Genomic DNA, 219,938 nt, shown 5'->3' on the forward strand with positions numbered 1-219,938 from the left:
TGTCTGTGGGAAAGGACATCTTAAAAATCAATTTTCAATTTTAAGGAAAAAAAAGAGCAAACAATATTTATGTCCAGTAATCTGATTTGAAATAACTAAAACATTTATTGAGTGAATGACTGGTTGAGCAAATGTAGGAACATATGTGGTGCATCTCATTTGGATTGTATCATTATGCTATAAAGCAGAGAGGCTGCCCCAATTTCTAAATAAACCAGAAGAGATACCTTAGGGTATAGTGAATCCATGTTTGACAGCTGTGGCAATGCTTTTTTTCTGCAGTTTTATTACATTCCAACTGTTTTTGTGGTGAAAAATATTTCACCAAACTAATTATACAAGCTGAATGCATGCATTAATATAAGCTCTGGTGCAGAAAATAATGTATAATGAACATTATAAAACAACAGGGGGTCTTCTTTACCAAGGTTGTATAACACATGTTTTATTTTTTTTGCTAAAAGTTATAAATAAAAACATTTTTAAGATATGTCAGATTACAAAATCGAAGTTTCTTGTTGCCTAGGGAGACAGGAAAAATGCTTGGAATTTATTAAAACAGCTATGGCTCCCTCTAGTGGCTGGACACGAGCTGTCATGAGACGCATTTTGCCCTTCACAACTTAAACAAATGTATAAACGCATTCTAAAAAAAAGGCTGAATGCATGCTGCACAGTGATCGTTTTCTTCAGGGAAGAATCATGTGAATAGCACAACAAAGGATGATCCTTTATTCGGAGAAATCATGGTTATACCGGAAACTTTAAACCTGAGGGGATTACGTGCTTGTCAGATGTTAAATAGAAAATACTTTGTTTAAAGTTTGCTTGGTATTTTGCACAATACAGGCATGTCGGAGGTCATCAGATAACAGACTGCATGGTTGTAAACAGTGTAAATGCAATTCCTCTGAGGAAACTTTAACTGCACTTTTAAGAGAGGATGGAAAAACAAAGCCTTACAGTACTTAAAAAAAATCTAAAATGTTTGGCTTTGGTGGATTATCAAAATAAAAAAATGATGCCAGATTTAAAAAAAAAAGAGTGATGACAATACATTTGATTTTTTTCAACTCTAGAAAAAGACATAATAGCATAGATAATTAAAGGACAAAAAAAATTAGAACAGCTTCACTGCAGTAAATATTAAAAACATGGTTGGGAAACGTTAAAAACAGATCTGGACTTCTTCTTCTAAACTCCTTGAAGTCTGAGGTGGATGTTTTTTCTTTTTTTTATTCACAGTAATGTGGTGTTTTCTTTTATATTTATTATCCTTTCTTCTGGTTTTAACAACGTTTTATAGTGTATCCTATTTTCTAATGAGTAGTGCACCTTTTTCTGGCAACATCTACTATAAATTGTCTGTTTTTAGTGACAAAATACTGTGGCCAAGTGTTTTTTTATTTTATTCCTTTTTTTTTTTGATTTTAACATATTTTAATTTTGTATCCTGGTTTTTAAATGACTATTTCAATTATATCTAGTAACAAAGGCATTTAGCAACAAATTCTGTTTGTATTGACCGAATGATGCACTTCTTTGTATTTGTACGCATTATATATTATGTTTTATTGTAAGTTTTACCGTGGCAAATTGTTGTTTTAGTGCAGAAATAGTGAAGGGACCTGAGCGGACTTTTTAAATAATAATAATTCTGTGATGCCACACCATTGCCATGGTAATTTTAGTACATCATGTCAAGAAAAGCTGTTTGCTTTTTGACTAGAGATCAGAAGTAAGGCCAAATCCTCATTACTGAAGTATGAACCCAGCATGTAATTACTGTAATTAATGTTTTTTTTAGCTGGAAAAGAGAAACCCATTTTTGTCCAAAAATTTACACCATGTCTGTGTAAATTTGACTTTTTTCATGGATATTTTCTCAATAATATAACAACTTTCCTAATTCTTTCATTATTGTAGGATTAACTGATGGATTCCTAGTTAAATGCCACCAATGGTTTTGGTAGGTACCATAAGTGTTTTTTCCGTCTAATTTAAAGAAAAAGCCATCTTTGTAGTAATTTGTCATAGCAATGTTTCTTGTGGGAGGAGTCTGTTGTGGGATTTCAGGCTAATTCCCCCCTCACAAGGTAAGCTTGAGGGTTTTGCAGCATGTGACTGCTTCAAAAAAATGGGTGGAGTGTGGGGGAGAGTAAGGAATTTAAGCCAAGAATTTATCACACATCCCACTTTCTCACTTGGTAGATTCTCTTTTTCTCCAGCTAATTTGTGCGTGACCGCTTCTGACTCTAGATCTTAACTCCCGCTGCTGTGATGTGGCTTTTAGAAGTCGTCATTTTTCTGCTGTGTCTGGTTCCCACCCATCAACAGTTTCCTCGTCTGTGCGCAACCCAAGAAGCCCTGCAGTCCAGGGAATGTTGCCCGCCTTGGCAAGGAGACGGCTCGGCTTGTGGGGCCAGATCAGGCAGGGGCTCGTGTGAAGATGTGAGCGTGTCAGACCAGCCAGATGGACCCCAGTACCCCTTCTCTGGGTTGGACGACCGTGAAAAATGGCCCTTAGTTTTCTTCAACAGAACTTGTCAGTGCACAGGAAACTTCATGGGCTTCAATTGTGCAGATTGTAAGTTTGGCTACTTTGGGGAGCGCTGTAGTGAAAGAAGAGAATCTCTCAGAAGAAATGTTTTCCACCTGACCAGAGCTGAGAGAAACAGGTTTGTGTCATACCTGAACTTGGCCAAGCAAACACTCAGCAGTGACTATGTTGTGGCGACAGGAACCTACAGGGAGATGCAGAATGGCTCCAACCCATTGTTTGCAAATGTTACCATCTATGATGTGTTTGTCTGGATGCATTATTATGTGTCCCGGAATGCACTCTTAGGCGGCCCGGGGAACGTTTGGGCCAACGTGGACTTTGCTCATTGGGCACCTGCCTTTTCTCCCTGGCACCGTGTTTACTTGCTGCACTGGGAGCATGAGATCAGGAAGCTGACTGGAGACACCACTTTCTCAATTCCGTATTGGGACTGGAGGGACGCCCAGGGCTGTGATGTGTGCACGGATGAACTGATGGGGAGCCGCAGTCCCCTGGATCCAAATCTCATCAGTCCAAGCTCTGTCTTCTCCTCTTGGAAGGTAAACACATAGGAAAGTCTTTTTTATGTGTGTTTATTTTCCAATTAGCAAAAAAGCAGCTGAGGTCTGACTTGTGGCTAATATTATTATCCTGTCAGTAGGTCATAAAAACAGTTTGGGAACGTGTGTGAAACCTATAAATACACACTTTAATAATTAATCATTTAAAATGGTTTCATTTTCAAGGACGTGAAAATCCCATTTTGGGATTTCAACAAATGTTTTTTGGTTTTATCTTTTTTTTTGAGAACCAGTTGAAGTTTTTCTGTTATACTGTTTTTCTTTCTTCCTAAATTGATTTAGGCTGTTCATCTGGTAGACCTGATCCACGTTCTGCAGGATTAGGCAGAGGTTGGGTTCAATCCCATTTGCCATTAGTGGTGTGGAGAAGGTTACAAACCCATCAAGAAGAGCTCTGTGTTGTTGGTTTTTTTATTATTAACAAATGTTTTGATGGTCTTGGCCTTCCTATCCAACAGACTTTCTTTTAAATCATGAACTCTTGCTTCTGGTGCTGTGCATTTGACTGTTCCAACAGTTAAAACCACAATAAATACAGAGGCCTTGTTCTATTACTATTGTCCTCATTTGTGGAATTGCCTCCCAGAGAACTTCAGGGCTGAAGAGACTAATGATTTTTCAAAAAAAGAGATAGAAACCAATGTTTTTATTTGAGCTTATAGCAGATATTCCCCGGGTTTTATTCTGTTTATTCTGGACCTTATATTATCTAGTTTTTCTTTTGTTTATTATTTTTTTTTTTTAGTTTACATATATTTATATATATATAAAAACGCCCCTCTCACCCTCTGCGGGTGGTTTCTCCTCCAAGCTCGGGTCCTCTACCAGAGGCCTGGGAGCTTGAGGATCCTGTGCAGTATCTTAGCTGTTCCTAGCACTGCGCTTTTCTGGACTGAGAGGTCTGAGGTCTTTCCAGGTATCTGTTGTAGCCACTCCTCCAGCTTGGGGGTTACTGCCCCAAGTGCTCCAATTACCACAGGCACCACTGTCACCTTCACTTTCCATGCTTTCTCCAGTTCTTCTCTGAGTCCCTGGTATTTCTCCAGTTTCTCATGTTCCTTCTTCCTGATGTTTCCATCGCTTGGCACTGCCACATCCACCACAACGGCTTTCCTTTGTTCTTTATCCACAACTTTACCATCCTATCAGTCTGGATTTGGAAGTCCCACAGGATCTTTCCCCTCTGATTCTCTACCAGCTTCGGAGGTGTTTCCCATTTTGACCTTGGGGTTTCCAGTTCATATTCTGCACACATGTTCCTGTATATTATTCCAGCCACTTGATTGTGGCGCTCCATGTATGCTTTACCTGCGTGCTTCCAGTAGGGCAGCCATTTCTAGCCATTATTATCATTGTTTAAATATATTTTTAAATGTTAACTCAAATTGAACTTTTTACCTTTTCAGAAACAGCTCTGTGTTTTTTCATCTGCTTTAAATCCCTAGCTAGGATGAGGGAGTTTTACAACACACTGTCCTTAGCTGATAAGGAATACTGTTTGAACTGAAAACCTTCCCGAATGACTAATTATAGGACAGCCCATAATAAACTTTTCAGTTTCTTATTTTGATTGGAAATTGTAACCTCCTACTTGGATTCTGAATAAAAGGAGCACGGGTGAAGCATTCCTCTGAGAGAAAGAGAAGGGTGCTGGAAGACCTCCGTCACAGCTTCTTCTTTTCCTTTGTGTACAAGAAACGTACGGTACTTGCTGTTGTGGATTGTGGTTTCTCATTGTTTCTCTTTATTTTCTAGATGCATTTACCTGAAAGTTTATAATGTTTGACAGAGGCTGCAGACCAGACTCAGTTCACATCTTTGTGAAATCTTTCATGCCCACTTACATCAGTCCTAGTTGTTCATATTGGCTAGGTTTATTCCTAATCTTTGTTTTTACATTTTAAACGTTTACCTCCAGTGCTTTTCTCATTGGGGTCCTCCACACCACAGACCATGGTTGGTTGCTATAGAGATTATTCTTGTTTAGGTGGTTGGAGGCCCTGCAACCATAGGGATACGACCTTGGTTTACCTTGATCAGGGTGGCTCTTGGGGTGACTCCGTCTGTGACTTCGGGTGGAATAGTTCCTGGACCGAACAAATCCCCAAGATATTGCTTCGTTACCTTAAGTACTAGAGGTTCAAACTTGTGTTAATGCAGCAGGGAGTGAGGATGGATTGTTTTTTATGCATTGTGTGCTTTTTGTGCTGCTTGTGTGACAAAATTGTGTCATAAAAATGGCTGGATTAGATTAAAAACATCTTACTTCCTAAAAATTCTCTTTTTGTTCTTATAAAATGTAAAAGAGAACATAAAGGATGCTTAAAGAGGGACCTTTCAACTTTTTTGGTGGGTTTACACAAGTTGAGTGGCACTATTAAAAGTAACACCTCAAAACAGTAAATATATCACAATAACATGTTACACTTTAAAAAGCTAAACATTTTGATCAAAGCAGCAAGACGACGGGGCATTTGAAGATTAAAAAAAAAAGTCTTTTTTTTATTTGTTTCTGATCACTTTAAACTTTTACCAGTATAAATACATGTGGACTTAAATTACAAAACTATTTTTCCAGGCACCCTTTATAGAATCAAACACAATTTTTTTCTATTTTTTTCACAGTTGTGGTTTTTAGCTTTGAAATATATTGTTCGAAACAAATAGAAAGAATTATAACATAATTGTGAAATCCCTTGGAATAAATCCTTGAAACGTTGTAGTTTAGTGGAGCTTCGCCTTTTATTTTAGACATTTTCACATTGTTTTGACCTTGTCTTTGCTTTTCTTTTGGATGTATACATTTTTGTTTTGTTTTTACATATTTGAGCTTAGATACATCAAAACTGATTAGTTAAAAAAAGAAACAATTTAATTTCAGAATTGTGTCTTTTGTGCACTTTCAGGTTCATTATGGAATTACCGTGTAGTATAATTAAAAATGTCTGTAAAGAAAAAAATACTAAATGGTAAAGTAGTTAAAAAAATGCTCATAAAGGCCCCAAACTAAGTGTTAAGAAAGTTCCTCTTGAGTAATACAGGGCTTACATAATTTTGACAGAGTGATATTGTAAGGTAAGAAATTACACAGCTAGCAATGCCTTCACTTACCATTTTCCCAACTACTTTTCACTGATTTTGTTTGTTCTATTTATTATTCTATTGCTTGTTCTTTGCTCGGTCTAAAGGTCCTGTGCTCCCAAGCTGAGGAATACAACAACAGAGGAGTACTGTGTGATGCCAGGGAGGAAGGCCCAGTGCAGCGTAACCCTGGAAACCATGACCGTAATTTGGTAGCGCGAATACCAACTTCAGCAGAGGTGGAGTTCACCCTCAGTCTTCCCAACTATGACACCGAACCGATGGACCGCACTGCCAACATGAGCTTCAGGAACACTCTGGAAGGTCTGATCCATGCAGCCACAACTAAACGACCCTTAACACTAATATTCAACAATGTGCCAGCTGGTGATCCTTTATTTCATGTTATCTCGTGACCATTTCAGGCTTCTTAAGTAGAGTATTGAAATTCCATTCTTATTTCAAAACATAATGATGCTACTTGCACTTGTTTCAGAAATGGCATCACTGTCGTCCTATGATGTCAATTTTTTTTGCAAAAATCAGTAATACAGATTGAAACCAAACATGCACTGAATCCCTTTTACTAGTACTTCTAGTACTAAAGTATTCTTTTCACATAACACGAGGAATCGGCTCTGTTCCAGCAGTTTCTCCTCTGACTGGAAAAGCTCCCGTACTTCTGAAAAAAAAGAAAGAAAAAAAGCCTGAAGGAGCCCGGTCCAAAGTTTTAAATCCCCCAGGGTGGAAGGCGGTACAATAATGAAGCTATTCACAAAGACTGGGCTCATCATTGATGAGCCTCAGATGGTGGAGCCCTGAACACACAGCCACTTTGCACCTTCATGAGACCCAAGCATCTCACATGATGGCAGGGTGAGGAATAGGCCTTCATGTGACCCGAAACAGTTCAAATCCTCCACATGATGCTAAAACTTTCTTGAAAACGTATACTCATTTTCCCAAAATAAAGTTAGTTTTCTAGATCCTTAACTGGATACACGTCTCTCTGCAGGATTTGGGGATCCCCAAACTGGGTTGGGTAGCAGTTCTCGTCTGGGTATGCATGCCGCTCTGCACGTATTCATGAATGGATCCATGTCCTCGGTGCAGGGTTCTGCAAACGACCCCATATTTCTTCTTCACCATGCTTTTGTCGACAGGTGAGTTCTGTAGAAAAATATTTTGGAATCAGAAATTAGTGGTTTAGCCTAACAGGGTCATTTTCTTTCTTTTTGCTTCAAAGTATTTATGAGCAATGGCTCAGGAGGCATAATCCAGATCCATCCCAGTATCCACAGGCCAATGCTCCTATAGGGCATAATGGTGACTACTACATGGCACCATTCATACCTCTCCATCAAAATAAAGAGTATTTTATTTCCAGCAAAGACCTTGGATATGAGTACTCTCACCTGCTAGATACTAGTAAGTTCCTGCCTAGATCAAAATTAATTATTTTCCACTTTTGCATAACTTTAACTCTCATCTTTTCAGACCAGAGACTTTCAGAATCCTTGCGCCCCTACCTGGAGGAGCTGCGTGAAACGTGGCCCTGGATGCTGTGTGCAGCCCTTTGCGGCGTGATCGTGACAATGGCTGTCGCTGTTGCTGTTCAAATTGTGAAACAAAGATACAGAGGATCATCTTGGCCTCAAGGGAGGAGCTGGAGAGGTGGATTTGTTCTCCCGGAAAGACAGCCTTTAATCCGCAGCGATGAAAAAAGCAACATCAACCACCCAAACTACCAAACGGCCATGTGAAGACTTCATTCCAATGCTAAAGATTTTTCATTCCAGCTTTGTGAATTATAAAGGATAGACCTTAGGTACAAAGTCTGTAATTACTGGCTTTTTAAGACACTGTGAAGGAACCTCAGATGGAAAATTCTGCATTAAAACCTGAGCATTTTCACCCCAAAATCCTACAACTTTAGAAATTCTCTCCATTGAAACGCGGTACGATATTTGCAGCTTGGAAAAAGACATTTGCAACCTGACAAAAATGTGACTGCCCGTGATAGGAGGTTCTCAAAGGAATCCAAAATGAAAGATGTTAAGAAATTAAGATCTGATACTTGTACAGCATTAGCATGACTAACTTCAGTTACATCACTGTGAACAAAAAACTACTTAAGGGGGTTTGTACCATTTATTTTTCACTTGAAATCAACATTTATGTGTATGACTTTGGGTAAAGTAGCCAAAAATTACACCCAAATACTATATGAAAGTACTTAAGTAGAAAGTCATTATTACTTAAAAATAAAAATGTAACAGAAACAACTCTCAGGTACTAAATATTTGTTGCTTGGAACCTCAGAACACAATGTAATTTCTTATGTCCACATTAAATAAAAAAATTAATAAAAGGTTTTGTCTTCCCGGCAACATCCTTGACATGATGAGTAATTTGTAAAATATTAATAGATACTTTTTTTGGGGGGTAAAAATCTACATATATAAACATTTTTGCTGTAAAAAAACAAATTTTGGGAGGTTATTTTCTTCTTTAGAGTAACTAAAGATTTATTAGACCCAAAGTTGTAAACAAATGCTTCACAAACCATATGGATGTTACAGTTTTGTTTATTTTTGGTGAAAATAAACAACTTCTTTAATAGTTTTACCCTCATCCGGATCAAATGAAGCCAGAGAAATGACATACATTCCAGGGCAAGACACATGCTCTCTTGAGTATCATTTCATAATACAATACATTGTTCAAAATACTTAGTATTCAGTTGGCATTCCCAGATGTTCTAGCATATTCTGATTGAAACCATACTAAATTGTACTGAATGAAATAGTGATGAGGTTCAAAAAGCAAAAGTGTAAAAAACTCGTCTTAAATTTCAAAAAAAGTGGATGCCTAATAACTGAAGCATGTTTTGAAAATGTAAGTAATTCAAACTTTTAATTTAAGGTGCAGAGCAGCTCTGTTATACAGGACCATTTGTGAGCAGCATTTACTCACCTCTGACTGGATGAAAAAAAAATCTAAGGATGGAATGAAAACATACAAATGGAATGACAACTAATCGTTGATGAAAAGAGCAAACAATAAGTTACGACTCTGGTTCACTATGATCAGATGCAAACAGGCGACATGAAGAAGGGCTGCCTGACTGTTGTTGAGCTGTGCAAGGTTGTTTTCCACTGGGACTTCAGAGCAAACATACAGGTGAGTTCTAATCCCATAAGAATAAAGATTGACCAATTCTGCCATTTTTTCATTGTAAAAATGCGTACATGTATAGTTGAGAAATACTTACACTTCAAAACAATAACACATAGAAGCTCAGAATAATGATAATGGGAGCAAACAGTGAATGCTAAAAAAATAGAAGAGACTTTTTCAAGAGGCAAACGACATGGTGGGACATGAAGCCTTTGATTGGAAAGCTAATCATCTTCATCCCCACTATCTTCTTGAACCTTCTCTGTCTCCTTGGGAGGGCTGACAGGCGGGGGCAGGTCCAGACGAGCCCAGGACATCGGCTCAGACTTTTTCATGGCTATCTCGATCTTAGCTGCCATCATGTTCACTACACTTTTGCTGACGTCTATCACCTAAAGTCACATAAATACAAAAAAAAATTCATCAAATGAAGATATAAGTCATTCTTGTTTTTTTAAAGCTACTACAAAGGGAGAACCTCTTAAAAAGTCCTTTGATGTATCGTTTTAAATGATTTAGTATGCTACCTTATTTAAAATAAATGATGCGTTGAAACATTAAAGTAACTTACAAAATCAGCATAAGCTTTTTTTTTTTTTTACATAATAAAAACAGTACTTACTCCCCACAGGCTAATGTTCTGCTTAAATTCCTTCTCTCCTTCAAATATAACATGAATGTTGACCTGAAAGAAGATTAAAATAAAACATTAGACTGGCAAGAACTGATACATAACTGCTTTATGTGACATCTGATGAAGGAGTTTCTCTCACAGTGGTGCTGTTGGCTTCCACATAGCACAACTCTGGGACAGCATTTTTGGCGTAAATAGAAATGATGACCTGCGCCCCCGTCTGGTGCCAATCAAAGCGACAAGGGACCACCTTGGTTCCCTGGACAGAAAGCAAGCCCTTCCGTTAAAGCACACACCACTAGATGGCTCTCCAACTATAACTTTTTCCAGACTGATTTGAGCAGAAACCTATCATCTGCTGTCAAGGCTGCTAACCTACCATGTTTTTTTTCTTCCATAGATGAGCCCCCTTGGTACAGCCCTCTTGGGAAAGAAAAGTGTTGAAGTCTGAAGTTTTCCTCTTACAGCAGCTCCAGTATTTCATCCTTCAGACATGGGATAGACATTAAAACTTGATGGATCTTTCAGAAAGGCAATAAACTGGCACTCAAGTGAAGCAGTAAACTAAAATAAGAGTAAAATATGACTTTTATTCACCAACTATTGGCGGTAAGCATAGAAAACTGCAGTTTCATGACGATCTGCCATTCTTTGATTCTGACAGGAAAAGGGGTTTTACACTAGAAGGTTAAACACATTAGCAGTAATACCGACCCTTCGTGGAAGATGGGGACTCCAGAGTGGTATGAGCAGATATCAGAGTCACTTTCTGGTCCTTCAAAAGTCTGAAAGAGATAAAAAAACAAAAACAAATATGACACAGAATGCAAAAAAAAAAAACAACACAATTTTTATTCAATCGCATCTGGCAAAAGAATTTTTATCTATGCTATATACTTTGGGAAAATATTTGCAGCAAAAATTATGAATGAAGCTTGCATGGCAGAAAAAAATATAGAAGAAAATTTTAAAAAGTGTGCATCATTCCTTATATTTATTCATAAAGTTATCATTTTACACTTTAACATAGTGCCACAATCTTTGCAAACTCCAGGATGTCAAGGAAACATAAATATACATTTTTTTCTTGAACTTGCAGTGTCCTAACAGTGAAGTTCTCTGGTCAGTTTGAACCGTCCTGCTTGTTTCCAACTCCAGCTTGAAACGAGCATTTGTTTTGAAGCAATTGCTGGAAGAGCGTGCCAAGATAAAGTATACAAGGCCAGGACTCTGACAATAACAGAACACTGTAGCACAGTGCTCAGCAAAGATGGAGACTGCATCCCGTAAATCTTCTTTTCCCTTTTAAGTTTGCCTTTCATTTGCTCCTAGATTTACCTTTTCTTTGCTGCTTCAGCGTTCCCAGCACCATAAAACATGTTTTGTTATACAGACAGTGGTTTTGACTAACAGTCTTAACAATGACTTTTATGTTTTGCACTGTAATATTAAAATGTCGCAGTATTTTTTAAGACTAATGTGAGATGATAAACCTGAAGTACTGTAAGAAGAGTATAAGTAATTGCTACTTGATGTCTGCAGGGCTCGTCTCATACTTGAATTTTTTCTCAGTGAAGTTTCTTTTCATCCATTTTTTTTTAATTAAACTTTGCAATTTCAATAACTAAAAAACCATAAGGCTGTGGTCTGCTGAACAGGTCTCATATTTGAGCAGTAAAGTCGTGAAATGTTCAGTGGGTTATGCTTAATAAATCCCAGTTCTTCTTTACAGCATTCCTTTTGAGTCTCACAAAGGGAAACCAATTTCTTTGGGGACCTCGTCAGACGTTCAAATACCACCAAGTCTGAGTGCTTGGCGCTAATGACATGTATATAAGGAGGGGCAATGGACCCTCGTCCTGAATAGAGGGGAGTCCTACACCCACCAGCCTAATTTCTCTAGCTAGGAGGGTGGTCTGATGAGCCACTAGTTGATGCCACTCAGATAACTGAGGTACTATGCAAACCCCAGAGTTCTCTTTCATAGCATGAGTTGCGTGTCTCACCAAGGGGGAGAAATCATGACTATTGGATGTGCTGTAGATGTATTCAAGTGATGTCTTGGGCAAAGGGCCTTTCTTCTGAGCTCACACTGAGAATAGAATATGCAAAGGCTGGAGCCGTGGCCAATTCACCCCATGGCAAAGCGGGCTGCACACATTCAGAATAAAAACCCTAATAAAAAGAGCCCCCCCCCACCCAAAGTCACCGGTGCTGTTGTTGAAGACCAGTGTTACTATATGGCAAAACAAAGATTCTCACAATGCACCGGGAAGGCTACTGTTTGGATACAGGCCCTGATCTGACACGATGTGTGCAAATGAAGAGGCTTTCTGGCAATCAATGGGGGGGGGGGGGGGGGGGGGGGGGATACATTTATCCAAAAATATTCAGCTCTGTTGGAAATAAAGGTTTGGTCAGGATACAAACTAAACTGAGTATAACCACAGAAAAGTTAGTGCACCCTGGGTTCATTTACAGCACATTAGTTTTACTCATGGATAACAACAAAGCTATCTTTGCAGAATAAAGTTTCCACTTTTTAAATGATTCAAAGGGAGAACAAGAGCATGCATCTAAAACTGTGGAAAAATCCTCAAACCGGTACTTTCTGCTACTTGCCTAAATGTGGATCAATTTAAAAGTTCACTGCTCAAAAAAGTGACACACTAAAGGGGAGCCAGACAAAAATCACAGTTAAGATTGAAATAGACTGCCTTTGATTTCCCTCTTAAACTCTCAAACGAAGGCCATTTGTGCTGTTGGAAATAAAGGTATTTTCATCCCATCATCAGACAACATCACCCCACTGGAGCAAATACGTCTGTCTGACAAGGGGGCTAAAGCATTCTGCTGAATTAATAGCATGCTTCATATATTCCGTGTCGGGAGGAAAACCTGTTGCCGTGGCAACGTGCTGGGGCAAAACTTTGGGCCATCTTCATCGGCATTGGGAATAACTAGTACACAAGTTAGTTGTAGGTGATGTCTGAGCTACTGACAAGGTCACATAAGGGCCGTTACCCATAGAAAGACACATAAACACAACTAACGAGAGCTGTACTTGATTCTACCCCACTATTATATGCAAAGTTTCATTTTTTTATTTTGTATAATTACAACAATTTGATTTTAAGGCAAAGCTAAATTACTTTGTAATGTATGTAGACCTGACAAACAAATAAATGTTCAGTTCTTGGAACAAGATCCTGAACTTCAAGTCTTCAAAAGGGCCAATAAAGTGTAACTGATAAAGTAGTGAGCATTTGAATGTAAGGATAAAAGTTCAGAGCATTCTTTTATTTTTTTTTATGAAATTGTCTTTTTAGTTAGAAACTTGCCTTGATACTAAAGGAACTCTAACTGATGACAGGACTAGCAAGCAGGCATCTGTGAAAAGACGAAGGAATTTAGTAAATGTCTAATTATGTAAATCACCTCAAAACTGTTGCCAAACGTATAAAAGAACATTTTCCTCAAAATGTATGCTCTAATCTTACAGCTTCTGCTCGCCAAGCTTGGGTGCTAAACTTCTGATTTTTATTTATACGTATCCAGAAAGAGTATTGAGTATTGAGGTCTTTGGGATGCATTTCAAAGAAGCAGCTTAAAGCATCATGGTGTTTCCCACATCCTACGACTCATCTACATATTTTTAAAATATTTTTGTGTCATTTCTGATCTTGCGTGACGGCCAAATGTGACACTGATATGCAGTAGTTTAATCTTTGTTTTTCTCACCCGAGTTGATACCTGGCTCAAAATTGTACGGCTGCATGGCTCTAATCTTGCTCTCCATTTTATTTGCCCCGGTAATGTTGGGTTGGGGGTGTGAGGGGCTGTAAGCTAGCAGGAGAGCGTGTAAACAGATGGTGGACAGGAAGGGCTTGCTCGGTGTCCTACAGTTACACCCACAACTTAGAGGCAAATTTTTAATAGACCACTGCTGCTCTGCAGAAACTATGTCCTAGAAAACAATACAGGTTTTTGATTTGAGCTAAAAACAGCATCATCATAACAAAAAAAGCACTAAGGACGCTTTTAAATGAGCTCAAAAGATAATTGAAGTGGGTCTTAAAAGTGTCAAATTGTACAAAATTACAAACAAAAAATTCTGAAATATTCACACACAAAAAACAGTATGCTCTAATTCACTTACTTTTGTACATCCTCCATTTTTACAAGAGGTACCAATTTTGAGCTCCTCTTCATCTTCTTCTATAATGTGACAAGACACAAAAAAAATCAAAGGGGAGAGGTAAGAATAGACAGAGTAAAACAATATCTTTGTGAAATGAAAAGAAAGTATTAAAACTCAAGTAAGGAGTAAAAAAAGTATTCCCTGATACCTTTTTTCTCTGTTGTATTTTCAGACAGTTTTAGCTTTTCAAGTGCCTGCTTTAGAGAAGCAGAAACTTTATGCTGTACTCTCACCATCGGCTCATCGGCACTGTAAGATGAAAAAACATACATTTTAAAAACGTGGATGATACATTATTAGAAAGTAAAAACTATTTGGAAGATTTTGTCGACAGAAAACCAACAATTCTATTGAAGAAAAATATAGTGAACGCTCAACAATGTACTTTCAAGAATTCAGTTTATTCCGTGTAAAATGTGTTGTTGAGACTACTTAATATATGACAAAAAAATACTTAATGTTTCTTTGTGCTGTAACCAAAGAAAATCAACATTCCAAACATTTGAACTTGATGGCTTTTAAACACAGTCTAGATATATATACAGTGTCCTGCTTCAAATAAACTGGTAAAACTTCCTGAAACCAACCTTGGTCGGAGTATTGCCTCCTGAGGTTTTGGTGCAGAGATGATGTACTCATTGAACTTCGGTTTTTGGTCTTCTAAATCTTTTGCCTTTTCTCCTGACGATTTCACTTCTGGTTTCACCGGCTCAGGGGGCTTCTCTTTGTTGTGGGGACCTTTTGTACAACCCTGCAAGAAGACAGTTCCTTACTGACAAGCTATAGTTGTGCAGGCCAACACCACCAAAAAAATGTGGCAATCAATTATTTTCTTCTTTTTTTTTTTTTTTTTTAAATCAACCAACACATTCCGGAGACACGACTGCTGCAATGTACAAGACAGTGAAAAGAGAGAAAACAGAAAACTCACAGCAATGCTGAGAAAGTCAGAGAAGTCGGTGGTTCTTCTCTTACAGCAGGACCATCCCTGAGAGGATTTTACAGAGACGTTAGTGCTGACCACGAAAGATGATCAAATCTGTGTGTTTTCAAACTATTTTACCTTCAAGGCATCATGGAACACCGGGACTCCTGGGTGATACGTGCAGCCATCTGTAAAAAAAAACAAGAAAAACACATAAGACTAAGGGAATATGGGGAAAAAAACGGTTACAAGTTCATCAAAAATATTTACTGTTCAGTGACTTTTTTTTCAAACCCCCCCCCCCCCGAGGCAAAAAAAAAAAACCCAGAAATGCTCAGTCATTTTTGCACTTTTCCTCTTAAGGTGAACCAGAAAAACAAAACATAACGTCCACATGTAATTATTTTCTTATAAAACTTAAGTCAACAATGTTAGAAACTATTTTCACAAGTTACAAAAAAACCTAACAAATAAAATATGAAAACTAATACTGAAGTCCTAGTCCTGGTAATTTAAGAAATCTGACTAATAAAAAAAACTATTGAATGTCATGATTTCACTCAATTCCCGTGTTTAAAGCTAACATGCCTATAATTAATACATTTTAGAGAAAGTTAATTAAAAAAGGACCATCAGAGCATAATTTTTAAAGTCTTTGCAAATACAACTTTTACAAACACCATTTACCTTGTCTTTATTAAAACATACTGCATTAGTGGGTTCTTTTTAGACGTGGTCTGACAGCACTGCACTGAATTACAAAACACAAAATAAGAAGAAACAATAAAAAGACTGGTGAACACCACAGGGGTATAAATCATTTTGTGTGAAGCGTAACCCAAGCTGAGCCTTTTCCGTGCTACTGCCACAGATACATCTCTTAGATATCCCTAAAGGTAATTATAATATACTCTACAGTTATGAAAAAAAGCATCCTATTAAAATGGAAATTAAATTTGACTCTTGCATCGAATGTCTGGCAACGTTGGACCACTTGAAGACAGAGACGGATCATTCTACAGAAAAGAAATCAAGGAATGATTTAGTTAGCGTCGAGGGAGCTCAAGACTAGAGAGCCACCTTGACAGTTCAATTACACTCCAATCAGTAGCTTTACCTTAGCAATAGTACGAAAAACAAACTTAAAACTATATATGACTGCATCAAAAAAAGCAACGTTTACAATAGAAATGTATCCAGACGTACAAAAAAACAACCACCTTATAATTTTACAAGGTTGCTCTACATTAAAAACTACTATTGAATGTTTTACTATTTTAGCGTGACTAAAGAATGTGAATTCTGTTGCTATAAATAACAAACCATAATTAAAAAAATATTTTTGTCAAGGTGGAAATCTTTATACAAGTTTTTGCTAGAATCAAGGGGAGATATATGAACAAAATAAAAGGAAACCAGACAAACACGTTTTGTTTCTTTTATCTCCTTTACAATTTTCAGCTCTTCTCAAGAGAGAGAAAAAATGTTTTGTGAAAAACTACAATCTTTAGCTTGCAAATCACAGAAACAGTTAAAGAAATGTGGCATTCTTAAAATGTTAAAATTCAAAATAAACTTTATAGGACAACTTATCAAGCCACAATGTACACATTAATCAGACTAATGTGATTTAAACCATCTGCAATACGTTGGTCACCGAAACAGGTCATTATCAATGTGAGAAAGCTACAATTTTATCTTTAATACCAATGTATGTTTTGCTAATATGCTGCAGAAAAGGCATGTATATTTATTTCTTTTTATATAATCACAAGCTTGTATTGTATTGGTTATTACACAATTTAAGCTGCAAAAACCTCAGAATGCTTTAAACTCCAACTTTACTTTTAATGATTATTTTTTTAATAGTTTTGCTATTTTTCCAGATGTCCTGATTCCTTTGTTTGACAGTCGATGGCATCTAGAATATTCTGATGGATTCTAGAAATGTGTTTTGAACAGTAAATTCACATTTGATCGTAAAGATATAAATAATTTTCTTAACAAAAAAATAAGATAGAGTTTAATTATAAAGAAGTCCAAAAGTCTTGATGTTTAAAAACACGATGCGCAGTAATAAATAGGGGTGTAATTATTTTTTTTTAATAACAATTCGATTATATGTGGAATATATGTAATTGGCCATGTGATTCAAGGTGAATGTTTGTTCATTTTGAACTATCCGATACACTGGCCTAAAAATCGATCCAGGACATCTTTAGCCATAAATTCCACCTGTGTGACTCAGAGTTAATACCTGGGTACTGAACAGTGCAGTGGAAGTTTTCCAGATTTTATTTATTTTTGCAAGATAATCAAGTATAAATTAAATATGTGTACAAACAAATAAAAAAACAGGAATTAATAGCAAATCCATTCACATTTTAGTTGTATAAAGTTCAGTCCACTGTTGATTTTCCATATCCAAATAATCCAAAGGGAACATTACTAGAACATTCTACCACACTTGATCGTATTTACGTTTTATTAAGATAAACCTACTGTACATCAATCCGAATGGTATCTTCCAATATTAATATATAATTGATTTATTTCATTTTGAAACAGTTTTATAATGAAAAATCGATTTGACTAACAACTTGCCTCAGACAGATCCATCAGGATTGTTAGGAATCGTACAGATTTTTAAAGTGTAATAATCACTTTGTAAAACAATCAAACAATACTCTGTAGTTACACATAATATCCGCTGAACAATAATAATACATGACTGAAAATTAAACAGTACATGATGCAACTTACTAAAAGCTTAATTCGAGAAAACGAGCAACTAAAGTGTTTGAACTAGACTTCACAACCTACAACATGAACATCTGTTGTTGTGTTCGCAAACCTGCTAGTGCTAAACAAACCCAGTCTGTATTTGTTATACTTTTAACACAGGTCAATAAAAAAAAACAAAAAAACAACAACAATTAAGATCTGTGTGAATTAAAGAAGTAGAGTTGGGTGTTTATTAAAGTTTTGTCGGTCTTTGAATCTGGTCTTGGAGGAAGAAGCCTAGCTAGTAGTAGTACGATGCTAACATGCTAACCAGTCAAAGTTAGCTTGCTGATGTAAATTAAAAGGCAGTTACAAAACTAAGCATTATGGAGAACTATGTTTGTAATTTTCATGAGACAAATTAAAACACCGTTAGGGTTAGAAACCTAATATAATGTTAGTTGTAGGGCAACGGCGGGTCTAGTACTTCCCGTAGAAATTTCCAGATCACCAGTTAGCCTGCTAGATTGATTCTAGAAACATCCCCATCAACCAAACGTGAATCCCACTCACCTTCAGGGTTGTTTTCTGGGTCAAATCGCTGTCCGCATCCTTTATTATAACACAAAACAGACATGGTGGCAGATGAAGCAAGTTTAAGAAGTGACCGGACTTCCAACTAAACTAACAAATGGGAGATGAGAAGCCGCCGCAACCGTTCAGATGTTGAGCGTGACGTTGCTCTCACTTCCGGGTCTTGTCGTCAACTCTCGGTAAATTTCGGAGCATGCCCGCCTCCTTCATTAAGTGAGCGCACCGTGGTCCTAAACCAACGTCAAGTGATGCAGACCGCTTCTAAACTTGAGACACCTTTTGTTTTTTTCTTTTTTATTTAGTACAGCGTTGGTCACAGATTTCAACATCTAAACCGAGCGACCAATATCTGGCTAGAGGCTAGTTTTAACTTTATTTCTACTGAAGTCGAAAGGGAATGCGTGCCGGGTTAAAACATTGGTGAACGAAACTAGGGCAATAGCCATTTAGTTTTTACGAGGATGTCTGCAGTGTAATAGTCAACTGTCCGTCGGGATATCCAGCTACAAATTATCCTCTGTCGGGAAAAAAATAACACGGACTGTTTTCCTTCTTTTTTTTCTTTTCATCTTTTTTTTTTAAATTACTGTCCTAGAAAGCGGGACAGGATTTGCCTCGACAAATTACATATTTATTATTCTTCTAAGATTGTACACTTTGCAAATTGCGGGAAAATATTAGGAATACATATTTTCGGAACGGGAACAAGGTAGTGTCATTTGAAACTAAAAAAAAAAAAAGAAAAAAAAAACTCGCGGATGTTTGCAAGAAGGGGGGCTTTAATGGACCGACGCCAGCATTGGAGACGATAAGTACACCCTAAAATCTAACAGGACAGCCTCTTAATTGGGGATTTATGTCCTTTTAACACTTACATTCCTGTTGGTGCTTATTTTCGATGCCAGTACAGCCATGGTTCCAGTTCAAAACGTGAGTGGAATTAATATATTAGAGTATTATAATAAACTTGTATGTTTTTATTCCTTGTTTTATTATCATACAAAATATTTCCAGTCTTCTTTAATGCATGCAGTGCTTTTCAATTTAAAGATTGTGTTAGAATATATACAAACTGTTCTACTTGATTTTGTATGTTTTAGTTTAAGAAGTAGAATGTTTACAAAATCTATATTTTAAATAAAATATGTCTAATGATTGATAATTTGTGTTAACATTATGGATAATTGATCCTCATTTGACAAATATTACTGTGTTTAGAATGAATCAATCATATATCTTCAACAAGTTGACTTTTGTTACTTTATTCATTTTTTTTAAAGATGTTTCATTTTTGTCAATTTAGTTACTGCAAAAAAAAAAAAAAACAGTTTGCACAGTTTGAATGCTAACATTTTGTATGTTTGCTGCATGCTGTCACATCTGTGTGGCGGACAATTTGTACGTCAGGAAGGATTTTAACGTTTGCCCCCAAATATTTTGCTTATTTGCATTTCTTTACTTACTCACTAACTGAATTAACGATTGTTTCTCTTTGTCATCTTTTCCCCCCAAATATAGAATGAATGGCTGCTGGAACGCTGATGATTCCTAATCTGTGTGGTAATATGCTTGCTGTACCCAGCTTTTTTCTTTTTTTCTATTTTCTTTTGTTTTTCTTCAGTTTTCCCCCAACCAAAACCCAGTTTTTGCCCACTCCTAAGACAAGGCAAAGCTTCCTGCTCTTCACCCAGCCTGCTTATAATGCTTCAGTCTTTGAAAACTCTGCTGCGAGGACATATATCACGAGTGAAGTCAAAATGGGCATAACTGTTGGGCTACCCTGGTACTTAGATGTGAAATACTCAATTGAATCTGGAGACAGTGAAAGCATTTTCCAAGCTGAGGAGTTTGTGGTGGGAGATTTTTGCTTCCTCCGCATATGCACTAATGGAGGGAGCGGTGCCACTTTGAATAGGGAGGTTCAAGACAATTACACTCTGACTGTTAAGGCATCAGCCCAAGGTGGCCTGGAAGCTTTGGTCACCGTCTTTATCAAGGTATTGGATACAAACGACCTCCGGCCTCTGTTTTCACCAACATTCTACTCTTTTGTTGTTTCTGAAAGTGCCCCTCTTGGCACAACCATAGGACGTGTAACAGCCACCGATGCTGACGTGGGTTCCAATGGGGAGTTCTACTACTTTTTTAAGAACACAGTGGAACTTTTTTCTGTTCATCCAACCAGTGGGTTCATAACCCTCACAGGGCGTCCAAGGATAGACAAGTTAGACAAATTGGAATTGGAAGTCCAGGTGATTGATAGAGGAATGAAACTTTATGGGAACAATGGGATTAGTAGCACAGCTAGGCTTGTCTTGACTGTTGAGCGGGTCAATGAATTTGCTCCTGTTCTCAGCGCAGTCACTGTCGCTCCATCATGGACAGACAAAAATCCAGTCTATGTCATAGTGAGGGTAGAGGATAAAGACGAGGGTTTATCAGGAGAAATAGAGTGGGTGTCCATTACTGAGGGAGACCCTTTTGAGCTTTTTGTGGTTGAGCGATCACCTGTTGCAAATGAATATCTGGTTAAAACATCAGCAAGAATTAATTGGGATACATTTCCTTTTGGCTGCAACTTAACATTTCAAGCTAAAGACAGAGGCATTCCTTCCAAGTTTTCCAACACTCAGCTTGTTCAGTTGTTAGTTACAAAGCCAGATCCGATTTTAAGAAATTTTGAAAAAGAAATTTATGTAGTCAAGCTGAGTGAAATAGCTCCCCCAGGCACTATTGTAGCGGTGGTGAAAATATCCCCACCTCCCCTGAGTGTCAATTACAGTTTGAGCAGCCTTTCAGATCTCATGTATTTTTCTATAAACCCTCTTACTGGTGTTATTATGACGACGAGGCAGCTAACAAAGATATCACAGGATTTCATGCATATGGAGGTAGTTGATAAAATCAGTCAACAGCGAGCAAGAGTTAAAATTACCATAGAGGATGCAAACAACAACTCACCTGTCTTCATCAGGCCACCCAGTACTATTGCTATCAACGAGAGTTTACCTGTTGGCACTGTTGTTCTTGTCGTGTCTGCTGTGGATGATGATAAAGGAGAAAATGGTTATATCACTTACACAATCAATGGCGACCAGTCTCTTCCTTTTGCCATACAGCAGCACACTGGGGAATTGAGAATCACAAGAGATCTGGACTTTGAGTCGTCAAAAGATACTTATACTTTTGCAGTAAGAGCTTCTGACTGGGGGTCGCCTTACAGAAGGGAGAGTGAGCTAAATGTCACTATCCGTGTGATAAACATCAATGACAACCCACCTCTTTTTGAGAAGACTTCTTGTAGAGGAATGGTTAGCCGTGATTTTCCAGTCAACAGGACCATCGTCACATTGTCAGCTATAGACATGGATGAACTTGGGATGGTGAAGTACAAGATACTGTCTGGGAATGAATTAGGCTACTTTAAATTAAATCCAGACTCTGGGGCTTTGTTGTTGCAAAGATCTTTTACAGCAGAAACTTTGAGAAGTGGGATATTTAGCCTTAAAGTGGTTGCAACAGATGGAGAGAGGTCCTCTGATCCTGCATTTGTCAATGTAACAGTTGTTCGGGGTGGGATGCCACCCAAGGGGTTCACCTGCAAAGAGACCAGGGTGGCTCAGCTGTTGGCAGAGAAAATGCTCACAAAAGCATCCTCCATAGCTGGACCAAAATCCGATCATAGAAGTATGTATATTTTTTCTTTAAATAATCAGGCTCCACAGTTTGAGGCCTTGCCTACAAGTATTTTGGTAAGAGAAGACCTGGCTCCTGGAGCTAGTGTGTTTCAGGTACGCGCACGAGATGGCGACTCAGGTTTCAACGGCCGTGTTCTGTTTTCAATTTCTGATGGTAACAAAGAAAACAGCTTTAATATCGACATGGACAATGGGCTAATAACTGTGTTGCAGCCACTTGACCGCGAACAGCTGGATCGCTACTTCTTAAACATCACCATCTACGATCAGGGCATTCCCACAATGTCCAGCTGGAGACTACTGACAGTGATCATCGAGGATGCAAATGACAATGACCCTAGGTTTTATCAGGATAACTACTCTGCAGTTGTTGCTGAAAACTCAGCCATTGGCTCGGAAGTTATTACAATCACTGCTTTTGACAAGGATATGGGCCAAAACGGACAGCTTTCATTCATCATGTTGACCAACATACCACATTTTGGTATTGACAGCATAACTGGAACTGTCTTTGTTGCAAGCACTCTGGACAGAGAAACATTTCCGACGTTTGTGTTAAAAATTGAAGTCAAAGACAAGGCAGAAAAAGGCACTCGGAGATCTTCAGTGACTACGCTCAGTATAATAGTGGAAGACGTCAATGATTGCTCTCCAGCTTTCATCCCTTCCAGTTATAGTGCGCGGGTACCAGAGGACTTACCCTCAGGGACTGTGATTACCTGGGTGCAAGCACAGGACCCTGACATTGGACCTGGTGGACAAGTCCAGTACTCCTTAATCAACGACTTCAATGGAACTTTTGAAGTAGGTCATGTTATAAGTTGTTTAAAATTTAGTTTAAGGTTACTGCAGTATTATACATTAATTTCAAATGTATTTTTTTCCTACTCCAAAATTTCTACAAAAAATTTGTCAAAAATCATGTTGTTTTTGATTAAAATGGTTACTTTCTTTTCTTATTCTATTCAGAATTAAGAAGTTTATAATTTTCTGAAAATGTACTGTTAAAGTGCATCACCCGTCTGGACACTTGATAAAGACGATTCCTTTGGGGTATTTTTTAAGCTCTGCTAAACAGACAAAGCAAATATTTAGGAACATCAAACTTTACATTTGAGAACAGGATAACCTCAAGGTAAAACCTTCCCTCCAAAGAGAGCAATTGTGATCAGTGGTGATTTTAACCTTTTTTTCAACACACCTGGGAACACAATACTTTGTCAAAGCGATGAGAATCCTAAAGAAAAATAATTACATTACAATTCCAGAAGAAGACACCAGACAATTGGCCTTTGCCAGCTTTTGACCTTTTTAAAACATCAAGGAGGGAAACTGAGTGTCAAGTGATAATAATATAGTCAGCAAAAAAAGTTAGATGCAAGTTTTATAAATCTGGCATGTGTTTGAATAATTTTGCACCCAGTAAACATTAATAATCTTTCAATGGATTATAATAGTGATTATCATGGGCGTGTTTGATGGCATTTCATGTAGATCAACTCTGTGAGTGGCATACTAAGGATAAGGAAGGAGTTGGACTTTGAGACAAAGCAGTTTTTCAACCTGACCATACTTGCTGAGGACAGAGGAACACCCAGACTTCAGAACCAGACATTTGTGGAGGTGGAGGTATGTAAGACACGTTATTCTTAACATTCAATTGTAAAAGCAATATTTTATTAAATATTTCACTCAAATCTCTCTGTAAACCTTTTTATTGAAATTTACTGCACGTTGATGCATAATGGCATTGTTTAGATAACTGTAGACTAAATGTCCCCTAATAGTGAACCAATAGCAGTGGAATAAATGACAGTTTCTCATACAAAGGTCTTTATTTGTAAGATAAATCATGCCTTCCCTAAATTAGCTACCACCCACTTTTTTATCATGCGGACAAGATTAAGCATGCTTTCACTATATTGCTTTGTCTGAATGACAGCAAACCAATATATTTTTCAGGTGGTGGATGTCAATGAGAATTTGTATGCACCCTACTTCCCTGACTTTGCTGTGAGAGGCTCAGTGAAGGAGAACTCTCGTGCGGGAACAAGTGTCCTGCCAGTCACAGCAAAAGATGATGACAACGGGCGAGATGGCACGTTGAGGTACTCTATACGCGGAGGCAGCGGACTAGGCACTTTCACCATCGACGAAGACACAGGTGTGACATAAGATCAATTTTGAAGGCTATTTATGTGAAGTGGAAATAAACTAGCCTACAGCAGCCCTGCTTACAATATAAACCACAAAAATAATAGCCAATAGTTAATCTTCTTTCATATGCCACTTGTGATGAGTTTCAGTATATGGAGTTATTTCTCAGGTTATTAGGGTGTTTCATTTCCTTTTACAAGGTTGCTTTTTGGGGTTTTGTAAATGTATCTGAGGGAGGACATGATTTGTTGATGGGGCCGCACATGGAAGCTGTGTACTCAGAGATCATTACTGTAATGAGGGCAGCATGGCAGCTACACTGGCAGAGCCTCAAGCTGAGTTGTACCACTGATCTACTGCTGTGTGGATGGCGATGGTCAAGAGTCTCCTGGATAGCAGTGCCATCTCCTCCAAATGTGCAAAAATCAGAGTGACTTATTCAAAGCCTTGACCAGAAGTCGGCTGCCCCCCTCCAACTGTCCTGCAGTGTCAAGATGCGGTTGGAAATCATGTTAATTTACCCAAGAAGGAACTGGCCCAGGGATAAATAGAATCAAACATGTATGGAAAAGGAGCAGTACACATTTAAAAAAAAATGAAAAGCCAGCAAATACATCTGCAGCTTATCTCTCAAGCCACATGTAAACTGCCTTCGGCAACACACGTCTAAGCGACCATTTTAAATTAAAAGTCTATGTAAAGGTGCATAAATGTGCGTATATGCTACATACGTTTCTAAAATAATTTTTGGGTATAGGGTTGTGAAAGAAAGAGCCTAAGCAAAATTTGTAAGATTTGGACTGCTTTAACATTTCACACTAAGCCTCTTCCAACTGTAGGTGGCAGACATGTGCGAGTAAATGGTAGAAAAAGAGCTAGAAGAAGATGCTCCTCCCTGCTTTTTCAGTGTGAAAAAGCAGGCTAAACGCGTGTTCAAGAATGCATGTCACATGCGCGATGTGAATTTAGCTTCAGACATAATTGTGACAAAATTGTTAAGAATACACAAATAGCTCTTGCAAGTATGCAAAAGATAGAACAAGAAAGACATTTAAAGATAATACAAATAATAATAAAAAGCGTGGCTCTTTACTTTTTATCATCTTATTGTTTTATGTTGATTTTAAGCCTTTAATACTTTATTCAGGTAAGTATACACATATTTTCCTTTAGTAGGAGTTGTAGCTCCTGTTGAAAAAGTGTCTACAAAAGGAAAAGAATAATTAATTTTAGCTGTTAGAGTAATTATTTGCAGAACAACAAAAAACAGTCTCTTCTGTCATTACTCCTCACCTCATTTTGCTTCATTGTAGACAAGTTATACTGGGTCACTGTATTGACATTTAGCTAGTCTAATTAGTATTGACTAATTAAGCTTGAAAGAGAAAATGTCCAGCTATTCAGTCTTTTTTGATAACTTATTAAAACACTAAATAAAGATTAAATTGATTATGATGATTATGATAAATTATATGAAAAATGTGTGTATTTGCTTTCTGTTTACTGCATCAACTGTAAAAAGACAGCTGAAGTACACAAAGTGATAAGTTCCCCACAGCCTTTCTACGATACTGCCCCGTGTTGTTATTCATTTTGGTATTAAAGACTCTGTAAGGTGGATCACAGTCAATGTGAACGTTTACAGAGTGCAGATTTTTCCAGGGGAAATCACACTGCTTGTTAGAGCAGAAATTGAAGGAAAAGGGGAGTGGAAGTGAAGCGGAGAGAGGAAGGAAGAGGATGCAGAGGGAGTCTGGAGTACATAAAAACTGTCAGAAGAAAATACGACTGCCTTCCTTCCAGGCTCTTTAATGTTTGATTTCTGTGTGTGCGTGTGTGTATGTGTTTTTTCCCCCCTAATCTTGCAGTTCTTTTTTTCCCCCCTCTAATATAAAAAAGACATGAAATGCTTTTTTTCATCAACTAAAAAAGACACAGAAAGAACATTCACAATTCCCCCTTATAAGAAATTATTCAAATTACTTGATCTTAAAGTAATGTCAGATCTAGAAACAGTAGTGCACTGTCATTCCAGTATGAATTAATAACCAAGCTGATCAGACCTGTTTTGGTTGATTCCTCTCTTGAACAGAGACGGAGGCACACTTTTAGGACACGCAAAAGGAAGAGCAAAAAATGTTGAAATCCAAACAATATGATGTGTCCCATCATATGCATCACCTCACCTCCACCTGTAGCCTCTAAACTACCTTTTTGATGCACCACATGTCATCCATCGTTTGACATATTACCACTTATGAATTCCCCATTTCCTGTAGATGGTACTTAGGTGTTTCTTACGACTAAATCAATGAAAAGCACAGGGACTTTCTATAAGAAAAGACATAGTATCTCCTCTCACTTATATCGTTTGCTATACAGCATTTCAAACTAAAATTGGTATTCTTGTCATTGGGTAAAAGGAAAGCAAGCCCTGCAATTTCTCATTGGATGGCTGTCAGGAGCCAGTGCTTCTCTATTAGAGGGCTTGCTAGCTCCACTATTTGTCACAGTCAGGATAAAATATTCTGCAAGTTAAAGGTAAACAAGAAGACATTTTACATATATGTATGGGGTGTATTTTTTATGTCTTCTTTCATAGTGCACACAATAATTTCTAAGCTAAAATTATGAAAAATTATCTTTTTTTCCCTGAAGTTTTGTATGGATCATAATTTGAGCATAAAATAAATAGTTGGATCACAAAACCTGCTTCTGAATAACAGGGAATTTGATTAGTCGAGATTGATGAATGTTACCCTGCATGTATTGTAAACTCCCAGATTAGAAAATATGGCATGACCCTACCTCTTTTTTTTTTTTTTGATCTAGCCTTTAAAGTGAGTTATTTATGGTGAAAATTGATGCTGTCGAGTCAGATTTATTTTGAAACCAGTGAATAGAGACTGTCAGTCTTAAGTTCAGAGAGCTTTTCAAACAGCCAGCTCTGTTTTCCTTGTTTCCCTGTTGAGCTATCTGACAGAGATGAAATGTGCTTTGAAAAGGACAGAGTCAAGGACAGCAGGCCAAGGATGTGTTCAGCAAACACTTTTACCATGCATTGCAAGCCCTTGAAACGGCTAAGTCCTCAACATAAAGGACTTTCTTTTTAAAGACATGTAGTTTCAGTTTAGGTAATCATCTGATTTTACAACTCCACTGTCTTTAAACAGTAAAGCCAGTCTGTAGTCTATGGCAAAGTTCTTTAGTAAGAATTGGAATCTTATCCCTATTGACTTAGCGTTACACATTTTTAGCTTAGATGCAAGAAGATTATCTGCCTGTGTTATCTTTGTACTTAAAGTCCCACTCAGATCATCTTTTGATTTATTATAAAAGCGTTCCCAGTGGTCTTTTAATTATGATTATGCTGTTTTTATTTTAATTTTTTTATTTTAATTTTTTAGCAAAAATAAAAAACTTGTGTTGTTTTATAGGACATAGTTTCTGCAGAGCAGCAGTAGTTAAATAGAAATTCACCTCTGAGTAGTTGGCTGAACTGTTGACATGGAGTATTCCCACCTGCTTCCCATTATCCATCTGTTAATGTGCTCTTTCACTAGCGTACGGCACCTTACAACCCCAATCTAACATTACCAATGCAATCAAAATGGCGAGCAATATTGTAGCTATTCAGCCATACAGGTTGGAGTCAGATACCAGTTTGGACAAGGAAAATGAAGATGTACAAGGATTTAATCGTCTACTAGTGGATGTATCATAATTGAGCGGAGCATGGAGCTTGTGGCTTGCCATAGTAACTTGTACGTCTCGCTTACAAGCCTCCATCATGAGATAAACGCCACAAGAACTTGTTAAAATCATCAAACCCCTATTTTCTTTGGAGAGGGTCTTTAACTAACAATAATCAAGTTGATGACATGGTTAAGTAACCCAATTTTTCTCTGTTACGTAACTGAACAGTAAAATATTGCTGAATAGACATGCATACTTATCTCACTATGCAACTGCCTTGTGTTATGAATGTATTGATAATTAGTTACAGACCTGCAAGTGTTCTAAAAATATCTGATTCAACAAATGACAACATTCAGAAGGCTTAACTCCATTTGTTGATCTGATTTCTGCTTAATTACCTTTGGTGACTCTTTTTCACTTTGTTTATTTAAGGTTAATTTATGTTCTGTACTTTAATGATTGTTTTTAAATGTGTGTGTTAAATATACTGTCTGGTTATCAACATAAATGAGTATAGAAATGTCTGTCCTTTCCAGGAGTGTGTAAAAAGTATTTATGCCTTAACCCCCTGACACTTTATTCAATTTATTTCCAGCTATGAAAACAAAATAAAAATCACACACGCTTTTGCTTTTAAGTAGATGTTAAGTTAAGGTAAATTGTGAGCTAAAGGTATTTGATGGAGTTTTGCATCAATAGGCATCAAGGGGTTAAACTAAAAAATAGAAAATGGAAAGAAAAAAGAAAGCAAGATCAGAAATGTGTCATCTATTGTACTTGGGCTTTGTGATCCCTGAAGAGGTCAACAAAACTGTCAGCCACAGCTCTTCCTTGGGGCTAAAAAACGTGTGTCAGTCAGTGTCTATAAGTGTCTGTGCGCCTTTGTTCTTCCACTGTGCAGGGCAGTTTAGGGGATATTTAGCACTGAGCAAACAGCAGCTTGAGCAGCTTGGTCAGCTGTGATTAGCCCCAGAGAAGTTGAAACACTGAAGGTGACTAAAGCGATGGCCACTAATGCCTGTGAAGGTCACCGGAGCCAGGACACAAAGTTTAGTTGGAATTTTTTTATCATTGCCTTTAGAAACTTAGGGTTCAAAGCCTCCCTTTCCCATGTAGCTTTTAAGAAACCAATCATAAGCAAGAATAATTAATTTGGAACTGTATGCACACATTCTGATAATATGAGCATGCATCCCTTCACACTGTAAGTTCATAATTTGCAATGTGCTGTTAAATCCAGGACTTCACTTAATTTCGTATCACCTTGAATGGAAAAAAACATTAAAGAATAATTTTTACATAATTGGAAATATATTGAAGGGGTTAAAACGATATATTATCTAAGTCACAACCATATTTGTTTTATTGTTTCTTTTAACCAGGGATGATCTACACTGCTGGGATCTTGGACTGTGAAACCAAGGACTCATATTGGCTTACCGTGGTTGCCACAGACAGAGGGGCTACGCCTTTGTCTGCTTCTGTTGAAGTCTTTATTGAGGTAATTGCATTTATAAAAAATATCACACTTCCCCCTTACATTTCAAACAGGAAGTACCCACTGGCTACAAGAAGCTAAAATCCCCTAAACTTGGAATTCATATTTTTGTTTCATGATATTTTTTCTTTATCGCAAGTTATTCAAGTTATAAATTGACCAATGAGATGCCTCAATAAAAGCATATGGTGTCTGTTGGCCCCCACCTAAAGTGTTTGATTGACAGATTCTCTTGAGCCTACTTTCAGTGATCGGGGTGTCGACTTTGAACATGCTCACTCCTGAATGGCGACAGTAGTTGCCATAGAAACATTGACTCAGACTGACTCACCAACCAATCTGGATCCAACATGGCGACGCCTGTATCGTGGAAAAATGGTGACTGAATTGGCTTCATTTCGCTGGAGCCAGAAGTAAAGTTTTTACGGGTGACACATTTTCACATGCGCTCAGTCCAGTTCTCTCTATAAAGTCAATGATTTCATACAACATTGATTCTCTTTTATAAAAAAAAAAGGCTAAAGGTAAGCGTAGGGGTTCCCCTCCTTAAAATGAAAAGATCACACTTTTGAACTTGCATTATGACGCATCAAAACTTGTACCTTCTCAGTTTTGTGTTTAGTAACAAACTGTTTACCCATCTTGAATGTTATGTACACACCATGCAGGCATAACTAGTGTTTGTGTTTCAATGTCAAATGTCAAAAATCAAAATTGCTACAGTCAAAGTAATTCACTATAGTGCTGTCTTAATGTTCCCCCTTTTTCAAGCACTAAAGGGAAAGGCATATAACAAATCGGTGGAATTGGAAGACCCCTAAAAATGAAGTTCCCCATTGCAGTAAACTGCGTGAAACATTTTACTGATTTTTTTAAAGAACATCTTTGCAAACCAAAAGACTTTGTCACACTATCCATGGTGCATTTGAGGTTCATTAAAAACAGCACAGGCTTTGAATTGAACCCAGTTAACCCCACTGCGTGCGGTAGACATGGAAACTTCAATGCTTATGTCTCATATCAGTCTTGTTTGGTTGAAGTACCTCGGAAATAAAAGGCTAAATGAATTGCATTAAATGAGCCAAGTAGAAAAATGTCCCAAGCCATTGTACCATGTGCTTGTTTTTTACATTAATTATGTGCACTAATGATTGTGAAAATCAAATAATGCAATTACTCAAGATGTAGCTCTTTATTTGCTTTTAAGAAACGATTATGGTGTATAACGATTATGCTGGAGTTATGCTTAAAGGTTAGTGTTTTGTTTTCACTTGTGTCTGAGTGATAGAGGGTTGCAGCTTCTCAACACATTTGTTACCCTACATTGTTTGCATCAAAGCTGCTGCCACAATTAGAAGTCAAAAACAATAAATGTGTTCCTCGCGATAACTGCTCGGCTTGTGAGCAAAACATGTGCTTTGAGCAATTCTTTGTTTTAGCCTTTCACGTAAAAAAATCTATTCACTATCAAACGGTCAAATGCCCATCAATGCTAGGGAAACAGTTTAGTTGCCTATTAGGGAAAATGCAGCCTTCTTTACCCTTAGGAAGCTCACATGTTGTGATGTGATTGGGGGTTTCACCTCTGCTCGGGGATTAATGAGGTGCGGGTGCTTCTTAATTCACCGCCTGAACTGTCTTGGCTCTTTGTGCCTCCCACCAAACGCTCAATCAACCTTTCTGTGCCATAAATAATCTGGATCAGAGCCTTTAGAAGGGGGATCTCATTCACTGTGCATTCAAAGTGTGACATCGATGACATATTCTGGTAAATAAAATTGGATTTTGTGATTGATAGCAGATCAGTGCAGATCTAAACTCAGACGATTATCTGATGCACAGGGCTGAAATCTACTGCTGCATTTTTCATGCTCACTTAGAAGAATACATTTTATACCTGTCAGTTAAAATCTAATTTAGAATTAGTAGACATTTAAAATTGATTATATCTGTACTTTTGAAGTTGACTTTCGAGCCCCTGCTTTCACTCTCTTCTTCTTTCAAGTCTTGATGCCTCTGGGGTTTTTTTTTTTCATCCTCTTTCTGTCCCCTTCAGATTGAAGATGTCAACGATAATGCCCCCCTCACTTCGGATCCTATCTACCATCCAGTCATCATGGAGAACTCTCCAAAGGATGTGTCAGTCATTCAAATACAGGCGCAGGACCCTGACCTTTCTACCAAACCCAGCCGCCTGAGTTATCGCATTACTGCTGGTAATCCGCAGAATTTCTTCTCCATCAACCCCAGAACAGGTAAAAGGTTGATCCTTTCTAATAAGTGAAATTCTATATTTAATGTAGCATTGCAAAACTAACATTAGTTACACTGACATTTTAATCTATTAACCAAATTTATAATTTATAATAAATCTACAAAAACTGTAGCATATGTGCACATTAATCACCTACAATAACTCAAACAACTAGGATATATTTTGTGAAATCCTGCTACAGGAATAAATTCTTTAGTTTTTTTTAGGTTTCTAATAACAATTTATTGACTTTTTATGGATTTATATACATTTTGAAAATATTTTCTTCTAAGATTAACTTATCTAGATCTGATATACTAATATCTACGTTTTGCATTTATTTAATGATTAACAATGTAAACTAAAATGTGAGTTTGTGTTTTTAAACATATTTGAGAAAAGTACCAAAAAAAGGTCAAACAGTGTACTTTACTCAAATATGTTTAAAAAAATAACCCTGTAGAGGTAAACATAAAGACCAGGCAAACGTGGTTCCTAGAGATTTATTATTCATTTATTTTCCTACTGTGGTTTTTTCTGACTCAACTGAGTAGAAATACCCTATAAAGTTACTACAGCTAAATTTGAGATTACAACCCATAGTGCATAGGAATGGAATAAACAGATTGGGCTTTGTGTAACCCTTGTGCTATCCTAGGCACTTTAACATTGGGAGTTGGGTCATCTAGACCCACTAGACAGTGCACTGAACTGTTTTCTTCAATGATCTGTTATTTTCACTGGTGTCCATGGATTACATGAAATCCTCTTCACCGTTATCCAACTTTGTCATGGTAGGGAGAACACGTCAATGTAAGGATCGGGTCACTTGGACCCCATAGGATAGCACAAAGGATAAGGATGTTGGGTTGGTAGTAGCTCACAACGTTCCTTAAAAAATAAAAAAACAGCAAGATACTTTGAATTTTCCAAAAATGAGAAGATACAGCATAGTTGTATTTTTGGGAACAATGCCGAATGCCAGGGATGCAACAATTCTCAGTTTAAAACCGAACTTTATGTTAACACCATTGAACCGAATTGTGGGGATAGTGAATCACTAAATCCCGACTGCAAAGGTTTGCATATGTGCATTAAAAGTGTCAAACAGGTATGTTGTGCTAAATTTAATATATTCAGCGTTGTTTTATTAAACCACCAGGCTTGGTATAATCCAACTGAAAGGTTTTTCTTCATGGGTAATTATTAGCAAATTCAGGATTTCTTTGAATTTTTTGTTTGTAGTTGTTGTTTTATAATTCACTAATGAACCGAAACAAAACCGTGACCCATAAATCAAAGTTTGAATCGAGTTCTGAGTAAAGTGAATCATTTCATCCCTACTGAATGTTTGTCAGTAGATTTTTTTTCCTGTTATTTGTATGTATTGGGGTGTAAACAGTCAGCGCTGGAATTGCAGTTGTAAGCCTCATCTTCGACTTTTTTTTTAATGTTTCCTAAATATTTGTCTAGATTGTGGAAATCTCCTGTGGAAATCATCCATTTGCATTTCTCATACATTTTTAGCAGGCACACAAAAGATGATTTACACTGCAGACTGTGAACTGACACTCATGTCACAGCACTGTTCTGAACATTGTTTCCACAATCCCTGTCAACGTCATCTCGATTTTCCATTTTTCATCACCTCAGAGTATAATGAGACTAGATTAAGATTAAAAGCTTCTTCTTCTAGGCGCACAAACTAAATGTCCGCATGTGAAAATTGAAGTAGCTGTCTTCATATTCGCACAGAATCCAAACACTAAAAAAAAACTGTCAGTGCCAGTTTAAGCTGTCAGATTTAAAGTGTATGGATGTCCCTGAGTATTTTCAGTACAAGTTTTGGTTGACACTTCTTGCATTAAAGAATTACTGATGAGGGAAAATGTTTTATTCAAATCCCAAAGAAAGGGGGGAAAAAGTGTCAAGTATTTGCTGTGTCTGCCCTAGATAGCAAGCAAAGGCAATTGTTAACATTTTATCTATTAAAATGTATCAATAAATGAACCTAAACTCTGACTTTTATGCAAACGGCATGTAAGTTTTCAAGGTTATAGTGGAAGGAATTTTCTAATGGTATGTGCCGGCACGGCTGCTCTATAAATCGAAGGTGATATTTCCATTTGTCATCCTCTAGTTCTCTTTAAAAATGCTTTTGTGCATTATGGCTGTATTATTGACATTATGTAGTGGAGCAGACTGGGCCGAAGCAGGGTGAGAAGGTTGATATTGATCCCAATAGAGGCATTCTGGCCTTCACATACTCATTACTATGTAGCCTGGTCATAGCGTAAAGCCATTCGCATACAGAACCCGTGCCTGTAATAATGACTCTATTTTAATTCGCTGCTCTGATGGGATTAGGGTCAAGGCAAGTGCAGCACCGTATCAAATCAATTTGATATTTTGCATTTTCCAACATGCATCCAACAGCTGTATCGAGGAATAATTTGTCTGTTTTTGTAATAGGGAGAGAAAGAGACTTGCTCCAACAATTGAATTAATTGATAAACTCATTACATCAGTCTGTTTCTAAGGGGTGGTTCTGCTGCAAAGAGTCGATGAGGATGATGCCACAGTCACAGTTGCAACAAACAGCTGTACAAAAATCTGTTTTTTTGTGAATCTGTGTGTGCGCATGTTTGCCTCAGGAGAGTTTTTAACCATCTGAGCCCCGCTGCCTGTTTATGCCAGAGACTCCCCCTTTTTTTAATCTGTTTGTATACATTTGTGTTAGATAATTTTAAAAAAAAGATTATTTTCAACAATTTAATCTATTTAAATTTACTAGAAATTGTTTTTTTATTAGTTCATATAATGTTTTTTTTTCCCAGAAGGGCATTTCGCTTTCGATCTAACTGTTATAATTTGCTTTAAAAGTGTTTTTTTCATAAAATACTGAATTAAATTGACAAAATAATATTCATTAGCTTGCGGCTGCCGGCCGGTGGAATCTAAAAATAAGAAATAAATGAGCAAGAGTTGGAACTTATAGCGAGTTACTCTGGTCCTCAAACTTTCCGTGTGGCGCGGTGATTTTACTGGATTCATAAAGTTATCCAACTGGTTTGCTTGCAAAAATTCGGTGAAAGCAATACTTTGACCTGAAGTGCTGTTTCAAATAGTTCTGCCAAACTTGTCGGTGGCTGTTCAAAAGTAATGCATTTTTCAAGCTCACGTAAGAAGTGTCAGTTTGATGGGTTTTAGATGCAGCAACAATTCCCAAAAGTCAGCGAAGCTGAACTTTGAATGAGTGCAAAGTGTGTAAATGTGCTGTGACGGCTTACAGGGCTGTCTGTTGCTCTCTGGTTGTGTGAGTGAAGACTTCCTCCTTTGGGCAGAAAAACAGAGCAGATATGTGTTGACACAGGGTGTTAGATGGAAGGCTACTCGTAAGAGGATGTATGTTTTTAGAGAGCCATCATCTATGTGCTGTTGGCTACACAACCTTTTTATTCACATCCCTCTATTGGATTGCATGGCTTTTTTGTATCATAACATCTGTAGACATTTGAGCCAATAAGAGTTGATCCATTTTTTGTTCATTACTGCACCTGAATGATACAGGTGCATTTCATTACCTTGCTTCAACCCCTGATGCCTGAATTTATTTCCAGCTCCGAAAAAAAATATTTTTTTATGTTTTTGCTTTTAAGTTGATTGTAAATTAAAGTAGGTTTGTAGTAAAGTGGTTTGATGCACATTTGTATCATCAAGGGTCAAGGAGTTAAAGGCTTTCCTTACCAAGCGTGTGGATGTATAGAAAGCATTTAAAAATGCAAAGTGATCATTCCACAAATCGAATAATGAAAATATAAACTCTTTGCTTGCAAACTGTAATAGATCTTTGTTAAATTTTGTAACTTTGTACATAGTTTTATATAACATTACTGCATAAAACACTGATTTTGAAGTGTGTTTTTTTGTTTTTTGTTGGAGCATTAACATTAGTGTTGTATTGTTTGAAGCAGCTAAAGAGAGGTTCCCCCCTCTCGATGCCATTTGCAACGTACTATTGATTCCAGGACTCCACTTAGTTTAGCCTCACCTTGAAAGACAAAAACATTTTTACATTTTTTTAAATAATTGGAAATAAGTTCATACATGAACGGGTTAATCATAGTGTAATATGTCTTAAAGTAGATTGCTGATACAGATAATTAAAACAGCAATCATTAAACTCAATAGAACCATAAAAATACATTTTTTGATCAGCATTTAATTTGTTTTCTTTAACAACTTGTTACAAGATCTGATATGGAGACTTATAGCAGTTTTCATTAGGCAGTTTATGTTAGCATTTATAATAAATACTAACCATAGACTTAATTTTGATATATAATAAATGGGTTTTTAAATGTTTCTTAAATTGAAAAATAGGTTAGGGGATATTTTTATGAATAGAGTAACTTGTAATGTGTCTGGAGAGATTAAAAGCATTTTATAAACCTAAAAGAAAATGTACTTGCAGATCGGATGATCTATTACTTTATCATCATCATTTTTTTAGTGTTTTTTTTCTTATACCCTAAAAAGTAGAGCATTGCCTGGCTTCAGATTTGCTGTAAGCTGTAGATCAATAGTTTTTATTAGACTGTGTGTCAGCGGAACAAGTCCTCCCCAACCCGCCTGTGGTCTTCTGCCATAGCTTGTAAATGCTGCTCTATATTTATTTTTAATTTGCTTAATTTACATTATCCCGCATGACAGGCTTAAGGTGACACTGTGATGAAGAGGTAATCTGTAAGCCTATGTGTTTTTCATGCTAAAAAAATGTAGGTCCCAAAACTGACTGGATCTAGACCACAAAAATATTTTAATTTACTTCAGCGACAGTTTTCCTGGGCCCCTAGATCTTTAAACAGCCTCAGTCTTGTTATTTATTTATTTATTTAGGTCTGTGTGATTGTGGCCCTGCGACAGACTAGCTCTGCCACAGACTAGGACTGTCCAGGATGTCCCCTGCCTTCGCCCACAAGTGGCTGAGTTAGGCTCCAGCAGCCCCGTGACCCCGAAAGGCAATAAACGGATTAGAAGATGAATGTATGAATGAAAGAAAGAATAATTTAACTTATCAAAACTCTTACTTTAGGTCTTCAAATCTTTATTTAAAAGATAGTATTTTGTGTTTAATTTGTTGTCCTTTTAGTTTCATAATGTTTTTTCTGATAGTCACTTGGCCACAAATGCCAAAAAAAAGATATAGTGAAAGTACCTTTTTAAAAGTATTTAGATTTACATCTCTCAGTACAGAAAAAACTTTCAAAAAAAATGTCGGCATAACAAACCAATTCAGTTCTGAGACCTGGGCCAACATTAACATAGTCCACATCTTATATACTTCTTTAATATTAGCACTGTTCTGTTTTTATCTATAAATTCATTTTCTGCAAATTTGCAGCAGTGTATTTGTCCTTGTAGGGTTTTACCAGTCAATGAAAAAAGCTCTGCTACAAGAAACAGCTATTTCTTTCCCAAACAGAAACTATTGTCTTGTCATTTGTTCTTCTTTTCAAAATTGTAGTCTGTGCTTCAGAATAATATTTGCACATTGCACTCTATTTGGATGCTGCTAAGACTTTGACGAATATACAAGGATTTTGATTGTTTGATGGGCCCATACTTTTGCGGAGATAAACAAAAGCAGATGTTTTTGAACACTTTACTGTTTTTCGTGAGGAATAGATTTGCAGGTTTAGATTATTTGCCAAAAAAAAAAAAAAAAGTTTTGTTTGAGAGACTTTCCCTGTGTGACAGAGAACACAAAGTTCCTCAAATAGAAATCTCTTGAGTACAATGGGATCAAAGTAAAAAAAAAAAAAGTGATGTTTATTTGAGATACATTTTCAGCAACCAACTGTAAATCAGCGTAATGTTCCCCACAGTGAGGAAAAACCGACAGCTTAGATGTTTTTATGCAGAAAGCCTTTTTTAGTGTTGCAGAGACACTAAGCAAACCATCAGCTGATAACAGGATTTGTCAAAATCATGATTAGAGTTAGAAAATATTTAGGGAAACTGATAATTTAGACTCTGATCTTTAGTGCATCTTTATTTCGTTTATCAAGCACTCTAACAACCACATCATTGATCTGCTGCAGTCTCAGAAGATATCATTGAAATGGATTGGATTAGCTTGTTTCTTGTGGCATTCTGGCAAATCAAATGATCTACAGAACCAAATTAGCGTGAGCTGCTGTTACTATTGGATCTTGAGAATTTACTCTTTTGCACAGGTTTATGAGCTAAATATATGTAATAAAGAGTCCCATCTGATTTTTAATCAAAATATTTATTCACATACGTACAATAAACAAATCCTTTAGAAATGAGCCAACAGTTTGTAGATTTTCTTTTAAATAAGCAAAAACAACTTCTAATGGGGTAAGGAAATGATCAGAATTCTAGTCACTAAAACACATTTTCACAGACTAAGATTATTTTGCTATTGAAAAACTTTCTTGATAAGGTGATTTTCCTTGCAAGACAGAACATTTTCTTGAAACAATGGTATTTTTGCTTTCTTAAAATTCTGTTTTTGCAGTGCAAAGAGGGACTGACTACATCTATTTTTCCATTGCCGTCCATAAATTGGTCTAAATCTTATTTAAACTTTTCTTTTTTATGATTTTTTAGGTCTAATCACAACAACTGCTCGAAAGTTGGATCGGGAACAACAGGCAGAGCACTTTTTAGAGGTACAGTAAAAGCTGATGAGTGTTCACAGGTTTATGGTATTGTTATTTATCCTGCCCTGCCGCCTGCCACAGTCCACTCACTATTAACAAACACAGCCTGGAAGACAACCTTGGCAGGCACTCAAGGCTCCATAAACTGTGATAAATGGGTGTAGTTTTGGGTCCCAGCTTTAAGAATTTTTAAATGTAATCATTCATCATCTGTTATCTTCTCCTCTCAGGAAAGGAGCAGCACCGAGAAGGGTTGGTCTGTTGATAGGTGTAGACACTGGGCACTGATAGCTCTGTGATTACCATTTTTGCAGCTGCAGCTCTGCATGCAGATGAACCTGATAATCAGCGATTCTTGACTTAAGAGACACGAGCAAACTGGTATCTTTCCTCAGAATTCTCAAGCAAAAGCTGATAAATCCACTGGCATTTTGTCCATCTATAAAAGGGAATAAAACAATTCACTCTGCAGCTTGGTTCCAACACAATGTATTCATTGTGTCTGCGCAGACAACTGGCTTACCTACTTAGATTTGTCTCACAATCCACTTTAAAACAAAAAGGTTTAAAATATGGAGGCAAATCTGTAATCAACAGCTATATATGACACACTGAGAAGAGTTGTGGTTGTTGTCCAACTGCCCTGTCATTTCAGCAAAAGTACAGGTACATGCAAGCCACCCAGCATTTTCCAACCCGGTCTATGCTGCCTGTCTGTAATTAATAGTCTGGGGAGCAGTCAGGCTTGCAACAGTGATTCTCACCCCTATTTGATCCAATTGATCAGTGATCAGACCCCTGGCTCTGCTTCTAGAAGATCAATGATACAAAGTGATTTCCCCGGTTCTCTGCACCACGTGACCTTGCACTCACACAGTGCAAGCAATACTTAAAAAGTCAATGAATTTATGCACTCTCACAGAACCCCCCCCCCACCAACCACATACAACAAAGCATGCTTTACCAACAGAAAACATGTTTTGTGTGGCGTTTCCACAGGTGACAGTAATAGACAGTCCAGTGACAACCCGGCAGTCCACTGTGTGGGTCATAGTTCACATCGAGGATGAGAATGACAACCGGCCCACCTTCCCGGAAGCCACTTACCGTATCAGCCTGCCCGAGCGAGACCGCAACAGACGTGTGGAACCTGTTTACCGCGTGTTCGCCTATGACCGTGACTCTGGAGCAAACGGCAACATCACATACAGCATCACTGATGGCAATGAGGAAGATAACTACAGTATTGACCCAAAGACTGCTATGGTGTCATCTAAGAAGATGGTACCAGCTGGCAGCTATGACATCCTCACTGTGAGTGTCAAAAAACTTTTGTAGAACAAAGAATGAATAGAAATACATATTTAAAATGTAAACTACAGTCATCCTTACTTGCTGAAGGAGTGAGTTTCTCCTACTCTTTAGATTTTTAAACACTTCAAAACAGAGTTATGGTACTTTTTGCTTTTATATTAAGCTGGCTGGAGCTGATGTACTCATTGCCATTTCTCATCACACTCAAGCACAGATATTTTGGGTTAGCACTTTTTCACGTCCACTGAATTTAGCAGTGATGATGTGAGCGAAGCAGCTTAGCACATCTTTGACATCCCAGCTCTGAAAACTTTAGTATTTCCAGCTGTCAAAGTTTATCATAGCTGCAGTTGGAATAATAAAAAAAAAATCTGTAACATTATTAATGTTTTAATTAGCTGGCTGCATTCCATTGATTGTGTTGATATGTTTAGATTCACCAGAAAAAGCTTCCTTATATGAGAATGACTAAAACCACACAATTTTCTTCAAGTTGCTTTATTATTTTGTGTATTTTTTTATTTTAATGGGAATCTTTTATCTTACTGAATGTCACTGTTTTCAAAGACTAGTACTGTGGAACATTGCTGCCTTTCCATTCAGTCAACAAAAGTTTTGTAACCCTATAAAGCCCGCTACACCTCAGAATTGACAGAAAATTCTTTTTTTTTTAATTATTAAGATGTTTTTAACCTAAATTTTGCATTCTTTCATTATAAAAAGTATAATAATAAAAAAAAAAAACAATATGTGAGTTTTTCTCACCATAAAGTTTTGAGAACTAGCTAAACTTTTTCCGCCAAAAGTATTTTAGAGCTTTCATGGAGGAAGCCATTTTAAAAAGACTAAAGTCCTTTTACTGCCCCTATTGAAATCATGATGAATTACAGCAGTGCTCCCCAACCCTTTGCGGGCCACTTGGTACTGGGCCGCAGACAGAAAAATAATGCAAACGCTAACTTTAGTTATTTCCAGTTTGTTTATTTTCTAATACTAAAGGAAGTTTTATTTTGGAAAACTAGCAGATTCTGTTCACCACATCCATCTGTCTTGACACATCTGACTTAAAGCAGTTGCTCGGACCGCAAAGTTGGTAGCTGAATGCTTAAAGGCTCACAAAAACCAAACAATACAACATATTTGGAAAGCTTCTTTTAAAGCTGCAATATATAGACAAAACCAGGAGTCTTCCTCCAAACATGGATTTATTGAAGCTGCTCGCTTGTCTAATATGAAGCAACTGACAATTGAATGTTTCACCCACACACATAATGAAGTTGCAGATGCGGTGGATTTATGCTTATTATTACATTTAGAAAAAAACAGTTTTACGACTGTTGTGTCATTTTATTTTGTTTTATTTATCCATCAGACCTTAAAAGTCCGACGCAACCAAAGTAGCCAATTGGTTTTTAGCATCCGCTTTGACATTGAAGGGAAAATCTTCATCACAAAGTCTAAGTTTAAATTAGCCACAAACATTTTATAGAGAATGAAGATTCAATCAAATAAAGTTGCTGATTTGTGGAAACTTGTAAAAGGGACATTTATGAATTTTCTTACACGAAGGTTAACTTAGGCAGACATGATAAGTAACTTGAGCACAGAAAATTTTCCTCTGTGTTTAAAAACTACACAATGAATCAGGATTTACGTAAAAGCAAAATATAATAAAGTTTTTTGCCCTTAAAGATGTTCCAGACTAGGTTGAGTTGTCAGTGTTGTGAAAGTGTTGTATGAAAAATTCTATTATCTTGTTTTTAGTGAATTATTTACACATCAGAAATTACTTCTGCAAATCAACAACTTTGTTGCATTGAATCTTCGTCATCTATAAAAAAAAAAATCTAAAAAAAAAACTACTAATGTTTTAGGATTTTTTAAACAAAATTTCTTGTAGTGGCATTTTAATTAGAAAAAATAGGTATTTCAGTAACCAGAAGCTTAAAAATATTAAATGAAAACGTTGGCCCCATTTGGACCGGTCCTTTGAAAATACTGTCTGACATTAAACTGGTCTGTGGGCTGAAAAAGGTTGGAGACCACTGAACTGCAGGACAGGGTGAACCAAGTTATATACAATGGGTTTTTAAGGAAGGTTTTGATTATACTAATGAGAAAGGGGTCTCAAAAATGTGTGTATCAAATATGACACGAATGGATATATAGGGTTAACTCGCTTCCAGTTAGAGATGCAAATTTAAAGCAAGGTCTTCAACCACGACCAGCTAGATTGTTCAAATTAAGTTTTGTACTTGGAGTGTTGGTTAATTGTCTGATTTCTCAGTAATGTGTCCTGTTTTAGATAAAAGCAGAGGACAATGGAGATCCACCATTGTGGTCAAGCGTCAAACTCTACATTGAATGGATCCGAAAGCCCATCCCCTCAAAAATGCCCCTTCTCTTCACCCAGAGGCACTACAATTTTTCAGTTCCAGAGTCAACCGCTGTTGCTCAGCCAGTTGGGGTGGTGGCGGTCAGTCAGTTGAATACACCCGTCTGGTTTAACATCATTGGTAAGTTTGTTTTTTTGGACAACTTTAACCTTTATTTCTAATCATTTTCTTTAATCTGTCTAAGCTGAAATATCTATCTATTGAAGTTCAAACGCCTAAAGGGTTTTATTTTAAAATTTTCCGCAAGAACCAGTTTCAGCGAAGGTGGTGCATTTTGATCATGCATGGATATGTTGTGCAAAAGTAAAACTGATATTTTTATAATATCATACATTTTACCAATGGGAAACTTTTTATTCAGACTGGATGCAGCAGAAAAGGTTCAACAGAATATTTCTAGATTATTTATCAAGAGGCAAGCTGCCAAACAAAGAACAATAATAAAAAAAAAAAAAAAAAACATGAGTCGTCCCAGTTGTGTGGATTTGATGAAGACCATAAATCTTCCCTTAAGCATAATTCAATCTTTTGTTTTCATAAGGAGGCTCTGCATGGGTAAGTTTCGATTTTGCTCTTTGAAAAAATAATTACCTCATTAATAATGTTAACTCGATAGTTCTGAAAAATCTTTGTTAAGACATTAAAAGTCTTTTTTAGTGTTCTTTGGAAAGCTTAGCACAGCTCTCATGTAAAGAATAATCCTGTGTATCTATTATGGTTGATGGTAGAGTTTTTCCAGACCACATAAACGATATTTAACATTAATATTTAGGCTTATTTATTTTAGAAAATGAAATAAAAAGTAGAAATGACATTTTATTCCTTAAAACTTTCCTTTCTTTTAAACTTTTTCAAACCCATCCATTATCAAACTCTGCTGAAGCACTCTCATAAAAAGTCCTTTCACATTACTTAAAGAAACGCGCAAATGTGAGAAAATTCCAAGAATATAACTTTGCAGCAATCTAGAAGTCTGATTCAGAGCTTTGATCACATGAAAATCTCCACCTCATAAATATTGAGCGCTCACTCTTTCTCTTTTCTCTCACTGTTCAGGCGGACGGCTTGCCAGAGAAATGTTCTACATTCCGCAGAATGCATGCGGGAGAAACTGCTCTCTTGATACAGGTCTGATCAAACCTAATTTAAACATACCTCCTTCTCAAATGCCCCAGGTTTAGAGAAATTAAAGAAGCTATCGTGAACTGGAGCACACGGCAGCTTGGCCTTAGCCAAAGGCACTCTTTATTGATCTAAGTTTTTAAATGGAATCTCAAACAGCTCCTTGAGCTCAGCACAATCCCCCCCCCAGTTCAGTCAGGGTAGCTCTTTTTTATTAGTTTATCTGCAGCAAGGCTGCTTTTGAAAGTAAACATGACTGGGATTTTTCTGTGTCTCTTTTCCACATTGACATTTTCATCTAGTCTCAAGTAGAAGCCTATGTAATTTTCCGGCGGCACCGTTGGCGGGGAGTAAGCCTGCGCTCATTTCCCATCAATCTTTTGTTTTCAGGTAGTTTTCAGGCCCTCAGAAATCCAAGCTAACCATTACTGTGCAACAAATATGGCAATATTTTTATTAATATTCAATATCAGCTGTAAAGTATCAGACGAGGAAAACAAAGACGTACATGAATCTAGTTGTCTGCAACTGGATGCATATCAGAATGGAGCAGAGCAGGGACCTGGTGGCCTGCCCAGCATATTTTCTAATTCCTAAATACGCTCTTTTTCAAACTGCGTCTTTTTCCTCTTCTCCTGATTCACCGTGATTTCAACAAGACATACTCAGAAATGCAATTTTAATCTTAATTTTCTTTGAGTATGTCATCCATCATCACTCTTACAGAAACATGTTAAAAACACTTATTGGAGTATTTAATATTATTGGAGTATATATTTATTGGAGTGGGTCTTTAAATTCTTAGTTTTATTGAAGGCTTCATTTATTATTACTGTAATACATTTTTTTCTAATCTTTATTTTTATTTTGTTTGTTCATATTGTCAATTATTCCTAAAGACAATTATTTGAGCTTCAGAACATTTGGTCTAATAGGCATGTATTACAAACTTGCAAAAAAATCCCAAATAATTCGCTCCTGTTTCCAACTCAGAGGGTCACATTTGAAGTGTGATTTGATGATTTGACAAAAGTTATGAGAAAAGACAATCAGCAGAGTTGAAAGTGGGTCAGCACTGCTGCAGGGAGGAATGTGAGACATGGACAGGACTAAAGTCCAGCCTGACACTCCTGGCCGCTGCAGCAGCATTAAAATGATGGGTCGCATCTGTTTCATGCAGTTGCCAGGGAGGCAGAAAGCCACGCCCCCAGCAGCACACAGACATACCCATAAAGAGACCAGGGGAGATAGACATCTGCACTTGAAGGGGAAAAGAATTCCAGTTCAAGAAGAGACTCAAACCTGGCTGTCTGGTGTGATCATGAAAATACAAAGGAACATTTTTGAATAGAGCCACAGTTGATAATGAACTCCTCATTTTGTTAATGACTTGTGTCACAGCATATTTGTAAGATTCCGCCATGAGCTCTCCCGTTAGTTTAGATTCCTTAAAAATGTATTTTGGGACTCCATGTCATTGTGCTAAACAAAGGATTTCTTGTCATGTAATATTGACCAGCCTTCTCTCCAACAAGAATGAAAAAAACAAAACAAAAATAGTGGCTTGCTCCCCTTCAGCACGCATCAGTGATTCTGTGAAAAATGTTCAATCAGTATTCATATGCTGAAGGGACCTCAAGCTCCCAGATATCTCCAGAGAGAAACTGGGATGAGATGAAGGATGGCCTTGAATACCTAACGCGTATCAATCCTCTGCCTCATGTTAATCAAACATTAGGCCCATAAACTGTGCACTCACTGCTTGTGGAAGAGACCCGGCTGCGGGTTTGTGATCTCTTTGATGGGGTGTGTTTTGAAGTGATAAGACAGATGTTGGTATGGCTGTTAACAGCCCTCACACTGCCAAGTGGGTTTGGTGCTACACTGCATTACATTTCAGATCGTTTTATTTCACAGACCCTCCAGCTTCAGATGGCGGCACGCGGCCAAAACAATTACACAGTAATAACTTAAAGCACCTGAGTTTGGCACGCGAAAGTGAATTTGGAATGACTCATGCTGTGTGTGCGTTCACCTCTGTGTCTGTTATGTTAGGAAGCTTCGACATGCAGTTTGACCTTCAAGTCGGAGTAGGGACCCTCGTCGTGGCCAAGCCCCTTGATGCGGAGGTGCAGTCAGTGTACAACATGACTGTACAGGTGACGGATGGGACCAGCTTTGCCACAGCTCAGGTGCACAAAGCTTTGATTTGTGTTTTGTTCAGCTGCACTGACTCCGTTACACTCCAGGTTCACATTAAATTATTGTTAACCTTCTTCCTTGGAAACCTGTTCTCTTCAAGGTTCCTTCTCTACATTGGCACTTCTTTTTAAGATTCATTTCTTGTCTGAGTGGCTATGACATGGCTTTTAGGCTGCCTGCTGTTCCACACTTTTTACCTCCCTTCTTTTCCAATCTGGCCTTGAAGTAAGAAAGATGCTCTGTGTCCCTGGCTTAATGTGATTATCCAGGACTTATAAAGGCCAAGTATTAGGATATTAAAAAGGTCCAATGGTAACTGCTTTGTTCTATATCAGAGTAATTTGGGTTTTCACAGGCTTATCTTGCAAATAACACAGATCAAGGCACCTGACAAAGCCTCATAAATAAGCTCATTTAAAGTTTGCACTTAATCTGCTGACAGATTTGCTGCTCCACCTCGTGGTTTTTTAGGTGTTCATCAGAGTACAGGACAGCAACGACAACCCTCCCGTCTTCTCACAGCCGACTTATGACGTGACTGTCTCAGAGGACGCACCTGCTGACATGGAGCTATTGCGGGTTAGAGCAACAGACATAGATGAGCGTGCCCGTTTGAGCTTCTCCATGTACGCAAGCGTGGACCCTGGCAGTATGAGACTCTTCAGGGTCAGTCCTGGTACAGGGGTTATTTACACTGCAGACAGGCTGGACTACGAGGCCAGAACGCAGCACATCCTCACTGTTATGGTGAGAACAGACATCCAGTACTGCTTTACTGCTACTGTCCGTTTATTTCTTCCTACAGCTCCACTGACATTTATCTCTTACTTCTTCTTTTCTAGGTCAAGGACCAAGAGTTTCCATTTAACCGGGACTTGGCTCGTATTGTGGTGGCAGTGGAAGACATCAATGATAATGTTCCCTTCTTCACAAGAACCACATATGACGCTGTGGTCTATGAAACATCACCTGCTGGGTATTCTGTACTCCAGGTGACAGCTCTAGACAAAGACAGTGGAATCAATGGTCAATTGACATACAGCATTGAAGCAGGTACTATATGAACTAATAGCAGATTAAAACTTTGGTCTTTTTTCAGTTTTAAATACACCTTCTTAAAATAATTGCCAAAGTCATTTTTTCTGATTTTCAGAAAACACAAAAAATGGAACAGTTTGTTGATAGTTACTAAAATTTTAATCATAACAGGCTATGACAACAGATGCCCGTTGACATACAAACAACAGTTACCCAAACATGGAACATGGGAGAATTAAATGACTTAGGCTAATTTTTAAACATGCCTTTGTAATTTAGGCAATTTTAAGCCTTCAATTCTATTAGGAAAAAAACATTACTAACAAACTAACTGAGCATAATGCTTTGGAGGAATGTGCATTTCTTCACTTCTCTATCCAGCTCTTCTTTGTAGGGTTCTTGTCTAATGCCTATTAGTATGGGAAATAGTAAAAAAAAGTGATGGGTTTCATTGACTGGAGGTTCTGGAACTTTCTTCTTTCTTTCTTATCCATACCAATGACCCATTTGACACCTGTACCCTTTGTGGCAGTTATTTCCATATAGAGGGTTCTGAGAAGGACAACATAAATGGTGATAAACTGAAGAGCCTGTGAGTAATGCACAGTAGGATATGATGCTTTTTTGACTGTAGCTTTTGTTGCCTGGAGCCTGAAGAAAGATCTATTCAGTTTCAGGAACCCATTTTGCTTAAGCACTTTCACATGTTAAGGGGATAGCCTTATACTTCCAATCTGAAGTATAATGACATGGTCTCTTGGGGTGAAAATATCGAACAATTTTTTGTTTAATAGTACTACGAATGCTGTCACACTTCATTTGTAAGACCTGCAACAAGGTATTTCTGAATTATCAGTACCCAATAGTTCCTTGCCAGCTCAGAGTATGCATTCACCACACATGCAACGGCAACCATCAGTTCACACTATGGTCTCCTTGAGTTCTGGATAACCTTGATCACACCTTCAAAATGACAACATTAAAGATGAGCAAATACCTCACTACACATGTCACCTTCCGATTTGTCAAATGTAGCAGTAGCTTTCTTTGCACCCAAGTTGAAAAAGGGTAAAGGTATGGACCTGCAGTTTTGTTTTGCAATATAAACTGCTGGCTTGGGTTGTTGGACACAGCAGCACAGCTTGCAAGTCCATTGTCCAAACAGACTTCTCTTCACTCAATTCAATTCAATTCAATGTTATTTGTATAGCCCAAATTCACAACAACAGTCGTCTCAATGGGCTTCGTACCGGTAATTGTAAGGTAAACATACAATCAAAAAGGATCATAAATGCATAGAATTCAATAGGATAATACTAAACTTTAACTTTAACAGACTAAACTAAACTGGCATCCCTGCCCTTAGACCCCCCTTCGCGGTAAGGTAAAAATCCTGAAAAAACTGGATTCCAGAAAAAACAGAATCACATGAAGAAGGGATCCTCCCCCAGGAAGGACAGGCGATTTACCAGAACTCATAGAGAATAATTAACTTATCTAAGTTAACAGCAGAACAGCATACAATTACACCAGTCAAATCATGTTATGATAACTCATATTACTCATATGTCTAAAAAAGCCCAAAGTGAAGAGGGTCCTTTGGGATTCTTTTTAGATTGTAGATTGCAATACAGTATAAAAATGTTAATTGGATTATGGACTGTTGAGAAAATGAGACGTCAAAATCCTACTGTTCATTCAAACATTGTTAGATAAGAAATAGTATTACTTCTAAAAGCCATATTACTTTTTGGATTTTTTTAGCCGACTTCCTAAACTGAAATTTTAACTACAAAAAGGGATCAAAAGATGAAATCTAATGGAATATTTTAGCCTAGTATATAGCATAGTAAACATTTTTACCTACCAATATGGGAGGAGCCCTGAATTATGGAAATAACCTAAGAATCTGAAAAAAAAAAACAGCAGCCATCTTAAAATGCAGATAAAATTGTCTAAATCACATTGATTTTGGACTTAGGCAAAATAAAACTGCGTAAGTCACACTCTTGACATAGACAATTATACTAAAGGAGTAGAATGGCTTGTTCTGTTTAACTGAGGATGTAGGCCATTTTACCAGAGGTGGGCAGCACTATGAGGAGAGGATTTAGGCAAAAAAATAATTTTTGTCAAAAAATGACCTAGGCAATTATTTTAAGAAGGTGACAACGATTAGGTGACGATTATGCCATAAGAATTTTTTTTTGTCAGTAATTATGTACAACTCTGGCCACATGCAGGTAACACCAGAGGTGTATTCATTATTGATAATGCAACTGGCCGTATCTCGATTGCAAAGGATCTGGACATCACATCTGTGGGCTTCTACACCCTCACCGTACGCGTTACAGACAATGGATTTCCTCCATTGTCGGCCACGGCTTTGGTTCGCATTTCCTTGATGCTCTCTGACTTCTCCAAACCGAAATTCTTTCAGAAAGAGTATCAAGCTGAGGTAAAGTCAGAAATAGGGAAATAGAAAATTGATTGTATCAGACAGGGGGGCTTGGAGGAAGCAATGGATACATTTAATGGTAGAAGAGAGGAGTACATTTTCAACTTATAGAATCCACATATGAGAAATAAGTTCTGCAACTTTAGATGCATGGACATAAGAGAGATATATATACATTCAAAATTGATCTTTGCTGTCCTTTTTTTCAAAGGTAATGGAGAACAGTAATAGTGGAACACACGTAACCACAGTTACTGCCCTGAGCCGCTCTCCTCTCATTTTTGACATCACCAGAGGCAATGAGGAACGCAGCTTCTCTATTAATCAGCACACTGGCGTAATCACTACTCGCAAGATGCTTGATTTTGAGGTTTGTTGATGTTTTCCATTGTGGAGTATTATCTTTGTTTTCCTCTACTTTTGACCTTATTAACTTATTTTTCTTGTGTGTCTTGACATGAAACTGTGTCATTATGATTCTAACATCTTATAAAAAAGAAAATGCTTAAAGCATCTTATTTGACGTAATCACAGTTACTGTACTTTAGAGGAGAATGTCACTTTTTTTTCTTGTTTAAGAATGAATCCCCAATTCAAGACTTGATTTGTTAATTTCTGATTCAGGTTACAATGCTAAAAAAAAGTACCGGTAAATTTTTTGTAATTTTATGTGAAGATCCTCATCAGAAAAAATGATAAATAAAGGAATTTGGTTAATAATCATGACTAATAAATGGGGAGTAGCTGCCGAAGAAGTAGATCAACTGTCTACCAGTCTGATATTAAGTGAGGATTTGGGCAAGACATTTAGTCCATGTTGCCCCAAAACATTTATCTGTATATTGGAGTGACAAATAGGCCCCTTGTTGACAAACTAAGTCCATTGTTTTCCTATCTGTTTTGTTTAATAATGTGCAAAAAACGTTTAAAACAATTAAAGTAAATATGTATATACTGTAAGTATTGACATGTTTTAATAGGTAAACTTTAAAGTAAGATTTTAAGTCAATTTTGTCAAAAACAATCACACTTTTGAACAGATATCAAGATGTGTGTTTAGGAACAGAAAAAAGAACTTTTCAAGACAAAGTACAAATCCAGCTGAGGCTGAGTTGTTAATTTAACGTTTGCCATCCTATTACCGACAAATTACAGACTGCCAAGTTTGCCTCAAACAAAGGAGAGTTTTTGCCAAAAAGACCAAGAATTTATTAACCTAATGGATTTTTATTTACAACCAGCTAACAGCATCCTACTTTCTGATGGTGCGTGCTCTAAGCATGGCTGGGGTGGAAGCCAGTGCTGCTGTTATTGTTCAAGTTGGGGATATCAATGATAACCCACCAGAACTCCTTCAAATCAGGTATCGGTGATGATTAGTCGACCTATATTTTTCATATATTTTATATGACAATTCATATGTACAGTGATCTTTTTGGTCATTATTTTCCTTTCATCAGATATGCCGGTAGAGTCAGTGAAGCTGCCCTGGTCAACAGCGTGGTCCTGGGGGAGGACGGTAATCCTCTGGTCATTCAGGCCACAGACAAGGACCGCAATCACAATGCCATGCTTGTGTTCCAGATCATAGATGAGACGGCTCGGATGTTTTTTAGTGTGGACTCTGGCACAGGGTCCATTCGGTATAGTCATTGCTTGTAACTCGGCTGATATATCTCACCTGGTTATAAACAGATGTCTTTTCTAATGGGTGTGTTCATTTGTTCTTGTTAATTTAGAACAATTGCAAATTTGGATTATGAAACTTTCTCTGAGTTTCTCTTCCGGGTTCAAGTACAAGACAGTGGAGAGCCTTCTCTGTGTGCTGACAGCCCAGCAGAGGTTTTCATAAAGGCAAGTGAACAACATCTTTTCATGTTCTTGAGGTCTTAATCTGATGTCATTGTATGATTTCTATACATTTACACCTTTCTTTAGGTGATCAACATCAACGACTCACCCCCCAAATTTTCCCAGGAAATGTATGAGACGATTCTTCTGCTGCCCACCTATGTGGGGGTTGAGGTTCTCAGAATTGAAGCTTTAGACCCTGATATGATCCCTGGAGAGTCAACCACACCAAAGCTATATTACTCTTTGGTTGATAGCAGTATGGAATACTTTTTTGTGGACCGCTACTCCGGAGTTGTGACTGTCGCAAACAAGAATCTCAGTAAGGAACGTTACCGCTTTAATGTGAGGGTAAGTGATTGTCTCCTTCTTTAAAATTCCTCATACACAGACTATTAATGTCAGAACTGTTGGACAACTGCCGTTCAAAAGTAATGGCCTATTTGTTTGAAGGTATGGGACGGACGATTTTCCAGCATAGCATCAGTCATAGTTTTTGTTAAAGATGCGATGGACAGCGACCTTTTCTTCCCTGTCCCAGTGTTCTCTGGCTCCATCTCTGAGAACGTATCCAATGTCACTTTAGTGACTATTGTAAACACAATTGGGCACCGGCTCAATGAGCCACTGAAGTATACACTGCTTAACCCGGGAGGACGATTCGCCATCCGGCCCACCTGTGGAGCGGTACTCACCACCGGAGTGCCTTTTGATCGAGAGGAGAATGAAAGTTATGAGTTGGTGGTGGAAGTCAGCAGGGAAGATGAAGTACTGAAGGTAGCCAGGGTGACTGTGCAAGTTCAGGTGGGTGTAAAACAACCTTAACAAGTTGTGTTTGTCAAATGGACATGATACAGCACAATTTTTTTTTTATTCTTGGGTTGTCTTAAAGTTGAGTCATGGCAACTTCTTCCCTGAAACATTTCGCCATTCATCCAACTGACATCATCAGAGACTGCTGAAGCAGCTTGGGTAATATCGATGAAGCCTCTGGGATGAGTGGTGAAACATTTTAAGGAAGAAGTTTTTAAGTCGAGTTACCATGACTAAACTTGAAGATGTCACCTGGATGAATGAGAAGTGCTTTAAGATGACTGTGTTTGAGGCTTGAGCTATGGAAATAAGTCTAATTGAACCCTACTAGAAAAGGTTTTTTTAAAGCTTAAACTTTAGGGACTTCCCTAACTTTCCCAAGTAAAATGACAATAACCAACCAAAATATATATTCTGTTTATGTTTAGCTTCACTGAAACACAATTGGAAATTATATGAGTTAGTGATGATCTTTGTGAAATACTTTTGACTATTTAGCATTACTGTGCTATGACATGAATTGTTTTAAATGGAACCATGCACACACAATGTTTTGCAAACCTCTGTACTCTTAGGTGGAGGATGTGAATGACAATGTTCCAGAGTTTGTGAACCTCCCCTACTATGCTGCGGTTCAAGTAGAAGCAGTACCAGGGTCAGTCATCTTCAGGGTCTCTGCAGTGGACCGGGACTACGGCCCAAATGGAGAAGTGACTTACAGCCTTAAGATGCAGCAGAGAAACTTTGAGGTAAAAGTTTCATTTATTTATGTTTTGATTTCCCCAATTTTTATTTTATTTTTTATTTTTTACAAAAACGTCGTCTTTAACATTTCCCTCAGATTAATCCAGTGACTGGAGAGCTGATCTTAAAGAGAGCCTTTGGAGCAAACTTGTCGAACACAGAGTACAAGCTGACAGTGGTGGCCACGGATGGAGGATTCCCCCGTCTGTCCAGTGAGGTGCCGCTGCCCGTCACTGTGGTGAATAAAGCCATGCCGGTGTTTGACAAGTCCTTCTATGGTGTCACAGTCAGAGAGGATGTGGCCGTCTTCACCTCTGTTCTATGCATCAATGCCAGCAGCCCTGAAGGCCAGGAGATAATCTTCACCATCACAGACGGAGACCCAATGGTGCAGTTTGACATCGGCTTTGACACTGGAATTATCACCGTCGTTTATCCATTAGACTATGAGACAATTCAGTATTACCGCTTAACGGTGAAGGCTGCGGATACTCTAACCGGAGCAAAATCTGAGGTGGATGTCGATATTGTGGTTCTGGATGTTAACGATAACCCGCCAGAGTTCCATAATTCGTCGTACGCCTGTGTTCTGTCTGAGAACTCCATGACAGGAACATCTGTCTTACAGGTGGGTTGCTGCTTTTGTGGAAGTGGAATTTGTTTAAGTCAAGATTTTGTTTAACTGATACATGAAAGACTGCTTATGTATTATTTGTTTCCTATTTACCTTTAAGTTGCCGTGCACTGTTGAAATTGACTTTTTGTAGCCTGGAAGAAAAAAAAAACAGGGGTGGTATTTACTGTTAGCAAAGCAGAAGGTTTTTATCTTTTAATGCCTCCAAGGGCAATGTTTCTTTTTCATAGAAACTTTTTATCCTATTATTTACCCAAAAATGTAATAATGTAACTCTATAGTGTAGTGAAAACTCTAGGGTGGTTCTATTGATCTGAAAGCCAATTGATTTGGCTTGTCCTTCAGATATTGCTCTTGACTGTTGTGTTGCTGATTAAACTAAATGATTGTTGTCTTTTAAATTTACTATCCAAAATGTTCACCCACTGTTGGAAAGGTTTTTTTTTTCTACAAGATTTATTTATTTTCCTGCACACAATCTACACCATTGTAAAGTATCTGTATTCTCCTTGCTGCCACTGTCCTACTATGTCAAGCGCAAAATTTAAGACAGGCTTTTGACAGTAAATAATGGCAAAATGCATAAACAACACGGTTCTGCTTTTTTCCGTTGGGAAGTAAACAAGTTTCTAAATGACACTGAATGTACTAATAAATCTTTAAATACATCAACTGTATATACATAATATAGAATTTACAGATCAGCTAAATAGTACAGAATCTGATTGCAGGAATTTAACCTTCAAACTTTTTCCACTTGGCAAATTTCATTTAACTATATATAAACAATATTGCTATATATAAACAATATTTCTAAAATACATTTTAAAATTCAAGGTAAGGGTTTAGATCTGATTGTAGGTGTAGTTATATTATGCCCTATTGTTCTTTTTTGTTACAGTTGACACTGTGAAAATACATGACATTTTTGTAAACGAACAAAATGAATGGTGCTTTAGGAATCATAATGTGCTGACTCCCTTCCTGTAGGTGTTCGCTCAAGACCAAGACTCAGAAAAGAACGCTGCTGTGACCTACCAGATCCTATCTGACATGTACAACAGCACCGACTTCTTCCAAATCGACAGCAGCAGCGGATCAGTATTCACCGCACGAATGCTGGACTATGAGCTCATGCAGTACTACAACTTCATTGTCAGAGCCACGGACAGCGGAGAACCTGCCCTAAGCAGTGATGTTAGTGTCACTGTGACCGTAACTGACACAAACGACACCCCACCTAATTTCAGCCAAGCGCTATATGAGGCCTTTGTCAGCGAGCTTGCTCCCAGAGGACATTTTGTGGTTTGCGTTCAGGCATCAGATGCAGACATTTGTGACGCACAAAAACTGAGGTAAGAAAGTACATTTTTTTAGAAAGTTGTAGTTTAACTCAACTAACAAAACATTTACTTTTTCTTTTCTTTAAATTAGACTTTTAGCAGGAACTGGTGGCTTGACACTTTTGACTAGAAGCATCCATTAGCACTTGTATCCTTAAAGCTTTATGTGCCATAATCAGGTTCTTTTTTCTCTCTCCACAGGTATAGTATTCTCTCGGGAAATGAGAAAATGACTTTTATGATGGAGCCACATACGGGGGTGATTCGTCTGTCTAACAAGAGGAGACAAGGCATGAAACTCTCCTATCAGCTCAATGTCTCTGTGTCAGATGGAGTCTTTACCAACAGCGCTCAGGTGAAACCACTTTTTGGCAGTTACAATCTTGTCCTGTCAACTGATTTGCTTTTTTTTAAAGCCCTCTAGCGTTAATATCATTCGCTGAAGGCTCTTTATTAGCAACCCCTTAATTCTGGAATTATTACAAACATCTGCCACAGCTGTCCAGTAGAACTGTCGATTTCTGTGAGGTTAATACCATGTCATTTCAGATTTACTAGGAAGTTGAGCTGCTACCTAGAAAGTATGCTCACATCTGTCAACTTGTGTTAATTAAAAATGGAATGTATATATGGAATATAGGGTATATATACTATCTATTTATACCTAAAGAAAAAAATGCATTTTTGATATTTTAAAGGGTTCTGAGTGCCTGCAAGTCTGTAATTAATATTGGTCATTAGTAGCTTACAGGCTTCATATTTCTACATTGAGCCAATAATGCATAACAAATCAGCCCATGATATTTAATGTTATAGCATCAACAAAATGTCAGCATGCAGTTATCTGGAAAAGGGTGATGGAATGACTGAGACTGATTTGCAGGTGGTCGTGCGTGTCCTGGGAGCTAATCTGTACAGCCCGGTTTTCAGTCAGAGGTTTTACCTGGCCGAAGTCCCGGAAAATTCTTCTCCAGGATCAAGAGTCATTCAGGTTATTTTGCTCTACTATACTTAAGCTTAAAAGGAAACATTATTGAATTCATGAATGTGATCAATGTGGTCTTTTTTCAACTGATCCTTAGGTTAGGGCGACAGATGAAGACTCAGGTTTGAATGGCCAGATCACCTACTCCTTCATCAATGACTTGGGGAAAAGTCAGTTTACCATTGATGCAGATGGAGTCATATCCACAGTAGAAATGTTAGATCGAGAAAATCCTTTGAACAAAGACATGGTGCTGACTGTCATGGCCCTGGATGGTGGAGGTATTTCTATTTTAAACCTAGCAATGTTGGCGCTTACAGACACACTCTGTAAAAAAGAAAAATCATGTTTTTAGGTGTTTTTAACATGCTATTGCGGCATTTTTTGCCATGATGGGGGACATACATGAAGAGAATTAAGCTTAAAATTGCATTTCTGAGTATTTCTTTATTCAAATATCGGTGAGTCAGGAGCAGACAAAAAAATGCAGTTTGAAAAAGAGCTTGTTTGTGATGTAGAAAATATGCTGGGCAGGCCACAAGCTCCCTGCTCCATTCTGATGCATCCACTTGTAGACGACTAGATCCATGTTCTCCAGTATTGCTCGCCATTTTAGTTACATCGGTAAAGTTAGGTTGGGGTGTAAGGGGCTGTAAACTGGTGGGAGAGAGAGTGCATAGATGGATGACAGGAAGTAGAGGCGGGCTTACTCCGCTGAAATTTCTGGTAAACTCGTACCACTCTGCAGAAATTATGGCCTACAAAATGAAACTTTTTTTCCCCTTTTGGCTAGAAATGGTATTATCATAATCAAAAGATCAATGGGAACGTTTTAAAACAGATCAAAAGATGATCGGAGTGGGACTTTAATCACATCACCAATGTTTTAAATTTTTACATAACAACTTGCCTTGAAAATCATTATCCACCAATGTCATTTTTTTGTTTCTGAAGCAGAATAATAATTAATGGATGTTTATTCTTCCCCAGGGCGTGCATCATTTTGCACAGTGCGAGTGGTCCTGGCCGATGAAAATGACAACGCTCCTAAGTTCAGAGCAGTAGAGTATCGTATGAGCATCAAAGCTAATGTCGCCAAAGGTTCTCTCGTCACTCAGATCCAGGCCACTGACCCTGATGCTGGCTCTAATGGAAGGATAACCTACTCCCTTTACAGTGAGGCCCGCCTCTCACTTGTTGATGTTTTGGAGGTCAGTACATTAGAATCCAGCTTATTATGTCCCTAAAAAGACACCACAATAGACTAAAAATTCAGTTTTATGAAGCTGGATATAAACCGCTACTAATGAATACTGTACACTGTATTAGAGCAAAGACCCGTGCGGTATAAATTAATTTTTAATTAGAGGGTACTTTAAGCTAACAGCCTCCTCTTGATATTAGAGGATTAAATGCCATCTGTGTTCATTATATTACAGATTTGTATTCATCCACTGAATGATGTTGCATTGAGGTTGATGTTGGGTTCATTTTCTAAAATCTAATCATATTCAGGCCATAAACAAACAACATCTGCTCCAAATGTATGACAAGATGACAAAATCCAACATGAAAATGGCTTAAACATAAACATTTTTTGTTACTTATACTTTTATACTAATTTTAGCAGATCTGAATCTAGGATATTAACTGAAATGGTAATTGTTGTTTCTAAAGCTTATTGTTATGTTTCTGTGGGTGTGCAGGTGGAATCAGACAGTGGCTGGATGATGACTAAAAGCACAGTGGACCACCTACAGGGAACTGTGCTGTCCTTCTTTGTTAAAGCCACAGATGGGGGTTCTCCACCCAAGCACTCGCTGGTTTCAGCTTTCATCCACGTTGTTCCCCCAGATGCATACGTTCCTTCGTTCAGTCAGCCTCAGTACTCTTTCACCATCCCCGAAGACACATCAGTAGGAACAGCGCTGGGCTCTGTTTACCTGGGTCCGGGCCAGGTGGGGTTCTTCACTGCAGTTGGAGGAGAGACGCTCGACAGTAACCAAGGAGAAACTTTCATGGTGGAGAAGGAAACAGGTCTCATCCGCTTGCTGAAACCGCTAGACTATGAAGACGTCAACATCTACCGTTTTAAAGTAGCAGCAATGACAAGACGAGACCTGACTGAGTCTGTCACTACTGTGGATGTGGAGGTTAAGGTCGGTGAAGGTCCTGATTAACTCATTTTCTCTTAAAATTTTAAAATTAATATTATATTAGGAATATCATCAAAACACTTCATTTGTGACTAGATCCCCCTGTCAAATAGCCAATCTCATTGTTTTTTTTGTTTTTGTTTTTTCTCCTGTTTTCTTGCAAACCAACTTCACTGTAAACAAAACACAACAGTTTATCTTGGGTATAGGTTTAAAAATGACAAAAAAAAAATGAAAGCCAGAAGCCTGTTAAATTATTCAAATTGTTCTGCGTCTTGCGAATGGAAACTCTGCCTCCAAACTACTTTTATAGTGACAATAAGTTTTGATCAAAGAGCAACATGGCAAAAGACTTTTTGCTGAAAGCAGTGCCTTGTCTTCCTTTTAAACATAAAAAATCCCAAAACAAAATTTGCTTTTATATTTTAATTTAAAGAAAATGTTGAACTATTGGGGACAAATATGCACATTTCATGTATGTGATGGGATCAAGAATAGTTTCTTTTGTTTTTTGTTTTTTAAGACGAAGTTGGAATTTTTGTTGTTTTGAGAGTGTTTTACACTTTGCAGACCAGAATTTTCGATGATTTGTCTTATTTCGCAGATATTAGATGTGAATGACAACCAGCCAGTATTTGAGACTAATGCATATGTTGCCACCGTGATGGAGGGGATGCCAGCAGGGACAAGAGTGATCCAAGTCCGTGCCCTTGATCCAGATTGGGGCTCCAACGGACAGGTATGTGGCACAATTCTTTCCAACTTCTTTTTGTCCTTATTTTCCAATAATATGTTAATGAAACATTTCTGCGTGTTAAACAACAGGTGACCTATAGCCTTGGGGCTCTGCTTACCTACAATCTGGACCTGACGATCAACGCTCCATACCTCACAAGCGCCATCACCACCAGTTCTGTCTTCGCCATTGACAGTAAAACAGGTTGGATCACCACAGTGGGCCAGATGGACCACGAGGCCTGCTCCAGCTACAGTTTTGAAGTAGTGGCCTCTGACCTGGCCGAGTTGCTGCCTCTCTCCTCCTCCGCTGTGGTAACCATAACCGTGTCGGACATCAATGACAACCCGCCACAGTTTGACAGGGAGTTCTACAGAGGTGCTGTAAAGGAGAGTGATCCTCTTGGTGAGGTGGTGGTTGTTCTGAGAACCAAAGACCAAGATGGCACAGACCAAAACCGTCTGGTTAGCTTTTACATCACAGGTGAGGAAATCAAAGAAAAGGCAAGCGCTGCAAACAGCTCTGATCTACTTCAGGTGGCTTACCTGACTCAAGTCTCGTGGGTCACTCAAAACCGTGAGCTGTGAGCCCCAAGCTGGCTTACAAAAGCTTCAATGCAATATTATGCCATAAATTAAGCACCTTTTGATACGGTGGGTTGATTTTGTCCCTTAATATTAGCCCGTAGCTCTCAGTAGTGCAAATTTTATTGCTAAAATGAGTGGATATGTGGTAGGAGTGGCTCAGAGTGCTAACTTCTGCCTTGAGCTGCGCCTGACTCACGGACTTTGGGTTGAAGTCTGTCACTCTGTGGGTGTTCCTTCCCCGGAACGGAATACACAAGGGAGGCGAGCTCGAGAAGTTTCAACTTAGTCATAAGATTTGATTTTGGCATATGATCAAAAAAAGGGTTGGAGTTTAATTGAATAAACAGTACAAAGTTTACATAATTTCTGATCTAGAGTTTTGGTCTCCCATTTTTCACTCAGTAATGTTTTTGTCAAAGATGTTATTTATGCTTTAGGTCTAATTACTGGGTTTTACGATGGAAGAAAAGGGCTGTTTTCCCACTGTTTTGTTTCAGCTTTTGTTAAAATGTAGGCATATCCCTTAATCATCATATCTTCTCTTTTAAAGTTTAAAATTAGACAGAAAGTTTGTTTTCTGCCGTATATGTCCTCCACCATGATAATAATGCCACAAAAACATGTTAATCACATAAAAAAAAACAGATTTTCATCAGATAAGTCTTTAAATGAAACATAAAGCTGACATAATACTTTTAAAAAATTGTATTTTCTTATGATGCTGCCACCTATTCTAAGGTGAAAATGTATTGTTGATGCTTTGATTTCCATAAAGCCCATAGCTATCTTCTCCCAACAAAGTATCTTTCTGTGTCTTTTCCAAACACCAACCATTCATAAGTACTTCATGCAATTCCCTTTTCAACAAAAGTGAAATCTTCCTTTAACCATAAAACATTCATTAAAAGCATAAATGTAGGATAGACAATTTTTTTAACGTGCTTTTAATTTTTTACTGTTCAATAATAAAATAAAACGATGCCGAGGCCTTGTATGACTGTTTAAACATAATATAGAACCTAGGTATGGTAAGAAAAGCAGCACATCTGTGGAACAGATGAACTACTTATCTTAATAAATACATCTGATGAAGCAACAAGCTGGTTTTATCTAGAAACTTTAAAGATTGCTGTTCTTTTATAGTTACTCTTGCATAGAAGATTAATAAGCATTGACCGCCCTCCACTCAAAAGCTTTTATCTTATTTATGAGACTAACATTTATTATTCTTTAACACTATCCAAAAATGCATGCCAGTCATAAAAAATAAAAATAAAAAAAGGGCCGTGTCTATACCTGCACTGCATAGCACTTTGATGATAAGGTTTTTTGGGTCCAAGGGGGACCTTCTATTATTGATCCAGTGCAACCAGATTGATTTAGAAACTTGTGTTTATTTACCTGACAACAGAAAAGGTTTGTTCACATTTTCTTGCCCCCTTTCCTCATCTTCCTCTGTGGTTTGTCTTCTTTTGTCTAGGTGGAAATCAGCGGGGTGTGTTTGCTCTGGCCCTTGTTCAGGGGGAGTGGAAAGTGTATGTCAGTGGACTGCTGGATCGTGAGCAGCAAGACTATTATCTGCTCAATATCACAGCCAGCGATGGGCTGTATGTGGCTCACACCGCTGTGGAGGTTACAGTGATGGATGCCAATGACAACAGCCCCATATGCAAACAAGTAAGGGAAGAAGACATGAAGAGGTGGTGCATTTTAATACGTCTTCCTTTGACCACATTAATTAAAAAAATAAAATTAAATAAATGTATTTGGTCAGAACAGATTTATGAAATTGTGGATAAGAAATTAACAATTAAATACTTTATATATATATATATATATATATAGTTAAGATGTAATAAAATAATCACTGCGAAAGTTCTGAAATTGTTCGATTATGTCATTTAATCCCATCATATTCTGTTATAAAACATGTTGATTTTTTTCAAATAACATTTAGGCCTTATCTACAAAGGAACATTTTATAATAATTGAAATCTGCATATTTATGACATGGTGAGAAAAGTAAAGTCTAGACCCCAATATCAGAAGCAGGTTTTGTTGAGTTAAAATATTGATTCAGTGTTCCATCGTGAATTACTCTACAAACATTAATTATTTCCTACAAATTGCTTCAAGACTATATTTCATAGAACATAACTCAGATGTAGTGTGACGGTAAAAGCCTCTAAAAGTGGATTAAGCGGGACTCATCCCGAAATAATATACAAAAAATGTTAATATGAACATTTGATTTACTGTAGCTTAATAATCACATTTACTTCATTTTTTTACTTTAATAAAAATAGCTTAATTTTGAAGAATAAAGCTTTGCATCTATTCAAATTAAAAGTTCTTTTCGTTTAGGTATTCCTTTATTTTGAAACTTTTAAGGGTTTCTATATCCCTTGTGCTATCTTAGATGACCCCACCCTTACATTGACATGGTCTCCCTACCATGACAAAGGTGGAAAGATTTCATGTAATCCATGGACACCAGTGAAGATCACAAATCATTGAAGAAAAAAGGTTCAGAGCACTGTCTAGTGGGTCTAGATGACCCAACTCCCAACGTTAAAGTGCCTAGGATAGCACAAAGGTTAAAAATTACCTGTACACTACCATACATGGTAACTGTATTTGGTACAGTACTTTTAGATTTATGACAAATTTTTCATAAAATTTAGGGCAACAGAAATAAAGTTTTATTTGCCTTATATTTCTTTTTTAAGTTCAAGCGAAAGGACCATAAACCTCAAAACACACAAAAAAGCTTGCAGTATAGCGCTCCGTCATTTACCTTTTTTTAAATTTAAACCACAGCGGTTCAGGTGGATATAGTTAAGGATTATTGGCTGTCTGGCAAGATATATGATCATCTTAAAAAAAGATTTAATCATAACATTACTTGACAGAATGAAAAAACGTATAAAGCGAAGCTGTCAGATGTTCTTCCTTGTCTTTACTTTGATCAACTTGTCAAATCATGAACCATGATTATACATTAGGCATTTGCCTTCACGTCTACATCAAGCCACAGGGAAATCTAAGGTAACGATCTGACAAGCAATCCAACCTGCGAAGATGTTAATTTGATGTGTCAAATGAGATGCATCATATCAAAGTAGTTCAGTCGCACCGGAATTATGTGAAAAGATATGGATAATTGTCACATTTTGAACATAATTAGGGTATTCAGGTTCTTTTTTGTCTAATTTTTCAGTACATTTCTATTGTAAGCCTAAATGCTTAGTTTGTTTGTCATATGTTTAAATGCAGGCAGTCTATAGTGCCTCTTTTCCGGAAGACATTCTCACCAACAAGGGCATCCTTACAGTGAGTGCAACAGATGCCGACTCAGGCTCCAGCGCTGAAATCCAGTACTCGTTGTTTGGCATTGGAGTGGAAGATTTCTATATGGATGCAAACACTGGTACCTTAAATTAGTCTTTCAAAGTTAAAATAAATAGAATAAAACTAAATTAATTTAGCTATCAGAAAATTCCCAGTGTAACTTGTGTCTTTTTGTCCAAAGGCGAGTTGCGCACTGCCACTGTAATGGATCGTGAATTGGTACCCACCTATAATCTCATTGCCCAGGCAACTGATGGAGGAGGGCTGTTCTGCAGATCTGACATTTCTCTCAAAGTGTTGGATGTGAATGACAATGCCCCTTTGTTCTCATCTACCCATTACCTGGCAAGTGTTTATGAGAACGCTGCCCCCAAGGCTTTGCTTACCAGGCTGCAAGCCACTGACCCTGATGAGGGTAAGCTGCTGTGATATTAAACTGGCATGTGGGGTTATTATGTGAGCCAAAGTTTCATTTTATGCGTTTTAACATACAATGAAAACAAAATAGAGACAGTGTCTCACCAGTCAGTTGGTTTTTAAGCTACACATTTACAAAGGTGAGCCTAAAGCATTTAAAAAGAAACAGCCATAAATCAATTTTATACATTTTCCTGCACAGGCCTGAACCGAACAGTGGTCTATTCTCTTGTGGACTCGTTCAATGGATTCTTCTCAATTGATTCCTTATCTGGAGTAGTTATTTTGGAAAAATCCCTGGACAGAGAAAGCCAAGAGTCCTACCGAATTCGTGCCCAGGCTACTGACAGAGTTGGACAGCAGGGGGCGATGTCTTCCCAGGTTGGTGAAGGATTTTGCCTGCTTTCATATTGTTTGTACCTCACCACTGGCAGCCTTGAAACGGTGATAATATCATGAATATTTGCAGGGATTAGTTCTTTCATAAAACACTGACACTATAGAAAAATAAGTGAGCAGATTGCTGTAGTATTTTGTAACTAATTTACATCTCAAAACTACTATAAAATACAGAAAGGATATATATGTACTTTACTAACTTAGACCAAAAAAATAAAAAAGCTTTATTTCATAGAATAATACTGAGTTCTAACCAGCAAAAGACACTGCTGTATTTTAGCTTTTGTGAAAAAAATCATTTTTGATTGTAGATTTTTTTAATGTATATTTTTTTCAGCTTTTTAAGAGTTTTAATCTTTCTGAATCTTTAATCCCCAACGTGACAGACTCACTACCTTATTTGGAAATGTGTATATTCTTTTCTGTTTAAAAGCACAACAATCATTGAATAAAATGAAAGTTTATAAAAATGTCTGGTCACTGATTTTATATTTCAACTTTCGTTAGTGTTAGCTTCACAAACTTTTAACTTTTTTTTTATTTTTAATTGATTTTTTTTCTATATTTAGTTTAACAAACTAAATGTTTGAAGGTGTAATCAATGATCAAACAAATTGATGTAAATTTTAAATGAACAAGAAAGATGTTTTTAACCTAATGATGGGGTAGTTCCACAAAAGGAAAAGCTAGATAAACGATACACAGATTTTGCCAAAAGTCTAATAAATTGCTATATTTTCATAACTTTTAACTTCAACTCTGACAGATAAAACCTCCACAAAACAAATGACTTCATGTGTCACAGCCTGTCTACGTTCTGGGTCTTCCTCAGGTTGATTTGACGATTTTGGTGCTGGATGTGAATGACAATGCCCCAGTTTTCCAGAAGAGGGACTACGCTGTCACAATCCCAGAAGATGTAGCTGTGGGGACAGAGGTACTCCGCGTGTTGGCGACGAGCGCTGACATCGGTCCAAATGCAGAGATCACGTACACCATTCGGTCAGGCAATGAATTGGGGAAGTTTATCATCAACAGAAAACTGGGTGAGAAGATATTTCCTATGTCGCCCTGCTCACATTGTCATAGTCTTTATTAGAAGAATAACTTAAGAAATCTTGAACCCAGAATGCCCTGAATAAATACATTTTTATGTGCATATAGGTTCAATATCTGTAGCCGATGACTTGGACTTTGAGGTTTGTAAGGACTACTACATCACTGTTGAGGCGTGGGACAGTGGGAACCCTCCTCTTAGTACAGCCACCATGGTTGTCATTGAACTGATGGATGTCAACGACAACGCCCCCACCTTTGATCAGGATGTTTACAATGTGCTTATCAGCGAGGATGCATCTGTTGGACAGACAGTTACAAGGGTAACTTTCAATTGATTTTCCATCTTTTTTGCCTGATGCCTTGGTCACATGCACCTGTATGGGGGTTGACCCACATGGGTGCTACAGGTTTTTGGGTTGTCCAGGCCTGTGTCAACCCATCAGGAGCAGTTGTGACTAAAGTATAAGCTTTTTATTTGATTTCCTCTTTTGCCTTTTGTGTTTGTTTTGTCATTTAGGTTTCTGCAGAAGATCTAGACAGCCAGGTGAATGGGCGAATAACCTACTCCATTCTGAAAGGCGATCGGAGCAATCACTTCTGGATTGATCCTGTTACAGGACTGCTTAAAGTCAATAAAAAGCTTGATAGAGAGCTTGTAAGCATACTTTCAGTTTGCAATATCCCATGAAAGTTGCATTTTACTTTTCTAATTTGTTAGCACCAAAAATAAGATATTATTTTAAGAGATATGCTACATTCACAGTGGTCTTGGCGACATGTGTTCTAACAACCACTTTCAATGAAAAGTCTATGCAAACGCATGTATACGCATGTATACGCATACAAGTTTTTAAAACAGTTTTTAGGCTCTACGTACAAAACGTTTTTCAGTGGACGCGCATTAAAAGCCAAACCAGTTGAACTTTGATCAGTCAAGGACTCTAATATGGTAGTTAAGTATGGGTGGCATCCCTTTTAATTCACGGAAATGCCAATTGTTTGAAAATTGACCATGGAGGAGAAATTATTAATTGTCTTTTTTGCCTGGCTGGAATTAAATGACACAAAGTCCAAATTTGCACCACTTTGACATTTCGGACCAAACCCTCTTCCAACTTTCGGTGGTACGTGCACTAATATTGGATAGCGACAGTCCAGTGTAAACACCATGGGCTGAACGGGTGCCGCATGCCAGGTGTGAATGTAGCATAACACCCCACAATGGTCCCATACCATGCTTATTTAGTATTTTTTATGCCATCTAGGTATCCATGTACACTTTGTCAGTGCAAGCCTTCGACAGTGGTTCTCCTGCCATGTCCACCAGAGTCACGGTTAACATCGACATCTCAGACGTCAACGACAACCCCCCTGTTTTTGCTCCACCTAATTCCACAGCTGTCATACAGGTACATGCCTGTTTGTGTTTGCACACTCAAAGTGTTTGCTTTTCTGCCTCATCCTTTTTTCTCTCTACCTCCAGCTTAATCAGGTTGCTGGTACCGAACTGTTGAAATTGTCAGTCAGTGATAAAGACTCCCCCAGAAACGGCGCTCCCTTTGTGTTTCGCATTGCGTCGGGAAATGAAGGAAGTTATTTTGCTTTGGATCAAACTGGTACTCTGAAGGCCAACCGTTTGTTTGGCCCTGAAGCCCCAAGAGAATTTACCCTGGAAATCCAGGTGAAGGATGCCATTTATTTATATGGTCATTTATTTATGCATTTACTTCTATCAAAGCAGATATACTTGGTACTGAGTAAACACAATCCATACATGTGTGCAATGAAGAAAAAGCAAAGAGAGGTTCTTAGTTATCTAAAAATTTACCATTTTAACCCAAACCTGTCTTATTTTCTTGATCCTGCTCATTCGCCAACTTTTCTTTGACATTTTTTTTTTTTTGTTGCCATTTTAGGCAAGTGACTCTGGTAGGCCAAGTCTTACCTCATCCTCCTGGGTCTCTCTGAGAGTTATGGGGAACAGTCAGTACAAGCCCACCGTCTCCCCTCTGGAAATCTTCATTGTCATGTTGACAGATACCTTTCCGGGCGGCACCGTCGGTCAGATCTACGCAGCCGACCGTGATCCCAGTGATGTTTTGTTGTTTACCCAGAAGCCGCTGCCTAAGAGCATGTTTAGGATCAACAGACAGGATGGAAGCATTGTAGCTTTGGCTGGACTGGAACCAGGAAGGTACACACATGCAAGAACCAAAACACACAAATATAAGAGTTCTGATTTAAAAATGTAACACTTTTGCTTGTCATTTCCTAGATACCAGATGAACGCAACAGTGAGCGATGGTCGTTTTGCTGTGATAGCTGACCTGTCAATCCTGGTCGAACAAGTAACAGATGAACTTCTGCGTAACGCTGTGACCTTACGCTTCAGCTCCCTCTCCCCAAAGGAATTACTTGGTAGCCACCTGAACCAAATCAAATCAACATTACGAAGACTAGCTGGCGGGAAATGGTCTCCAGGGCAACAAGATCCTTTGCACATAATCAGTGTGCAGCCAGTGATGGGGACGTCAGATGTCGACTTAGTTCTGGCTATGGAGAGGCCAGAGGCATCAGGAGGTGGACGGATTGGGGTTTTTTATTCAAAGGAAGAGTTATCAGCGAAGCTGGAGCAGGCTGCAGCAAAGGGTCAGATTGGAGGAGCTGTGGTGGGCAGCACTTGTTCTGGAAAGCTGAATTGTGGCGACAAGGTGTGTGACATCACAGTAGTGATGGAGGGAGGCTCCCTTGTTACTTACAGCACAGAGAGAGTCAGCTTGGTGTCACCGAGGTTCAGCCGTACAGAGACCTGCATTTGTCCCGGTGAGCACAGCAGTCATGCCTCCACACTAAATCCAGACAAACTACAGCTTATTATGTCACTGTGCCTTCATATTGAAATTCATTTAATGAATGTCCAAAATTCCTGATGATGTTCTCCTAATTATGCACCTCCCTCTTCTTAAAACATGAGGGATGTGCCCCATTCCTGTGGAGCTTTGTGAAGGTCAGTCTTGTCCGGCTGACATGCAGTGTGTCCGCGCTGGTCCTACAGCGCCATCTGTCTGCCAATGTCTACCCGAGCGACTAGATGAGTGTGCAGGTATAATTTGAAAATCCTTTTTATTCGGATCAGTCATTCCTACTTGTTCCAGGTGGATGAGTGGATAAGCATTCATTTGAAGCTGAAACCTTTTGAACTGTGTGTGTTTGTGTGTTGTGACGGAGTAGGCCAAACCTCTCTGAGTTTTTCTGGAAACAGCTACATCAAGTACAGAGTGACAGAGAGAGGTCAGAGTGGAGAGATGAGGCTCGGCCTGAGAATCAGGACTCTTCAGAGAAGAGGAGTCATTATGTTCACGCGTGTTAACCCCTGCACCATGCTCAAGGTAAATTAGAAGTTGACTGCACTTCCACAGCACTTTTCCCCCCCGAGAAGCACTTAGTTTATGCCGGTTTGAGTGTAAAAGGAAAAATGTAAATACTCCAAAAAAGAAAAACAGAGAATTAATTCTTTTTACTTCTTTTCTGCAGATTGAAGGGGGTCGACTCTGGTTTCAGCTAGACTGTGACAACACTCTAGGCATTATGGGTATCTCTGACAGACCGATAAATGATGGCCTTTGGCATTCAGTTGCTTTGGAACTGATGACAAACTATACCCTTCTGTCACTGGATGACAGTTATGTGGAGCGCCGCAGAGCCGCTCGAGCTCCTGTCAGTCTTTGGCCTCTGGCATCAGACCCGTCCTTTTTCTTTGGGGCCCAAGTAAGGCCAGTGAACGGGCAAGGCGAGAGGACCAGCATGAGGCCAGGAGGAAACAACGGAATGCCAAGACTCGGAGACCGTGGAGCAAGGGGCCCTCAGAGAGCACAGGATGGCTTCCAAGGATGCCTGGGCTCACTGATGCTGAACGGTAATGAGCTGCCACTCCAGAATAAAAGGAGCCGTTACGCTGAGATAGCTGGGCTTAGCGAGGTCAAGTTGGGCTGCATGCTTTATCCAGATCCGTGCGTCAGCCGGCCCTGCCTCAATGGAGCTCTCTGCAGCAGCCTGCCTTCAGGAGGTCTGTGAATCTGCACACACTCACACTTGTCATTGGTCACATAATGTTTTCTAAAGCAGGATTGAGTATTAATAGTCACTACATTTGAAGATTTATGTCAATAAATTTGCTTCACATGCATTTTTTTGTCCTTTAAATTACTCAAAATTATTTTTTTAAATAGTTTAAATCTCTTCCCAACAGGTTTCATGTGTAGTTGCAGTGGTGGTTTCACTGGGGAACTGTGTGAAGTGGAAATGACATCTTGCATGCCAAACCCATGCCAGAATGGTGGAGATTGTACATCTGTGGCCAACGCTTTCCTCTGTGGCTGTCCAAGAGGACTCCAGGGAGTTATGTAAGATAGAACAGCCTAATAGCACATAAATGCATGCCTTAGAAGCTGATTGAAGTAATGCTGTTAGAGAGGAGTATTTGCTATTTAAGCATCTCATTGTTAAACATATTTTGGTTTAAATACAGTCACTCTACAACGCAGAGCAGATTTGTATCTTTGGCCTGCTATTATTCAAAGCAAATTGGAGGTTTTGATTCAACACTTAATTTAAAAAAAATATATATATAATCAGCCTCTAGTTCCTTTTCTTAATTACATCTCAGGAATGTCTTTGAAATAACCTCTGTGTTCATTTCGTTGTTCTCTAGATTTACCACAAGAGGGCAGTTTTCTCTCAAAGAAAACACCTGTTTTTGTTTTCATGAGTGCTACAAACCTGTGAAAAAGCTTTTTACTGGAAAATAAAACAATTTTACTGCATATAATTATTGTATTAATTATTTTGTATAGCAATATAGTGAAAACATAGCAAAAAAAAAACAGATGCCACCACAATCAACCTCTTTTTTTGTTTCATTGTGCAGACCTTAAATAACTGCTAAAATATCTATCTAGGTATCTAGGAAATTTTTTATTTTTATATTTTATTTTGATATATTATATAATTTTGTTTTTTAAACATAACTAAAAATATACAAATAAAAAAAAAAGCTGATTTTTTTGCTAACATTTTAAAAGCTTATGGTCCAAGTTGAAAACTTCAATAAGGCTATTGAATATTAAATATTAAAAATATTTATGAGAAGATGCAACTGGTCAGCGCTTTGACGCTTTGAAAAATAAACTTTGTAAACTTCATGACTCAGCTGACTTTTTAAGTTAAAGAGAAAAGCTTCACATCGTTATACAATGAGGCTTCTTCCGCTTTTTACTTCCGTCTCACTAACTTTTTGCGAAGTGTTTAGAAAAATCCCATCAAGGAAAAAAATTGAAAAGAAGAAGTCCAAGTGTTTCTTTTCTTGCTTTCACAGCTGGATATAGTCTTTGATACAAGAAGCTTAGATGAGTTCATGCGCTCACTGTGTAAAACTTTATTTCTGATGCTGTTATACATTTTTCTTACTTCTTTTAGAGTATGTGTGTGTCTATACCAGGGTGTTTTTTTCAACAAATGCAGATGATGGAGAATTAAAAAAAAGATCTGCTGATTAAACACAAGAAGCATTTTTTTTCAGAGGTTGACCTTCAAACAATTTATTTTCTTTTCATCTTCTCAGCCCATTGCCATGCCTTTATCTCTTATTCTTCTTCCTTTTACTTTCAAATTCTCTTCACTTGTCTCCGCTGTCTTCACCTCCACAGATGTGACGAGGATGTAAATGAGTGTGACCGGGGCGATTGTGAAAATGGGGGAGAGTGCATTAACACATTTGGATCGTTCTATTGTAACTGCTCGGAAGGATACGAGGGTCAGCTCTGTGACGATGACACCCTCGATGATGACACTCAGGTATAGTATTAACTGTGCGTGTTTGAATAAATCCAAAAAGAGAATTATCCTTTAGCTTGCACCTAATTAGACTTTGCATGCACTGAAGCTGCTCAGAACTTTTGGGTAAGCATGGGCCTCCTGGAAGGCTTTTTCACCAGCTTAGTATCCTCATCCACGCATTCGATGAATGAAAGTGTAGTAATGGGTAAATCACAGTTTCCATTTGAAGTTGTCACGCTTGTGCCTTTTATTATGCACTACACTATATACCTTACACTGCGGTTTTCAGGCCGTTTTAAGTTTCCACCCTTCTGTTGGAAGTGTCAGACTGATCTTAAATGCATCCAGGAAATATATTTTTCCTTTATCGCTCAGGTGCTTAGAGTTTTAATGGCAAAAGAAACACATTTTTTGTTCTTTGGATTGGATTGAATTGCAATAATGGCTATTTACTTGTATAAAAGAAATTTCCCTTAGTCTTAACAACTTTTGATACATGATACCCTCAAGTCCTGTTGGGAATTATATTGCAAATGTACAGATTTGCTCTTCATTTATGGCCATTACAGAACCAGAGTCATCCATTTCTAGTAGGGAGCCTCAATGCAATGGAGCTTTCTGGTCTTTCAATAAATGTTTTTTTTAAATGACCTGGATTAATCATCATTAGATTCTAGTATTTGTTTTTCTTTAAAATATAGATTTAAAAAAAGAAAAAAAATACTTTAAATGCCATCTGATCCCACTGTTTTATGTTTACAGACACAGTCCAATGACAATCGTGTTTTTGGTGTTTTTAACATGTTCTTGTAGCATTTTTATTAAGATGGAGGACAAAAAGAAAGAATTCATATTAAAAGTGCATTTATGAATATTTATTTATTCCAATGAATCAGGAGCAGATGAAAGAATGCCATTGGAAAAAGCTTGTAGATGTGATGTAGAAGATGTAACGGCATGACACAAGCTCCCTGCTCCGCTCCATTCTTTTGAGTCCACTTGTAGACAACTAGATCCATGTACATCTTTGTTTTCTTCATTCGAGCTGGTATTCTAATAGACTAAAAACGTTCTTTTAAGGTTGTTGTTGAACTTTCTCCCACAATTCTATTTAGCCTTAGTAACTTCAATTCTGATAATAGCCGGAATGGTTTTGCGTGTGTTATGTCAACAAGTGTTTTTTTTCTTTTTTTTTGCAAATGCAGCTTAGAATCTTTTTAAAAGCCCAAACAATGCAACAATGCCTGTCATGTAACTCAGTGTAGCTTTGTTTGCAGTAAGGTTCAACAAGTCGAGAATGTGGGGGAGGAGTACGCAATTATGTTTAAATCAAAATTATTTTTCAGTGTGTAACTTAATGTGCAAAGGCGTGATGAGGTTTAGCCCTCCTAACCTAAAAAACCACAAAAGATTTAATGCTAAGTTCACCCAATGCATGTTCAAGTGGCCACTTGCGATAAAAATCAAAACAAATCAAATTCATGCATGACGTCTGTGGTTTTTGGTCTGTTTTTGGGCTCTACGTACAAAACACACATCCATGGAACATGGATTGCAAACTAAACCAGATTGAAGTTTGACCAATCAGAGACTCAGATTTGGTAATGATGTATGGATGATGTCCCTTTTTAATTCACAGAAGTGCCAACCATTTGAAAATTTATCATGGAGGATAAATTAGTGATCGTAGAGTGTGCCCGGCCTAAGTTATATCAAACCAACTCTTTAATATAATGGCAAAGAGCTGTAAAATAAAAAGGTCTCAAGTAAGATTTGCGAGTTTTGCACCGACAGGTTGTACCAAGCCTCTTCCAACTGTAGGTGCGGCGGACATGTAGTAGTATTGGGTAGGGAGAGTCCGGTGTAAATGTACCATCAGGGTCAACCCCCACACGAGTGCATGTTACTAAGGCTTTAATTAGTTGTCCTACATCATTTTTTTGTGATCAAGAAAATACCTCTTCAACAGTTTTTGTTTTCCAAAAGTAAAAACTTCAAAAAACATGGATTGCATTTTTGTTGTTGTTTTATTTTTGCTTTTGGCATTGCTGTCTAATCCATTGTTTTGTTTTAAGAATCGCCTCTTTTTTTATGTGACCTCGAAGCAGTCTGAAATAAAAGTTAAATCACTTAAAAATAATGTGCTTCTGTTGTTTTTTAAAGAAACATTAAAGGGTCTTTTAGCACTTTAGTAGTTTTATTCAGGAATAGCTGTTGTTTTTGAAGTCCCAGAAAAGATTTATCGACCGCTGGTTAAGACGTTGCATGTCTTGTCTGTAAACGTGTGCTCTTGGCTCAAAGCTTTTCTTCCCTTTTAGAATGATGAAGACTGTGTTTTTTGATCCTTGAGATGTAGTGCAGAAATGTTGAACACAATCTGAACTCAGGAGTCCATGAAAAGTTCTCTGACCTTGGTTTGGCTTTTAGTCAGACTCGCACCATAAACTGTCAGGATCTGTATTAATAGGTGTCTGGCTTTTGTAATTGTTCTTAATACATCATTTTATTGCAGGTGGGGGGTTTTCGTCAAGCAGTAGAATGACAGACCACTGATAGCAGCGTTTGTGCTTTATACTTATGTAAATTCAATATTCCAGTCTTCTATTTTGAATAGATTTATATGACTGCAAAAACCTGCATTTGCTTTGCCATTGTGGAGTTTTGTGCAGATGCTGATGATTTTTCTAAAACATTTCAAAAACTTCAAAAGAGAGAGAAAAAAAATCACAGTACGTTGTGTACTTTGACTACAAACTCAGTTCATGCTGCACATTAGAAAAAAGGTACTTTCATTGTTCCCTGGATAACTGAAAAGCGAGAAGCAAAAACAGTGCTCACCGTGCATTGCTTTTGAAAACCAACAACGTATGGTAACTTTGTTCTTTTAAAGGTCTCTTTTGATGACAATAGAAGAAAAAAAAGAAAAAAGCTTGACTTATTGACTGAAGCTCATTTGTGACTATTATGACTTTGATCATTTCCTGCACCCATGCAAGACTACAAGTAAAACAATTTTAAAAGGAACAAGTTCTATCATCAAGGGATTTCTGACCACCGCCTTTTCAACATGCAATGCATTTATTTATACTAACCACAATATTTCTAGCTGCTTGGGCAGCTGGACTGTATCATGCACCTTGCATACATATTAAGTATTAGTCTCAAATCGCTACCTGACTAAATTGAAAGGTATGGCTTCTAACTTCACAGACTGAGAGCGAGAACCTATTTGAATCTTGACACTAGTTATGTTTATTAATGCCAAGAAATTTGGATTTTTTTCAGGAAGTTGCATATATATAGTTTTTTTTCAGCACAAATGGTGAAAATCTCCAAACCTTGTGCTCTTGCCTATGTAGTACTGTTTGGCATCAAAGCTAATCTTTAGATAGGAAAAATGTCTAGTTGGATCATGTTGTTCTTTAGTGATAAGAAGCACATAAACAATTGTGCATGGAAATGTAAAAAAATTGAAAGTATTGCAAAATTCTTTATCTATAATATACAATATATTTCCTTTATTGTAATTTACTTTCCTTTGTTTTTTTCTAATCTGTTTTCATTTAACAGCAGTTAAAAAAAATTAATTCCAACTCTGCTTAACGTTTATATGCCAAAGTAATTTCTCTGGCAGCGTCGGAAGACCTTTCTAATAGGACTTTAGAGATCGTTCTGGTTTTCTGGCACTGCGGGAAAGTTGGCTCATGTGCTGCTTTAGGTTTCCAAGGTCTGTTTTAGAAGACAGCCAACATAACGTGCTCTATTTGTACATCTGTGTCTCCCTCCTGCATCACTCGGATGGAAAGCTGTTTGATCCAGTGGATGGACCATGGATTTATCTGTTGTCTGTGTCTGATGTTTTCTGGATGTTTTCTTAAATGCAAAACAGAAACTACTTCCTAAAATTTTTGAATTAGTAAACTTGTGTTTCATTGTGCTCTCACCATTTAAATGTGGTCCAAGTAATAGAAATTTGCAGACATTTGACATGAGTCAAATGTCTGCAAATTGTAAGATGTTAGTGGGCTTGTTTTGCACATATAATTACATAGTTAGAGATTTTTAAAAATATATTTAACATTTTCTGCCTTTAAGACTCAAGACAGTTTGATTGTTGAAATTAATGCATTTAGCATATAGAGTTTGCGCATTCTTGCAAAATAATACTGATTTCTTGTTTATTTTCTGATTTTTCTTTTCATGCTGCACAGGCTGAGCCACTGTCTTACATCGGACCAGGAGAGATAATTGGCATTGGAGTCCTTGCCTTTGTCATCATTTTGCTTCTCATCCTTTTCGTCGCCTTCAGGAAGAAAATCAAATTCAGGAAAGAGTCCGACCCATGCCCACAAACCCATGCTATAACCAGCATATCAGCTGTTTCTACAGAAACCAGATACATGTTGCGTAAAACTGGAATCGGGGTGGAGGGGATTGAGTTTAAAGCTGTGCGCGTGTCAGACTCACCGGGGACCACAAGCACGTATGGAGAGGTGGGGAGCAGTACTGGGGGCCCTCCCCAGGTCGTGGTGCGCCCAAATGCCCATTCCGCCCTCCCTGGAGTGGCCAGCAACCACGGAGTGACCACTTCAGACGGTGACAGGACTGCCTGCAGTGAAGGCATTCAGGTGTGCAAAAGCTGCCATAAACTCTGTATTTGATGGGATTTTTTTTTTAAGAGCTTGGTATTCGGGAAGTTAAAAAAAAATCAATACATCTGTTCTTTTTTTTTTTTTCTTTTTTCGCATGGCTGGGTGAATTTCCAGTCTCCTAATTTACAATTTAAATGAAATGGTTCTACATCAGACATCCTCTAAATACCAACATGAATGCTCTATTATGAAGCCAGCGTAATAAAAATCCCCAAGCAATTTACAATTTTGCATCCATCCATCCATTTTCTTAACCTACTGTATCTCCTTTGGGGTCACAGGGTTGCCAGAGCCTAACCTGGCTACCTTCAGGTGAATGACAGGTCGCCACCCTTCAGCAGGGCCACAAAAGCACATTTTTAAGTCATATCAATATTTATGTTTGAACAGCATTTCCTTAAGCCCTTCAGTTTTCTTCCACAATCCTGCACCTTCTAAATCTTGCATGCAAGCATTGTGCACATCAGTGATAGAAACAAAGAAGTGCATATGAGGTAAAGAAAAATGTAAGGCATTTATAAAGAAAGACATGGAAGGGAAAAGCAATTTTTAATCTAGAAACATCTTGAATAAATGTTTTTAATTATTCCCCATGAGGCTAATGTTTATCTTTTAAATCTAATTAGATACTCCCATGTCAATGAGTAGTGCTTGAAAACCAACTCTGATCAACATCGTGTTTTTGGGTTTTTTCTTGTGGCTTTTTTCTGATAATGGACTTAGATTAAGGAAATTCAGCTTAAAATTACATTTCTTATTTTTTTATATTCAAATTGTGAGGAATCAGGACCACACCAAAAATGCAGTAGGAAGAACAGCTCATTTGTGACACAGAAAATACAATGGCAGGGGCACAAGCTCCCTGCTCTGCTCCATTCTGATGCATCCACTTACAGACAAATGGATCCATGTAGATCTTTGTTTTCCTCTTCTGAGCTGGTATCTGGTTCAAAGCTACATAGAGCTCATGAGGACTAAACAAGGATGTGACTGAAAAACAACTCTCATAGAGCTAAATAAAGCAACTATTTAGCACCCATAAAGATATTTTTTAAACACTCTACTACTGCTGCTTTAGTGCTTGACTCCTTTGGGAGTGATTCTAAGACAATTGCTGAAACATATGGAAATGGCTTCACAGGGCACTTTACTCTACTAATAATTCTTTCTCACCTAAGGCTTTCTTGTTGGAATTTAAAGTAAAAGCTGTACTCACATGTAACCTCAAATCATTTTCATATTTTTTTCTGTCTCAGCAGATGAGCAGTTTCCTCCCAGATAAGTCTGGCGTTCGAGGCGTGGCCAACAGAAGGGGTATCGCAGTGTGCAGCGTAGCACCCAATCTCCCCTCTTCGTCCTCACATCACTCAGAGCACAGTCCGCCCCACAAAGTGTCCTGGGAGGGAAAAGAAAGCAGGGAGAAAGAACTGGAGAGGCTAAGAAATGAAAGAGAGGAGGAGTGGGGACAGAGAGCTTTTGAGCTGGCCAGAACCCACAGGGACGACAGTCCACAGGGTAAGACTGCAGCACTGTGTGCACAGATGCACGCACACAGAAGCGTGGGGTTCATAACCTGAACAGAAATGCCAAAGGGTATGCAGGTCTCACTCACTGTCTTACCAACCAACTGCCGTCTACACTGAAAGAGCTTCTTTTACAGTGATTTATGCCTTTTGATCACACAGATCAAAGAAAACATTGTGGATCATTCAAGTTAAAACAGGGATTTCTGTTTTTCAAATATCTTTCATTTGTGTTTGCGTGAGCTATAATAGTATAACTTTCAGTTAAGCTTTTTCAAATTGTCTGTTCAGTCATATCGGATGATCTCATGTTTTTCTGTTCAAGTGGTCAAAGTAATCAGCCAGAACTGATGCCTTATGTTCTTGTCCTACTTTTACTCATAAAAGTTAAGTCAAAATCAAAGCAGCTTCCGCACAAAAACACTCAACTTTCTTTCAGGTTTTTGACAATTTTTTAGGCTTCAGGTGCCTTTTGTGTACAGCCGGCTGCGCGGTGCAGGAAACCAGCAAGGAATTGTTGTCAGATTTATCCGCTTCAGTATGAGATTAAGCTGCCAACGCCGTCAACAACAAATCCATGGTTCAGTTTGTTCTACGTCAATAAAACAATCACGCAGCATTTAAGTGCCAAAGGTAGACATCAGGTATTTTCATTGTTTGTCCGGCCAATTGTTTAAATAATACATCTTCCTGTGGAAACTTCCTACTAGTTAGTCATTGATTTGTTCCTGTGGGAATCAGAAAATGGTTATTTTGTTGGTCTACTCTGCTGATGGGTGTCTAGAGTGAAAAAGAAAGATTAATGAAACTCTAGGGATCAAAATTCCGATTGTAATCAGTTAATACAACTTTTTATTCATTCATAAGAAAACTGTTTTTGACAACCCAATTTTTTTGTTCAATAACAGTTTTGTGTAAATCTATAATATTTACTGCTACAGTGCGAGGACACAAGTCATGAGGTACGGTCTAAAAATAATGTTCACACCGCCCTCTGCAACGCGCGTTCAAGCGACCACTTTCAATGAAAAGTCTATGTGAAGGAGCGTTTTGGGCGTGCGCGCTCAAAACCCTTGCAGTCACGTGTTGTTACACAAATTTCTACGACTGTTTTTGGGCTCGACGTAGAAAGCGCACGCCCATTAAATTAATCCAATGATCAGGGACACAGATTTGCTAGGGACGTATTGGTAGTGTCCTTTTTAATTCCCAGAAGTACCGACCGTTTGAAAATTCTACAACACCAAGTTTTTCATATATCGGATTAAAGCTGTGAAAGAGAATGCCTGGAGCAGAACCCGACGGTGTGAACACAGCTAAAGAACATCTTTTTAGCATGTTCCTGAAACGTGTGTTTAACTTAGCATTAGACATGAACAAAATATCTTGGTTGTTTTACTACCTTTTCTTAAAAAAAAATAGAAATCATACATAAAATAAAACAAAAAAAAGATATTTTATATAATGGTACAAAATATGTATTTAGGCATTAAATGTTGAGGCAACTGTGGACATCAAACAGAGTACATGACAGAGTAAGTTTTCTTGATGGAAGCTAGTTTGAAAGCCACAGCCATCCCTGTTAAAATTAAACAGAAAGCAATTTATGAAAAAAAAAAAAAAAAACGAGTTAGAAATTAGAACTGAACCAGTGAGGCTTGAGGCTGTTAACAAGAAAAAAACAAAAAAATAAAGAAGGAATAAAAATTGGAAAGATTGAAATGAAACAAATTGGGTAACTTTTGGATATTAGTTATAGTAATTGAATGTGTTTTTCTGCAATAAGTTGTAGAATTTTATATCTGGGCATTAAATCCTTGTTTATGTATTAATTAATGCATCAATACAATTGATTTAAAAGTTTGTACCTTACAGACATGGTGTAGTTATAGGCAAGGTAATGTCACACATACATGAATAAACAGGAAAAACAAAAAATCATGAAAGATAGAGGAGGTAAGAGTCCTGTTTTCAGAAAGCTTAATTATTTGTGGTGTCTTACTGCCTGCATCTTGAATCAAAGGAGTAGCTACTCCGCTGCCTGTCTTGTTTAGTTTGACTGATGGTGCTGTCTTACTGCTCAAATTCCCAAAGGAGCATTTCGCTGGCTCCATAAACATTGAAGCATGACCATGTAACTTGGGTGTAGAAAGGTGAGGTTGATTTCCAGGCATCATTCTGCCCTTCATGGACACTGAATTTTAGAATGGGATTGTTTAGGAGTATCCTTTCTTGCTAAACATAATGTAAATGGTTTAGTAATATTAAATAGAATAGATAAAATCAGAATATAAAAGTAACAAACTATGTTTTCAGTTATTTTTATTCTAAAAATTAAAAAAAAGTGAACTATTCTTTAAAAGCAGACTTATCAGGTACCGTTAGAGACTGCAAGAGTTCAACACTACATGTTCCCATCACTCTTTCTTTTTTTTTTTTTTTACATATTTTTTGTGTTTAGTGACAGGCTTCTTTGCTTGTGTGATTTTCTAGTTTAAATAAATTACATGGGATTAACATAACAATTCCTTTTTCCACACCTCAACACCGCGTTCAGACTGTCCTCCTATTCACTTATGTATTGTACCAAACACTGCTCACTATATAAAAGAGTCAATTACGGAGGAAGCAGTCGGCTGCTGATGCATTTCCAACGTGGGTCGACAACAGTGGAGCTTCATAATTATTCAGCAGACATTTTTCAGGCACGTGTCGCATGAACTAACAGCAACGGGACAGATTCCTGCTAAACCCGAGGTGATGAATGGCTCAGCCTAACTGCTTTTGACTGAGTTCACGTTGTAACTGACATCTCTCACCAGTGCTGACATTACAAAAATCTGGCTTAAGTGTAAAAGTATAAATGCATGAAAATATCAAGAATTCAATAAATCTGCCTGAATAGACACAGACTGTTTTATATTGACTATATAATACTATATAAGGATCTATATCCATCTATCTTCCATTCCTACTTTTTCTGTATATGGTCACTGTGATGCAAGAGTCTAGGCCAGCTACGTTAGAGTGAAGACAGGTTACACCCATTGACTGTAAATGAGAATTGAACTGAATGAGTGTCACTCCTATAAAATGGTTTACTTCCGGTTCCAATGAAATGCCATGTTGGAACCAGACGACGTCAGTAAGCAGTGATTGGTCCAAATCCAGCTGAGTCAGAGTTTCTAGAGGGACCGCTCTCGCCAATTAGGAGTGAGCTTGTTGGAAGTCCACACCCCTACCAATTGAAAACGGGCTCAGGAGAATCGGTCAAACGTTTCAAACTTTCGACATGGAGGCCAGAAGGCACCACACTCTTTTATTGAGGGATCTGATTGGTCAGCTTATAATAACAAGAACTTGCACTACAGAAAAAAATATAATGAATAGATAATTAGGATTAACAAGAACATGAAGCGGAGGAGGAATGGTTATTATGAAAACTATAATGACTGAAAAACTATAATGCCTGAAAGTAATAGATAGATATTCATTTCTCAGTAGAAGTCTATGGGATTTTGGCTTCTTGGAGTCTGCAGGTACCTCCTATTTAGAACGCCAAGGGGGAGGGGTTACTCAGTCCAGTTCTCATATATAGTCTATTATCACACCATGACAATGTTGCCAGACTGTTGAACGCGCACCTAAGAGAGGATTTAGAGTGACCAACCAACTTCTGAAGCCTGTTTTTAGACAGTAGGAGGAAGCGCCTATAACCCACTCATGCTCCAGGAGAGCTATTTAATATGATAATGAATAAAATAATACACTAGAAAAGCAATTGTTATTAGTATTATAATATACTATTATTTAATAGTAAATTACTATGAATTGTCTTGCATGAATGTAGTGTTTCTTGCAGTCCTGTTAGTCAAAATCCACAGTTCCAAGTCTCACAATGTTTATTTTCATCCACCATCACGAATAAAACTTTCCTAAATTAGTTGTGACACAATTCTGAAACCTAACTTCACTGCTAAATGAAATAATCAATCATTTTCATTTTTTTCACACAACAAATAGCCAGTGCACCAAACAGGGGCATATATAGTGAATGATTAGACAGTTCAGTCAGAGAACTAACATCCTCCTCGGCTTCCCAAATCACATAATCAATCAGAACAGATAGGGCATTACACAACAGGGCCTTAAAGAAAAATACATCTTAATCAGTGTTTTATACGGAAAGTGACAACTAGAGCTCCAAGTATGATGGGAAAAATACATTTTTAACTTGAAAGCAGTGAGCAATGGAATAAATTAACATTTTTTATAATTATTTACACAGTTATAAAAAGATGGGGGTGGTAGCAAAAAAAATCCTGGTTTTAAAATTTTTAAAATTGCAATTTTTGTTTCTTTTTTTCCGTTTGTATGAATTCCCTGATTCAACGGTTTACTTTTTCCATCTCCAGCCCCAGCAGAACTATGAAACCAGGCATTATGCTGCGAGTAGATTAATGCACTTGGTAGAGCAATTTACCTGACTTTACCGTGGTTCAGCACACAATAGTGCAGAGAGTCTTCACAGCCGCATGCAAGTGATTGTCTGACAGGCGCTCAGAGGCAGCAGAGTGCTTTGAAACGAAGGAAAAGCAGTGTTGGGAAACGCATTGATTTTTTTTAGTCCATTTACTTGAAATGTCACCCTCAATGGCATTCAAGTTAAATACAACTAAAGAAAGGCTCAAGAAATAAAACAAATATGTTATTTACTTACTGCCTTTGCTTTACCTTTGTTCCTTTCTGGCTTTGTACCTTTGCATTTGGTCTGTAACCGAACCACATCAGGGTTCACTTGCAAACTGCTGGACACATTTTGGATCAGATGTCCCTTGTTTAGTCCAGACTAAAGTTTCCCCACAGAAAACTCATTTTAGTGTGAGCCAAACAGCCCAGAGTCAAAGCATCCAAAGAAACAAATATTTTTCACAAACTATCCCAATGTATTTTTAATGTAGTCTCCATCTGCACAATTTGACTGTTAATATTGTTAGAAATAAGGTTACATCTATGCTCAGTCTTACATTTATCATCCATTAAAAAAAGGAAAGAGTTTGGCATCTGTGTAACTCCTGGCTAGGTACAAAATATGTGTTAACATGTTACTAAAGCTGTAGCTGATCTTGACAGCCTGAGAGAGGTACTCCAGTCGTTCTTCTGTGGTTTGTTGAAAAAGTCTGCATGCACTCTACAGCAAAAAGTTCCAAAAGTTGTTTTATTCACATTATACAACAGCCCACGTACTGTTTTAGTACATGTCTGAGTGATTATTTAGAAATCTGATGCTAAAGAGTCACTTAGTTTGCATTTTTGAAGTTGATTGAGAATGAATAGGTAATTTTCTTAGGATTAATTACGGTACTCAAAATATTAAACAGCATTTTTTTTTAGATCTAATAATTTTTTATACTTGACCCGTGTGAAACTTTACCCACATTCACACCCGTTGAAATCAGGTGCTTTTAAAGATGCCTCTTAACCCTTTTAAAGCTTTCTTTCCTCACTTGCTGGGTCTTTGTCTAGAGAGAAAAAAAAGGTCTAATAAAATGTTTCCAAATGATCAAGTTCAATGCCAATTGAATTCTCTGTCACTTTTAGAATCAAAGAGCTGTGATCTTTCAATTAAATGTCAATGTGAACGCATTTTGCTGCACTGACGCCTAACAGGCTTTAACCTTTTGTTGTCTGAAGGTTAGAGAATGCAGGTCGGACTTGTTAAGTTCAGGTAGGTCATTGTGGTGATGAATCACAGCTGTATGGAGGGTAACTGTGTTAAAAATTCAAATGACCATGACAATCAAATGAAAGTTCTTTTTAAACCTATTTGAAGATGTAAATTTTACATTTCTAGTGAAATATTTTAATAGTGCTGATGACCATACTTTATTTCAGATTATATACTTTAAAGGATAAAATATGACCAAATTTAAAAAAAATACAAAACATATCCAGTTCAAGATACACACATAACGCATAAATACACATTGAAACAAACACACATGAAAACATCCAACACACATTTCACATTTGTAAACACTCATTTGGTTCCATTTTAATCTAATTCCCCAACAGATCCATAAACATCCCCACATGCTTATATATGTATTCATAAATATTTACAGATTTTACCGTTTATTATTGCCTGGTACATGTACCTATCAATGGCTGGATGAAGCTCATCTGAAGCTATGTAGTTGTAGAGTTACATAAGTTAATTCTTCTATGAGTTCTGGTAAATCGCCTGTCCGTCCTGGGGGAGGAGCCCTCCTTCATGTGGGCAGCCCTGAAGTTTCTTCGTTTTTTAGGAGTTTTTCCTTACCGCGAAGGAGGGTCTAAGGGCAGGGATGCCAGTTACGCTTAGTCAGTTTGTAAGTTCAATTTAGTATTTTCCAATTGATTTCTATGTATTTATGATCCTTTTGATTTTATGTTTAAGTTTTTCAATTACCGATATGAAGCCCATCGAGACGACTGTTGTTGTGAATTTGGGCTATATTCATAAAATTGAATTGAACTGAATTGAATAATCATATTTCTGTATTTGTTTTGAAACTCCTTTAAGTTTGGACATTGTTTTACGTCTGCTCCACACATGGATACAAAAACAACATTGTTTGCTTGTTCCCTATTAATTGCGTTATATTGTATCCAACCATGACAAAATTTGAGTTCTTTTGACTGTTTCAATAAGTTGTTTGTGTGATCAAACTAACTTTCTTTGCTTTCAATTTATATAGTTCTTTTTTGAAATATGGAACGTAAATGTTTTTTTTATTATTATTTTCTTCCCCCAAACTTCTTTATATTAATATGAAACTCTTGTTTTTTTATTTTTTAAATGTGTCAGAGCTGGTGGACGAAGTGGCCTGTCACTCAGATTCCACCTCGGAGGAACACTCCCTGAGTTCCTACACGTCTGACTCATTCGATGACAACGGTGAGAATCTACTTGAAAGAAAATGAAATTTGCTCAAAATAGTATCTCTGGTGGAGTTATTTGGGGAATTGGGAAGTTTTAATGTTCCTTCTCAAATTACACCTTGATAACATTTCAAAAACACTAGTTTAGAGAACTTTGTGCCTTTGTGATGTTTAAAATCATACCAAGCAAAATGGAAAACCAAACCTTAACCTAAATTGAAACAACTTTAATGTGTTGAAAGTATACAAAAAACATTGATTCATGGTGAATTCTATTGCATTAAAGCTCAACTTTTTCACAAGTTTTCCACTCTTCCCCAGTGTGTCATCTACCAGATAAAATCGATAACATTGATTTTTTTTTTTCTTGGCCAATTAGAAGTGGGCAGAGGTAAAATGCTGCAATGATCACGTGTACATGTGAGCACTGTCATGTTCTTTGAACAGGAAAACTTTGTCGATTCTTTATTTTCCATCTAATTAGTGTAGCTATATTTGAATGTCTTCCCAGCTTGTTGGTGAAACACAAACATCCACTAGTGAAGCAAAGTGCTCGAAAGACTAACATGTCTTCTCTTTGTCTTTGACACCTATTTTCAGATTTAGTTCTTTTTAGTTTTGTTTACTGAATGCCTATTCACAACCCCAAGTCATCTGCGTGCCATGCAAAAAGTCATAACATTAAGAGAAATAAAAGATTTTTTTAAGAATCCTATGCTTCAGCTCTGACCAAATCGATCCATTAGGGGTCAAAATATCACCCTGGTGAAGACTCTTCCTTATTCACATATCTCTTCACCTCCTATTCTTAGAGTTTTAGTTTCTTCCAGCACATAAAAGTTTTTCTTTTATTTTTAAAGTATACTAACTTGTTTCTGTTCTTCTCTTTTTGTGCCCAGCTTCCATAGTAACAGTCATACGTCTAGTCAACGATGCTGTTGACGATATTGAAAGCAAAGGTATGAAAAGGCAGGGGGGTATTCCATAAAGCATGTTTAAACTACCCTGACTTTAACCCTGAACTCTGGCTGAAATCCGCCTGAACTTGCTTACTCTGCGTATGTCGGTTCCAAAAGACAGTATATGAGTTAGCGTAATTGAACTCGACTTGGTAACCCTGGGTTAATGCACGTGCACGGCAAGTACATAAAGACATTCTCAATGGGTCGCCGATTTCCGGAGTCACCATGGCAACGTGTGGAGAAAAAAAGAGAGCGCTATACTTCAGTGAGACGGAGTGGGAGATTTTAATGACGGCGTATGAAGATTATACGTCCATCAAAAAAGTAACACGGCTGCATCAGCAAAAGAAAAAGTTTCTGCTTGGAGAAAAAGAACGGACAAAAGAAACGCACGAGTTTCTATCTCATTTCCATCTTCATTGTGACTCACATTTTATATATATATATATATATATATATATATATATATATATATATAATCCGACTTAAGTGAATTACTTTATTTGTAACACGTTATTTAAAATAATTTTTTTAACAACTCAAATTTACATATTTATCTAATTAAATGTCATATTACTCAAATTCAATTAAATGATTTTCAATCTTCATTTATTCTTGAACTTTCATATGTCTAATTTTGAACCTGCAGATATACTCATTTTTATAACAATAAGATGAATGAAACAAAATGGATTTTTCAACATGAAATATAATATCTTATAATTTCTCCTGCTTTAACTGTACATTACTAAGCAATAGGGGTGCTATATAGACTCATCATCCTCTCTCACCCTCTCAATCATGGTGCAGAAAGAATTAAATATAACAGGACAAGTAACTAGGAAAAACACAGTAAAACAGCTTAACAACTAAACACATTTGGTCAAAAAACCACACTTAAACCCAAATCCGTCCAGACAGGCAAAGGGAATGGTATCCCACAATTCTTTGCGGTGCCAATCTAACAGCAGCACCTGTTTTTCTGTCTTTTGGAACAAAAGCCTTTGTTGTTGTGAAAGTCATGGATTCTGTATACTGAAATGCAGCATGGTCTCTGCTTTTCAAAAGCCTCCTGCAGTAAGGAATTAAATATTCTGCTTAGATTTCTAATGTTTTTTGTCAGTTCCTGACACAGTATCTCTTGATTTTATTTTTTTCCCTTTGGTTTCTGCGTTGTTTGTGTCAGTCTGACTAGCTTTCCCCCCCCCCCCCTTCTCTTTGAAGTGTCAAACATAGATGAGCGGTGGTGGAACAGTCCTGGTGAGTGAAATGCAAAGAAGCTAAAACACACCACACTTTAAAAGCATCCTATTGACCTTATTATCTCTTCTTGTGATCCTCAACCTAGTTTTATTAGTTGTATAATTTTCTGATAGTATGTTATGGAACTGAACTGACAGTACAAATGATGAAATTATAAATTAGCCTGGTTTTTAAAATCAATTGTAGAAAATGTGCTTTTCTAGTTTCTAATTATTTTTTACGTGTCTGTTTTAGTTTTTGTGCTGCAAAAAAAAAAAAAATGGAAAAGATGACACATTTTGATTAGATAAAACGATACATGTTAATGTTTTGTCTTAAGTTTTTTTCTTGGTTTTTTATCTGTCATGATCTCCTCTTATGTTCTTATGTTAACTTACCGGATGTAACCCTTGTGCTATCCTACGCACTTATCCTACGTTGGGAGTTGGGTCATCTAGACCCACTAGACAGTGCGCTGAACCATTTTTCTTCAATGATTTGTGATCTTCAATGGTGTCCATGGATTACATGAAATCTTTCCACCTTCATCCACCTTTGTCATGGTAGGAATAACACGTCAATGTAAGGGTGGGGTCATCTAAGATAGGACAAGGGTTAATATGCTATAGGGCGCACTTAAAAGCCTTTTTTTTAAACGACAGTGTGCCGTATTTATGGATTCATTCTGGTTGTGCAAACATAGCTAACGTGTAGCGTTTCACAAACAAGTTCTTTATTTACCCAATCAATAAAGTCTTAGGAACGTATTGCTTAATGCATCTTACACAGTAGTTCGGTTCAACAATGAACCTATAGTCTGGAAAATACAGTAATCTCAAAAAACCTACTTACAACTATTTTTTTAAATGTAGGAATTATTTAATAAGATGAAAACATGAACTGAAAACATAAAATTGTATATCCTAGTATTAAGTCATTACTAAAAAATAAAAACACTATCTTTCGCCCATTTCATTTCATAAACTTCAAATGTATACACAAAAGATAAACGAAGCTTCAAATGTTCTCAAACAACCGGTGGGACTTTTCTGTCCACATTGACTCATCAGCTCCTGTTTTCTGTTGCATTTCATCATCATCTTACAATAAGTAATAATTTTGTCTACAAAGCGTTGCATCACTTACCCCGGCTATGGCTGCATTTAGGTCAGTGTTACTGCCAACATAAATGCATACAAGCTGGAAAAGATAAATTGCTTTAACAGATGGATTGCAGCTTATTGGCTTTTAGATCAGCCAAAGACAGACTGGAAAAGACTGAGTAATTCAAAGAAAGAAGCAGTTACAGCAGTCTAAAAGAGTCAATTTGTACTTGCAGCCAAGTGCTCATGCAACACACAAAAACCCTGCAAAGATGTTTGTGCAAGCAAGCTAAAATTCAAAAAGGAAGCAATGCTCACTGGTGGTTTTATATTATTTTTACACAACAGAAGCATGTTTTTGCCCCTTTCCCAATAGTTTAAACAATTTTAGCAGTGTATGTGACAGTTCTGTTCCCAGATGTCAGATCTGGCTTAGGGTGACAGATTTTACTAATGTGACTTTAAAAACGAGTATTTGGACACCAGTCAGATTTGAAGATTTGGAGCAAGACGATAGTTGGCTCATTTTGTAAGAGGCTTCCAACAGCTGCTTAAGAAAACATTTAGCATAGCCTGCTCCATTTTACCCTGCCTCCATACTGATCTTCTTCATTCAGTTACATCAAATTCACAGACTATCAATTTGTCATTTAGTGCACTTTTCCCCTGCTCTTGTCCTGCTTGTAATACAATTTATGTTGTTACCTCTGTAAAGCCTTCTGATTTGAATTTAGTGTGGTAATACTTCTTGCTAATTTATTTTTCTTTGTAGGTTTTTGTTTTGCTCATGATTCCAGTACTAAAACAACCGATTATGATTCTTTTTTTTTAGCAAATGTCTGACTTTCCCATTTATGAAATTACTCTTGTTTTATTGTTTTTCGCTTCTGGAATCATTTTTCTTGCAAACACTTTTTTTAAATTATGAATCCCAGATTTTAAAAGTATGAAAAAGTCTTTGTAAAATATAATAGATGAAATCTTGACTTTTTGAGTAACCCAAAATATCGGCCTTGAAATGTGTCCAATTTTTAAGGCATGTAATGTGTCGTTAGAGGAAGAACATAAATATGCAGGGAATTAAAAGATAAATGTATTGATAGTTTTAATTTCTCACAGTTTTTCTGGGAGATGGAATTTATCAGGCAACGTCCTAAATTAAGCATGGATAAACAGAATTAGTAATGCCAAAAATTAGACATTCAATTTCCTAATTATCTTTTGTAGGATAACTGCATACAGTGTAACTTCACATAATTGGGCTGAATGAAAAAGCTTTTTTCTAATTGCCAGTTTTGGGCATTTCATCATTCGTTGGTTCTTACTTGTGGTGAGGTAATAAGAACTAATGTTTTCTGTCTTCTGAAAAATACATCACATCTTTGCTTAAGAATCATTAAATGTGTTTGCACGAGAGTCCATTTGGTGTCAAAAGTAAAAATAGAGTGTCAACAAGCTGGCATGTGCTGTGTGTTGTGTATCTGCGCGTGTGTGTTTTTATATGTTTTCATGTGGAGGTGATAAATTACTCAAGCAGACTCCACCTTTCATGGAAAAAGCACTTTCCTCTGCCATGGCACAGTCTACAGTCAAAAAGCAGTTTGTAGTAAATTTATGTGTGCAAATTTCCTCCCAGGAGGCTGCCCCCCCCTTCAATTTTCCCAGTCCCATCCCTAGAGCAAGGAGGAGATTGCATGAAGTTTACTTCTTCACCTTTACCTGAAATGATTTTATTCAGAAACATGAACGTTTTAACAGCATGACGTGGCTGTAAATATGTCTCAATGTATTTGTTTGCATTCCGTTCCAATAAATTTCTCTGTCCACAAATGTGTCATGCAGTGCATCCCAGGAGCTCTCCGGTACACTAATGAAGTGTACTCTTCATCCCACACAGCAACTGACCCTTCTGGCTCTTCTCTCTTCATCAATATGATATTTTTTCCTCTCAGAGCTCATTAACTTGACCATGAATTATGCAACCTGCATGCTGTAGTTTGCAGGAAGTTGTGGATTAGTTAGAAATTCCGTGTCCATCTGTCAAAAAAACTAAAACCTAAAAAATAAAAAAGCTTTGATTTGTGTTTGTGCAATCCTGCAGTAAGTCCCTTAAAGGCACGATCAGGAACAAAGGCATTTTACGAGGCCCCTCTGCGGCGTCAGAAGCACAAAGTCTCGAACAAACAGCACATGCGAGTGCATTTCCATCCTAATGCACACAACTAACAAGCAAAACTTCCAAATATAAATCGGATAAGAGGAGGGGATAATAAGTGCAGAAACCATCAAAGAGGTGAAAATACGCTCAAGTAGAAGTCAGAATATTCACATCCAATTCATTAAAGCCAAAGAAAAGTTTGTGTTTAGATGGAGGTGGTGAGTTCCAGACACAGAATTGTTGTGTTTGGGCCTTTACTCAATTTTCTTGCTTACCTTTAAATCAGAATCAGATTTATTGGTTAAGTACAACGCGTTTACAAGGAATTTAGCTTCTGTGTCTTATGCTCTCATGTGCAAACAATAATACAAAATATAATAAAATAAATTAAATTGAGGAAACCGGAACTTGTGGTTAGAAGCTAAAAATGCTTATGCTACAGTTTTTTTTGTTTGTTTTTGTTTTGGCAATTTCCCGCAATTTAGGGATACAAGTAAACTTAGTGCTCTTCCGACAGGAATAAGCTATAATTTACAATATTTAAAGACCCACTCTGATCATTTTTTGAGCCCTTTTAATAGGCATTCCCAGTGGTCTTTCAATTATGATTATGCCATTTTCAGCTAAAATTCAGAAAATCTGTGATGTTCTCTAGTACATAGTTTATGCAGTAGTCCATTAGAAATTTGCCTCTGAATGGTGGGCAGGACCGTTGGTGCGGGACGCCCCCCCCCCCCCCCCTCCCCTCTTGTTGCTGAGTGCTCTCTGTTCACATCCTCTCTCACCCATTGTATTTTCTATGCAACATATATGTTTTTTGTCAAACCGCCTTTCAATACAGACAAATCTTAGGAATGCGAATAACAAAGATTTATTTGTGATACAAAAAAAAGCGTGATTTAGTCTATAGTCTTTTGGCGATTAGGCTCTTTAGGCTCTTTATCCTGGTGGGAGAAGCACAAAACAACGTTGGGTAAACCCTAGAGCCTAGACGCTGATGGTGGTTGAGGCCAGTCCACGAATTGGTATCTCCAGGTGAAAAACCGGGTGGAGGATGGCTGGCAACTGTCTACAATGTAGAGATAAGCATCCATGAATTTAAAAGCAGAAATATGATTTGTATTGGCTGAGAATTGAAGGCTGGGAATTTAGCTATTGATTTAGAGGGAAAATGTAATCGATAAGTAGCGTGTAGAGTGAGTGACGCAAGAACTCAGCGAACCTGGAAGTAGATGTTCCTTATTGAAACTGGGCCGAAGCTTCACTTTTTTCGTCTGCCACTGATTCACAACGATTTGATTGAAGAAATATTTAGAAATGCAATTTTAATCTCAATTTTCTTTACATATGTCCTCCATCATCAGAAAAATGCCACAAAAGCATTTTAGAAACACAGAAAACCTGATTTTCATCGAAGTTTGTCTACAATAAAAGGATGGCTTTCTTGTACCATTGCATCATTAATTCTTGCTAACTTAACTCAAATACCTATTTTGAAATGTTACTAAAAACATTTTTTCATTTCAGCATACCAGTGGGAAATGTCCTGTCAGACATCAAGTTGGCTATCTCCATCACATCTACATTCACCAGTGGTCGGATCCCATTTCGACATAAGTGATGTCCAACAGAACATCCGGCGTGGAGGCAGCACACACTCTTTACAGCTGGACAACAGAATGGTGGGTGGCGGCAGAGACCAATGCCAGGAGAACAGGACGAGGACCTTTCAGTGGGAGAGGAATCATTCTGGTGATTGGGAGAGAAGGAAAGGCGTCGTGCACAGAGAGGACAAGAGAAGGCACAAAGTGAAAGGACTGAGCAGAGATGCTGAGGCACAGCAGGTCCACGGGGATGATCTGCAGCAGCACGATGGTGACAGCAGTGGAGACAGCTCCTCGCCTGTTTACGAAGAATACAGGGAGTCCAGCCATGACCAGGAGCAAGACACAGAGAGTCTTTATGACACTCTTCCCCCTACTCGCCGAGCTTATGAAGGATACCCATCAAGCCCTCTGGGCCTCAATCTGCACCCGGCTCAGCTCATGCCCCCTCTAAGGGCCTGGGATTTAGAGGCAGACAACTGGGGGGGAATGGAAGAGCATCAAGGCAGACCTGGCTCTGGCAGTTTATCAGGTTCAGGGGATGAGCTGGAAAGACTGCTGAACTTGGTGTCGCTGAGAGCCAGAAGAGCAACCCGGACAAATAGGGCTTCAACTGGATCTGAACCGGCAGATGGCTGGGACGAGTTTAAATGAAACTGTGAAAATATACATATATAGATTTTATGTATCCTTTACAAGTTACAGAAAAAGAGATATTCTGCTTCTAAACCTTTTCTAGTGCTACACAAATTGAAGAGGGACATGTAATATTCCCATGTTTTAGTCTGGTGTAAACAAGCACTAATTAATCATAAATTCCATGGATCATCTCTAAAATGAAGAAATATGTGTCCTCCTAATGCGTCCACCTGTGCTCCTTAAGGCTAAGCCGTGATTGGCTGTGAATCGATGCTTTTACATTTATTATTTAGAGTCACTGAAGCAAAGCATTTGGTGGAAGTCTGTCTCCTTTTTGAATCGCACCAATGTACAGACCCGGCATTGTGTATTTTCACGCAACATCCCTTTAGATCACACAGATACGGACGTACACCCACACACAATCATTCTGTGAAGTCAGCTGTGCCATGCTGGCACATGAATTTATTATTGTCTCTGAGTCAGGCTCCAGGTTATTTTGTAGAGAACTCTTCATCCACATCTTACAAGCATCCTGAGAGATGTGCCTGAGATAAACAGAGATTGATATGTATGGAATCAATTTTTCTATGAATATTTATTTCATAACTGTTGTTTGAGGTTAAACCCATACATCACAGTTATGTATTTTTCACTTAGCCTAACGTTGTTGTTTTTTTTTTCCAGAAATGGACCTCATTGTACATGAACGACACAACTTCCAGCACTGAATGTACATAGTGTGTTTTGTGTGTGTCTATGTATATTTTTATGTTTAGACTTTTAGATAGAGGTAAACCTATTGTGTAAGCAGAGTTAACACGGGAAATGACCTCCAAGAAATAAGTTGCTAAAAAGGCTTAGAGAATTATGTGGAAATGCAACCGTGAAGTACACAATCACTCACCCAGGACGTGCACATGGTTGGCTCACTGATAACAATGTGAATTCTGCCATGCTCCCAGTTCACACACAACAAAGGGAAGGCAAATGGAAATGAAATCCATGTTAAACAGCGCTCATTCTGGGGGATTTGGAGTACATAAATACATTTAGGGCAGCGGTCGTGGGCAGCTGTGGATTGGGATTCGGCCAAATTAAATAACCGCTCTCTGAATTATAGTTAGTAATGATCATAGACAAACATCCGTTTATCTCTGATACTTACCATGAATGGCATATCTGCAAGCAAATGCGTCTCCGATAAATAACCTCTTGAGGTTGCAGGAAAAAATATTTACATCTGATGTGTAAACAGCAAACATTATGCGCCTCAAAGGAGAGAGCAGCAAACATACGTGCACGTTATCTACAAATGACAGCATGTAATCAAACTCAAGGGCACCAAATAATGTTAAGTTGAAGCAATTATGTGTTTTTAAATGCAGATCATTTAAATGGAATGATACAGTGGGACTCTTTGAAGAGCATCCAATGGAAATAGGAGATTTTCAAAGCTTGGCTATCACCAGGCTTGGAGTCAACAATCGCGTGGGTGGTCTCCAGAATGATCCATCTTGTCATCTTCTTGCTTGTTTTGATTCAGGCCCACTCAAAGTGAATCCCTGAAGAGCATCCCAGAGCCCGTCATTCTAAAACACAGACAAACACATTCACACATGCAGGCACTTTACAGTTTCCAGCTCACCTGATGTTGCTCTTCCACGCGGCAAGAAGGGAAATGGGGTCTCCATGGAATATGATGAGACTATGCAAGCTTAAGAGTACGAGGAAAATGCCCAGAGCTTCACACCACGAGTCTGTTCTTCGACATTACTGTCAATTTTGTTTATGCTTGACTACAGTGGCCCTGAAGTGCTAATCATATTAACAAATCACTCAATGCAAAAACATTAAAGATTACAATGACAAGTAAAAAAACAAAACAAAACAAAAAACATTTTAGAACTCATAACACAATATAAATATATATATTTATATAGAACAGCAAAAAAAAAGTGATTTGTTGATGGGATTTGCACTTCAGGGCCACCGTACTTGACCACCACCATCACACTTCCGTCTTAGACTCTTTCACATCTGCTGGATTCTGAAGAATGTCAGGTGGCAGAGAAGAAAGATCGGAAATAGTGGGGGTGTGCTCAGATGCATTTTAATCAGAAAGGGATTTTTTTTCCTAATCGGAACATCCACCTGATGTTCCTTAGACGGTTAGACCTGTTTGAACATAACATAAATCATTTCTTTAAAATATTTAATCTTGTTAGCTCAATCTCGTCACACCTCTCAACCGCCCCTTCCCCCTTCTCCAGATTTATTTAAAAAAGCCTAAGCATGTCCTGGGACAACATGGTACATTTTGTATGTGCTCAAATTGTTAATAACCCCCATTCAAAATCATTGATGGCATTGATTGCTTTGATGGGATAAATGTCAAACATCTGAGTGGATTTCTACATAATCTTTTCATCATGCTCTTTTATCTCAGACTCAGAATTTAGATGAATAAATGTATCTACTATCTTTGTGCTTTTTGTTTCATTTATTTTTTTTATATACAGCACAGTGCTCATTTAACCATGTGTCTGTGTTTGAATAGTAGTTTTTCTGTATCGGGGATTAAAAACATTTTGTATAGAAACTTTTCAAATAAATTACAATTCTTTAAATGTGATAAAAAAAATTAGTAAAAAAGTATAGATCATTTGCAAAAAATACCGTTTTTAGTTTTCACTTCACATTATTTTGCAGGTGAAAAACAATGTTACAAGTAGAAAAATGCTCTGTGAATATTTCATTTTTCCAGTGGAATGCACATCAAGGCAATTTCACTCAAAATTCAGGAAGAAATTAAATATGAGCTTCATCTCACACTATGACAGTTTCCAACTTTTCATTAAGCGCACATTTGGTTGTATTCAGGAAAACATCCTCTTTAGACTTTTACTCTGGGTTGCTCAAAGTGTAAACACTACCCTAATTTGCATATAAAAGATTCAAGTTAAAAAAAAAGATGCAGAAACAATAGAGAAATGGTTACAAATGCACAACTTTTGTCAGTGAAATAATAAAAAAGGGAATCCATTTTCTAGTCCCTTTCCCTCAAATTACAGCCGACAAACTCCCCAAGGAAAGAAATAAAGTTATTACGTTTAAAGAAAATGACCTAGCAAAAAAGCAAACAAACAACAAAAACAAACAAACAGTGCATTAGCTGAAAGCATCATGTTTGTGGGTTAGAAGAGCAAGATCCCCTGCTTTGTGTTTGGATGATAAATGGATAGTCAGCCCGATGAGTCACACTGGAGATAAGGAGAGATACATAGATACCCTTATGGAGCATAACTGACTGCTTTTTCAATAGACCTCTTCAGTTCTTCCACACTGCCAGGAGACAGGAATGATTCCTGAATTTCACATTCTTTTGAATAACATTAGTGAAGTTCATCAACTGTTAACAGAGTTGCACCACACCCACTGTTATTCATTTACAACCACAGTATTCCTGCTTTCTCCTATTAAAAGGGTCACGCCAAATGAAGTTTACTCAGCCGGGCAAGAGACAGAGTACACACTGCCCATTTTGTCAGGCTGTCACAGAGCCAGCAGAGATGAAAATGAGTTGAAAGTGAAAGGAAACTGTTACCGGTAATTCCTTTTTTTTTCTTTTTTATCCTGTGTAAGGAATACAAAGGACACACAAAAATCAAATTTCTGGAAATAGTATTATAGTACCTAAAATAGAAAAATAAAGCAAAAAAAAAAAAAAAACAGAACAAAAACTAGCTGTGCATTGACCATCATCATTTGGTGCAATGTAGGCTAAATAGCTGCTTGCTGGTGAAATTTGGCCAAAATTATGATGTGGTTCAAAGTATTGTTCATGGGCTTATCAAAGTTATTTTTTGTGTGTAATTCTATTAAACAGCAGGGTCTTGTACACACTTTTTGTTTTGCCCTTCCACACATTGCGGGGCTACTCAGCTCGGCACCAATGGTGACGACATGTAGAAGAGATTTTGGGAACAGAGACTTCAGGTAAACATGAAATGTGGCTTTAAGACATTTAGGTTGTGGGATTTTAATTAAAACTGCACCATCATAATGAAAACACCACTGGGAATGTTTTTATTTAAAAAAATTCATGGGGGGATTTTAAATGATGCTTTATCTCCAATGAGTCCTTATGTCTTTAAATTAAGTGCGTACAAATAAAGACTAATTTTAAGGAGAAAAAATAAATCTGTATGATGTGTGCTTTGACTTAATCTAAAGACCTAAACATGCAGGGAGCAAAGCTTTAACTGAATCACAAGCAAAGCAGGAAACATAACACTAACTCACAACAATGCTGCCTAACTGTGAAGGAAACTAACCCAAGTTGAGGTCACAGAGTGAACAAAACTGATTAAGTCATGCTTTTTTGCAAACTATGTGGTCCTGTTGACTTTGTTTAAATAAACTGAGACTGTTTCCAGAATGTTAACTAGGTTAATATGCAATGACCTGCAAGGAGGAGAATCAGCCCCTGGAAGTTCCAGTTCATCACTCTTACTTTGAAAGATAGTCTTTAGTCTGTATTGGAATATTTTAGTCTCCCCCAGAGTTCATTCATTCATTCATTCATTCATTTTCTTGACCGTTTTTCCCTTTCGGGGTCACGGGGCTGCCGGAGCCTATCCCGGCCACTTGAGTTCAACCGACTTATAATTATGTTCAGAATTGGGGGGAAAATGAGATTTTTATCTGTGGTCATGCAGACTGGTATGTTGTAGGAAGGGCAGATCTAAACTAAAAGGTAAGGCTGTCAGGTTCTTCCATGAACTCCATTTCTACCTTCCTTCAAGGTCACAAGCTTTAGATAAAAAGCAGAATCAACAAAACAGGGTTAAAAGTGAATGGAATTAACTTCCTTCATTAAGAAGTGCAATTCTTTTATCCTGCATGAGATACTGAATCAAATTTCTATGATGGGTCAGGCGGTTGGTCAGAATGTCCTTGTGTGCAACCAGAAGGTTGACCTAAGCAATTTTAGAGATATTTTATTTCTTGACTTGCCATAGGTGCCCTTCCAAAATAACAGCAATCCCGGTAGTTTTAATTGTAAATGTAGTTTTTTCAAATGAAGCAAAAAAAGGAACATGAGAATTGTGTGGACACTGCTGATCACAGTCTTTCAGCTCACAGATTCACTTTTCAAAGAAATAACTTGAATTATTTATTTTCTGCGTCTCTCAATATTCAGTTTCCGTGGCACTTCTGTACAACTTTTCTTTGGTGTTTAGACACGGCTCTCTTAGCAATTAAATAGCTTCTTTTGGCTTCATTTCTGGACTTTGACAGGACCATTTCAAATCTTTTTATGTAAATTTGATGCTTTACATCATCTTGTTTTCTAATCTCATATTTGCTTCTGGAAAATCCTGGGAGTCAGATAAATTCATGGCAAACTTAATACCTCTCCAAGACAGTAGGCATGATGTGATTATGCTAAAATGTTGCTTAATTTGGGATCAAACATGCCTGTAGGCTTTTGGGTCAAAAAAATAGTCTTTTTTTCTTGAGATATTGTATATCAAAAATATTATCTGTGCTTCACTGTTCATTTTGGACACAGAAGTTTTCTTCTAGCCTTTCTCTAACTTTACCTGTGGGTGTGACTACTGGCGACATTTGTACCTGTAACACCTGTAAAAAATACAAGCTAAGGCCAGTTCATCTCTAACGTTGGCAGTGAATGATGAAAGAAATGGAGGATTTGACAATAGAATTATTCTAGATTGGGCTGAACGGTGTGGATTTCTGTTGAAGATGCACACAGTTTGTGTGCATCATCCAACCTCTCACAAAGCCAAGGGGAAAAAAAAAGTCAAATCTTTCAACACTTTACACACATGCAACAGATTTTGGCCACTGATTTGATAAGGATTCTGTTGCATCCATTTGTAAATCACAATCACGCCCTATAAAAAACCAATAGGGCTTAGATTTGCCAAACTGGAACAAGATGTTATTGCTAAAAATTCAGTTTATTAAATCTATGAAGTATTTTTGTAGTGTGTCTGGCAAAAAAATAAAAATAAAACAGCTTTTTAATTAGTTTTTGTAATTAAAGTGTTAGTTCCACTTTTTATATAAAAAGACCAGTAATGTGAATACTGTTCTAATAACCAAACAAATTTTTGTTAAATGAAATGTGACTTAAAGCTCAATATTGAATCCAATAATTTATAGCCAATTATATCCAAATAATATTTTTAAACAACAGTAGTGAAATTATTTTACTGAAAATGTGCATGTGCTTACTTTTAAGCATTTTTAAACAAAAATACTATGCTCAAAAGTTGGCATTTTAGATTTGAGACAAAACACGTAGAAATATTTGAATTCATTCATACATCTGCAAACTGTTGTGTCATTTTTCTTTACTACCACCAGCTGAACCTACTACCTTCAACTGTTGGTATACGACCCAATATGCAGGCAACCAGACTTTGTGGCAAAAACATAAACATTTAAAAAAACAGACACAAACATGACAAAGCCCATGGAGAGAAAAAAAAAAGGTGACAAAGCAGATATTCTGACAACAAAGTGCTGGATAACCAGACATACTGAGAGTAATTAATAAAAATGAAAACAGCTGAGATGATTATGAACATTAACCTGGTGTGACAAACAGGGGGACAACTCAAAACAAAAAAATGACCAAAAAAGAGGACAGAAACACTAAAATTCAGTGCACAATCCTCACAGCTTTACATTTTTTTTTTTTAGAATGTTTGAGTGAAGCATAAAATGTCTTCTTGTTCTTAATGGTTTGTGTCAATTGGGGGTGGGTAGAAACATTACATCCACTTGGTTACATTTGTTTGAGTAACTTGCATTTCTAAGGTTGACATGAACAATCTTTATTAATAGGAATAAGTATTGTATGTAGCAGTAATTAGCCAAATATTTCAGTTTATAAACATACATGTATAAATACCAATTTTTGAGTAAAAAATACACACACACATAAAAAAAGTACGATATATATATAAAAAAAAAAAAAATCGCCCCTCTCACCCTCCGCGGGTGGTTTCTCCTCCAAGCTCGGGTCCTCTACCAGAGGCCTGGGAGCTTGAGGGTCCTGTGCAGTATCTTAGCTGTTCCTAGCACTGCGCTTTTCTGGACTGAGAGGTCTGAGGTCTTTCCAGGTATCTGTTGTAGCCACTCTTCCAGCTTGGGGGTTACTGCCCCGAGTGCTCCAATTACCACAGGCACCACTGTCACCTTCCCTTTCCATGCTTTCTCCAGTTCTTCTCTGAGTCCCTGGTATTTCTCCAGTTTCTCATGTTCCTCCTTCCTGATGTTCCCATCGCTTGGTACTGCCACATCCACCACAACGGCTTTCCTCTGTTCTTTATCCGCCATTACAATGTCTGGTTGGTTTGCCATTACCATCCTATCAGTCTGGATCTGGAAGTCCCACAGGATCTTTGCCCTCTCATTCTCTACAACCTTCGGAGGTGTTTCCCATTTTGACCTTGGGGTTTCCAGTTCATATTCTGCACACATGTTCCTGTATATTATTCCAGCCACTTGATTGTGGCGCTCCATGTGTGCTTTACCTGCCAGCATCTTACATCCTGCAGTTATGTGCTGGATTGTTTCAGGCGCCTCTTTGCACAGCCTACACCTTGGGTCTTGTCTGGTGTGGTAGATCTGAGCCTCTATCGCTCTGGTGTTCAGGGCTTGTTCCTGGGCTGCCAGGATGAGCGCTTCAGTGCTGTCCTGTAGGCCAGCCCTTTCTAGCCATTGGTAGGACTTCTTGATATCAGCCACTTCAGTTATGGTCCGGTGGTACATCCCATGCAGGGGTTTGTCCTCCCATGAGGATCTGTCCTCCAGCACTGTATCCTCTGCTCTCCATTGCCTGAGAGATTCACTGAGCACACTGTCATTTGGGGCCTTGAGCTTGATGTACTCGTGCATCTTGGATGTTTCATCCTGGATAGTGGCTTCTACACTCACTAGTCCTCGGCCTCCTTCCTTGCGGCTAGCATACAGTCTCAGGGTGCTGGATTTGGGATGGAACCCTCCATGCATGGTGAGGAGCTTTCGTGTTTTAACATCCGTGGTCTGTATCTCTTCTTTTGGCCATCTTATTATTCCTGCAGGGTATCTGAGAACTGGCAGTGCGTAGCTGTTTATTGCCCAGGTCTTATTTTTGCCATTGAGCTGGCTTCTCAGGACTTGCCTTACTCGTTGGAGGTATTTAGCTGTTGCAGCTTTCCTTGTTGCCTGCTCCAGGTTGCCATTTGCCTGAGGAATTCCAAGGTACTTGTAACTGTCTTCGATGTCTGCTATTGTTCCTTCTGGGAGTGAAACCCCTCCTGTGTGGACTACCTTGCCTCTCTTTGTCACCATCCGGCTGCATTTCTCGAGCCCGAATGACATCCCAATGTCAGTACTGTAGATCCTGGTGGTGTGGATCAGGGAGTCAATGTCACGCTCGCTCTTAGCATATAGCTTGATGTCATCCATGTATAGGAGGTGACTGATGTTGGCCCCATTTCTGAGTCGGTATCCATAGCCAGTATTGTTGATTATTTGGCTGAGGGGGTTCAGACCTATGCAGAACAGCAGTGGGGACAGAGCATCACCTTATAGCATCACCACATATATATATATATATATATATATATATATATATATATATATATATATATATATATATATATATATATATATATATATATATATATATATAAAAACCCCAAAAAAACCGGTATATATATATATATATATATGTGGTGATATATATATATATATATATATATATATATATATATATATATATATATATATATACCGTTTTTTTTTTGGGTTTTTTTATCTCTCTTAATGCACCTTATAGTTTGGTGCCGTTCCAAAAAAGTCCAAAAATAGACCATTAATTGACAGTGTGCCTTATAATTGAAGTTGTCCTATAGTGTGGCAAATACCTCAAATACTGTACTATACTCAAATAACTTTTATAACAAGTCACCCTTTACTCTCACTCAAGTGCATTCTTAGTAGAGTATTTATGTTTTTTTTCCAGTCCAACTACCAGTTCTGGATGCTCTACCTGCCTCTGTCAGGCAGAAATAGGGCTTGGTTAAATGTTGGCTGACTTGCTCCATCTCTGTTGTCTTCCCCTGTAGGAACAGCTACAAGTACAAACATGTGGAAATGAAATTGCTCAGCTTGGTATTGATGTATGCTCTGCAGTGTAAAATCACCAAAATTGTCTCTGCAAGAGATATTCCAGGATATCTACACTACTTTCAAGCCCAAAAAAAAGGTGTGCTTCGATCACCTGAATTTGTATTTTCTCTATTGCTGCCATCTGTAGCTATGCAGATGGCTATAGAGGAAAAATAATTTTTCAAGTTGAATGATGAGCTGAGCTTTTATATTGTTTGATAAAATACTACAGGTAGAGTGCTTGCCTTCCATGAATTTTTACCATTTATGTTATTTCTCTGCACTGAGTCTGTGACTATTTTAAGTTTTGCACTTAAGATTTTGCTTCACCACTATAAAAAAGATAATTTGCATGTTTAGAAAAGAAAAGATCCCGCCGTATTATGAAAGGGCAAACTTTTTTTTCCAAATAGCTTTATGGGGTCTTTAGTTTAATGATTGCATGTTTAATTTAATTCACACATTGTGTGACTTTTGTGAGAAGACAGACAAAAACCAGGCAGTTACTCTGGCTGTTTTGGCTTTTTTATTTGACCAACTGGCATTTACACCATAGTCAGCTAAGCCACATTAAACCTATGTCTACCCACCTTTTATTTTTCTTCTCCTCTGCTCCATTTTTCTCAATGACTTTCCTCCTGCTCTGACTGCACAGAGGAGGAAAGGACAGACAGACGAAGGAGTGTTACATAAAGGATGTGGGGGGGGGATTGAAGGATAAATCATCTGAGAAAAGCAAAGGATGAGTAGAGAAATGGGAAAAGTATGGGAGATTACTATTTCCTAGTTCTTGGGTTATTGAAGGGGGGCAATGTGGGTGATTATAAAACCAAGCTGTTCTCAGTAACACCAGGATTACACATGCGGCCAAACCTAATCTATGTGCCCAACATCTGCCAGTGACAGCAAACATGCATGCGTGCAAACATGCGTGTGCAATGCTCAAAGAGTACAAAGTGACCATGAAGAAAAAAGTGGCACTTCTTTCTCTTTTTTAGCAATTCTTTCACAAAGACATTGCAAATTGTACCGGCAATGTATAAAGAAAACAGTATTATACATACATATATATATATATATATATATATATATATATATATATATATATATATATATATATATATATATATATATATTTCAGAAAGGAGGACATCCGTATACATGTCTAAAATATATATAAATTTGCATGAGAAATCTGCCGTACCCATGTCTGAAGGAAGCTGTGTACCAGACCCATCCACTCACAGCCCTCCCCATGCTGTTCGGAGAGATTATTACTGAGTCAATCTGCTGACATATGCCTGTAAAAGTGCTATGTAAGAGTCAGAAAAGTAAACCTTGTACTTTTAAGCCATTTCTTACATTTTTTTATTTATCAAAAATGCATAAATTGCTTTTGATTATGATTATACATTAAATTCTTGTAATTAAATCAAACTGTGTAGCATGTGTTAGATTAGGATTTTATTCATTTATTTATTTGTAAGGACTATTATTATCTCTGTTTTTAATATACTATTCTTTTTATTGTTATTTTACCAATGATACGTAGGTTATGTTTTAATCAGTTTTACGTATTTTATTTTTTAAATACTAAAATATTTAAATCTTATTTTATTTTTTATCTTGTTTTCTATTTTTAGTGTTGTTATTTTATGATAATTTTTATTCTGATGTTTTTAACTCCAGTGTTTCCTCCCAAAGAGGAAACACTGGAGTTTCAGTACCAAGCCAGACCATTTTTCTGGGGCACCACCGGCTTGACCTGTAGGGGGTGCTATTGCTGCGGTGCCCATTCTGGTTGGGCGGGCTGGGGTCCCGCTCTGTGGTCTAATAGCCATGGAGTGGGCCCTGGGCTGCTCTGTGCTGGGCGGGCGCTGTGGTAGTGACCCCTGTGGTCGGGCTGGGCCTTGGAATAAATGGATCCCCATCATATCATATCGTTTCCTCACAGCAGTACCAAGCCAGACCTTCTTTTAGCTGCAGTTCTTTGTTTCTGTTCAGGGTTCCACTGGGGGAACTGGGCGGGTGGGTGGGGTGTAGGTGTGGGTGGCATGGGGGGTGGTGAGGGAGGGGTCCCATCTTTGTGTGATTGTCCTTTGTTTGCTGTTTTTAACAATATTCGGGTTTTTTGACTGTTTTATCTGCTTTTATGTTAAGCGCTTTGTGTTTTTAACTGAAATGAAAGGCGCTATATAAATAAATAAAGTTTGAGTTTGAGTTTAGGATTATACAGTTTCACTCAACTACACAAGAAAAAGGCTGAATATGATATTCTGGACAATCTTTATTTTACCTAATGTTAGACCCTGATTTGACGGCAGCCTTCAAACTTTCTGCCTTTTAAAAAAACAAAACAAAAGAAAAAAAGCTTCCTAGTTTGTTCTTATGTTGTAAACAAAGGCTGCTTTAAACAAGGGTGAGACAGAATGACGGATCAACATACTGCAGAGCGATTCGGCAGAATCGTGGGCCTCCGAGCTCAGCTTGTTATCTCCTTTGGCTCTAAAGAAATTGGTACACTGTCACCCTCGAGATTGCTGAGATCTGATTTAGCTCAAGAGGTTAGTTCTACGCTGTGCTTTGATCATCAGGGGGGTTTATGCTTGCCAGCAGAATAACAATCTAGATGTGCTTAAGTTACCATGATTTTTATTATTAACTGTAAGGGAGAGAAAGGCTCGTTGTAAACCATCACAGAGATGACTCAACAATCAAAACATTACAACTTCATAGCAAAGAGGAAACTGTGGAGTTGGGTCAGTCAACAATCATTTATTTACTGAGCATTGTTACCGACATCATGTGAAGCATATCTAACACTCCCCTTCTAAATCTTAGTTCTAGTGCCAGGTTTGGCATTGCTGCTGCACACCACAGTAATCTAGTGACATAAATTCAAATCCGGATTACATCTGAACCTTTTTGCTTGTTTTTTGTGTGTGTGTGTTTGGGACCCACTAACAGCTACTACCATGAATCAAATGTCATGAACCAGGAAAATAAAAAATAAAAAATCCACAAGACCCAATACTATTCTAAATAAGCCGAAAACACACAAAAATAGATAGAAAATACAAAAAGTAAATGCAGATATGTAATGTTTTGCATTTTAATAGAAGTCTATGAAACTTTTCAAATATAGAAAGAAAAAAAAATTCTGATTTACTAACTTTTTTACATGACAGGCTGTACACTGATGCTGCTGCCTCACAGAAACAAGGACCTGGTTCAAATTCAAGTGGTGTTTCTGTACAGAATTGTGATTTTGTTCATACACTCCCTGATTTTCAACATTTCCTGTCGTAATCTGAAAAAAAAAATCATGATGTGATGGATAGGCTATGTGCAGGAATGAGTGTACACAGTTGTTGTTGTTGTTGTTGTTGTCTCTGAGAGCCCTGCCTTTCACCCAGTAAAAGCTGCTCCCATGACCCGGAGCTGAATGAGGCAGATGCAGAAAATGGATAGGCGGTTCCATAAATAAAGCTGAACTCCATTTTACTGTATGCCACCTATAATGTTTGCCACCTTTAATGCAAATACAATTGGACAAGAGTAAGATAATGCTGCTCCCCATGAATGTAAACGTGGGTAAAGAAATAAATAGTGCACAGCATTTTTTTTTAAAGCTGCAATGTTGGATCAGCTGTTCCAGGTTTTTTTGCTTGCAATAAACAATTTTAAGAAGTTTTACCAACTAAAAACAACTAATGAGCAATTACATTACTATGCAACCAAATGAGACAACTGCTTTTTAAGCGTTTGTAAAGGTTATTATGACTGTATATAACTAGACCAAGTGAGTGTGACTTTACCCGTAGAAAATAGTTGTCGGAATTCCTTTACTACTCACAATATAGAGTAGTGCGTTTGCCATTCTGTAGTGCTGTCTGAATCTATGATAAGAAAAATTTAGTGCCCTGAAATTTCCCAGAAGTCTGCGAAAAACCAGTGTCTATCAATGATGACAAAATTCCAAATATAAACCACGATGCATTGTATTAGAACATGTTTTGTCAAAACAATTTATTTTAATTTTTTTTATCCCAAGTTGTCGTCATCAGAAAACAGTGGATTCATAAATAATCTCTGTAAAATGTTCAATTTTATTTATTGCACTACATAGACCCGCACTATATCGTTTTTTAGACGTTAGGGAGTTGGGAGGGAATTCAGACATTGCCAATGACTTATTTTCCAATTCAATTCATTTGCTAATTTTCATGATATGGACTCCACCATTTTGGAGCCAGATGACGTCAGTGAGCAGTAGTTGGTCTTTGACATTCTGAGTCAGAGTTTCTATGGCAACCAATCCCGCCAATCGGGAGTGAGCTTGTTGGAATTCCATATCCCTACCACTTCAAAGTGGGTTTGAGAGAATCTGTCAATCAAATGTTTCAAACATTCAATGTGGGGGCCCACATACTTTTATTGAGGCATCTGATTGGGCAGTTTATAACTTGAAAACCTTGCAATAAAGAAAGAATATGGGGTAAAAACAAGGTTAGCAAAAACAAGTTAAAAAAAAGGTTAGCAGAGCAAGAATGGTTATTCTGACAAACAGAATGACTAAATAATCGCTGTTTATTTCTCTATAGAAGTTTACGGGATTTTGGCTTCTTGGTACCAGCGGGTACTTCGTGTTTGGAACATCAGTCCATTTCTCATTTACAGTCGTTGGTTTCAACTGTGAAGTTACTCACCCACTACATAAAAGCTTTATTAAAACTTAATGTTGCACTGTTACACATCAGTTGCTCTCAACTTTACTCAAATTTTGGAAGCCCTATGGGCAAAGGCTTCTGATGCTATGCAATGCAATTTTTTCCTACTAAGATTTTAAGCAATTCATTGAACTTCATGAGTGAAATGTCACCAGAACAAAAAAAAATGTTTAAAACAATGTTAATGTTTTACTAAATGCTTTACTAAAGGCAGGGAACTTTGTTCCTTCTTGTCCACTAATTTCCTAAATCTAAAGACTGAAGATTTTAAGGTTTTTGCATTAGCTTAAAAAAACATTGAAAAATCTCTGGTCTTATTTATGATTATTTTGTTAAGCAACGCAGTCACATATATCTTGGAGTTTGACTTTGCAGCCCACAGCATTTGGAACGCACCTTAATGTGAACTAAAACTTTAGTGCCTCTCAACACCAAATCTCGCTGCAGCTCTTTTGCAGTCACTTCAGGGTCTTTGATCACCTGCCTCTTCTGGAATCTAGTGGCAGCTATTGATAGCTTCCTCTCTCTGATTGCCCTGTTCAGAAAGTTCACCACCGGTTCTCTAACTTTGAACTTGCAAACGATGCTTCCAGCTGTATCTCTGTGAACATTCAATTCCCCCTTTTCTTTTAAAAATCTTTTTAGGATGGTGATTTTTTTTCTCCCTCCAAAGCTATGAATGAACTACATTGAATGTTCATGCCGTTCGAATATTTTTTATTATTTATTGTTACTTTGATGGTTTCATTTTTAAATTGCTTGTGTATAGAGTGTGGCTCCTGGTGTTAATTTTGCTTATGTTTATCTGTTACTACAGTAAATATGGAAAAAATTCTAATATAGCATTAGACTTTTACTATAGGATTACAGGAACACAATTGAATCTGTTAGTTCAAAAGGGGCCCAAGTCCAAGAGGTTTGTTTTTCCAGGAAATGATTTTAATTGCATAGCTTAAAGGGAGGCTACACCAAATGATTAATACTTTACCCCGATTTAGCACCAGTTCATAGCTTACAAATGCTATAATATGAAGCACCTCACTTTTATAATTTCAGAGGACTAGCAAACTAAAATCTCTGGACTTGGACCCTTCTTGAATTAAACAGGGGGGCTGCCATATTGGATAACTAGTGCTGCCATCTATGGGAAAAAGCTAAACCCATGCAAGAGAGGCCCAAGTCCAGGAATTTTGCTCTTAATGCATTTTAAATGTCAAGCATAGTCAATACATTACAACGGACTTGGGACTTTTTTGCGCATAATAAGATAGTTTATCCCTTGAATACCATAGAACATATAATATCTCTATTTTGAAGAAAATGGAGCCCCTTTTGAACTAACCGGTTCAATTTTAACTTAGGGATTGCAAAGGAAAAAGCAAAGAAAATCTAACAACAAAAATCTCCCCAATGGCACTTTGACGAAGGGTCTGCAATCTGAGGCTCTAGAGCCACATGCAACTCCATCATCTTATTGTGGCTTTGACGTTGAAGAAAAATGCAAACGATTTGAATAAAAAATAGAACTATTAGTATATATTGTCTTTTATTTTTTTACTTTGAACCTGAGTTAATCTTATATGAGTAAATATGATTGTATTATTATCTAACCACTGCTGACATTAAACTTAAGAGGCATTAAGAGCTTTACCATTCCTTTAAAATGCACACATCAGCTAAGGAAAAATAATGGTAAAAAGTTTGATCTATTGTCAGAAAGTTCTTACCGTATGTCTAGTTGCAGTTAAGAGACAACGTTCTGCAAGTATAATAGCAACTTTTTTGTAGCAGGATGTTAAATGACACAGGTAATATTTTATTTTGAAAGGGAAATTGTATACTTCTGTCAAAAATATAATAGTAGTAGTATATGTAAATATAGCACTGATGATTTAATATTGTAATTTTTTTTATAAAGGAATGGCTTGATAGCCACTAAATTATAATAAATTGTATTTTTCTAAACAAAAAAGTGGGACTGTGCGGCTCTTGTTGGGTTTTGATGGGTAAGAAACTGGACCAAATGGCTCTTTTAGGACGAAATGTTGTGGACCTCTAAACAGCACATGGATTTTTTTTTACAATATGAATTATTAAATGAATTTTACAAATGGGGTTTCTCCACACACAGTTCCACCCACAACTCAGAAGAGAATTTAGTGATCTACCGCCGCTCTGTAGAAACATATGTCTTTAAAAAATGACACAGACCACTGGGAACACCTTTACAATAGATCAAAAGATGATCGAGAATGGGAATTGTGTTTTTTTAATAGGCTTTTTTATTATAATGTTGGCAAAGCAAAAAAAGAGTACCGTAATAGATTGCATGTGGAAAACATAAAAAAACTGTCCTTTTACTTTATTCTTACAGTCTGGAGAAACAAAATGCAATAAGTGCCTGAAGTGCATGCTTTGTTTTCCCTGTGGTTTGCTTTCGAGACGTTTTCTCTTTTTCTGCCATGTGGTGACTCAACAATACTCTGTGGGCCAGTAGCTGGACTTAGCAAAGAGTTATCAATATTAATAAACCATATTGTCCATGGTGAAAACAGCACCAAGGACTTGGCCATATGGAGCAGCTGCTTTCCTACCTTTTGGAGTTGATGATGTGAAAACACAGTTGCAGCACTCAGAAAATAATTCATACTCACTCAGTTCCCAACATTATTAGATTCCATCGCAGGTGGGGGCTTAGGATTGATGAAAGTTGCCCAAAAGAAGACCCCTGGCTGTACATTCAGCACGTCCACCACAGAAAGCACAATTTTCTCAGAGATTTTTCAATTAGCCGGCTTAGGTTGGCATCAAGTGATTTCCCCTGGTGCATGGTGTTATTATGAATCCTCACTTGTAAGTGGGTTTTACGGGTGCCACCATTTTTTTTAACAACGATTCGATTCATATCATAATTTGTGGTTGCCGATACGATTCATAGTGAATATTGGTTTCTTTTGAACGATCCAATTCACTGATCTAAAATGAATTAAATTAAATATGGGTACAAACAAACAAATAAATAAGAATGAATGGAAAATCCATTCACACTTTAATTTCTTAAAGCTCATCACACTTGTTTTTCCACATCAATATGATACAAACTGAAGATTATTAGATCTTTATACCACATTGCATGGTCACAACATTTCAAAATTTAAAGTGTTTTCAAACATTAGACTGTAATTATGTTTTGATCATTTTTTGCTGCCATCACATGTGTTTTCCGTTATTGTAAAATAAACACTGTGCCTCAATCCAAATAGTATTTTCTAATATTATTTATTTATATTTATATTAGTTATTTAATTTTGAAACGATTTTATAATGGTATAGATCGATTCGATTAACAACTTGGCTCAGACAAATCGATCTGGTTGGATGGTAATACAAATAAATTAACTTGATTAATCGTTGTACCCCAGGATATCTTTAGAGAAGAAAGCAGTGTATGTGAGGGTATCTGCCTGTCTTTTGACCATACCTGCGGGCCTGTTGAACTCAACCTTAAGACTGACACTGGCCAGCTCTGATATGTTCCAGACACACACAATGCTTGAGGGCATCCGTGCAGCCCAGCAGTTCAAAAAAAAAGAAAAGAAAAAAAGAAGCGCTAGGGTTGGCCTCATTGTGTCACCACTGACAGTATTGATAACTTCGAATCCGGTGGACTGGACAGAAAGTTTGACCGCACTGCTGCCACCAGTTATTCACGCTTGTTAGGCATGAATAGGATTAAACTGCTGTTTCCACTTGTTGTGACAGTGTTGGGCACAACTACTCCATCCCACAAATGACACCCTGATGGAGAGATCCACACATTGCTGATTATTTTATTTTTTTACTCAAAAGCAGATTTTCCTTTTATTTCTGCCCACGATCATGCTTTAACTGATATCTATTAAAATATAATTTACAGTATTTTCTCTTAGAGCAACTCTAAATAAATAAAAGAAATGAAAGCATAAAAAAAGTGTGTGAACAGGAACATTTATTTCGTTTCACTGATGTCCTCCAGCCCACAGGTGATTGGACTCCCCGTGCAGACCAGCCGCTGTGAGAGCTCCTCCGAGCCATCCACGCAGAATTCGGCGGAGGTCACGCGGGGGGAAGGGGGGCGGAATCTGGGGAAAGTCTCTGTTTGCACGCAGAGCGAGAGATGAAGAGGAACGGTAAATGACAGGGAGCGCAGAGGGAAACGGGGACGGGCAGACACACATGCAGAGAGAACAGAGAGAAGACAGAGAGCCCCGTCTGGGAAGAGGAGCCAACGTCCTCCTCATGAGGAGGACGTGGATTTTCTACACATGCAGATGTGGGGCTTCAGAAGCTACTGATCCAGATTTCGCCACAGCGCATACCGCCAGTTGCGTCGTAGTCCAGCGCGTGGAAGAGGACGATAAGCCTGGGACCAAATGTCGCTTTTTTAAAAATTTAGATAAACGATAGTTAAGAATTAATGAATCATTTATGAGTCCTTTTTTTGTAGATTTTTTTTCTTCCAATATTGTGGGCAGACTCTCAACCCGATGCGCAATGAAAGGAAGAAAAGCTTAGCAAATGAGCACCTACTTTTACTCCCTACATTTTACGCACACATTTACATGTATATTCCCGACTGGAGTTGCGGGTTTGACGCCGCGGTGTCCGCGCGTATGTGGCACATGGATGGACGACTTTGGTGCCAAGATGTGAGGAGAACCAGCGTGTAGGTAGGTCCGTGCGTCACACGTGGTCATCCCCGCGAGTAATTATCGCCTTTAAGTAGCAGACTTTTTACCTGTGGGACTCGGGGGACTCAAGGAAGGGGAGCTCCATGTTTCAGCTACGACACACCGGCTCCCACATCACCTGCGGGACTTAAGAGCACAGCTGGGACCTGGAAGCAGCTTGGTGCTGCGATGCCGGACGCAATAACCCTCATAAAGAACCGGACAGAGCCACGGCTAGGGCAGCTGGAGCGCGCCCTGGCCCCCGAGGGCACCGCCCGCCCCGCCTGGGTCATTGGCATCTTGGCCAGTGTTTTGATCTTCACCACGGTGGTGGACGTTCTGGGAAACCTGCTGGTCATAATCTCTGTCTTCAGGAACCGCAAACTGAGGAACTCTGGTAAGGTCACCCAAAGGTAAACTGGATGAGAGCTGGCCTGGGATTTAGGGGAATTTACCATCACCTGGTCTATAAGTCAATATTCTATATTGTGAATTTGCATTTTTATTACTATTAAAATGAGCCACGTTTATGTCATTTCTTGACTAAACCTGGTTTAGTGTTTCTGTAAGCCGCTTCCTATGTCATGTTAAACCTCCTAGAGCACCTTGCTCCATATCATCCCCTAAGATGAATGGAAATGTAGGCAAAACTTCTGATTTGCTCCATCTAGACTTTAGTCAAATCCCTACTTTGGAAGTAAATCACCTAATTCTTCCCATACACTAGACAGTTTCCTATATCTGTGAGCAAGGGGCTAAAAATTCATCTGAACTGTCATATGTAATATTTTTCCAGCTGTACATGGACAGGGCACAAGAGTGCTGATGAACACGGTGATATCCAGAAACAGGGATTTAATCTACATTTCCAGTTTAGGAGTTGCATGTTGAGGTCGCTGGGTGCCTAGAACTCTCAGCTGTCATCGCTGTGTATCTCTTTTCTCACTTTTGCGCTCAATTACAGATAAAGTTCAGTCGGTCTGAGTCACCATTTTTTTTTTTTTTGGACTAACAGAATCAGAAGCACAGGTGAAGACCCTTTGGAAAAGCTGACTAGTGATGATATACGGGTGTGAATGTGAGAAATTACCCAGCAGGAGCTTTCATGCTACCGTAGAGAAGCATAATATGAAATTATGTAATATTAACATAGGTACTCAGTCTTTGAACTTGTGCTCCAGGTACAAGACTTGAGTTTGTAATTATAACTTCCTGGTAAAGTAAAGGAATGAGTTTCACATATTTAAATAATATTAAATCTCCCTCGTTATTTTAATCTGCTCTGCAAATATAATTTTTGGGTCAATTAGAATGAAACAGATTCTAAATATGATTTTTTTTAAAGATTACATAAAGAAAAAAATTGCTGTTAAAGTGATAGATATTTATAGATTTACAGATTGACAAATAAATATCATTTATCAATATAGATATAGATATTTTCTGCCTTTTGCTGACTGTTTTTGCTCTATCAAGGAACAATTAAGACAGAAAACTTGCATTTATTTGCATATCTTATAACCAGCAGCCATTGCCATCTACTTGGGGGCACCAACATCTTATTTTCCTCATTAACGATTAGTTAATGAAACTGAAATCAATGAAAGCGATGTTCTCTCTTTCAAGCATGTTTTCTTTCTTTTGTCAGTCAGGGGGGTCTCTGTCCAGACAATGCCTTGACTTTCTATCCTGTCAATCTGCACTCACCATGGAAATCATGTTTTAACTTTCTTTTCTGGGGAAAAAAAAAATATTTTTTTAATAACACAGCATTACCCTTACCCTATTTCATTAGAGTCTTTGTTTTAAACCTAATGCAAATTAAACTAATTCGAATCATTAGGACTGTTCCTTTGGTTAGATTAAAAAGATTAAACCTAATTTAAAAGGTAAGTGGTTGTTGTAAAAGCAAATGGTGAATGTGTTAAATAACCTTTATCTGTATCCAGTTTCACATATGTATTACTCTGATAGAAACTGTTTTAAAGAGAGGAAGGCACACTGTGTGCACTTCCAGTCTGGAGCGCCAGCAGTCATTTGAATATTAGAAAACATTCCCTACAGTGTGTAAATCTCCCTTTGAGGACAAAAAGCTTTTCAGATTAGATGTTTGAAGACGGTGCTATGTCGTATAGCTTTTGCTGACATGGCACCATCAATGGGCTCAATAGGGAATCTTGCATCCTGGACACATTGCCGACATGTTGATCGCATCCACAGTGTGACCCTTGTGCTATCCTAGGAACTTTAACGTTGGGAGTTGGGTCATCTAAACCCACTAGACAGTGCTCTGAACTTTTTTTTCTTCAATGATTTGTGATCTTCACTGGTGTCCATGGATTACATGAAATCTTTCCACATTTATCCACCTTTGTCATGGTAGGGAGAACACGTCAATGTAAGGGTGGGGTGATCTAAGATAGCACAAGGGTTAAGAGAAACGGCTTGGTTTCCAGATACACGCCCGTCTTTAAAGGCCCACTTCGAGGAAAATTGTGTTTTTGGTGTTTTTATCGTGTTCTTGTGGGATTTTTCTTATGATGGAGGACAAATATAAAGAAAATTTATCTTAAAATTAAATTTCTGAGTATTTCTTTGTACAAATCGTGAATCAGAAGCGGACGCAAAATATGCTGTTGGAAAAAGCTTGTAAGTGTGATGTACTTTACTACGGCAAGCCCCTTCAAGCCACAAGCTCTTTGATGATCTACTGCCGCTCTGCAGAAACTATCTCCTAGAAAATGACATAGACTTTTTTTTTGGCTAAAACAGCAGAATCATAATAAAAAAAAACCACTGGTAACGCTTTGAAGATAGATCAAAAGATGATCAGAGTGGGACTTTAAACACAGCTGGTTTGGTATTCCAGCGGCAACAATGCACACTCTTAAATAATTTTTCTGGGGCCTCATTTATCCATAAAGAAGCTAAAGCTACAGAAAATAAAGAGGCCCCTCATTAAAAAGAGTACAACCTTGGAAAATTGTAGCACTTACCTTAAGAGGTTTGTCAGTCCACTTGATGTAAAGCAGCAGTCAAGCATTGGTAATCAAATGGAAATTTTTTAAGTAATCATCAGCAAAGGGCACCACTTTGATAAGCACTGTTTGTTAGGGCACTTGTTGTTTAGAGCATTTGAGTAATTGTGTGAATGCAAGGTCAAGGAGGAGCAACTTCACAGGGATGTTAGAGAAGCACTTGTTGCTGCATATCAGCCTGGAAGAACAAAAATAAATAAATATAAAACAGCTACATGCAAACATTGGAATCTTAAAAATTTTGGACCTCCTAGTTAGCTGACCCCAAATTAAGACCATGCAGTTGCAAAACTAACTATGATTCAGATTAAACTAAATTTTTACTGCAAGCAAAAATGACTTATTTTTTGCAATACAACCTCAGTCAGAACAGGCAGGCTGCTTTTATCCCGATTGCTGTGCAACAGTCATGGCACATCTTTGGCGGCTCAAAGCTTATTGTTGACAAACCTGGCAGGTAGCAGCAAAGAAGCTATTCATTTGAGAAGCACCAACTGTTGATTTAATAAGAAGGATGCTTGTATCCAAGTGAAGCTCCAAAGCTGACATAATAACAAAGCAGTTTTATTTATTATTTTGTTAATAATTCTCCGGCTTTCACAACATATTAGAAAGGAACTGGTTTGGCACTAAGTTCACCAATGTCCATGCTTGGTACAGCATTGTTTTGGGCTTCAGAGTCACTTCAGGGCTTTGGCCAATTCACAATGAAATTCAATGTAAGTGTGTTGCTTTTCAAAGAATACTGGGAAAGAATGTTAATATTAATAATAGAAATAAAAAAAAATGGGATGCCCACCTCAGTCTCATACAGGTCAGTCCATGAAAATATTGTGTGACATTAAGCCTGTCCGTTGCCTGATAAAGGTTAAGAACCACTGGTCTGCAGGTCTCATTCAACACATAGAATTACCTACCAATTTTTTTGGAGTTGTGAAGACAATGCTTTTGTTATACAGAGAAAAAGAAACATTTTATACAGGGAAAGACACATAATTATTCTTGAAAAGCTAAGTCACATTCTTACAGTGGGTGTTTCTAGATCACTTAAACTCGTTATTGTGCTGAAGTTTGCAAGCAACCATTTGTTGACATCATTATGCAACAGATTTGTGTGCTTTGTTACACTTTTACAAAAAAAAAAAATATATATATATGGAGTACAAAGAAACTGCTGCTTGTCAGGCTTGTAACAGTGAGTCAAATACAAATACTTAAAACAAAAAAATTACCCTAGAGTGTCTTGTTTCTCAAGGCTCCAAATCTTTGTATGAAGGTTAAAATATAAATCACAAACTCAAGTCCAAACTTCTGTATCTTAAATACATATTTTATGTACTATCAGACTTTTAAAAGTTTTCACTCACAGCTTAACTCTAATATGAAAACTTAAACATCATATGACAACAAAACAGCCTTTCCAAAGAGTCAGTTTTGCTAACAAAGAGGTGATTTTTGTCTTGTTGTTTTGCAAACCCAGGTCCCAAACAACTTGTTATTCTCTTATAAATAAATATTAGTACATCTGTCCAACAGAAAAAGCAAATAGGTCATTGGGTCATGCGCAGAAAAAAATCAAGAAATATTACAATTATGTATGAACAGATTTCTGGCCTTTTATCTGAAGCGGGTATCTGCAATGATGCATCCTCTAGCTATGCAGGCCCAAAGGCTGGGTAAGTGTTTTTCAGAGGGCCCTGGTCTTACCTGAGACCTGCCCCAAATGAAACAAATCTAGTTCACTCCCAAGAGGGGTGTCCAGTAGGCTTTTCTGAAAGCTGGTCCCCGCACTTTGAGCTCCTTTTGATGGTTGAGCTTTTCATCAATAGAGCAGACAGATCAACCACATTACTGGAGCCACTGTACCTGTCCTGTATATCTTATGGTTCCTGAGTCTCCTTCTCTTACTTGTGGACCCATGATACTTGAACTCGAGGTTGGGGCTAACCTCCTCCCTTGAATAGGCAAACCACCCCAGAGTCAAATGTGATTGTGTCTGACTTAGAAGTGCCAAGTCTCTCCTTAGAGTCTGCATGCTCGACTGTGAACTGTCATGATACATACGGAAGGTCCTAGTTTAATGAACGTCCTAGTTTAATAAAGCCAACAGAACATCCTAATCTACAAAGAGTAGCAATAAAACCCTGGGGTCCTATAACTGAATTCCCTCCCACCCCTGGCTGGACCTAGAATTTTTTCCAAAAAATAAATAAATAAATAACAGATCCAGTGACGCAAATCATCCTTGCCTGAGTTCAACATTCACTTGGAACATGTTTGAGTTTCTATCGACAACATGAACCTAGCTCTGTACACAGGTTGTCCATGGTCTCAAACTCCATAGTACCATAGCACCTCTTACGCTACGAGACCAGGGATACAATTTTATGTCTTTACCATGTTCTAAAAAAACACACGTAGACCGCATACAAAACTCATAAGGACTCTGGTATTTGGGTAGTGTCAAAAATGATATGATTTGCTCTAATTGCTAGATATTAAGAGGACAGAGTTGGTTCACCTGCTGGTTCGTGTGACTAAAGGAACATACACGCATGTCTATGCCTCCCTACTTCTAAAACTGAGAAAAAAAGTCAAAGAGCCGAGTAAGTGAGAAAGAAACTATGCTAAGCCCACACCAAAAACTCACAGGATGTAGAGCCCCACTACCCACTGAATAGCTTAAAGGAGAAAACACCTCACTCACTTACCAGGAGTATATTAACAGTCACAGTGAGATGAGAAGGCAACACTGTTGTCCCTTGTGTCTCAGTCGTAAAACAAACCTACTGCCGAGTGTAATATTGAATCAGATGGATGATATAAGAGTGACAACTGCTTTTCTTGTAGCTATTCGGGGTTTATTATGAATAATATAGTAAAAACATGTTTGTCCTGACACTGAACTGGTTCGAAGAAGTATGGAATTTACACAAACAACAATTTCTGGTCAAATGTTATCTCTTAGTTTGCTTTCCAAAGGGACAGCCTGTTAATACTGAAATGTTTTGTGTTTTCAGAGCTAAATTGCCATTCAAACTCATTTCTCTTGAAAAGAAGCAATCGGTCATAAAAAATTTCAGTGTTGGATACGTTACAATGTTGTGCTCAAAAGTCAGAATTTGCGTGCGAGCATGCAGGGAGTAGATGGTACATTTGCGTGGGGCAGGGGTTTTTGTCCTTTGAGATTTGTCTTTGAAGACGCTTAGGTGTTACAAACCTTCAAAGAGAGTTAGGATCACACATTACACAGACTCTCTTCAAAGAGACTTTATTTACATTATCTCCCCCCACTTCTGCAATTCCTTTTTCTGCTGAATTTCTTTAAAGCTTCCACCTTGTACCAAAGGCTTGAAATATTCCTTAGTTAAGACTGTTGCGTGGGGGGGGGGGGGGGGGGTTGTCCACTATAATGTTGCTAAGTTAATTTTTGCCTTTATTATCTCTGTCCATTTCCCTGAAACCCTGACAGTCTGTGTTTTTTATCTGTCACTCTCCATGGTCCTGAATTGCTCACGCTACCTTAACTCTTGTGCTATCCACTTTAACATTGGGAGTTGGGTCATCTGGACCCACAAGACAGTGCGCTGAACCCTTTTTCTTCAATGATTTGTGAACCTCACTGGTGTCCATGGATTACATGAAATCTTTCCACCTTTATCCACCTTTGTCATGGTAGGGAGAACACGTCAATGTAAGGGTGGGGTGATCTAAGATAGCATAAGGGTTAAATCAAGTCTTGTGTGAACAAGTGCGTACTTGGCAACATCATAAGTTTATTTGGATGTTAAAGTTAAAGCGTGGCATGGGAAAGGCTCTCAATGAACAATGATCTTAAAGTAAGCTTTGGAAGTTATGTGCCTGGAAAAAAAAAGGCAAAGTTTCAAACTCATGAAGAGTCTTATTGCAGCTGGGATGTTCCCTCAACAAATTGTACAGTGGCATTAAAAATGAGGACCATTTGGCTCACTGCACTAAGCTGGCTAATGTCATTGTTTGGATAAGATTTTGGCTAGAAAGGATTCCTCATTATTTTTAGAAAGGGTTGTAACGCATGTTTCACAATTTGTTCATCTGTGAACATTCACAACAAAGTCACTGATAAAGTATTATGCAAGACGAACATTTTGTATTCTGCAGATTATGAGTTGGGTTGCACAACATTTTAAGAATCCTTTCTAATATCAGCATTTTCATTTATTAAAAAATATTTTTTTATTTAATAATTATTATATGAAATGTATATCTATATTCTTTTATACTTAGAGTCCTTGCAGTTATATAACAAATTTAACAATGTTTCTGATTTGGGTGTATTTTGATAATATTTTTGTATACCTAAGCATTAAATTTTAAGAATATATAATTATTAGACCATTTATATTTTTGTGAGCTAAACATTGCTCTATGATGCTGTAAACGTAAAACAATCATGGTCTGAAGATCAAAAGCTGTAAATGAGAACTGGACTGAGTGACACCCCCCCCCCCCCCCCCCCCCTCCTCGTCCTCGTGTTCCAAACAGGAAGTACCCGCAGGCTTCAAAAGCCAAAATCCCATAAATGTCAATTGAGAAATAATGATAATAATAATTAATTGGATTCTTCTGCGCTTTTCCAGACGCTCAAAGCTCTTTCAATGTTTTCCATTATTCATTCACTCCTCATTCATACTTGGTGATGGTAACTACTCATGTAGCCACAGCTCCCCTGGGGCAGACTGATAGAGGCGTGGTTGCCAGTAAGTGCCTAAGGCACCTATGACCATCACTGGGACATTAATATGTATTCACACACTAGTTGAGCCACGCTGGAGGCAGGTAAGGTGAAGTGTCTTGCCCAAGGACACAACAACAGTTCGCTTCGGGATGCGAGGATTGAACCACAGACCCTTCGATAAACAGCTATTACTCAGTCATTGTGTTTGTCAAAATAACAATTCTTGCTCTGCATGCTTTTGCTAATAACTATATTTTTATCCATAGTGCAAGTTAATCAAGTTAAAAACTGGCCAATCAATGTCTCAATAAAAATTTGTTGTCTCACGTCGAACGTTCCAAACATTTGATTGACAGATTCTGCCATGCCTGTGTTCATGTGGTAGGGGTGTGGGCTTCCAAAAAGCTCAATCTTGATTGACAAAAGTGGTTGCTATAGAAACGTTGACTCATACCAATCACCAAGTACTGACAACATCTGGTTCCAACTTGGCGGTGTCCGTATCGTGCAAAAATGGGACATCTATTAGCTTCATTCTGTTGTAGCCGTAAGTAAATCATTTTCTATGGGGGACGTCACACATCCTCAGTCAAGTTCTCATATACAGTAGTAGTTGTGATAAATTAATCTCAAAAGGCAGAACCACGCATATACCCTCAAAGGTTTTTCTTTATATTTATGAATCTTTTCTACTTTATGTGTGTTGCTGTGCAAGGAAATCTTGTTCGATTGAAATATAACTTTAAAATAACAAATAGACAGTCGGCATGGAGTGTTTTTATGGCCTGCAGCAGTAGTCACTTACCGCAAGGACAATATTGTTTTTCGCAGTTGGAAAGATTTCTGCACCTTTGAGTGAAAATTTGACCCCCGCCACATACTCGAAAGTCACCAAGATGTGCGCACACCTAGGATAAGTTGACAATTAATTTTCGACAAAGTGAAGGTTACCCATGCATCCATGGCTGGAACTGAACATATTGAAAAACACTGAGTATGGACATATAAGGATTGTGGGCGTGGTTATCAAAAAACCTCCGTTGTTAAGGACATCCAAAAGTTTACTTTTTCCGATTCGCCTACAACTGACGTCAATCTGTAGTTATCCCCAGGCCACAAAAAAATGGTTGCCATGAAGATAAAATCGACAGAAAAGTCGCAATTTTGAAAAATAGTGGATTTTCTATTAACTTGTCACGTAGTTTTAATCATTATGAATATGTTAAGCAATTTGTTTTTCTGAGAGAATAGATGATGCTGAACGCAATGCTAGCACTTTTAGCAACATTAGCACAACTGGCATAGTTAGTATATTTCGCAGACAGCTTTGACTAACCTTGATCAAAGGTGGGTGGTGAGGGCGGCGGTGGTGCGTAGAGGCGGGCAATGGGGATGAGCGGCACTTGCCATACACAGCCATACAGCGCTGCTTGCGGCTTTAATGTTGAAATTGTAATTGTCTAGCAAGTCATGCCAATATAGGCAGGGCATCACTCTCTCAGTTAAAAAAAAGAAACACAATGAGTTATTATGCATATGAGCTTTCTGACTTGATGCAAAAAAACTTGCATTTATTAGATCTTAAAACAACAGAGCGTGGACTCTTAAAGTTACACAAGAATGTTTTGTTAGCTTCAAGACTTTTTAGGTGCAGGAGAGTTTTTTGATAAAATAATATTGTTTTTGTAAACAATATGGGATTGTTTAACTTGTTACATTAGTCTAACACAGTGCTTCTAAAATAGTGGGGGGGCGCGATGCGATGCCAGGGGGGGCGCGTGGTAGTGGGGGTTTTAGGCAAAGGTAATACGGGCAATAGTCCGGGGCGCAAATTTAACGTGGGGGCGGTGGTGTCAGCGGCCCAGTGTTTGGAAAAAAATCTGGGCCACTATTCGGTTCCTATTGTCTGTTAAATCACAGAGTTTGTAACAGCCTGAAACCTGTAAATTCCTGTTCTTGCAGCTGCTCATGTCTCCTGTCACACACGCGGCAAAAGGGGAGGGGCAGTGGGCTAAGGCTGCCAGGTGGAACGGCGCACGCGGAGCGCTGCAAGCGCTGCCTGTTGCCCAACACCGGGATCATCATTTGCCTTTAGATGACTCGGCTCATGCTAATAATGTAATTCTTTATTAACTATTGTAGAAGTTTTAATGACGGGTGTAGGTACCGGATGTTCTCGGGTTGCCGGATGTTCTCGGGGTCCTTTGGGGTCCTTCCAATGAGATATATCACTAGAGGAGACATCACGTGGTTCCTCACGGGAGGAGAGCACCGCCATCTTGGTGAGGTAAAGTTTTGAAGACCAAACCACTTTTTATAACATTTAATAAAGAGCTCTGTTTTTACTTTCAATCACTTCATTATATGAAAAAAAATGGCTTGAAATTGCTTAGTTTTGTTCAGAAATACAAACTTCACGAGTACCCCTAACTTAACTAGTATTAGACTATTTAGATTTTTCTATGTTCCTTTATTTTATTTTACTTATGTTTTTATTTATTTGTGTGTTATGGTCATTGTTTCTTTTTTCCCCTCTATTCTTTATTTTCTATGTTAATATGTTATGTTTGGCAATGGTGACTGATCTTCGAAGCAATATTCATTACATTGTTATTGTTCGTTGTTAACGTTAATGTCATTGTTAATGTATGATACCGCATTTGTCAATAAAGTTTTTAAAAAAACTTAGCGACGTTAACTCATTGGTCGTGGCAACTTACAGCCAATCAAATAGTGTGACGTCATCATTGGTCGAAGGACCCCGAAGGTCCCCGAGAACATCCGGCAACCCGAGAACATCCGGTACCCACAACGGGTCTTTATTTTCCATAAATTTTTTCTTTGTCTGCCTGTCGTTTTGTTGGTGTCATTATCTGACATAAAGACAGCAGGTAATGCAGTAAAAAAGCTGCAATTTATGAGATCATAAATAAAAAATCCATAATTTAGAAAAAAAATTAGCACAATGTTTTTACCTGTTTCTTCAGACTACAAACATTAAATATATTGGTGCTGCTGTGTTAATGCTTCAGATCACTTTACATTTAATATTATTTATTGATTTAATTAATTTTCTCAGCATCAAATGGTTCAGTTGGTCAAAATGTTTCTAGTTTAAATAAGGAATGACAGATTTTTTTTTTTATTTCAGGCAATTTAAGCTTCTTTTCTGTTTTAGACTATAAGAGGTTTTCCTTGTGGCTAAATAAAATTAATGTCTGTTAAAAGTGGATTTATATTGCTTTTCTCTTTAGTTAATGTTAAAAGATACAATTTCAGGTATACTTACACAATCCTTATAGATACTTACCTAATATATTGTCACCGTGCAAGTGTGTGTGTGGGGTGGGGTGGGGGGGGGGGGGGTTTATGGGGGGCGCCAAACATTTTCTCTTTTCTAGGGGGGCCTGGCAAAAAATAATTGAGAAGCACTGGTCTAGCATCTTACAGTCAAATCTCATTCTTCTTATATACTGCGGCCCTAATTTCTCGCTATTTTTAACCATTAAAAAAAGGATTCTCCTGTACTACTATAAATTAAGTATTGATTTATCTCTTAATCCTGAAATTAATGTTAAAGCTGGGCCCTATTTTAAATAAAGGAGTTATTGATAATGTATGATAATGTATGATAATATATATATATATATATATATATATATATATATATATATATATATATATATATATATATATATATATATATATATATATATATATATATATATATATATATATATATATAATCATACATTATCATAAGTGAGTAAATTATGTAATTATTTAAATATGTATATAGTATATTAATCAGCGATCTGAAAGCAGAATTAATATTCCTTCTGGTAATATGATGTAAAGTGCATGTAAAGTTACTCTGACTAATATTTGTTCACATAAGCTGCCCAAATTGAATGCTGTCTGTGTGTCTTTGGAGCGTGTTTGCTGGTTTTTAAAAGCAAATTGGAAGCAGTCATGTGAGATTATTTTTAAAACTACACTTACAATTACTACAATTACACATACGTATATATTTATAGAATAAAGCAGTCTCTTAAGGTCCTAGAGGATTATCTCAAACTCCAACAGACACAGAAAACTTAAAAAAAAACGACCTGAGCAAGTTTGCTCTCCATCTCGATTAGCAACAACCCCCCCCCCCCCCCCCCCAACAGGAGAAAGCAACAGAAAATAACAATATATAAAGATTGGCAGAAGTTCTCTCTGCAGATTTATGAAATGGAGTGCTATCCTCTGAGCCCAGGAGGACTAAATCTGTTATCAAATACAAAAGATTTTATAAAGAAGATAAACAAGGTAAAATAATACAATTTCATTAGTGTAGGGAATAATAAGACGATTTGAACCGGCAGTTTATTTACCTCTACATGCTGTGTAGACTTTAAAATTGTATGGTATGTATGGTAAATATGCATTGACTGCATCTCACAGTAAAGTCTATTTGACAGTTCCTAAAGGGATTTTTTTCCCTTCCTCCAAGAAAGGCTGTTTGCGAGTTTCTACTCAAGGTGTTGTATCATAGACTTGACTGGCGCAGTTGGACTAAAATGTAGTCTATTCCCTCACAGCTGAGCTGGAATGTCAACAGAAACACTGCTTCTCAAAGTACACTTGCAGCGCCTCCACCTTATGTTATGGGGAATTTGGACTCCCAAGATGAAGCAGTCAAGTCTGAACTGCCAAAATGCCATTCAGAAGTTGGCAATGACAATATTTTGGGAGATGTTGGATTTATTCTCGCCCCTCTTCATAGTGTTGAAACATCCAATTTCAGTCTGCGTGTAGCATTTTTGTTCAGCTTTTTTGTCATCTCATGCCATGTCCTTACAAATGCTTGCTGTTTTCTTCTAGCTGTGGCTTTTCTTGGTGTGACTTTTTTTTGTAAAGAGAAAAAAAAAACAGTAAAAGCATGTGTCCATCAGAGTTAGAAAAAAAAAAACGGGAATAGTGTTTGTGAGAGGAAACATCTGAAAGTGTTAAAGGGCATGGGACTGATCTCTTAACCTCTGGAGAGCCTGCTCTTTCTGATAATGGTGCTTTTCGTAACACTGAGAGAAGAATAAGAGAGCTGGCTGGTGTGGAGTTGCTAATGGGCAACCTCAGCCTTTAGCTTATTAGAAAGTTCCTAAGTCTGTATTTCACATCTTTAAATTTCCGGCATTTAGCTGACAGCATTAATCCAGAATGTCTCGCAGTGAATAAGCAGGGGGGATTTCTGTGTCTTGCTCAAAGACTTTTCAAGACGTATCCTGCCAGCATACAGCTGGTGGCAGACTATTGTGAGCAGACTGTCTGAATACTAACGCCACCCTGGCTTCCTGTCTTTACTGATAATTTTGAGTAATATACATTATCTGTCAATTATGGAACTGGGTTATTAACAGCAACCCCATGGTTGGAAACTTTAGAAACGCAGCACGAAATAATGATGGTACTTGTAGATCTGTTTAACGAAGTGACTTCAGACAAACATTACAGTAATTTAGTCCAGTTTATTTTGTATTTTATTAATCCAACAATGCCTATACAGAAACATTTCCACTAGATTTTTACTTGAAGACTCACTCTAATAAAAATAGTAATGTTTTTCTCATGAGGGAGGACATATACAAACAAAAGTTTCAAATTTGTTTTTGAGTGTTTCTTTATTCAAATCATTGTAAATCAGGAGCAGATGAAAAATACCATAGAAAGAAGATATTGCAAGATGTATTGCAATGGGCAAGCCACAAGCTCCCTGCTCCGCTTCATTCTGCTGTATCCACTTGTGGACAACTTGATCTTTGTTTACCTCGAATGATCTGGTATCTGGCTCAAGAGTGTATCTTGACTGATATTCATTCAGCATTCCAATAATGTTAGGTTGGGCTGGAATTGTAGGGGGCTGTCGTTAGTGGGAAAGAGTGTAAACAGATGGATGAAGGTAAGTGGGGGCAGGCTTACTCTGGTTACCCTGCCCACAACTCAGAGGCGAATTTCTGATGAACTACTGCTGTGCTGCAGAAAATATGTCCTTGAAAATGACACCTTTTTTTCTCTTTTTTTTAAATTTATTTTTATTTTGACTAAAAACTGCATAATCATAATTAAAAGACCACTGGGAACACTTTGGTCGGAGTGGGACTTTGACTAAAATTTTACCCTAATTTTTCATCTGATGGCTCAGAAATGAGAATTTAAGAAAAACACCCTTAACATGTGAATTTCCTTACTTTCCTGTGTTACAAACATTGTTACAGCTCTATTATAATATTTTATGCCATGCAGGTCATATGGTGTGCTAGAGTTTGGCTTTTATCTCAGCAATTACCCAACCTTGATTCATCATTTCATCCCTACTCTTCAATTTGTTTAAATATTCGGTTCTTCACTTCGCTCCTCAGATGCTTTGCTTATCTTGATTCCTGCTATAATTTATGCTTCAGACCAAGGCTTTTTTGCCACAAGGGGTGCTATGGCGTTTGATTTAAATTCATTAAAATCAAAACAAGAGGTAAGCACAGCAGACTGTCAGATCAATCAGTTTTTATACAATCTTCAAGAGCTTTCTTAGCTTTCTAGTGCACAGGAAAGATCTGCACCGGACGGCTGAAAGCAGAATCTAGATGCTGACTCTGTTGCAACCTTTTTATGTGTGTTATAGTGAAAAGGGAGAAAAGCAGGCAGAAAGGGAGACTCCACACCGCAGATAAAAATTGAAACGCTAGGATGTTAAGCTGTAGCTCCAAAAGGGAAAGGGATGAGATTAGACGCAGGGGCTCTGTTGCTAGTTTGATTGGAATTATTCCATTTACTAGAATTTGGAATTGCTCTTGAAAATTGCATTTGGCATCTTATAATACATCCTATTGTGACAAATATTAGTCACTCAGTCCGGTTGCATCGTGTCACTTCATGTTGAATCCATAGGTGAGCTGAGTTACTACTGATCTATAATGAATGGGAGAAGAGTGTCTGCGAGGCTTTAGGGGATTTTCTGTGTGTGTTAGGCTTTGGCATATAATTCTTTCATCATCTGGTTTAACTGTTTTGGGGATTTTTTTTTTTTTTTCTGTTTCAAGCGCAGATATATAAAGACAGAAGTGAAGGTTAGACATGACTGCTAGAGATGTTTGTAGGGGCATTAAGTACTCCGGGAGTCTACTTTTTGCCTGAGCTGTGCCGGGGCAATGTCCTGTGTCTTTTTGGGTGAGGCATTATTTTTATAATTCTTGCAAAGGCAGACAGATGGATTAAGGGAAACCAGCCAAACTTGATGGAAAATAGCAAGGATGGAGTAAAAAAAAAAGATAAGAATACACCCTGGAATAATCCAGAATGAGACAGTAACATTTAGATATAAGAGAGGGGTATAACGGAAAAGTATTGGAGAGATGTTGTAGGGCAGTCGCCGAGACAATGTAAGAGCTACTGTCATGTGTCATCAGAATCAGCCAGTTGTTATCAGTGCTTTAGTGCTGATATGGGAGGTGATTCAGCGGCACAGTGTCAGCACACACAACTGACAGAACAGTTTCCTTTAATCCCAATAACCATGAACATGATAGATTGACCCATTTAATCTGCCAAGTGAGCGATTGGACATTCCATTCCTTTATGGCTCATCAATTCCCATGAGGCTCGCTGTATCTGGTTGTATCCATAATACATGCATTGTGATAATTTCAAGTGCATTATGTAACAGTTTCTCAAACCCTCCAGGCAGCAGTGGGTGAAGAGGTGGAAGAAGCAGCAAGAGATTTGCTGCAAGAAAACGAGGAGAGGGAGAATGAAGGGAGAAGGGAGATGAAACGGTAAAGACATGAAAATCAAGGAAGGCATAAAAACATGAAAATAAGAAAGGGGAGGGAGAAGGGTGCTGTGGGAATACGCACGATGGCATTTAAGCAAACAGTCCACAAACAAAACAGGCAGTGGAAGTGTTTTCTTTGTGCATGCTTCAAGCAGCCCCAACATTACCTTTGGATGCAACCAACGTGATGTTAATAAAGACGATCACAGTTGTTGCAAACTCAGAAACAACACAAGAAAAATAGTCTGCCGGACTGAGGAAAATCGTAAATTGTGTCTCACTTCATAGAAGATTGAAGGAAGAGCCCATTAAATTCATGAGCAGATCCAGATCAATACCTTTAAAAATGTGAGATGGGGCACTGGCCTCAACCATGGACTGCAGACTCTTAGTGCACCTTTGATTTATATTTTACTAATAAAAAAAACACGTTAAGGTGACTCTGGCAAAACTTTTGAACTCAAATACCTCACAACCCACCATCCATTTCAACAAGAAGAAACAAAGTAAGTGTGGACAAAGTTCACTTAAAAACAGACAGTCCCAGTATTTGCAGATTAGAATTGAAGGAGCAATAAGGTTGGGGGCTTGCAGTCCAGAGGCTGGTGAGGGCCAGGAATGCATAGGGAGGCTAGGAGCTGTTGAGACTGGTGTAGATGGGAAATGTGAAAAGTTCATGGCTCAAGTCTTAAAAGCAGAGTCAAAGATATATGGAAATGTAAAGATGAGCTGCATGGTGATTTGCTTAGAAAAACAAGAATTATGAGCAGTGTGGAAAATTGAATGTGAAAGCAGCTGATCGTAGAGACTCCAGATCGTTTTGTTGTTGAACACTTGAAATTAAACTGTGAAATCAAGACATCAAACAATTTATTCTTCCATTTTTCATTTGTATTAGTATATTTACCTTAAGAAAAACAATTGTTTTTTATTGTGATTGAACTAGTCTAAAACTGAAGCGTCTGAGCTACAGTGTTTAAATTCTTTCAATTACTGTAACTCTTTAACCATTTAAAATAACGTAATTCTAGCACATTCTAAAAGAATGAAATACTTACTTTTTCTTGAATAGAAAAGTTTTGAAAGTGGAAGGCCAAACCGCACATATGTGTGTTTACATAGACTTTTTATTGAAAGTGGTCGCTTGAACACGCATTGCCGAATGCAGTGTGAACATAGCTTTAGACTGATAAGGAGTCTGTTAACTTGATATATGATCTTGAATCCCACAATTCTGACAGTATTGCAGCTCTGAAGGAAGTACATAGGATGGCACATTTACTCTAACAACTTCCTATATTTATAAATATATATTTATATAAATATATCGGCCTTCATGACTTTCTGTTTTTCTGTTTTCATCTGTGTTTATACCTTCTTGGCTTCATCACATACATATCTCTGGTTCAAGGCTTTCAAATTTTAATGGTTTTCCAACCAAACACAGAATCTCCCCTAAGAACCAGACTGTAACCAGTCAGCAGGATGCGATGGAGCTCATACTAATATTTGCACAGCAGCAGTCTCTTTCATACTTCAGCTGTAAAGATAATTCTTAAGTGATTTCATAATCAAAATGCCAATGAGCATTTGTCCTGTTTTACAGTCCAGCGTTTCTGGAGACTCCCAGTTCTGATATTGTTTAATGTTCAAACAATAAGCTCAGACACGTTTCTGATTTAATTCTGCACACTACAACTACAGTTCTAAGGTCAATCTACTCATACAGATCAGACTTTATGTTTTAGCTGCAGTCAGTAGAGACACCACTTAAATATTATGAAATGTCGTTATTGATCTGACTTTTTGAATTTGTCCCTGAACTGCTGCTGTGTACCTATAAATAAAGTTTAAATAAAAGAATGAGGAAAGTTTCTAATGTTAAAAAGTGGAGAAATCTCCAGTGCTGTTCTTTTTATTTATAGTCCCACTCCGATCATCTTTTGGTCTAACGTGGAGGCATTCCCAGTGGTCTTTTAATTATGTTTATGCCATTTTTAACCAAAGTCAAAAAACCTGCGTTGTTTTCTAGGACATAGTTTCTGTAGGGCGGCAAACGTTCATTAGAAATTTTCCTCTAAGTTGTGGGCAGGACTGTTGGCTTGGAGTAAGCCCACCCCTGCTTCCCAACATCTTTCTGTTTACATGCTTTTCCACTAGCTTATAGGCTCTCAAATCCCCAACCTAACATAACCAATGCAACAAAAATGGTGAGCAATATTGTAGCTATCCAGTCATAAAGTTTTGAACCACATGCCAGCTCATTCGAGGAAAATGAAGATGTACATGGATGTATCTGTCTGCAAGTGGAAGCATCAGAATGGAGCAGACCAGGAAGCTTGTGGCCCGGCCAGTTTATTTTCTATATCACAAGTACGCACCTTTTTTTAAATTTTCTTTATTTATTTTTTTCCATCTGGCCTGATTCGCAACAATTTGAATGAAGAAATACTTAATCCTAAATTGTCTTCATATATGTCCTTCATCATCAAAAAATGGCAAACAAACATGCTTAAAACACACCAAAAAAAAAACAATTTTCATCAGAGTGAGTCTTTAAAGAAGCATGTGTATTTGTGTGCATGTATATATATGGTATATTGTTCATTGCACGAGACGCACAGTTGATCTCATCTAGTTTGAGGGCAGCTTGAGCTGGATTAACAGCTTTGCAAAAGATGAATAGTTGGCAGTAACAATACTACCCTGGCTTCTCTAAAAAAATATTACCAACAGTTATTTTAAGTAAACTCTTCATTCAGTGCAGTTCTTAATTTCTTCCCAAATTTACAGATGAAACTAAATGGGACAGACAGACAGACAGACAGACAGACAGACAGACAGACAGACAGACAGACTAATAGATAACTAATAGATAGAGGTTTTGACCAACAGTGTTGCACATTTTGGGACAGCTTCATCAATAAACTAAAAGCATTATCATTTCTTACTAGAAATATTCACCAAAACTACATTTAGATGCGACTAATATGGAATGGAGGCGGACTTTGACTGGTGCACTTCTTTTCATAAGAAAGCCTCTCAGTCTTTATTGGTTTGGTATATTGACTTTGCAGAGTCTTGTTTCACTCAAAAAGAGAACATAAAGTCAGAAAAGAGAACGTTGGCACATAAAAACCCATATGCTCTGATGAGACAACAATAAACCACCTGTATAATAAAAATGATTAATTTGCTTTGAATATTCAGAGAGCTTCTAAGACACGACAAATGGGATTGTTAATTTGACTATCGTTTTGATTTGTGGTTGTACTTTTTTTTTTAAACCACACGAAAATAATCCCTTCATACCATCTCCTCTGTACGTGTTATTTATGGCTCATAAACTCAGGAGAGTACAGGATCTCCTCAACTTGCACATAAAGTGGAGGCGCACCTCCCCTCCTGCAGCTGTTAAAAGGAGATGAACATCTTCCACGTTTTTTTCTGTCCAAGAAAACAAAGTCTGCTGTTAGAGACTGCTTAGGTTGATGAAACAGGAAGGTTACAAGACAAAGAATGACGAATGGCCTAAAGAGAAGACAAAATGAAAATGACAACAGACATGACGTTGAGGTAGCTTTGGGTTATTAATTAGCCACCAGTTCCCCCCTGACATCACATAGGACATGATGATGAGCAGAAGAGTGAAGACTTTCTGTCGAATGCGCTAGAGTTTATTTTTGTTTTCGTGACAGATGTTCTGTGCCTTTTCCACCACTGTAAAGTCACTGCACGTTTTAAGCAGCCTGCTGCCTCTCTGGTGTTTTGCTACTATTCCTGTGCTGCACGTGTTTGGGTGCGTGCGACGAAGCTCATTCACATTTTCTTGAACACTGGAATCAATGAAGTAGCAGCTTTTTTTGGATTCATGTTTGGGTATTGTTGAACTGTTGATTAATATGAAAAAAAATTATATGTATTGTTTTTTCTATTTTTCAGTGCATTTGCTGTTTAATGATCTTGTGTTTTAGTCAGAAAGATAACAAAATTATTTAAATCAAAAACTTTAATTTTTTAAATTATCAATTCACTTTTTTAAAGTATCTTTATTTTTCATTTGATTAATTCATAAAAATAACCCACTGTAGGTGAAATCTACTAAGTTTAATTGTAGATGTTTTAAGGCTGTAAAACTCATTCGTACTTTTCTCTATCTCCTGTAAACGCTCAAAGTTAGAACCTTTGCAGAAAAATAAGTCCCGTATTTTGAAGTCCAACAAAAAATGGATACAAATATAATCAATATCAATGAGGTTTACCCTAAATTACAAAAAGGGTTTATTTAAATATAGACCTTTTGTGTCAGAAGATTACTAACCCCATGTTGTAACAGTCAAACATATCCAACACAAGAGGCTTTTAGCTCTTATCTGTTTTCTCAGCTGTTGGACAGGACAAGTTAATAAAAATCCCTATTTATAAAATAACAAAAGTTTAATGTTTTAGATCTTATTTTGTATATGACTATCCTCTTACATCTATGAGGTAAAGTGAATGCGTTTTGTTCAGGCTGTCACTAAATAGCATGACAAAGAAAAATGAATGAGCATAACATGAGATTAGGGTTAGTACAGTGTACTGCTTGTTTGTGCTTTTGCATTTTTTATAAGGGCTTCTAACTGTGGCTGAATATAAACAGTCCCTCTGCTTGAATTGCACATCCTTGGTCTTTAATCCCCTTGTTCTCCCACAACCCCTTTGAATTGTCAAGTCACGGACTTGACAGTGTTCCCAAGGTGTCCTGTGCTATCAGGCAGCAAGAGTTTTCCAGCAGAGTCTAATTCAGTAAAATTCGAATTGAAGTTTCCGACCATCAGGATTGTTTCTCCAGAACACCTCAAACACGATTGGATAGAGATTTGGGGAATTTGAAAGGCAACACAATACTTTAAAATCCCAGGCATCACTCTCCTAACAATTTCTAAAAAAAATTTGCAATGTGGCATAAATGATCTTTCAGAAAAAGACATAAACTATGAGGTAAATCCATGAAGAGATGGATGTTGCTAGATTGCTTTGGTACATTTTTCATCTTAAATTTCCTTGTACACATCATATATTTAACACAATTACTATTGCACTATACATTTTACATCTACATAACATGTTTTTCTCACAAGAACTTTACTGCTACATGCTGCTGTGTACATTAAGGAGAGAAAATTGTCTCAAAACTATATGTGTGTAATACTTGTGTTGGAACTCAAACAATAGATGTTGTGCAAAACTGTGTGTACTTGCAATTATGTATTCACATGTACACTCAAATATCAAAAACCAACAAATACAAAATACAATTTATCCAGGCTCAATTTGATATTACAGCAGCCTAAAACTACTCATTCATATGCATACAAATCTTTAAATAGTACGCACCAATCGCCCACAGACAAAATTACATTTACGCACAGATCAGTTACAAATGTACGAGTTGTTTTGAGACTCTTCAAGATTTGCGCGTACATGATGTTTTTAAAAGCCTGTAGAATGCTGGGTCATCAGTTTACCTATTTTCTTCTTTGGATGTTAGTGAGGTGACAGATACGTAACCCTTGTGCTATCCTAGGCACTTTAACGTTGGGAGTTGGGTCATCTAGACCCATTAGACAGTGCGCTGACCTTTTTTCTTCAATGATTTGTGATCTTCACTGGTGTCCATGGATTACATGAAATCTTTCCACCTTCATCCACCTTTGTCATGGTAGGAATAACACGTCAATGTAAGGGTGGGGTCATCTAAGATAGCACAATGGTTAAAAAAAGAAAAAAAGGATCTGTGCATAAATGTGGTTTTGACTGTGTGTATCAGGCAGTTTGTGCGTACCATTTAAAGATTTGTATGTATAGGAGTCGATTTGAAATCATAGTTAGTTAAAGCTGGTGTTTTTTCAAGTTATGCATGCGTAAATTGTATTTTGTATTCGTACGTTTTTGATATTTGAAAAAATTGCAAGTGCACACAGTTAGGGACGAAATGTATTGTACGGGTTACAAACTAGAAGTATTACGCACACACAAAATCCAGAGTTACACTCAAAGAGGGAGACACAAGTTACAAATCAAGTATTACACACAAACAAATGTTTTGAGATTATTTTTTCTCCATAGAAAATGACAATAAACCACTTGACTATCATGAGATCACATGTAACCTTTTTTTTTAAATAGTAATTGTAGTTTCACAAACTACAAAACAGAAAGGTTTATGTCACATTACCTTGTTGGCAAATGCAGTAAGGTATTGTAAGAGGTTCTGATAAAAATTAAGTTAAAAAGTAAGTTTAAGTCTCTGACTAGTTTAGTCTGTGGAGGGGGGAGGCTTGGGGGCATGCTGGGCAATCAATCGAACATAGAGGGTACGTTCACAAAGAGCAGGGAAGCAATACTCTCAGAGACCATGGGGATCACTAGGTAGGATCAATCAGCACAAGACAAACCAATCAAAATTCCAAAATCCTGATTCCAAAAGAGAGCACAAAGCTTTCAAACTCAGTCCACAGGGAGGAAACCGAGTCATCTGAGGAAGAAGAAACCTGAACACTGTGACAAGAAAAGTTTATAGCAAGATCTGGGGCAATCTGTCAGGTAAGGCAAGTCTCCCCACTTCTTAGAAAGAACCCCCACTACAGGTGAGAGCAGCTGCTGGGATTGTGCAGGTGGAAATAGTTCCATTAATAGGGAGAAGCAGGGCAATAATATGCCTGGTGAGGGTCAGTTTTGAACACCTCATTTTTTATTTATCATTTTATGAGAAACAATTTGCACAAATGAGAATGAATGTAAGGCTTTTTATCACCCTTGTTCCTCATTTGCCCATTTTTTAATGCCCCAGGGTTGATCAAATTGTATCCTGCCACAATGACCAGGAAAAAAATTAAAAGTAACCAATATCAGTGCAAGAAAACACAAACATACTTTTTAAGGCTTTGAAAAGGGCCTGTATATGACCTTTAAAATCTTAAATTCTCATTGTTCTAGTCTTCACTGTTGCCATCACTGTGTTCAATTTAAATTAAGGATTATTAAAACATAAAACTAACTTGCAGAAAATCAGTGTTGTAGATAGTTTATACCTTAATTGCAGGATTGATTCAATTTTAATCTTTGTTTTGCACAAATATGAATAATCACATTTGAATATAATCTTTTTTTTATGTTGATTAATTTTTGGCAGTTAGTTTGATCTAATTGAAAACTCGCTGAAAATGTAAAGAGTAGAATATCACTGAAAATCAGCTAGTAGTGCTCTATAGCAGTGTTTTTCAACCAGTGTGCCCTGGGAGATATCAGCTCTTTGTTCATCCAAACAGGCTCTGTTAAAACACTAGTATGAAGGAATGTAGGAATAGGAAAGATTGTAAAATACATTTTTCTTTGTGTTTATTTGATTCTATTAAAGATATTTTGATAAGAATGACGGTACCGCGATTTAGCCACAGCTAAAGCTGTATTAGGAACAGTCCCGCCCCTTTAACTGTCTCCACTAATCATTCTTGGGGGCTTAATCACATGTCATCAGTCTGACCATTCAAAAGTGGTTCAAGTCTTAACTTCCTTGTTTAGATTGTGCTCATAAAGTCCCTCAGTTCCAACAAAAATACCAGCTAAAGCTCGTCTTTAGCGGTGCAGCTTTCCACAGAATCCGGTATCAGACCGTGGAACAAGTGAACAAAACAATGAAGCTCAGAGAAGCCAGTTTGATTGCGTTCGGCGGCTCTTTGCACTACATCTCCCATGATGCATTGGGTTAAAGTGACAGCATCTCTGCGCACAATTAGTTTTCCCTGTTAAACGTCTTGAAACCCCAATAACTTTTATTACATCTTTTATAAAAAACAACTGCAACTTCCAGCTTTTTCTGCCACAATTATCACAAAAATGCATGTGAGATTGCGGAGGGGCAGTGGATCAATACAGACTATGAGTTTCTCCTTTTTCTTTTTTTTCAAATTTTTGGATGCTGGTGTGCCGCGGGATTTTTGTCGAGGTTAAAGTGTGCCGTGGCTCAAAAAGGTTGAAAAAGTCTGCCCTATACTACTCTGTTACCATAAAAAGTAACGTACATTTTATGCATTCCTTCTGTAAAGTGTTACTTCTAACACTGTAAACTACATGGTAACCACTTGATTTCTAAATAGTTTTTAACCTTGCAGTTTTATAGTTGCATATGTACAGTTGTATACAAAACACCAAAACATTAGAGCAACCATCGTCACACAAAGTGCCTTTGTCAACCTCCAAATGACCCTTCAAAGTCCCACTCTGATCTTGTTATCGATTTTTAAAGCGTTCTCATTGGTCTTTTAATTATGGTTATGACAAAGTAAAAAAAACCTGTGTCATTCTAGTACATACTATCTGTAGAGAGGCAGGAGTTCATTAGAAATGTTCTTTGGAGTTGCACAAAGCAACCCTGCCTTCCCTTTCCGTCACCCATAAATAAGCTATCTGTTTACATGCTCTCCAGCCAGCCTACTGCTCCCAACCTAACATTAGCGGTGCAGCAAAAATGTGACCCATCCTTTGTGTTTTCTAGGTCTGGGTCTGTAAATATGCGCATTTTTTTGTCATTCAACTCAACAAGTTTTATAATTTTACAGAATATCTTTAAACAACCCTTGACTAAAAATTAAAAACAAAACAAAACAGTATTTTATGGGATTTTTTGTGAAACTCACAACAATTTGGAGAAATTTCCTTTAAGATACCTAACAGATCTTTTTTTTCAGAGAGTAAATCCGATACAGTACACATTTCTACAACGTAAAAAGAAATAAGTTGCAAAGGGAACAAATAGAACCCCTTAAAGTAAGAGTTGACATAATCATTTTTAACAAAAACTGGCTTCCTTCTGTGATTAAGCTTTTATGTTGACAAAACTCTTCCACCATGCACATTACTCATGGACTCACTTAATGGTCACCTACATTAAGTAAAGCAAACCTTCTTCCAGGACTCGTGGACTTTACTGAGTTCTATCTGCACTGTTAGTTTACCAAAAGATTGGTCAATACTGCGAGATGGTAGTGACTATCCTAATGACAAGTGGGTGTTACCATAGACACAAGCAGTCAAGGTCAGGTGAGGTTTTTTAGTTTTCAATTTTTTTGTGTTTTCGATGTAAGCCGGAGTAATGATCTATTCATCTAAATGTCCAAACAGTTTTCAATGTAAGTCAACCGGATTCTTGGTGAAATGAATTCATTGAGCTTTGTCTCCAGGTAATTTCACTGCATAAGGACCAGAGAAATGACCCTATATAAACCTCCACCAGAACAGTCCCATGCAAATCAAAATTCTTTGTTCATCTCCACATTAATATTGAATGCAGTGTGATACTGAATGTTAAAGCATTAGTTGCTGCTTACTGCACCTGTCTAGTGCACCCCAAAGACCTGCTTTAATGTTTGATGTTATATCAGTGCGAAGCTCACTTAGTGAGGTCAGAGTGATCTTCAGATCTGGGAAGAACTTTCAGCTTCTTTTCTGGCCTATTTAAATCAGTTCTTATGACACCGTTCAATGAACCTATACTTGCCCTGAGTCTTTGACACTTTAGATGCTCCTTTACTGATTGGCCTGATCAATACTCTTCATTTTACCTTCTGTTCATCCTTTAACTAAGACATTCTTTGGATGTCACCTGATCTATTCATTAATGCCTCTCCCTTTCTACTTGCATTTAAATTATCCTTAAGAATATGTCCTACAAGCAGCCCCCCCCCCAGCATCTGCGTTACTTAAAAAAATGATTCGGGTACATTTCCTGTTTCCCGTTTGTTCCTTCTTGCTACATTCAAGGGGCAATTATAGAGAAGTAATTACTTTTTTAAAGCTTTACTTTCAAAATGCTAACAGCAACAACCTCAAAGGCACATAAAAGCTTTTATGATGTCCATGCCACGACTAAATAAAAGCACCTTACACTGCAGTGGAGTGTGTTTGCCAATTAAAGGTCACTTAATATTCAGATGTTTTTAAAACATTTTTCAATTTTAATTTTTCAAAGCTATTTGTACAACTTTTTTCCCTAAGATTAGCACTTTGTACATCAAATGTCTTTAGACTATTGGATTGAAATACAAGGAGCAAGAGCAAAAATTAAGTTTATGTAGTATATAAGTCAGATATAGTTGTAGTTGTATCAATGTGAAGGTCTACGGCTACTTTTGCTTTAATCCAGAGATCCATCAAATCTGCTTGATGTCAGAAAACCACTAAAGTGATTTTTAAGCCATCATTTAGGATATAGTCCAAAAACACACTTTGGTTATGCACCAGAGAAATGGACCAAAGTGCACCATTCATCCATCTTGTATACCCCCTTTGTCCTATGTAGGGTCACAAAGGTTACTGAAGCCTATTCTAGATACTCCAGGGTGCAGGCAGAGTACACCCTGAACAGGTTGACAGTCCAATGCCGGGCCTTAGACTAACACCCGAAGGACAATTTAAAGGCATCAATCAACCTATGAAGTATATTTTTGGACTGCGGGGGAATCCGTAGAGCCCGAAAAAAGACCACAATGAGAACATGCTAACTTCACGATGAATAGACTCAGCTGGGATTGGAACCAGGGCCTTTTTGCTGTGAAGTAACAGTGCAAACCGCCACACCGACAGAGCACACCAGCAGAAATTAATTACCAGAATAAGAAATAGGATCTTAACAGTTTTTTCTTTATTAATACAAAAAGAAAAAAAACTGAATTATTTTTCTCTAGAGCATACATTATAAAACCTAAAGTGCACATTGTTAAGACAGGCCCCTTAGAAATAAGTAAGAAATTCTTAAGTTATTGGCAGATTTTCTTTAAATAAACAAAAAAATGTATAATAATAATAATAGTGAGAAGTGCTGGGGCTTCATGATAATGTTGCAAAACTTTGGAAATTGGCAGAAAATAATAACAAGTCTGTGCTTGTTAGATTGGTATTCTTTACATCTTTAATTTTTTTGCCACTGCATCTAAGCAAGGCATTTTACACAGTAAGCTGGTGAATCTCCTTATTTTTAATGATAGCCCTCTTCTTTTAGCATATTTTAGTAGAGTAAGCAGAGCTTAGTAGATTTGACAAATGTTATTTTAAGATAAATTTAATTTAGCATAATCAACGAATCTAAGCTATTCACAAGGCTGGTTGACACCTAGCATGTACACAAGTGAGGAAACTATTTTTACAGGAATACATGGTGCAGAAGAAGAAAAGCTGGCTTAATAGCTTTATGTAGTGGGTCCACTTTGAAGAAGAAAAAAGATCTACATAAAAGTTTTTAGGTATTTGCAATCAACATATTTGACAAATAATGCAGAAGTAATATCTTTCAGTGCTTTTCAAGGGCTTTTACTAAATTCTGAATCCTCTACAATCCCTGAATTTAGCAAGAGTTGTGCAAGTGGTTGTTGGGGACCTGGATAACCATTCTTGATCTGATTCTATCCCGTAACAAAAAGCAGAAAGGCTTATCTTTATCCAAATGACACATTTTCCTGACCTAGGTTGACCTATGCAACATGATGTGGGACAGATCTTTACTGCAAACACAACTGGGAAATTTGATTTTATTTAATGCACACAAATAAATATATGCCAAAATAAAACAGTACAACATATTTTGTGCTTGAATTCATTTTGGCTTAATTTGTAGAATATTTAGCTTTATAATTTTGCTCTAAATGCTGAGATGGCACATCTTTGCAAAAATCAGATACTCTTTGTCATCTCAAAAAATGTAACATTCCATTTACTGTATCTGACTTGTGCGCTACAAACCCAGTCAACAATCACACGACATGAAGACAACACACACAAAAAAAATCTTTGACATGATAATTGCTGAGGGTTTGTGGGTTCTCTGTGTGGATTAAAACCTCTATAGATGTAAATCTGTTGCTCACCCCTTTCACCTGACAAGCTCTTTATCCTGCTACCACAGCGTATCACAATATCATCCCGGTTGACCATATGCTGACTGTCTTGTGCCGAGCGTGACCCATGTTAGCCAAACCTTGACAGATCCCAAAGCACGTGCCTGAGCACGAAACAGCCATATGTACTGCCAGCAGTCATTATGCAATGGCCAGACACAGTTTGAAAGCCCGGTCTCTCATCAGCATGCTTTCAGACAGTTGAGCGTTTTTGCCAAACCGCTGTGGTTTAAGATTTTGATTTCATAAGGGTTAGACGGTGCCTAACTCAACTTTTTTTTTTTTTTCAATTGGCTCTCATCTTTTTCAAGTCCAGTGCCACATGTCCTGATGCACACGGTAATTGAGCCCCATTCTACTGTTATCACGTGATACAGAGCCATCTGTTATCTCAGTGCCTCAGCAGAGATGCAGTTTACTGCTTGCAGAATTGATTAATGATGTTTTCTGTCTTTAAAGTGAACTTATTCCTGTAATCTTTCTTAATTTATACTTATAATAAAATGAACTTCTGCTTTGTAGATATATTTGTAGATAGATATGCATGTGCCTCATCATACTAAAGTTTTTCCTTATATTTTGGTTAAAAATCTTGACTTCATGCACAGTTTCTAATATTATTCCTTATAAAATTATTGTTAGCCCAACGTCAAAATTTCAAAGTGTTATGGAAAAAAATTCCCAGTGGGTTGCAGTCTCATATTAACAAAGTGCATTTTTTTCCTCACCGTGCATAATGTTTTAAATAATTCAGTTCATGTGCAGCGAGTAGCTACGGTTCAGATGCATAATGGCACATGTCAAAGAAAATTAACACAGCTGCTTAAATGCAGATTTCAGATCGACACCGCTGCATGTACCCGCAAAGCTCACCATACTGGACCTCACCTGAATTAGAGTTCCGGTTCAAATCAGGTTGTATACAAAATTAACAACTGAGAGGCAACAACAACAAAAAAAGAAAAATTCACAATCATTCAAAATTGTAACAGATGAAGTCATTTTTGCTGGTTCAATAAGACCAAACAGTTATCCTACCTTTTCTTTAAAAACAGCGTTCTGTGCTGTACTGTATTTATTTGGAACATAAGGAGCATAGTTATGCACACAAATTGGCATTTAAATAGTTTTTGGCATCACTTGGTTATGATTAATTATTTGAAGCATAGCGCCATAAAATCGCAGTAGTGGCCTTGAATTAAACTAAAAAGCAACTGACTGTCTTCAAATATGCAAATAGCTTGAGCAACAAGGCACATAACATTAATTTGCATAATCAAATATTTATTAAACCCTTTACAGAAATGTTCGGTTTCTTTTTTTTCTATATCCACAAGAGATTTTGTATGTGGACTGCATGATAAAACTGTCTTTTAAAGACTTACTCATAAAAAAAAAATGTTTTTTGGTGTTTTTAACATGCGCTTGTGGCATTTTTCTCATAATGGAGGACATAAAGTATTTCTGGTATTTGTTTATTTAAATAAAATACTCAAGCACTATGCTTTGTTTTCCTCGTCCGAGCTGACATCTGGCTCAAAACTTTATGGTTGGATGGCTTCAATATTACTCACCATTTTTGTTGCACCAGAAATATTAGGTTGGCCCTGTCAGGGGCTGCAAGTTAGCCTGGAGAGAGTGTACACAAAGGGATGATGGGAAGTGAGAGAAGGCTTACTCCGACCCTCAGATGCCAATTTCTTTTTTTATTTTTTCTTTCTTTTTTTTTTAACTTGTCCTGTCCAACAGCTGGGCAGACAGATGAGAGCTGACGGCCTTTTGTGTTGTACATATTTTACTTTAACAACAGGGGTTATTAATCTTCATACAAACCAGAGGTATGTCTGAATAAACCCCTTTTGTAATTGAGGCCAAACTTTATTAATTTCAACCATGTTTGAAAATCTTGGGTGTTGGACCGGACGGAAAAGGAAATAAGGGAAGAAAAGGGAGGGTGTTAGAGAGAGAGGGGGGTAGGAGGGTGATAATAGGAGGGTAGGGGGGATAAGACCATGAAGCAGCATAAAGCAACAAGTTCACTGGTTGTTTATCGTTACGGTAAGGTTCAAATGTAGTACAAAAAGGGCGGGGCCTGTCCACACACACACTCAAATGTTATCAACACACCTGTTAGCTGCAAAAATGTCCACATGTCGACATGTACACAAAACAGATAGTGTTCACACGCATACTTATGCCTTCAAACCAACTAGTGTGAAATATTTCAGTCATTAAACCATGCAAACTGTTAGTGCAAAGGTGAGCTAACACCTGTGCTCAGGTGAGTGTTTATGTTCTTCTAAAATGGATGGTGGAACGTGAAAAGAAGGAGGGAGAGTGCCCAGCCATCCCCACCCCAAGACCCCCGCCGCAGCAGCAGTGGCAGCCGGAATCCCCCCAACGCCAAACGGGAAAGGCAGGGAACAACCGCACCCCGGGCGACCAAGACCGCCACCCAGGCCAGGGCCAGCAGGACCGCCGTGAGGCCCCCAGAGCCAGAGAGCAGGGAGGCACGGAGGGAAAGAGAGCGCCGCCCCAGCCCAACCAGGAGAGCAGCCCCCCCCGCCGCGCCGGGAGAGCCCAACGCAGGGCCCCCCCGGAGGGGGACGCCCACAGCCCCAAACGAGCACCCCACCACCACCCAGGAGTTCCGGGCATCCCCCCGCCCCAACCCCAGGTACGAGCCAGGACCCCCCAAGGGAGACCCGCCCTGCACTCCAGGCAGCCACCCGCCCGGCCCACGGTTGGTCCAGGGAGGAGCGAGGCAGGGAGCCCGCCGCCCCCGCCCAGGAGGGGGGAACCCCGGGGAAAAAAAAAAGGGGGCCCACAAGGGATGTTGTAAATATGGCCCGACCAGGCTCGGCCACAGTTGGAAATTTGGCGGGTCCCATTGCTCAGGGGCAAGGACCAGGACCCACCCCCCAGGGACACGAACACCCCCGGCTCAGGTGTAATGTAAACCCCCCCACCGCGCGGAGAGAGAACCGCCGGGCCCAGGAAGCCAGCACCCAAGGGACACAGCCGCCGTTGACAAGGGGCCCGCACCCCCCACCAGGGAAGGGGCAGGAGACAGATGGTCCTAGGTCCCACCTTCCTTGCAAAATGTGTGTGCGTGTATGTGTGTTTGAGAGGGTGTGTGTGTGCATGTGTGTGTGTTTATGTTGGAATGTATATATTGAGGGGGGACGGGTGTGTGTACTAAGGGGGGTGCAGTTAAAATTGGCGGGTAGGGCACTAAGGGGACATCTCCTGATTACTCACAGTGATGTCCCCTCACCCTCCCCACCAAGGGGGCCCTGAATGTCTAAGGTGCGGTTAAAATTGGCGGGTAGGGTGCTAGGAGGACATCTGCTGCTTGCTGGCAGTGATGTCCAAGCACCCCCCCTACCAAGGACCCTATATGTCTAAGGTGCAAATAAAACCGAACCATAGAAGGGGGGCCACTGCCAAGTAGCCCCCCCCCCCCCCCCCCCCCCCAAGGCGCATCGCAGACTAAACCCCCCACCCACTCACCCTAATATGAGGTTATATGAGGAAGGGGGTGAGTTGGGGACAGCTGGAATACTGTCCCCCGGTCCCCCAGCTGTCCCCCAGCCCCCCCCCAGCAAAGGGGCTAGGCCCTCCCAGCCCAAGGGCCCCACCCCCAGAGGCGCCGACACCCCAGGCCCGGCACCACCCACCCCACACAGAGAGAGAGGAGCCAGAGAGCGTCCCCCCCCCCCCCCCCCCCCCCCGAGCAAGCCCAGGCCCCCACCCCCAAACACCGGCCCCAGATTGCCTCAAGCCGATATGATCAAGCAGCAGATTTCTGTGTTGACTTATATTTATATTTTTTTTGTTTTTCCAATTTGTTAAAATAGTTTTTTTAGCAATACAAAGAGTTATGAAAATGATAGAGCCTAATCCTCCTTCTACATCGATGGCACTCATGTCACCAAGCACACAAAGTGATCTCTCTCAGATGCCAATTTCTAATGAACTGCTGCTGCTCTGCAGAAACTAAATGCAAATTGTCTAACAGGTTTTCTGGTTTAGGCAAAAAGAAAGACCATCGGAAATGCTTTTGAAATAGATCAAAAGATGATTTACTTTAAAATGCAAATTGTTCTTTAAAAGGCAATGATGACAACTAACACTGTGCAGCCATTTCTCCTTTGGTATTTTTGCCTGACTGGCCATAGTTTAAGTTGTTTCCACATTATAAAGTGAATCGTTTTTAAGTGCTGTGAAACATTTTGGTCTGTTTATCCATTGCAGCTCATTTCAGAAGCTGAATCATATTTTAACTAACTGTCAAATTTTTGAAAAAACTTTTTTGTTTTCTCTTTGCCAAGACCTGGAGGTTTTTTAGCAGTTCCAGCTTGTTGGAGAGTTTGCCTGGAACTAGGGTTATGCTGCAAAGCAGTAAATTACTTCTAATTGAATTAGCATATGGCTGGGAGGTTGACTTAACCATCAGGCAAAGGTATGTGGTTCCATGATTCTTTTAGAGTTTTCATAAAGTTTAATAAAAAAAAATAAAAATAAACTTTTATTGTATTAATTAATTTATAAAAATTGTTTAGTAAAATATATTTTTGCTCTGAAACACTTAGCATTAGATTGAGAAATTGTATCCCCCCGTAATGATTAAGTCCACAACAACATCAGTGAATGACTCATTCATTCCTTTCAAAAGTAACAAGCTCTTTCTCTACAAAAGTACATGCCGTGCTACTTGTTCTAAAAGTAATCTCAACAAAATAATTGTACATCGAGGGGACAAATTATGTGAATGGAGACATTTTTGAGCATTTTTCATTTACAACAGTTAACCTAATAACAAAAAATGCACTTTACTAATGAATAAATCATTACTTTGCTGGGTAATCTGAATAGTTTTCATTTAGTGAAATTGGATTTTGTGAATGAAACAAACCAGCTCACATTTAAAATTAAAATTCACCTTTTCCACCTTTATTTTACATTTCATGTTCTGATTGATTGAGCATTTTTGAGCAGAGCAGTGATGTTTCAAACCATGGATGTGAACGAATGGAAATATTATTTGCAGCATTCATAAATGTTTCATTTCCAATGGCAAACTTCAAAGACGTCATGCCCCCCCCCCCCCCCCCCCCCCCCAAAAAAAGAAAACAAAGTTAATGCCGTAATTCTTTCTTTGCACTCAAACACTCCGATGAAAAGTGGGCTTTTGGTATTTTCAACATGTTCTTGTGGCATTTTTCCGTTTATGGAGAATATACAGTATATTATTACTAATAGGCTTAAAATAACATTTCTGAGTAAACTTTTTTCATTCAAATTTTTGGTAATCAGGTACAAGCAAAAAAAATGAAATTTGAAAAAAAAGAGCATTTTTATTATGTAGAAAATACAGTGGGCAGGACACAATCTCCCTGCTTGCCCTGTTCACATGCATCCACTTGAAGTAGATGACTAGATTCATGTACATCTTTGTTTTCCTTATTTGAGCTGGCATCTGGCTCAAAACGGCACAGCTGGATAGCTACAATATTCTTGTTGCACCCGTAATGTTAGATTAGGGATGTAAGGGGCTGTAAGCTTGCGGAAGACAATGTAAACAGATAGATGGTGGGAAGGGGGTGGGTTTACCCTGTGCCAACAGTCTGCCCACAACTCCGGGGGCGAATTTCTATTGAACTACAGCCAATCTGCGGAAACTATGTCCTAGAAAACGACACAGTTTTTTTTTTTTTTTACTTTGGCTAAAAACAACATGAAAGTAATTTAAAGACGGCTGAGAACGCTTTGAAAAAGGATAAAACAATGATGAACGGGACTTTATCACATTAAGTCCTAGTTTATGAACTAGTCATCTACTTTGTTTGGCAGAGGGATCAAAATGTGCATGATAAACACTGTTTAAAATGTAGCACATTCATTAATGGATATTCAAAAACAGATGGAGGTGGATTACTGAGTAGCTATGTACCTCTTCGCCTTGGGCTACCAAATTAGTTAGGTTCTGTTTACTAAATTAGATTAGAATATGTGTTCATTTAAATTTTAGAAGACAAAATATGCTCTGACAAGAGCATGTGACAAGTAAATGTGTAAGTATTCTATTTGAAGAAAATTAGGATCTAAAACATATTATTTAACTTGATTTAAGTGTTATTTAAATCACACTGTGTTCCCGCGCTTGTTCATGTTGCAAAATTCGCAGTTTCACATCAGATTTTTTTTCAGTCATGTGACCCCTCCGGTTCATCACAAAAATCAGCTCAAAACATTGTATAAGACTTTTGCGTCCGATGGAGGTGCTGCGGGGGAAAAGGGGAGCAGCATTCCTTGCCGGCTGCTAAGGAATATTTCACAGCTATTTTCACCGGTACACACAAAGTTTGTACCCCTGCATGAAGAAATGGCATCAGCTTAGTCAGAAGTGAGAAAATATCCTGATACATTGCAGAAGATAATCATCGAGAATAATTGTCATCCAAAACAATGAATGAATGAAGATGTACTCTTCCACTTACCTGATGAAGGAAGAAGCACGGGCTCCTGGTTTTAAGCCACAGAGGGACATTCCTAATATGCCTTATAAAGTATGCTACAGTACAGTCTATTGCTCTGAATAATGTAAAACAAACTCTTTATGTTGAACAATATTCCAGTATTCTTTAATACATGTTTTGGTGGGGTGGGGGGAGTGGTTCTCGGTATTCGCAGATTCTGCATATTCCCGGGTGTCTCTGGTCCCTAACCGCCATGAATGTAGGGGAATACTGTACATATGTGTATCTATAAATATATATATATATATATATATATATATATATATATATATATATATATATATATATATATATATATATATATATATATATATGATTTGTATGAATTAATAAAAGATACATAAAAAAACCTAATATTACAATCGCTTTGGTAGTTTAGGTTAGATATTTTTTTAAAGGGAATTCTGATGTTGAATTTACACATTGTTTACACAGTCAACAGTGTTTTATGAGGTAAAGTAATGTAGGTCACCTGAGAGAAGCAGCAAAAAGGAGAACATCTTTACAAAAACTGGCACAAAATAGCAGTTGAACAACAACAACACCTACACACACACTTCTAATGCATGTTTTGCCTCTGCTGCACTTACAGTAAAGGTAGCATCAGTTTAAGAATACCTGCTGAGCATCAAGAGCTGAAGTGATTCAGTAATGTCGAGGTGATGGGGGCGATAAATCCTACGTGATGCAGGTTGAGATGAGAGACCGGCTGACACTGCTCTTCGGCTTTAATGTTGTAGGTAAGCAAGTGAACAAAGACGGTCTTTAATAGAGAAATTGCAGCTTCAGCTATTTGTTTGCATACTTTTCTAACAAGCAGTCTCTTGAGGGAATGCCACTAATGAGTTACCACCTTCTTGATGCAGCAGAAAGGGAGGCCAATGTAGAAGAATGCAGCAAAAATAAACAAACATTAGAACAAAAAGAACTAAAAACTAAATAAGTTTAATAATAAGACTTGACTTAGGCTAAGACACAACATCAAACTTTTGGCTGCATGTGTAAGTAAATAATCTAGTATCTTCTTATTCACCAAAAAATACACAAATATCCCTAAAGTCCTCTTTTTGTTAATCAGCTGATTAAAATATAACTGATAATGTATTGTGAGACTGAAAAACTACACCTACCACAGATGCTCTTGCTGTTTATCTGGATGGCTGCACACGCTTCTGTTGGCTGAGCAACAGGAATACACGCAGCTGCAGGGGGCGCCGATTTGCTGGTTTCATTTCGATCCACTGTGCCGCTCCCCTTTGAATTGGCCCCCCGGTCAACCGCCCGTACCTACTGATCTGCAGACTGAGTCAAGCCAAACTAGCAAAGTTAACAAATGTATCTAATGCTAACAGAAACCTCCCAAAGAAATATAATCAAGACACAAAGAAAATGAACTTTTATTAGTAACATAAACAAAACAAAAAACTCCAAATTAAGTGACAGGACATCCCTGTAATTCTCAAAATTTAAAGAAAAGAAGGAAGATCAGCAATAAAGCAGCCATAACTGATATAGAGCAAGCTATCTTTACATACATAAATTTGTAAAATATTTAATATCATCCAGATTACCAGTAATGTATGTCTTTCAACCACCGCAAACTCCTTTTGTTACAGAGGACATTTGGGGCTTTTCAATCATACATATGAAGGGGTAGGGCTCTGGTACTTGCAGTTTTTGGTAGATTTAAATCTGACTTCAAACATTTTTTTTCCTTTAGTATAGTTAGGAGGATGTGACATAACTTTTGCGGTCAGAGATAAACCTTCTAAGACTTTTTACTCGTGGCTGCACTACAAACCTTTTACCTTAGTACTGATCCAACTGGAAGCTGGATTTTTTCCTAAAGAATCAGAATCAGTCAATCAGAATGCAGAAATGGCTGCGTGCAGTGCAGGGACAGCTGGAAAGGCAGGGGTGGTGGATCTGAAGGACCCAGGCTGGGCAGCCATGGTTGAGATGCTTTATTATAGACACACATCCAAGAAAAGTTGCTCCACTGGAGCCGGCCCCTCAGATAAGTGCAAATATTCAGCACATATTCATTTATTTTGGCTCTTATTTCTGTTTTGATTAAGGGTGGCTGGGTCACATGTTCGAACTCAATTTTGGTGTGGAGGCGCTTTCTCGTTGGAAGTTAGTGAGCAATTTTCTGAGAGAGGGGCAGCATGGCACTATTACATCATCTATGTTTGACCATCATTTACGTTATTCGGAAGTTGTTCATTCCACTGTCTGATTCAAACCAAAATCTCTCATTCCTGCCGTACTACAAATAAAGTTTTAAAGGAGGACATTGCTAGGAAAATGTTTTGATAATAATAAAAAAAAAACTAAAGAAAAACGTTTTAAAATAATGTGGAATAAAGTGTTGAATTGCTTTTTTAATTAGAAAAATATTTTTAATCCATTGAAATGCTGCTTGTTTTTTTCTAACTCAATTCATTCTTTCATGATTGAATTTTTCCACTTTAAAGTGAATTCTGGTAATTGATCACCTGCTCATCTAAATATGCGTGTAATTATTTGATGTTTTTCAGTTGGTTGAATCCAAAACAAACTGCAAAAGTAAATTAAGAAAGTAAACTCCAAAGAACTTTAAGATACCTTCTCTAAATTTTTAATTAAATTTAACCACAGGGATGTTTGTACCAGAGATTTTTAACAAGCTCACTTCAGACAGAAATTTGACAAGGTCTAAAAAAAAGAAAAAGCAGGAAATGTCGGAAGAAGTAAAGTTTGTAAGCGATGGAGAGAATATTCAATAATGCACACTGTCAGCTGTGTTTGCCCAGGCTCTGACAAAAACTTTGAAGGTTTCTTTGCCTTTAATGACAGCTTCTATTCAGTGACTGAACAGTTTCTAATTGGAGACACTCGTTTTTTATTTATTTATTTGATATTAACCTTTCTATTTCTGACAAAAAAGGAGAAAAATGTCTTTTTTTGCTATTAGAATGACAAAAAAGGCTCTAAATGGGCTGCAACAACCTAAGCACCACTTATTATTGCATTTTTTTGTTTCCTTGTTTTTCATCAAATGACACATTTTAAAGAAAATTTTAAAGTGTTTAAAATAAACATGAATGGATACAAAGTTTTAAAGACAGGAAATGGAAAAGTTAGAAGAGGTGATTCATGTTCATACCAGGCAAGGCAATGAGGTGAAGTGGCTGCTGGGACATAGAACTGCACACAAGGACAAGCGTGCTACGCAAAGGATGTTGCCAGGGGGAAATCATTTAAAAGTGTTAATTTTCCTCAATCCTACAAAAAAGGGGACTATTAGCCTTTTGTCTTGTGTTCATTCTCAGGAACCTATTCCATTATCTCCCAGGGAACTTTAATCTTCTTTAATGTTTTGTCATTTTCTCTATTTTATATTTTTTATAATCCAAAAATCTTTTCCGACTTTCTTCACAACTCACTAATAGGCTGTTGTGGTAGACTGTCCACATTTATTGCTATGGCTGCAGTATTTTATGTCAAAAATGATAAATTTCTCCATGTTTTTAATATCTTGTGTTCTTAAATGAAAAACAAGACATTTGTGCTCTGCCTCGCTATTTTTTCCTTTACATCTGTCCCTCTGGATCTTATCCCCCCTCCCCACAACTCTTTTTTTTCCCTAATACTAATTTTGAATGCAAACTAGGCAACTGCCTCTCATGTCCTCCCATAGGAAAGACATGAGTAAAAGCTAATGAGAGGAAAACTCTTTGCAATCTCATTCCCTGGAGGATGGATGAAAAATACACAAAACATTTTTGTTTAGATACTGTTCATTACAGTAATCATTGACGCATTCCTTTCATCAAAGAAGATTACATTTCATGAAATGGTTTCAAGTGTAATTATGAACACATGAGTAATCGCATGGAGAGCTCTCCAAGCTTCAGCTTTAGGAACATTCAGCCTGTCCGTTAAGCATGAAAAAGAGAGAAAACAAAACAAGTTGCTAAACAGAAAATCCACATTTGAATTTAAGAGGGAAAAAAAATCAGTTTGTTTTCAGAATGTGAACATATTCATGTAAGTAGCATGAAAAAAATATCAAAAAGTGTGAGCAGTTAGTTGTCCTTCTACATTGGATTTTTTTATTAATTGATTACCAATGTAACCTAATAATAGATTACAAATAAGAAGACATGACAATTATAGGAGATGCAAGCATCATAATAAATCATTCCAAGAGCAGATTGTAGAAAATTCTAACAGGTGTGCTGCGATGGTTTGGTATGCCCTGTCCACATATGAGAAACCTGTTGCTTCTTTGTTAAACATGAAGCTGATAGTAGACAAATAAAATATAGCTCCTTAGCTGTCTCCATTGAAAATTATGTTTTAGGTGTTTTTAACATGTTCCTTCTGCATTTTTTCCTGAATTTGGAGGACATATGTTGTAAAAATTAATCTCAAAATTGCATTTCTAAGTATTTCTGCATTCAAATCAATGTAAATCAGGAGCAGACAAAAAATGCCATTGGAAAAAACGGCATAAATATAGAAAAGATTCTGATCGAGCCACAAGCTCCTTGGTCCACTATGCTCCACGCCAACAGCCACATCCACAACTCAGAGGTTAAACGCATAATCATAAATAAAATAACTAATTTAATGCTTTTAAAATAGCTCAAAAGATGACCAGAGGGTCTGTAAAGATTGACATTCCCAGTGGGAAAGTAGTGCATGTGTAGCATTAGCTCTCAATCCTGTCTCCTTGCATGGAAAGGCAAGCCTTACAATGATAAATCTCTCTATGCTTTTAATATGGAGACTTCATCTGCTGGAGAGCTTCTACAGATGGCCCATAACACACTGTATGTCTGTTTTTCTTTTTAAACAAAAGGCCCTGTTACTCCATCTTCCATTAGACTCTAGTGGCTACATGTTGCTCCTCCGGTGTCACTTATGTTGCTGAGTGCTATCCAAGTCAGGACCTAAACTCAGCTATTCGGTCACACAAAGATCTACTATGTGTTTGTCAGAAAGCTGGTATTCCTTTTCTACCATTGGGGGAGGATCACTTCAGTGTATTCTAAGGTATTAGTCACAACTGCCTTTATAAGTAGATGCACTGTCAAAAAATTAGCAAACCTGTAAAGAGCACTTAGATGGCCCGCAGGAAATTTCAAAGTCGTTGACTACTTTTTTCTACAGGTATGCTGCGAGCGACAGGTCATAGTGAACTCTTATACAACATGTAAGGATAATGTCATAAATGCTTTCTACTTTAGCCTTATGAATGCCTTGTAATACATTTATCAAATGCATGACAATCGTATGTTCCACTGTCATGGTGTCCCTTGTAGTGGTCGTACAAGCCTCAAAAGAAAACCGAAACATCTCTACATTTCTACAACCCTCCATGGGACCAGACAACCCAAAAACCCGTAGCATCCCTTAACATGTGACTAAGGTTTTACATGTACCTTAGTGAGATCATATGCCAAACATTTTTCTTCAAAGTGACCTTTAAAATCGAATACACAAAAAAGCTCTTGAAAGGTAGTAAAGCTTTTGTGTAATTGCAAGAGAGAAGATATTTTGTTTTCCTCTTCATAGCTCCTTGGACTGACGACACTTTCACTTTTATGCTTTCATTCATTGATTGTCTAACTCAATGCTTGGTCTAATAGCAATTTGGCTTATTTTCTACTTAATAGTATCAGTTTCCTTCGTGTTTGAAATAAAAACCATATTTTTTGTCCACAAGACGTTCCTTAAAAATATTTATTTTGATACCTCCTCTCTCGCTAATTCAGTTTTCATTCAGTTGATTTATAAAGTGTCACTTAAAAGCAGAAGTTGTATTAAAACGCCACTCAAAAAAGAAAGAAACCTCTGACAGGACTATAAATTATTACTGTTAGAATCTAATTCAACCCAAATAATTCCAACAAAACCAGATTATTGTATTTATATGCTAATGATATGTAGAAGTGACCAACAAGTACATCTAGGGGGTTTAGTATAATCCCTGTAATGTGCAAGCAAACACAACTATCTCAACCAACTAAATTTATTTTTGTCTTCATGCCTCTGTTCCCTGACTTTGCATAGTTTTATCAGATACCTTTCCATTGTTCTACTATTATTTGACATTTGACTTCTCACTAAAGTACAATCATAAAAGTCATTAAATCACACCTAAAGTGTCCAGATATTACTTAACCCTTGCGCTATCCTAGGCACTTTAACATTGGGAGTTGGGTCATCTAGACCCACTAGACAGTGCTCTGCACCTTTTTTCTTTAATGATTTGTGATCTTCACTGGTGTCCATGGATTACATGAAATCTTTCCACCTTTATCCACCTTTGTCATGGTAGGGAGAACACCACGTCAGTGTAAGGGTGGGGTCATCTAAGATAGCACAAGGGTTACATGCATATAATTCTACCTGAATAAAAGCATAGTAAAGCTTCATTCCTTCTTCTTTATGTGTCATTTTTAAAGAATGATTTTTCTTTGTTTTTATAGATGGCAGCAGCAAAACTGGAAAGAAAGTGAAAATAACGCAGTGATTTTAATCCGAGCTAAAGTATTGTCATCTTGGAAATAAAATAATCCAATAAATAAAACTTATATGTATCATAAAACAGTTGTATTCTAGCACATGGTTCAACTAAAAGCTACTGCAGTAGCCTCAGTAAAAATGACCATGAGAAAAAGTAGTAACCTTGTAGCTCAAACGACAAAGTAGCAACAGATAAAAAAGAAAAGCAGCACATTAAAAAAAAGTTTAAAAGGCAAAGTTCTTCTCAGGAAACAGCAAAAGAAAAACTGCCAAACACTGTAGAGTGTGATGATGCGAAATCACAGCCTGTCCGAAAAAGAAAAAAGAACACGTGAAAAAGACACTCAGGTTTGCCCAAAGTCATGACACCTTGTGTTATCAAGAGTGAAAATATGATAAAGAAAATGGAGTTGAGGATATAGCCACAGCTGCTTCTGATGACACAATTGGACTTAAGCTAGATTCACATGCACACTGGTGTTTTGGCAAATTCTTAGGATGTGGGAGGGATATACGAAGAAAAAGTTGTGCTTTCACGTTAACCCCTTATGCTATATTCACACTGGCCTCAAAAACGCACATTCAAGCGACCACTGCCAATGAAAAGTATATGTAAATGCATGTTTCTGTCTTCTACATTCAAAACTTATGTTCATGCATCGCTACTGAGATTTGTAAGTCAGTTTTCGGGCTCTACGTAAAAACACATGACCATTGAATGCGCAATGAAAGATAAACCAGTCTAACTTTAACCAAAATTTAATTGGGTTAACTGGGACTCGGATTTGGTGGTATTGACGCTTAGGTGGTGTCCGTTTTAAAACACAGAAATACCAACTGTATGAAAATTAATCATGAAGGAAAAACTAATAATGGCGCATTTTGACAGGCCAGAATTATATAACACCATGTTTTTCATATATTGGAATGGAGCTGTGAAAGAAAAACCCTGGAGCAAGAGTCGGGATGTTTGCACCACTTTAATTTCGCACCAAGCTTCTTCCAACTGAGTACATGCACTAGTATGGGGTAGCAACAGCCAAGTGTAAACGCTATATGCTAAACGCGGGTTTAAGAATGCACTTTTAGCACGTTCTTGCATGCGTGTCACCCCAAATTGAACGTAGTACCACAGCTGTGTTTATGTGAAGAGATCGAATGTTGGGTTGTAAAATATACCCACTACTCAAAACAGTTTTGAATGCAATCACTTTCAGGATTAAATCTACATGAAGATAGTTATTAATTCACAAAAAGTTAAGTTTGAAAAACGAATCCAGAGTTTGTCAAAATACCACTGTAAAATGACACAGTAGTTTAAGAAAGACTAACCAACATCAGGGATTAAGGAGAAAGGAAAACCAGTCTAGCTGTGTAGTCAAGTAACAGTGTGAGTCAACACTTAAACTTGTACTCTAGCTTTTGCGCTTCACATAGAGTGTTATGGCAATGCTAAAAGTGCCTACGCTTGTAAAACAGTGTAAAGTGATGTCACAAGTGATATCAAACACTGACAACAATGTAGCAAATTCAGAAAATTTACTATTCCGAGAGAATTAGGTCATTTTTTGCGAGTGCAGCCTTTTTAGTGTTGCATAAACTGACGGCATAACCAAATTCTGCAGTATAAGCCTGTATATGTGCATACTATCACTGGCAACACATTGCCGTTCAAAGGGTTTCAGCCAAAAAACATTTGAAAACGGCAAAGTACAATGAAACAGCTGAGAGAAAAGGATAACAAATTCTTCTGTTGTTTTTTTCTAATGCATTTTAACGCCGTAGACTGGGAGAGACTATGTACTTTTGCACGCATATGGATCATTTTGTATTCTAACTTTAGTGTTTGTCTTTTGTGAAATACTTTTCCAACTCCCTAAGAACTCCCAGAAGTTTGCTTCAAATTCGTCACAGACATTATAGACATTGATATTGTATCACAGAAACACCAAGTATGTGTGAGTCTTCTTAGATGAAACTGACCATGTTAAGTACCAACAAATTTTAAAACTTAAGTAATCCTAGACAAAAGTCCAAGGCTGAATCAAAAGTACATGAAAAAATAACTTTTTAGAAAAGCAACGCAGACTATTTACTTTTCAAATGACTTTATAAAAGAGCTCATTATCTGAACATCTATTTTATAATAGTATACATCTTTCTTTCATATGAGTGCATGTCTAAATCGCTGAATCTTTTAAAACATGCGAACTTTGCTCTGCTTGAAGTGCTAAGAACTGAACAAATATTACACCTTTGTTCTGAATTGATGTTAGCAGACAGCTTATATAGGTAAAATGCTCAAGGTTACAAAAAATACTTGACAGACATTTCATAACTTTTTTTGAACTAAAGATTAGTTGAAGGGAATTATGAAAGTCCTTTAATCAATACAAAGAGCTATTATAGGATTTTTCCTTAAAGACATTTCTTTACTTTATATATTATTTGAATGACCATAAAACTCCATATAAAGAAATGTGAATTGAAATAATTTAATTTTACATCTTCTTCTTTTAAACAAAATCTTTGCCCTTATATAGTAGTTAAGCAAATACAAGAGGATACGTTGTTTTAATTTTTTTGTTTAAGAAAGTTCTACTTTTTTGTATGCTTATTGTTTGATTGCTTGATGTGAGCAGTGAATATTTAAAGCTGCATCCACTTTTTACCCCTTGCACGGTCACTCCAACACTAATCCCCAGCCACCTTCTCAAGCTCAAGGTGTATCCAAGTCAGCCAAGCGACATAATCTCTCATCAAGTCCTTGGTCTGCCCTGAGGCCTCTTTCCGGGAACACATGTCCCAAACACCCCCACTGGGAAGAGTGCAGGAGCCATCTTTATTGGTCTCCCAAACTTCCTCAATTAGCACTTTTCTCCTCCTGGCTAAGAGAGCTCTTCACAGTGTCTCTCAGGGTGTATCCAGTTTCAAATGCAACTCATTTTAGCAGTTTTTAGAAGCCTTTAGTCAACATGAATAATGTTAAACAGACCACTTCAGTGAATTAAATGGTAATCATTGCGTCAAAATTGCCAAAATAACAGTGGGATTCATGATGCTGTAATAGTCATCCATAACAGTAAAATAAACTGGGAACAAAATGTTAATTTAAAAATGAGTAGTTTGGCTCATATGTGAAATTGGGCTGTTCCTGATGTTTTCAGTGAGTTTTCAAATGTCTTGTAGAAGTTTCTCCAGACTCCAGAGTAACAGATACACCAAAATGATTCATTTCCAAGGCAACCTTAAGCAACCACAAGCAACCACTTTCAATGACAAGTCTTTATAAGTGCATTTAAATGCACGTTTCCGGCTTCTGCATTAGAAACTCTTGCATTCAAGCCTCACTTTGCAAGCTTCTAAGACTGTTTTCGGGTTTACGAAAAAATGTGCATCCACTGAACGAGCATTGAAAGTTAAACCAGGTCAAACTTTGACCTATCAGAGACTCAGATTTGGTAGTGACATTTGCAAAAAAAAAACAATCCTCTTTCTGGTGTGAACACCATATACTAAACACATGTTCAAGAACCAGTGTTTAGCATGTTTTTGACGTATGTCATATGCCTGGTGTGTAAGTAGCTTTGGGGGTATTGGAGCTTCATTTTTAAAGGGCTAAAGATGCAAACTGGAGTGGCATTACATCAGCTATTTTACAGGCCTAATTATTCTTAGCTGTTTACTTTTTTTGAACTCAATCCCATCATTAAAACCATTACATGTACCTACTTTGATGTGTTATTACAGCATTGCGTGAAGCCATTGAATCAGAAGAAAAGTCCTCCTTTAATAAGGTTTGCTCAACAACCTCATTTCTGCTCTTTTGCTATTTTACATCTACACATCTGTGCCATTGCAGCAATCATGATCAATCCATCAACACACTGCTCGGGAGGAACTTCTGCAGCCTAAGATACAGGTAAATAAAATAATTCACTGCAAGCATGGTGGAACAAACAAACAAACAAACAACGAGCTTTGTTGAATCAAAGCTTGAACGTGATTAAAACAAAACCACAGACCTGTTCATTGGTTCCTGGATGTATGATGACCTCTTGAGGGAAAGTGGGTTTATAATGCGAGTTTTCTATCTCCTGTAATTAGATAACTCATCAGTTGGCTGCTAATGTGCATGTAAGCGCTGAATATATACAGTTATCAGTTGTTCAGGAGTAGAGAAAGGTATTGCAAATCATTACAGTGTAAGAGTCACATTTCCTTTCCCCTTGTGACTTTGTACCAGAGGTGCTGAGTTGATGTCTCTTCTTTGTGAATCACCCAGCATGGTGACATTTCTAGGTTGACTGTCACACACGTGTGCATGTTCTATAGTTAGAAATCAAATTGTGTAAACAGCTTTTCAGAACTTTGAGAATACAATAAATACATGTCCTGTGTAATTCATGCACTTTTACGTGGCTGCGGTATTGAACTAGGCCCAGCAAGGTTCTACAATCCTTTGGGAGTCGTCTGAGAATGTGACACACAAGATGCCTCTGTCCTCTGCCATCACTGACAGGACGTTCTGCGGCACTGGGATGATTAGTTGTACATCGTAAGCACAAATCCTCTTTTGCAAATGACCCCTTCAGGGAAAGGCGGATGATACACAAGGTTAGATGCGTTACTTCAAATGTATAGAAAAGGAACACCTATTCATGGAGAAAAAAGTATAACTTTTGATTATCTAACAATCATTCCAGTCTTTTTGCTTTGTGATAGAAAACTGCTTTGAATCCCAGCACATAAATGAAACGTACATTCCTGTGTTGTGTTTGCGGTGTGAGGGTTTGTAAGGTGAGTCTAAATTGTCCTTGTGAATGTTTCTTTGTTGCGTTGTAAGGAATTGGCAACCTGTCCAGATTGTGCCCTGACTTTTGCCTGATGCAACTGAAAAGGCTCATGGTGACACTGAATAGATTACAGCATGTACAGAGAAAGCTTAATGCTAGTCACATGACCCCCCCCCCCCCCCCCCACACACACACACACACACAACATGATAAAACATAAAATTAGAGACCGATAAGATATAAGCAAGGAGCCAAACCTGGGAATTCCCGCTGCAACGTGCTTGTCCACTCAGAAGGCTCAATCCTTGATGTGGAGGGTCCCTCTGAGAAAAGCACTGGAGTTAAAACAAAAATGTAAAAGGAATAAAGTACATAAAGAAAAACAGAGATTAATAACATAAGTTACATGCACTTATGATATATGGGTGATGCTGTTGTATGATGGCCCATATGCAGCACTGACTCCTTGCTGATCGCACGCAAATGCTGCACGCATGGGGTGTGCAAGTGATATGCAAGTGCCTGCCAGATACCTGAAGGATGCCCACACAAACTACACTGATTGTCTAATTTCCGTATTTCTAATAGCCAGGCTGTGTACTAGGATGTGCAAAGAGCATCCAACGGATGCATACCTTTCACTTCAACAGCACTAACAGGCTCCCTGCACAATCCATTTTATAAAAAGTTTATAAACATGTTTGCCCTAGGGGTTCACCGAGCGATCTACAACTTTGATATTTTGTGGGGGTCACCTGCGTTTTTACCCCCAGACAGCCCATATCCACTCCGTAAAAGCAGGAGTTGGGACTAAGGCATAACATGCAAATAGATATATAGGAAAGGTGAAAGATGAAAGTGGGGGAAAATGGACTGTAGCCCCCTTGTTAAGAAGACTTATTATATATATATATATATATATATATATATATATATATATATATATATATATATATATATATATATATATATATATATATATATATATAATTAAACACATTTAATTTATTTGAACATTTTGGAGGTTTGGGCTTCTAAAAAAAGTGCAGATTAAGACCAAAAATATTTAAACCTTCTTTTTTCCTCTGAACTATGATTAATTTCTAACCCATTTCTCAGTGGCGACCTTTCATATTCTTTAATTAGTTTTATGTCTTTGACAAAAAGTGGAAAGATGGCACAGTGTATTTGTGGTTGTAGTTTTAAAGCTTAAATTGGACTCAAATACAAGCAGAACGCAGTTAAGAGCTGTCGGTCCAGCCTTTGACTGACATTAAAATGTCTTAATAACTGTCATTTTATTATGTTGGTCCAGGTATTTTATTTAAATTTTTGTAAACTATTGAGTATTATTTTCATCTTAGTCACAATATTTCTTCTGCCTTGGTTAAAAGGAGCTTAATGACAAAGTTGAGAAGAATCAAAACAAAATCCAAGTAGATAAATCATAAGGTTCTGCCTGTGTTTACTACAGATGGTATGTATTAAAAATGTTGCTCAGTATGACATCACATTACAGTACATCCTCCCCATGTTGTAATCTGTCAACATGACTGATGACTTTTATGTTTTTTTTTCCTTTAATCCCTTAAAACTCCTTTAATTTTCAGTTGGAGATGATCAATCACTGTCCATGGATTGTCTCCAGATCCTCCCACATCCCAAAAAGACATCAGAGAGGTTATTTAGAGATTTGAAAATTGCCCTTACCATCATGTGGTTGTATGTCGATGTGTATCCTTGTGATAGATTGGAAAAATGTCTCTGGTGTGTTCTGCAGCCCACCCATAATCATGCAAAAGGTTAGACTAAAGTCTGTAGCATTTAATGCCCACCATAACCTATGGAAATAATATAAACTATTTTGACATGAAATTGTGCCTCATCAGAAAGTGGTTTTTGTTTTTTGTTTTTTACTTTTGAAAATCACACTAAAAAGCCATAAAATTGAAGATGTGTGTGGATATGCATACTGACCCTCCTGAATGCCTATTTAATTTTTTTAAACTATTAGGCAGTTACCCGACTGCTACAACCACAGGGAGCTGTGAGACACAATATGTTCTTTATTTCATGGGCTTGTTCCAGTAATTCCCTTAAGGTATATTTAGAAGGTAGTAAAAAAGCAAAATTTTCTAGTAATGTCCAGACAGCCACTTAGAAACAACTATGTATTAAACTTTCGAAGCTAAATATTGTTTTTTAAAGCAGCAAAGGGCATGGGTCACTGCATGATACTTTACATTGACTCAGTCTATGTTCGCATGTGATGCACGTTCAAGAAAACGCTGAACGCAGGTTCTTGAGCGCATTTTTAGCATATGGTGTTCACACTGGACTGTTGCTGATTTGCGGTGCAAATCTTGTCAATCTTGCTCCATGCTTTTTTTTTTTTTTTTTTTTACAGCTCTGTTCTGATTTGTAAAAGACTTGGTGTCATATAAATCTGGTCGGGCACAAATTGCAATTATTAATTTCTCCTCCATAATCAAATTTCAAATGGTTGGAACTTGCGTTAATCAAAAGGGACGACATCCATGTGTCACTACCAAATTAGAGTCCCTAAATGGTCAAAGTTCAACTCGTTTAACTCTCAACGTGCGTTCAGTGGCTGTGTGTTTTGTATGTTGAGTCCAAATACGATCTTATAAACTTGCGTGGCTAACAGGTGAACGCAGGAGATTTGAATGCAGAAGCCCGAAAATGCATATATGCGCGTTAACATAGACCTTTTATTGGAAGTGATTGCCTGAACGCATGCTGCCGAGGCCGGTGTGAACATAGCTTTATGTGCACAGAGGTGATGGAGATCAAATTTTATGTTTCAATTTCTTTGTTTTTAAATTTTGCTCCTTATTCAACTTCAAAGAACCTGGAAGTGAACCAATGAAAGAGCCTGACTTTGGATCAGGTTATTTGTTCTGACCCCATTCTCTGCTTCAGTTTGTCTCTCCAACAAACGTAGACAAGGAGAAAGAGCACAGAAGTGGATGAGATGCCAGCATGGGTGGTGCATTCAGTGTATCAGCAGGGTGAAGGGTGTGACGTGGGTATATGGTGCTCATCTAAATATGATTAAATGTCACAAGGCAGTAGATGGCCCTGGTCTCTGTAAACTTCTAAATCGCATTGAGACATGAACCCATTTAAATAAGACAATCTTCCTTTGGGTGTGCTTTAACTTAGCTGATGGATTTTGTCAGTTTTGCAAATTATGGATTCTTTTGAGTTAGTCTGTTGGGCTGTAAGATAAAACAAAACCCAGCTTTGCTGAGTTCAGCTTTGATGCTCCATCCTGCTTTGTCAAATATGGGGATGCCAATCATGGTGCAGCTTTGTTTGGGATGACACAATCAGCAAAAAACTGCAGGCGTTTCTAATTTCTACTTTTTCAGCATATACTGTAACAGGTTTGCCAAAATATAAGTGCACATAAAAATCAACATTCCATTAAACGGTCTTTTAGTTATTCATTTGGAAATGTACTCTAACTGTGTAAAGCACTAGAAAAGGATTCAAACCGGGGATTTATGTCCTCTAAATGAACTGTAAAGTGTTCTGACCAGTTCAGATAAGGCCTGAGTCCAAGTAGAAATAGCAAATGGATGTGTTTGCTGGAGAGTGGAATCAATCATTGCAGACGCCAGAGGATAAATTCATTTGTAATTCAACTTTTATACGATACTGTCTGTAATAATCATTGCCCAACTGAGAATTGAATGTTTTGCAAAAATATAAGAGAGAACCAATTTTGTCTCTCTGTGTTTCTTTTCCAGGTAATGTGTTTGTGGTGAGCCTGGCATTTGCTGACCTTGTGGTAGCCTTCTACCCTTATCCCTTGGTCCTCTATGCTCTCTTTCATGACGGATGGGCTCTGGGGAACACGCAGTGCATGGTAAAACCATATTCCTTCATGAATTCAATAACTACAGTTACAATTCCATCACACTTTTTACACTGATTTTTTTTTTTCAGGTCAGTGGTTTTCTGATGGGACTAAGTGTCATTGGTTCCATTTTCAACATCACTGGGATCGCAGTAAACAGATACTGCTACATCTGTCACTCGTTCTCCTACAGCCGACTGTACAGCTATCGCAACACTTTGCTGTTTGTTGCCTTAATTTGGGTGCTCACAGTTGTCGCCATTGTTCCGAATTTCTTTGTTGGTTCCTTACGTTATGATCCCCGGGTCTACTCGTGCACCTTTGCCCAGAATGTCAGCAGTTCCTACACGGTGGCTGTAGTGGTGGTTCACTTTCTTGTTCCCATTGCTGTGGTCACCTTTTGTTACCTACGGATCTGGGTTCTTGTCATCCAGGTGAGTTTGCTGAATTTTACATTTTAGTTTCTGTCTTGGTATAGTTTATAAATGGGGGTTTAATGCTTAGACCTTTACCTAACAGTCATATTGTTTTGGTTCAAATCGTCTTTAATTAATTTAGGAGATTCCCCACAAGGCTCCTGCACACCCTGATAGGCACACACTCCTATTGTTCCTATGCAAAAAAAGGTTCAACTTTTAAAGGGCCACCCTCCCAAAGTCTTTTGCCCCCTTCCCGGCCCCCCATATAAAATGTTTTAGCGCTGCCACTGCCATACTGAGAGAGTCTCTGAATGACCTCAAGAACCTAGACATGGAGACCTGCTTACCGACGTCTTTGTAGAGCTCTTCAAAATTAAAAAAACAGATCTCTCGACGTCATCCATATCTTTTATGTATCTACAGATATACAGTTAATGTTGTCTATTTAGCGATGAGGCAGAAAACTGGACAGTAGAACTTAACACACATTGGGAACATCAAGTTCGTTAAGACATTTTTGAACAAGCATCCAGCAGCAAATTCACTGAACGTCAAAAGAGACACAAAATCACAGCACAAATCAAATTTCGTGTTCACACAACATAGTTCCACTTAGGGCTGGTCATATAGGATGATTGAAAATTGTGTTGTTTTAAGAAAACCATAGCACTGTCACAGCTGACCTACTGGTTCCTGTGATCTGTTTTGATTGTCTTTTTCCAAAGTCCAGCCAAGTGTCAGTTTGCACATACACTAAAAATCTACCAGTCAGACCTGTTTTCACCTGAGAGTATCAGGTAAATTCAACATAAAATTCAGGAGGACCTGTATGTTTTAAACAACTCTTTAAACAGTAAAAGACAAAATTGAGGGGCAACGCATTTTAGATTTTACACAACACCACCAGTTTAGGTTCTGCATCATTTTATTATTTCATCTTGTTTCCGAGACAATATCTAAGATTTAAGATTAGTGAGATTGCTGGGTATACCGAGATCTCAGAAGTGGGTTGAGCAGAACTGATTGTGGCACAGCTTAGAGGCCCTTCAGTGGGACTGCACAAGTCGCACTCAATCCTCATTGCTCCGCCTCTGATTCAATGGGACTGGATTTTAACATTTCAGTTGAGAGAGATGGATGAGATAATTAGAAGGTTATCTGTGCATGTTTCAGCTATTTTGTTTTTGAAAAAATTGCTACCAGTGAACTTGGAGATTTTAATGCCACTATTGTCTGTTTTCTTCAAAATGTCAAGGTTCGGCGTAAAGTAAAGACTGAAGAAAACCCTCGCCTCAGACCAAGTGACTTGCGGAATTTCATAACCATGTTTGTTGTTTTTGTGCTGTTCGCCATCTGCTGGGCCCCGCTTAACCTGATAGGCTTGGCGGTGGCAATAGATCCGACCCGTGTGGCTCCCCGCATCCCAGAGTGGCTTTTCGTGGTGAGCTACTTCATGGCCTACTTCAACAGCTGTCTGAATGCAGTCATCTACGGTTTACTCAACAGGAATTTTAGGAATGAGTACAAACGTATTGTGACCTCTGTCTGGGTGACCCGGCTTTTCGTAACTGAAACATCACGAGCTGCCACTGACGGCAGGAGCATGAGAAGCAAGCAGTCGTTGCCTCCACCTCTCAACAACAACGAGTCTGTGAGAGATCGCACAAACAAGGAATGAAACTGGATTTCTCTGCCTGGCGAAGGGCACTTGCTGTTTTTATGTGAATTTTCGACAGTTGTGCAGCTAAAGAGTCAAACGTAGCAGATGAAACTGAAAGACATGGCTTTGTTTTCTACTTTACTATAGGAATACAAACAATCATAAATGTCCTCTGTGAGCTCTTGGAAGTTTTTAAAGTGAATCAAGTTAGTTTGAAATGGCTTAAAAGGGGTGGGTTTGTTTTCTAAAAAAAAAACAAAAAAAAAATGTGATTTGCATTACTATAGCAAACCCTTTAGAGATGCTGTTTCCTGGAAGAACTGAGCTATGCATTGCAGTTTCATGTTGTTACTGTTACTCTTACAATCTGAATGGTACTTTTTATATAACATTTAAACATGTGATTATCCTTTAATGTCTGCTTCTGTAGACGAGTAAACTTTTTTCACAAAACTGGGTAATCACCACTTTGAAACACAAGTCTCTTTAGTAACTTCAAAAGCCTCAAATAATTCAACTCGCCTCACCTACGTATATGCTGTCAAGTAGTAAGGGGTGTGGGGTGGGGGTGGGGTGGGGTAATATGAGTATGTTGATGTATGATGTCAGATGGAGTTGTACATGATAGCAGTATACTAAGATTTACACACTTGGCCTAAATGCTGCAGTGTATGTACTTTATACTGCCTCGTCTGACATTCTTGCACTGAAAAGAACAAGAACAGAAACTTAGTAATACACTAAATTCATTCAGGATAAAAGTTGACTTACAGTTAACAAAAAATCAAGTTAAACCTAGCACCAAGTTCTGTAGGTGCTATTATTTAATTTTTTTATTTTGTACATGTGATGTAGCTTGTGGACGGCACCTACATGTCTGCTATTGCTGCTGTTTAAATCTACATATCTGCTGGATGGTCAGTGTTACTTTAAAAAAGAAAAAATTGATGTGTCATTAATAACTTATTTGGAGAATTAATTAAAATTATTGCATTTAGCCATCAATGGTTTTTTGTTATCCGAAAAAAAAAGTGATAGTGCAATTTATTGTTACTTTCTTCTTTACTTTAAATAGAATTATTTACTTTACTTCCACTTACTGTGCTGGTAACAAGTGCTGATACCATGTTTGGGTATTTGATTTTTTAAAGTAATTATAAAGCTTTCCAGCAGTAGGGGTATACAGTGTTCCCTCGCTATATTGCTGTTCACCTTATATGGTTTTGAAGATTTTTCCAATGCAAGTTTGCACATTTATTTATTTATTGTTTGTTTTTTAAGCAGCACACTGTGTTCTGCATCTTGATTGGCTATAGAGCAGCCAAACTTTTGCAAGAAGGGCCAGATGTGGTAAGGTGAAAATATGATAGGGCCAACCATTCAACTTGCATTCTTTAAACCCTTACAATAACAATTAACTATTTAATAAACCTTTTTTTGCAATAGTATACTTTTAATTTCTTCACACAGAACAGAAATATTTATAAATAGATTTTTTACCAAAATTACTGTAAAGTTTTTATTTGAATGAGGAGAGTCTGTAAAGAAAGCAAAAGCTTTTGTCAACATTAAATCTGGGTTCACATACAATTTCTCACAATATTCATTAATAAGTGCTCACTGTAAACATCAAATTGTAGATCGTGTGAACAGGAAATTAACAGAAATAGTTATTTAGAAGTACAAAACATTTTGGTTTTGATTAGTGAAACAAATCTGTTCATTTTGTTTAGTTGACATTTTAGAAATTAGCCAAAAAGTGTCACAGAAGGACACCGCGTCACACACGTTTACAATGGCTTATAATGGAATTTAGCCAGTCACAATCCAGACATTTTACACAAAGTTTATTTAGAAAGTCCTGGGTATGTAGGTAGGTACTGATTTTATGACAGGAACCTGCGGCCTTGTGTAAATTAGAATGACAAGCCCACAAGCTGGACTTTGGACATGCTTTTTCTCCTTTACAGAATGGATTAAGTTTGTCAAATCTGCATAAATCTTTGATCGCCATCAGATCTTTAGTTTTATTCCATAGTACAGGACTTGTTATCCACAAAGGTTTGAACTTTTAGAGTTTACACAAAAGAGAAGATTGTAAAAAGGTTTATGTCTTTCTGAGAAAAAAAAATATATAATAAAGTGTGTACTGAGAAGTTTCACAGCATTAAGACAAACATAATCCTACTTCGCAGATTTTTTTTTAGATCATAACTCCCGCGATGAACGAGGGAACACTGTATTCTGGATTTGTTGCACTGTCAGTTTTACTGGAAGCAAAAGTTGTCAAGCAGAACTAACCTTTGCGTGATCTTTAAAGCATGGTGAAATTGGAAATGCTGGCACCTCTCCACTTCCTCTCAGCTTAGCCTCAAAAGCCCTGCCAATGCAAAGGAGAGTTTTGCTCCAAGGACAGCGTGACAGAGCTCCATCCAAATTAAATTAAATTAAAAATGCAATGCAATAACTGTTTTGAATTCCATCAAAAAGCCAAGTTCTACTGTATGAAAATATTCTTTATTCCACTGTTTCTCAATCCTGATCCTCCTGGTCTCCTGCTGTGCTTGTTTCACATATTTCCCCGCACCAACACTCTTGATTTAATGCCATTGTTGAAGATCTGCAGAGCTTGATGAGAAGCGGGTGAGCTAAATTAGACATGCTAGAGTAGGGACACATGTAAAACAGGCAGGGCAGGGGGCCCCGTTGAGCGGGATTCAGAAATAGTGCTTTATGCACACTTTGCTATGCAATTCGTATTACTGTGGGTGTCACATTACAGGCTATCCAACATCAGCTGCATCTGGAAAATGATGTCTAGTTAATTGAGTCAATCACCTTAGTACAGCCATTTTTAAGATGTTGCTACATATCAGTGACTTTCTGCAAGTTAAGCAAATGATGCTGGTCTGATGTTCATGTGAGAGACATTCAAATGTGAACAAAGTAGGAATAAATTCAGTTCCCAGAAGAAATTGGTAAAAATGCACAGCATGCAATACAGACAAGGCTCCTCCGCTTCCTACATCATATGCTGCACAGCATGTGGTTGTCCTTTTTACTTGTTATTCTTGTTTATGTTTTTATTCTGAAACTATTATGCAAAAGCTTTTTATTTTGTATTTCACAGCTATATGAGTTTTTTTTCTAAAACTTTATTTAACAGGGAAACATTTTGATAATTTCACTGGGGTTTTAAAAACAAAGACAAACTAACCAGAGTAGATTTTAGTAAAGGTGAAGATTTTGGCACTATTCAATTTGTCCTTGACTGGCATCTTTTGAATGAAGACAAACTTAAACTATGTAGATTGTTAGTAACATACAACTCATATCTGTATTCCCATCTCAGGGTGCCTATTAAACATTATGTTGGGATTTACGCTCGTCCAAAACAAATTGCAGTTAAAAAGCTGCTTGAGGGAGTCTGAAGACCTTGTAAAAGTGTATTTTGTAAATTATTTGCCGTGTGGTTTTTAACTCTGTACTATTGTTACTGGAGTTGTGTTCAAAATGTGTCTTTTTTTTAAGCTAAATAACCCCACATATTTAAGGCTGTTGGTTTTTGGAAAGTACCTGACATCTCTTTCCCCTAAGGAACTACACTTAAAAAAAGTGCATCTAAAACAAACTATTTGCGCATTTGGCACAAACATTGCATCACTGCAAGTACTTTCATGTTAAAGTGTAAAGAAAAGGAGTTGACTCTTAATTTGCACAAGGATGACAAATGAGTGATGAATGAAAATGTTTTGCCGTTCCTCAATATTAAAACCAGTTTGCAGTAAATTTATGTGCTCTAAAACAGGGTGAAATGTTTAAGCCATAGGTAAAAACAAAAATTATTCAGAGTTTAAATTTGCATTTAAATGTGCATTTTGGTACACATAAGCCTCGTTTCCACCGGTATAGTCTGGTACGATATTTTAAAGCCTTTCCATTATAAAATGGATCCATTAACCCTTGTGCTATCCGATGACTCCATCCTTACATTGACGTGTTATTCCTACCATGACAAAGGTGGATAAAGGTGATGAGGATTTCATGTAATCCATTGACACCAGTGAAGATCACAAATCCTCGAAGAAAAAAGGTTCAGCTCACTGTCTAGTGGGTCTAGATGACCCCAATCCCAACGTTAAAGTGCCTAGGATAGCACAAGGGTTACACTGAACTGAACCATACCATCTTTCGGCCCCCTGCTGGTTGTTGGTCCAAAGAAAAATGAAACGCAGTGGTTAGGGTGGAGCTACTGCCATCACACAGTGAAACTCATTGATTGGTGGAGGGTTATTATAACAAAGCACAGTGCCAAACCAGTGCCTATATTTCCAAACATTCAATTTTTTCTTTTAGTCGACGTGGATCAGGAAAAGATGCCTGCAACAAACAGCAAAGAATGGTCGGCACTGAATCTACAAACAATAATTGGTATCCTTGGTAATAGCGTGATTCAGAGTGATTCAATTGATCTACACCCTGCATACGCCATGACAGTCCAGCATTGAGTGGAAACGCTCACTTGGTTTGCCGCGACCATTCTAAATGGTACCGAACTACTCAGTGGAAATGAGGCTTTTGGCCAGTAAATTTAAAAGCAAAGAATAGCATTTGTCAGTGTGCGGAGCTAAAACATTTTCAATGCGGGGCGGGAGGGGAGCAGAAGACTTTGGAAGGGTAGCAAATGAGTATAAGAGAGTGTAATGTGTAAGGCCATTATAAATGTAAGGATAAAAAAACATGCTTTTTTTTTTTTTGCAATGCTTCAAGAAGCTAAGATTGCTGATTTTTTTTATTCTTTGTCAATAATGATACAGCTTCCCCCTTGTCCCCCTGTAGCTCTGCCCTTGGCATTTGTGCACCAGAAAAAACAAAACATTTGTAAATTGACATTTTGTTTTTATAGTTTTCTTTTCATTAACAAGAAATACCACAGCTTGAAGAATATAATTTCAGCATTAAAAAAGCAAAAGTCAATATAAAAAAGAAACATAAAAAGACTAATCTTTATAAATAGAAATTATATACACTTGGAGGGAAAAAGTCTTAAATTTAAACCAAAGAAATGTGTATAGGTGAAATTGATAGGATGTACATACACTGTCCATAGGTTGCAGTAGAAAAACTACAGACCACCTTTGCTCCCTTAATGTCTTTTTATTTATTTTAAAAAACTGCCTTACGGTTATAATATGCTAGTGTCAAAGTTTAAAATATGACGGCAAGTGCCACAGTTTCTATCAATTATCAGCTTGTTTTGCCTCTGTACTGCTTCTTTGTATGTATTCAGGACAATTGTCTATAAAGGAGTTTTGCTCCACAGTATTGTGTAGAACTTCATATGCAGACCTGAGGCAGGAGATGCAACTGATGAAACAGGAGAACAAATGTTATCTTTCTCCTACTTTGTGTTGTCTTTCAGTACGCTCGGTGGCACAATTATGTAACCGCGTTCAATTGTGTTCCCTGTGGTACGCTCTGTCTGAACTTTTACAATTGGCCCATTCCTCCGTGTCACCAAATAGCTCGCCATCTTCCGTAATCACAATACAGGGAAGCTAATTGAATGTGACTGAAAAGCTGTTTCCCTATCACATAAGGTAAAGAAAGCACAATCGCCAAACTTCAGTCTCAAATGCAACGACAGTGCTGCAGTTTCACTCTGAGATTAACCATGTTCCAAAAATATAGCTTTTTGCTCTTGATCATGTGTTTGAACTGTTTACATAATTGAAATGCTGCTGTAAATTGCTATGGGTCTCACAGCAAATCAACCAACCTATATGCAGTATATTTTATGATGATTAAAAAAACTGAGTTTAGATCAGAAAACTAATTTAAAAAAAGTAAACATACAAAAAAAAAAATTTGTCTTTTTTTTTTTTACTGAAAAAAGCTTTTTGTGTGTGTGTGCAGCTAATCCCTCTGAGTTCTATACGTATTGAGGTGTCAGACTCCGATCCTGTTAACATTGTGCTGTGATATTACGGTTTCCCTCACATCTTCCTCCAATCGTACATGCAATATTCATGCATGACTGCTGTCTCCTAACAGAATTTCTTGTCACTTTTTCTTTCTCTTTCTACCATGTGTTCTGTGTTTGAAAAGAGCATGGTTGCTTTGCATTTTTGACAATTTCTGCATACTATACAAATAAAGTTTCTTTATTTGAAAGGGACCCTTTATGAAAGTTTTGAGTTGTTTAATTGTAGTACTGGTCCCGTTTAATTTATCTTGTCATGTTGTGTCAAACTCAAAGACCCTATTTATTTGAAAACACATCTTCCACCTTGGAAGTTCTCATCCCCGCCCACCTTCTGCTGATGCAGGGTGTCTGATTGGCTAGTTCCCATGAGAGCATAACCAGCTGCTGGCTAACTAGCTCAACTAGTGCCCAAACCAAATGAGCATAACCAGCTGCTGGCTAACTAGCTCAACTAGTGCCCAAACCAAATGAGCATAACCAGCTGCTGGCTAACTAGCTCAACTAGTGCCCAAACCAAATGAGCATAACCAGCTGCTGGCTAACTAGCTCAACTAGTGCCCAAACCAAAATGAGTATAAAACAATTATACAATGCTCATTTGTTGTTTTAATTTTTAATTTTTGATTCAGTAAAAAAACTTGTGTTTTACTAATTGACTGTTTCTGAGAACTGGATTAAGTGACCCCTCCCCTCTTAGGTTCCAAATAGGAGGTACCTGCTGGCTCTAGGAAGCCAAAATCTCATAGACCTCTATTGCAAAATAAACAGCTATTACTCATTATATTTGTCAGAATGACCATTATTGCTCTTTTACCCTTTTTTAAACATGTCCTTGCTAAATCCTCTAGTTTTTCACAGTATTGTTTTACTGCAGTGAAAGTTATTTAAGTTATAAAGTGGACAATTAGACAATAGACAATACAAGTATTCTCAGCTTCTTCCAAGAACGCTTTCAGTGGTAGAGGTGTGGACTTCTAAAAAGCTCATTCCTGATTGGCAAGCATGGTTGCCATAGAAATGACCAATTACTGAATTGCTGCTCACTGACATTGTCTGGTTCCAACATGGCAGCATCCATATCCCCAATAACATGTCAGCTGAATTGACTTCATTTGGTTGGAACCGAAAACAAGCCATTTTCTATGGGTGACATCACATTTCTCATAAACAGTCAATGGTTTCACTCCAAACTGTCACCTTGAACATGATGACAAACTGCAATCCAACTACTAAAGTCTTGCCTCAGTTAAATTCCTTTCTTTTATGGTATTAAACTCATCACACCTTGTGTAAGCTCAGGACATGTGCTTTCTGGCAGCTGGTGTGTGGAAATTCATCCTGATCCCCTTCTTACCTGCAAACTGTTAAAGGATACGAAGGGTGCTGCTGGGTGAACTCTGCTACAAGTGATTAACTTCAATTCAACTAGTCCCTACAAACTCTTCTTTAAAGACCCACTCCGATGAAAATCATATTTTTGGTAGTTTTAAACCTGTTCTTGTGTTTTTTTTTTAAATATTAACAATTTTAAGCTTAAAATTGCATTTCTGAGTTTTACTTTACTCTAATATGGAGCAAAAAAAAAGACATTTGAAAAAGATCATATTTGTGACATATAAAATGGGATGGGCCTGCTCCTCTGTTTTAGGATGCATTCACTTGAAGACAACTAAATCCATGTATGTCTGGGTTTTCCTTGTTCAATCTGGCATCTGGCTCAAAACTGTACAGCTGGATAGCTTCAATATTGCAGACCATTTTTGTTGCACTACTAAAGTGCGTAAACAGATAAATGTCTTGAATAGGAAGTCGTGTCATGCACGACTCAGAGGAAAATTTCTAATGAGCTACTGCCGCTTAACAGAAACTGTGTCCTAGAAAACGATTTGATTTGTCTAAATACGACATAATCATAATTAAAAGACCATGGGAACACTTTTATTGATTGAACGATCAAACATTTTAACAGCCAACATAAAGCAGGCACGCCTTTACTTTGAGGTCACAGCATTAATATACAGCCAGAACAGCTACTGGCTTTAGTGCCAACCTGTCTTTGAAATCAAATTCATACTGATCTTTGCTTTTAAAGGAGTCTTGGGCGAGCTGTTGTTAAAAAAAATACATGTTTTTAATATGTTCCATGGAAACTAAATCCTCTGCTTCACATACAGTTGAGTTTGAGGCAAAATCTGTAACAGTGATTGAATAGGTCAGAGAGCACACAAGCAAACAAAAAATAATTACAACTGAACCTCTTTTTAGTGAATAGATTTTGCAGTTACGCACCACAAATCATGGGGCTTTTTGTTAGAATTTAATCAGATTAGGTAAACGGGGTTTTGGAAACCAACTTCTAGGATTATAAAGTGTACAACAATAGCAATGGCAGAACATTTATTTTAATAACTGCCTTTCTGTGTGTAAGTCAGACAGTTAGAAAAAAGTGGACTTTATTTTCATTGCAAACGACCTAGCACCACCCTGCTAGGTGGTTTATGCCAGCATCAATCTGAGCACATCTGAGTTTCATGCCCTCATGGCATGACTTCATGTTTGTCACAGACAGTAGTTCTTTTAGGCTTAAAGGCTTAAACAGGATTAACAACAACTGATCGAATGTCTTGGTATGGACAAATGACAAGTCATCTCCACTGCCACATATGATTACAAACATTAATTCAAAAGCTAAAGAAGCTAAATTATTCTACTTGGTGGCCACTTCATTTCCGCCAGCTCCTTTAAAAACAGGAAGTATTTCTATTTGTCTGCAACCTTTCTGGTATGAATTTATGGTTTAAATGTTCAAAGAAACATGCCAAGTTGTTTGGGTAAATTCACGCAAAAGATGTGTTCGTGCTCAACTGTGGCTATACTGAGTGTGTATCCTGATGTCATCAATGACTTTTGTGGAAAAAAACAAAAAAGAAAAAGCTATTTGAATTTTTAATTTTTTTATATTTTTGAGGGTTGTAAAACCACCAAAAAAAAAAAAAAAAAAAAATACAGAAATGTCGGAAATTGCTGACTGAAGTGGCATTTCATGCATTTAGCCTTTTGACTTTTTGTGTCTTGATAATTGTCTTCTCTTCCTGGGGCTGTGTGAATGTGCATGCTTGTCTGATGTTATTTATGGCCGATGCTCACTGACAAGAATTCACTAACAGGGGCAAGCCAGGATGATGCCCAAAGGACGGTCTGAGTAACCAAAGGGAAATCTGTGGAATGTAATGGATTTTAAAATTTCAACATTTAAAAGACTTGGCTGAGACAGCCAGTCTCATGGAAATGAACTCTATGTGTAAAAAATATGCATTATGTGTACAGCTCTCCCAAAACATTGTGTTATTGTAAATAAAATTGATTTATCAAATATAGGTGTTTGTTTGCTTGTGCATCTGGACTCATGGAACATTTGCAAAACATATGAACAATTTCCCAACATAATCTTCCAATGCTATACATAATTGTTGAAAAATTTCAGTTCACGAAGATATAACTTTTTGTAGAAACCAGCTGTCAAGCATTTAATGAACTGAGAGAAAATGAATTAATTTTCTTAGGTTGCCACTCTCGTGAGCTTCAGAACTGGGTGTTTTTAGCCTTCCAGGGCTTCATTTAAATGCCCTTATCTCCCTGAGGCCACAAAGCCTTACTACTTTACACTATAAACTGCATTCAGGTCTGCCCTTATACCCGTAAAGGGGAACAGCATTGAGTTACGTTCCCACTGAATATTATTTAAGACTCACTAATTGTATTAAACATAAAATCAGTTATAAAATACAATGGCTGGTTGCTGCATAAATGGACTGAGCTAAACGGCACAACCCTGTCCTTAGATCCTCCTTCTCAGTAAGGAAAAATGATTATGTGTTCGTGGAGTGGAGTCCTAAACCAACATGAACGAGAATCTGATCGTTCCCCTCCTGAACTTTGATATTTTGTCTTATTTCCATCGAGGCAACAATAAAAAGTCCCTCTGATTTGATTCTTATTTTTACTTCTTTCCTCCTCGGACTAATGTGGGTAAGCAAGTCGTCAAACAGAAGTAGCGGTCAAAGCGGCCGTCATTTAGACGCGCTCCTGCTGGTGAGGTTCACCATACTTGAAGAGATTGAATGATCTTATGAACCAAGACATGGAGACATGATCATCAATACTTTCTTAGAGCTCCATCCATCCATTTTCCTTATGGGATCACAGGGCTGATGGAGCTGATGGAGCACTGTAGGGTGCAAATCACAAGTCTGTCGTAGAGCTCTTCTAATAAATAAACCTGATTACTCAACATCATCTGTGTTTTCCATGCTTTGTAAATGAGATATACAGTAAATGCTAACACGTAGCGATGAGGCTGAAAACGTTTGACAGTAGCTCCTCCTACACGCGTCTGGAGCTTATGAACACGTTTTTTTGGACAAGCATCAACCCGTAAATTTGACGCGCATCAAAAGTCAGATGGCTGATGCAAATTCACTCCAAGAATAGTGTTCGGTGTGAACGCAGCATTAGAAACACATTGTTAAAATGTTAAAATAATTCACTCTATAAAGTAACCACACGTTTGGTTCTACTTTCTACATACATGATACGTGTTCAATAATCCTGATAGATAAATTCTAGAATAAGTGTAATCATGAATAGATAACAGGAAAATGCATTTCATTACACAGATTAGCTGTCAGTTTTTTGTGTTGGACATGTGGATAAAACACAAGAACAAGAAGACCTATAAAAGCATTAATATTCCAAAGAAAGTGAGCATAGCATGGATCTTACTCTAAATGCTGCCTCTCTACTGCAAAAATTACAGATTTCCCATGTTTGCTGGTTAAAACTAAAATTATAATTTTGCCAAATTAGCAGAAATTCTAGATGTACATTTGTCTAAACACTTACAAAATAAGCAAAAAGCGTAATGAAAAAGGAACAACAAAATATTTTGAAAATGTTGAGCCAAGGAAATCCTGTCAATCCTTCCTCCAATCACCTATCTCATGGAAACTCTAAAAAGTGGCAAACAAACAAAAAAAGAAGGAAGTAAATGATAAGTTGATAGGAGCTGCTGCTCCCTCATGATGAATAAAATTCCAGGCCATCATAATTTGATGAGGCTTTGACTGATTCTCATGATTAAAAAGGGTATTAGAGAAAAAAAAAGATAATAAGTGGTCTAAAGAAGATTTAAATAAGCCACTCTGTGAATAATGTTCTCAATCACAACACCAATTTACCATGTAGCATTACTTTTGGTAGATTGCTCTCCTTCCACTCCTGCTCTTTAGCACATTTCCAACACTACATGCCCTCTTTTTTATTAAAAAGCCAGCCCTTTAAATCACAGCAGTGCTGCTGATTAGAAAGTCAGCTGATACTGAAGTGATTAGCAGGGAAATGTTTAATAATGTTGTCCAACGATTCATCCTCCGTGGAAAGGATTTGCCCTTTCTCCAGTATCTTTTGGCAGGCAGCCACAGTGAATATCACAAGTTCACTAGATCAGAAAAGAGTTTCATTCTTCGACCTCACGTCACCCTGTAGCCGAGCGGTTTTCATAGCAGGCTCAGATCACCTGTTTGTGTTTGCCCTAAAGAAGGAGGTGAACATTTACTGTTCTGAAGTGCACTTACCCCCTTTCTAATATATACACTAGCCAAGATGATCCATGAAATAGACCAACTCTGTTATTACATGTATTATAATCATGAATTAAACTCCTCGTCATGATAATAAAATCACACATTTAAAGACCCACTTTGATGAAAAATGTGTTTTTGGTGTATAACATGTTCTTGTGGCATTTTTCTAATGATATAAGCTTAAACTTGAATTTCTGAGTATTTCTTTCTTTAAATCGTTATGAGTAGGGAGCAGATAAAGAAATGTAGTTTGAAAAAGATCGTACAAGGAGAATTCAATGGGCAGAGCACAAGCTGTACTTCTCTCCATTCTGATACATCCACTTATAGTCAAATAGATCCACGTGCGTCTTCGTTTTCGAAATCCAAGCTGGCATCTGACTCAAAATTGGACGGCTGGATAATGCTCAAAATTGTTAGGTTGGGGGTGTAAAGGACTGTAAACTAGAGGGAGAGCTCTCAGTAATGTCACCCTCACACCAGGCATGCGACGCGCTTTCAAGAGCGAGTTCTGCATTGCGCATTTAGTATTTGGTGTTCAGACTGGACTGTCGCTACCGGATCCTAGCGCATGTCCGCCACTGACCATTAGAAGAGGTTAGCTGCAAAGTGTTGAAGCGGTGCAAATCTTGCAAATTTTGCTTCAGGTTTTTTATTTTTATTTTTTTAGCAGCTCCATTCCGACAAGCTTCATTTAATTCTGGCTGGGCACAAACAGCAATTAGGAATTTCTCTTCCATGAAGAATTTTGAAACATTTTGCAGTTTCTTCAATTAAATGGAAGTCATCCATTTGTCACTTCCAGATCCGAGTCCCTGATTGGTGAAAGTTCAACTTGGTTTAACTCGTTTTAACACACGCTCAGTGTATGGGCGTTTTGAATGTAAAGCCCAAAAACAGTTGTAGAAACTTGCCAGCGTGAGAGTTTAGAACGTGGAAGCCCAAAGCATTCATATGTACGTGTTTACATAGACTTTTCATTGAAAGTGGTTGCTTGACTGCACTTTGCTGGGGGCGGTGTGATAGCTCAACAGGGAAGAGCGGGGGAACAGGGTTGCTCCAGACCAACATTAATGCTCACAATTCAGAGACAGATTTCTGATGAACTTCAGCCCCTCTGCAGAAACTATGTCCTAGAAAACAAAACCAGTTTTACACAATCATAATTTTTAAAAAAAACACTGGAAACGCTTTTAAAATGGATGAAAAGATGATCAGAGTGGGTCTTTAAGTTTGGTGTTTCACAAAATTGCAATACTTTAATATTATGAAAGAAGTTATGGGTTGTTACGTGGAAATCATATTTAGTTTTTACTTTTAATCATAAAAAGCTTATTGGGAATAGCTCAAACCTCAGTAAAGCTTGAATTAAGGGTTAAGGGGGGAGTGGGGTGCCCCCAATCTGCCAATTGAAACGCATGAGTTTGAACGTTTTCACCCCTTTGACTTTAGACCTCTTCACATTTAAGATAGCAGTATCATGCCAGATACTGCTCTCAACAAGCCTTTAGAAAATAAGAGGGGTCACAGAGCCAGCTTTTTCCTTTGTACATATATAGAATGAATATGTTTCTTCATTTCAATTGAAATAATAGTTGTACAAGTAGTATTTTCTTTTGCAGTCCTGCAGTACAGAAGCAGACAATCCCTACAGTCATTTATATTGATGGTGTAATCTCTAGAAATTATTTTTTGTCATCAGATAACCATGCTTGTTTGTACAAGGTGACAAGCTAATTTATCTCACTATCTCAAGAACTCTGGCTTTTGTTTTCTCAAGATAACCCAATAATAATGTGTTGTCCTTTGAAAAATAGATCTATTTTGTCACTTGTGCCTGCAAAGAGACCTTCACGCAAGAAAACTGTACGTCTTCTTAAAGATCACTGAATTTATCAGTCTTGATATTGATCTGTGAAATCATTTCATTCAAAAAAGGATTTTATTTTTGTGCTGTCATACAATACATTTTTTGTGCTATCAACTAGATATGACCTGTAAACAATTTATCCAATTAATCTCATAACCTCATAATTGCTGTGAAAAGCCATATTTTTAGATATTTCATTTAAATTCATGGCATTGTGGTGCAGTAAAAGATCAAAATACAATTTAATAAGTGGCTTCATAATGTTTTGTTATTAAAACAGACTTCCAACCTTTACTTTTTTTATCAACAAGAAAGATTTTTTTCAATGTCAAACCATTAAAAAACATAAGAAAATTAGGTCTAGAGTTCTCTAGTTTAACACATCAAAAAAACAGTGAGAACACAATTAAAAAAAATATTAATCACAAACTTCTTATTACCATAAACCATATGTTGTCATATCTTTTTTCACAGTTTATCAGAACAGCAATACAGTGGAAAAGAACACTAAATGTAGAGTTTTCTGTAACCTGTTGGGTGAATTTGATCATTTTGAAGACTGGGATACAGCAGAAGAGAAAGAAAGAACTTTCCCACTTCATTTTACTTATGATGTTTACAATATCTGCCAATTTCCTCTGCCAGCTCTAGAGTAGCCCAGGTTCTTTAGCTGTTACCATGACAACATATCGCACCACGTCTCAAATAGTCTACATTTTGTGAAAAACGATTTCAACAATCAAAAAATGAGAGGACTAATTGATTTAGATTTCATTTTTTCATAGGTTACCATAGTGAGAGCAGAATAATGTCCTTATAATGAATTGACTTTGCAGGTAACCGTCAGACGTGATCCCTTTGCGTTGTCATTTCATTTCTGATAATGGGAACCTTGTTGGGGCGCATTGTCCCATACATAATAGATAATTGCTATATTTTAAAATTCAAATTAACGAGATATAAAACATGCTAATTCGTCTGTAACTCATTGTGATTATGTGGTGATTTGATACCCCTATTTGTTTTTTATTAAAGTTTTCAAAAAAATCACAATTGTGACCTCTTTTTATTTGTAGTGTTATGTGAACCAATAAAATTTTGTGTTCGTACAGTTTTTTCCATCTTGAAGCAATTGGTAAAACTTATTGATAATTTGTTTCAAGCTTTCTGAAATAGCTGTTTGAAAACTTTGCGTCCTTTATTAAACTTCAGTCAGCTGCAGCACTGTTATCTACACAGCATGTGTTTGAAGTCACCGACCCACCGGTGAGCAACAACTCACAAGGAAAACAGTTTTGACCTTTCCTTCACAACAGCCAGAAATTACTATAATTACAGCAAACAGCTTTTCGCAGTCCCTGCCCACTGACCTTGTTAGTCTTTACGGGCAGACTTTTAAGGATTTTCTCGGTTCATAAACATGGCAGGCAGGAAAACGCCTCCAAATCTATCAGTTCTGAAGTCTTTTGTTCAGAGTAAAGCCTGTTTCTTACTGCCTACAAGCTTTAAATCTTAGAGCAACAATCATGGTGGCATCATCCGTCCACTTCAAAAAAAAAACTTCAATTACTGTACTTTCTAACTGCTGAAGAAGGAGCTGTAGCAGGACTCTGCAATCTACTTTTTACTGAGGGCCACGGAAGCATGAAGACAGGTGATAGCGGCGCAGAACTCCAGTCTAGTCTCACGGTTGCTGTGGCAACGGGCTTTGCAGGCACCAGCCCTGCTCTGTCAACATCAACAGTCCTAAACAAACTGGAACTGTAAAGCAGCCAACTCCCCATACTCCTCTGACATTGCCTGAGTGTTGGGCGGTAGTCGTTAGGTATTCCAATTTTCGTTGGCTTTCCACTCTGTTTTCTCACTGTATAAACCTCAATGTCAATGGTTTCAGCCGCTATCCGGTACCATCAATGTTACTCCTGAATAAATTGGAGGTTTTGTTGCTGCGTGAGAACTCATCTGTAACCTTGGCAGAGATTTCTGCTAATAAAGCATCATTTTGAGCTGCTGAATTATCACTTTGTCCCAAACTACAATTGTAGACACAGTCTTCACTCTTTTTCATTTTAGGATCAAACGATCAGTTTTACATGGTGTGCAAAATAAAAAATAAAGGCAATTTCTTGTGGTGGTGGTGTGTGAACAAATAGAGCAGACTTATTGCCAGAGGAAAGAGATACTGCCAAAGTCTAGAGGTGCAACAAGGTAGATGTTGTTTTTGGACTTCTGGACTCTGTGCAAACATTTCATTTTAACGATGGCTCTGATGCTCTGCTTATAGGTGCCAGTGATTTTCTGGGCAGGATTTTTTTTTTTTTTACTACTCCATAAATGACTAAATATATCCATCTAGTATAAAAGGCAGCAGGCTAAATCTTTTTTCAGTAAAATAACTTCCTTTTTTTATTATTAAAGCTTAAAAATGACTCCTATTGTCCATACAAAAATGACTTAAAGGAGCAGTTTCTGGGAGGAACTGCAGCTTGAATTCAAAATACTAAACAAGATAAACTATTTACATTCAGGAGCTGCACCAACCAAAGTTAACTGACCTTTAAACAGCATGAAAGGTATATTAAATCAGGATTCAAAGGCAACTTTTTTTTTCCTCGGCTGCCTTTCCTTTATTTTTTTGTTGGATTTATTAATGATCAGTTATATAAAAATTCTTTACCCCTATTAATGCAATGATGCATCAAACCATTTCTTCTCCAAACTTACCTTAAATTTGTATCTACATGGAAGCAAAAACACCAGTGAAAAAAAGTTTTTCATAGCATGAAATTAATTAAAGCATCGAAGGGGTTCAAACCTTTGAATAGCAGGTTAGTTTTTATGATGATTCATAATAAATAAGCAGTTACTGTTTCCCTAAGATTTTGTTATTCACCTTTCAACATATCCATTAAGGAGTCACCACAGTGAATCAGCTCTCATTGATTTAATGCTGGTTGCCCTCTCTGACACAGTCCTGTATTTTGTCTGGGCTAGGAACCGGCACAGGGTGATCCAGACTTGGGCCCCCTTGTGGCTATAGTTAGTAATGCTAAAGTAATGCTAAAGGACCCACACTGCAGCCGGCTGAACTATCCAGTTGCTTAAAGCAAAAATGACTTGTTACTTGGTTAAAAAGGTAGGCCTGACAAAGTAAAGCTGGAAAAACCACACTCGTACACCATGGTGTTCATAACAATTAAAGTACAGAAATCCCCCAAAATTGTAGCCTATAATCAACAAAAAACAATGTGACAAAAATCCTTTCAGAGAAGAGTTATGAGGGATTGTGCTGAAATGTCTGACTGGAGCCAGCTGTTAACAATTTTCACACCATTATTTTTTGGACAGCTGAAAACATTTTCAAAGAGCTTGGTTTGCAAAGTGTCCATAGAGCTGGTTGATTAGTTCATTCCAGAAACAATCTCCCTGAGTGTTTCTGCACTAATATAAGTAAATTCTGATCATTTGACCAGATCATTCCTCCCAGGCAGAAGCTGAGGTTTGATCACCTTATTCGTAATTCTGATTGTAATATCACTCTGATTGATGTCTGAAGTTTCTTTTGAAAAAGGCTACCAAATTAATCGATGTCGCTGATGATTATATTAGCAAAAAAGTCTAGGATTTTTTTTAACCCAGGCTTGTAAACAATAAATTACTTCAATCAATGAGAAAATTGCTTTCATGACACTTCTGCTCTAGTTTTCTACACACTTTTTGTTCAAGTTCAAGCAGAATGTGTCGGTAAAAGAAAGCGTTACCAATGTTTCTCCACTAAGCTTTTCTCCTGCTGGATATGGACCCAACCTCCTCTGGAGCAATCATATCAATAAACCTATAAGTTTTGCAGTGAAGGTCAACACTAAGCACATCAAAAATGTTAAACCTGGTAACAATCCACATTCTAAATTAAAATGGAGTTGATATGATAACTCATCTCATCTTTAGAACCAAAAGCTGCATATTAAAGAAATGCAAACACAATCAGAAAGACCGGCATCATTGACAGCATTGTTCATAACAACAAAATCTTTTCTCAGAACTAGGTCAAGTGTGTGACCATTTGTGAGTTTAGGTTCTTGCACCTACTCCATCAATATAAAGTCCCACTCTAATCCTCTTTTATCCATTTTGAAAGTATTCCCAGTGGTCTTTTAATCCAAAAACCTGTTGTTTTCTAGGACATAGTTTCTGCAGAGCGACAGTAGTTCATCAGAAATTTGACTGAGTTGCGAGCAAGACTGTATGCGCAAAGTACGTGCGCCCGTTCTTCCTGTCAGCCATATGTTTACACTCTATCCAATTAGATTACAGCTCCTCACACCCTCAACCCAACACTATTGGTGCAACAAAAATGGTGAGCAATATTGGAGCTATACAGCTGTTCAGTTTTGAACCAGATGCCAGCTCAGACAGTGAAAATAAAGAAATACATGTCTGTTGTCTGCAAGTGGATGCATCAGAATGGAGCGGAGCAGGGAGCTTGTGGCCTCCTGATTGTGGCTTCCATGTCACAGCTACAACATTTTTCCAAAATAATTTTTTTTCTGTTTGCTCCGGATTCTTAATAATTTTAAGAAGGAAATACTCAGGGAGCCAATTTTAAGCTTAATTATCTGGATCTGAGTGGGTTTTTAAACACTTCAATGGTTTCACAGGACTCCTGAGGAAATATGTCCACAAAAATATTACACACACAATAAAAAACGTGTTTTGTGTAAATTTAGAGATCCCATCCTTTTAAATGGAGTCCACTTACCACCTTTATTTGAGCACAGCAAACTCTGACCTTAGAGTGACTCATTGCTTCCTTCCTTCCCAATGTTCTCCTTTATGTTCTTTATTACTGCAAAGAACAACAGGTAGTTATCACCCATTGCAGCCTTCTTTCAAATAGCATGCAAATGTAAACTTTCGGGTTACATTTAAAACGATTTTTACATTTGGAAGTGATGAAGCAATACTGTGACGCAAGTTTTAAAATACAATTTCCAAGAATGCAGCTCTTAAATGTGGACACAGCTGTACTAGTTTGTTTCCAAACTGTTTGCAATTTCTCACAACATTACAAGACTCGACTTTTGGAACATCAAGGATTGGGAATCCTAGCAATTGTCTTGAACGTTTTTGTACCTCTGAAGAATCTTTCTTACTATGAAATAATAGACTATGCAGTTCGAAAATAGATTTGCAACCTCTGAAAAGATTGATGGATGGCAACAATTGCTTTCCTGATCATTGCTGATGTCAGTCTTTCTTGTGGTTGTAAATGCTTTGACAAAAACTCACACAGAAATGCACAGCTTTGGTGATTTTCAAAAGCTCTTTCTTTTCTTTAAGCTTAGTACAGAGTCATATTTACTTTGAACCGACTTTTTTCTCCTTACAGTATTGGAACTAATCAATTTATGTTTTCTTTATACCTCCTCAACAATATAAAATTATTTTGGATAGAAATTTATGATTGCATTTTTACCAAGCTGCTTTGTTTAATAGCCTAGAAATGCTTAAACATGGTTAATTAGTAAAAAAAAATATATATATATATATAAAATATATATATTTACCCTAAAAAGTATTTGCAACCTTTAAAGTTGAAGTAATTGTATTGAAAGAATAATGCAAATGATAGCGGCTGTGTATAATGTAGACTACAGGAAACAGAAACATTTATAACACCCAGCCACAATGCACCTGTTGGCAACTTGCGATACTTCTTATTTATTACTGCTGCATGTCCAGTCGCAGTTTTTATTGTTTTAATGAGTGAGCTCACTGAGAGAGACAGAAGTGGGTTTATGTGATTAGTTTATGGAATGATATTAAAAAGAGAAAATACAATTTTCTTCTTATTTATGACTCAAGACTCACTGCTCAATTTTTCCCAAATGCATACGTTTCCTTTTGACAGTTATCTTACCCCATTCAGGTAGGGGAGACATGAATCTGTATTCCAACCTTACATTGTCAGAATTCTGACCCTCCCGGTGTCTTCGCTGCCTTCCACCGCAATAACTCTCATGGTGCATCTGTTCACCTGCCAGTTTGTTGCTCTATTCATCATTACCTCCCTGCCAGAAAGTTGTTGTTTCTCTGCAGCTCTCCTGTTGTTTCAAGACCTGCTCTGCTGGCCTGATCCTGTTTTGACCCTCATATGGCCTGGAATCTCCCATGTTGGTTGCCTGTGTGGTGAAAAAAAAAACTGTTTTTGGATTGTGCCTTTGAAAAGTTTAACTCAGCAGACTGGAGTGTAAGAACTGTTGGAATGAGCGCTTGGTGATTCAAGACATCAGCTTCCCTTCACTGGACTGAGGAAACCCCTTGCTCATTCTGGAACCAACCAGCTGCTTCAGCAATTACCCAGCAGTATCCTGTCTGTCGGAGCAGCAAAGATCAGCACGGTGGTTGCCCTCCTCTGTGTGGAGGTTCGGTATTGGGTCCCATCCCTGCCGATCTAACTCATCTGCCTATGTGCCATTCAAAAAGCCTAAACTTTTACCTTGTACCACCTGAAGTGTTTTGCATGTAGTTTTCCCTAAACCTCTGACAAAAATGCAAAAGCAAAATCTGACAGGCAGGCAGGGGTCAATAACGAGCATGGGTACATCAGAGAAACAACAAAAATAGTCAGGATCCAGACGACAGTCTGGGCAGGTGTCAGGCAAACAGAGTCCTAGATGGGGCAGGTGTCAGGAAAGCAGAAGTTCAAATCTGGATGTAACACTCAGTAATGCAGGCAGAGTGGCATAAATAATACCTCTCACTGAATGAGGCTCAGTACAGTGATTAAGTATACTGTGAGTGATTGCTAATGAAAGTCAGGTGTGTGGCATAGAGAAACAATGAGCCGGGATTGCTGGGAGCTGAAGTTCATTTAGAACTCTGGAGACGGTTTAAAGCCGGTGACCAGACAGGGAGATAGATCTCTGACGTCTGACAGTACCTTTATTCTTCTGTATATAAGTCATTGCATTAAACTCTGGGAAAATGAGTATTCTACCCACACAAAGCCCTTGTTTCAACTTCAGAAAAAAGCAATCAGAACAATCAACAAAAAAAGGCAGCATGGAACACACTAGCAATCTGTTTGCAGAGTGACGACTCCTAAAATGTTGAGATTCAGGTGATATGAAAACGGTATTGTTCGTGTTAAAAGCTCAATTCTCAAAGAGTCCTTGGGTCAATTACAAAGTAGATCACATTTTAGCACTGTTTAAAATAAAATAGTATAATTAATTTGAATTGAATAATCCAGTTGTTTTTTTAGTGCTAATTAACAATTAACGTTTTACGAAGCTTTATAAAAAAAGCAAATACATTTTGAGACTGCAATTATTCAGTTTGGCCTATATCATTTTAATCAGGCCACATTACTGTGTTTGCATTTCATTGGCCAATCAGATTGGCCAATGACTGCTTAATGCTAATTTCCGTTCTATCATGTGTACTGAGCATGCATTTAAAGATATCAGTATGAAATCAGCATTTTCTGGGTGGTAAACTGAATGAAACTCCCTCGGTTTAGCTTTTTGTCACATGTTATCACAAGGATGCAGAGACAGAGGGTAGTGCACTCCCACTCATGTCAAATCACTGCAATTATATGCGGGTACAAAAGCACATGAACCATGTCTTCACAGCACTGTTCACAGCAGTCAACTCTGATGGAATAACGGGGCTTCTCGTTCCTCTCAGTCTTTTACCGGCTGCTGCTGCTGCTATGAGATATAGCTCTGCACAAGCCAGCCTGTACAAATGCTTTTTGATCTGAAGTTGTACGTTGTGATAAAATTGAGGATTCTGGATAAATCTACTCTGATCTACTTCAGTGATGTAACACTGTCAAAACGAGCAGCTCGGCGAGTTCCATATTTTCAGACTTACAGGTGACAGGGTTGTTTTATGTGTTGAAGTTTTTTTTCGGATACCCAGGTAAATATGTCATCTTTCCTGACGGAAAATCTTAGACACCACATCAAAGGGCCAAAAAAAACCTGAAGATATTTTAAAAGCAAACTTTCATTTTTTTCTTTTATTACTTATTTTGGCTGATTGTTTTATTTGAAATGTACATACAATCTAATCAGACCTAAAAAAAAAGAAACATATTTTAGTTTATTTTAAATCAACCCAATTTATATTTGTTTTAAATAAGTTAAATATTCAATAACTAGATAGTATTTAATTTGAACTATTTAAATGTTTTTGGTATAAAGGCGGTCTGCAGATCCTTCATTTTACATATTTATTCCACCTAAACAAACAAAATGGGCTAATTATTCTCCCCTTATGATGCAGCCATGCTAAGTGCCAGCAGGAAGTATGCAAAGCTATGAAACATCTTGATATTCCCTCAGCCATCACTGAAATTTCTGTTAAATACATTATGATTTTTTTTTCTTCTTCTAGAAACAAATGAAATTTCTTTCACCTTTTATTTCAATGATGACAGAATTATAATATTGAGCAGATTTCTTATTAGATTTATAAATCTGCATTTTGTGTTTATTAATTTATTTATTTATTTTTGCATATAAATCTAGTTTGGTTAATAGGCTAGTTCCCGGTTGCATGCTGAATGAGTCAGTGTTAATATGCTGAACACTCACTATGCTGGTTGGCAGCCAGTCCCATCTTTCCTGATCCAGATAGGCTCACGCAGAGGCAGTCCAGAAGGTCTCTGAGTTGCTTGACTAGAAAGATTAAAGATGACATCAAAAAGTAATCTGAGATCAGTTCATTATAACTCTTTTGATAAAATGGAAATTTGGATGCAAGTTGTGCAAGTCAAAAAGAATTACAGAGCCACCGCAAACTTTGAAGGCAGTTTAACAGTTGAGCCACAATGAGAATCACTAAGTGGCATTAAATCTCTGAAACTCTCTCACATAAATAAACTGCACTGGCAAAGAGTTGTATTTCTTCTCATGATGTGATTAAAATTTTAATTACATTACCGTCTGGCCAGTCCATTATAGTATGACCTGATCATCTACAGATGATTCTAGGTTATTTGGCCACTTTAGTGAATGGGGAAAAAATTTGAAAAAAAAAATCACTCACTTTCTGCAATACTTTTCAAAACTCATTACCTTGCTAACCTCTTTCCAAAATGGAGTTCACAGATCTTTTACCTCTAGTAATGTAGGATATCATAACATTGCAGCGCTGATTGAAAATCTGGGCTTTACGCTTTTTTTTTTTTCTTGGCTTCCATTTAGCCACATAGTGCTATTTCCTGCTCAGCTCTTCCACTTACCAATGTAGGATTTATATGTTTTCAAGTTAAGTTTTGTTGCTTTAGGATGCTTAGTCATGCATCACACAAACACAAATTGATAAAATTGTGTCACATTTCCATGAAAGGTTGTAGCTGTCTGCTCCAAATCTGTAAAAATGAACATGTTGGAAATGTAATAAATACAAACCTGTGATTTTCATTCACAGGTTTGTATATTTATAGGTTATAAAAAACGCCCCTCTCACCCTCCGCGGGTGGTTTCTCCTCCAAGCTCGGGTCCTCTGCCAGAGGCCTGGGAGCTTCAGGGTCCTGCGCAGTATCTTAGCTGTTCCTAGCACTGCGCTCTTCTGGACTGAGAGGTCTGGGGTCTTTCCAGGTATCTGTTGTAGCCACTCCCCCAGCTTGGGGGTTACTGCCCCGAGTGCTCCAATTACCACAGGCACCACTGTCACTTTCACTTTCCAGGCTTTCTCCAGTTCTTCTCTGAGTCCCTGGTATTTCTCCAGTTTCTCATGTTCCTTCTTCCTGATGTTTCCATCGCTTGGCACTGCCACATCCACCACAACGGCTTTCCTCTGTTCTTTATCCACCACCACAATGTCTGGTTGGTTCACCATTACCATCCTATTAATCTGGATCTGGAAGTCCCACAGGATCTTTGCCCTCTCATTCTCTACCACCTTCGGAGGTGTTTCCCATTTTGACCTTGGGGTTTCCAGTTCATATTCTGCACACATGTTCCTGTATATTATTCCAGCCACTTGATGGTGGCGCTCCATGTGTGCTTTAGCTGCCAGCATCTTACACCCTGCAGTTATGTGCTGGATTGTTTCAGGCGCCTCTTTGCACAGCCTACACCTTGGGTCTTGTCTGGTGTGGTAGATCTGAGCCTCTATCGCTCTGGTGCTCAGGGCTTGTTCCTGGGCTGCCAGGATGAGCACTTCGGTGCTGTCCTGTAGGCCAGCCCTTTGTAGCCTGGCAGGACAGCAGCCAGGACAGCACCGTATATATATATATGTGTGTATATATATATATATATATATATATATAAAATCCAAAAATTGTAGTCTGTAATGATGTACAGTCCCTCCACAATCTAGCATGCATTTCTGTGATAATTTTGGCAGAAAAAGCTGGAAGTTGCAGCTGTTTTTTCTAAAAGATGTAATAAAAGTTAAGTTCGCTTTTAATAATCATTTTCAACTAATTTATTTGAAATTTTACCCTGGTAGTTTTTTTTTCCCTCCAGTTTATCAACATGTAATTTTAGGTAACCTCACAAAAAACAAATATTCTTTCTAAACAGTGATTTATTTATTTTTTATATTTATTTCAATGTTAGAGCAAAGGCAACTGTACTTTTTGAACAATTATATGATTTTGATATATTTGACACATTTTACACAAAAAGATCAATATTATATTTATGTTTTCTGCAGCTACACAAAAATTGAAGATGTTGAAGTTTTATTGTTTTTCTTTTGTCTTAATCAAAGATGAAGTCTTTGAAAACTTTTACAAAAATGTTTTATTTCTTTTTAAATGATTAAATTGTTTGAATTTAGTTTAATTGTGTCTGTTGGCCACTTCACCTTAATCATGTTTTCTTAATTATTGTTATTACTTCTACTTAAGTTTAACATATAAAATAATCCAGACGTTATTAGAAAAGTGTTTCAGTTAGAAAGATGACTTGGACCAAACTCTGGGATATTTGGCTGTTAATAAACACAAACCTTGAAGGAGAACTAAAATGTTGACCTCTGATTTCATCAAGATCACTGATCTACACTGATCTACATCACTCTTGGCGTAAGCTCTAATATCCGCAAGTACTGGTTGCATGTGTCAAGCTGTTCAACAGAAAGTTCTAGTAATTTTTATAGCTTCCCATCGGTGTGTTGTCTGAAGGGAAGCCTGCAGAACTATCAATATTCTGTTGCTCACATTCTGCATCTGCAATTCTTTTTGCTTGAAAATAAAAACAACAACAAAAAACATTCCTACAACACCATACATGCAGTTGTATGAAAAAGTTATGGTAACATTTTAAAAAATGCTATTTTTGAACACCTACTCTGAGGAAAATTGTGTTTTGGTGTTTTCCACACACTACCAGGAAAGCTCAGCTTTAAATAGCATTTCTGAGTATTTCTTTATTTAAATCTTTGTGAATCAGGAGCAGACAAAAAACACAGTTTGAAAAAGGTTGTAGATGTTACGTAGAAGCCACAACGGCAAGCCACAAGCTCCCTGTTCTGCTCCACTCTAATGCTATCACCAGTAGACCACTAGATCCATGTAAGTGACAGTTTTCCTGGTTTGAGCTGGCATCTGGCTCAAAACTGTGCGGCTGGATTGCTCAGATACAGCTCGCCATTTTGTTTCACCACAAATGTTAGGTTAGGGTTATTAGGGGGTGCAAGCTAGTGGGAGAGCTTGTAAAGAAATGAATGACGGAAAAGGGGCAGGCTTAATCTGCAACAACAGTTCCGGCCACAATTCAGAGGTAAATTTCAAATGAACCACTGCCGCTCTGCAGTAACTATGTCCTAGAAAATGACAAAGGTTTTTTTTTTTTTTAATGTGGCCTAAAAAATTGTATAATCCAATATAATATAATAAAATACCACTGAGAACATTTTGAAAATAGAAAAAAAAAATTGGAGTGGGACTTTATTTAAATCTAATGCTTTGGACACGCACAAACTCCAATACATAAATACTGGTTTTATCAAATAGTTTCCATGTGAAGAAATTAATAATATTCTGTAGTTTGCTCTGTTTTCGTGTCTGCATCTTGAAATTTAGTTTGCTGGCTCTGCGATGAAGGAGTGCACTCAGTTTTACTGCATGTCTGAGGCTGAATGAGAAGGTCAGAGTCAGCTGCCCGATCGTGCTAATGAAAGGCCTTATGCAGGCTGGATTTGGCTGCATTAAATCATGAAGTAACACCGTGCGACAACTGCAACAAATAGAGGACAATCAAAGGGATGATGAATACGCTCCCAAGTCAAGTGGCTGAATAGATCAAATAGGAAGTGACAGAGAATCCATGCTGACTTTCCCCTGATCTTCAATTTTATCTCCTGCACTTAATTACATAGCTAGGTGGATTAAAATACATCAGTAACAGCCATTGGGACATTTCTATTCATATGCCTTTTCATACGCCCAAATTCACAGGTTGTTAGCATAATGTTACCTTTGCCTTTTCGTTTCATATCTTGCAAACAACTTTGGTTTAATTGTCTGTGATTCTCCTGAATAAACCATCCTCTTACTCTTCATGTTTTTCATGTTTCATTCTACCTTACTCAGATAACTTCTTTCTCTAAAAGCTTAGTTCATCTTCTTACTCACTGGAGACAGCTCAAATGCTGTCAACACACGCTTCTTTTAAATTCCATCAGCTCTCAGAGTTTAATTTATTTGCAGCCCGGAAAGTTGGAGCTGTAATGTCAAAGATTTCCCTGCTATTCATTCAAGTCGGTGTGGCAGATGTGCAAAAAATAACAACTGATGATTTGTTTTTTTGCAATTGCACATTTTTTTGATGGAAGACTAGAGTAAACTAGAAGTGCATATATCCAAGAAGAAAAAAGCAAGACAACTCTGACTTCCGAGGCAAAAATGTGTTGTTTTGTTTTTTATTCTTGAAATTAATATATGCAACCAACAAAAGACACACTAGACTTCTGTTTTATTGTTTATTTTATAACTCAGATGAAAAAAGAAATAAAAAGAAAATGCACTCTGATGTATTGCATCATTCGATATAAAATACAAAACATCAGATCCAGATTGGACCTTAAAAAGAAGAGTCTCTAGGGAAAAAGAATGTTTCAAAACTGCGTCATTTTTTGTTTTTACATTATTTTTAATGGTCTCACCCTGCATGAGCTTCTCTCTCCTTACACCACTCCCCGGTGCCTCAGGTCGGCTGATCAGATTCTCTTGGAGGTACCGAGGTCTGAGAGGAAGTGTAGAGGGGATCGAGCCTTTTCCCTCTGTGCCCTGAAGCTCTGGAACGCTCTTCTTTTTATATTCATCATGCGACCTCTGTCCATTTTTAAAACGAAGCTTAAAACACAAGCAGTTTTTAACTTTCATTAGACTCTGCTGTGCTTACTGCTTTGGTACCTATTTTTAATTATTGAATTGTTTTGCTTGGTTTTATGCTCATATTTTATCTATTAGTGTTCTTGGTGTTCTATTGTAGCACCTTTTGGCTGTGTTAAAGCGCTTTATAAATAAAGTTGATTTTAATGCAGTCTTGTTCAAAAAAAGCACAAAGTAATGTGGTAATGTTTGCTAACAGGGGCATTAGCAGGCATAACATAGATGTCTAAATGTAACAAAATACAAGAACAGAAATGTAAAAATTCGATCCTTTGCAATAAAATACCAAGTACTCATTTGTTGCTTTTTTATAGTGTCAGGTTGAAGATGCACACACAAAGCATAGACTCGGTATGCATCTAAAGTCTGTTTCTCACTGATTAAAATCTAGTAGGAGCCATAAAGGGAACATTTCCCCATTAGGAAAAATGTTCCCCGTTTGAAAATGTAGATTCTGATTTGCAATTATATTTTTGTTACCTATAAGTTATGTTTCATATTTTTGGCATGAATGAAAACCGAAACATACAAAGCAATTTCTCTAAATGTGAAATTGTTTTTTGTATTTTACATTGGCCTGTATGACTTATTTTCTAATTAAAAGGCATCCTGTGCCATAAGTTTCAAACAATGCAATTCAAAAATTGAATTTTCTCTTTGTTTTTTTGGCCCAGTTTGGTGAGCTGTCCTCTTTTACCCACTTACTACTACAATTAACCGGAACATGAGTACCGATTTAAGATTAATACAAAATTTGATATAGAGAATAAACACGTGTTTTCTCAGAAACTCCCTTCTGTATAATAAAAAATTTTTGTGCAACATAAAATACCATGTGCTTTAAACTTACAATAAAAATAGAGTGGTCAGAGAAAATAAAACTATTACCAGTACTAAAGTTTTGATAGTTTTTGAAATCTCTGTGTTTCGGAAGACTGGTATTGAGCACACAAGGCTTCTTGAGTTGATCTAATGTCAGCAGGGGTGTAAAAAACACAAGTTGACCTTACTGTTCCAGAAACCATGAATGTATAAAACAAACAAATGTATACAAAATCAATGTTAAACTAAGTAATTCTGAAAGGTTAGGGTCACTATTGTATTATTCTTCAACCAGAGAGCTACTATAGAGAGCAGACCCCTGATCTAAAGCATTACTTTACTAAAATGTATTTAAAATGAACTACTGAACAGCACTATAAAGTAAAAAAATATTGGTATATATTTTTAGTAAGAAGAAAACAAACTCTACATGCCCACATCAAAGTAAAAAGTAAAAAGACCAAGAAATACATATTTAGACAGCTCATTAAGTTAATGTATGGCCGTGTATTCTATAACTAATCAACTAACTGTTCTGCCTTCATTACAGGACCATATCTTCTCTAAATGTATCACTCTTTGTTTTACAAAGAGTGATGAGATGAGGAACTGAATTAATTACATAGAACTTCTTTATTATTCTGTGGCCAGAAGGCTTAACTATTTAGTGCTGATTTCAGAAGACAAAATGCAAAAATTTCAATTAAAAATGCACAAACAACAAAATGGCTTCATGCAAAGAAGTTATGTCACAAATGCAATGTTTGCTGTGAGGATGCTTCTGAAGACGTTCAGAGACAGTCAGGAGTTGCACTGTCTTTGTAAATCTAGAAAAGGTCTATGGCAGGGAGCCAAGAGAGGTGTGGTTTGTATGAGGTTATGTGGAATGGCAGAGAAGTACGCTGAAGTTGATCTTTTAGACATTGGTGAGATTTGCTATAGGTGTGAGCACTGACTGTATATGAGAACTGGACCGAGTGTGACGTCACTCATAGAAAATGATTTACTTCTGGCTTCCATCTAATGAAGTCAATTCAGTGTACATTTTTTCGCGATAGGGTCGTTGCCATGTTGGAACCAGAAATCGTCAGTCAATGCTGACCTAGGCCAATTCAGACCAATCAGTGCTTACTGATTGAATTGGCCTAGGTCAATATTTTGTTGTTGGTAGTCCACACCCCTACCACTTAAAAGCAGGTTTTGGAAAAATCTGTCAAATGGTTTAGAACACTCAAAGGGAAACCAGTTGTTTTTACCGACGCGTCTGATTGTTTGGTTTATATATTGTATATTGCACTAAATAAAAAAAATGTTTTTAAAAAGTTAAGATTAGCAAGAACACGTTAAAAATGCAGCGGAGCGAGAATTGTTATTCTGACAAAAAGAATACGTAATTGCCGTTCATTTCTCAATAGATGTGTGTGGGATTTTGACTTCTTGGAACTATTACGTGCTTCCTATTTGCAACGCAAAGGTGGAGGGGTAACTCAGTCCAGTTCTCATACAGTCAACGGTTGTGACAGAGGATTTCAAGGTAGAGGTTGGACTACACCAAGGATTAGCTTGGACCCCTTGTTGTTTGCCGTGGTGATGGACAGACTGACAAATGAGGGTTAGAAATTACATGAATCTTTGTAGACCATAATGTTTGCAGTGGACATGGTTTGCTCTAGGTAGAAGACCTCCAAGTATATGTGTGCAAATGAGAAGAACTTAAGTGAAACTGTGAGGTAACAGGAAGCAGGGATGAAGGAGGACTTAGTGTAAGAAAGAAGTTGGAATGGGTGGAAGAAGTTTTCAAGCATGATGAGAGCAGTGAAGAGAGATCAGCCATGTTGTTGATCTAGAGACAGTGGTTCTGACAAAGAGAGGAGGCAGAGTTGGAGATAAAAGAGCTGAAGATGTTGAGGTTCTCTTTGGGAGTAACAAGGATGGATAGGATCAGGAATAAAGCCATCAAAGGAACAGCTCATGGTTTTGCCGACAAATGAAGTATAGCAGATTGAGACGGTTTAGACACATAATGATGAAATAAAGTGACTATGCTGCTGAAGTTGAAACTACCAGGAAAGAAGTCTAAAGGAGAACCAAAGAAGAGCTTTTTTTTAAGTAAACTTTATTGTACATTTTTCAATTTACAGAAATTCGCATTCACTTCCACAATAAAGAAACAATTGTTAATATCAAACACACATATAAGACTCAAAAAACAATAATAGTAATATTATTAATAATTTGTGCCTCTTTTTTTTTTTATAAATGCTCATATACAAATCAAGTTAGAGTGAACAAACGTTATAAATGTGCATATAGAAGAAACAAAACTAAAATTAAAAAAAAGGCAAAGGCAAGGCAAAAAACAATTCAAAATAACAATACTTTTGATATATTTTGATAAATTACTGTAGTTTTCTTGTTTTTGCTTGGGATGCATTTAAGACACTAATAATAATCAGAAAAATTATTCAAAAAAATAATAAACAAAGGGCATGTATGTTTCCATTCGCATAAATGAATGAAATGTTTGCATAAAATAGTAACAATTGATGACATCAGAAATTCCCTGGTCCAGATTTTCCATATAGAAAAGAACATCAGATAAGGGAAAAAAGGGAATATTTAAAACTTTGAGTGACAACCAATTGTGAATATCAGTCCAAAATATATGTATCTGGTTGCAGAGATGTTCTAACGTTTCAGTTTCAGATGAACAAAAGATGCACGGTTCCGATTGAAATTTGAATCTTTTATGTAAAAAATCTCCAACAGGGTAAATTTTAGATATTATTTCAAAATGTGTTTCTTTCATTTTAGGTGAAAGTGAGTACTATGTGTATAAAGAAAAAGATTTGTCCATCAGGGTGGTTTATGAGTCGCGTCTATTGTTTATACTAAAGTTGCAGAAAATTATTTGTTTAAAGGTTATAGTTACTAAATTATTGTTGCATTTTTTATCTTTTAGGGGAATATCATTAATTTCCAGCTCTGGAAATTGTCGTTTGATTGCATTGTACTGTAGTATGTTATAAATGAAATAAAGTTAAGGTATGGGAATTGCTTTACAGACTTTGTTATAACAGTTATTTTAATCCTTAATTTTGTATTTAGTTACAAACTCATTGTATGATAACAGCATTCCATCAGTACGCATCAAGTCATAGACAAAACACACACCATTATCATACCATTCAGACATAAACAAGGATTTCTTGTTTACAGTTATAAATCTGTTGTTCCATAAAACAGTGTTGTGAAGGGAGAAGTTATGGGTGAAAAGTATCTTCCCAAATTCTAAGGCTTGCTTGTAAAATTTTGATAGTTTCAATGGTATTTTTGATAGATTATAATCACATTTCAACAAAAACTCCAGTCCCCCGACCTTCTTAAAGAGTTTGTTTGGGATATGACACAAAGAAGAGCTTTATGAAGGAAGAGAGGGACATGATGTGGTGTGAGTCATAAGGAAACTGAGGACAGGATTGGATGGAGGCAGATGATTTGCTAGAGTGATTTCAAAAGGGAGCACCCTAAAAACAAAGAAGACTGTAGAGATTATTACAATAAAGAACATTATTGGAATAAGAAAGCCATACATTTTCAAGGGTTACAGGATTATTCATAGAAACTGAAACAGAGCAACAATTGCATCAATTGAAATTAAGAATGGTTCAAAACAGAATACTAAAGACAAGAGTTACTATAATTGTCTGGTTATAATTAATGGCTGATTTCCTAATCATGTTTAAACACGCATATACTATAGGTTTCATGATAGACTAATTTGATATCATCGTCAATGGGAGTTTGAAGTATTATGACCCATTACATGCCAATATATAAAACAGAGCACTAAACCTTTTCTAATTTTCTCCTGATAAGTCCTGCTTCATAAAAACTGCAACTTTATTCTCTTCTAAAAACTGATTTTGTATTGAGAATTTATTTCAGGGCCCTTGGAGAGGCCCGCCCCGAGCCACATCAAATGCTCATCTCACAACTTCAAAGGAAGTAATCCAGATCCATATCAACATTTAATGGGTTCTTCATTTCCCAGCACTCCACCTCTTCTCCAGGTTTCAAAAAGTTGGTAATATTTACGTAATTGTGCTCGCAGACACAGCAAGTGGACAACCAAACGGAATCAGAAATGTATCAACACCACAGGTTGGCCAAAGGGATACACAAAGATTACTGCTGAGTGTTTTCAAGTTTGACGCGAGGATGGGAACACGTAGCCCATTAAAACTCTGCACCAATCTTTTGTGTTAGAAAGTTGAAAAGCTGGGGAGGTAATCAGAATAGTAAAGCTTTTTTTTTTGTTAGATTTAACAAAACAAAATTGATTTGTTCCACGATATGGTGTATTTATTGAAGACGCGCACAAATTTGTTACAGCATAAAAAAGTCAAACACAATTAAAAATGTGAAAAGTGAAGTGTGGTCATTTCACCAAACCTACTTTTTTTGTCAGGTTAGCAAACCTGTTATCTTCTGTTAATTAAAAAAAAAAAAACTAATAATCATCAAACTTTTTCATTTAGTCTTTTTTTCCTCTCTGTGTGGACGCTCCTTGTATTTCACTCCTCTGGTGCAAATCGGCAGCTTGTCAAACATGAAACAAGTGTTAAGGTTTGCCTGGAGCATGCTGCTGGCTCTAGATATTTGATTAGTTATTTAGTTTTTTTATTCTGACAGGAATCGCATTAAGGTGGTAATAAAAGTTGGCTTCACAGAATCAGTACTTTAAGGTTGCAGTGGATGTTGAGCGTGAATGTTTGTTTTTGACCTGACCAATAACTTTTACACAAATTGTTAAGAAAGGAACCCAAATCAGATAGATTTTTTATGAGTGTTGTTTGGCTTTAAACCACATTTCTTCTCTTTGCAAAGTTTTAATGAGGCTGTCTGAAAGAAATTCAAGAAAGTCAGAATTGTTTTGGAAGCTTTTCTGTCGATTTTAGACAGACCAGGTTAGATGCTTGGCCTGGTCTTGCTGTACTTGGTCTTCAAGCTGCAACATTTGCAAGTTTGAGAAAAGATAAACCATGTAAACAGGATTCTTTTAGTCTGTCAAAGAAAAATATAGAGGAATAGATTTCAGGATTGCAATTAAATATTGTTATGAGAATGAATTATTGCTCTTCAACCTCTGATTTTTTAAGTTTGCTCTGAATCTCCATTTCATGAAACACAGAGGTTAAACTAAAACAAATCAAGATATGAAATTAAAAAGAAAAGGTAATAAAATGTAAGTAAGTAAGTAAGTAAGTAAGTAAACTGTATTTGTATAGCACCTTTCACAGACAGAAGTCACAAAGTGCTTCACAGGTTAAAATATTACCACGTAAAACAATCACCTCAAGACCAATAAAAGCAGTTTCAGTTAAAATGCTTTGCAAAAACAAAAAGTTTTCAGTTGACTTTTAAACAAATTCACTAAGTCCAGGGAATGCAGGGACAGTGGAAGCTCAGTTTGGAAGCGACAGTCTGGAAGGATCTGTGTCCTCTAGTTCGAAATCATGTGCGAGGGACCATCAACAGGTTCTGATCCGCAGACCTCAGTGCACGAAATGGTCTGTAGGGGGCGATCAAATCAGAAACAAAGGGAGGAGCTTGAGAATGAAGGGCCCTAAAAGTCAAAACTAAGATTTTGTACTGAAAACTTGCTCAAAAGAGCAATATAGCTGGATATCATCAACAAAGAAATGGTAGGAAACATCGCTGAAATCCTGAATGATCTTTCCAAGGGGAATCATGTGTAGGAGAAACAGAACAGGGCCCAGAACAGAGCCCTGAGGAACCCCACACAGTAATTCTGCTGACTAAGACATTATGTGGTTAGCCTTGACACTGAAATTCCGACCAGATAAGTAAGAGGAAAACCAGGGGAAAACTGACCCTGACAAACCAATCAAGTCCCTCAATCTGTCCAATAAGATCTGGTGGTCAACCGTGTCAAAGGCTGATGAAAGATCTAGTAAGACGAGGACTGTGTATTTGCCAGGATCACCAGACATCAAAATATCACTGCAGGGCTGTCTCTGTGGAGTGATGTTTATGAAAACCTTACTGAATGGTGTCATAGATACACCTTTTATCCAAGAACTCTGACAATTGTTCAGACACTACCTTTTCCAGAATCTTTGAGATAAATGGAAGCTTTGAGATGGGTCTATAATTCTGGAAGACTAATGGGTCCAGATTAGACTTTTTCAGCAGAGGCTCCATTTTGGTATGTTTAAATGCGTTTGGAAACACACCAGTGGAAAGTGAAAGGTTTATCATTTCAGTGACACTTTGGCCGATGGTATCAAACACCTTTAAGAAGAGTTTGGAAGGAATGACATCAGATGGACAAGTAGAAGGTTTCAACTTGGTCAACAGAGCAGCTATGTCCACCAGAGTGACAGGTCTAAAAGTAAACCATTTGTGTGAAACAGTCTCCACCACAACACAATCATCACAACAAGGAGGTGGGAGCTGCTCTTTGATCTTCTTAGTCTTGTTTGCAAAGAACTTGAGAAATTAATTGCTGTTGGCTTTGCAGGACACAGACGGCACTGGGGCTGCAGGACTAACAATAGAATTTATAGTGTCAAACCAAACTTTTGGGCTCTTCTTATTAGAGGATATTGGCTGGCGAAAGTAGTCAGATCTGGTGTCTTTCAACATCTCGTTGTGTGATGACACGAGATCCCTACGATGTAGCCTGTGGACCATGAGATTGGTGGATTTCAAAAGACGCTCAGTTTGATGACACTGTCTATTTAAATTTTGGATGGCTTCTTCATTAATCCAGAGACACTTTTATCTTTGATAAATTGGATTTGACAGGAGCCACCTGATCCAGGATTGTGACACAATCTGTCTGGAGACATACCTTATATAAGTGGGGTTCAAACAGCACTGAAAAACGTCCATCAGTGTTGGCGGTGATAATGCACCTTTGAGACAATATGCCTGAAGAAACAGGTTCAGGAGTGACGTTTAACTCAAAGAAGATACTATGATTATTCATCTTCTTCCGTTCGTCCCTTTTGGGGTCACGGGGTTGGTGGAGCCTATCCCAGCCACTTAAAGGCGAAGGCAGGGGACACCCAGGACAGGTCGCCAGTCTGTCACAGGGTCACACATTTCCCACACCCATGCACACCTATGAACAATTTGGAGTGACCAATTAACCTATGAAGCATGTTTTTGGAGAGTGGGAGGAAGCCGGAGTCCCCTGAGAAAACCCACGCATGCACAGGGAGAACATGCAAACTCCACACAGAAAGGTCCCCATCGTTGTTCTGTTTTCATGTCCCCAGTGGGACTTGAACCAGGGGCCTTCTTGCTGTGAGGCAAGAGCGCTAACCACTGCCCCACCGGGCAGTATGATCACTCATATGTAAATCCTCCACACAAAGATTATTAATGCTCAGGCCAAGAGAAAAAACTAAGTCGAACAAAGTGTTACCCTTTTGACGGGTGGGGTCAGGGACGTGCTGCTCAAAATTAAAAGTTTCAGTCGAGAAAAATCCATTGCTGGGCAGGATGAACAGTCATTTACATGAAGGTTAAAATCCTCTAGTATTAAAACCCTTTCCAGTTTTATGATGGAAGACAGAAAATCACTGAAATCATGTAAAAAGGGGGCAGCAGGACCAGGGGGGTGTTAGACTAAGACACAATAAAATGGATCTTAGGAATCAACCTTGAATGGCAGAGATTCAAAAGAAGAGAACGTTTGGGCATTCATGTCTTTGCATATATAGTTGTCCTTATACAAAACTGCCACACCCCCACCGCGGCGAGAGGGCCGGGGCTTCTGAACAGCCTTCCAGACAGAGTTCGTTTAAATGATTAAACTCTTCCTCTTTTTGCCAAGTCTCAGTCAGAAATATAAAATCAAGGTTTTGTCTTGAAAAGAGATCATTCAATGAGAAGGATTTGTTAGCAATAGAGCGAGTGTTAAGCAAGCCAAGTTGTATTGGAGGTGGTGACGTCACTATCGGAGCGGCAGCGGGGTGCACCGGGATTGGAAGCAGACGGGTCCAGTGGTCATGTGACTTCCAGTCGGATGTCCGATGCGGTGGAAGCTGAGTGTACACCGGTGAAAACACGGAAGTGCAGGGCGGGACAGTAATCGGGTAGTGAGAATGCCAGCATTGTTGAGGCTCCAGGACAGTAGTACTAAGACCTCTTTTCCTCTGCTTTCTCCTTTTCCCTGGAGGTCGAGGCAGATACAGTACATCTGATAGGCCAGCCGCACAAATCAAAGGTGTAAGAAATGTTTCTTTGAAGCTGTCCCATGTTTCAAAGAGAAACTCCATTTACTCTTTGATTTGAAGGAGAAAGTCCCGGCCATAAGTCCGCAAAGCAGCAACATATCCATTTGTTAATCGGGCTGACATGATCACATACGTAGTAAAAACAATCACTGTTAATCTACATAAAATGAGACAAGCAGAGACATTGCCGAACACAGGCGTCCTCTTGGGTGCTGCCGTCGAATGGCTATGGATGTCTCCACTGCATCAATGGCACATATGGTGTTGACTTATAGAAGGCACAAGGTGCTTGACAGCAGAGTCCCATTCACCCATACGGATTCACACACTGGTGCCAACTTGAAACCACCAGGATCAATGTGGCATTCAGGTCTTCCCCAAGGACACTTCAGCATGTAAGGGCAGGGCGGAAATCGAGCCTGTCAACCGTTAATCAGGGGTTGACCGCTCTACCTCTGCACCACGCCGCCCCACATACGATTGATTTATAGCATTTTTTTTTTTTCAAATATGAAAAATAAATTCAGGAAAAGAGTGTAGTTTACTTGATTCACTCAAGATCTGAGTAAGGCTTCAATTAAAACTCCATTATGCTCAAGGCTTCCAGAAATAAGACATGTGAATTCTTGTGCATCTTATTAATGAAAGCAGAAAAATCACAAGACTTTTTGACAAAAGAAAAGCCCTGGTTATCAAACTGTTATTGATAGGTAAAAGTAAAAAAAAAAAAAACTATTTTCATTGACATTTGTTTTTCACTCTTAGATGAAATGGGGAGATGGTGTTTTTTACTTTATTTTAACTAAAATAAGGTTATAATAAAAATTTTGCAGCTTACAGAAAATTCTTTTAACACAACCCAGAGTTTCTTTTAATCTGAGAGAAAGACATTGGAACATTAATCTGACTATCTTTGGCTGTTTAGACTGTTTGTTCACTTGAAAATAAAGGGCTAAGGTTGTCAGTAAAACCAGTGATGTAAGACCCAAAATGCAGGAGACCATGCTTGGTGGATAAAACCATAAAACATTTTATACATAAACCTAAGACTAATTTTCAAATCCAAGCAATTAAAATTACAAAACCATGAACAAAATGTGACTAACCAGATGCCTTAACCACCAGACACTTGAATACATTCTGGTGTGACTGAAAAGAGAACAACTAAAAAAAACAAGAAATATTATTGACAAAACCAAACCCAAATGCACAATCCTCAAAAGGCTAATTTAAAGTGTTTTTCCAAGAGAGTTTAAAACAATTTCAGAATTTATTAAAAACTTGTCAAAAAAAAGAAGAAAACAAATTTCTTTGTATTTGGCAAAGAGTTGGGTATTGTAAAGCACTGACTGAGGAAAAAATCCAAAAGAAGTGATTTAAGTGCTCATTTCCATATTTCTATGCATATTTTAAATTCATCTATTGAAAACATACAACCCCTGTCATATGTTTTCTAGCTGCTTGATGTTGGTTTTTAAATTGCCAATAAGAAAAGGCAAAACAAAGCAATTTTATATGCACTGTACAATTCCTAAATAAGACAAAACGTCATGGAAACAAAAGCCATAGAGACTTAAACAAAAGCAGATCTGCTTTAGAGTCTGCTCTAAGCAGGTGTTTTTCAACCAACTGGTGTGTCATTAGACATCGTCAGGTGTAGTGTAGGAAATTAAACAATTTCATCTGTCCTATTTGGTCCAAAAAACATTGACCATTCCCAGGATGTCAAATGTGTGTTCATGCAAACAGGCCAAGGTTTCACACTGAGTAGGTAGAAAAATGAAAGCTCATGAAAGACTTTTTGCCTTTGTGTTTGCTTCTAGTTCAAGACACTTTGATAAGACAGACTGTATATTGTTACTAAAGACTACAGAGCTGCTTTTTTTTTTACATTTTAGCCTTGTGATTTTTTTTATCAAAGTAAAAGTGTACCTTGGCTCAAGAAGAGAAAAACACTGCTCTGAGCAACAGGATGCCAGAGCAAAGACAAACACATCAATAAATATCTAGTTGTCTGGCTCACCTCTGATGTTGGTAATGTTTTTGAGATGATGAAGTACTAATGATAACACAAATTTAATATGACTATTCAAGTTAAAGTCAGATCCATAATGACTCTACTAACATACCAGGCATGTGTGGCGCATTCAGAAACCCATTCAGACATATAATAATAATAATAGATACTTTATTTATCCCACAATGGGGAAATTCTTCTCCGCATTTTGACCCATCCCCTGGGGGGAGCGGTGATCTGCAGACCAGCTGCACTCAGGGGGCGACAACCGGCTGGGGAGAGCAGGGAACGAGCTTTTTGCATACAGTGTTCGCACAGCTCTGTTGATACCTGATACTAACTAGTGCACGTACTCGAACATGAAAGAGGCTTGGTGCGAAATGTCGAACCGATGCAAATCTCACGATTCTTGCTCCAGGCTTTTTATTTCACAGCTCTATTCTGATATATGAAAGACTTGGTTTCATATAATTCTGGCTGGGCACAAACCGCAGGTATTAACAGGGTTGGCACTTCGGAGTTTTAAAAAACGACCCTAACCATACGTCATTACCAAATTCAGGTCCCTGATTGGTCAAAGTTCAACGTAATCCATTGCCAAGTGTTCTATATGTAGAGCCCAAAAACAGACTTAAAAACTTGTGGAGCAGCGTGTGAATGCGTGTTTTGAATGTGGAAGTCAGATATGCCCATATAAGTGTGTTTACATAAGCTTTTCATTGGTTGCTCAAACATGCGTTTATGAGCCTGGTGTGAAGAGACAGAGGGTGGCTGTTCACATTTTATCCATGTTTCTCTGAGCCAAAGATGAATATCTCAATCTTGTCTTCTGTGTTTAGGCGCAGAAAGATGTTGTATATCCATTAGGTGATCTGTTGGATGCAGAGATAGAATGAATTCATTATATTCGCTGCTCCATACACTGATGCTGTCAATGAAATGTGAATGTGACAGTCATTTGCATGATTAGGTAATAAACAATGTTGTCATATATTAGCTGTCCGAGTAAAAGTATGAATATATTGAGAAGAGGGGTCCCAGCAGAAACTCCCGGGTAACCCCAAAGGTTACAGCAATTTGGCCTGAGACACAGTTATAATTTTTAACAAACATTTTTAACAAACCACTGTTTTCAAGATAGGACTTAAGTCAATCGAGGGAAGTACTAGAGATGCCTACCTAGGACTTTAGTCTTTGTGGTAGAATCACACAGTCAACTTTACTGAAAGCAGTAGTCAGATCCAATGTAAATGAAATAGATCTTTCCTGTGTCTGATTTCAGACAAATCACATTTTTCGCTTTGATTAAAAGGAACTTCAGTGCTGTGTTAAGGTTTTAAACGTGTCAGAAAAAATATTCAAACTATTTGTTAGAAGGAGAAAGTCAACGAGCCACAGCAGATGGATTTAGGCCAATAGTTGTTCAGTTTTGTTGAGTCAAGACTGAACTTCTTTGGGAGAAGCTTGATGACAGCTGTTCAAGCTGCAGTGAGAGATTACCCACATGAGTGAGTTATGGTGATAAACTTATCAAAATAGATTTTATGAATCCAGTGGGTTCACTGTTAAGGTAACATATGAACAAACTCAAAGAAAAGATGGTTTCTTTGACTGATTTTTCAACAACAATCAGTTCTGAATACAGGTATAGCTTTATATATATAGCTATTTTGAGATTTATTATATGCTTTATACCCAGAATTTTATCATTATTATACTATGGTCCGGGTGAATTCTTGATTCTGATTGGCTGCTGGTTTTGGATTAAAAAGAGTTATACCATGGTCCAGATGAATACTCGATTCTGATTGGCTGCTGGGTGTGCATTAAAAATCGATATACCACAGGATAACTGCACGGTGAAAAAAGAAGTTCCGGTCACCTTGCTTAAATGTTCTGTATGACTGCGCCGGCTTTTTTAAAACAAACTTTTGCTTCATCATCTGAACAACACTCGTTCAAAAACAAGCGGTAAGTGGTGAACTTTCTGTCTTTTTTTGTACTTAAATTTGATTTTTCATTTTTTTAAGCAATATATAACACAAATGTACATGACATCAAGCAAGATAAGTCTTACAAACAAAGAGAAGAAGAGTAAAAAAACCAAATAAATAAATAAGTGAGGATGGAAAGAAAAAAAGGGGGGGGGAATAAGACATGATAGCCGCCATTCCAGAAATGTAAACAGAAAGTTCATGCAATGCAATAAGTTTTTATATACAGTCCATCTGTCCCATTTTTCCTTAAATTTTCCGTCTCTCAGTCTTAAAACAAAAGTCATCTTTTCCATGATGTAGATCTCCTCCACTATTTCAGTCCAGTCTGTGAGGGGTGGTGGTTCTGGCTTGAGCCATCGTTTTGTTCGCTGCCCTCTTCTGATTTAATTCCTTTGTTAAGATATTCCCTCATCTGAAGGTATCGAAAAAAATCATGATTGGTGAATCCAAATTCCACCTTTAAGTCCTGAAAGTCCCTCATCTTGTTATTTTTTATGATTGTGGCAAATGCTGTAACCCCCTTGTTGCTCTCCCTCTTAATATACAGGTTGATGTTGAAGTATTGAAGTTAATTGTATTATTGTTTTCTTCGTATAGGAGTCACAGATTTTTAGGTAAAAAGACTTGAGGTACTAAATTATTTTACTGGCCCACTTGATATTGTAGTTAGATGTAGTTTCTTTTGATGGGGTGTGATTGAAAAGCAGGATTTGTGTTTTAGAAATATTTAATTTGTATCCAGCAAGGGAGTTAAATTCTTTCAGGAGTGTCATTAGTTTAGGCATGGAAGTGTTTATGTCCTTTAAAAACAACAACATCTCATCTGCAAACAATCCAATCTTTTGTTCCCTGCAGTCAATTTTTATTCCTTTTAGTTCCTCGCACTGCTGAATGGCCTGGGCCAGTGGCTCAATGTAAAGAGCAAAAAGAGTCGGACGGATGACTCAACCCTGTCTAGTTCCTCTTTTTAACTTAAACCAGTTTGTGAGGGAGCCGTTTATTGTTATTCTTGCTGTAGGCTTGTTGTAATTGAGTTTTGTGTGAATCAAAATTTCTCTAAGGCTTGGTAAAGGAAATCCCAATTCACCCTGTCAAAAGCATCTAGGCTGATCAGAGCTGCTTTAAGTTTGTTTTTAGTTATGGTGTGAATTACATGCAGTCTTCTTCTAATGTTATCCTGGGTTTGTCTGCCTCTCACAAAACCCGTTTGGTCTTCATCGATTAACTCAGCAATAAATGCTTCAAATCTTTTAGTTGAAATTGATGTATAGACTTTGTAACCCATGTTTAACATTGATATTGGTCAATGATTAGCACTGTTCTGTCTATCTTTGTTTTCCTTGGGGATTAAAGTAATTATTGCGTCTTTTCATGAGGGTGGGGTCCAACCTTCTTTGTGGATATAATTTAGGGCTCTTAGTAGAAGTGCTGTTAGTTCCAGTTTAAATTTTCTGTACCACTCTATAGGGAATTCATCACTACCTGGAGCTTTATTGGTTTTAAATCTACCTATGGCCTTTTCAACTTCTTGCTATATTATTATTTTATTTTGGATTTCTCCTATACAAGGTAGATCTAATTTGTCTAAAAAACTTTTAATTGCCCCCCTGTTAGTGGTGCCCTCTTGTGAGTACAAATTGCTACAATAACAATAAAAGGTGTCTTCTGTTTTTTGTGGGTCGGAATAAATTTCTTGAGAGAGTGGGTCTTTGACATTTGGGATTGCAGAATCTACTTGCTGTTTGTGTAACTTTCTAGCTAACAATCTAGTGTATTTTGGCCCAAGTTGATAATGTATCTGCTTCGTGAATCGGGTTTTCTTTTCAATTTCATGGTCTAAATGTTTTTCAATTTGTAGATTCAGTTTCTTGATTTCCTTTTGTGATTCATAATTTTTATTTAATTTAAATTTGTTTTCTTGGACTTTTAAATCATGGAATAATTTATTGTATGTTTCCAATCTTTTCTTCTTTAGACATGTTGCCTTATCAATCAGGTTCCCTCTCATCACTGCTTTCAATGAATCCCACAATATTGATGGGTTTACGAGGCCATTATCATTTTCATCCTTAAATGTCTTAATTGCTTGGTGAACTTTCTGTCTGAACTGATGCTTTGTTTAACTTATTGTGACGATCAGCATATATATCGCTTTCCTTTGCCGCTGCAGTCAAGGTCGGTGCCGGCTTAGCCAGCTAAGTGGTGCGTTGTCATGTTACAGTTACCATGCACTGCACCACGTAACAAAAAAGTTTGTGATCTAAACTAAAAATACAACAAGAAAAAAGTACTAAAAACTGATTGAATGTTTTTTTGTAAGTGACTATGGTCGCAGAAGCAACCGTCAGACGCGAAGCGGAAGATGGTTCAGGTTTCCACAGTGTGCGTCTAGTTCTGATAATGCACACTTCATCTGCTATTTTCCCTTACTTATTCCACAAACATGTGAAGATAAGTTTGAATGGATATGGAGCTGGACAGCTTGATAATGCCTCAGAAATAACCAGGGTTTGTTAGTTGTCATTGAAGTTTATAACAATTTCAGAACAGTACCCTACTATTTTTACCCAAAATTCAATAAACACAAGATTCCTTAGACATTCATCTCCACTCTCATCCTTCCTCCGCAGCACCTCCTACGAACGCAAAAGTCTCATACAAGCATCATAAGCTGTCTGAAATTTTGTGATGGAGGAGTTTTGAGGAGCCACGTGACTAAAAAAAATATGCGAATACATAAAACCGCAAACATTGAAATACGAACAAGCGGGAGAACACTGTCTCTTGTTGTGTTGTGACTAAAGTCAACAGTAAATGGCTGGGAACTTCTGTGTGTTAGGATGTTCCACAACAACTGTTGAGCTTTTTCATATTTACTTAGTTAATTTATCAGCTGGGATTGGCTCTTTTTCTGATGAGGGTCATTTTGGTCGTCTGTTAATCATAAAGTGGGGCTACAAGACCAAATTATCATTTCGGGTCAGTCTTTGAAGATGTGCATAAAGATACTGTATGTTTAAGGAACAAGTCTATAAAGCAAGGTATTTAAAGTATTGTCTTTTACTTACACTGGGAAAAAATGTTTTAAAATTCAGTTAACTGAACTGTTTTAAACAGTTTCTATTCAAATAAATTGTCATTTAATGCATTTTAGAGTAATTTCTAAGTACAAAGACAGTTGGCTGCAATGAATGGTCAATTTCAGTGATGTGTCAAAAAGAAAAAGCTGGTATGGAAGTGGACTCCTGAAGGTGATCCATGTTTATTCAGTTTATTAAGGCATGCTTTGCTGATGATTCTGTAAAACAAACATTGGAAGCATCAAGTCAGGTATTTGTACCTGAGGTCTTAAAGAAATATTACATTTTTATAATTGATCCCATCGCAGTGCCCTTCTGTTCAACCAAGCAGATGTTAATTTCAGACATAATAATGCAGTTTAATTTTCTATTTCAGTGGGACAGTAGAAAAAAACTGGAAAAGATTACCAGCCTGCTCCTTTGTTTTCCCATTTTAATTTCAGTTGTTTCCTTTTTATATTTAAATGAAAACTTTAGAGACAGATAGCACTAGGATGGCAAAAAAATAGCAATTATAAAATGTTTTAGTCAATGACAGTGTAAACTCAATTTTTTCAACAAAGATGTAATAAGATTGAATTAAAAAGCATTGAAATAATTCCTTTTGTCTCCCTTTGGAGAAAAAGTAAATCACAAGACAACAAAAGCACATAAAAAATAGTTTAAAAACAACAACAACAATTTTAGGTGTCATATGTGCTATGATAAAAATATAAAGTAAAAATTTTAAGTGTCATGTCTAAATCCTATGGAGATCTTGGATTTTGTCATGTTTTTATTTATCTTTAGGGTTTGAAATGTTGAGCTTATTTTTCTTTGCCTTTCTGCTTTCAAAATAAAATGAGCACACCAGGTTTGAGTTCCAATTACCACAGCTGTAATTTGAGTTAATTATACCTCTGTAAATATATGGTTTTAGTCCTGGGTGTCAGATCCACAGTTTTCATTTCTAGCTTATTTTTCCATGTTTCGGGCTTATTTGTTTTTAAAGTTTACATCAACCTTGTCCTTTTTTTGTAACAACAATTTCCAATCTTTAATCATAGCTGACATTTTGTAAGAAGAGATTCCATAACCAACCAGTCTTTGCAATGTCTGTGATGAATAAGCTAAGTAATTGTAAATTTCACCGGCAAGTTCAATGTTTTGTGACACAAACTTGGGAGAAAACAACTTTTTTGGACTGCATTTCCAGAAACACGTAGTAAACTCTACATCTTAAAATGTATTTTTCTGAAAGAAAGAAAAATAGATCATTTGTATTGTTCTTGTAGAAAAGACATAGCCATCATTCGGCTGAAGAAAAACACCAGCAGAATATGTTGATCTTGGAGCAGTCTGACTTTTGGAACAATTCTTCCTTCAGGGCAGGTTTTTACAAACCAATGCACATAGGCATCCAGACTAAAGCTGATCTGATTGCTCTCTGTGGCTTTGGTTTCTTCAGGATTAATGCAGTGTTTTTCCTGAGACCTGTTGCGCAAAGCTAAATATTACCTTTTCATGAAAAAGTCTCCAGGCGAGTTTTCATCTCTAACACATTTCAGAGAAACATACTGTAATTTGTCCATGTAAAATGAATATGGTTGAATTTAAATTTGTTTTTTGATAAGTTTGCCCATGTGGCTGCATTTCTTTTTCAAATATTTCCATTAAAAATGTTGTTTGCATTTGCAAATGATGTTAAAACTTTCTTAATCTTGAAGCTCTTTAAAATAAGAGTCATGACTGCCAAATTTTCAACCCTGTTGGAAAAATATATAGGTATAAGAAAGGCTGAAACACTTGAACCATCTCAAAAATATCATGAACTCCAGAAGTTTCCTCTCATCTGCTGTCATCTAAGTAATGAAGAAGAGGTTGGCCTGTCACCTTTATGAGCTTAAGGTCTTTTGAAAGATAATTTTAGGGACAAGTTGTTCAAATTGACAGAGTTGGAACTGGTGTGTCTGTTCAACTTTAGTGTTCATGGGCTGCAACTGATGACAACCTTCCATAAGTTTCATCGTTTTCCAAATATGCCCTCAAGGCAAGGTCTCATTGCGACGTTTTATGTCACAATGTGTAATAAACTGTATCATTATACTTTTATGGTCAAATTTATCTCATTTTAATTACATATACGTCATAATCAAGGGGTGTGTGCATGTGTGTGTTGGACATTTGATTAAACATTTGCAAACATAATCAGTTATGAGACTCATTAAATCATTCTGAGGACATTCTGAGTCCCAATCCTCCATAACACAACATTTTAGGTTTTCTTCTGGTTGTACTTTAGTTAGCTTTAGCTAGTTTGTTGGCAAAAGAAAAAAAAAAGAAAACAATCAGTGACAGTAAGAAATTCCCACACATCTGTATGTGTGTGAAATTTGTTCTACACATTTGACTCCTCCTCTGGGGGAGTGAGCAGCATGGTGGGTACCTAAATGCAACGTTCACACTTGCCTTGGAAACACTCGTTCAAGCGAACCCTTCCAATGAAATGTCTATGAATAAAATGTGGGACTTTTGAATGTGCATAGAAAGCTAAATGTCAGGTGTCGAGGCCGTCCCCGCACACCTGCCGCTGGTTCCCGCACCTGTTCTACATCTGATTAGTCGGCCTTTATAAGTCCTTCTCTTCCTCCGGCCATCGTCGGTTCGTCTGTTCTCCTCTATGGAAAAGACCACTGATCCCCGCTGGTTGAAGCAAGAGCTAAGCAAAGCCAAGTTGAGCAGCTCAAGACTAAGCCACGCCAAGCCAAGCCACGCCACGCCACGCCAAGCAGCTCAAGACCCAACCAAGCTGAGCCAAGCAGCCCCTAACCAAGCAAGGTCCAACCAAGCTAAGCTGCACCACACCAAGTCAAGCCAAGCCAGGCCGAACCAAAGCAAACCAAACCAAGCAGCTCTAACACGAGCCAAGCCCACCACTTTTCAGCCTCGCCTTCTGGATCTTCTGCCAGTTAACTCTCTCAAAGACTCACTCCTCTTCTCAATAAATCTGTTTCCTGTCTGCATTTGGGTCCAGCTTATTCAAAACTTGACACTAAATCCATTGAACTTTGACCAATTTGGGGACTCTGCTTCGGTAGTGAAATATGGGTGACTTCCTTTTCAAAACACAAAAGTGCCAGTTGTTTCAAGATACATCATGAGGGAAAAAATTAATAATTGAGATTTGTGGCTGATCGGAATTTTATGACACCATGGATATTTCCCAGAAGTCTTTATGTATTGCGAAAATATTGACACCCACTAAACTGACGAATAGACCACAATGATTTTTCATATATAAAATTGTATTTACATTTATTTGTTATAAATTATTCAAGTTTTCATCATCAGAACACAGAGGTTTAATAGTCTTTTTAACATGTTAATATGTATTTGTTTTTTACCTTGGCAAATGGGTGAGGTCATGTTTGTCGTAAAAAAAAAAATGAAAGAAAGTTGTGCGCATGTGTCTGAATTTCATTAAAATCCATGGGGCTACAAAGTCCAGCACCATATAGGGATTAGGGGGGAATTCAAGTAACTGGATGGGGGTCGGACAAAATCCAAAGTGTACATTATATATTTAGGAGTCTCTTTTTATACTCCAGTGTTTTCAAAAATAAAAATTTTAGAGGAAAATGTATTGATTTATTTATTTATTGAATTGTTTAAACAGAAAAGGGAATTTACCTGTACTGGATCTCCACAGATGACACAAGATCTGTCACTCATCAGCAGTGATTTTCCCCACCTTTTTTCGGAGGCGAGGGATGTGGTATGCTTCTGCTTGACGACTGATGGGGCCCTCATGACTGTTATCAGAAAAAAAGTCTGAAAGTCAGGAGCTGTGATGCCACAGGCTTGTCGTGGTGCCCTTGGCAAAGGTAATGTGCACTTCTGTGATTGCAGCGTTTGAGAAGAGAAGTGACAGAAAGATCTTAGAGTGACGTTGTCCTCAAAATGACATTTTTTGCTGGGACATTTTTTTTTCCCAAAGCACAGAACAAAAATAACTAGTGTTCATGTTTTGGATAGGTCTGCATGCAATCCTGCTCTAACTTCAACAGGATATGGACACTTGATTTCAACATGAAAGCACATTTTTGATGTTCTGATAGTGAAAATCGGTCTTCATTTTAGATGAATTGCAAAACAGAAAATCTAAAACTGATTAAAATTAAAAGGCAATCCCCACTGTTTTCTGAATATTTAGTACTGTGTGTACTGGACAGGGAGATGACACACTGGGAAGTAAATGCAAATTGCAGTTGATGATGCTTATAGGACTGCAGGGTTAAAAAAAAAAAAACAAGTTGCCCAGGTTTCTTTATAAATTTTCTATATCTTTTGTTTTAAAAAGGTTGCTTTCATGGTTCAGCTTTAAGAATAACTGATGCCCGCCTTTTTACGTATTTCATTTTACTTTATTTTATTGAAACAGCATCTTGAAAGCAGTTTGTGGCCTCTCCAGAAGCCAATTTTTACAGTTGGCCAAAATTCTTTCCACTATCTAACTTCCTCATATTTACTCCCTGTCTTATTTCATACGGGTGTGCACAGTATCATGCCGCAGCTCTGAACACAGCATGCACTTTTATTGTGCGGTTCAGATAATGGGTTGCAGTGTTACAACCACTGACCCTGTGATTCTCCGTCTGTCCAGGAGCAATCAAAGTAATGCTTTCCCACCTGAGCTCTCAGAGCTTACACTGGCTATTGACCTGATGGTCAGAATGTTTTTCCATTAGCCCCTGAATGGCTCCAAAGCTCAGTCACTCAGTTAACATGACTGCCACTTGAAGCATTTTCAACGCATTTGCAGCTTATTTTTCTGCTGTTTTTAGGAGAATGAAAAGCTCAGTTCAGCAGCAGAATAACCTCAACCCCTATTTGATTTTTGCCTGTTTAATATGTTGCAAACCATTGTAGTACTCATTTTCCTCAGTGTTCCTGAAATACAATGGCCGAGAGGTGCAAGACACGTTTACATTTAAACAACAACAAATCCCAGTACAAATGAATAAATACTGAAACACAACAGCAAATCTGGCTGCAAACTACCATTTTTAATTAAATAGAAATGAAACACAATAAGAAACCGGAAAATGTAGGTACTATGGGACATCGCTGATTGAACGATAACTTTTGAGTTTTGACATTTAAGGTTTTAAATGTTCTTTAATGTCAGAATACTAAAAGGGTTTAATGATTAGTACTAAGCATATCCAGTGTCGCTTCATGTCAAATAATCTTCGGTTAAAACGATAGACAAACATCATCATCCAATATGCAATGTCTCATAGTACAGACCTTTTCAAGTTTCTTATTGTGTTTTGTTTCTTGACGTTTCTTCTTGTTGTCTGAAAATTACTTTTGTTTTCCAAAACATTCTATTTTTATATCTTTCGTTTATCTGGAATTCAGTTTTGATTTCTAAAACAAAATGTATTTTTTTAATTATTTGTTTTGGGGCGGCCATGGTGCAGCAGTAGGGCGGTCGACCCATGATCGTAAGATTGCAGGTTCGATTCCCGCCTTGCACGCCCATGAGTCGAAGTGTCCTTGGGCAATACACTGAACCCCACCTTGCCTCTGGTGGTAGGCGGGCGCCTGTGTTTGGCAGCGGAGCCGCCACGTGTGAGTGAATGTGTGTGTGACTGGGTGAATGGGTCTGTGACTGTAAAGCGCTTTGTCCTTGTAGGAAGAAAGGCGCTATATAAGTATACGCCATTTACCATTTTGCTTTTTTTGTTTTTGTTGGGATCTTTATGTTTGCATTAAGTGATTTGTAGATGTGATTTGCACTTAGGGCCACTGTACTTTTCTCCGTTTTACAGACACTAATTAATACAACTTTCCATTCAAAACTACAGCAACGCTTCCAGAACTAGTAGTCAGTTTAGTTTAATATAAAAAATAACTTCCCAATCAGAATCTAGAATTCCCTTAGCTTCCAAAAACATGCTTTGCAGAAAAAGCATGGCAGCCCATGTGATGCAGAGTGATGAGCCACCACAGCACGTGCTAAGCTGAGCTCTGTGTATTGCAGAGGCCCCAGCTACCAGCACAAAAACTCCCATCTAATACAAAATTCATTACCGTTCTTTGCTCCCTGCTACTCCAAGACTATTTGCAGCCTCTGCTTGGTGCTATTTGTGTTCATGGATGCCACTACTGTATGTGTTCAGACAAATGGAGAAGGATTCACTGGCTACAAAAGAAACCACGTTGTGGAGACATAGTAATTATTTGTCTCTAACCATAATAGAGAAAAAAATAATGTCACTGGGCTGAAATATTTCAAAACTTTCTGTCATGCCTCAATGTGAAATATAAACATACAAAAGGATAATATTTAGGCAAAAACATGAATTTCAAGAACAGCATTTACAACCAACAAAGTAACACAATGTGTTGTGATGACAACAAGAAGACTCACAAAAGGAGGCTGAGATACTAATAAACAAGAACTGAGATAAAATTCTTAATATAATGCCACAAACAGAAACAAATGCATGCTCTTCAAAAATTGTAAACAGAAAAAGCAGAAATAAGAAGCCAACCCAAAGTATAAGAAAACAAAATTAAAAATTAAAAATCTGAAACAATTAATTAGATGTATTATAATCAAGATTTTGTTTTTCTGCAACAGAATTATTTCCACCCTACAATAGCTGAGATGGGCTCCAGCAACCCTGTGATCCCAAAAGTGATCAAGCGGGTTCAGAAAATGGATGAATGAATACCTTGTTTTTTTATTGTATATATAATCAATGTAGAATTGTGTATTCTGAGTGGGAGGTGTATGTGTGTGTTAGGGATTGTAATTGTTATTAATCTTCATACAAAAAATTAAGTGAAAGAGTTAATATTATGCTATCATGGACAAAAAGGGGTTGGACTTGTCAAATGTTTAAATTTCAACCTAATTTTCTTTTAAATTTTTTAAATCATTATTCTGTGCATGTAGTTTACCTTCAAATGATTCCTCAAACAAATATAAAAAAAATATTGTTCTAATTATTTAATCTGATAATGGCATGAGGCATTTTTGATTGTGATATGCTGATGGCAGTTTTCTCGTGCCATTTACTGAGCAACTGCAGCAGAATAATTTGTATGTTTTCCACTTCGAAGGTTTTATTTCTCGGTTTGGTTCACACTGTGCCTTTAAACAAGGTTCAGGCTGCAGTTTTTTTATCACTCAGCAGTGCACTGCTGCTTGACTTTAGCTTTCCATGGTGAGATAATCCTACTTTCTGCTTCTTTTATATTGTTTTTCTACAAGTGAATGCCAGTTTGATTTCCACAAATTGGATCTTAACCAAAGGAAGGCAAAACAAGCTGCACTTTACTATTGCAACTAAAATTGCAAAATTACGTTGCTCTTGGTTTTTCCATGTTATCATCTGAGAAGGTCAATCACTCTGTTAAAATTACTCACTGCATGTAATTGCAGCTCCAGCAAGCAAATCGCACTGCATATTTTGTATTTGTGACATTGCTTCTATTACAAATCAAACCTTTAACACTGAAACTTTAGTTCCAGTGTTTACATTATTTTGACTATCGTAACTTGGCCAACTGTAACTTAACGTAATTTCAGGGAATTCTGAAGAGGAGACAACGAAGCAGGCTAAAAGATGCTATTGGAAAAAGCTAGTAGAAGTGACTTCGAGGCCACAATCAGCAAGCTCCCTACTCCACTCCATTCCAATGCATCCATGTAGACAACTAGATCCATGAACGTCTTAATTTTCCTTGTCTGAGCTGACACCTAGCTCCAAATTGTACGGTTGGAAATCTTCAATATTGCTCACTATTTTTGTTGGACTGGTAATGGTACGTTGGGATTTGATGGGCGTATAAGATAGCCGGAAACTGTGTAAACAGATTAATCACAGGATGTGGAGGCAGGCTTGCTCCATGTCAACAGTTCCGCCCACAACTCATAGGCAAATTCCTGAGAAACTACTGCAGAAACTATGTGTTAGAAAAAATGACACAACCTTTTTAAAATTTGCCTAAAAACGGCAAAATCAGAATAAAAAGACCACTGGGGCGCTTCTGAAATAGAACAACAGATGATCGAAGTGGGATTTTAAAGAGTTAATGAAAGTAACAGTATTCTTAGTGCCAGTGTTTGGATTTTACTGAGGGGTTAAACAGCTTATATCAAATATTAGTTATACTCAAATAAAGCACCATCCTGCAGTGGCCCCATTCTCATTTTAAATATTTGGATATAAGGTCAAATCATGTTGGCGGACATCAAAACACTAATGACTCATTGACCAAATGCTTTCTCAATTCCTTATTTCATTTCTAAAGGACAGACAATGTTGTTGTGTGTGGATGGGTGTGAGTTATTTTGTCCATGAAAAGTGCTTGGAGCTGTTTGTCCCATATCTTCAGGTCATTATCCAGTATGTGAGTGCAACGGGTAGCAGCCTTGCTTCTGGTACTCATTCATGTTTTCTCTTTCCTTTGAGAGTTTCAAATTCCACAAACAACCAAAACACCCTCCAGGTCATAATTTATCAACAGTTCCTTTACCTCTAGCTGATAATAATAAATGATCCATGTGACACTTGGCAAAGTAAAATATCACCCAGGCCAGCTAGGCTATATTTATGAATGGGGAGTAATTTACTTGACATTTCTGATTGATAATGTCAATTATTATAGATATGTTTTGATAGACATATTTCTGACATTCTTTAATGCAAAGATCATAATCTGTAATTGATGTTTTAGAATTTTTCACATTGTTAAACATAATGGAAGAACCTACATCTAAAATATGTGGAGCGTTAAATAAAATGCAGTTTAAATATACAGAAAACATATCCCCCGGCCTGCATGTGGATAAATGGCATAGATAATGGAAGCATATTGAAAAGCTTAAGCTTTTAAGGGCATGTTTTCACAGGAAATGTATTCTGTCTTCAAACCACAGACAGTGAAAAGTATGCACTTGTGCTTCCCAAGGTTTGAGTCAGTCAAGAGGAAAACCACCTGTCACTATATTCTTTTATGCCACTTCAAAGGTTAAGCAGAATACATTGTCAAATGTGCTTTAAAAATGTAAAGGCGTGGAAAGGAAATACAAAAAAACAAAAAACAAATATGTAATGCTGCAAACATTGCATAAATCCCTGGTCAGGGATTCATGTTCTCTACTTTTCTGGTAATTCATGTTTAGAGTTCATTATTCATATTTAGACTTGCCATTACAATACAAAGTTCCCTGCATTATTATTTGGAAAATGCGTTTCCTGCATTTATCGGTCAAAGGGATATCACATCTTTGTAATCCATTCCATTTAGAAATTACAAATGTTTGTTATTTGCTATTGGAAAATCTTGCCTTACAGTGATTGTGGTATTAGTATGGTAGGGTAAAGCCTAGCTCACAGTTAAGTCTGTAAATTTTAGGTACCGGCGAAGCAGTCTTTTTACCATGACTGGACCCAGTTTGGGTTTCCATTACAATTTAGACTCCTTATCCTTTCTACCATTCATTATCCGCTCTCCGATCATTGAACTCACCTGTGCCATCAGGTATTTAAAATCCCTTCTGTCGTCATACCACTGCTAGTTTGTAGTAGTTCCTACTCATTCCAGGATCACAGTTCCTGTCAAGGCATATATCAAAGTGGCTGACCATCACCTGTCTGCTGACCACAAGCTACGCCCATTTTATGGGCTTCGTCTGTTTTGAATTTATGCTCTGCCTCGTTCTTGTGTTTGACCCTTGCTCACTATGCCCAAGTGTTCACCTTATTATTGTCACACTTTAGGCATTCCACAGCTCTTACTTTGTTTTCCTCTGATTCTCCCATGTCATCCTTCATTGCAATCAAACTCAAGACCTTGACTTGTATACCTCAGCACATATATATACTTCATACAAATCCATTTGCGCCAGATCGCAGTAGTGTTTGCTATTGGTTCCAGTGCTTCTTCCATGTCCTACCAAGTCAAGTTACATTGCTGACCTCAGCTTTTCTCCTTACAGTGTGTTGTTTTGCCATTATCCAGACCCTTGCTGGTTCCACAACAAGTTGCCTTTTTGTCATCCTGACCACTTCCTGGCTCGACCTCCTGTTGCCATGGCAAGTTCCTGACCATCACCTGTTTATTATTTTAAGACTCACTTCACGTCAGGATGCTTTGCACCACTAGACTACAACATTTTTCTCCAAAGAATTCGATGCATCACCCTGGTCTGCAGAAGCACCTTGGAATTATGCCATTCAACTTTTGTTAAAGACGCTTTCCTGTTCTACTCAGTGTTGATCTACTTTGTCTAACCAGATTCTCTATACTTTAGGGTGAAGATAGGCCCTGGATAGGTCCCCAGTCCACCACAGCAGTCAGTTCTTAAATGTTTGTCGCCTAAATGTATTCTCTTTCATCTCTCAGTCAAAAGCAGTTCTCATATTGGTCATATTAAAAGACGAGTGTGGGGACAGAACTGAAGTGCAAATTATTGTTAGGAAGTGATTCTATTACTATGTTTTTTTGTTCAGATCAATATAGGCAAGCCAACGCTGTTGTTGTTCACCTATCGGCCTATACGAAATCGCCAGGTGGTTTGGCAGAGATTTTTACACCAGATGCCCTTCCTGACACGATTCTGTATTTTATCCAAGATGGGGACCGGGGGACCCAGACTGACTTGGACCCGGACTGCCTAAATAGTTAGGCAGTGGCCTGAAGGGTCTTGCCCAAGGACTCACAGTAGCTGAAACTCACTACTCCCCCTGGGAAACAAACCCTGGTTTCTCACGCACCAGTCCTACATGCAGCCAACTGAGCCATCCAGTCACTCATATGCATAATAATGCAATATTCAAAAAACATGTATTCCTTTGGTATAGGGAATGTGATTGTGAAATGTGTAAATGTAAAATGATGAATCAGTCATCATTATTTTTATCACTACTACAGGTGAAGCTTCTTGTAAACACCGACTGTAACTCTGAAGACATCAGTTAGAGCCCTCAGGGGTGTAGTGCTCTGCAGATTTTTTAATGGACTTTATGATGATTTTTAATCTATTACACATCCCATTTCAACAAGAAAAGTAAAAATGTACAGTACCAGCATTCAAATCCAACACATTAGTGTTCATTTTGGATTTAACTTCACAAAGTCTCATGATTCTTGGAAATCAGCTGACTTATTAAAGTCTGCTTTAAAACCATATTTTTTTTCACTCCTCCACATGCACAAGAGACCTTGAAATTCTTGATAACAAAATGTTGAATTTATCTGAGAAAACTGTTATAAACCCTCCAGCCAAACATGAATACATACATTGATGGCTGAGAAGGGCCTAAATGGAATGAGGTCTCAGGAATCATGAGAACATTTGCGTTTTCTTTCTGCAAGCCTGAGGGCTAGTCAAAAAGGGAACCGTGAGTGTCAACTCCCAAATCATCTTAAATGAACACCAACTGTAGCAGTTTAACTTTCAATCTAATCAAGCTCCTGAGATGGAAAAACTGCATTGCACAGATAGTAAATATTGTGGTCACTTGGACTGAATGTGCAAAGGATGCATCTTAGTGTCTTTATAAAGCTTGGTGCTGTGTTTACTGACACCTGGATTTTTGTACTCAATATCCACATTACAAAATCAATCCACTGATTATCAGCCCTTAAAGCAGGGAACCAGAACATAAATCTGGATGTCTGGGTTGATCTATAGCCAGCATCCGTTGCCCCATATTTGAACTTCACTCTCACAAAATCAACACAATTGCTTCTCGCATTAGGAAATTCAAAAAACTGCAGCATGCAAGGAGGAGAGATTTGAGTAATGAAGGCAGAGAAGTCGCTTAGGCATTTGTCAGACACAACTACACGGCACGGTTGGCACATCTGAAGCTAAATGGTTCCTAGTAGGACTATTTATAACTTTATGGTGTGTGGGTCTATTTTTGCTCGCATTAAAAATTCACGTGTGTTTCCAGACAGAATAAAAACTCCATAAACAAAAATCCCAAAACATAAATGAGTTGAAAGAAAGCTTTTTTTTTCTTTAATGATGCATGATAATTGCATACAGAAAAAAAAACTGTGTCCCCACATTGATGTAGCTAAAAGTGGCTCTAAGCAATAGAATCATGCAGGGCACTGCTTCAGCACTCTGGCTAAGATTTTGTTTAATAAATAATGCAATGGTGTAACATGTCACATCTTGCTGTTCATATATGTGTATCTATTTCTGGTGGATAAAAGATGATGTTACTCTTTTTTCTTTTTTCATTTGGACATATACTAAAAAAACTTTGAGTATTTTTATGTATATATATAATCCTGTCTTATTTTTGAGTTGATAGTTTTTAAAGTTAGGTGAATTTGTAAAAAAAAAAAAAAAAAAACACTAAATGGTCAGAGTGTCAGAATATGTAGGCAGTGTTGTTACTGACCTTCATAAATGTGTTTATTTTTGTTCAAGAAAACAAACATTTTGTTTTGGTTTAGTAGTCAAAAGGAAATTGTTCCTTTCTGAAACCGGCCTCCAGTAGCTGTTTGAGGAACATCAACAAGGTAAATGGTAAATGGCGCATACTCATTCAGTGGTTTTCTACCTCTTTGGAAGGCCCAAAGCGCTGTACAGTCACGGTCCCATTCACCCATTTAAACATGCCAGACACTGGCGGCAACTTAGAACCACTAGGCGCAACAAGGGGTTGAGCGTCTTGCCCATTGTCACTAAAACACATGGGCAGGCAAGGTGGGAAATTGAACCTGGGAACATACTGGCACCAGTTTTGACAAGGTAATGGGACAGCTTAGAAAATATCTTTTACAATGTTGCATCAGTTTTTTTCAGGAATTGCATTTTCTTTAGAACTCTCCCATCGTTCGTCAATGTATTTTGGTCAAGTAGTGTCAGAGACGTAACCCGGGTTATAATAACACCTTGAATTATTACTTTATAACCACTCACCAACACAATGGCTGTAATGCTTGGAATCACTGTCTTTCTCCTTAAAAAAATTTTATTTAAAATGTACTGTCGGAAGCTAGGGACACACTGGGCATAACGCACATTCTTGTACGTGTATTTAGCCTACGTTACTCACATTGAACTGTCGCTACCAGATACTAGCGCATGCCGTCCGCCTACATTTGAAAGAGGCATAGTGCGAAATGTTGACGCGGTGCAAATCTTGCTCACTTTTTCCAGGCTCTATTCTTAAAGACTTGGTGTTATATAATTGTGGCACAGCACAAGCAACAATCATTAATTTCTGCCCCATAATAAATTTTTGGCACTTCCATAAATTAAAATGTTCACTTTTCATGCATCACTACCGAAGTCGAGTCCCTGATTGGTCAATGTCCAACTGGTTTATCTTTCATTGCACATTCAGTTGTCGCATATTTTTTACATAGAGCCCAAAACCTGACTTAAAACTTGCTTTGTGAAAATGCGGAAGCCCGGAATGCGCATATACGCACGTTTACATAGTTTTTCATTGTGGTTGCCTGTCTGTGCATTACTGAGGTGTGAACATAGTATTGCATGGTATTGAATTTTGCATTTATGGTGATGTAACTAGTACCTATAACTAATTACTTTCTTAAAGTAAGATCTCCAACATGATCAACATGAAGAAGCTAATTAATAGTTTTATTTCAATAGAAGTATAAGGCTTATAGCTGTCTGGGTGGTCCTTTTATTCCTTTTTTGCCTTCAAGCTCAAAGTTAGGGAGCTTGAGTGCTTAACTTAGGTGTTCCAAGCATAGCACTATTATCAACAAAGATCTCAGGTCTTATTCTAAGATCTGCTGTAGCCACTCTCAAGTTTGGGGATGACAATCAGAAGTGCTACAATTACCATTGGAATCCTCTAAATCTTTTTTAGCCATTAGCCCTTGATGTTTTCTAAGCTTCTTATGTTCCCTACAGATTTTGCTTTGGGCTGGATTGCTTTGTCTGCCATGTCAGCTGTGCGCTGAAATTTGATAACAGTAGTATTAGCACCCTGCTTTAATGTTGGTTCTAATTTCAGTTATAAATAGTTTATTATTATTTTCAATTACAAATAATTGAGAATCCTCTGAAAACGAGCATAGACTCATGTCATGTCATGTGTGTCAAACTCATTTGAAAGCTTCAACTAGTGAGAAAGAAATGTGAGACAACTATGTAGGGAAATGGTGACCCATGAAACTTCGGGTGTAGTCAGACTGGAAAAATCTGTTGGTCTGGAACGAGTCCACTTAATTTGGTCCGGATGAAGTCCTGAACTGTGGATTTGTTCTGTATTCCAACTGCCTTTCAACCAGATATTTCTGTTTCTGTCAGGATCCTGGTCTTCTCCCACTCCTACCTTGGGATCATCTTCATACCTGCCATCCATCTATAATCAGCCTGCAACCTTTATCTTGGACTCCTCACTTTTCAGCCGACGTCAGTCCGTCTGCTTCCTGCGGTAGAGTAGTGACTCATGTTAAGCTCTAAGCCAAGCCAAGCTCTATGCCAGGTGCCACATTCTATCTGCATGCTTATCCACTCTTTGTTTTGCCTCTTCAGGGATTGCTACCAGCTTGACCACAAGCATTGGTCACCGATTGTCATCCATCAGAACACCAAGCAAGGCTCCACTCTTCAGTCATCACTAACTCCACCAGACAAGCAAGCCAGAACCCTCCACCACCACTGGGACTCAATAAAGACTATTAATTGCTCCACCTTATGTTTCTGTCCTGCTTCTGGGTCCAGCCTCATTCAACATAACAGTTTCAAATCAAAGCTTGTAAACAAAACCATGTGACTAAAGATCTCTTCAGTCATTGACCAGGATTCAAAAGGGAGGGGCAAATAGATAAGAGAAAGAATAATGAAAGTCCTTCACTTTGCAATTCTTGTTGGGATAGCTCACTTATTCCAACTTTATATTTTACCAACCAATTAAGAACATAGGCATCGGAGTCATGTTGCAAGGTGGTTACTGAGAAGACGACGGCAATGAAGGTACGCTGATAAGTGTTTATGACATATATAGTCAGGAAAACAGTGTTAGACTCAATGTGTCCTGTTAAAAGTAGTTTCCTGCTCTGTGTACATTCCGTAATGCCTGACTATGGAGGCTGTTTTTGTCCAGTTGTTACGTTCCAAGCACAAAGCCTATTCAGACAGGAATCTCAGAGCAAACCGGAACTCAGTTAGATTAGGAACAAACCAAAACCACTTCGTAAGATGGGTCCGAGAGCAGCTCCTAGGAACAGGGTGCAGGGGTCCACTTGGGTGTATTCAGACTAAAAAATTGTTCTGTATTATCAGGGGAAACGAACTCAGGTTCACTTTGTACGAACCAAATGTGTCCAGTCTAAATATACCAGAAATTGCAGCCAAGTGAAAAACAAAAACAGGCACTTGACAGTTGGTGTAATAAGGGACCCGGTCTCAGAGAGGTGTCGCTTAAGACATTTAATTCTTCATTGGTCTGCATTTTCTTGTCACATTGGGTCGATTTCTGTTCCTTTCGCACGACTCACTGAGGCGTTCGGGTGTTAGAGAATCTTATTTTGCCTTCATGAATAGTTCACCTGTTGGTATTCAGTATCAGGTTGCTGATCAAATGTACGTGCTTGTTGTTGTAATACTCAATCACTGTAAGTGTCTGCTCACGACAAAACGGATTAGCCTGATTTATTTGACATCATTTGTTGTGGCATGTTTGACAGCGGGCTAGCTAGTGTTAACGTCAATAGCTTGTGAAAGTGAATTTACAGTATAATATATTGACAGAAAATGGATCAGGCTTGTTTTATCAGAAGTAATATTAGATTTTTTTTAATTTTTTTTTACAAATCGAAGCAATCCTGAACATCAGTTGTCAGTGAAGTCATCTGCTTTATGTATCCTAATGCACTTCCTTTAAAAACCACTAGCCACGTTGCACGAAGTAAAGGTTTTACATTAACTTCCATTCACTGATGGGCTCTTGCTTAAAAAGCAGAATAACACTTCAGAATCAGTTATCTGGACTTTTTTAAGTTTAAGACATTTTACCTCTTATCCAGGAGGGCTTTTTGAATTTAGAACCTCTCTTTTTAAAACTTTTTTCTGCTATGTAACCATCCTGGATGAATGAGAGGCTTCACAGATTTGCTATTTTTTCATTTATTCCCAAAACCGAGCACGTCCAAAGTTCAGCCTGCAGGCTAAGTGCAGCCCGTGGTCACATTTAATCCATCCCACAGCCCTTTTCAAGAAAT

General features: G+C 37.7%; 4 protein-coding genes across 13 annotated transcripts; 3 read left to right on the top strand and 1 right to left on the bottom strand.

The window, feature by feature from the left end:
• Positions 1-1,685: 1,685 nt before the first annotated feature.
• Positions 1,686-8,594, top strand: LOC101171514 (tyrosinase). Of its 2 annotated transcripts, XM_078931114.1 has the most exons (7): positions 1,686-1,738; positions 1,927-1,969; positions 2,338-3,102; positions 6,312-6,528; positions 7,220-7,367; positions 7,451-7,632; positions 7,702-8,594. In XM_078931114.1, the coding sequence occupies exons 2-7, from the start codon at positions 1,952-1,954 to the stop codon at positions 7,965-7,967; spliced, it is 1,596 nt and encodes a 531-aa protein (XP_078787240.1). In that variant the 5' UTR covers positions 1,686-1,738; positions 1,927-1,951; the 3' UTR covers positions 7,968-8,594. The 2 variants fall into 2 exon arrangements, with proteins under 2 accessions (XP_078787240.1, XP_011481638.1); XM_011483336.4 differs by lacking the exons at positions 1,686-1,738; positions 1,927-1,969 and having other exon boundaries at positions 2,150-3,102.
• Positions 8,595-8,774: 180 nt separating this feature from the next.
• chordc1b (cysteine and histidine-rich domain (CHORD) containing 1b) lies at positions 8,775-18,645 on the bottom strand. Its single transcript, XM_023962744.2, has 11 exons — positions 18,442-18,645; positions 15,283-15,332; positions 15,151-15,207; positions 14,807-14,970; positions 14,368-14,468; positions 14,178-14,236; positions 10,733-10,803; positions 10,398-10,503; positions 10,158-10,277; positions 10,007-10,069; positions 8,775-9,776 (listed from the first exon to the last, which is right to left on the bottom strand). The coding sequence occupies exons 1-11, from the start codon at positions 18,503-18,505 to the stop codon at positions 9,609-9,611; spliced, it is 1,023 nt and encodes a 340-aa protein (XP_023818512.1). The 5' UTR covers positions 18,506-18,645; the 3' UTR covers positions 8,775-9,608.
• A 602-nt stretch (positions 18,646-19,247) lies between these two features.
• Positions 19,248-93,191, top strand: fat3b (FAT atypical cadherin 3b). Of its 9 annotated transcripts, XM_078931109.1 has the most exons (52): positions 19,248-19,392; positions 19,981-22,964; positions 23,655-23,789; positions 24,123-24,324; positions 29,399-29,517; positions 31,571-31,769; positions 38,408-38,469; positions 39,460-39,774; positions 42,080-42,290; positions 43,227-43,298; positions 45,348-45,484; positions 45,966-46,241; positions 46,337-46,547; positions 48,776-48,990; positions 49,202-49,360; positions 50,232-50,353; positions 50,451-50,633; positions 50,730-50,844; positions 50,929-51,192; positions 51,295-51,645; positions 52,230-52,403; positions 52,496-53,026; positions 54,023-54,387; positions 54,577-54,730; positions 55,259-55,366; positions 55,458-55,641; positions 56,351-56,571; positions 57,067-57,519; positions 58,121-58,255; positions 58,342-58,735; positions 60,320-60,516; positions 62,116-62,269; positions 62,372-62,605; positions 62,810-62,988; positions 63,839-64,052; positions 64,171-64,385; positions 64,583-64,720; positions 65,331-65,474; positions 65,549-65,746; positions 65,982-66,259; positions 66,341-66,888; positions 67,040-67,168; positions 67,297-67,454; positions 67,600-68,131; positions 68,315-68,468; positions 69,771-69,918; positions 74,112-74,528; positions 75,809-76,067; positions 82,926-83,015; positions 83,899-83,958; positions 85,186-85,221; positions 89,992-93,191. In XM_078931109.1, the coding sequence occupies exons 2-52, from the start codon at positions 19,986-19,988 to the stop codon at positions 90,720-90,722; spliced, it is 14,259 nt and encodes a 4,752-aa protein (XP_078787235.1). In that variant the 5' UTR covers positions 19,248-19,392; positions 19,981-19,985; the 3' UTR covers positions 90,723-93,191. The 9 variants fall into 9 exon arrangements, 8 of the variants coding, with proteins under 8 accessions (XP_078787235.1, XP_023818509.1, XP_023818510.1 ...); XR_013647600.1 differs by lacking the exon at positions 19,248-19,392 and having other exon boundaries at positions 19,842-22,964; positions 85,148-85,221; positions 89,992-90,009; XM_023962741.2 differs by lacking the exon at positions 19,248-19,392 and having other exon boundaries at positions 19,842-22,964.
• Positions 93,192-108,776: 15,585 nt separating this feature from the next.
• mtnr1bb (melatonin receptor 1Bb) lies at positions 108,777-163,087 on the top strand. The gene is made up of 4 exons (XM_023962714.2): positions 108,777-109,738; positions 158,473-158,591; positions 158,672-159,016; positions 160,257-163,087. The coding sequence occupies exons 1-4, from the start codon at positions 109,531-109,533 to the stop codon at positions 160,677-160,679; spliced, it is 1,095 nt and encodes a 364-aa protein (XP_023818482.1). The 5' UTR covers positions 108,777-109,530; the 3' UTR covers positions 160,680-163,087.
• The last annotated feature ends 56,851 nt before the right edge of the window (positions 163,088-219,938 follow it).

Source organism: Oryzias latipes, chromosome 14, assembly GCF_053564925.1.
Source record: "Oryzias latipes strain Hd-rR chromosome 14, Olatipes_Hd-rR_3.1".
NCBI classification, from domain to species: domain Eukaryota; kingdom Metazoa; phylum Chordata; class Actinopteri; order Beloniformes; family Adrianichthyidae; genus Oryzias; species Oryzias latipes.

Bases quoted from the DNA above. Each gene is read 5' to 3' on its own strand.
- LOC101171514 (XM_011483336.4), top strand. From the start codon at position 2,281: ATGTGGCTTTTAGAAGTCGTCATTTTTCTGCTGTGTCTGGTTCCCACC. The intron at 6,529-7,219 runs GTCTGATCCATG...GTCTCTCTGCAG, and splicing joins CTTCAGGAACACTCTGGAAG to GATTTGGGGATCCCCAAACT. The intron at 7,633-7,701 runs GTAAGTTCCTGC...TCATCTTTTCAG, and splicing joins CTCTCACCTGCTAGATACTA to ACCAGAGACTTTCAGAATCC.
- chordc1b (XM_023962744.2), bottom strand. From the start codon at position 18,505: ATGTCTGTTTTGTGTTATAATAAAGGATGCGGACAGCGATTTGACCCA. The intron at 10,504-10,732 runs GTCGGTATTACT...CCATGTCTGAAG, and splicing joins GTCCCCATCTTCCACGAAGG to GATGAAATACTGGAGCTGCT. The intron at 10,070-10,157 runs GTGAGAGAAACT...ATCTTCTTTCAG, and splicing joins TGGAAGCCAACAGCACCACT to GTCAACATTCATGTTATATT.
- fat3b (XM_078931109.1), top strand. From the start codon at position 19,986: ATGGCTGCTGGAACGCTGATGATTCCTAATCTGTGTGGTAATATGCTT. The intron at 29,518-31,570 runs GTAATTGCATTT...TGTCCCCTTCAG, and splicing joins CTGTTGAAGTCTTTATTGAG to ATTGAAGATGTCAACGATAA. The intron at 83,016-83,898 runs GTGAGAATCTAC...TTTTGTGCCCAG, and splicing joins TGACTCATTCGATGACAACG to CTTCCATAGTAACAGTCATA.
- mtnr1bb (XM_023962714.2), top strand. From the start codon at position 109,531: ATGCCGGACGCAATAACCCTCATAAAGAACCGGACAGAGCCACGGCTA. The intron at 109,739-158,472 runs GTAAGGTCACCC...TTTCTTTTCCAG, and splicing joins CCGCAAACTGAGGAACTCTG to GTAATGTGTTTGTGGTGAGC. The intron at 158,592-158,671 runs GTAAAACCATAT...TTTTTTTTTCAG, and splicing joins TGGGGAACACGCAGTGCATG to GTCAGTGGTTTTCTGATGGG.